Genomic DNA, 262,584 nt, shown 5'->3' on the forward strand with positions numbered 1-262,584 from the left:
GTGAGTCTTGGCCTCCGAATAGTACTTATATTTTTAAAATATTTTACTTGATATTTTTAAAATATATAAACGAGATTGCGAATAAAAAATATTAAAATACTTTCATGAAGAACACGAATCGAATTCCTTGTTAACAATCAAATAATAATTAATGCCTGTTGTCTGGTGGGAAATTATTACGGATAAAAATTGTTTATTTTGGTCATAATAAAATATATATTTCATTTTACATTAAATTTTATTAATACTGAGAGTTAGTAAGTATATTACAAGATTTACAAGTGGAAATATTACGTAGGTAGGTACGTTAGGTATATTGTGGTCTAAATTTGTCATCTTAAATTTTTTTTTATTTAAAATTTTTATTCTGTTATTATAATTTTTACCGGCAGATGGTAGGCTTAATTATATTATATACCTATTATTTGAAACTCTATAATAGAGGCTCTAAGTAATTATTAAACTTTAGAAGTGTCAAAACTAAAGTGCATATTTTTGGTGTTTCTAATCAATGATTCCAAAAACAATTGTAGTTCTCAATTCGTATTCGTTGCGTATTTTTTATCAGTTTACGTTCCTCAACGCTTAACTATTAATAATTATTATTTTATCAAGACTATGTATAGATTTAAGAACCCAAAAATTGGATTTAATAAATTTCACTTATACGCAGTTTCATTTTATTATTAACAGATTTCAATAAAAGGAGGCTCTCAAGTCACCTGGATTTTTTGCTACCACTGAACTTTTTACCTACTAGGGAAACCGATGAATCGTTTAATTTCAAAGCTGGTGACTTTCGGTAGGTCGCATTTAAATTTCATTTAGTTCTATTAGTCTAAGATCCCACCGCAAGATTAGTGTAAAGCTAAGTAGCACTTAAGTATCCTGCGGTGGGATGTAGACACTAGACCATATTTTAGACTTATTTTTTTGGAACAAAGTTCCTTGTCACGCGGAACGCTGGCTAAGGGGGCTAGGCAAGGGCTAGGCGAGCGTCACGAAAAATACTCACAATAGGTGAAAATATATTATAGATAATTGTTGATCTTAATATTAATTGATAATTAATTATTAACTAATAATTTGCAAAATACCGGAATTTGTAGCTAGCCAGTAAACAACAAAACCTTTAATCAATTTTCAAATGAGAAACACGATATCTAATGAACCATCATAATGCGTAGTATGCATTTGATTTGACGTGCTATCACATTTCTGCCACATCACACGGAGCCTCCATACAATTCGGTAACACGATAAGCAAGTTCACTATTGTAAAAACTATTTTACTTAACTATAGCCGTTGGTCAAGAATAGGTAAAAATTAAAACAATGATAATAATGTAATGTTCGTGATTACTGATTACTATATCCTATCCTATCCTACTAATCATCACTACATAGTATAAAACAAAGTCGCTTTCCCTGTCCCTATGTCCCTATTAGGGTTGTTGAGGATTCCTCTTCCGCTTCCTCATAATGCGGAAGTTCCGCAATATTTTGGGTTCCTCTACCGTTACCGCATCCTCAAAAATGAAAATAAAAAAATCCTCTTCCGCTATCGCTTCCTCAAAATTTAGAGGAAATTTATGAGGATGCTGATCCGATCGGGCGGCGAATTTACAAAGCCTATTTAAACTATGTATTTGAGTTACGAGTCGGACTCTACTAACGAACAAGAGTAGAGTCTTACCGCCATATTTATATCTGCGCCTAACACTTATCTCTAAACATAATAATTAATAACAATATAACATTTTCTCTCATACTCAGAAGAAACATATTTTACCAAATAATGTTTGTCAAAAGTCATTTTTAAAAACAAACAAGTGGTTTAAGCTTACATAATAATATCTACCAGTTAGTTTTTTTTTCGAAATCGCCTAATGTCGCTTCTGGCACTGATATAGATAAGGTTTTTTCTGTGGGTTTTTTCGAGTAATATGCATAAACAAAAGCTCATCTGAGTCCGGCTCGTGACTCAAATTATAGTATAGTACTTACAGGCTTTGTAAATTCGCGATCGGGCGAGCTAAACTCCCCTAACCTTAAACATCAATATTTAGAGACAGGAGAATGGCTTTTGTTTTAATTTTTATTTTTAAAAGTTTTTGTTTTTTAATTTTGATTATTCCTCTTCCGCTTCCTCATCCGCATCCTCTTCCTCAAAAAATATCCTCTTCCTCATCCGCATCCTCTAAATTTGTGTGTGAAAATTCCTCTTCCTCCTCCTCTTCCTCATAATCACTTCCTCAACAACCCAAGTCCCTATGTCCCTTTGTACGCTTAGGCGCGGGACATATACAAGCGGCGCGGCGCGCATCGGGCGCGCTGTTGGCGTCCGAAAATGATATTTATATAGAGTGGTTACTTAAATGCATTTTCTTCATGCATAATATAGTAAAATTATGTTTTTTGTGCTAAAAGAGATTAACATTAATTTGAAAGTAACGATTTTGTTTTGATAATTCCTTGTAAGTAAATAGCGAGGATAACCCCACGATTGCAAATATATCTTTGTTGGAAATGTTGGAATTTACTTGGAAAATTTTATACCTAGTACTTTTAAAGTAATTTTAAAGTAGTACTGGTGTAATGATGGAAGAAAAGAAGGTTAAAATAACACAAAATTTATATTGTACTAGCGGTCCGCCCCGGCTTCGCCCGTGGTACATATTTCGCAATAAAAGGTAGCCTATGTTCTTTCTCAGGGTCTAAAGATTATCTGTGCCAAATTTCATCAAAATCGGTCCAGTACCTAGTTTATGCGTGAAAACCATACATACCTACATACATACAAACCTTTCCTCTTTATAATATTAGTATAGATAAAATATGGTTTTCAAACACAGGTTTACATTTAAACCATATAAATCTTATCATTAAAATCTCAGTTCAAAAGTATTTACAGTACTGATCATTCCACAATATTATTACAATTACAAATAAATAAAAAACACAATCAAAATCAGGATTATCTTTATTTCTGACATTGTAAATACATGGGAACTTTCATTATGCTCTTCTTCATTTTCACTTTCCCTACTGCCATCACCTGTGTAAATCATTTCATCGATTAATTCAATTCACCTTTAAAAACAAAACGAAGAAGGGTATGTAATAGCAGCTCTATATAATTCCACACAGAGAGAACACATTTTTGACTGACAGGCTACCGTCTCCTACCACCCGATTTGTTTTTGATTGTGTATGACCGTGAATTGACCTCTATTTGGATGCGATGGGGGAAGCGCGCCTGCGGTACGCCTGCGGTACGCCCGCGGCGCAACCGTGGCGTGCCGCCTCGTCCGCGTCGCCTTTCCAAAATTCTTTCATACAAAATGTATAAGAAGGACGTGGTGCAAAACAGATTCAAGAGGTGCGCTTATGGCACGCCCGCGCCCGCGCCGCTTGTGTTTGACCCGCGCCTTAGGGCCCTGCGCAGACGGCACACTTTTTGTGCGATCGAGTCTGCGGCGCACAAAAAGTCTGCATGGCGCGCAAAAAGTCGGTCGCGGATTTTTCACAGACTCAACGCACACGACGCACATCTTCGATCATTTTGTCGGCAGAGCTGTAGGGACGTAGACGCTATGGAAATCGTGTAAAGTGTGCGCCGTCTGCGTTAGCGCGCGTTGAAGCAAACGTTCAATTCTTTTCACACACTTTTGTGCGGAGCGGCGCGGTGCGGTCTGCCCGAATTACACGGATTTTTTGTGCGGCGGACTTTTTGCGCGTCGTGTGCGTTACTGCATATAATTTCATAGGTTCTATTTTCACAGACTAAAAAGTGCGTCACGGATAGTCTGTCGTCTGCGCAGGGCCTTAATCTTTGAAACTACTCAACGGATTTTGATGCGGTTTTTTTTAATAGATAGAGTGTTTCAAGAGGATGGTTTATATGTATAATAACATCCATTAATTCTCTTATGGATAACCCACAATAACTTTTTTTTGTCATTTACTTTTTACGACAAATAATGGCTAATTTTCGATGCGATTTTAACCAATACAGCATTAATCCTTAACCAATTAAATACCTTCAATACATTGTTCATTTAATATAGATCTATATGGGCCTTTACACCGTATGATTTAAGTGAATATTTTCGAAGATATTACAGATTTAAAAATTGCGGGACGTAGCATTTGCGGCGGTACCGGCCGGCCGCCCGGCTATATATTTTATACCCGTGCGAAGACGGAGCGGGCCGCTATGTTTTTAATTTTTATGTACAACGTTCACAGTTTTCCTGTAGTTTATTTAGTATCAGCATCGCACCCGTGCGAAGCCGGGGCGGGTCGCTAGTATTATTATAAATGCGAAAGTTTGTGAGAATGTGTGTGTGTGCAGTGTGTGTTTGTTACTCCACGCAAATACTACTGAACCGATTACAATGAAATTTAGAACACTTATTAATTATAGAGGGTAACTTGGTTTAACAAATAGGATAGGTTTTATCCCGGAAATCCCAAGGGAGAGCGTAAAGCTAGTTATAACATACCTAAGGCCCTGCGCAGACGACAGACTATCCGTGACGCACTTTTTAGTCTGTGAAAATAGAACCTATGAAATTATATGCAGTAACGCACACGACGCGCAAAAAGTCCGCCGCACAAAAAATCCGTGTAATTCGGGCAGACCGCACCGCGCCGCTCCGCACAAAAGTGTGTGAAAAGAATTGAACGTTTGCTTCAACGCGCGCTAACGCAGACGGCGCACACTTTACACGATTTCCATAGCGTCTACGTCCCTACAGCTCTGCCGACAAAATGATCGAAGATGGGCGTCGTGTGCGTTGAGTCTGTGAAAAATCCGCGACCGACTTTTTGCGCGCCATGCAGACTTTTTGTGCGCCGCAGACTCGATCGCACAAAAAGTGTGCCGTCTGCGCAGGGCCTAATATTTACTTCTAGATATTTATTTTTATACCTAGTATAACATTCGAATGCCATGTAGGTACCTAAATGAGAAATTTTAAAAGAATTCGATCATGGCGGTTACAACCATTGAGTTACTATACTAGGTACGTAGTACATAGTAACTCAATGGTTACAACTTCGATTCGCGAGGCGAATGTCGCGGATTCGAAAACCGACTCGTGATATAATTTTTTTATTCTTTAAAATTTCTCGTAATACATTTCCTTTCTTATAAGTTATGTACTTAGGTAAATAAATAAATAAAATAAATTTAGCTAATGTATAATAAAATGTGGCAATCAGTGAAGATCGGTCCCTCACAAGCTCTTAGACCATATTAGGACAGTTCATGGTGTTTTAAAGTTATAAGAACACTATTACTTGTATACGTAGTATATTATTATTAGTCTGTGCTATTACGAAGTAAAAGAATGATACACTTTATAATATTACTAGCTTTCCGCCTGCGGCTTCGCCCGCGTTTTCAAAAAAAACCCGCATAGTTCCCGTTCCCGTGGGATTTCCGGGATAAAACCTAGCCTATGTCACTCAGATATAATGTAGCTTTCCAACAGTGAAAGAATTTTTCAAATCTGCCAAGTAGTTTCGGAGCCTATTCAATTCATACAAACAAACAAACAAACAAAAAATCAAACCTTTCCTCTTTATAATATTTGTATAGATTATAATAATAAGTATTAGGTATAGGGTATCATCATTTAATAAAATAGTATGAAGTTTCTACATACTTACCGATTTATTCTTGACTTAGATTTCAGGAAATACAATATAATAAGTATCTTCAAAAACTGGAATGAAAATGAAAACTATACAATATGTTCGCGCAGCACTTTTTGAATTGGAAAGAACGTAATTCGTAGTTACTTTTTTCTTCTTGAAAAAAGAAAAAAACTAACTACTTTTTTTTTCTAGTTGTGCCAGTATACATAATTAAAGCATAATTAATTGTCTTTTATTCTTAGCTTTTATTATTAAAAATGACTTTTAAACGGATTTTAAACGTGATTTATTATTTATTCCGTTAACTTTGCGAACAAAATAAATTTGAAAAGCGCGCTCATACAGCTGTTGTAATTAGGAACATTATAATGTTGTCGTATTCAAAAACTGTGAGATCGCTTTGACGATAGATGAATAAAAATTTAAATAAAATAATAAAAAAATTAAGAAATTTAAATCACCGAAGAAATTACGATGGCTATCCTCACCGCGCAATTCAATAATTATTATTTTTAGCTTGTAATGTTCTTTACAGCGGAATATGTGGCGGAATAGGTACATAGTGACATCTTTGGGAGTTTCTCTTGAAACGCAAGCCATTTTGACATATGTCATTAAAATAACATGACATATGACAATTGACAAGATATGCGGAAAATTGAATTGAAAACAGGTGCTAAAAAAGTAGGCAGTAGCGTGGACGTTATAAAGTTATTTTCTATAATGTACTTAATTAGTTTCTAACTTCATATCAAGTAGATTGTTGAATATTGAATAAGCTTAAAGGTGAGACTTATAATGTTTTTATTTGTACTCGCCTATTATTATTCATAATAAAAGTGTCGGTGATTTCCATCTTATTGCTCACCACAGAGCAAGTAATATAATTATACCATAGATTTTTTATTAACTTAATTGAAGTCCTGAGACGCCTCGTGGGGCCATGGGACAAGAGCATGTGACTAATAATTTACATTAAAAAGCTTCCCATTGACCTGTGAAGCTAGTATATTATCTTAAAATTTATTTGGTATATAAGTACCTATTTCTAACTTATAGATGTAATCATTGGTAACAACATAGTTTTAATAATTACTTATAATAAGAGTTACGGAAGTAGTAAGTAGATTATTGATAGTATAAGGTCAATAAAGTCTTTATTATGACATAAGTAAATAGAAGTGTAAGTGTTAGTATTGACACCAACAGGAAGTGTGTCTCAAGTAAAGATCCTAGTTTAAAATACATTAAACACAGTCATGACACATTGCCTAAATGAAGTCTCAATAATAACATAAGGTTAATAATTTTATTTGAAAAACATCACTATCACATGTCTCAAAAAACTATATGCAGCCAATTAATTATAATCTTCTTATATATAAAAATGAATCGCAAAATGTGTTGGTAAGCGCATAACTCGAGAACGGCTGTACCGATTTTGATAATTCTTTTTTTATTATATTCCTTGAAGTATGAGGATGGTTCTTATGTAGAGAAATCGTAAACATGTACCACGCGCGAAGCTGGGGCGGACCGCTAGTTGCAGATAAAATTAACACTTTATAAGTTTTAAATTTAAGTATATACTTATTTTTTATTTTTTAGGGCTTATTTAGACCACTTCTTTCAATATTCATCTAAACATATGCCATTCAATGCTTGCTCTTATAAATTGTCATATTCGAAGAATGTTATACTTACCTAATTTAATTTTGCCAAAAGAGAATGAGACATTTGAAATCCTGCTACTTATACAATTTAGTAGGATTCCTAGAGAGACTCAAACCCTTCTTCCACTTCTAATAGGACAACCGAAAGCCAACTCAATTTCAGCAAAATTGCCGTAATAAATTCATAATCCAAAAACAATTGTTACGAAGATTTTAACAAAATTCAACAAGTAGGGTTGTAGGAAATCCTTTAACATTTTAATCATTTGTTTCTTTTATTAGTTCTTGTTATCATTCACATAAAAACTTACACTATGCCTAATCTATCATATGTTATTTGTATTATTTTTCTCTTAAATATTCTATGTTTCAGTCATCATGCTGCCAATGAAAATGAAAATCGACAAGAAGCTCCTGCCAATTAAAGGCCACTTCTTTTTATATAATGCGGGTGAGTGAAATTATATTATAATGATGATTATTAATCAGGTATTATAGTAGTTAGTATGATTGAAATAAAATAAGGATATATTACAGCTACTCTTTATAAAAAAAATAGGTATTTAAAAAAAAATGCAAGTTGAGTTTAAGAGCTTATTTGTCCATAAAAGGCCAGCTAAGCACCTGCAACACTTCTAGTGTTTCAAGTGTTTATGGGCGGTGGTGACTACTTAACATCAGGTGGCCCCTTTGCTTGCTCTGTCATAAAAAAAGTAAAAAAACTTGAAATTTGTGTATATATTATTATACCTACTCATTTAAAAAAGTTTTTGTTCCAAATAGGTATTGTGTTATGTGCATTTTATTTAACAAGTTCAAATGCATATAAATTAACATCTGAGTTGCTTATTATTTATCTTAGAATATCAATAGGTTTTTATCAGAACTGTATTGCAAGTAACCTTTATCTCAATAATCACTATTCAATGGGTCATGACTTAGAATCTTGCACTGCAATATCACTATAATATAGATATTTCATTGTGTCATAATTAATATATTACTAATTACATACATTGTACCTATTTCGAGTTTACACTAATTTCATAAAAATCTAGTCATGCTATGAACAGAACCTTAAATTTAAGCGTTGAACTTATTACTGCAACCGAAAAATAAGACATAATTTTTTGAATAAAGAAGATATCCATAGTGTTATGTTTGATTGCAACTATTTATATAATAGTGTATGTATTAAAATTCCTTCTTTATTTTAGGCACGGCTCCATTAGTCCCATACTTGTCTACATATGCTCGTCAATTGGGATTTTCATCTGCCACTGTTGGTCTCATTTATACAATACTGCCTATATTTGGTCTTATTGCCAAACCACTTTTTGGTGTTATAGCTGACAGGTAAGTTCATGAAATTTATAACAATTTTAAATATTTATATTTAAATAACAAAATTATTATCTTGTAATATAACTGCAGGTTTTCTATAATAATGCTATTAATTCCCTGTTAAAATTTTGTCTAGTAAGTGACTACATCGTCAAATTAAAAATACTTATGTGAATGTTTACTACTTCTATTGCATAGAGGTAAATATGTGATTCATAATGGGTATATATGATATGGGAAATGGTCATATTATACAGTGACATCTGGTGATATGTGTTTATGATAATTATATTCAATAAAATAGTCAATGTTACTGAGCAAAGTTAATCCAACAACTTCTTTATTGTCAGTATAGAATTCATCAAATATTGTGAAAAACAAGCTGTATGTACCTGAACATAAGGTTTATTTATTCAATTGCAAATATAATATGTCTGTTATCTTATGACATTGGCCCAAATCTTGCTAATTTTAAGTCTGCAGTTGAATGAAAATATTTAATCAGCTGATTTCATCCCAAATTTAATAGTCTGCTCTAACTGCATCCCATAACTGTTTATAATATTTTTGGCAGTCACTTGTATGAGTCAAATTTGTGGTTTAGTTGCTGTGCTATCCGGTTTTGATAATTACTTAATTGCCTTGCGAAAACACCATTACCTAAGTTATTATCTTTATAGGGCGAGATTATGATAAGTTCATTTTATCAGCTATATATTTACGGCTGATGTGATGCGATTGTATTGTTGCTTATTATTACATCTCAAATAATCTTTATTTTTACGACCAATTTACGTAGCGAAATATCCATTGTTTTTTCTATCGTCTATTGTTTTGATTTAAATTAACTAAAGAATAGGTACATAACTGTGATACATACTTTGACTTAAACTGGGTTTTAATTTCAAAAATATATTCTAACAACAAATGGTCAATCTATTTCTTTTCGTAACATTAAATACCTACAATATACGTAATTGATTCTTAGAATACTAAAATAAGAAGTGAATGATCTCCTGTATGAAATCAAGTTTCGCGTTCTAAGAAAAACACGCCCCGCAGAGTCAGACGTTTTGTTTGTTTTTTTTTACAGATTTAAAATACAAAAGCCAATATTTTTATTATTTCAAATAGTGACGTTGATAAGTTTTTCGGCTATATACTTTATACCGGAGAACGCGTCTAAACTAACAGCCGAATTGGATTGTGGAGATGGCGCGACGATGCTTAAAAGTTGTTATAAGACTGCTGAAGAAATTGACAGCTGTAAGATAATATCTTTGGGTAATCAAAATGCTACAGCTGATTGTAGGGTACGTGATATTCTTTTGTTCATGCTGCTTAGTGCCCCACGCTATGCGGTCCCACCTTTGCGCCAACTTTCCTAAAACTCGAAGGCTCGCTTTATGTTATCTGAAATGGTTCAATCCAGTACTTTGTATATAGATATTCTTATTTTAAGTCATATAAAACGATATTCTTACAGATGAACTGTGATATGACGTCACCAAAAATGTGGCAAACTGTATGCGAACATTGGAATATACCGCAGTACTGCTATAGTAACACCGAAAGCATAGAATACATCTCACACATTAGTAATATAACACTAAGAGATAAGTGTGCCTACATCGCATCACACAATGTGACACTTGAAGGTAATTCGACTCTAATTGTTCAGATTCAATGAACTATAGATTCTTAGAAATTGACGCGTCTGCACGTGATGCTGGAAGCAATGATTCTACGTCTTTTCGAAATTGTATTTTCTTTCAAGGTTAAAACGAAATAACATCTTAACTTTAGTTTGATTGCCATTTAATGTCTTCAAATATAAAAAGAGAAATAAAACAAAATTGACCCTTGCATCGCCACGACGCAGACCGTACGGCGAAAGACACAGATTCGAATACCGCCTCTTAAACGATTTTTTTTATTTCAAATGTTTCTACAACACACTGTACTGTACACTACTGTATTGTATTGTACATGTATTGTGAAGCGAAAATCAAGCAGAGCTAAGTTCGTGGCTTACATCTTTATGAAACAATTATTTTATCAAATCCAAATCATAACTTCCTAATGCCATTAGATTTTTAGGCAACCTTTCAATCTAAAATTCCCATTTATACACTAATACTCCAATAAAACTCCCATTCATTACCATTCCAGGATATAATTTTAAGCCAAGTTGTCGCATTGGAAACGGTTTCGTGGACGTCAACGAACCATGCACTTTGAAGTGTACAAATGAACAGCTTTCTGGTATCATTGGACCAAATAAAGCCAATATGACGTGCGTTGATAATACTTTGAACTACCGCTTGTGTGATGGTAATATAAGTACCATAGATAATGTAAAGACAAACCAAATGGATCAATGCAAGGTAATGTATATTCAGTTTTATTTAAACTGGTGATGAATAGCTTCAATGATTTTTTATTCAATAAAAAAATTAAAAATTTGGACAGCTTATCTTTAAACCAAACAGATACGTATTTTCACCCTCGATTTCTCTGGTATCAAGTTTCTTTTCTCGTGAAGCAAAGTGTTCTATATCCTTTCCAAGGTCAAGTTCGAAAATCTATGAGAGATGATATAATTTAATTCTACATTTATGATATTATCATTATCAATATCACTTATAATAATTTTAGGCAACCTGTGAGCTCGATAAGACCCAGCCCTGGAAACTAATGGAGATATGTCTAGGCTGGGGCGCTGACGTCACGAACGCTTGTAAACCCAAGACAAGGGCGGGTGAACATTTACCAGATCATTTGTCCTTTACTGGCGTGGTTCGATTGTCCAAAACTGTCACTGAACATAAGTGTGTGTTCTTGAGAATGGAACATATTGTTATGGATGATGGTTAGTTTCTTGATTGTTGTTAAAACCCAAAGTTATAACGTACTAGCGGTCCGCCCCGGCTTCGCCCGTGGTACATTTTTTCAATAAAAGGTAGCCTATGTACTTTCTCAGGGTCTAAAGATTGTCTGTGACAAATTTCATCAAGATCGGTCCAGTAGTTTATGCGTGAAAACCATACATACATAAATAATTACAAACCTTCCCTCTTTATAATCTTCTTATATATAAAATTCTCCTGTCACAATGTTAGTCTGCATACTCCTCCGAAACGGGTGGACCGATTCTCATGAAATTTTCTGTGCATATCGGGTAAGTCTGAGAATCGGCCAACATCTATTTTTCATTTGTACCACGGGCGAAGCCGGGGCGGACCGCTAGTATTAGTATAGATTTCAATACTTGCAGGTTGATTGTTGAAAGTAGCTTATGTTAGACCATCAGTCTTGAAGTATTTTGATTTGTATTTATTATATAGGTATGGATAGACTGATTTTTAAAAGGTTTGTTTCTTAAGACTGAAGTCTGAATTTAACAACACAACAAACTTGAACACAAATATAGATTAAAGGTTAAAATAGTAGCGGGCATGGACTCATTTAATTCCATTATCGTGGGAATAGATCAGCTTATTAAAATAATGAGGCAAGATTTTATATTGTTTTCTGAAGACTTAATTTTTTGTAATATACTCCCCTTATATTTGATATCTTTTGTATTATCTATATCGCAAATAAAAAAATTACATGTAAAGTTTTGTATCCATAAAAAAACGTGTGTTTTAGGCACTATACATTATCCAGATTGTATATCCAAAGCTCAATATGAAATGGAAGTTAGTCTGTTTCATCCATCGTGCGAGATCAGCTGTAACAATGCACAGGTTAGTATGATTAATAATTATATTTTATTATATAGATTTTTAGGTGTTTTAAGGAACGGTGAGAAATTATAGTCACTTAATTATGTCTTTAATATGTGGACTTATTAATATAATGTCATCTCATACAAGGCAAAACAAAATAAAGATATAGATAAATTGATATTCAACCAAGGGCTGATTTTTCAATCCTTGGTTATAGTAGAGCCATTTTAATAGGCAACATTTGACAGTTCAACAAAATTCAACAATGTAACCTAGTAACGACGACATTGAATAACATGATATTTCGTTTTGTTGGAACTGCACATTTGCTTAACTTTTTTCAAATACGATTACATATTTATAATAATAATGACCGATACAAGTAATTTTAAGATTTCATTTTACTGATAAACCATTCTAAACATAATAAACAATTTCTGAATTAAAGAACTGACGTCGCTACAATTTTGTGTCAATAAACCTTTTTTCTTTTTAAATACCAGAGACGTTACTCTAAAAATCGAAATCTGACATCTAGAATCGAATGCATTGATTACTTCTGAATAAAAATCATCTTATATTAATAAATGTGTTTCAAGTTCGATTGACAAATGTTTCAAGTCAGTATCGATTAATTCACTTTAATCGATGTTTTTAAGCAGGTTACCTCTCTTCAAAGATAAAATTGATAGACGTCAAATGTTGCCTATTAATTTGGCTCAACTATAAAACTTATTCGTCGAATAATGTATAAGTAAAACTACCATTTTAAAAACGTATTCTAATATTGCCCGTATCGGTATTTGACAGTTTACGTGACATTTTTAATATTATCGTGTAATACTTTATTTGACGGATAAGTTTTATCCTAGCATTGAAAAATCGGCCTTAAATAGATATAAAGAGAGATTCCTTACTGTTTTATGGGTATAAGTTTAAATACCTGCTATTACTTTAATATTTGGCAAACAAAATGTTTTCCAAAGAATGTGAAATTAGTGCCATATTATATCCTCAAATGTATTTACAAGCAATGCCTACTAGAAGACCATGAATTCTCATATAAATTTATTTCACAGATAAATGAATTATTACAAGCCGCAAGAGACAGTACCAGTGAGGAAACTAAACAATATACAAAACAATTTTGGCTGTTTTTCATGCTTATGCTTATAAGTTGGGTCGGACAAGCTGTTACCGTTACTTTTGCGGATGCCATCTGTTTTAATTTACTGGGTATGTGCTATATTGTATACATTAAATATACAAATTTATTAATATAATTAATGTTTCCGTTAGATTATTGAAGTAGATTATAATATATTACTTAAGACTTGGTGTGGCAATGCGATTTGTTATGGTAAACACTGCAAACAATGAAATATTATGCCATGTTATTCAATTATTTAATGTTGTTATTATGGCCGTATAAATAGTTTAAATGTGCAAAATGATAAATTTTCGTAACTGGCACGTGTATAATATTCAAAATGCAATGTTTGTGTGCTTTTCAATCCTTCTTTTTACAACAGAGTTACACAAGATAAGGATAGTATGTATTGGAATATAGTTAGTAGTAGCATAAAATAATTTATTGCAGCACCAGATCTTAATTCTATTTTACCTCTAATCTAGCTTACCTTGAATGTACTTAAAAAGTCACACACACTTATATAATAAATTCACGTGGAAAAAGTGTTCTAAAAACTAAATTATTTATTTCAGGTACAAAAGTATCACAGTACGGCAAACAGAGGCTATGGGGTTCGGTCGGATTTGGTCTATTTTCCCTACTAACTGGCAGTCTTATAGACGTGTTGAGTGATGGAGCGTACAAGGATTATACTATAGCGTTCATACTCATGTTTGTGTTCATGTGCGGCAGTATTATTGTCTCGTGGTTTGTTAGGGTAAGTTGTAAGTGTGAAATATAAAAAAAAGTTCAGCATGACTTTGTTTTATACGTGTAGTTCCATCTGTAAAACAATTTCGAGCTGATCCACGTATAATTCTAGAATAGTTGAACGTATTTTATTGAGTTTTTGCTTTATCTGTGGCAACTTAGATTATTATGACTTTTAAAAAATTTGTAAACTTACAAAAATGTGTCTGGTTGAAAGAAGGTGAACAGCCAGTAGTTCGAGTTAGTGCAGTTCCAGGGTAACAAAAGCCATCAAGTAATTATAATACAATTTATTATAACACTAGGTTTCCGCCCGCGGCTTCGCCCGCGCAGTCAAAGAAAAACCCGCATAGTTCCCTTTCCCGTGGGATTTCCGGGATTGCGTCATTTTCCCGGGATAAAAAGTAGCCTATGTCCTTTCTCGGGTATCAAAATATCTCCATACCAAATCTCATGAAAATTGGTTCAGTAGTTTAGGCGTGATTGAGTAACAGACAGACAAACAGAGTTATTTTCGCATTTATAATATGTATTAGTATGGATTTTGAATTACATTACAGGTGGAATCCACAAAATTCTCAGTGAACATCCTTGCAGACGTTGGATCTCTACTACGTTCGTTACACACGTGTGTGTTTATAGCATGGACGATAGGAGTTGGTCTCTGTACGGGGCTTATATGGCAATTTCTCTCGTGGCATATAGAAGATGTAGCGAGGTTATCTTGTGATGGAGCGGACTATATGAAAACGTTGCAAGGCCTTGTGAGCGCTATACAGACGTTCTGTGGTGAAATACCGTTCATGTTTTTGTCTGGTGAGTTTTTTTTTATTGGGTTTATTTTTGTAAGTAATTATTTTTAGCTGTTTTTTGTGAAATATAATGGGTTCTTGTCTCCAACATGCTTATGTTATAAAAATTTATATTATGGCTTCTCGTTACCAACATTGTTGGTTATGTTATAAAAAAATAATAAAATTCTAAGTAACTAATAGTTGAATATTGTGTTGTGCATATAACCTTTCTCTCATAATTTTCTTATTCAAATGTATTAACAGATTATATTATTTATCTTGATAGATTAAACTGCTACCGCAATTTAGTCAGGTTACTCTTAAGTTATAATTAAATAAATGTTTTTACTTACATATATAATAAGCCGCACTCATTATATTATTATTGACGTGACAACGTCTTAAATTAGGTTGCGACTGGGAGTCACTTATGAAAAAGTGTAACGCTCGGTAACGTTACGATGAGTCACCGAACGAGAGAGAGGCCCGCCGAATGCCTTGCGTCTCTCTCCCACTCAACTATGATCGAGAAAAAGACGTTGTCACGTAAAATCTTCGCCCGTAAAACCGACTTTACAGGCAACCATTTTTATTATTTATTTACAGGTTACATACTAAAAAAACTCGGTCACATAAACATGATGACTGTAGTACTATTCGCTTTTGGGGTCCGTTTCATACTATACTCAGTAGTGACTAACGCGTGGTGGATATTACCTATAGAGATGTTACAAGGCATTACATTTGGAATGTTCTACCCAACTATGACGTCATATGCTAATGTAGTGTCTCCACCGGGCACAGAGACAACTGTGCAAGTAAGTATTTATTTATTTATTTATTTTAGTAAGTATGCTGTATAGTTAGATTTTGAGGGATAAATATCAGACATTTTGCTTGAATTTACGGATGGGTGAGATTCAACTGCTCATGCTAATTTTTAGGTTATCTAGCTACATAAAGGGGAGGAGATTTATTTTAAAAAGTATACATTTTAAATTTATAGAACCTTGTTTACGAACAATGTTTACTTAGGTTATGCACGCATAGTAAAATATGACAATGTTTATATAAAAGCGAAAAAACCGTCAAGGGTCAGTTTTTCGGTTACTGAAAGAGTTTATCTTATAATTACAATTTTTGTCGATATATTAAAGTCTAGACTTACAGTTTACCTTACGTGTATGTTTTTTTATGTATAGCTCAATGAGTCAAATCCATATAATAAACACAAAATTCTAGGGTCTTGTAGGTGCAATATTCGAAGGTATCGGCACATCGCTCGGCAGCTTCATCGGCGGTCGTTTATATGAGACTTATGGCGGTTGGAACACGTTCCGTTGGTTCGGTTACGGTGCGTTCGTTGCTTGTGTGGTGCATGCGATCACACAGTACGCGATAAAGGACAAACATAGCCACGTGGAGCTCAATCAAGGTAAAGATGGGGAGAATTAGTTGGGAGGGGAAATAAATGGAGGGGGGGTCGCCACGATTGGTTAATTAAAGTGTATTTGTCAGTATTGTAGTTATGGTAATGTGTAAGGCATCCAGTATGGTAGTAATGAGGGTACACTTGTGTCACATGACGTAATAAATTATGCTCTAATTAATACCGTACGCGTAATTACGCAGTACGCGATCAAAGATAAACATAGCCACGTGGAGCTCAATCAAGGTAAATATGGTGGGGAGAATTAGGTGGGAGGTGTATTCAATAGTAATGGGGGGGGATTAGTTGGGAGAAATGAAATGGGGGGAGGGGGGTCCGCCACGATGGTTTGTAATGTGGGCATTCAGTATTGTAGATGTAAAGGGTACACTTGTGTCACAAATAATAATTAGAGCTAGCGCGCACGAACAACTTTGTCTCCGCAACTATTTTGTCTCTCCCGTCAATTTGTATGGGGAGTTGCGTCGCTACGTGCGCGCACTTTCATACTAGCCCATAGGTGGAGAAACAAAATAGTTGCGGAGACAAAGTTGCTCGTGCGCACTAGCTCTTAGAGTCTAAAAAGGTATTTATATGATACATGTGGACAATAATTAATAGTACAGTTAAGGGAATTGCACTTCAGTCTATTTACATCTAAATCAGTTATTGTATTGTCTAATAAACGACAAGGAACTCTTGTATAGTTTAACCTTATTTAATTCACCTAGCTATGATTTATCCACAAATTTTGCATTTCATCTTCTATGAACTGAGAAAATTGTGCCTTATTACTTAACATTAAATCTTAAATTGTACTTAAGTAACTGCCAATTTAAGTTTACGTTAAAATATATGCAAATACAAACAAATATGCTTCATTATTGATAATATATAATTAGATCAGACATTCCCAGTGACATATTATGTAAAGAATTGTTTTATATTGCTATCGTGGTGGCTTAAATTACTTAACATTCGCATTAAAATGGACTCGAAACTAGATTTAATTGAAGTATTATTGAACTAACAATTTACAAAATATAGTATAAATTGTAAGTGTAGTATTAGCAATTTTACGATATTTTGTCTTAGTACTTATGCAAGACATTTCTTGACAAGAAAAAGGAAAAATAATGACCAACTCACAGCCAGAGACTTAGTTATTAATACAGTGTTGTGAACAATGCATTTATTATTGGTTTCTGTTATTTTATATTGCAGTAACATTATTGTAATGGTTATAAAACTCATGTACTTAAACTAAAGGACACTTTATGTTTGTAAAAAAAGGAATTGCCACACCAAACAAACAATATTTTTTGCTTAAAATAAACATTATGATTTTATGACAAATGAGTTAAAAGTTAGCAGGCCTAATTACATTTGTTTTAAATTTAAGACACAGTAAATGTTATTACCCATTTAAACATAAGTATTTAAACTAAATTTAATTTATGTCTTTTGACTATAAAGTATTATGTTAAACATTGAAATACGTAATGTAACGCACTAACTTTAGCTATGTTTAATTCCATTGATTGAAATTATTTTATTTTAGGTTACTCTGAGTATTATAGTTAATTGTGATATTTTATTTTTCGCATACTGGCTGTGTTTCCACTTTAGTGCGTAGTAATGTACTGAAAATATAATTTTCATTTGTATTTATTCATATTATCTTAATTTAACCTACATATTTATGCATGATTTTTAAAGAAAATGGTCAATTTAAGTAAAAGAAAATTATAATGTTCATTATAATTTTTATCTTTGGGAGATATTTTAATTACTTGTACAAAGATTGTCTGTAAATAGAACCAAAATTTCAAATTTCAAACCAAAATGTCAGTCTAATATAATAATATATAATATGTAACATAGTACTTAAGAACTTGTTAAGAACGAATACAATAATTTGGTATACCTTGGTATACAGGCACATCTAAAAACCCGGTGATTGCTAAAATTTTGTCTTATTTTCTCATGTGTATGTCTTATGTATAATAATAATAAAAACAAATAAATGATTTTATTATTATTATTTATTATTATGTGTAAGAAATCATTTCACATGGTTTACTGTATGTTAAATATGAATAGGCTGGCCTTATTAAGTTTAGTTTGGAGTTAAAATAAGTTGTTGAATGTTTTCATTGTAATATAATATTTGCGAATTTTTGTATACATTATCCACAATTTATAGATATTGAAAAAAGAGACAATGGGTGTAATTCTTATGATAAAAAATTAGCTTCTATATCTATTGTTTAAACAATCTTCATATCTCACATCGATAATACTGAAATGAATGATTTCAGTTGAATTATTGGTGAAACAGATTAATTATATAATATTTATTTGAAAGAGTCATGTTAGTATGGAAAAAGGCCTTGCTGATTCATATTCAAAATATACTTTTCATCACAATTCATTCTATGTTTGTGTCTCATGACGTCTGGTTGGGTTTATGTATTTCACTCAAGTATTCCTGTCATTATGATATATGTTATAATGACAAGATTCGTGAGAAAGGCTTGGAATTTACTTACTTTGCTCATAAAAAGCTGGATACGACCAGTTCTTTGTTTCATGTAACTACCGTAGTATTGTCCCATTCTATAGTGCTGTGTATTTATTTCTAACCTTTCATACATTTTCAGTGTACTTTAACATTTTTTCAGTGACCTGTACACAATTAGTATGCAATTTTATATATTGTGTATCCATTGTAGAATTAGTTAAGAGGCATTGTACGTAATGATTTTATATACCCTATTATTTTGTAATGTGGTGTTTGAGTTCCTTTATATCCAATATTTTGGTAATCATTTTAACTTTGAACCAATGAAATATATATTTTCAATGCAGATTATAGTGTTATTTTTTTTTCATGTTTGCCCTCTATCAATTTATTTCAGCCAGTGTTTTAAACTAATTACTACAAAGCAAGTATATTCCAATCTTTTGGTCAAGTGTTAGTGATTTATGTTTTAATTTAGTTTTAGGAGCTTAATGTTAACGTTACATGCTTTTTTCGTATAGACTAGACACAAGTATTTTGGATTATAAGTTTTTTGTACTTTCATACATATCATAAGAGGTATCTTATAGACTTGTTTTTTCCTGGTTTCATTAGCTATAATTGCTGTACATTGCTTGAATTTGGTTGCATGTGGTTATTGTAGATGTCATGTGTGTATTTATAAGGTAATTTAATAATAAAAAATATTTCAGGTTACACATCGGTGATTCACTATGGGCAGAACAATGATGTTGTCCATATATTAGACGACATGGATGGTGAAAGCTAGTGATATAATATTTAAAATACATACTCAAATAATAATTATGTACTTAGATAGTTGAGGACAATTATTGCTCTTTCTTGCCTTTTTATTTATTTACAATTTATTAAAGTTTTCTATGTAAGTTATAGTTACTACAAATGTAACAGCTGGTGCTCATTTTAGTCATTCAAGAAAATAGTTATATATAAATATAATGTTCCTAGAAATAAGGTACATCTTAACCCAAATCAAGTTACCTAACTACTGAAATAAGGGCATTTAAAGTTTATAAAGTATACCTTATTACTTTTTTACTAAATTAAACTTTTCATATTATCATGGTGCTACTTAAAATTATAGTTCAGAATACAAAGATTGTATAAAATATGGAGGGTGCCCCACTATTGGTATACTAAGCGCGAAGGGACTTGAGCTTAGTATACCAACAGTGGGACAGCCTGTACTTAGTTAAATCAATTGAATTTATTACTTTCTATATTATTAGCTGTAAGTATAATAAAATTTACTCTAGCCGTTATAAAGATAGTAAGTACAAAAATTTGAAGGGTAAAAATAAAAAAAGATACTGAAAATTGCTCAATAATTATATTTAGTTTATGAAATTCAAAATTGAAAATATTTTATTGGCAAAGGTGTTTGATTTTTGGCGGCACAAATAGATATTCTCCTGTTCACTTATTTAAATTATTTATACAATATAATATAAGTACCTAGTTAATGAATTAGTCATAGTTTTCACTACCTAGTTAAAGTGGTAGTTATTACAATTATTGTTCGGGGTATAAAGCAATGTATAACGTGCAAATAATGATAACTTCAGGTTTCATTCTTTGAATAATTTAAAGTATTATATTATATAAAGTGACAATAAATATTATTAATATATTACAATGAAGTTATTATTTACCTACCTTTATCCTTTAATTATTATTTAATAAACAAATTTACTGACATGTAAGTAGTTAATTAGTTATGAGTTTTTTTTTTTATAAATTTGTTGGTTTAAAGCTTGTTTAAAGAGTTAAATCATAACTAATGATAATGTTAAATGATCTATTACAAAGATTTAGATTACAATAATTACAAATGAGATTGTCGGTAACGCTTTTACGTCTAAACCACTGTAGTTACGATATTGATGAAATTTCAAAAATAAATAGTTTTTTGGTAAAACCTACATACTTATATAATTTGAAAGCATTACATATTAACTAACTCAATGTTTGAAAGTTTTTATTTTTTTTTTTAATTAATCTCTTAACTTTGATTTTCATTTTCTTGGGTTCTCCCAAAATACAGGCTTAATTCTATATTATAAGATAATATTACAATACATATAAATTACAGACGTAAACCACTTAAGTTGTCCCTACTCTTAGATCATGAATGATCTAAGTTCCTACCTTTTTTTTTTTAGGTACATACTGATTCGACCGCCTCCTTGGTACAGTGATAACGCGTGAGATAACCGAGGGGACCTGGGTGTAGTGGGTTCAATTCCCGTTGAATAATATAAAATTATGGATTTTTTGCATATTTGATATTAATTGGTTACAGATAAATTTATAATTTCAACGTTACGAACTCTCCATACCTAGCTGAATGTGTTTAACTTAGAGTAAGTATATTATATTAGTTACAATATATTACAGCTGTAGTTTAGATTAGACTCTAAGGTGTTTAACCCTTAAAAAGCCATGGGACTATTATTTCCCACCTCGGCATTGCCCACAAATTAATTATTATTTTTTGTATTTTTAAAGATACGGTAAAATATAATTATGGAACGCACCTTAGGGCGTATTCAGAAAGAAAGCTTGAAACTTATAAGCTGCGCTTATCGGTGCTTATCAGCGCTGGTAACCCGCGCAGGAAAATATATGAACATGCGCCGATAAGCGCTGATCAGCGCGGCGCCGACAAGTTTCAACAAACTTGTCGGCGTTTTTAATTCGTAAAGAAGAACGTGTTATTTATCAAATATTAACAAAATAACGTAACTACGAAAGCTGTTACTTTGGGTTATTTTTTCTCATTCAAAAATGGTGGGAAATTAATACCCTGTAGTGAGTGTAGACGTGCATGAAATCTTCAAGTGGGAATATATTTCTCTTTATCCCATAAGGATACCAAGTAGTTATAAAAAGTAAAAAGATAAGTAAAGTAAAAAGTAATTGAAAAAATTCATACTTATTCAATAAATAATAAATTTAATGATGCATTTTAATTTTTTGTCCCCGTGTTAAAATCGACCAGTAAAGCCGCGGGCTAAAGCTAGACGAGTGGGAGAATATTAATTCTAACATGTATGTTCATGGATATAGGGAAATAATATCCCACCGCCAAAAAAACCTATAAGCTACCGTCATATCCTCCAACATTGCCCGCTTTTCACAGTGTTTTGATCATATACAAGAAAAAACAAAATATGGACAGAATTGATGCTGTTATTTGAGTAGGGAATTGAATTTAGAATGAATAGATATACTTGAAATAATCATATTCTTAATAGTTTCTCTAAAAATAAGGAAGAAAGAGGTGGGCGAAGTAAGGTGGAAAAGTATACAACTTTGCCCACCTTTAATATTTCAACCATTTTAAGACTTACGTAGCTGTTTTTAAGAGACAAAGTACAAGACAAGGCAAAGATGCCGAATCTCTTACAAAAAATGATCCAAAATAAGTAGATCTTCATTAAATTGTATGGGCAAAGTTAGGTGTAATTTTCTCACAATCTTCATACAAAAATCTTTAGGGTTTAGGGTTGTCACAAAAAATCAACTAGGTAAAGGATGAAAAAATTAAGTTTAATAAAATATGTAGGTGGGTAACAAGTAATAGGTAGGTACACATGCAATAATATTGCGTTCGTACTGTTTCTAGGTATATCTTTAAAATGACACTGAAATTATGAATATTTATGTACCTATACGTAACTTCTACTAAACATTTAAAAAGTACCTAGGTAGGCATACATACTCGTACAATCCTACCTAGGTACCTAAAAGAAAAAACATGCTGTGTACTTAATTTATACCTAAAAAAAATTACCTTGCTACCTATTTGAGAAGTCTGTTAAAAATGTGTCAGCCCTAGCACCTCAAAACGATTGGGCAATGTTGGGATAGGTCACACTACGTTTATTAACCTAACATTGCCCAGCGACAAAACTTCTATAATACTACGTATTTTTGCTTGGAAATAACAAATAACCTCCTTTTTTATATTCTAGTTTAATAAATAATAAGATATATCCACGTATTCTAATTGATTCCCAGTGATCAGAGACAAGTTTTTTTAGAAAAATTTGGCACCACCAAAACACCTCCTTCTTTGTCGACATGTAGCAGCAGACTGATTGACGTTATACATGTGCTATCTAATCAGTGTTACGAGAAAAGACTTTAATTTTCTACCACAAAACAAAACAAGTCTTAAATGTCATGCTACTCCACATAAACACTCGGGAAAGTTAAAATTTCTATTTGGGCAAAGATAGGCTGGAAAGGCAATGTTGGAGGATATGACGGTACCCAATATTTTACTTTTTAATACTCAAGTTTTTAATCTCGATATAAGCCCGTACTGATGTATTAAAATAAACTTGTTTGAAGTCATGGCCGATTAAGGGTTAAGAAAAATTTTATGTTATCTGTGATCACATTACAGTTTTATCTGTTAAGTTTTTTTTTTGACAACGATGTACAAGTTTTGTATAATCTGTGGTAATGTGGTAACATCAAAAAGTCAAACTCAAAAGAGAAGTGAAATAGCAGCAAAAAAGGTTGAGTCAATAACATCGTCTTTCATAATACTTCAGAATCTAAATCTAATAGAAATGTCCAATGCGGTGCAAAAGTGATTTTCAATGGCTTGTGATGTCTCATAAGAAACTCTTAACTGAAAAAGTTTCTCTCACTTGTAGCAATAAGATGTAAACGAAACATAAGAAGGTCCACGTCCAGACATGGGTTCCAGAATACGGTAACGAGAAAATATTTTCTAATTGCTTATCTCGTTGAATCATACACTAACTTTCATTTTTGTGATCGATTCGAACGTCATTTTTACCTTGCCAAATCACTTAACCTCATTTTTTTCTTTTGTCTCGACGAACAAGTTGGATTTATTTTTATTTTGCACTACTAATCGTCCGTTCCTACATATGCATGAATTTGCCATCCACAATATTACCGCTTCCTGTGCTGGGATGATTCTATGTATGCAATTTACTCATAAATGTCAATAGGAGATGATTGGGTGTAGTTGAATAGTAATTGATATCTCCCCTCTGTTAGCGCACAACACGAGCGACCGCGCAGTATTTTTATATGTTTATCAACAGTTTGATAAGCATAGGAGTAGGCGTACAATTGAACAGATCACTTTTTACTTTAATTTATAATTTAATAATTGGTCAGTTAGGTAGTGACAATTTGAAGTGTTAAAATGAATGAGTATGAAGTTTTGTGTTGTTATATTTCTATATAATTCTTCATTTTTTTTTATTGAAACACATTTTATTTTATAATAATGCTCAAATGCGTATAAAAACTTAAAGGTCTCCTCACATTTCAGAGACACAGTGCGATACTTATTTGAACTATTCTGTGAAGTCTCGCCTGGAGATCAAACAAAGGAACCTTATATTGTAAAAAAATATCCAGATTCATATAGAAATGAAGAAGAGTTGAAGAATATTCCTAAATTCACATTCCCTTGTCAGTTTGATAAGTAAGTGGTTTAGCTGTTTTAAACTGTTTAATGTGCTTTCCAAAATTCAAAGTATGCATTATACTCTCATGTTCTTTAGATTCTTTCCAATTTTAAGTGTTTAATAATAAAAAGAGAACAATATTACACTTTTAGTGTAAAGCATTAGTTATAATTATTTTAAAACATGGTTTATCTATTTCTAATTGATAACAGGACAACTTATATATAGTCATCCTCTACAACATATTTTGTACATGTTATAATATTTTAAATTATTTATGTGAACAAAATTAATGAAATAATAATTATCTCATTTTTGCAGCACTTATATACAAAAATATTCTTTTGTATTGACATCAGTGGATTCAAAATATACATTTTGCTTTTGTCGATATGATCCAAAGGCGAACACCACATTTCTTATATTATCACATTTACCATGGCATGATATATTTTACAAGTGAGTATAAATTGTTTTATTAACATATAAGTTATAATTATTTGTGTTTGTCGCAATGCAATTGCCGTTACTATTGATTGCTATAAAGCAGTATTTTTTATTTGGTAATTTCCTCTTAGTATAAGATTTACTTAATCCATCAATCCCCGGAATCACAGACACAATAGATAATCTATTGTGTCGCGCCCCGATCGGGGCGCTCGGTGGTCAATGGGTTAATCATTGTCAATTTCTATTATTTACTCCAATGAATATTTGATAGCAAGAATTGACTAGTACATTTAGGAAAATCTTTGTTAAAGGTGGTGATGTTCTCATTGCACATTTTAATTATAATTAAACTTTATGTTTTATACAATAGTAATGGCAGGGTTAAAAATATTAAAATTTGTTTAAAGATTTATACTAGAATTTTACTGTAGAAATTAAATGATCTTTTCACAGAACTTTAGTTGATTAAAAATTTATTTAATGATAATAATAATACTTTGTTTCTGTTATTGTATATGTAATTACATATTTCAGCAATGCATATATACAAACACTCAATCTTACAGTGCCATCATGCAATTTCGGCGAATATTTTTTAATGTTACGCGACGTATATTTACTTTGCACTGCATATGTATGTAATTTCAATCAGGGCTTCATGTCCAACTATGGTTACAATGACAAATGGTTTTTCAGTTTATTAAACTGCATAGCTAACCTAGCGAATAGTCCTGAGAGAGGGGAGCTGATATCGTTTCTAGAAGCATGTAGGATACGGCCACCGATGCCTGGGCATACTCTCAAAGTCACATACAATGCTGGTCATAATGTGTTCTCCTGTCAATGCCCAGATAACAAGCTGCCGAGTATTCCGGAAAATGTAAGTAATCTTGTTGCGTTTTGGAGTGACTTAAATGTAGGTAGGGAGTATTGAGTTAATTTGTGTTATTTAATACAAACTGTGAATGACAAATATTTTTGTGTTAGATCCACCAAAACTTTATCTTCACACTTAAATAAATAAAATTAATTAATTTGTAAATGCTAAGAAAGTACTGTGTTGTGTTGTGTTCCAGTAAAAAAAATAAACTTACTGAAAACTGCCTTGTTCATTTCTACAAAACAAATGCAATAGAAACAAAAGATGTTGTTTTATAAAGTATGAAGGCATGTGAAGTTTTATTGATTCATATAATTTCCAGTACAATCTCACGGAATACTTCAGCGCAATGGATGGTAAATGCATGGTGGGGCTATGGGCTGCACTACTACACGAGCGAAGGATAGCCATAGTCGCGTCCAAACCATCTCGTCTCTCAGCTTGCGTTCAAGCCGCCAATGCAACACTATTCCCGATGTCATGGCAACACATATTCATTCCAATATTACCCAAACACTTGGTCGACTATCTATTAGCACCCATGCCATTTCTTATTGGAGTTCCTGGGAACGTAATGAAGGTAAATTGTTGTTATATAACATGTGATGCAGTAGAGTAATGGATGCTCGAGATAAATCGATTTGTCCTTGTGTGCAGGTGTGTGATTTATTGTGAATTGAGATGCGTTTATTGGTGTTAAATTATTTATACATATAACAGTTTGTAAAGTTGACAGGGATCATATTACTCTTATTTTCCAATTGATTTGTAGGCTCATTGGTGTATCATTGACAATCTAGTGCTGTTCTTTTATATGTTTCAAAATGTCGTGAACTTTATTAAAACTTTAACTTACGTTTGCTTATTTGTGCGTTGCTTGATATTTTTACAAATGTAATTAGTAATTACCATTACTAAAAAAATTTAAGCCTATGTAATATTTTCTTATAGCTTTTCTAATTACTTTCTTTTGTAACAGATGGTGCGAATGTCGGAGCTTGGCGACGTTGTGATTTTAGATGTAGATGCAAATGAATTAAGATCTCCTTTTAATGATTTGGAAAGTCTTCCGCCTGAACTGGTAAGTTGAAAGTAAAACAACTCTCATTATCGTCTCTTTTCATTGGTAAATGGTTTTTAGTAAATAATTGTGTTCAAATAAATTTGTAAACAGTACCAAATTATTCAAACTATGGACTTAAATAATAGTCGTAATGTATGAAATCGGACACTTTTACCAATTTTGATAATTCTTACTTCTTAGACAGATGAGTGAAACATATACCCCAAATCTAGTGTACTACTAAACCAGTTAATTATAGTTTGAAAATAATGTGGTTCGATGAAGTATGACGATGTTCGTCATACTTTTAATATTGGCCCTGAAGTCATTGTTAAAAAAAATGTAGACATGTCTTCTATTGGAATTTTTCCAAAGTATGTGTCACTCGTCTGTATCACGGTTATTATTTTAACAAGGACATTGTCGCATTCCCAGTTCCTATACAGATATTTATTAATAGATATGTATCTACAGGTATACAAACTCACAATGAGTGTGTTTTTTATTTGCAATAGTTTCCGGATAAATTTTTGTTAGGAAATTATAGTTAACATTGAATTATTTCGCGGGGATGATATTGATACAATAAAATATTTATTTAAAATGCATTTGCTAAAATGGTCCATAACTATTACAAAATTATATTTTTTTATTACAATTCCATTCATAAAAATATTTTCAAATTGGAATCTGTTATTATAATCCGTTTCGTGCATACTATGCTTATTTATTATTTGTCTTATTGGGAAAAAACGGATGTTCACAATACAATATGAACGAAATTGTAGTAGTTCGTCAAGAAAAAAAATATCAACATATTTTATATTTCAGGTTGCGAATCTAAGAAAAGCGTTAGGTGATAAACACGTGCTCGGTGATGTGGTGTCGAGGGCGTTCCTAAGAGCTTTAGTTTGTTTGATTGGAGGCTACAGGGATGCTATAAGGTATTGTAACATGCTTTTTTTAACTAGAGAAATAAATAAATATAGGTAATTTTCCTAATATTAAATAATATAAGTAACACAGTATATTTTAAAATTTTAAACACAGTATAATTTTTGTGATTAAACTAAATTAACAACATATTTTTTTTTTATAGAATTGAGCGAGGTGAACGAATAACATTCAATCCAGAGGCGTTCATTAAAACAAGGAAAAACATGCAGCCGTTCCTTAAAAAAATACTCCAATCACAAATATTTCAACAGGTAAATGTTTATTTATACTCTTTAAATGAAATATATACCGAGTCGGAAATAAAAAAAAAAATCACATATTACAATACATTTGTCTGAAGTATATTGTTAATTAAACAAATTTGTAGTACGTCCATTTGTAATAATCTATGGCGCAATCACGTAAACCAATGTTTTTGAAGTGAAACTTCTTTATCGGGGTTGGAAAAAAATGTAGTGTAACTTTTTTCCGTTACGCGCCATCTTGTTTTATCCCTACCACGCGTGATTGACGTGTTTCTGTAAAGTTGCATATAATAGTAAATTATTTTTTGAAAAATAAAGTTATAAAGAAGCTTCACTTCTTACGTGTGTACACTAGTACACGCACACATTTTTTTTCCTTTACTTTAAAGTATATAGTCACGAACTGGCCAAAATCACACTAACATATTTTTTAACACGCAGTCATTTTGGTGTTAAATTATTTTCATTATAATTTTAGTTCATAGACGAGAGGCTGGACCTCTTGAACTCCGGGCGGGGATTCAGTGATGAGTTCGAAGTAGAATGCAACAATTTCGCCGACAAATTAAACACCGGCAGCGGGCAAAGGTTAAAAAAACAATATCGCGATTGGGCCAAAAACGTCAAAAAGGAAGGAGGCGCTTTCTTCAAGACCGTCAAAGATAAAGTATGCTTTTTTTTTCTTTTATGCCTAGTTCTTTTTTTATATTTATTTTATGCCTATAAGCAATAGTGATTATGATAGCTTTATGTGTGTGGGTGCCTTGTATAATGTATATGTAAAGTGATTATCGCTTATGTGTGGGTGCATTTTGTATGTACTGCGATTCTTTCTGTGTTTCGAAATTAGTTTCCGTGTTTTAAAGACTTTTTTTTAGCAAAGTTTGTTTTTTTTTTTATTAAGACGTTTTAATGTCAATTCATGTGTTTGGAAAATATCTGTACATGTAAAACAGAATCCAATATAGCGTGTAATGAGTGTTTCTATCCATCCAGTGATTTATTGCTTATGAATATTCAATTTTTAGTACAAAATTTAATTACTTTGAATATTATATTAAAGTCAATAAGAGCAGGCTGAAGTGTGCAGTAAAATACAGATATGAAAAAATCAATCAATTTCAGATATGCTATATTACAATCTTCGTCTATCTGTCTCGCTTTACACTCATAAACACACAAAAACTGCTACTGCGTGGGTAATGCAATATTCTCAACGAATGATATATTGTTTAATCTTATTATTGAAAAACAAAGACATAAAACATGGTTAAATATTTCATTTTGTTTTTCCCTTACACAATATGAAATATCAGATAAATATTATATTGCTACTCGATATTGGTGTTCTATGCAAATTAAAGTATGCTTAATGGATCTCTATTGCTTGTGTACTTAAAAATCTTTTCGTGATGCTTCGAGGATTTGGTTTAAATTTATATAACAACTTTTATAAAATAATACACCTTTTTCGTACATACTTTATTTAGTACTAAAATATTAAGCAAGGCTTTCATATTCACTCTTACACGACACTACAATAATTGCTTTACCACTTTTTATAAATCGACACGCCTCATTACAATTTCAACCCTAAGTTCTTGCATATAAGGTAGGATATCCACAAGCAATAAATGTTACATGTCGCATGCGTGCTTTAACTACAAGGGACTGTCGTATTGCTTACAAACTGTGAATATTTCCAGGCGAATCCCGCAGTACAATCGGCTGTGAAAACGGTGAGTCAGTCAGTGACTGTCAATGTAAACTGTCTAGTGTTCACGGCTTAGTGGAAAGTACTGTGTATTGTGTATGGTTGATGTCAAAAATATATTATTTATGTCACGGTTTTGGTCATTTATTATGTTATGATATTTATTATTTATGTAAATTGTGATTGAGTGATGTTTTGAGGGAACCAAACTTTGCATTTGTTGTTTTCTTGACTGTGGCTAAACTGTGGCTGTGTCGTTTGAAGTCAAATAAAAAAATTACGGTTAAAGAATGCATTCTACTCTTGATAAAGCTAACAGTAGTAAACGTAGATTATTTGTTGTAGACCGACATCAAATAGAATTGACCATTTACATAAACTTGTATAAAATAAGTTACATATTAAGAATTTGAATCTTTATGTTTTAGGGCCAAGTGAACTGCATCAATAATATAATCAGATTATAGACGCTTTTCATATATAAAAAAAAAACACTAAAGTTTGGTAAACTCAAACCCTCTATGATAAAATAATGCTATTTGATATATTTTTGATTGATTACACATTGTATTATATTTAGATAGTCTATATTATATGTTTATTAGTGTTGTGGGTATATGTAATATTTGTTTATTGTTATTACTTATACGATCTATGTGTGTAATATTTTTGTTATTGTTTTATAGTCTTCATTTGGTGTTATATATTTTATTTAAATATAGCTTCCTTGTACATTTATTTAGCTACAAATATTATTTAGATGGTTTCTATGTTTTAGTTGATTTTCTAACTATGTAGTTAGTTGTTAACGAATAATGTACATTCCACAAAGTAGTGAATAAAAAGCACAGGGTTAAAGTATTTATTGCATGTTTTGCATCCCGTTTGTCACTTGATTGGACAAAATCCTGATTACCCCAATTCTTAAACAATACGTTTATATGGTTTTAAATGGAAAATTGTACACATTGATTGTTAATACAGTAGTTAAGGCACTTCACGTTACGGTATATAGGTAAAGAACCAGAATCAAATTAATATAAGATACTAGCGGTCCGCCCCGGCTTCGCCCGTGATACATATGAAAAATAGATGTTGGCCGATTCTCAGACTTACCCGATATGCACAGAAAATTTCATGAGAATCGGTCCACCCGTTTCGGAGGAGTATGCAGACTAACATTGTGACACGAGAATTTTATGTATAAGATATATTTTTTATAAATTAGTAAAAGTATTTTACAAATTCAACATTTTTATAAGGACATCTTATGTCGCGATTGAACTCTCCTTTCGTGGCGCATTTTTAGAACGTACGCTGTAAAAGTAAATTAATTATCATTACACAAAGGCATATTTCAAGGTATATTTAGTAAAGTTATTGTTTTTTATCAATTTTATATTGCTTTTTGCGTTTTTTAAATAATTATAGCTGTAGCTGCTATTCTATGTAAATATAATAGCAGAATAAATAAATTTCGAATTAGGAATATATTTCGTATCGTTTAAGAATTGGGATGAAAGCACGATATTATCTATAATATTATGTTCGTTTGCTAAAGATATTTTTTATAATAATTTTATTGATTTGAGCAGCTATTCTAGATGACATAATATTCTATTGCAGATGCAATATGGTAAACGTTCAAAATCAATTACACTGAAATTTTACGATACAATTTTAGGAATGGTTATAAATTAAAAAAAAAATACATATGTTTTTAACATGGGTCGGTTTTACCACTTCTGAATATATTGTACTGTTAGCTTGTGTGTGAGTTAAAATGGCACCTAATATAAAAATATGTCTGTAACATGTACTGTCTCTATTAAAGGTTTACAGGAACAATCTATCAAAAACTATAGCGATTTACAAATGATACATTCACATTTTAAATACACAATGGATGTGATATTATATTGTTATAGTATCTTATAAATTTTACTTACACGAAAAATGCTTAGTCAGGGTCAAAACTCAAAATGCTGATTAATTTTAAAAACAATATTTATATATGCAAGAAGCTATCAATATTCTATATCGATTATGTAATAATACATCTGTTCCAAAGGTCCGACAAGGCGGCAAGAATGTGAAATCGGCTGTGAGAGGATTAAAAAATAAAATGCCTAAAACGGGATCTAGACCATCCTCTATAAATACAACAGACGATAGCAGGTATGTATTTATAGCTGTTTTTATATATAGGTATTAAAGTCTTTAAACTGAAACGTAGGAATGTCCAAACCCATATTATACTAGCTTTCCACACGCCGCTTTGCCCGCGTATTCAAAGGAAATTCCCATGGTAATAAGATGTGTCATGGTGGTTATCACCATAAACTCTACAGACAAAAGTCATACTATAAAATCAGCCTGTTGTAACATAAAGGACCGAAGGATAACCGATTTTATATCTTTTGTTCAACTTTTATCTACTAAACTAAAGTATTGATCAATTTGTTTCATATAATATTGACGCAGGCTTTGCGTCCTGTAGGTATAGGTACCAAAATTCCTTGCAATGTTTTGAACTTGTGCCTCCACTCAATGTATTTATTCATCTATTCACTCCTACAATTGCGTGCAGTTTAGTACTTGTATTTTACCTTCACTTTATTTATGTATTTATTCATCTATTCACTCCTTTTGTTGCGTATAACGTTCAAAACTTGCACCTCTACCAGGTGAAAGGTAAGACGTTTGACGAATTTAGACAGGAGCTTATACTCATGAAACTGAATAAATTTTGTTTTACAACTTTGCTGAATTCGTAGAAAAAAATTTGGACTTTGTATGGAAATCGGTCAGCTGATTAGCGAAGTTTCCTTACAAAGTCCAATTTATTTTTACGAATTCAGCAAAGTTGTAGAACAAAAGTTGTTCAGTTTCATGAGTAGAAGCTCCTGTCTAAATTCGTCAAATGTCTTACCTTTCACCCTGTATATACATATCTATTAATTAATTCCTTCATCCAGGTTCTCTTGCGGCTCCGCTACCCCGGTATCCTCCGACTCGGACGCGTCCCCGTGCCGCGAGCCTCCCACCGAGCCGGCCCTCCCGCTAGACTTGCTCACGGAAATGGAGTTCCTCTTCACAAAGAGGAGGGACAGCTTCCCGGGCACCCCCAGAGATACCGCCAGCCTGCCTGATAAAGCCGTGAGTCTGATCGCCTGTTTGGTGTACAGAGTGCGGTGAATTAAGATAGAGTAGAGTAGAGTGAACAGGTACCTTCTAGGGAAGCGCGTTCCATCTTAGACCACATCTCAGCTTAACATCAGGCGAGACTGTGGTCAAGCGCTTCCCTATTACCAATAAAAAAAAGGTATAAGTTGGCAATTACCCCTTGTGGATTTCATTAATACATAGATATACTCCTGCTTCTAGTATTCTTGATTCACCGTCCGACTTGTACACCGTGCAGATTCTGTGATGGGACATTTTAGATTTTTTTTATTATTTCGTAGTGTTTCTAAATGTTTCAATTAATAGTTTAGATGCTCGTTTCATACGCTTTAACTCATAGCTTTTGATACGCAGCCGGTTAGTTCTAGTGTAGAGTTGGACACACTCTGGGTACTGACTATCCTGTACATATACTGTATACAACTCTCTAGGCTCTCTAATTAACATTTCGCACTCAGCACGTGTCAAAAGTTATGACGGATCTTGGATGATATCGATGTGTATTTAGCGCTTTCGACATTCGTCAGTGTATGTGAACGCATTCGTCGGCCGCGTATGCTTTACGTGTACGAGCTTCGCACTGGTCGGTTCGGACCGCGCATGCGCAGGACGGCGCTCGCTCGGGCGCCGCGGCACATTATCGTAACGTTTTTATTTGCAGAAGACCCTGTCACCACAACCCCCACCCCGGTTACTGGCCCGTCCCCACCCCCCCGCCCGCTACCCGATCGTGTCCACGGAGCGGCTAGTCGATATCTCGGACGCGCCCGCGCCCCCGCCCCGCGCTCTGCCCGCGCCCTCTACGCACTTCGTCAGTAACATCACAAAGAACGCGCCCAAAGCGAGCGACTTCCACACGAGCACCATTCGCTTCTCGGAGGGCGGGGACAAAGCGAAATTGAAATTGACGCTGTCGAACCAAAGGCGGCAGGCGAACGCGTGCAACGGCGCGGTGAAGCTGCCGGCCCCCGCGCCCCCCGCCCGCCCCCCGCACAAGCCCCGGACGCAAGAGGTAATTCTGATATGCGCATTTGTTATCCTATCCGTCCTCCTGGTGTACGTCAGAGATGTTGCATATGCACACTGATGCGAGTGGCCGGAACGCACTAACACTAATGTATCTATTTATGCGACTGTTGTTAACGAGTGACCGACATACATGTAACATTGCATCGCTGTCCGTTCATTCCTGGTGAACCCTCCCTTCCCGTACACGCGAGTTGAAACGAAAAACTCGCGTCCCGAGCAATTAGGCAGGGGTTCAGGGAAGGATCTCGTCGCTGCTGACTAATGGTTATATAATTAATATTTATCGAGCCGTTCCATTAACGGAGTGTCGGCGCGGTGTTCTCCCTATAATCGCTTTTTATACCGCTTTTTTGTTTCGCTTATGCATTACGTTATATTAATTGTTATAGGAATGTTGCTCAGTTACGGTGTATACGAAACGTTTTCTCTGTGATCTTATGTGATTTTGTAGAGTATGGATTGGTGAGGTTTGCTCCAAGGAATGACTTTTGAATAGATATATCTTTACACTTTATCCGCATGAGGCATGTCTTAGTTTACACCCTTAGCATCAATAACTTACAACGATACTTAATTTTTTTATGGTCTAATAGTTTAATTTTATTTAGGAAAATTTATATTATAAATACATATTTTAATGGCTATTATTGTGATATATAAAGTGTTACGATTTGCACTTAAAAATATGAAATTTTGAGAGAAACTTTTTATTTGACTGAAAAATTGAATTATGGTCATTGAAAAGACGATTTGTTATGATAAGTTTAAAGTTTCCAATGCATCACATTTAGTGACTTTGTACTTAGTACATAATTTTAATACCTAGTTAGAATTTAATCTAAAAATTGCATTTTTCTTCAATGAGTAATCTTAAATTATTTCTAAAATATCTTGTCATTACAAATGTTAATTATAATTTTATATTCCAATATGTGAACAAATATATTTATTCTTATAATAATATTATTATAGGTATATTAAGAAGAGCTGGAACGTCAACACATTTACACATTGCACATGTTAGGCCGGGAGATACTGACACAAAATTTCGGGTCATTTGTAACAGGATGGCGGTCTAGAGGGGTCTTAGTACGCAATGACAAAAAGAAAAATGATGGTCAGAACGCTGGTACCGGCGGACTAGTCGCGTGGGCGTTAGTCACACTCGTCGGATAAATAGCGAAAGTCCAACGATTTGTAACACAAAAATTTTAGAATTTACCGATAGCCCTTATAAAAGATGTAGGCGGTAGTGTCATGCCATACAGTTACGATGTGACTTACACCTTGGCCACGGACACCGGCGGCGCGACCGACGGCGCGACTGGCGGCGCGGCAATTCGCGCGGCGCGGTAAGCACGCCACGGGCAGTTGCGTTCGCCGCCGCGACCAGTGTAGACGAGGAGACGAGATGGCTTTATCAAAGTTAGCCCGACGTTGTTTGGAGAGTAGCAGCTTTTTTGCTCAAGATTTAATGTTTGGAAGATATAGTGGAGTACACGAATTAAATAGAAATCGTGTTACAGACGGAGAATTCCACCAAAAATATGAAAAATATAGGCATGATGAAAAATTATGTTGCGGGTGGCTAGACTTCCAAATAGCTGGTCTAGCTAGAATTTCTGCAATAAAAGCTTCCGTCTCCATTTTCGCGAAAAAAAAACAAACTATTTTAAATTAAGTTCGCTCCGGGAGTAGTCGCCGCGTCTGCCGCTCAGCTCCGTGGCCTGCGCCGTAATAACTCATACATTTGTTTCGATCGCTAGTCGTGCCGTGCGATTCGCTCGGGGAAATTCGCCGGTCGTCTCGCTGGTCGCCGCTGCGCGTGGCATGCCCAGTACATTTCCATACATTTGATTCATTCGCAAGACGCGCCGCCAGTCGCGCCGCGCGAATTTTCGCTATAGCGAATTGTCCGTGGCCAGCACGTTACAGTCCGCCATACCGACGTGAATGCGTTGATTTAAAAAAAACAATTCAACCATTTGTACCGGGCTCACTTTTGCACAGGTAACCATCGTCGTGCAGCCATTTACTAAAATCGCCATGCCATACTTTTCGGACGATTCCAAATGGTCGACATACCGCGGAAAATCTGCAAATTTTCGAATTTTTTTTTCTCGCCAAACGATTTGTACCACCCTACATTTTTTTTTCAACAACTCCTGAATGATTATAAATAGAAGTGTGATAATGCCATACCTGTGGGAGGTGGCGAATGTGTATAAGATTTTTTTCTTATTGTAAGATTTTATTCGTAGTTTGAACGATTTGTAGCAGTATGGCACTAATTTTTCCCTCTATTAAAAGTATGGCAAATATAATAATGGTCACGTTGCATCATATACTTTCCAAAAATGCCGTACTGGTACAAATCGCCAATTCTTTTCATTTTTTTTTACGTCTTGGCTTAAGTCTTACAATCATCCGCCCCATGTTTGCAATCTGCGATATTTTTTTCTAGGTAGAATTGTATACAAACAAACAGAATATAATGATCCCATACTGTAAAAAATTATTTTACGTATTGTACAGTCGTATTTTTGAAACGTGACGAATAAATTAATTTTCAAGTATGGCAGCACTTTTTCCCCCTACTAGAAGTATGGCAAATATAATAATGGTCACATTTTATCAAATACTCTCCAAAAATCCAAATGCAATACTGGTACAAATTGTTTGGCGAAAAAAAATTTTTATTGCAGATTTTCGGCGGTATGGTGGCCATTTGGAATCGTCCGAAAAGTATGGCATGGTGATTTTCGTAAATGTCTGCACGATGATGATTACCTGTGCAAAAGTTAGCCTGGTACAAATGTTTGAATTGTTTTTTTTTTAATCAACGCATCGCGTCGGTATGGGGGGCTGTAAGTTACACCGGAAAAGTATGGCATGACACTACCGCCTACATCTTTTTTATGGGCTATCGGTGAATTCTAAAATTTTTGTGTTACAAATTGTTTGACTTTCGCTATTTATCCGACGAGTTCGACTAACGCCCACGCGACTAGTCCGCCGGTACCAGCGTTCTGAGTTCTGACCATCATTTTTCTTTTAGTCATTGCGTAATAAGACCTCTGTAGAACCGCCATTCTGTTACAAATGACCCGAAATTTTGTGTCAGTATCTCCCGGCCTATGTATGTGTCATATTTTGCAATTGTTTATAAATACAGGGTGATGTAATTGGTGTAGTACGAATATCTAAAAATCTATGAAGAATTTTGTGATACAGTAAATGGAAGAATTATAGACTATTTTACAGTATTTAATAAAATCATTTAATTTTTTGTTCATTTTCATTAGAAATGTCAATTTTTCTCACCAAGGTGGAAATTTGGATGATAAGGATCTTGTTAGAAAAATATAAATTTTGACTAAAATCGGCATTTTTTTTTTCAAAAATCAAATTACTAATTAATAATCAGAGTTATCACATTATTAAAAAAAATAAGCCAAACTATACACAATTTTTACCTACTTGATGCAATCCTCAAAGATCATGGACATAGTGTATTGCGCCTTCCCCCATACCATCCAGAACTCAACCCAATAGAGTTACTATGGGGCATAATTAAAGGGAAAGTAGCATCACAAAATGTGAACTTTAACTTGAAAACTGTGGAAGAATTATTTAGAAAGGAAGCAAATGCTATTAGTCTGGATATGTTTAGTGACGTTTGGAGAAAGACGCGAGAACATGAGGAAAAATATATTCAATTAGAACCAAAAGTAGATAATAATTACACTGACTCATTTATAATAACATTAAGAAATTCCGACAACGAAACATCGAGTTCTTCGAGCGATGAAAGTTACAGTGAAGTAGAAGATTACGATTATGATTAAATAGATTCTTCTTCTTCTCTATAGATACTGCTTTCTGAATTGGTGGTAATTGTTAAAACTGTTAAACTGTTATGACGATTCAAAAGTGCTTCTAGAAGAAGTCTAATTGTATAAATGTTTGAGTTTGAGTTTAAAACCAATAGTGTGAAAATTATACAATAAACATGTAACACATATTTGTTAGCGCGTATTGGTAGGTATTACGTACTTACTACAAATATAATATTTCTTAGATATCTTTACTCGACCAAAGTCAGGAATTTAATTATTATTTGATAATTGAATGATTATTAATACTTTTATCCAATTGATTATTATTAGAATAAATAATTAACTTCATCAATTGATTTACTTTTAAATTATAATTTTATAGGTAAATTATGAGAGCTTTCATAAGTAATTATATTTGCATATATATATATCTACAACGCACCCATTTTACAATTCAAGTCTAAAATGAAACTAGAGTCGCATTTATTTTTGAACATACTGTAAGTGAAATTGCATAAGTGTGAGTACTGTGAACATGCCAGCTTTCCCTAATTTACCTATACAGTAACGAGAAATATACTTCAAGTATATGCGTTTGAAATAGTCAAAAATATCTTTGCAGTTCAAAAACCTTTTACTGCCAAGTAATTAACGTGTATATTAATGTTATTGCTGAACTGTGATAATGTATATTAATAATTTATCAAACATTTTCAGACTATTAAGTGATTTATCACATTTTATGGAATGAGTGTTTAATTATAATGAATATTGTATCAAACGATTATTATTAATAATCAAATGATTTATTCCAGTGTCTTAAAATCTGCGTCAAAGACACAAATATCCTGTAATACTATATTTAGAAATTTGTTCCTTCTTATATTACCTATGCGAAATATTTATTTTTTGTAAATTATTATTCCTAAAATTTAAAATAATTAAATCTTTAATAACTAGAGCATAATACCTAAATTGATATTATTTAATTTAAAGCCTGTTCGACAGTGCTCATTTATTAAGCATTACAATTATTATGATTATTTTGTTTTTACAATTATTATTTGTTTATTTTTAAAATAAAATTATTTTGTAATCAGTGCAAAATGTTGTTTTATTTCATAGTTTTATTTTGTTGTTGATTTAAGTTAACGGAAAATTTCTAGAGGTTTCCATGGAATGCTTGAGTAATATTATTTATTCTCGTTACTTATATGTAAAGTTTCAAAATTGTTAAAAAGTGAGTTTTTTCATTCATGATTTTTATTCATAGATATTTTTGACTACTTTGAACGCAAGATAGGCACCAATTGTTTTAACTTTTCAGGAGCTATGTAACGTTTATTTGCTATTTTTTTAAGATCACTTCCGTACTTCGTATTAAGAATATAAATTACCTACTATTCTATTTGAAGATAATAAATTCTACTTACGTAAAATTTTGCAATTCAGTTTGTACTATATCATACAATAAAGTATTATATTATTATAATAATAGGTATAGAATGGACGTTCTCTAGAACTTTCGAAATAAAATACGAAACAATTTGGTGTTATCGCGCAGATGTTACATTGTTATTATTATGGGCACTAAACGTAAGAGGTGATGGTGGAAATGCGTCGTTATTCTTCTTGTATCATATTACGAGAAATGTTATGACGGCATCATATCCCTTTAATGTGAACAGAGAATAAGCCTTTTGATTCGCAGTATTAAATCCACGTAGGTAATATTATGTTGAGCGCATGAAAAATGTAATATTTTCGTTTATCATTCATAATTGCCACCATGATTATATTTTGCGATATATTTTTGGTGCAATATGCTTCATTTATCTTTTCATTCAAGTAAATCTAAGTAGGCAAATATAAAAGCAACTTTGAAAGACATTCGTGACAAAATTTTAAGAAGATTGCGAAAAAATTGCACTAAATTACATTTTCGTTGAATACATTGCATGATACAGAAACATTGTAACGTCACTGTCCCAATGAATATAAGGACTTGGAATAGGTTCACTTTTAATTTTCTGTGCTTATACTGAGCACGGTGATGTCTGCATGCACGCACTAAATAACCAAAGGTTTAAGTCTCATTGGTTGGGTGAAGGTTGAATACTGTGACCCTTGTCTAAGATCATATTACATACTTACATGTTCTTTAAATCCTTGGAATAAAGCATGTATAATGTATATATGTGTACGCATTGTGTCTGTAAATACACATGATATGTTAACGTGAATTTCGAATGACTTTCTCTGCTAGATTACGCAACACTGATATGGAAATCAAAACTCAATTAAAACACGTTTTATGTCAAATATCAAATATGCGATATTGACCGGATCATGACCGAAACTATTAAATGTGTTTTTATCTCAGCAAAACAAAAAATAACCATCGTTTTATCATAAAGTTGATGTAATAAAAAGGGTGTTATAAAATTTATTTAATTATTGACGTATTCATCTGGAGATATTTTGTTTACTTGATAACGTAGAGTAGAAATACATTTTTATGTTAAAAATATCTTGGTAAATAGAAGACTGATTGAAACAAAACATTTTGTTGTTAAACATAAGTTATAATACGCGTATATTCTTATTTAAATAGTATAATCTTGAAATACCTATGTTTGATTTTCTGAACATTGTTACCTACGTGGGAAATTCTTGTTGAATAGAAAATATATATTTACTTAAATTTTACTTCTAATGTTAAAGTTTATAGTTACCAATGTACTCTTTTACGTATTCTATATTTTTTAATTGGTCCGAAGCCCTATTCCTAGTAAAGAGTTTGAAATGAAGATAAAGCGTCTTGAATATATATTTATAACCCAAATTTTTAGCATCCACATGCAACTCTGTATTGTGTTTCGCACTGCACAAATTAATAATTATACAATTAAATATTTTTATTAATTATTTTCAGGGTACCGCTATAAATTATATGTTTCGTGTTTGTCTACTCCCTATTCGTGCTTTCGTCAATATAATGCATGAATGATTTTAAATGTACTATTCAGATAAATAATAATAATAACTCGGGTCCACATATACTAAAAGAAGTATATATTATTTATTATTTCCCACTAATTGCTAAGAGAGTAACTCGTATGTAATCTAATTGCAGCAGCTTGCTAAGCTTTAAAATAACGCATGGAAAATCCAATAATACGAATAAAATTAAAATACATATAAAATAATACCTAATTATATTATATTAGCTTTAATAATATTATATTGTCTATTGTTTAACGTCCTATTTTTATAAATTGAAAGAAAAAGAAAAAAAACACTTTAAATTCACATTAAAAATTTAATCTTACACAGTTAGTGGTTTTTAATTACGCAAAAAATTATTCTAGAAGTAAAAACATACAAGATAGAGATAAAATTGAATTGTCAACTCATAGCCGAAACGTCCTATGTGAATGTAGCGCGTTGTGAAATCTCGCAATTGAACGTTTCTTTTTCAGACCCAAGTCAAACCGATTATATGGGAGATACGGAACGGCGAGAGTATATATTTCTAAGACGTCTATACAAATATATTAAAATATTCCAAATTTATTGCACGTTCTCGGTAAGTTATTGTTGCATTAGTATTGTGGGTGTCCGTAGTTTGGCGTTATAGTATAGTGCATGTGAGCGCCTGTTTGCTACAACCTATTCAGTACCTTCGTAAGTCTCCATAGAGTTGGATTTCCAGTCAGTGTTGCGAGTGGGTTGTATGGGTACGCCGGTATACCGCTTTGTGTTAACTCACGTGTTTTTTTCAGTCGTGTGGCTCTGACGTGGATCTCATAAAACTGGACGATTCGCCGACGGGCCTCGAAGATTTCGATCCGCTCAAGTATCGGGATAGAAAAGAGAAAATCGAAAATATCAAATCGTCCACCGATAGTGCGCTTTTGCACGAATACGGTTTAGATTTCAGCCAGTTCGGTTTGTCGAATTTCACGAGTACTTCGAGCGCTGATCAGGAGACGTCGTCCAGTGTGCCCAAAGGGTGGACTACGTTCAACTAATCCTTACGCTTTATGTTATATATAACATACAAATAACGCGCGGGAAAACGTACCTAATAGAATATTCGATCTGTGGTTCGATTGAAATCGAAAGTTTTTTTAAATTGATGTTCTCATTGCTTTTTTGGCTGCGTAATTTTTATTAATATATATCTATAGAAATGGATTTACATATAGAAGTAATGAGATGATAAATAATTATAACTGTATAGATCGAAGGGACGTCGCTTTTGTATTTTAATATATTTATAATTTTAATTATTTATTTAGTTATATTGTACATAATGTTACATATCAACGAGATTTGTAAATTAAATACGTTTATCTTTAATTAATATTACATCTGTATATTGGTAAATGAATTGTATTATACTTTATATAATTTATGTTATTGTGAAGGAAACATTTAAAGACACTCGACATCGAAAGTCACAACAACTTTTATAATAAAACATACATAGTTACCTCACCATCACACTGGATATTTCGAAAATAAACTATCCTCGTATCCTGTTAAGTTCAACAATACATAAACACATGTTATATATTATTATAAGATACCATGAAATTAAACTACGTTATTTACTAATACAAACACATCGAAAAATCATCGTCTTCTATTTTATACCCATTCAAGCTATGGAAACACTCTGAATTTATTACTGCATATACACAATTATTATAAAATACTCTGGATTCATCACATTTCAAACGTATTTCCAAATGAAATTAATGACGGCAAAGTTGATTTTTTTATTTATTTATCTTTTTGAACGCACACGGATTTCTACCGATATTAAAAAGGAATGCAGAAATTTTAAAGTATGAAAGAATATTCGACAAGTTCTGTACGTAGATTGATAAAGCTCTATCCCTCCCTTTTGTTAATTCAAAATACTTGAAAATGAAAAAGAAGGACATTATTTAAAGGATTTTTAAAAGGGTAAAATTCTATCACTTACAATGTCTCTCGTGCCAAATACAAAACGTTTGATAACATCTCTGCCGTTATAGATTTAAGAATTAATGCTCGTATGTTTGATTTTTACGCTTGAATAATAGATTGAAAGCTTGGGATCTTGGGATGGAAGAATACCCCCACGCATCGCGAATATTTTCATAATTGCTGTCTGTTCTTCCGTATTGTTATATTTTGTTGTTATTATTTTTTATTATCTGTTGTATCATCTTATCTCGAATGTAACTGGAGCTATGTTTTGTGCTGAGTTTTAATTTCTATTTGTTACGTTTTTGATATTCAACGTATGTTCTAATCTCTAATCACATTAATATTTAACTTATAAAAATTGATATAAATTGAATTGTTAGAATTTTAATCTAACATGAGATATATAAGATAATATTATTTACACATACATTTTTACGAAGTACCTTAAATTCAACGTAAAACATAGTTCGAACAATGTTTTAAATCGTGATGATTTTAAAATTATTCCATGTAAATTATTGAAGTACAATTAGATGTACGTAAAATAAGGGATTTGTCTATTTAATTTATACTATATGTATGATAATTGAAATGGGTGCGTAGTCATAGCATTAACGATATTTTTAATATAAACCTATGGCCATCCAGGAAATTTTCCCTGAGTTTTATTAAAATTTTTACATAAATCGCACACAATAATATCTACTCTTGACAATAGCTTGGTTAAGTAAACTGTAAAGTTTTGTATGAATATAAACCCCTAAGTAGATACCTAGTTCTACGTAGTTTTGGCACCCATTCCAATTATCTTAAATATAACGATCGCTATTTTTGTAAGGTGCTGTATGAAAATTTTATGATTTGAAATGAACTGATTATTTATTGAATGGACTTATAATGAGATAATATTGTAAAATTATATATGAAGTCGTGAATAAAGGTTGATAATTTACTTTTAGGCTCAAAAATATGTTTTACTCTATTGAATACAGTTTGTGTTTATTTCCCTCATACTACGTTTTCAGTAAGTATAAATTATTTTTTCTGAAGGTTATTGCAAATTATTTGTAGTCAGTTACAACTAAAATAGTAAATTGAGGTATCTAAAGCTTATAATATATTATACTTAGGTATTATTGCTCAGTACATATAGAGTAACTAGATTTCCGCCCGCGGCTTCGCCCGCGTTTTCAAAGGAAAACCCGCATAGTTCCCGTTCCTGTGGGATTTCCGGGATAAAACCTATCCTATGTGTTAATCCAAGTTACCCTCTATATGTGTGCTAAATTTCATTGTAATCGGTTCAGTAGTTTTTACGTGAAAGAGTAACAAACATCCATACAAACTTTCGCATTTATAATATTAGTAGGATAAATAAAACAAAATCTATACTAAAAAAGGTACCTAGTTACGATTAAATTAATTCACAGTTTAAATTAAAATGTGAATTGGTCACAACCGAGGTCTACTAGAGACTAGACTTATTACTAACTATTGGTTCCTCGAGCTTGAAGGTTTATTCTAAAAATGAAATTATAAAGAAAGCAACGACCGCCAATAATATAATAGTCTGTCTTTTATAAGTATCAAATTTTATTGCTATTTACGTAGTGTACCTATAGGTATATTAAGAAGAGCTGGAACGTCAACACATTTACACATTGCACATGTTAGGCCGGGAGATACTGACACAAAATTTCGGGTCATTTGTAACAGGATGGCGGTTTAGAGGGGTCTTAGTACGCAATGACAAAAATAAAAATGATGGTCAGAACGCTGGTACCGGCGGACTAGTCGCGTGGGCGTTAGTCACACTCGTCGGATAAATAGCGAAAGTCCAACGATTTGTAACACAAAAATTTTAGAATTTACCGATAGCCCTTAAAAAAGATGTAGGCGGTAGTGTCATGCCATACAGTTACGATGTGACTTACAGTCCGCCATTTTCTTTTAGTCATTGCGTAATAAGACCTCTGTAGAACCGCCATTCTGTTACAAATGACCCGAAATTTTGTGTCAGTATCTCCCGGCCTATGTATGTGTCATATTTTGCAATTGTTTATAAATACAGGGTGATGTAATTGGTGTAGTACGAATATCTAAAAATCTATGAAGAATTTTGTGATACAGTAAATGGAAGAATTATAGACTATTTTACAGTATTTAATAAAATCATTTAATTTTTTGTTCATTTTCATTAGAAATGTCAATTTTACTCACCAAGGTGGAAATTTGGATGATAAGGATCTTGTTAGAAAAATATAAATTTTGACTAAAATCGGCATTTTTTTTTTTCAAAAATAAAATTACTAATTAATAATCAGAGTTATCACATTATTAAAAAAAAATAAGCCAAACTATACACAATTTTTACCTACTTGATGCAATCCTCAAAGATCATGGACATAGTGTATTGCGCCTTCCACCATACCATCCAGAACTCAACCCAATAGAGTTACTATGGGGCATAATTAAAGGGAAAGTAGCATCACAAAATGTGAACTTTAACTTGAAAACTGTGGAAGAATTATTTAGAAAGGAAGCAAATGCTATTAGTCTGGATATGTTTAGTGACGTTTGGAGAAAGACGCGAGAACATGAGGAAAAATATATTCAATTAGAACCAAAAGTAGATAATTACACTGACTCATTTATAATAACATTAAGAAATTCCGACAACGAAACATCGAGTTCTTCGAGCGATGAAAGTTACAGTGAAGTAGAAGATTACGATTATGATTAAATAGATTCTTCTTCTTCTCTATAGATACTGCTTTCTGAATTGGTGGTAAATGTTAAAACTGTTAGAGCGTATACGCACTATATGCGGGTAGCCGCATTGCGGGTAGCCGTCCGGCTGACCGCAAGCACAATTATGTACGTAATATTCATTTCTATGCGCACTGTGCGGTCTGCGGTAGCCGCATCGCAGTGCGCATACCCGCATAGTGCGTATACGCTCTTAAACTGTTATGACGATTCAAAAGTGCTTCTAGAAGAAGTCTAATTGTATAAATGTTTGAGTTTGAGTTTAAAACCAATAGTGTGAAAATTATACAATAAACATGTAACACATATTTGTTAGCGCGTATTGGTAGGTATTACGTACTTACTACAAATATAATATTTCTTAGATATCTTTACTCGACCAAAGTCAGGAATTTAATTATTATTTGATAATTGAATGATTATTAATACTTTTATCCAATTGATTATTATTAGAATAAATAATTAACTTCATCAATTGATTTACTTTTAAATTATAATTTTACAGGTAAATTATGAGAGCTTTCATAAGTAATTATATTTGCATGTATATATCTACAATGCTCCCATTTTACAATTCAAGTCTAAAATGAAACTAGAGTCGCATTTATTTTTGAACATACTGTAAGTGAAATTGCATAAGTGTGAGTACTGTGAACATGCCAGCTTTCCCTAATTGACCGATACTCATAACCCATATATGTATTTATTATGCGGATTGCCTGAAAATTTACAATTTTTATAAATAGGTAAGTACATACACGATGTGCTAACACATTAGTCGTCGCCAAAATTTTACTTACCAACATTTTGTTCGAATAATAAATCCTTTAATGGATTCATTTGATAACAATATCTGATTATTAAGCTGATAAATATTCTATAGCAGATGGTACAAAGCTTTGATAAAAATACCGATTTTATCACAGCTATGATTAGAGCACGATTATGTATCATATATTACGCATTGTATTTTAGAAGTTTCAATTGTAACCAGGGAGTTTTATCGATGCTTCTAAGTTCTAAGCTAATGTAATAATTTATAAATTTTGTTTGAACGCACTAATCTCAGGAGCTACTGATTCGTTTTGAAAAAGCAGCTGGGTATTCAAGCTGCATTTCCTTACGAGATACGGAAATAAATAGTCCGTAAAAGTAGTTTAATTAATATAAGTAACTTTGTATTAGCTAAAGATTAAACGATTTCAATAGCTCGCCGAAGAAAGCTTGCCATCAACCAAAAGTGTCCAGTAACGCACTCAACTTGAACTAGGTGACCCGATTGTTGTCCAGGCATAGGTAAATGCTCATTGTTGCCTGTTGGCTAATAGTAATACCGAAATTTCGTGGGCTATATTCAATGCTATGCTATATGGTGTCGGTGTGGACTTTTCTACAGCTAGGAGTACCTAATGAATGTAGATGTAGAATAAGTAGAAAGAAGAGCTGACTGGAAAAAGAGTTTAGAACCGAAGAAATCACTGGTTATTTAGTATAATGTTTAATTATTCTAATGTTAGAACAAATCATACATTAATCCTTAACCGTTAATTGATACCGTTGAACCGTGATTTGATACGAACACATCACGAAGCGGTGACCCGCCAATCGCACGAAGAATTACGTGACCATCCTGTGAAAGGCTTCCGGATTAGTTGTACATTTTTAATACAAAACTCGTTACATAGGAATTTACATGTAGGTACGTAGTTTATGGCTTGATTGAAGTTGATTGTGTGTGACAAGTGTGCCTCGCCGATGGCCCGATGCCTTACAGTGTCGATCTGAATTAAAGTGAAAAGCTTGGAATTAATCCGACCTTTCTGATGGCACCCGCGGATGGTTGCATTGTGCTCTGAACGGTGTAATAATGGGTTTAACGAAAATTCAATTTACTGATAGCCAATAAAATGGATTTATAGTGATGTGACGCGTTTTGTTTTATCGGCGCCGTCAGGTGGCAGTAATTGCCTTACCTTTGATGGCTCCGAATTAAGCTGGCTACAGTTTTACTATAATAATATCGTTGCTTACTTTTTTGTTGTTACTGTTAAAGCTTGTCGCGAAAAGGGTAAATTTTATGATAACGCCGGAGAATTTTTAATAATGGACTTTTTAATACATATATTGTAGCGACAAGCGGTGTAAACCCGAATCAAGCCGCCCGCCATTGGAAGCTAGGTCGGAAGGGCTTATTTTTATACTCGGAATACTACATTTCTTACCACTGTAGGTAATAATAAGTTTAAATTAACTTAATTGTCCTACCAATAACTAAATTTTCCTATATACATATTATTTATAGATATACCCTCGTCAAAGGCGATGTCCAGCGCAGGCTAGCTCTAAATTATTGAGTCTTGATCTACAAAGGGAAGACAAATCGACCATGCAATGAGGAAGGTAAATCGAAGAACCTGACCTTGTGTATAAAGTGTAGGTAATGTATTCTGGTATTGACAGTTAATCTAAATGTATGCTGCTAATTGCGACATTAAAACGTGCAGGATTTTGTGTGGTTGTAAGGTGTTGAGAACTCAGTTATTTTTGATAATAATTCTTTGTGGGAATACATTTTTCTGTCTTAGAATTTATAGCCTGATAATGCTAATAATTTTACCTATAGAGGTACAAGGCTATCCTGGGATTATATCACATTTAGAAATAATTTTGGGTATCTTATGAATAGTTATAATAACGAATATTGATTTGTTTATAATGATTACTAAACATGAAATAAATTCTCTTGTGTAACAACTAAGTAGTTAGGTAGCAAGTAATGTATCGGTTAAGTGGGTAGGTACCTCAGTAGTAGGTACAACAGGTAATATAATATCTATTATACTAGTACCTACCTATAACATATTATAAACCTTTTGTTTAGATTCTTGTTCATTAAAAAATAATTCTTATAAAATCTGAACTGAATCCACAAAGATAACATGAGCTTTAGTTAAGAAACATGGATGCTGACCTCTATTTTAAATAGTATTAGGTACATTTTGTTGACCAAAGCCAGTAAAATAAGCCTGTTGCCCTCTGTTACTTAAAGGGTCTTAAGTCTTTTCTCGTATAAGTAAAGATTTGTCGTGCCCGGAGAAAATAACGAGCTAAAGATAGTATATTTTCGAAACCTTTCGTTATAATAGGCCTTTGTAAAGAACAGTTTAAGTGGTATTTTTATTTACTACTCTTTGTAAGATATAGAGCCAATTATACCATTATTCTTTGTCTACGATGATAGATTTTTTTAAAGAATTCTTATACGTCATTAATTACTTTAGATACATAATTACGTAGGTAGGTCGGTAATACTGAAAATTTTAAAACCCATACAGAGCCGGGGCAAGGAGCTAGACGAGTTGTTTTAAAGCTATTTCAACTACTATTCACGCTCCTTTATGTATTCTGCAACTAGTTTTCAGTAGTTTTGGAATTTCATATTGTGCGATAAACATAACTTCATATTCGTGCTGTATCTACATGAGTAACTGAGGTGTAAACTATGAAAGGGTCCAAACGTTATCCAGGTCAATGCGAATGGTCCCAAGCCCAAGGTCTTTTAAATCGATAGGATAAATAACATGGGGGATGTTTATTATTACATATTAATTAGATTTGTTATTGATGGTAGGTTCATATCCACATATTGCAAGGATCTGTTACGTGAAAGATACAAGTATATGTAGGTATAGCAGGTATTTGGTCTTTTGATAAAAAGTAAGGTATATCTACCAACTGAATATAAAAAATATGGGAATGTATTGGATAGATTCTCTCTTACATGTACTTAGGTACCTACATTTTTTTTTATAAGATTAATTCAACGGACGCCTAGACAATTTCAGTTAGGTACTTAAGTCCATGCCATACATCTGGGATCTCTCTTGCCCTTTTTGTTAAAGGCCAAAGGGTCTTACAGAAATAATGGACATAACATTGTCTTCCTCATACCATGATGTCTTATAGCAGTATTTTTTCCAGTGTGGAAGAATGACCGCGCCATACTATACCTATTTAGACAGGTAGGTAGGTATAAGACGTCTCGCGCCATCACTTCCTAACACTGGAAAAAATATTGCCATAAGACATCTTTATCCGAACCATATCTCTGCCCAATTAATCTTCTGTGAATGAAAATCGCTGTTAATTATCCATACTAATATTATAAATGCGAAAGTAAATCTGTCTGTCTGTCTGTTACTCAATCACGCCTTAACTACTGAACCAATTTTCATGAAATTTGGTATAGAGATATTTTGATACCCGAGAAAGGATATAGGCTACTTTTTACCCCGGGAAATAGGATACGGGAACATGAACTACGCGGGTTTTTCTTTGACTGCGCGGGCGAAGCTTCGGGTGGAAAGCTAGTTATTAGATAAAGTCCAATCAATTTCTTAGGTTTAATTAGTTAGGAAGATATCCAGAAATCATTATCTAGGTTTATGGCTCAGGAGCCGTCGATATTTCATTAATGTTAAAAATATTCTATACTAGATGTAAACCTGATATAGATTTATTTGGGAACTTGATCAGTCAGTTCCGCCTATAATAAACATCCCCTAATATCGGCTGGTGTTTGTAAATATCACACACAGCTTTGTGCAAACTGATCCGATCATCAGGATTGGAAATAATTCTAAAAGCTTAATAACTTCAATGTTATCGAAACATACCTGTGACATAGGGTTCAATAAAAAATAAGGGTCTCACTGGGAAAATGTACAGGATCCACATTTTCCATATGTAAATCACCAGAAAACTTCGTCTCAAATCTTTGTAGTTACTGATAATGACAGAAAACTGGATACAACGTTCTAATTTATATCTTCATAAGTAATTTTGAACTACTAGATATTACTTTGTCTTGCAATTAATGGAAGAGTCACTTCATATTAGAAAACACAATATCAGATATTTTTATAATTCACAATGGGACATTCAGGCATTCAACATCGATATTTCACCTGCAACTGTTGCCCCGACCCGGTTTCAACTGAATTATCTAAGTCCAGTGTATGTATTCCACCTAATTAGAACTGGATTGGTTGATGATTGCCTAGTTGTACTAAGGCCTACGGTGGACCCATCACCGGTCCCTAGGTGCGTATGGTCAAGTCACAAACAACAGATTTACCTATATATTCGTTATGCCTATTGCTTTGGAAGTAGTAAAAAAACACTAGGAACTGTTATCACAATTTAATACTCACGTAACTATGGTTATCTATTATTATATTACACTTAAGTACATTAAAAGCTTGGTTTTAATCTAGCTTACTTTATATGAAATGTTAATGTAAATCTTAACTGTTTGTTTACTGTACTTTTTTTAATAATCTAACTTTACATTTTCCATAAAATTACAATACAAACTAAAATATTTCTAAATTTAATTTCAAGCTATTAAAAATTAGGCATTCTACGACCATACAGGCTGTTATATGAATAGGGTACGCTTCGTTTGTCCATCTCCTGATATTTGGCTAACAAAAGGGGCCAACTCTTTTCACTATCTTGTAGATTCGGGTTTGCTTCGATCCTTTGTCGAATTTTAGCAGCCTTTGCGATGACTTCTGCGTTTAACATATTCTCCAAATACCGTAGCTTGTGGGGCAGAACTATTTTGGATACCTGAGGACAAAGTTTCAAGTAAGTAGGAATAATTGAAACAAACATTGAAAACTCTAAAAATTCTTAAAAATATTTTGCAGTCACATACAAAAGCTTAAGTTACGGAAAAAAGCTACCTTACAATACAGTTTTTGATTAAAACATTTTCAATCAACTGAGACATGACACCCTACAGGTAACCTTCATTTACCTATGTAAGTTCTTTTTCGGATGTTTGGAATTCCGGCCGTAGGTAAGTAGGTACCTACCTACTATATGTGGGTTTTTAGGTAAACCACACTGCCACGATGTCTTATGTGTATGTTTAATGCATGCCTATACCTGGTATATCACATAAGCCTGGGGCGTGGAGTGGACTTCGGGGGTGGAGCAAAATCATATTACATGTGGTCACTAGCCACCTACAGACTACCTACGTGTGTGCAGACTAGAGACCCTTAATCGAGTAACTAGGTACTATGCAATATGCCAAGATTTATTTCTTTAAAAATTAAACCTGAAAACTTATTCATAACCTCGTGTATAGTTCATCATATAGCCTATTTAGCTGCAAGCCATAAGTAAAGGTTAAGACTTAATATCCAAGGTAACTACAAAATATAGCGGTTAGTACCTAGGTAGGTACCTATGTACAGGTGCGAGTTAATGCGAAGAAAATCGCAATCTTCACGTAATAATATGTGTGAAGTAAAGTATGAAATATTGTTTCCTGTATCCGTGTTTATCTTTTCAGAGGAATAATGAATCTATTTTTGCGTATGACGTAGAAACATGTGTACAATAATACCCTTTTAAGGATAACTGATATCTCTTGATCGCCAACATTCTGGGAATAACACCTTTCCTGCTTTCGTTCGCAAAGCTTCAATTCTTATAAATAATGGGATAGCAAAACAATGTTCCTATAAGTTATCGTACCGAATAAATATGATGCTTATTTTTCTATTATACGAATCTTAATGCATCTCTGTTTCATGTTTAGATTGATTAAGTTCGATACACATAATTACACAGCGTCATATTTGTTTTTAATTTTTATCTTGCTAACACTGTAACTAATTATTATGTGGCTTGCAACAAAGTAGTTATAATTTTCATTTACATCGACTACAGCAGTCTATGGTTACGTGAGGGCAATGTACTCCCTCTGGAATTAGTATAGGAAATTGCTTTTCCATACCAATATTAAGCTATAATGGGATAATAAATTATAAATAGATGAATATTGTTTTGAAACTTACAATACACTGAATATTATTTAAATAAATACCTAAATGTTTGCAAATGGTCAACATAATTTTCACTGGTAAGTACCTATAAGGCTAAGTAAAACGTTACATTATGTACGTTCGTAAGGTTTCTGATAAATTAATTGGAATATTTTTACAAAAATATATGTTTTAGGTAAGTAAATAATGTGTAAGTACTACCTACTCTCTTAAAACTTTTGCCATTTTTACGAAATCTGTATTAGGTACAGGCCTAGTTAATTACTTATTGATACAAATTTTGTATGAGGCAACTTCCTACTTACAGCTATTAAGTAAATTATCTATTTCAAATTATAAAATTTAATTTCATATATATTCTTATAAATATACGACAAAACCCAACAATGTATCGAGTTTTCTGTTTATCTATACAGTCTATACTAATATTATACAGAGGAAAAGTTTGTATGTATGTAAGTATGTATGTATGTATGGTTTTCACGCATAAACTACTGGACCGATTTTGATGAAATTTGGCACAGATAATCTTTAGACCCTGAGAAAGAACATAGGCTACCTTTTATTGCGAAATATGTACCACGGGTGAAGCCGGGGCGGACCGCTAGTGTAAAATAAAGTAACTTTTAGATCGAATAGAATTTTAAAATTATGATTATTAACCATTTATTAACCCATTATAGGTTACCTAAAAAGTTCCCACTTACCTACATGAGAGTGAGAGTGGCTTTACCTATTATTATTATGGCTTTATATATCATTTTTTATTTATATCTTTTTTGTATCTACTAGCATTTTATGATTTTAGTTACTGAAAATAATACAATGAGTAGATAGGTATGCAAAAAATAAATTATTAATACTTACAATTTATATTTAAGTCACATACTATATGGTCAAATTATGAATGTCATCATTTAATGTAAGTACATATAACTAATAGATTCATTGTATTTTTGTTAGTAAGCGATACCACGAAGTAGCACTACGAATCATTGTTTAGAGACACCTGTATAAATAAAATACGATGCGCTAAATTACTTCGCCTATACATTAAGTATTAACCTGATTAAATAAATTTATACGTAAACGTCTGATAGAATATAACAATTTGCCATGTAACAGCTATTTCATCTAACAGGCGATAACGTCACAAAAGAGAGTCCACGTGTGACCCTTAATGTAGTGTCACATTTGATACGATTCATAGGCTTTTCTAGAGCGCTATTATACCTTAAATTACCTCTATATTGTTAACTTAGTACTTACAATTTCGCTTGCGAGACATAATACAAGAATAGAGAGTGTTATCAGGCGACAGTTCATATTGCTAAAGTGCTCACAAATACAATACAGAATTGGTAAGTGGTGGTTTTGCCGCAATAACTGTTTATCGAACGCTTAACAAAAGCCTTTATTTATCAAACATGGCCTGTGTTTACGAATTAGGAGTTAAACGCATAACAATGTTGCTCGTAAATTGAATTTGTTCAAATTGCATCAGAAATTACTGAATTCTTCGAATTTTCAACGCAATACCTACTTGAAATACGAGTGTACGTACCTACTTCATACCTAGTATGTTCGTTATTTTTTAAAAGCTTTATTTTAAACGAAATTTGACTGAAAATAAAGAACACATTTCGTAGTGAATACACTTTCGTTTAAACGTTAATCTGTAGATATGAATAATTCTCATTAATCATATTATAAGTACTTAGTTAATTAATTTAAATTTTTGATGAAAATTTACTTGTTTTTATTTTTTGTCTTGCGTGCATTCTTTTTTGGTGCATGTGCTTAATATTTTATTTCCAGGACGTGGATATATCTATGTTTTCTTGTAACGCTATTATAATTATTATAAACAAGATGTATGTTAAAAAAATAATGTTTCTTTCGTTCTAATGTGTTTGTGTACCTAAGCTAAGAACAGGCTTATGAAAATGTTGCACATTGAAATAGATCAAGCTGACCTTACAACATTATCTCTGCTATTATAATAAGCATGATGGCAGGGCAGAGATTTCCCAAGATCGATACAACGCGGGCCCGACCTGCCCTGTTAGGGCACGGCTTTGTAGTGTCCCCTTTTTCTTTCCACCTTTGTACGCCTGTCCCCGATTCTAAGCGCTCCGTCGACTAATTCTTTAGCGATTTGACGATGACTTACAGATTTATATTGAGGTTTAAGGTGTGTATGCTCACGTCGCTCAGGTAGGCTTTTAGATATTAATATTGGAAAAGGAAATATGAAGGATTAGTCTGGATTTCAAATTAGATTGACCGATAAGTGGGAATTTATTGTAATTTTTACTATCGGTATTGAGAATGGATGCAGAGCTTTTGTTCTTAAAGTATAGTATAATGGAGAAAAATCTTATTACATAAATGAGTAAATGACACAGCAAACAATTGTACGCCGCTTTATACATACCTAATTATAAAAAGTACCTACTTACCTATGTTTTTTTTTCTTATGCAAAATTTCATTAGTTAATTTCTTCAAAACTCTAATAAAATAATATTACTCTTAGAATACATACAATCCGAATAACAGAAAGGTAATAAAAACATATTCAGAAACATAGAGCTACAATATTGCATTATCCTTGTTACGATCGTATCAAAATAATTGACTTACACCTTTTACACAAAATTACACCTCTGATAATATCATTACTAGGTACCTACTTATTTAGTATTGGATATTGAAAAAAAATGTCAACGACCATTTTTTTCAATATCCAATACTAAATAAGTACCTAGTGTGATTTATATTTTATATCATTTACATATAATATCTACATATTAGTTAATCGTTATTTAATATAACAATTCTATAAATAAGTTAACAGTAGCGGTAACTATTCTTCACATGAAGTTAACTGCATTTCCCAACTGCAGAGGTGTAGCGACTTGTTGATTGCACAAAGCTCTGTGTGGGTGGGTGTGCATCATATACGATTTATATAATTAGTTTAAACGTTTTAATGCATCGTTTCTACTTCAACAAATGATGTAGCTTGATATAAATTATATAGAGCTGTAAGTATAAGAGTTTCATGTAATGTTATCTATTTTTAACTAACTGCGCTTCGCGGTTTTACCCGCGTGGCTCCGCTCCTAGTCTTAGCATACCTAATGCCTATAGCTTTCCTCGATAAATGGGCTATCTAACACGGAAAGAATTTCAAATCGGACCAGTAGTTCCTGAGATTAGCGCGCTGAAACAAACAAACTCTTCAGCTTTATAATATTAGTATAGATTATTTGATCTTAGTATTATCTAATGCAGATTTAGAAGAGTTTTAAGAAGATTCAGTGGTCGATATTATTGAATGGCGAGCGTGTGTTAACCTCAAGACCGTGATGAAGTGTTCCAGTTCTTCTTCTTCTTCTTTTTAGCAAATGGCAACTCCCGATCCCAGTGAGGACGGATTCTGCCAATGTCAAGTTTTGAACGAAGTGTTCCAGTTAGCGTCCGTGAATTGAACCCTCAAGCCTGTGCAGTGTGCTTTACATGTACATAATATAAGTACCTACGTGATACGTTGCAGTAACCACTGTAGCAATGTTCGTTTGATATATACCTAATTCAACCGAACATTTGTAATGATTGATGATTACTAATATTTATATTTTTACATAATAAAAAAAAACACATCGAACCAAGCCTTTATCATACATGCAACCTCAACTTATGTAACCGGAATCTTATAGCTGATATTACCCGATGAAAATAGGTTCCTACAAAAAAACTAGTTCCTAATCCATTAAAAATACCTGAAATCGATTTGAGGCTAACAAAATTCGCGTTCTATTAAAATAATGTTAATAAAGAAGCGATAAAGAAACTCAATTTGTATTGTAGACTAGCTGTGCCCCGCGGTTTTATCATCATTGATCCGCTCCTTAACGTACGGCCTAGGTATAGCATTCCTTGATAAATGGGCTATCTAACACAGAAATAATTTTTCAAATCAGACCCGTAGTTCATGAGATTAGCGCGTTCAAACAAACAAACTCTTCAGCTTTATAATATTAGTAAAGATTCGATAGAGTGTATAAATCCGCTTAACCGATAACTTTAGTTCAGTTACTTTCACTGAATAGTTTCAAGGGCCGACCCGCCAATTAGTTTCTTACGTAAAGCAAACGTTTTGATGTACAATACTTTATAATTTTAATTTCCTTTGATCACTCTTTAGTTCAACATATTAAATATCTAATACTTTGCTTGCATTCGATTACATTATAAATGAAATAGAAACCCTGATTGTTGTTACGTTTTTGCATCTGCAAAAGACTATCTCATTAATCTTTCCCATACTGTTTAATTAAAAAGCTGCCACATTCATCTTTTTAGATTAAAAATAAACTTATACGTAACATCTCACAATCAGTAACTTTTAGGTATCCCGATTAATTTTGCATGCGATAAAAATGTAATTGAAAAATGTACATTCCGTTAATTGCTAAACTCAAAAACAAATGTTAAAAAGAAACAGAAATAAAGAAAAATCTTTAAAAGACGCAACAGATGTAAAAACTACCGGAGTTAATAAATTAAAAAGTAAAATCATGACTTTTCTACTAACGCGAAGCGAGGAAAACTGGAAAAGGCGGAATTTGCTATCTTTCAATTTTATTAAACACGAGTAGTTTTCGAGAATTCATTCCCAATCCCTGAACAAGGTGTAATTTAAAATTAAAATACTTTACTTATAAATATCATGTTTTCAATTCGCTTGCTGCACATTTGTTATTCAAAGAAGAATTTAATATCGCATTGCAAAATAGAAAGTATGTCAATTTTACGAAACATATTCATAAAACGAGAATTTGATATACTTTATTTGATAAACAATTATCAAATAAAGTATAAAATATATTTAAATTTTTATCTATATTAAATGATGGTCAAATATGATTATTTACTGTATTAAGTTATTGCATAGCTTCTATCGCGGGCCTTGAGCGCGGGGACCGAATCCAGAAATTCCGTAACGAAAAAACCTCACGCTCCCCACTCCGACGGGCACGGAGGTGTGGCTTGAAGGAATAGCATGCAATAGCTTTACCGCGGCAGTCCCCGATTGCCACACGTCTTTTTTTTAAAGATTTTTCACTTTGTTTAACAATAAAAAAAATAGGAAGGAGGGTGTTAGGTTAGGTTCTTATGTGCACAGGCTAGGACGTCTAATGTAAAAAAAATATTAGGAGGAATCAAGGACGTTATTCAACATGGAGTCAGGATTAAGACGTAAACAAATGAAAATTATGGCAAAGACGTCACTTCTTGGAATAAGATCTCAAACTTATATGAAGAATTGATAAAAACATATGTTATATACGATGAAGTTCAAACAGGGTCATTCAGTGGCATCGAGATAAAATTAAACTATCATCGCTGTAATCGTAAATGTAATTTTTTAATTGTAATTGCTTTGTAATCTATGTGTAAAGGTTAAACTGATTGACAAAACAATGACTGGCTCTAGACTTTTTTCCTTTGCATTAGAGAGCAAAAATTGCCATTGATAAGAAGCAAAATTTCAGTATTTTCTGTAATGATAGATAATTTATTTTCTCCGTGAAATGGAAATGTAATGAGAAAATATTTCTGTTTTGTGTCGCCTTTAGTTACCTACTAAAGTTCTAGCCTTCTAGGAAACATAAATAAGGTTTGAAGCTTTTAATTTATATGCTGAGTTATTTGATGCCTCACCTTATTTCAAATTAGCTACTAATAGATGAAAATACAATATTTTCAAAGGAAATAGCGGAAAAGGACCATTATGCATTTTGTCTTCAGCTGGTGTTCCTCGCTTCTTTCGTTATTTTTCTTGTGATTTATTTACCTTTCTAATGGATAAAAAAATAATATTAAAACAATGCACTTTGACTTTGTTGAAAAGTTTGAAAGTTAAAAACATAATTAATTGAAATAAAAGAAGCATCCAAATTCCTATATAACAGGAATAACTTCGCGGGTAAAAAAAAAGTAAATAATTAAAAATACATTTTATCGATTATATACACTATTAACACAGATATCCATAAAGGTTTTACACATGTTTACTATCTGGTACCAACGGGTCCACAGAACAGTGTCAATGGGGTCACACCATTTGCGACCTACTTCCAATACATATGAAACACATATATATATTGTATCGCATGTTTTCTTTAATACAATTTTCAACAATTGGTATAAAATTTTAACATTGAATTGTTTAATTTAATGAAATGCTAACTATTTTATATTGTATGTCCCTATTTCTATCAATGAATAGGTACTACTACGCCGCTTTGTAAAATAAACTTATTGCAAGAAAATAATATAACTTCACTGGTAGTGTTTCTTGTAAAGAAACTTGTAATTTTTTATTATATTATGAACTACGACACAATTCCTACAAACAATGCTTATTACTTTTTATACTAAATAAATGAAATAACGCCAAGTAACTAATAATTAAAGATATTTACACAACAGTTATGGCAAAATATCGTTTTGCGTTGAGGCTTTTTTTGTTTGCGTAGGTAATTCAATTTCACTTTAACAGAACTGAAGAAAATCGGTTGAAAAGCAAAAGTAGGTACTGTCAAGGGCATAGGTACTTGTCGGTATAACTATCGTCTGTATATTATGTAGTATAAAAAAGCCTTTGTTCCTACGTAAAGCTCTTTTATAAAATGGTATATTGTATGTAACAAATAGAGAGAATGTTGAATACGTAGAATTATTAAAATTTTTAACAGTGAGGAAATCTAATCATTAAAGGATTTAAAAAATAATAATATTTTTCTCATATAAACGTGTCGTCATTTTAATAATAAATCTAGTAAAGCGTCATGTTTATAGTTACTGTAATAAAATTGTTATCAAAGACATTGCTTTTTTAGTGAACAATATCTAACCTTGATGACACCAATAAAATTATTTAATTTGATTGCTTTGTTTATTTCACTATGGTATTAAATTTACCATAGTTTTCCTCGTGTATATTTTACGTAATTAAGATTTTTTTAAATAAATTATATATTGGAACTTTTTATTTTTATTTTCCGTTTGATTCTAAAGAAAAATCTATCGAATCGATTAAGTACATGTTAAGCAATATAATATGTAGATAATATCGCAGTTCAAATTAGGTCAAAATAGCTCACCTTCGACAAAGAAATTGAACTAAGTAGGTAATTCAACTTACTTTTTAGCTTTATTATTATCATATTTTATGTACCTATTAATAAATACCGATTGAAAACATTGATTAATAAATAATTAGATAGGTACACGTAAAGATAACACTCATAGTCGTGTCACAACTTTCATGTAAAAGTAGTGCAAAAACAAAAAGAACCATAAGATACCCCATGATGTATTACGTCTACATCGATAACATTTTAGCCCTGTAACGTTGACCTCCTGATAATGGTGTGTGGGACACATTTAAGTATTTGCAGGTCGCTGCCGACAATCATTCGCACTTGTCTCCTCAACAATTCAAACCGTCAACATGAGAGAAACTAAAGCAGTGAGTACTATGTTTTTTATGTTTTTTTAGTAGTAGTAGTAGAAAGTATGTAGATTGTTCATTTAATTGTTTGCAAATAACGTTAAATGTCTGTGGCGTACTTGATATGGTTTATGTTTGTTTTCTGTTTGGAAGTTTGTTTTTAAAGTACTTTTGGTGAAAGTTAAACTCAATTTTTATTTATATTTCAAAGTTAGTGTGTTAATTAAAACAAATGTGTACACCGTATGTAACAGACACAAACCATAACAATTATGGCGATTGGAGTTAGCTCTACATTATGCTTAACTTATTACTTAGGTAACTCTCAAAATATTTTAAAATTTCAATTAAGTTTAATAATGTAAAACTGTCAGTTGAACAACTGAGTTTCCATATATAGCCAAAATCATAAATCTAGGTTCGATGCAACTTGACTAAAGTTGGGCCCTACTCCCTAATTAGGTATGCGTTCATAATAAGCCTTGTTTTTAATTGCTGTTCAGTTTGTAATAAACCATATGTGCAACAAATAATATAAAATTATTCACAACTTAATCAAATTTATCCCAAACATTGGCCCGTTAACGACTTACGAAATCTACATATGATTATTGCAAGCCTGTAAAATGATTTTGTTTTTGTAAATGTTTATCTATAAATACTATAAATGTTGTGTTTTGTAGCAATAATCCAATTAATTGCCATTGCCACCGTTATCACTTGTTAATGTTATCGAAGTGTTTACATAATAAATAATTTGTTAAAGACGATGCGCTGTTTCAAATAGGTACCTAGATAACAATAATTTACTCAAATTATTATTTTATTATAAATAAGTTCAGATTTATTAAAAAATCAATAAGTTTTCAAATTGCTCCTTATATTATAAACGGTAACATCAATTTCTTTAGAAAATATTATAAAGAGCGTAGCGGCCTTTCCAGGTAATAGGATTTTCTTAATCATTTCGAAAGATGTTAAGCTCTTCATCCCCTTGCATAAAGCACAATGCAGGCTAACGGATTATTAATAATAAGAATTAGTATCTATAAATAATCGCGTAAGTTTATTACTAATTCTGTTTGTAAATTAATAATACCTATATAATGGAAATGCATCGTTATTAGCGTTGTTAGGCGCTAATGCTTTAAAATTAACCGCGCATAGTGTATAAAAGGGATTTGCTAATGTGATGTATTCATTAGCAGAAAATTACAAAACCATAATGAGATTAAAAATTTAACATGAAAGATGATTAATTTTGTAATTTACAAAAGAAGTGCTTGTACAAAATAAACAGCATTATTTTATCTCTTGCTGCATAAGGCTTTACAGAGTTGAACTATTAGATTGACCTTCAATAAAATTATACCCTGCTAAATGATGAAAGAACATATAGTTTAAAATAACAATGTTATTTCAGGATGCTGTAGCTCAAGATGCACGTATGTCGCTCCTGATTGAGCCAGAAAATGTGAAGACCGACAAGCCAGTGGAGTCCTTCCGCGACTACACGATCGACGACACGGATCCCATTAGACAACGGGTCCGCAGGACGTACTATGCTATGCACACTAACATGACCGTTGATTTTGTTAAGGGTGAGCCTAATTATTATTTTAGTGTTGTCTTTTAAAATATATGTTTGTAATAAGAGTGGTGTAAATATTTTTGCGCTACTTTTTTCGATAGAGCTAAAACATTTAATTATTTAAATCATAAAATATGTGTATTTAAAGTTGCCTTGATTTTTAAACATATAGTTATAAAGAATAAGATATTGATAGTTTTAATAAATAATTCACCACATTAAAAAAGCGTCATCAAATTAAAATAATGTTTGAGAATATATATCATTCTCTTCAATAAAACTACCTACCATTTCATTGCAGCAAAAATGGAGAAATGGTTAAAGTTCAACCACTTCAAAGCCACCATGAAGGAAGCTCTATACCTCATGAACCAGCTGGTGGACGAGTCAGACCCAGACCTGGACCTGCCAAACATCGTCCACGCTTTCCAGACCGCTGAGAGGATCCGGGAGGACCATCCTAACGAGGAGTGGTTCCAGTTTGTTGGACTCATTCATGATGTTGGAAAGGTATGGTGTTAAATGTTTGAGACAAATAGCAATTTACATATGTTTTGATTATTTTACAATAGACAACGGACACTTTAAACAGCTTGGGAAATTGATATAATAACTTTATTATAATTTACAAATGTTTTCACACACGAATAAACATTGTAGGTACAAAAAGTAGTCAATGAAGTGAGTAGGTCTTATGTTCAGCCTGCTCAGTTCCACCAACTTTGTAAGAGTTCATTTGTATATCTTCCTTAAACATAATAGAAAGTTGTATTAGTTACACATTTTTTAACAAGATCGGCAGAACCTTGCAACCAAAGAAAGAAATGTTAAAAAAGATACTAAATACTAAAAGATACTAAAATTAGGAAAAATACTCCGCTAGCGAACCTAGTTTGAGCAGCTTGTTATACTTAACAATTTAGTTACAATCCATGCACGTTATAGTTACAATCCATGCACGTTTTAGTTACAAACACTTAACAAAGCAATGTCACTAGGTGATGGCTCTATACGACGAGCCTCAATGGTGTGTGGTCGGAGAGACCTTCCCGGTCGGCTGCAAGCGCGACAAACACATTGTGTATGGAGATGACAGCTTCAAAGACAATCCTGATACATACAACCCTAAATACAAGTAAGTAATTGACAGGATAACAATGGACTTGTAAGGGACTTGTATAGATCTATATATCAAACATGTGCTTAGTGGTAAAGTATTATGTGGCGGTTCAAAGAAGTAGATATATTATATACTATAGATAATTTATAAAGAACATATAACGCATTAAGAGATACAATTTGATTTGTGTTAGGATGCTAATAAAAGGAACCGATTCCTAAATTTGTTATGATTATAATCTATGTATAGTTTTAAATATAATAATAGTAGTGGTCCACCCCGGCTTCGCCCGTGGTACATATTTCGCAATAAAAGGTAGCCTATGTCCTTTCTCAGGTATCAAAATATCTACATACCAAATTTCATGCAAATTGTTTTAGTAGTTTAGGCGTGATTGAGTAACAGACAGACAGACAGAGTTACTTTCGCATTTATAATATTAGTATGGATGTCTTGTAGTTTCATTTCATTTCATTTCATTTTTCATTTCATTAATAGTAGTATTGATATAGATATTCTATAGGTACTATGTTTTATTACGAGAATGCACGGGTTTCAAATTATATATTCGAGAAATAATTGAATTCGTACATCTCATATTTGTATGAACGCACAAAATAAATGAAATAGTACAAATCATATTTAACAAATTAGCAACGATGGATATTCTATTTATATTTTAATTACGCATGTTCAATACTTTGCGGCATGTTGATAACGACGAAAATTTTGTTTATTTTATCTAATTCAATACTTCTAAAGAATTTGATCGAAATTTTTGTACATAACTTGTCCAATTTCAAGTTGCTTGCTGATAAAAAATATGTAGGTACTTAAGAATATTTTGATAATTATAATTAACTTTCCACTCGTGGCTTCTCTCGCTATATCTGAAACCTAATAAATTATACACTATAACCTTCCTCTTGAATTACTTTATCTGCGCTCCGTGTTGCGTAATTTAAGATTTAAGCATACATAGGGACAGAGAAAGCGACTTTGTTTTATGCTATGTACTGATACACATTATACACATTATGTATACATTATATACTCTCATGAGACTTTTAATACATACTTGTCCAATAACATATTACATACAATACTTCTGAAATTTAAGACACTGTTCCTTAGGGAATTGAAGTTCAATTGTTTCATCCTCTATTTATTAACATTCTATAGAAATTGTATTTCATATTTTATCTAAGCATATTTTGTTTACAGTTCTCTCTACGGAATGTATGAGCCGAAATGTGGTATTGAAAAACTGATGATGTCCTGGGGCCATGATGAATACCTGTACCATGTACTGAAGCATAACAATGCTAAGATTCCCGAAGAAGGTCTAGCTATGATCAGGTGACTATTATTATAAAATACTAGCAAACCGGGCGAACTCCGTTTCGCCACCAGACACCTTTTCTTTGCTATAAACCTCACGGAGCCCGAGACCTTTCCAACGAATGCAAAACCGTGGAAATCGGTTCGTGCGTTCTGGAGTCATAGATAGCGTCAGGAAGGAAAACCCGACTTATTCTTATATAGTAGATTAAATCTTCTATCTACTGAACTATTATGAATATTCATATTAAAAAGTGTTCGAAAATTCACTATGACCAAATAAGTTTTGAGATCTTACCATCAATTTTGTTAATTTAGCTACTCATACTACGTAAACATTAAACACATCTAACGAAAGTATTGTCAATCAAAAATTAATGCGATTGTTATTTTGCACATTAAAATGTAGTAAATAAGAAAATAATAGTAGCATGATAATAAAAAATGTCCCATAATTAAGTTTTTGAATATAATGATGCTAAGAAGCTTAATTGTAATATCATTATTGCCATATTTTGTACTCATTAGACGCTAATAATATAACTTGCTTGATGAAGCATGAATTTACCGCACAAAGTTGCTGCAAAGTTACATAATATTGAGTATTGAGCTTTTTATTCGCTTGATATTATGTTCATGTTTCTATATTTCTTTGAATATTATTAATATCTATATAGCCATTGTATCCGTAGTAAAAATATAGGTAATGTTTTTAACTGTTTACATAAGTTTATGCGTGAAAGCATTGAGTGATGAACATAGATGTTTGCTCTGTGTCTGGGTGTTAATTATCCATATAAGTATTTATTTAAAATTATGTATGTTTGTTTATCAGCCCTCTGGTACCATAACACAAGTCAAATCTTAGTCCTAATCAGATAGTGCCGTATGTGAAAACTGTCCTGAAATATTTATTTATTTACTAGCTTTCCGCCCGCGGCTTCACCCGCGTTTTCAGAGAAAACCCCGCATAGTTCCCTTTCCTGAGGGATTTCCGGGATAAAACCTATTCTATCTCTCAAGTTGGATCGAACTGGTTAAGGAGTCCATTGAGGACAAACATTGTGACACGAGATTTAATATTAAGATTTAATCTTAAAACCCAGCTCTCACTCGTAACTATATCAAATATAAAGCTACTAGATACTTATAATTGATCATTCTACAGATACCACTCCTTCTACCCATGGTACGGTTGCCATGACTACTCGCACTTCATGACGAAAGAGGACGAAAAACTCAAGGAAACTGTTTTAAGACTAACGTAAGTATATATAACATTATGTTTGTTATAAAACTATGCTTCCTCACGATCCGGGTCAGATCCTTAGCAAGTTATACGCCCTTACAGGTGTTGGGTATTAACATAATTATAATGTTCCCACGTAAGGGAGAGGTTTAGTAACCCTCTTTATGTGCCCCGAACGGCCGGTGTATTTTTTTTATATAGAACTAGATATTTTACGTACATTAAATTCTTTTTGTATTTGAATCATATAAAGTCAATCAACACAAAAATTTCCTTAACTAATCTTGCCTTGTGTTACAAAAACAAAAGACGATTGCGACGACGAAGTCCTAGCAGAGCTTCTCCAAACCCAAATAGCAATTACGGTAGAGATATATTTTTAACTATATCCTTTTTTTTTTCAGGAAATACGACTTGTACAGTAAGAGCGCTAAAGTACCCGACATCGATGCTCTTTGGCCCTACTACGAAGGCCTTATCGAGAAGTTCTGCCCCGGCGTCCTTGAATGGTAATCCGATTTCCCGCCCATATGTTATCGAAGTGATAAATTGTTTTATATTATTGTTAAGTTGTGTATAGCATCCTTAAAGGTTATCGTGTAGTTAATGTGGTTATGGTTTAAGTTAAATAAAGCGTCTATTATTATAACTTGTTTCATTTTGTCACTTGATTCATAGTTCCTTTATTTATCAAATAATAACAATGAATTAAGTTCAACTTTTATCAAAAGTAAACTTTTAAATTAGGCATACAAAATGATGTTATAGCTTTTTTAAAGAGTTTATTTTTGTATTGATGTTTTTCCTATAGTAACATAATTATTTAAACAACAAAAAGGATTTATCAATTACATAAATAAATTAAAAGATATTTACATAATCATGTTTAGTCATAATAATACAATATGAACACACATTTTCCAAAATAAAGTAAACTTAATAAATCAGCTCCAAACATTTGTAAGAACTGCAATTTTACTTGACATAAGCGTAATCCAAGCCAGAAGCTTGGCGCAGATGTCGCAAGATATTATCTAATATATTATAATATCTATACTAATATTATAAAGAGGAAAGGTTTGTATGTATGTATGTATGTACCTATGCTTTTCACGCATAAACTACTGGACCGATTTTGATGAAATTTGGCACAGATATTCTTTAGACCCTGAGAAAGAACATAGGCTACCTTTTATTGCGAAGTATGTACCACGGGCGAAGCCGGGGCGGACCGCTAGTTTATAATAAAATAAATAACATTTTAAAAGCTAGAATTTAACAACTTGATGCGCTGGAGATGTGGTGTTGGAGACGGATGTTGAAAATACCGTGGACGTCGTTCCGAACCAACGTCTCGATACTCAAGGAACTTAACATCGAAAATAGGCTTTCGTCGATTGTACAGATGCGAATTTTGAAGTTCTTTGGCCACATCACCAGAAATAAGGATTCCTTGGAGAGACTTGTGGTGCAGGGACAAATTGAAGGCAAAAGATCGCGAGGATCTACACGTTGGACCGACCTTATCGGTAAAACGACCCAGTCCAGCCTTGTATAATGTGCTCGCAATGCTACCGATTGTGAGAAATGGAGACGTATTGTTGGACAGGGAGTGAACAAAGAAGTGACCACATCTAACAAGAATAGAGCACCATCACCATAACCACGACCTCTCTGTCAAGAGTGCACGACTAAGAAGAAGAAGATTTAACAACAAATTCATTCTAAGCTTAGAAAGAATTATACAGTTAAATAAAATATTATAATATAAATGCTATTCGTATATAGTACTATCACATGTTATATTATCAAAATACTTTTAAGAATAAACTATTTTAAACTAACATAAACAACTCTTTAGTTGAAGAATACAAGTAGAAAATCAAATAATAAAAAATAAAATGTAAATGTAAATCAATACAATCAACGTTATTTGTTAATAGTTCTATTATGAAATGAAAACACACCACACATAATAAAACTCAGCATAATATCGAAAGCGTATTATTTGGATATACCTACGATACCTTTTCTGAATATAAATATTGACCGACCGTAAGCCTTTCGGGTGTAAATACGTCACAATCCCCGTTAGAATGACTCACTGTATAACCAATATTGTTACATTGAGCGTATTTTTGCGTAATACGAACCTCCAAAAGGCTAAGGAAGAAAATATAAATCATGATACGAATTATTGCTGTCTATATTTTATATGAGAAATATTTGGGTATATTTTGCAAATCACTTGATAAGCAAGTCTTATTTTACTGACTCATATATCTATATACATATACTGTTATTAGGTATATTAGATCTTTCATCAACTCTTGATAACAAAAGAAAACTTATTATTTTATTGTATGTGTTATTGCAAATTGCTACGTCATCCACATGATATGATTAACGATTATATACCATTTTTTATAACACTTGTTTAAAAAATTGATAAATAATCCGATCATGAGTTTCCTATCTTCTTTGTTCGTCTTAGAAGTAGGTATTGCTTTCTTGATTCAATCTAGACACTAGTCTAGAACTAAAGGCATGTGAATAAACATTTACCTAATCAATAAAGCTAAAAACAAATAACAGTTTTCCATTAAGAAAATATTACACTGCAATTTAGTGTCATCCCTCACATGATCATAACTTTAAGCTTTCAAACGCCAGCAAGGGGGTACAATTCAATTTCAAAGGTATGATTTCCCTCAGGTAGCAACGTGTAAGGTTAAGCAAAATAAATATTTGAAAGTAAATAACGAGCGACTTGAAATTACATTGAATCAATCGTAAAATTTAATTTTATTTAGTGCTTCAATTGTTTACCAAATATTATAGATTAATTTTGTACAAACGTAATATAAAAGTGCTTTCAAATAAAGACTTGTTTGAATGAATAATTAATTTTTACATGCACCACTCTAAATACAAATACAACATAACAAATACAATTAGTACAATCATATAAATGAATCAATTAGAGCAAACGTTATATCTGTACAGACATAACATGCATAGCAACGCTCTTCTATAGAAATTCACCTTAAGATCTTCCTTCGTAATATCTAATTGCATTGAATATCACACATGAGCGAGTGCTACGCGACGCTGATTTCTGCCGTAGGCGAGCGCAACTTACCCGCTACGGAGCGTAGCACAGCTCTGTAGACAAGACAAATCGTAGCGAGAATTACCCAACGACAGCTTGTAGAGCCTTTGATAGTTGCATATTACACTTCAGATACGTCTGCATCTCATATTATAATTTACTGCATTTATTAATGTTCAATAAGAAGACAAAACTAGTTCATCACATTTTATTACTATATTATTTTTATCATAATATTGTTTATTACAGAATTGTTAATCCTACACTTATCCTTAACGACCGGAGGTAGGAATTACAGGTCAGTAGCCATGAAGGTGTTCGAAGCCTACATCTTCCTGTCTCCGACTTGAGTAAGACAAAACATAAGATAATCAATTAGGTACTATAGAATATAATAACAATATGTTTACTCTTTATTCCATAATTCTATGAAACGGTCAGGATAGAAAATCCTACACATTTCCTTTACGCTTTCAGATCAGCCTTGAAGGTGCTGTAAGCCTACATCTTCCTGTCTCTGAACTTGAGATAGAAAAATTCTGAGAAAATATAATTAATTCTTATATAAGAGATGTGTTCTGAAATCAAACAAATTGATTTTATCGTTTATTCATGCAAATAAAAAGATAGTGATATTACAAATCATGACGATATTCTAAAGGTATTTTTTTTCTTTTCTGTTGTTTTTTTATGTATATATACGACTTCTAGACTATTTATAGGTATTAAACATCATCTATGAGTTAATAAATTATAGAGATAGAGCTTAGGCTAACAAATACCATATTAAGAATTACTCGAATACTATCATATAGTAAATATATCAACCACATTAAAAACCTGCAAGTCACGAATTATTCGCATATTAACGATAGCATGCTAGATTAGTGGCAACTGCCGGAACTTTCGCAATTTATTACAGTAAAACCTTCCTTTAGTCGATACCACTGAATTCCACTCAAGCTATCTCATAATCTATGATTGAATCCAATCGCTTAAGCTACATCCCTCGGGTTTTGATCGAAGATAGTTCAGACTTGTAGAACAAGATTTCAAGTACCTACCTTTAATTAAAAACTAAGACATTGAACTATTCATTTTGAAGTTTCAACAATAGTTCTTGTTAGAGCGTAACGGATAGCTAATTTGATTATATTCTGAATTTGTTGTAAACTAACGATGATGTCAACTCTTATTGGAAAACTATTAATAATTCTAGTAATGAAAATGGAGCTTTATTATTTATGTCCATGTTATTTTCATAGCCATGGAATTTTTTGAGGAACATTCAAAAGGAATTCAATTAAAAAAAATCAGGGATATAAATATTTTACATTCGTTTTGATTAAACAAAAAAACGCACAAAATGTATGCAATAAAACTATGCTGCAATTTAGTAATTGTTTTTATAACGTCGTTGCAAAAAAGTAAATAAAATATAAAAAATTGATGAAATCGAGAACAATTGTGTATAAGATAAACACTATCTTTTGAAAATTTGTTATCTATCTCCTAGATGTGCCAAAAATTAAATTAAAATACAAACAAATGTGGCTTAACATTCCTTTGTTATACTATATCATCGCTATATTTACGTATTTCTGTAAACAAAATTACCTATATCGTAAAAGACTTAATATTCTGAAAATGTATTCGATTCTTCACACTACGTATGAAATGCGTTTCGCGTTTTTACTAAACCCATACAAAACAATGTTTATACTTGCAAGGGGAACGCCCTCGCACGCCTCCCGCGTAATAAATACCCCTTGTATAATTAATACCTGAATAACTTATGCCAGAGCTTTCTTAAGGTAAAAGTGAATTTTTTTAAAGCTACATGTTTTGATTATTGTACCCTTTGTTCTATTTTGGATATACGAATGTATATTACTTTCTCTTTGATACTCAAGTCACGTTTTCCTGTGCCATGATAGAAAGAAGTACGATTATTGTATGTTTGTGTATTTATATATAAGTAATATCTATATCTATTGAAACTACGTGAAAAGTAAGTTTATTCAAGAATAATGAGAAAATGGCCAAATTCGGGTTGACAAGCTATTTTTGCATATTGTATGTTTTTTTTTACGTAGCGTAGGACGCCCTGCTACAAGGTGGAGTGACGACATCCGCAGGGTAGCTGGGCAAAACTGGCAACAACGAGCGAATGACCGGGCTCAATGGCGTGCCATGACTGAGGCCTATGTCCAGCAGTGGACAAACATGGGTGACCATAATGATGATGATGATGTTTTTTTATAATAAAATAACATCTCTAGTGTTATTATATTTACTTTCGGAATCTGAAAGCTTCCTTATAAACGAAAATGCTAAACACTTAAATATGAAATAAGTGAAAAGATGTAATAAATAATTCAATTCGAATACCTTTACCTATTATAATACAAAATTGAAGTATACGATTAAATTATTTAATTTTGAACGGCCAACGCAAAATTATGTTAATTTTTAAAGCTTATATTTCGGATGTTACGTGCCTACTGCCTATACAATTCGAGCAGAACCACTTTAGCATACATTATTTTGAATAATTTAATTTACGTTCAATAATAAACTTCGCTTTTGAGGAAGCGTCGGTAATTTGAAAGTTTTGAGCATAAACATAAGAAATGTTTAATTTAGACTGCAGTTATCCCTTTTTACTGTTTCCCTTAACATGCCTGAAAATGTACTTCACATGTGCGATTAATAATTTTAAATTATTAATTTGTATGTAGTAATGCGCTTAAGAAACATGTAAATTTACATTGAATAACAATTAATATTATATATAGCATAGCTATAAAAGAAAATTTACTATGGGTCATAGCGGCCTACTTTGTTAGAGAACATTTTAAATAAAATAAATAAATAAAATAAATTTTTATTTCACCTTTTGGATATACATTATACAATATTGGTTATGAGGCTCTGGCTCTCTTGCTAGGCATAGCCTGTGTTAAGAAAGCCAGTCCCTTCCCTTAATACATTGTGGTCGAGATATTTTAAGATATTGTATTTTTCGTAGCAGCATAATCTCTACAACATTTTTTTGAAGATTCGGTTTTAATAAAAGATATACCTACTGTATAGTTATATACAACATTGTTTTATGATCACTTGTTTAAAATCAATAAGTTCCTTTAATCAGGTGAATGGCTGGTCGAGTCCTATACTTATGATAAAATCCAACAGATAAGCGTAGTTCCATCAATTTAATGTGAAATTACTTTTGTAGTTTCCGATTTGAAATTATAGTTAAAACAAAGGCAAGTCTAGAATTATTTCAGTTATCTTACTTTGGTATATTAACTAGAATACGGTAAATTTAAAATACGCCTATTGTTTTACTTAAAAAAATACCCCGTGGAATTCGATTTGTAATTATAGTTTTGCTTACGTGACAGAACGTAACAAAGGCATTCAAAACTTCATCTATATATTTTATATCATACAGAAAATTATCTATGAAAAATTATATAATTACAACCACTAGGCATAATTATTTTTTACTGAATTTTCTTACAGACCTAACTAGTCAATTATGTCACAATCGGTGTTCTTGTTCAAAATTAACATTTTTATTTAAATTATGAGCACCGTTAAGATCAATCAGCTTGCCAGCTTTGCAAGCGCCTCAGAGTTTAGTTTCAGCTTTAATCAATAGCCGGTTTCAAGGTCGAAATCAATTATAATAATAGATAATAGATAAACGAGCATGCGGGTCATCTGATCAATTTAATTAGATTGGCTTAACTATCTTGATGAGCGCTGTAGGTAACTATAACTAGGAGTTTTAGTGTTTGATTCTAAATAGAGGCGGAAAAAATAGTAAATCATTCTTGAGAAAATGGATTTGGGAAATGGGTAGAAATGCTACGTGAACGTTATTTTTAAAAATCTATTTTTGTTTTATAAATTTGGAAGCATAGACTAAAAGCGGTTTGGTCAATTCATATATATATATTATATATATATAAAATTAAAAACTAAATGACATTTGTTTTTTTTTAATGTATGTAATTTTCGCTTACGTAATAATTAAGTTTATTTATTTGTTTTTAATGAATAACTAAATAATTTATCTGTGTTCTGCTGCAAATTCAAATTGTCAGTATTTAATAGTTTGTGTTAATCGACTGTATATTTAAATTTAAACTCATGCCGGTATAAATAAATGGATTCCCATGAACAAATAACATAATTATTATAAACACATTATCACCCGTTTAATATGTATAAGCATGAACAGTTTTGAAATATAGTTATAATACCTACTCGTTTATTTATAGGTAATAATAAATATTCATGAATCTTAAAATTTTTACTAGTGAAGAAAATTAACTGAATCGTAGAAAGGTGCTCATCACCTAACATCGTAAATCCAAGTAATATAATATAACAACAACGAAAGCTATGAATTCATAACTTTAAGTATTCGCAAGCTGACGTCATAAGTTATAGAGGTGCATGTTAAAGCTATATCATCCTTTAGTCATGGTAGGTATTTCACACATTCTTAGGATTTGTTATAATATCATATTGTGAATTTCTTCAGAATATTTCACTTGGAAAATATGATATAAAAGATGTACGATTTCTAGGTGCATAAAATTCCAACAATTTTTATATCATTCCGTTGAATAAGGATTTCTATTTTAATTTATTTATTAATATTTAATGTATTGAATGATGGTTCGGAAAATAATACTTAGCATGAAGAATAATGCAACGTTCAATTGTAAAACATAAAAGTTTTATAACGAGATACGGGTTGAAATAATTCGTCTCACATCATTATTCATATTCATTATTCCCATGATATTTTAAATATATAATATTAAAACTCCAATGACCTATTATTTAATTAAAAACATTTCGCGGCCTCTGTTCGTAGCACCTGTATATAAATTGCTATGAAACTTCCTAGCCTTATACGAAAACCATTTTCGTATACAATTCCTAGAGTTAGTGGACATTTGTTAGATAGGTACCTAACTATTTTTTTTAATGCATTATGGATGTACTAACAACATATTATTTATTAATGAATTCATCAAATTCGTGTCCAACTAATTTGTAATCAAACTTATCATTTTCCAGTCCCCCGATTTTGAGTTTGAACAAATTCAGAGAGGATAATTTATTCGTGGATTAATTTTCACAAATTCAGCCGCATCTCTGAGGCCTCGTTCCAATTGATCAGTGTGAAGAACATCTGAGTCGTGTATATAAATATATTTTAATGTGTATACAGGCGCGGTTGGGTGAACAGGGGAAGAGGCCACGGGGAGCGCCCTTCTAACAAGGAAAGCTATACATAGTGCTATACGATGTTAACCTTTAAGGAATCCCTTTCACTTTCTCCGCTTTGCCCTACAAGATTGATTCGTTTATATGATGTGGAGATTTATCAAAACGTTAATGTTAATCGGGCGCCTTACTCTGTTAAGATTTACTGAGCACGATATATCTGATTGTATAGAAATGTAGAGATTATAAAATATAGAGAGTTGAATGAAAATAATTAAATGTATTAGCTTTTTTATTATTTATTACAATATAATATTAACTACGTTAATTCTATACCTGGATATAGAGTGGGTTTCGTAGCAGAGGTGTTGGCGGAAACCGCTATAAAACTGCGCACGTCACGCCGCCGTCCGCCACAAGTTGTTCGCTAAGCTAACGAAAAGGGATAAGGCAAAATCAGTCGAGTACGCGCCGTGTGTACATGAGGACGTACCCTACTGCTAACCAATCTACCATTCGATATATTCCGCGTAAACCAACTAACATCATATCATTAAAACATCCAAAGAACTATTTCCATTTTTTCTTTAATCGTGAATATTTTCCACCCCAACAATGAAGTTTTTAGACGATCCAAAAGTTAAACGAAAGTCTTAAAAACAACAGTTTTAACAAAAGGGGATGAAACGTGTAAGCTTGAATCGGTACTACGAGCGGATATCACCCCAGTTCAATTAAAGGTAAGATTGGAATTAGGTAATTCATAAGACTTTTTTTATATTTTGAATGTATACTTTGTTTCTTGGCGAATGTTTAAAGGAAGTGTGAAAAATAGTTGTTAAAATAGAATGTAAACAACCGCGCAGCTGTCCTTAATAGCTTCAGTAAATATATGTTTCTGAAATTAGCTTTAAACAAACTCCGATGCTACCGCGCGCTTCTCGTAAAAGTTGTCTGTAATGAGAAAAACTTGTAATGAGACCACGAAAGAAAAACACATCAAAAAATCATTTTCGTCTAGAGTCACGATTAGGCTGATATTGAATGTTGGCTAAAATAACATGTCATAATGTTTCAACTTTTCAACAAAGTTATTTTTTCTAAGTTTATTCTTTTAGGTCTATTTTTACTGGGTCATGCTAAAGCGAATATTATTTAGTGCTTCTTGCGAATTTCAATCAATGTACTTTCGCTATTAATTCAGGCTAAGTAATTGGAACTTTTAAAAGCATCTTTGTGCTTGATAAAATTGATATCTTGCGGATTTATTATCGAGCACTGATATAATATGTATGCTGAAATTTTCTATATTAATCTAAGTAGTAGACCAGTTACTTTTTTTACAGGGCAAGTTATTTATAAGTAGGTACCTTATATCGTAAACAATGGACTATTGTTAATTATTTAAAATAATAATTTAAAAAATACATTCATGAGTTTTCAATCTATAGTGGTTTAAAGTTAACTCAAAAATGGAGCATTTTCGTAAATTTTCTAAAAAATCTTAGAGAGAGTGTAAGAAATGTTATAGTATGCTATATATTCGTGATCTATTCAATAAGCTCTTTCATTTGATACCCCACACGGCATGTTTTGGAAATTTTTATTTTTTTCTTTGTATGCCATATTTAATTACCGGGGTGGGGGGAGGGGGACCACAAAACTGGTTGGCAACATCTGTTTATAGGATGTCTGGGATCTATACAATATAAAGAGAAGTCGGATTTAGGTCCGCTATTTTTGCAAACGAAACTCCACCTATCTAAGTACCTATAGTCTATATCACCTGAACTGAATTCAATCGGATTGAATTACCAAATGATATTAAAAACTGCTTCATACAGGATTATTGAGAAGAAAAAATACAATATTTAGTTGCGAAGTTTTAAATTTCATAATACATACTTACCTATAAATATATATCTTTTTGCAAAATTATGACTTGAAAAAAAATGGTAACAATTCTAGTAGGTAATATAATTTAGTTTACCGTAAATGACAGACAGTATTGAGGCGAGAAGCTTAATATACTATAGGATAACAATTAAAATATGTAATAATATGCGTTGTAAAAGTTATATTTTAAGTATATAATTCATCACAAAAAGTATTGTGCGAACTCTCATAAACATACCCAAAATATACTATAGCTCTACAGAAGATTTAACTCAAACTGGTTCCATTACATATTGACTAGCTTTTGCCTACAGCTTCGCCCGCATGGTCAAAGAAAATTCCCATGGGAATAAGATTTTTGACGCAGTTTAAGCCTAAATAAATCTCTAGCCTACTAATCTCCAGATACAAGTCAGCAATTTGCAACGTGAAAACAAAATACAAACAGACTATCGTATTTATTATATTAGTAAGGATGAAAAGCTTTCTGTGTAGACTCGGTCAGTAGAGATTGAAACTGCGTCATCCACTTCCTAGAGTGTGATGGTTTGTGATGATTATCCTAGGTGATGTTCGTCTGTGTCTTCCCGTTTGCTCTTTCTGTGAATAATAAGAGAACATATTTAAACAAAATAAAAAAAATAAGTATCAATTCAGTATAATATTTTAGACATCCACAACTATGTATAGCACATCAAAATTCATAAAATAAAAGATATCTGTAACTGGAAGAATTATTGTGGTTCAACTTATTATCTGTTTAAAATAGAAAAATATTACATCGAGATATCAAAAAACGAATATAAATACTTATCTTCTTATACTAAGTTTCCAAAGTTTCAGCCTCACATAAATCATTTAGTAGGCAACTTTTAAATTTGATTGCAAAACGAAACTTTTGGATTCGCTTGCCTTATTTACTGCGTAAACACGTCACTTCAAATGTTTAAACAATATTTATCCTGAAAACGTATTCCACGATACTTAGTTTAATTTTATTGTATGGAAAAGCTAGCTTTTATTTTAACAAAAGGTTCCAATAAAACTTATCGCAACAAGAGAATTATTTGAAATCTCAAATACTCCTAAAAGCACATCCCTGTTCCACTTAAACGTATATAGTCGAGCGTTTTTCTTAGAAATACACTTCAATACACAATACGCTATTTCTATAAACCTCTCGATTATTTATATAATGGCATATATCCTAATAATAGCTTATGCAGCTTATGGCAAAAGTCGTTTCAAGGTTAACGAGGGTTACCATAACGGGGTTCTGAAACTCCATTGAGATTTGCGAGACAAAGACTGCTATTTGGAACGTATTTCAATTACTAACGTCTTCTGGTAGCTTACTGCAATTAAATTGTGATAATTCTTGCGAAGCTAATTTTTTGCGGTTAAAAAAATATGATTGACATGCTTCGGACTATTTTGAAGAGATAGCTGTAGAATACATTTGTAAAAAGTTATGTAATTTAATCGAACTCATTAAGCTTTAAGCTGAGCTTACAGTCTATATCATAGTTTGTATCGAGTTTAGTTTGTCCATTCGTCATAGATAGAGAGATAGAGACAGTAATATTTAGGTATTTTTTTGGTATAAATAAATAAAAGGACATTTAAATGTTTATAAAAACTACAAGGCAACTCTCAGCTGAACAACATAGTCAATTGAATGCGAAACATAGCCTAAACTCGAATAGCTTTTAGTTTTACTAACACGTTTATACAAAAATCGTTATTAGTCTATGTTAGAATACATCACAAAAAAAAATGAACATGACAAAAATTGTGTTAAAACGCTGACTTGTTTCCAACTTTAAGAATAAATAATGAGATACCTTTAATTTTTTTGTTAAGTCAAGATGAATAAACAGATGTTTATAGTTTTATCATTCAGTGTTTTTCAGAAAATTTTTATTTTTTAATGCGCTATTGCGTATAATCCCTTCACAAAGAAACATATTTTCTTATACAGTTACATTTTAAATAAAAAAGAAGCATATGTGCCGAGCATACGTCTCAGAAGTGAAACTTCTTTAGCAAGATTAAAAAATATCAAAATTGTCGCCTTACGCTGCGCTTACTGCATGACGTGACTATATTGCTATGAACCGATTCTCTATGCGCCTAAAAAGTTTCACTTCAAAGAACATTATTCTTATTTACTGATCTACATTATTCGTGTAGTTATTTCAAATGGAGACTTAGAGCTAGCGCGCTAGCTCTTACGTAAACATAATATCGCAAACAAATTCACTTGCTAATCAAATATTTATCTGTTATCATGAATATGTTCTATTTATTCTTCATTAAATAATGGATAGTCCAGTTTGTTTCGGTGACACCTCGGTGACATATACTAAATTGAATAGAATATTGTTTCGTGATGAAAACGATTGGTTATTTACCATCGTAATTGTTCATATGTCGGCGAAAGAATTTATTAACATATTTTATTTATTAAATGGAATACACAATAATATAAATAAATGTATTAATTTTATAAATTAACATCCTTTTACCACGAAAACGGAATCAATTATTTTGTCAAATGAGTTGAAATTAACAATTCATTTGAACCGCTACAAATTTAGTTTATGGAAAACTAGCTTTCCGCCCCCTGCTTCGCCCGCGTTTTCAAAGAAAAACCCGTTCCCGTAGGATTTCCGGGATAAAACCTATCCGATGTAGAGATATTTTGATACCCGAGAAAGGTCTCGGGTATCAAAATATCTCTATACCAAATTTCATGCAAATTGGTTCCGTAGTTAAGGCGTGATTGAGTAACAGACAGACAGACAGAGTTACTTTCGCATTTATAATATTAGTATGGATTCATTCTGTTCACTCAATGGGGTTCGCCTGACACATATTTACCCATTGGCCTTATAGACACATTAAATTTATAAACGCCCTTCTGGTAGTTCTTCTATAGATTGTATTAAATTGTGTGTATTTGTACCTACATCCAACGCAAAAGATTGCTTAGTTTTTTTGAAAAAAAAAAAGCAAGGACCTAGACCTATCTTAATAACTTTATTCAATTCTCAACAGAAGATTATAATATACTAAAACCTTCCTCTTGAATCACTCTATCTATTAAAAAAACTGCGAAAAATCCGTTGCGAAGTTTTAAAGATTTAAGCATACAAAGGGACATAGGGACATAGGGACAGAGAAAGCGACTTTGTACTTTGAATACTATGTAGTGATGAAAGTTAGCATAAGTACAGAGACACGTATACCTCATAAACGAGTTAGAACTTATGATTTATTAGACAAGTTCTAGATAATTTGGTTTCTTCATGTTTCATACGTGTCTATTATATAATAAGTAATACAATAAGACTATGTGTTTAACATTTATGAGAGCCATTTACACCTGAAGGAGCTTAGTCCGAAAAGGTCTACATCTGTATTCAAGGCGCGTTAATTTCAATTGTTTCTGAAACAATTTCAGGACATTCTATTTAAACATGCTCTTTTTAATGCCCCTTTTGTATTTTGAAATATGAAAACCAGAGTTAGGATGTAGATTTTAAGGATTTTTTGTTGAGAAAAAAAGCGTACAGAATAAAATACAGTAAGATTAGGTAAGTAAGCATGATATGTAAACCAATGAAGCTAATTTATGTAATATAAAGATCTAAAAAAATAAAGAGTAAACTTATACTCCCCGAGAACATTCTAAATTTATTTCACGGATCCAAATGTTTTGAACAAGCATGCCTGTGGTCATCCTTTTGGTTACACGAAACTCTTACCTCCTATATTACTTACCATTTATAGAAATGTAAACAGGCTCTTACATACTTACGTCTGAAAGGTGTTGTACAAATAAAACCAGATCATTATTGACATTGCTCAGTTCAAAAAAATATTCCTCCAACGAAATCTTTATTAAATTCCTCGACATCAAAAAGAACAAGTACATAAAACCGAAGCTATATCCTATACTCTCAAGGTTACGACTCCATCGCCCGCAGATACATTTCAATGAATCGAAACCTCGAGGGCAAAACGACCTGTGAACAAGTCATGCAGAGAATTTTATTAACATCCAAGTCTAAGCCCATTTCTCTTACCCACCTGTCCGGTAATCCTTAACCTTAATTTCAGTAAAGGTGAACTACATTCGCGAAGTTCCATACTCCCATGAGTAATGGCATACTTATACTGGCATTATCTAATGTCTTCGTTACAGACCATCATCATCGACGGATCAAACATAAAACCTAAACAGGTCCTACAGGCCGTTAATATTTTCACGGGAGAATTGCGTCTCCATAAAAATAACCCGCGTAACTCAATAATGCCTCACATTACGTCATATTAAGCGCTAATCGCTTCTCAACATGAAATATATCAAAGCACTAACCGTACAAGTAAACTAGAAAGCCAATATATTGAAGTTATTTTCCAATAAACGAAACAAGCGAGTATTTTCATTCCTTTTGAAGATACCGTACTCGTGTGTCAAAGTTGTTGGGAGTTGCACCTGTTGGGTTTTATTCTACTGGTAAAAGTTTCACTGCACCAATAGTTTTATTTTTAACACATAAAAGCATACGCTTTGATTATATACAATATTATAATATATCCGTGAGTACATTTCAGTGGTGAATAGCCATTGAATTTGAAACTTTGTACGTTGATCGATGTAGAAATAATGTGCTTTTCAAACTTGTATATATCAGTTACATGTTTAGATTCATATTGCTGCAACTTTCATCGGACCACTGAAAATCAACGGGGAAATGATAAACTTGCATAAATTTATTTCAACTTTTATCCTAATAATATAGAATTTTTTTTATAAGATAATAGATAATACGGACAACTTAAAATAAACATGTAAATAATTGGAAATATAATATGTATTGCGAATTAAAAGTTTACATAACGGGGATAATAATTTAATTTTCTATACGCCTTCTAGACGAAATAACATATTCATGTCAGCTCTTTGAATAAGGCCTTTCTTAGTATTCGGTAAAGAGTCGATTATAATAAAATAACTTGGATCGCGCTTCTAAAATCCTGAAGAGAGCTTAACAAAATGGAGTAGGTACTGAGCGGGAAAATATTATTGGTATTGAATATTTCAAAATAATTATTGAAGGCTGCCGAATATCTTGCAATGTCTTGAGAATATTCAAATATTTTAAGGAAATGGAAATCTTAATATGCCTACGTCGGTATTTTCGTATTATAGAAGAGTTCTGGCTGAATGATGAATCATACCTATAATTATGATTAAATATCTGATGAACTTACAACATCTGTTCACTTCATTTATAAATTTTAGATTATGTACTTTTTTTCATAGTGGGGATATCTTCAGCTCCCGGGGATGGAGCCGTGGTTATGTCGGATTTCTATCGACTTAAACCCCACTCTGTTCCATCGCGCTGCTTGGGACGGAACTCCGGGAACGGTTACGACTCTACCGCGTGTTCCGTCCAGCAGATGCCCGTTTCCAGGTCCACCACCTTTTGCTTATATGTATAATAAAATGTTGTGTTTTGCGTTTGTGATTGTTATACATATCATTTTATCACCATGTCTACATTATCGTCATAAAACAAAGATTTATAATACCTTCTCATACCTAAAATAATGAAACATGAAAATGATACTCCGTTTTTTTCCCAATGTACTTAAGATACATCCGAAATTTAATCAATAGAATTACAATTGTAATCATTTGAATATTTTATTGAAATTGACGTTGGCGACCACAGATTCGTCCTTCATGTGACCGGGATTTACCATTTTTATGCGAATTGGAAATACTATGTGAGATTTCAATAATGTTGAAAATAAAAGTTCGTTTTTATACAATAGTCATTGTATAAGAATAACCTAGGTTAAAATGTTTAACTTCTCTCTTATTGATCAACTGAGTCATAGTTATTATCAACTGTTTGATAACTGGATTATAATTGCAATTTATCTAAGTTTCTTGAGTTGTTCGAAAGGCCTATATATATGTACTTTATCTTTTTCCGTTCACATTTCCCTTTCCTATTGTGGTGCGTCCAAGAATGTAACTTAGAAACTAGTTGACATTTGTTGCTTCAGAAGTGTCTGCTTGTTAACATCTCTTTGATGTAATAAAGTTTTCGAGTAACTCATTTACTCGTTTCAATGTATAAGCGTTCAATTATGATCTTACTTCGACCGTGTCAGCTTTCCGTCCCGCCGGACTATAGCGTGACAGAAAACTGTTGGCTTATTTTGCATACTCGTGCAGTTCGAATCGGGGGTTGCTTTACGATAATGACCTCTATTGATATAGAAATAAGATTCTGTAATAGAGTAAAATTATTTAAGGATTGACTGATTTTGTGTTAAAATAAAACTTTGTAATCATGTTTAACATTCGGTTACTAGATATAAGTGAGGCATAGAACATGTATGGGCTGTGACGCTCAGGCAACTCGTTAGTAATTTGAGTTTGTGACTAGTTCTTTTTGAGTAGCTCCATGAGCGAAGGGCCTTAGAGATACTCGTATATCAACCCACACCGTTACTCCATTATTAAAATGTAGACCTTTTCGACTCCACATATTTCATGAATTCTTAAGAATTTATAGATTTGGGAAACGCCTTAGCTCTCAGTACTGTAAATTCGGTTCTTCAGTTGACCTTGTGTTCAAAGGTTATTATTTTTGGTGTTTAAATAATACTAGAGGTCCGCCCCGGCTTCGCCCGTGGTACATATTTCGTAATAAAAAGTAGCCTATGTTATGTTATGCCTAGTCCTTTCTCGGGTATCAAAATATCTCCATACCAAATTTCATGCAAATTGGTTCAGTAGTTTAGGCGTGATTGAGTAACAGACAGACAGACGAAGTTACTTTTGCATTTATAATATTAGTATGGATTATATAATTAGCACAAAGGCTAGATTTTACTTTTTTATTGGATTCATTATTTAATTGATTACCTGTGTAATGTGTTCCTGCGCTCCGTTTGTCCCCGGATAATACACACTAATTGCATTCTATGACATTTTGTGTGCAAAATAAGTTTAGTTAAACCATTAAATCCGCATCACTTCTCAAGTACCTACACACAAAAGAGAGATGCCATTATTTCGTCAACAGGATCCGCAACAAAACATCGTCTAGACAATCCCAGTGCCTTACATACCGACTACCGAGACATCTGACATTTCTAAGCTATTTGTACTGAGCACCGACACGCTTCAGAACCTTAAAGCCAAGCAAACTTCAATTATAGACCGTCCTTTCTTTTGTTCTATACTGTTATTATTTTCACGCTCATTGTTTGTAAAAGATATAAGGACATATTGATATTGGAGATAGAAATTAGAATCGATCTGTAAGGCTTCCGATAAAATAGATTATGTCGAATGGACGACTTGAGGTTAGAGGCCAAATGAGAGAATCCAAGAGGCTGCGGTTAGTACTTTGAGCAAAGTTATGTGACGTGAGGTAATAGAATATGAAAGAGAGAATTGTCTTTGTTAACCACATGTGCATTGTTTTATTCTTTTTCTTTTACAATTTAAATTATAAAAAATGTATGTACAAAGAGCTAAAGAATGAAACAAAGAAGCGCTTTTTTAATCACATAATATGAGAAACGGAATATTCTGTAACTGAATTCAACAGATAACATTGCTTTGTGTTATACGCTTTTTATGCAATTATTTTGTAACAGGATTAATAACTGTTGTATATTTGTAAATGTTTCTACGTGGAAAAAATATAAAAAGTACTCGAGACAGATTCACAATACAGCGCTCTAGTATCTATTCGCAACATACTTTGATTGTTCCGCAGAAAATGTTAAGTGGTTGCTTCAATAGAAAGGCTTTATGAATATTATAAGGATTTAAGAATATCTGTCGGTAGTAGATGCAGGTACCTATTAAAAAAAGTATTATTAAGACATTCACTACTTTATATTCCTTATTTTATTACTAATCTAAAATGTATTTTTTCAAGTATCAATAAATCTTGTATGTACTTACAAGCAACGAAAAAAACGACTCGTTGTACACTGAAAAAACTTTTCCAATAATTCACTTAAAGTTTACACTACCAAGATTTATAGAAGCTGCATGCTTCTCTCTGTATTACATAAAATATTCATTTTAAAGAAAGCTCAGCATATACAAAAAATATTTTAATCAGAGAAACGTCAATGTTGCCGTCTGTAAAAATCTTTACAGCTGAATTCTTAATGTATGTAAAAGTACGAAGTTTCGAATATTTTACATAAAATGTTTAAATTCTCTCTTATTCATCAACTGAGTCATAGTTATTACAACTGTTTGACAACTGGATTATAATTGCAATTTATCTAAGTTTCTTGAGTTGTTCGAAAGGCCTATATATGTACTTTATCTTTTTCCGTTCACATTTCCCTTTCCTATTGTGGCGCGTCCAAGAATGTAACTTAGAAACTAGTTGACATTTGTTGCTTCAGAAGTGTCTGCTTGTTAACATCTCTTTGATGTAATAAAGTTTTCGAGTAACTCATTTACTCGTTTCAATGTATAAGCGTTCAATTATGATCTTACTTCGACCGTGTCAGCTTTCCGTCCCGCTGGACTATAGCGTGACAGAAAACTGTTGGCTTATTTTGCATACTCGTGCAGGTCGAATCGGGGGTTGCTTAACGATAATGACCTCTATTAATATAGGTATAAGATTCTGTAATAGAGTAAAATTATTTAAGGATTGACTGATTTTGTGTTAAAATAAAACTTTGTAATCATGTTTAACATTCGGTTACTAGATATAAGTGTTAGAGATACTCGTATATCAACCCACACCGTTACTCCATTATTAAAATGTAGACCTTTTCGACTCCACATATTTCATGACTTCTTAAGAATTTATAGATTTGGGAAACGCCTTAGCTCTCAGTGCTGTAAATTCGGTTCTTCAGTTGACCTTGAGTTCAAAGGTTATTATTTTTGGTGTTTAAATAATACTAGAGGTCCGCCCCGGCTTCGCCCGTGGTACATATTTCGTAATAAAAGGTAGCCTGTGTTATGTTATGCCTAGTCCTTTCTCGGGTATCAAAATATCTCCATACCAAATTTCATGCAAATTGGTTCAGTAGTTTAGGCGTGATTGAGTAACAGACAGACAGACAGAGTTACTTTCGCATTTATAATATTAGTATGGATTATATAATTAGCATAAAGGCTAGATTTTACTTTTTTATTGGTTTCATTATTTAATTGATTACCTGTGTAATGTGTTCCTGCGCTGCGTTTGTCCCCAGATAATACACACTAATCGCATTCTATGACATTTTGTGTGCAAAATAAGTTTAGTTAAACCATTAAATCCGCATCACTTCTCAAGTACACACAAAAGAGAGATGCCATTATTTCGTCAACAGGATCCGCAACAAAACATCGTCTAGACAATCCCAGTGCCTTACATACCGACTACCGAGACATCTGACATTTCTAAGCTATTTGTACTGAGCACCGACACGCTTCAGAACCTTAAAGCCAAGCAAACTTCAATTATAGACCGTCCTTTCTTTTGTTCTATACTGTTATTATTTTCACGCTCATTGTTTGTAAAAGATATAAGGACATATTGATATTGGAGATAGAATCGATCTTTATGGCTTCCGATAAAATAGATTATGTCGAATGGACGACTTGAGGTTAGAGGCCAAATGAGAGAATCCAAGAGGCTGCGGTTAGTACTTTGAGCAAAGTTATGTGACGTGAGGTAATAGAATATGAAAGAGAGAATTGTCTTTGTTAACCACATGTGCATTGTTTTATTCTTTTTCTTTTAGAATTTAAATTATAAAAAATGTATGTACAAAGAGCTAAAGAATGAAACAAAGAGGCGCTTTTTTAATCACATAATATGAGAAACGGAATATTCTGTAACTGAATTCAACAGATAACATTGCTTTGTGTTATACGCTTTTTATGCAATTATTTTATAACAGGATTAATAACTGTTGTATATTTGTAAATGCTTCTACGTGGAAAAAATATAAAAAGTACTCGAGACAGATTCACAATACAGCGCTCTCGTATCTATTCGCAACATACTTTGATTGTTCCGCAGAAAATGTTAAGTGGTTGCTTCAATAGAAAGGCTTTATGAATATAATAAGGATTTAAGAATATCTGTCGGTAGTAGATGCAGGTACCTATTAAAAAAAGTATTATTAAGACACTCACTACTTTATATTCCTTATTTTATTACTAATCTAAAATGTATTAATTCAAGTATCAATAAATCTTGTATGTACAAGCAACGAAAAAAACGACTCGTTGTACACTGAAAAAACTTTTCCAATAATTCACTTAAAGTTTACACTACCAAGATTTATAGAAGCTGCATGCTTCTCTCTGTATTACATAAAATATTCATTTTAAAGAAAGCTCATATACAAAAAATATTTTAATCAGAGAAACGTCAATGTTGCCGTCTGTAAAAATCTCTACAGCTGAATTCTTAATGTATGTAAAAGTAAGTTTCGAATATTTTACATAGAAATGAATAAAATATACAGCTTTATAAGAAAAATCAAGAAACTATATTATAATATAATTTTACATCCATTATTAAATGAAGCCACAGAACATTGAATATGTAAATATTAAACGAATTTGTGCCAAGTCACGCATATAATAAAAACATTTAAGCTCTCTTTGTACTAAAGCGAAATCTAGGTATATATTTTATCTGAATAACCTTTTATCGATAGCAATGATTTTGTGATTAATATAATGTTTTTCACAGTATAATCCAGAACAATAGTACCTGTAATTCATAATAATATAATATCATTGATATAGCAATAGTTGTAGTAGATTAGGTAGGTAGTAGTAAATTATTATAAACTAGCTTCCGCCCACGACTTTGTTCGTGCATCCCCGTTTTTCCCAGTTCCCGCAAGAATTTCGGGAAATCCTTTCTTAGCGGATGCCTACGTCCTAACATCTACCTGCATGCCAAATTTCAGCCCGATACGTCCAGTGGTTTGGCCTGTGCGTTGATAGATCACTATATCAGTCACCTTTGAGTTATATATATATAGATTTTTTTACACCTTGGGTTACATTATTGCATTTTTGGTAAGGATCTCTAATTTTTTTGAAAATGCAATATAGCTTATGTTGCTCAGTGAAGATGCAGCTTCCTAATTAATGGTGAAAGAATTTTTGAAATCGGTCCAGTAGTTTATGCGTGAAAACCATACATAAATACATACATACATACTTACATAATTACAAACTTTTCCTCTTTATAATATTAGTATAGATTACAGATTATGGTTTAAGGTGGTCGATAAGCCTTTATTAAATGAATAAATTATTACAAGGTATTATTACGCGCCCTATTTTTGTCATACAATATATTGACTTCATTGAAAATGTATCTGGCCCAATAACCCTGAACTTCAGCCCGTCCCTATGAATATATTTCACGCGCGGAAATACACTTAATAGGGAAACGGAAATATAGACATTTTGAACACTGCTGCGTTTCCCTCGCTACCCGACCTTCAGGCTTCCTATCAAGACGATATTTTATAATTTCCCACAATTTATTTGACACTAGCTGCGTGCTGATGTTTCACTCACGTGGCGCCGCTCCTGTTGGTCGTAGTCTATAGCCTTCCTCGATAAATCGGATTTAGTTATCTAATTCACTGAAAGAATTTTTCAAATTCGACCAGTAGTTCCTGAGATTAGCGCGTGCAAACAAACAAATAAACTCTTCAGCTTTATAATATTAGTATATATTAACTGTATATTTAGTTTGATGCTAATGGGAACCTTTCTAATTATTATATTATGTTATTAAAAGTTACACCTGACTTTTATTGAAACAATTATTTCTCGTTCAAATTGAGTGTTAGCAATTATTAGTTAAGCGCGTCACACACGGTGAAGATACTATAATATTTTATCTTAAGATACTGTTATATTTTATATTACAGTATCTTAACGCATCCGGTATCAGCGTTCGGACCATCATTTTTCTTATTGTCATTGCGTACTAAGACTCCTGTAGAACCGCCATCCTGTTACAAATGACCCACAAAATTTCGTGTCATTTGTAACAGGATGGCGGTTCTACAGGAGTCTTAGTACGCAATGACAATAAGAAAAATGATGGTCCGAACGCTGATACCGGATGCGTTAAGATACACAGCGTTACAATGCGTTAAGATACACATGTTATATAAAATATAACAGTATCTTAAGATAAAATATTATAGTATCTTCACCGTGTGTGACGCGCTTAAGACATATTACCTAACTTCGAATGATATCGGAATGCGATTGGAGAATGGATGTTTCAGGAACTGGACCTTCTGCTCCCTTATTCGCTGTTTGTTACTCGATAATTTATTAGATATCTAGTATTGAATAACACCTGAGAGGGTATCATTCCCAGTGCAAGGGTTATCCAATGCACTTCAAATTGCATTATATATATATCTACTAGCGGTTCGCCCCGGCTTCGCCCGTGGTACCTACATGTTTACGTTTTTTTTTCATAAAAACTATCCTATCTCTCAAGTTGGATCGAACTGCACATGGTGTGCGAATTTTATTATAATCGGTTAAGTGGTTTAGGAGTCCATTGAGGACAAACATTGTGACACGAGATTTATATTATATATTAAGAAGATAGGTATATCATTAGCTATTATATCTATATACTTGTATTATTATAACGCTCCTGAATAAAGTCATGTTGGAAATACAGATATATACAGGGTGTCCCGCTATTGGTATACTAAGCGCGAAGGAACTTGTAGTTTTGAATACACTGATCACGTAAAAAATACATAAACAACAAAATTACGCTAAAATTTTTTTGATATTTTTTTCCTGAATATCCATGTTTTCTTCTCTAGCTTCGCGCAGCCGTCATATACCGCTTCTCTAATGTGAGCATTTTGTCTATGAAAACATAATCTTAAACGATAGCTCACGTGCTAGTGGCAAAAATGGGCGGGTTGCTTGTTATGGGTGTACACATAGAGTTTTAAGAATTCATCTATTTGAAAAAAAATGCGTCTGGATTTTTTTAAGTATTTTTTACGTACTCAGCGTATGCAAAACTATAACCTCCTTTGAGCTTAGTATACCAACAGCGGGACACCCTGTATATATAAGAAAGATATTATAACTTTTCCAATCATTGCTTCATGTTAAACTAGAAGATATGTGAAAATAGTACCTACTTACTTAATTATGTATTTAGATAATGTTTTAGCCCATTTATACGTAATTTGTAGTTAAAAATTAAATTACGTAGTGAAACCACAGTATTACCATTATGTGAAACTTTCAAAGCTTAATCGGCTATAAGTATGATATGAGGACCGTATTATAATAATTTAGGGACCCGTCCCATTTTGTATGGCCACTTTGTACGTCAACATAATTACTTTATAGTCTCCGTGATCATCAATGTGGCTTTAATATTTACTTATTATAACATTATTGAAATAATAATGAAAATATAAATAGATTGTACTTAGCTAGAGCAATAATAGAACATTTGTAAGCGTATATGTATGGAAGCGTGTAGACTGTAGGTATGTCTTTACCAAACATGATGTAAAAATTATATAAGTTACTGATAATTGTAAAATAATTAAGTAGTTGTTAGGTTTTCTTCAATTAATTCATTTGCCGTGCATCTTTTTAAAACTATTTTTCCGAAGAACTTACCTTTTCACTAAAAGTTAAAATCGAATACAAAAAAAGTAAAGTTAATGACCAAATAAGAAGATAATATCTATCTATGTTTACTGCCTTGTTTAAATCTCATTATTCCAATATTACATTATTTTAACCTCCTATTAATAATAGTCTTTATTTTGGAATTAGTTTTAGATCTTTTTGGAAACCAAATATTGTTTATTCTCCGAGCATACTACAGAAAACTAATTCGTATGTATAACGTCTTTGCAATAATTTTCTGGGAGCATTGAATTTAGTTTTATAAAAAACCGAGCTTGAATCTTGTTTACGTAATTAGTAAATTAAAGGGTTAGTTGCGCGTTTTATTAAAGTTTCTTTACAAAGTTCTTCATCGTGGAGCCGCTTACGCTTAATTTGTTTTATGTAGGTACTATTGAATATATAAATATATTCTTAGGTACTTATATTAATCATACCTTTTTCGATTTAATAATACAGTTACTTTGAAAATTTTAAATGAATATTATTCTTAAAACTATTAAACTCGATGAATAAATCGCTTTAAAAATACATCAGACAAAATCTTTCAGTATAAATTACTTATAAATGGGCCTCGAAGTCTTTTTATATAATAAAGTTTTTACCGCAATCAAAAAGAGAAAATTATTTTTATAAGCAGACATAATGTAAAAAAATATCATTTTCCTAAAATACAATGTAAATGTTAAATATTATAATAAGTTAAATTTTCTTTTAAATCATCAACTGATACAAAGAATAATTATCTATACAAAAAAAAGATAATCAGTCTTACATCGCCAAGTTTATAACAATGTTTTTCAAGAGAGCAATGTAATAAAGAGATGTTTATAATAGAGGAGCAAAGAAAGCGGATAAACTTCAATTAATTGGATGCAGGTTCCCGTGCTAGGTTTATTCAATCGTACTCAACCTATTTCTCACTCCAGTGAATGTGATTTATTCTGACAACTCAAATATCTTTTATTTTTATTTTTCCTGTTTTTATTTTTCTCTTGTAAATAAAAGAGACGTCTCAAACAAGAGACAACAGCTGCTCGAAAAATATAATTTCACTTTAATTATAACAGGAAGAAAATGTTCAAAAATTAACAAGGAAGGATTTCATATCAGATATTTCGAATGACCGCTCATGCGTAATATTATATTTTGTTTTTAATTTAAATCGCTAATAGCATCGGTGTCAAAACACGGGTCATAAATATTATACAATACACGTCGTGAATTTTATGCGTTGTGATTATTTATGTATTAAATTATTTGCAATAGTTATGCAGGTTTTTAAATCGTTTCAAACGCGGCCATATTTTAAAAATAATATTGACTATAAGTACACTGTACAGTTCCAGCACTTCTCGTATTTGATTTATATTGTATTAGTACAGGATAGTTATTACTGCGGTTTTTCAGACTATTAATACTTTACAAATTATAATATATCTACATTATAGAAAAAATACCAATGTTTGTAAAATATAATATTTAAATCATTGTATTACACTTTTAGTTCCGTTCACTCGAAGCTAATGATTCTTGAAAAGAAAACAAATCTTTTGTGTATAATAGCAAAATTGGTGTCAAAAATAAAAATAAAAAAAATATAAATGAGGGTTTTATTGTGTTCATGCCGCAATACTCATCGAAGCGATTTATATCATTTATGTGAAGCAGAACGCGGAAATACGCCCAAAAATACGTTTTGCAGAGAAAATGTAAGCGAAATACACTTTTATATAAATTGCTATTACATTTTATGCTCATATAATATTAATGTTATAATCGTGGATATTATCAAGATGATACTGTAGCGCATTATTTATATTCATCATATAAATTTCAGTTACCTATTTGGATATTAATTTATCGATTTTAAAACTTGTAACTCCTATTTTAAATAATATAAAACAAAGGTCTTTGTATTGTTTTCATGTCAATTTTTATAATATGTCACAGGATAGTTGGGAAGGTAGAGAATAACGTAGGCTTCGTTTTACCGCACTGAAATTACGTGGACTACGCGACCGAAGCTGTGGGCGAAAAGCTAGCTTTTTGATATTGATACAATTCTATATATTTACATAACCTTCAAGTTGAATCGAAGTAGCACATTGTATGAATACAACTGGTTAAAAAGTACCGAGCCTGCTAAACAAATATATTTTACTTTTTATTTATAAAAGATTATTTTAACATGCGTCGTACAAAAAATTGTTTTTAAGATAATATATTAACATTCATCATACAAAAAGTAGACCGTACTGATACATTTTGAATATAAATGAAGGTATTCGTTTTATAGCTTCATGTTAAATACTGTAAAATGTTTTGCGGGCCTTAATTAACTGCCTGTTCGGCGGGGGTCTTAGCATTTTAACATATTAATTATTCACTCTCAAAAGCTAACGTCGGCCTGAATTGTTAGCATCATTGCTACTTTTCACTCGATATTTTACGTTTTCCCTCGCCTGGGAATGGATGGGTTCATAAATAAAAACAGTATCGTTAAATGAAACGTTTAAGGTCATCGTTTTCGAAATTCAATTTTTCCCCCTTAAACAGTTAGCAAAACGATATAAATAACTAAGTATTTTCCAGTGTCGAGTTCTTCAACATTCTGTTATTAGTAAAAATATCATGTGCTGTTTTTAAATGATATGTTTATTTATCGTTGCTTTATCAGCTGCTGATAAAACAACGCTTTCGTATTTTTTAGAAGTTTTAGGAAAACTTAATGAAATGTCCAAGTTCAAAAACTTAGCAACGGAATGAAGTCATCGTAGCCAATAGTAATTCAGTGAACCGCGGTATGAAAATGCAACGAAAAGCGAAAATAAAATGGAATTGCAGATGTACCATATACATTTAATGTATACTAATGAGAAATTTAAACAAATCCCTTATTCCAAACCGAGCGTGTTCTTCGTTAACTTGTATGCAAATTTTAAACGTAGGTACCTAGTTTGAAAGAAACGTGGCATTGTTAAAAATTTCCCTTGTTTTTGTTGTATAGCAACATTTGCCTCATAAATTAGTATGCCCTAAGCCTATCCCTTCTTATAATAGAAGTTTACATGACGTGAATCACTATCATCATCACTACATAGTATAAAACAAAGTCGCTTTCCCTGTCCCTATGTCCCTTTGTACGCTTAAATCTTTGAAAGTACGCAACGGATTTTGATGCGGTTTTTTTTAATAGATAGAGTGATTCAAGAGGAAGGTTTATATGTATAATAACATCCATTAAATAGTGGAGAAATACTGTTATTTTTGAGGTTTCTAATGTGATGTCGTAAAAAATTACATTTTTTCCGCTTACATTGCAAACGCAGGCTGAACCCTACGAGTTTTATCAAAATAATGTACTAAGTATTATGCACATTGAAAAGGTCTACAGAAAAGTCCGCGATGGTATATGTCTATCTCTTATGGATAACCCACAATAACTTTTTTTTGTCATTTAATTTTTACGACAAATAATGGCTAATTTTCGATGCGATTTTAACCAATACAGCATTAATCCTTTACCAATTAAATACCTTGAATACATTGTTCATTTCATATAGATCTATATGGCCCTTTACACCGTATGATTTAAGTGAATATTTTCGAAGATATTACAGATTTAAGACTTGCGGGACGTAGCGTTTGCGGCGGTACAGGCCGTTCGCCCGGCTATCTATTTTATAGCCGTGCGAAGCCGGAGCGGGCCGCTATGTTTTTTATATACAACGTTCACAGTTTTTCTGTAGTGTATTTAGTATCAGCATTGCACTCGTGCGAAGCCGGGGCGGGTCGCTAGTGTTTTTATAAAATTATCTAAAGTGTATCTGTTTAGTTTAAATAATCTTTTGCATTTGCGTGGTTTATTTCTGTTGCGATCTGATCTAGAGCACATTATTTATATTTTATTTGTTTTCATATTTGTATATAGGTACGTTAAGATTATTCCATATGTGCTGACATTATGAATCGTATAATATTTTACCGAATTGACGCTAGGGCTGCGTTTATTCTGAATGAAGTAATGATATTATTTTTTTACAAATCAATGCTGAAACTAAACATTTATGTTATTATATTTTATACTTTGCTTAAAATAAAAAAACAGTGATGCGGATTTTCTGATTTATTAGAAGGAAAAGTGTAATAAGTGGGTATTATTAATAATTATTATTTTCTTACGTACTAAATATTTAGCTATTAAACAAAAAGAGTACATTTAATTGAATAATGTACGCTTACAAAAAATAGCAATAAATTGGACTTCATTTCCAAAGTTAAAAAACTCTTAAGATTTGTGCATATTGTTTTGTACAGTTAAATTATGTTAGATTACAATGGAGTTTCCTCATTCTTTGAATGAAGAATTAACATGTTGATGAATATAAAATTCGAATTCATATTTGACAGCCCTATAAATATTAGCGTCTATTTTTCAATCATACAATACAAGAGCACGCACGTTTTGATCATTAAATATTGCTAGCAAATTGTTTATTTTACTTGGCGCCTGAAAACAAGGCAATGTATCAAAACATACATCTATATTTCATCATTTCAATACTTTTCATATATTACTGTAGCTATAGTTACTCCACACCAAAATTTATGAAGAAAAATTCCTGAACATGAGTTTTTTGAAGTCTAACTAACTTTAGGCGCGTTGAGAGTAAAATTTCAGGGAACGTCATGGAAATACCGTCACGTTATAGAGTTAGGCGATAATTTTGGTATCTTTGCACACATGATTTTTTTTAATAGGTATTTTTTAGATAATATCGTTTGGTTATAGCTTTGCAAAATATTGTATAGATGATGAAAACCAAGTAAAATATCATAAATCTACGATCTAGGTTACTTGTTTCCGTAGCTTGGACTATGTACATGACAGTTTAAAAATAATTAGTAACGAATAAATGGATTTTTTATTTTAGATTTTTTTAGCAGAATTCTGAAATTTTAGCTACAACTCTAGATCTAAGTATAAATAGTTAATACTATCACAGAATAATACCAGCTGGGCTACCATTTTTCTCTGATCATAAAATTCGACAACAGTATTTGTTTTCAAATAGGTATGTAGCTTGTATTTCACACATATTTTATCAAATACATTTACCGATGAAAAATGAAAAATTTTCATTTAAATTTTTTCATGTGAAAACCGATCAGCGGACCGAATGTACACAGAAAAATACTATTTGTGTAAATAAAAAATTGTCAAAGCCGATTCAGGGAAATAACTTCTATAGGTAAACTATATCTTATATATAAAATTCTCGTGTCACAATGTTAGTCTGCATACTCCTCCGAAACGGGTGGACCGATTCTAATGAAATTTTCTGTGCATATCGGGTAAGTCTGAGAATCGGCCAACATCTATTTTTCATATGTACCACGGGCGAAGCCGGGGCGGACCGCTAGTAAACTATATAAACTAGTTGACCCAAATATGGCTCTTCTAAAAAATAGTTTAAGGCCTCTTCTAAGTCCTAACAATTAGACATTTAAAAATGCTTTTCTTGTAGAGCCCTTTCCGAAGAAGCCTCCTATGACACGAAAATTTGAAATATAGATATATAGTCCATTGAATAAAAAGTTCTAGAGTGCGTGAGTTAGTAACGTAAGATGTTTCTTCGGAAACATGTCAAGAGTCCCTATGTAATAAACATACTAAAACCCCGGGCCACTAGGAGGAGCCCCGGAGTGGGGGGAGGGGGGAAATGGGTCCATTTTTTCATTTTTCGCTTAAATCTCAAAAACGGTACATGTTAGAGAAAAACTTTCTAGAAAAAGTTGAAAGGCCATAAAATTATCTACAAGTTGTACCTGAATCATTTTTTCCTATATCCTACCGTTTCTGAGTTATACGCAGTAAAACATGATTTTGGCTCAAACAATTTCCACATCAATCGATCAAAAAATATTTCTTTCTTCCAAAAAACTCAAATGTGCAACTTGTGACCGGTACTGATAGATTGCTCTTAATTAGGTCCATAATTGGTAAAATTAACACATTCCTCCATGGAAGCCTTTAGGAGGAATCGATTGTCAAAATATTATATTATGGTAGTTTGAGTTACTGAACTTGATCTTTTTATTTTTTTCTTCCAAAAAACTCAAAAGTGCAACTTGTGACCGGTACAGATAGATTGCTCATAATTGGTTCTATCATTGATAAAAATACCAGATTCCACCACGGAGGCGTTTACGGGGAATTGAATTTTATTAGGGTAGTTACGATACTTGAACTTTTTATTTTTTTTTCTCCAAAAAAACTCAAAAGTGCAACTTGTGACCGATACTGATATATTGCTCTTAATTAGGTCTATAATTGGTAAAATAAACACATTCCTCCATGGAAGCCTTTAGGAGGAATCGATTGTCAAAATATTATATTAGGGTAGTTTGAGTTACTGAACTTAATCTTTTTATTTTTTTCTTCCAAAAAACTCAAAAGTGCAACTTGTAACCGGTACTGATAAATTGCTCTTAATTAGGTCTATAATTGGTAAAATAAACACATTCCTCCATGGAAGCCTTTAGGAGGAATCGATTGTCAAAATATTATATTAGGGTAGTTTGAGTAACTGAACTTGATCTTTTTATTTTTTTCTTCCAAAAAACTCAAAAGTGCAACTTGTGACCGGTACAGATAGATTGCTCATAATAAGGTCTATCATTGATAAAAATACTAGATTCCACCACGGAGGCGTTTACGGGGAATTGAATTTTATTAGGGTAGATACGATACTTGAACTTTTTATTTTTTTTCTTCCAAAAAAACTCAAAAGTGCAACTTGTGACCGGTACCGATAGATTGCTCATAATTAGGTCTATCATTGGTAAAAAAACCAGATTCCACCATGGAGGCGTTTAGGAGGTATTGAATTTTATTAGGGTAGTTACGATACATGGACTTTTTAACTAACTACCCTAATAAAATTCAATACCTCCTAAACGCCTCCATGGTGGAATCTGTTTTTTTTATCAATGATAGACCTGATTATGAGCAATCTATCTGTACCGGTCACAAGTTGCACTTTTGAGCTTTTTGGAAGAAAAAAAATAAAAAGTTCATGTATCGTAACTACCCTGATAAAATTCAATTCCCCGTAAACGCCTCCGTGGTGGAATCTGGTATTTTTAGCAATGATAGACCCAATTATGAGCAATCTATCTGTACCGGTCACAAGTTGCACTTTTGAGTTTTTTGGAAGAAAAAAATAAAAAGATCAAGTTCAGTAACTCAAACTGCCCTAATATAATATTTTGACAATCGATTTCTCCTAAAGGCTTCCATGGAGGAATGTGTTTATTTTACCAATTATAGACCTAATTAAGAGCAATCTATCAGTACCGGTCACAAGTTGCACATTTGAGTTTTTTGGAAGAAAGAAATATTTTTTGATCGATTGATGTGGAAATTGTTTGAGCCAAAATCATGTTTTACTGCGTATAACTCAGAAACGGTAGGATATAGGAAAAAATGATTCAGGTACAACTTGTAGATAATTTTATGGCCTTTCAACTTTTCCTTGAAAGTTTTTCTCTAACATGTACTGTTTTTGAGATTTAAGCGAAAATTGAAAAAATGGACCCATTTCCCCCCTCCCCCCACTCTGGGGCTCCTCCTAGTGGCCCGGGGTTTTAGTATGTTTATTACCTAGGGACTCTTGACATGTTTCCGAAGAAACATCTTACGTTACTAACTCACGCACTCTAGACCCCCCTTGGAGGGACTCATTCAATGGACTAATATCGATATAAACAGAGACACGAATTTCTCTTATATATTTATATAATATACAATAAAGTACCCATTCCAATAATATTAAAATCGTAGCTACAAACAAAGGTTTATATATGTCCAGAACGGTGACATGTTGACAAGTGAGTCGATCGAGGCTTATTGAACACGACTGAAAGAAAAAGTGTTTTATTTCCCACAACGCTTTCAATGAAGCGAATTTGTGGACCTCCGCATAGAGAGAGTTAAAACGCCCTTTTCGGGCGGCATTCGATTTCCGTTTCATTGTTAAATTAAAACATTCTTGTCCGCTTATATTTAGACCAGTTGATTTTAATTTTATTTTTACACAGTTACGGTATACACTGTTACACAAATAAGGCGTAGCATAAATGCTTATGGAAAGGTTATTTCAACAAACTGTTAATAATGGAACAATTATAGAACCACAACGAAACATACAAACACACACACTTCAAAAATATTAGTTTATATCACGCTACTAAAAATACGTAAGCTCGTATAGAAGGCACAAACATTGTATGTATACACCCGATATAGCTTGCTGTTTAACATTGACCTATTGTTCTCATTGCAATTTTTCACCAATCTCCAAGCCTACCTTTTCCCTATTGTTTGTTCATATTCCGGCATTACGTTACACCGCATACAAAACGAATATACGAAGTTTTTCAGTTGACCTTTAAACATAAAACGAGTATATCCATTCAAGCTATATTAGAATTGTAACAATGTTCAAAACAATTTATAAATGGAGATTTAAATTATTGTAAGCTTAAATGAAAACAACGCCGACAATTTAATGTGATAGGCGAGGATTATCTCTGGAGGGCTTACTGGAGGGTGACATTCGCATTGAAATAATAACAAAAATAAGAGATATTTATTGAAATTGCTTTAGGATCGGCTTAAATTTTATCTTATTTATACTAAAATAACGCTTTTTCACGTTAAACAAACTAGAAAGAATGAAATAAAAGTTGTGACTTTGCAGTGTGAATACTCGTAACTGAATTGTTTAGAACCTCTATAGATTCTTTGACATTAACCACACCAAAGAGAAATAAACTTTAAATGGATTTACCGTATAAAACGGTATAAAATATCAATTTTATTTTATAGCTTCCATATAAAGCTGGCTCGTGTTTGAAGCTCCGTATACATTTATAGTCATAGTCAAAGATTTATAGTAGACTTTAGTTGCTTGCAATACCGCTATGAATATAAAACATAGTCTGTGCAGCAATTATAACTCACTGCGATATTAGATATGTTTGAAATTCCACGTAGAAACTCTGTTTTGACTGAAGCAATACCACTGTTTTCATATAAATTGGTAGGTAGAGGCACAAGCTCTATTTGCATTCGAGCCGCAAGTTTGTATATGGCTTATTAATAAAGTACTATTTAAATAACTGCCATCACATTCAGTGTCGTATAAGTTTAGACAGTCAAGTAAAATATTTTCACAAATAAGTTTAATATTTGGCATATTCTATACATTATCATCAATCACAAAATATCAGAGAATTACATATTCTGTTCCATTGATCAAAAAATAAAAATATCTTATGTGATAAATGAACATATTATATTAAAATCTGAAGAACACTTCAAATACAAAGTTGTGTTATGGTTTATAAAATTGAGCCCTGAGAAACAGCGATGCCATTCATTCACGTTAGCCGGCTTAGTTGTAAATTGTAATAAACAAAATATTTTCAATGAATGTAAAGATTCCATTTATATTCAAAAGACTTACCTTTTTTATCATAAGAAAACATTAAAAGAAAATTATTTGCTTCACGTATTTTGAAGAAATAAAGATTATTCGAGTAGTAAAAAATTTGCTTGCTAATTGCTAGTGAAAGCATTGCTGGTTTCAAAAATAGGGTCCGTTATCATCATCAGCCCATATATGTTCCCACTGCTGGGACAGGGGCCTCCTATGAGGTTGCAGGCCATAATCCACCACGCTGGCCAAGTGCGGGTTGGCGGATGACACATATCGTCGAACTTTTGATTCTTCGACATGTCGGTTTCCTCACGATGTTTTCCTTCACCGTTCGAGCAGTGGTGATGTTACAACATGCGCAGATAAATTGAAAAATCATTTTATTTCCTGCGCGCTCGCCCGGTCTCGAACCCCGGACTTATCGATTCGAAGTCCGAGGTCTCACCACTGAGCCACCACTGCTCTAGGGTCCGTTATGCTGCGCCTTAATTAAACCAGTATACAATGTGCATTCAAAATGAATGTGACTTCTGAAAGCTTATCTGCTTAGGTGATTTATATCAATGCCCTGGCCCTGCCTATATTATAATCTATGATTTGTTCTTAGTTATAAATTAGCTACTTCCTTAAAATTCACAACCTGTAGAGGTATACGTAGGTATATATTTTCTTACTCAAACGACCCTAAAATCAAAATAAAATCCACTATGAATTTAGAATGTAACTTAAAAGAAAAGACGTTTAATTCAAGGCCACGTTGCTCATCAACAACCGATAATTATACAATTAATTACACTTTATTGTACCGTAAAACTGGCGAGCTTCAGCATGAGAAGATATAAAAGAAATTAATTATAAAATTTCCGGAAAAACTGAAAAACACTTTTAATCGATGCAGGATTTTCCGTGTCTTGTCCATCGAATTGGAACCATGAATGGCTTTAGAAATAAATGCGAAAAAAAACTAAAACGTAGCTTTAAGTGACAGGTTGGCGAGAAACCATTTCACTGCGGGCCATTGTTTACATTCTTTTTGTTCCTCTTTATTGAACTTTGAAAATGGAGTCTGTTATGGAATTGAATGATTACTTTGCGTTATTTCATATAGACATCCTACTAATATTATAAATGCGAAAATTTGTGAGGATGTAGGTATGTATGTGTACTTATGTGTAGGCGTGTATGTTTGTTACTCTTTCACGAAAAAACTACTCAACCGATTACAATGAAATTTAGCACACATATAGATATAGGTATATAGGTAACTTGGATTAACACAAAGGTTTTATCCCGGAAATTCCACGGGAACGAGAACTATGCGGGTTTTTCTTTGAAAACGTGGGTGAAGCCGCGGACGAAAGCTAGTTTATTTTATATATACGTTTACGTTAGATACTAGGTTACGAGCTTTAGGAGGTTATTAAACAAAAATAAAATAAGATAAGATACATTTACGTATGACTCGCGAACTCGAAGCACTAATCGGTTCAACACTTTTGTTGAATTTATAAATAATCACTAGGTACATTATAGAAGACACTATAAATAATAATTTAATAACGGTAACAGCAGCAAATAATAAATCATTAAAGATACATATTTATATGGCAGCCACGTAATAGCCTCGCATTAACATAATATGAAAATCACTGTAACGTAGCCGCTTCCAAAATTTGCTTAGTGTGATATAAAGCCGAGAATCCACAAGTTCGCCATTTGGACGTTATTGGGCTAAAGCGACGCGACGTATACACTTGCTCTAGTTTACAATCCAAGTTGAAACTATAATCTGTCACAGAGGGAATTTGGTCACAAACGCTGACAGTGCTAATTGTGCAATCATACTAGTAATAAATAATATTATAATACGCGAATTATCTATAAAATTTCAAGGTCAAGTCATGGTGACCATTTTAGTATCTTTTAATTTTGCCAAAGAAGATTCACTTCTGACACGAGTTCTTTTTATACTCCTTCATGCTAAAAAAACCTGATAGGATCTGTATGAAATTTGATACAAAAATATTTTATGTTTATACAGGGTGGCTCTGAAATACGTTGACAAATTATTTTACGATTTATTTTATTTTTCTTTTACAAAGAATAACGGTGACTACTAAATAATAAAAATACAGTATTATTTTAACGTAAATATCTATTTATTTTCAAAATAACCACCTTTAGCTTTAATACAAAGACTTAAACGTCTTTTGAAGTTTTCGACGATTTGCCGTACCTCCTCTTCAGATATTTTGTCCCACTCACGAGTAAGTGTTGCCTTCAGCGCGTCTACACTTCTGTGTGAAGTTGCACAGGCCCTCGCCTCTAGAATTGACCATACGCTGTAATCCATTGGATTAAGGTCTGGTGAATATGGAGGCCATTCCTTGGAACTTATGAACTCTGGGAAATGGTCCATACACCACTGCTGCACATATTTCTTGATTCATTTTCACACCTTTTTCTACGAAAACGAGAGGAGTTTTGCCTGTTGAGCAAATGCCACCCCAAACCATGACTGAATGCGGTTTTTGGCGATGGGGGATAATTGCTGTGGCTCCAGGGCGACTAGAAGAGTAAATTCTATCGTTTTGGCGGTTATGAGACTGTTCAATCGTAAAAATTTTTTCATCTGTGAAAACAATATTTTTCCACGCTTCACCAGCGGAGCGCGCTTTCAGTAAGCGACATCTTTCAAGGCGTATTTTTTTATCTTTATCATCCAACCGCTGCGCTTTTCGCAGCTTGTATGCTGTTAACTTGAGCTCATTTTTAACAACTCGTTGTAACGTTGAATGACTTACACCTAAATCTCGAGCCATTTTTCTTACCTTGGCTTGTGGATTGCGGGTCAATCTTTGTTTGACGATATGTCGTAGCCTAGGCGTCCTCACAGTTCTTTTTCTGCCTCTTCCCGGACGATCACCAAGATGGCCAAGCTCATCGTAACGTTTAATAGCAGAAGAAACTAACTGCCGACTGATACCGAGAAGTCGCACTATCTCGCACTGCCGCTTACCAGCCTCATATAAGGATATTATTGCACCTCGTTGAGCAGACATAATAATAAATAGCTATTTTTTTATTTATTCTCTTCACAAATAACCTTAAGTTGGCGCCAAAACATGTGAAAATAATAATTAAAAAACAAAAGCAACGCAGCATGTTCCATTTTTGAAATTTATTATTTTTAAATTTGTCAACGTAATTTAGAACCACAGTGTATTATCACATAGGCTATTTTTTTCCTGGGTATCATGTGAGTGATGCCGCCGGTTTCAGATAGTAGTAGGTATAAAATGCAATCGGTAGTGAAGATATACGTTCTCTATTACTGAAACAATTCTTCACGAGCAATGATAGAAACCCGGAAACCGGAACGTGAGACGTAGGATCGACATATTTTCCAACTGTCGAAGGAAGGTTTTATTACCGCCAAAATCCTCGTGAGTCCCTGAGATACGAATGAGGTTTTTATTTGGAGAAAATTATCTCGCAAATGTTACCAATAGAAACTACTTTAAAGTTTTTTTTTTAATGCATATGTGCTATGATGCATATGTGTGTAAGTTATTATTTAAACCCACACCTTACTTTGTAACCTTCTATAAAGAGGCTAATCACTAAAGACTAGAACCTTTTATCATTTGTATAGGCCTGAGGATTAATTAACTCCTCGTGTCACTCATACAAGACAGTAAATAATGCGTGTTTGTTCCAGAGTCATCAAGATGCCGATCATCCAGTCATGCTGCTGCTGGCGCAGTCTTCGCCGCGGGTGTTATGCTTCGGCGATATACACCTTGGTATGTATTATAACTAGATTTAATTATATTCATCATAAGTAATATTATATTATACCAATACATTTTTCATTTCAATACCAATGATATTTTAGTTTAATTTTTATAATTCATTATTCATAAGTTATAATGTATTCCTATACCATTTCTTCATTTCAATATCGCACATATTTATAGTTTTATAGCATTTGAAGAATTTTAAACAATAGAAAGAATTTGATCATAATCAACAAATTTTCAAACACTCCTATTAAAAATTTCCAGAACATTTCCAGGAATGTTTAATAACGGATAACGATATGCACTAGATAACTTCACTAGTATATTCAATATACTTTACTATACTAATATTATAGAGCTGAAGAGTTTGTTTGTTTGTTTGAACGCGCTAATCTCAGAAACTACTGATCTGATTTGAAAAATTATTTCTGTGTTAGATAGCCCATTTAATGAGGAAGGCTAGACTATAATAATATCATTACACTAAGAGCAACAGGAGTGAAACCGCGGGGCGCGGTTAGTTAATCATACACAAGAAAAATACGGGAGATTTGAATTCATAATCTCATGTAATATCGTATCTAGCAGATATATCAGTTCGAATAAAAATAGATATAATTGATATAATCCCAAGTCTTCGCGTATTAGTGGGATTAAATTGAGTGCCTTCTTGGTATGCATATTACCGTTCCATCCCAAGATATCATGAATTTGATTTCCTACAAGATCTCGCTGTAATATCAATAATCCTTAAACCGGTACAATTTCACTATAGATACTGCTTAATCCGATAGTCACTTGTAATGTTTGTGGTTCAATTAGCTCATAATACAAGGATGAAAGCAAGGTATCAAACTCTCAAATCTATCACTCCATCATATTTTAGAGGAAATTGTGCTAAGATGTTAATCTATTTTCAAGATACAAAATTATTAAAATACTGACAATGTGACAAACATGTGTTAGGTGTAAGAATCAGTTTGAAAAAAAACAATAGTACATTTTAAGAATAAAAACAATGAAAGGAAGAAAATAAAACATGCTACTATGCCCAAGTAAAAATCTGAATATTTGCAATTCAACATACTTTCAATCATTTTTCAATTTGTCGTATGGCATATTGCACAATATGAAGAGTTGGTACATATTTATAATATTATATACTATTCATACAGATGAACCGTCTCGTAATATTGCTTTCTAAGAACTCACTACTCAGCTAAACCTACGCCATCTGACATATAGTCCGTATTCATCTTCGAATTCATATCAAAAATTAATATCTAAAATCGATTCAAATTGGATTGAGAGTATTCCAGGAAAATTCAAGAGATTTTATAAAAGATGTTTCATTTTTATATTTTAAAAATAGGTTCACTCGTTTGTTATGACTATGATTGAGAAATCTTATTGTATACCTCATTATTTTCCAAGTATTTGTAAAAGTGCTTATAAAGAAGTAAACATAAATACTATTGTTTCTTCGAGACGTGTAGGTAGCAATATGATTCTGCGGATGCGTTCTAACGAATACCCGCGGCTCCGTCAATACAGCGGCACGGTGGAACACAGTGGAGTTTAGTCGGTAGGTCCCTGCATTCTGCAGGGTGAGTCCGACATAACCCAGGGCCCTTTCCCCGAGCGCTCTGGGTATGCCTAAATGCATTCTCCACTTAAAAAAAAAAAAAAAGGTAGCAATATGATCAGCTTAATATCTACTAATAATCATACTCGAGACTGTAAACATTATCAATAAGAAAACAGTTCTTATAATTAAAATGTATTCAAAACAATAGAGAATGTGCAGACTTGAGTATATCTGCATAAGAGAAGATGCAATGAAAACATTGAAATTCAAGCAACAAGTCTTTAAACATCAAGCGATTCGGCGCGCCGTAAATTCTATTAGAAAGCGTCCCGATGGCTTACCGTTTATGATAGAGTGCCCCTTAAATTTATGGAACGTGGCCGATAAATCAACGAAATTTAAGATCTCTTCGAGTTACAGGGTCCACTGGAACACTGACATTTTTAGATCATTTCATTAAAGCCGAGGACAGAATTATTTACGGCACTTTGATTGAAACGTCTATTTGCTCAACTGTCACGGTTCGGATTAATTATTACTGGATCCCGAGATTATGGTCTGTTGTTCTGTTATTAATTATCTTGTAATACTACAATACCTCTTAACGGTGAGCAATGTTAATAATCGAGCAATACGATGAAGGTGTTTCAATTAATGAATTAACTGGAGCTGTGCATTTGCAAACAATGTTAAAAGTTTGAAGATCACTATAAACGCTTTAAGTATGATTTTAGCCATTTTAGCGTTTTGGGATTCATATTTTCCTCCATTCTATAATCATTATTCGTAATGGAGTTAACAGAAAAAATATGTTCTATAATAAATAAAATAATAATCCTATTTTATACTGCACCAAACACGAAAACCGCACAATGCAAATATAATAAATATAATTAAACCGAAAATGTGTATAATTCATATTACATATCACATTGCTGATTATAAATTGAATCTACCAAAATTATTCAATATTATATTAACAATAATTAGTTTCCATAACACAAAAGTCTCTGAGGGCCTCTGCGTGTTGGACCTATGTCTTCACATATAAGCCTTTTAAAGGACCAAGGGTATTATCCCTCTGGTGATACCCGAGTATTATCAATATAAAGAGAAATTATATAATTATTTAATATAAATATTTATGACGTCATAAATATACAATAATCTTCGATAATAAAATGAAAACGAAACTGGTCGTAGTATTTTGCAATAAAAATTTGAATTAAGGTAAATTAAAGAGGAATAAGCGAATTGTATGTTTCTTATAAAAATCTAAACTGTAAATTGCAGTTCCATAAAGAAGTAACAATACAAAGTATAAATTATAATGAATCAATTGATAGCTTATAGAGAAGTTGATTTAAACTGAGCCTTCAGCTTACGATTAAAAAGAGTTAAAGTGTATTTCCGACTTAAATTGGCAGCCGGGTTATAGGATATGACGAATTAATATCGGTTCCGTTTTTGCCGTTTGGAAAAAATCCTACTAGAAATTGTATGACGCTGTATCGAATCGATGTTATTAAATGATAGTTGCTTCAAGTATTAATTTAGAAAGACTGTTTATTATAATCTATATGTAATTCCATTAAGTGTTTTAGATAAACTTGTGAGCTCTTTAATTTTTTTTAATAAAAAAAAATACTTATACAATTAAAAGTGGAATAAATACCCAAAGGCCTAAATAACCACTGTTCCTTGCGTATTGGAGTTATTAGTAGGTAATAATAATTATTATGTAATGTAAAAACAATGTAAAACTGTGCGTATGTATTTAAAACTTATGAAGGAAGGATGTCGCTACATATAATTTCCGCTTAACAATACAAAAATGAACGTGTTACATTGTAAAATATCGGTACCAAGGTATTTTATATTATTTTTTCTAGGACCATGCACCAGTTTCATAACTTTTAATAAATAATATTTTATTTTATAGGGGTGCTGCAATAGACGGAACCACGTATAATTATAATACCTATAGGAAAAAAATCATTAGGTACTTCTGTTCTCACAGTTTTAAATTACCCACCTACTCCAATATCACATCAACGTTCCCATACAAAAACTTCAATAAAAAAGCCACTGCATAGTCAAATACTAGATATTTTACTGGCAACAAGACAACTAGCAAAATACAGTGGAACATAACAAGCAATTGCCGTGCGTGATATCTGCAAAGTGCGGTCTGTCAAAATGACGATGCAGTACGAATACACGTGGCATTTAGATTTGTTCTTTTTTAAACTTGTTTGTAACACGGGTTTGAATATGTCAAAACGAGTTCTAAAGTTCTAGAAATATAAATACGAAAAAGCTTTGAATGTAAAAAAAAATATAAATCTTTGGTTTTAATTTAATAAATATTTTGGTAAATGATATAATAACAAGATACGCATTTGTAACCATTTCAATATGTATTTGTACTTATTGTTTAATATCCGAAAGACAAACATTTTTTATATAATTGCGTATACATATTAATACATAACGTACGGCTTTGATTCTATTGTCGCAGTTCATTGTGATACTTTTTTGTTGATTAACATTATGACAATATAACTACCAATAGTTAAAAACTTATAAAGAACTAGCAGTCCGCCCCGGCTTCGACCGTGGTACATATTTCGCAATAAAAAGTAGCCTATGTCCTTTCTCGGGTATCAAAATATCTCCATACCAAATTTCATGCAAATTGGTTCAGTAGTTTAGGCGTGATTGAGTAACAGACAGACAGACAGAGTTACTTTCGCATTTATAATATTAGTAAGGATTTGAAAGATGAATACATTAGCACTCTAATACAAAACTATCGCTAGTATCGAGAGAAAGTGTGTAAATAAATAAAGTAAAGGTTGTAAATTGTTTATCAGTAACTAGAAGAGATGAGGGTCGGTTTGGTACCATATCTACTATTTTCTTATTATTGTTAATTCTAAAAAAGGTTGATAGATACCTAAGTGGCATCGAAAAACATTACATATTAAACGATAAACATTCAAATAAGATTGTTTTTATTTTTTTAGCAGTTCTATTAATTATTATCTCTGGCTGGATTTTATATGAGGAAGAATTTTAAGTGTCTACCTATTTAAAAGTTACAAAAACATATTTTTCTATTTTTCTTTCAAATCTCTTACCACGGATACATTCTTAAAGCTTTTGTACATATTTACATACCAAGAATAGTCCGTGACCATTCCGTGACCAATACTAGATTGGTCAGATAGGTACCTACAGAAAAATCTTTTTTTTATAAATAGGATAAAGGTAGGACCACATCGTCTCACACATCCACTCTGTGTAATGAAGAATTCATTTAGCTTTTTCTTTACGAATTCGCATCCAAAACAATTTTACTGGAGCACGAAAATTTGTCGAAGCAAACAATTTCATTACCTACGCTCCATTATTTGAGTACAAATAATTTGCTAATAATTAAAATCGTAACTCGAAATTTCCTTTCATTAGCATCTTATACTTCCATAACTGAATTAGCAATTCTGAATTATCGTTGCAATGATCCGAGGACACATGTGGTTATTAACTTATTAGATAGATTTACTTTGTATCAAGTAAATGGGTAAATATCCAATATCAATACTTTAAAAATGTGTAATTAAATATAGTTGTAATTTTAAAATACATATTATTACTCAGTGCATTTTGAAAAAGTTTTACATACCTCCTAATTCTCATACACTCTTAGTATGGTATTTTCTATAATACCTGCCCGATAAACAGTGCAATATTGAATATTTATAGTATAAATATGAAATACAGTATCAATATACTAGAGTAAAATGCGCTAATGCAATAGTGAAAATTATTTAGCATAGGAATTTTATCTGCCACATTTAGATTCTTTTAAATACCGCGAAACCCGCACGGCGCTATTAACGGCCAAATGTTCATTTAGGGTCAGCGTAGGTTACAACTTACAGTACGTACGTTATTCCCGTAGGTCAAGAGTTCAAGACCAGTAGCGTGCAATTAACTTGGTATTTAAGTACTAATTACATACACATGACCTAAACTGCATTGCCACAAAACTGCATGCCACGGATGTAATCGTAATGCATACTGTATAAGAGCCGTGAGTTACGTTACAGATCTATACTAATATTATAAAGCTGAAGAGTTTGTTTGAACGCCATAATCTCAGGAACTACTATTCCAATTTGAAAAATTATTTTGGTGTTAGAAAGCCCATTTATCAAGGACGGCTGGGCTATATAATATATATTATCATCACTCTAAGACCAACAAGAGCCGTCTCTGAACTAAAGATAGAAAAATTCAATGAAAATATAATTAATCAAATAATAACAGCTATGTTTTTCTGAAAACAAAGAAGAGGATTTTCTTACATTAAATTAGCAAATAAAAATATTGTAAGATTATAAATCTTTCTAGATTATAAGACTTTCCCAAGGTCATATTTTTACTTTTCTGTGAAACATTTCTTTTTGTTTCATCCAGGACTTCTAAATCAGTCTTACAAAATTATTAAACATCATCTACAAGTTAATCCTAATTGATTATTTTATAATAATACAATTTAATATAATTTATTATTATTTATTATTATTATTTAAAATGGTTTCTAGATTATTTTTTCTGGTTATTCCTGGTACTAATAAGCTCTTTGTTACAGATATACTTCGCTGTGACCATTATAACGATGGGTCACTTCATCGACGTTGAGCATCGTTACTTATCTGGCCAGATGACGGAGCCAGAGTCAGAAAGCTTTTTGGAACCAGATAAAATAACTCCTAGTAAGTATACAATATTTGTGTATATATAGAATCTATTAAATAGAGAAGCTCATGACTCCCGCGTAGATATAGTAGTAGGTACCCTGGTAAAAGTCGTATAGGTACGCAAATTAGGACGATTTACGATTTTGTAATTGAATAAATGTGCTAAAATGTTAAGCCGTAAATTGAGCGTAGCGTTTTTTTTTGTAAAAAAAAAAGTTGTTGCACTATCTATATTTGAAAAATGTTTACGGGCTATAAAAAGTCTTGCTTTTGTATAAATAACCATCTTTATAAATATAATCAAAACTCAAAAGTTATGAACCTAATATAGATTTATTGTTGTTATTCCCAAAATAACTCTAACATAGAATTTCCGATAAGGAAGTTATTTTGGAACAAAAGCTCTTTACTCAAAATACTAAAATAAAATTTATATCCAACCAAAATTAATTTCGGAGCCCTCAATGCGTGAGTCCCATTTGCACTTAGCCAGCAAAGTGCTCCTTTATGTCTGACATTAAGATATATTGTGCTGTTATTGTCGTTTTATCCATATTTCTGTAATAAAGACAATAAATTATATATCGTTAACAAGAAACGACGCCTTTATACAATAAAAAACTTTTTTTACAAACTTGTACATAAAACAGTCGATGCTCAGCCTAAGCATAATTTCGTAACAATTCCTAAGTTCTTAATCGAAAGCAAACAATCCTTTCTATATTTTTAAACAAACAACTATTATGCAAACTAATAACTAAAACCGTTTGTATTTTAATATTGGTAAATGCAAAATTATGAGCTACTCGCGGTCTCGAACGCCAATCGATTACCTACACATATTATTTAGGTGGACAGTGTGTATCCAGCGCGTTACCACAATTAAAGATCTAGGAGTTACTTTTACTTCTTGATTTCGTGAATATATGCAATAAGTCTTTAAAAATTCTCGGTTTTATTATTCGAACTGGTAATAATTTTTCTGACATAAAATGTACTATTTCTCTTTACCAGGCATACGTCCGAAGTAGTTTGGAATATAATTGTATTATCTGGGATCCGCATGAAAAAATATATATTGTTATGTAAGAGAAAATTCAAAAAAAGTTCTGTAGGTTTGCATTTAGGCAGATGTATGGATACTATCCATATATTATGTACCCGTCTCTTTATGTATATGGTATGACAGGCTTTTTCAGTCTTGAATCAAGGCGCAAATACATTTTACTAGTACACGTTTATCAGGTGCTAAATGGTGGTATAGATAACCCATTTAGTCTTGAACGAATTTCTTTTAAAATTCCTCCGAAGTTTATTTATAGTGTAGCGGCTCCTTCTGGGTCGAGACTACGTCGGGGTCGTGATTTCCTTGCTGTGCAGCAAGGTGTAAGAACTGTTTCTGGCCGTAACGCCCCCATATAAATCCAATGTTTTTAAATTCTTAAGTCGATAGTTAATAAAACTGTATCCTATTTTTAATATTTTGTGTAAAACTAAACATGTAATGCTTTGGGGTAAAACCTGTCAATTACTTGTTATGAATAAAAAAAAATAAATAAATAAACTAGTCATAACAGATATCACGTTACGTTGTCAAAACTGAGATTGAACCCAACAGTCTTCTGATAAATATCCCTTTGTTCTCTCACTTTCATTAACGATATATTAAAACCGAAATAATCGGCTCAGTCTTTGTTCATATCTGCTATATTAATTGGTCTTAGACGAAACTCGATAACTTTGAACTGCCTCGGAATTTTCAAAACCCGTGGAAACGGCTTCGGAGTAAAATACACCAAACAACTTCTAAATTGGCTTTTAAAATCGAAACGTAAGTGTGGTTTTGCTTTTGGTTCTTCGTAATTATTTATCGACTCGAATTTCGCTTTAAGTTCCAACGAGGAAGCTTTGTTGAAGGAACGTTATCTCGTGTATTGAGATTAGCTGCCGCGACTTGAATAATTTCTTAATTTAAAGGAAACTTAAGTAAAACTAATTTAAACTTTTTAAAACACTTTGCTCACGATTGCATAGATCTTTATCGGTCTCATTTGACATTTCGTTTTAGTTATAAAATTGTATGAATACATACGATTGTTGATCGTCCTGTTACGTAAGGTATACCGGAGATTACAATAATATAATTTCGCATTAATCCACCGTGAATCCACCCATACATTAGATATTGTAGTTACCTACAACACCGTTACCTCGCACTAATCCCCAACTAGGTGGCGATCGAAATCCCTAAAGCGCTACAAATTATCACGCACTCATGCCTTCTATAAGCCACATTATCGGCGTTACAATAATGTACGATCACATTGTACGCTTTATCCAAGCGTTGGAATATTCAACCGCTAGGAAACCGATTTATCTCGTCTAAGACTGAACGAGTTAAAAGTTTTAAGTGAACATCTTTCTTGGTAATCGAAAACCATTTAGATACTATCTGTTACAAGCTCTGAACACAAACGGCTATTACACAAAAATTGTTCTAAGTTCTAATTCTTGGTAACGTGAAGTAGCACGAGCCTGGATTTCAGGGGGTATAAATAAAAATATTGCTACATTAAAATACTTTCGTTTTATGAACTTGCTTAGTACAGGCATTCAAATAGTTAAATAATTATTTACTAACACACTTTTTCATTATTTGATTTGATTATTATTGTCAATAAAGTTGTGTCTGATATAATAATTATATATCATTAAAATTTGCATTGCGTTAGTTTAACTCAATGCTATCACAAAGCGATTAACTCGTTTGTTAAATATAACAAAGCAGTTCATTCCAAAAGCAATTCAGTTTCCAGGAATTCTTGTAACTCCAAAAATCCACAGCAGAAGTTTGAATTAACAAAAAATGGCATGTGAAATTTCGTCGTTACCAGCTAAATTGAATTCGAGCTACATCTTGCTCTTACTGTATATGTTTTGTTTACGCTTTATCCACGCTCCACTGAAACTTTCGGTACAAAAACACTTTTATTAACATACGGGCGAAAAAGAGAATACAAAATACCCATGAGAGTATCCCATTGTTTTGTAACAGTGCGTTTTAAACTTTAGGATATAGAAATAAGAGTATATCTGAGGGCTATAAAAACATACGCTGGTGTTTATATTACACTAACTGTTTCCGGCGGTTTCATCCGCATTGCTCCGCTCCTGTTGGTCTGAGCGTGATGATATAATATAGCCTATAGCCTTCCTCGATAAATGGGCTATCTAACACTGAAATAATTTTTAATGTAATAAGCTACTCTAAATTAACTCGCAGACTATTTAAACAATTAGTTCCCATAGTACGTAAAACCGTCAACCCAAACTAGTATTGATGCATTGATAAACGATTTCAAGTCAGTCTTTCTAATTGGATTAACTACCCGATAACATAGAGTTAACATTTGTACTCTGACTATTCAATAATATAAATAGGTACTTAACAGTCGATTAAAAATAACAATGTCATAATGAGTTGACTTCCACGTGGTGTGACAGATATATCCAACCTTCATCGGGTGTGATGATTGTCAGTGACCTGGAACGGATACTATCCATGGAGAAAATACAAAAATATCATTCTAATTTAGCTGCACAAAGAAAATGTCTTCGATAAACCGCTGAATACAGAATTTTTCTGATGTATTTTTTTTTTTGCAATATCCACTCAATTGTTTCGGTATAACATTTTAGTACATACATAATTTGTAGTAGTATATTTAGCTATAATATGTTTATAGCTGGTATATAAACCAACCAAACAATCATCCAAAGTTGAACATACTATAGATAAATATATTCTAAGTATAATACCTCTTATACGAAGGGTAAATTTCTTCTTCCCTTTTCCACACCTGGGACTCGAATCTTCCCCCTCGTCGTTTTATTTTAAACCCTTATGGCAAAGAGATATTTCAGTCTTATTTGTAATTTAATGTAAATTATGTAAGAGGTTATTTTTATATTTTGTTCCAGTAACTGTGTCGCTGAATATAACCTTACTGGCATGCAGTACTTTGGGCCTACTCTCCTGTATCGTGCTCATGATAGGAGTATATAAGGTTAGTAAATTATTTTATTGTATTAATTAAGAAGATTTACGGATACGTTTATATTACAATGTAAATTATAGAGTAGGTTATCAATTATTACAGAAAAGACTTCACTAAAGCTTAGTTACAGAGATAGAAAAGTTGTTAACTATTTTATTTCTCTTTCACCTATGAAGCTACTAACCTAGTTATTAAGCAAACGTGATTTTTAACAGAAAAAATGTTTATCAATTACCCTATATAGTTAAATCTGTACCACTCAAATTTGATTCAGACGAAGCCATAAAGCCAATAGACAACAAACAATTCTGTTGCGAAGAATAATTCGAAACACAAAATCCGTTCACAATGAATATTTCAAATAAAATTTGTAATAGAGATATTGACGATGAGATTGGGAGCGAAAATTGGGAAGCCTACGTTTTAATTGACGTATAATCTTTCAATCTATGGAACATTTTGTTGTTTTAGGACATCAAGTTCATGCTCCTACCTTGGATATTGTTCATGGCCCTTGAAACACTGGTCGAGCTGATAAATGTCTGTTATCTATTTTACTTGCAAACTGTAAGTATTGAACAAGTAAGTAGACATTATATTTTACTAATATTTTTTGTATGTAGCTGTAAACGTTGTGAAAATTCCATCAAATAATTGAGATATAGCAAGAGTTATTTTTGATGATTATATAAAAATGTTTACACCCATTACTGAGATATTTCTACAGGGATCTTAAAACTTTTTTTTTTATATTTATAAAGCATTTGAATGCTATAAAACTTAAAATCAAATAATATCATATTACCAGAACTTAAATTTATAAATTGAATATTAAATATTGATATTCGATCACTAGTTCTATAAACTTTACTTCTTTCTTTCTTTCTACTTTGCTAAGAACTTTTCACAATAGATAGCAAAGAACTATCTCAACAAAAAAAGACTTTCGAGAAACAGCAAAGCAAAAAACCTGATCTATTCGATTTTTTTCTCCAATTAAAAGTAAATAAAGGCTAAAGAAAAAACCCAATATTGTTCATTGTTTCCTAACTCCTCGTAAATTCTTACAAAATATTAATTAAATTTTATGAACGTAAGAAATATCGATTAGGTGCTTATAATTCACGTTTCCGTTTTCGCATTTTGATACAATAAAGGCTTAACTTTATCGAAAAATTATAGCGATACTCAAATGCCTCACCAAATTAATCCCTTGTTGAAAATATTTTAATTATCAGGATGTAAAATTATCGGATTTATGTTTTAAGTTACGTACTTAATTTGAAAAGCTTTAAGTACCTACTTTAACATTATATTACGCTGTCAAAATTTATTAACTATAATTATATTTCATATTTTACACTATTCGTTTTAGTATAGGTATCTATGACTTATTTTTTTATCGTTGAACACTCACTTGACCATAATATTGTTAGTTAATAACAAGTAATAAAAGTTCACGTTTAATTTTTTTTATAAGAAAAATAAAATAAATATCTTCTACACTAATATTTTAATTTTTAATTTTTTACTAATATTTAACACTAATATTTCCGATTCCTTTTAGCTACTTAACTGAGCAGTCACATCCACATAATATGTAGAAGAGAAAGTTCCACAAACGAATGCACCCATTGTGTATTAATATAAAAAGTCACACGACATTCCAAAGACTCCACGTTTTGTCCCAGAAGTTTTCTTTGAATGTATTGTCGCAATAGATCTCAATTTATTTGTAAGGCTTTAACTTTTAAATAGAAACTGCACGGTAAAAGAAAGCTTTTGCGTTCCCGTTGTTTATTTTACTTTGAAAGACTAGAAAGCGGTATAGTTTACCAGGTTTCAGGAAACGGCTGGTTCATTCTATACCTCCCTTGTAACACAGAATCCATATTAGAGTTGCATATAGTATAGAATTATACCGGTAATTGAAAGAGGCCAATAGCTGTATGAATTTCATTGAACTAAAATGTATTTCTGATTAGTTTGGATATCTATGAATATGCAAGGATTGCAAACGACGAGATACATTTGATTAAAATTATGCGAGTGGACTTCGATGTACATAGAATTGGTTTAATAAGATTTATTCAAAAGCGAATCACGATTTTTCAATTTCAACATCTGAATGTATCATGATTTGTAGTGCAGAATTAATATATGTATAAGAATATTTCGTATCTTTTATAACTTCTTTCTAATTTTATTATATTCTATATTATTACGTTGACAAATATATGTGTATTGCAGTCGTTCTGAAATAAAATATTTTTTATAAGTTAGGTATAGGCTAATAAGCATCTATTTTCAAGAGACTTTTTAACCACTCGTCGACAACAAGTTTGATTTTCTCAATTAGTTACAACCTATCAACTTTGTAAGTTTATAATCACATCTATAAAGTGACTTGATAAAATTTGATGGAATTTTCATAACCATTACATAATATATTAATTCCTTAGTAAATGGAATGCACTTATGAAAAAGCAGTTTATATAGAGAGATATATTATATACAGAGAGACGTATGCGGTTATTGAATTTCATAGTTTATTTTCAATCTTCGATACCAAAATGAAATTACTAGCCGGCGGTCAAGAGGGTTTCATTTGATTGAAGGCTATTCCGGCTTGTTAATCTACCGACATTCTGACGCAAAATGTTTACTAGATATGATAAAAGGTCTAAAGATTTAAAATAAAACATACTAGGCTCGGGTTACGTCCAGATTGATTGGGATAAAGAAACGCCTATTCTCATAGGTAACTCAAACAATACTGAATGGATTTCACGCGTTTTTTGCCTATAATTAATATAGTGTTTTGTATAGCTAGCTTAAAAGAGCAATTATTTTATACCTTTAGTTGACATAAAAGGCTGTAAAGCCGCCGTATTAACTATGGATAATTTATTTACGGTATAACTATAATGATAATGTTTTTTGCAGTTCAACTTCAATCCGATTACGTCATTCCTCTTCACATTGGATTTCTTCATAATTGCTCTAAACGTAAGTACCGATAATATTTTATGTGTTTATATAATCGAGAAATATATCAAATCATAGAGATGTCCTTTTAACTTTGTATGAAAACTACGGGTATCCCTTTCGATTGAAGATCTAGTAAAATGTGAAAGAATGTGGAAAAATAACTCATATTGCATAGAAATAAGGGTTCAATTTAGTATTGTATGTTTTGTCTAACAAAAAGCTCTCTTCTCAACCACGTCGTTAGGAACTTTCAATTTCGAATTTGAATCCGTGATTTTGTTCATAAAACTAACTTTCACTGGCCATTTGCATTTTCGGTCATATTCTTGCAACTTTTTAATAATAAATTCCTGAAACAAAATATCTAAGTACCTACAAGCACAGACTAATAATAATATACTACGTATACAACTACAAGTCTCTATTGTCTCTGATTGCAGTTCCTTCAAATTTAATTAACAGAAAATTAATTTTGAAGTGAAACTTCTTAAGGCGAGTTGTAAGTATTTCAAGCAATACCGTCACGTCATGGACTAAGGCGGCGATTTTGGTATCTTTGAATCTTGCCAAAGAAGTTTCACTTCTGACACATGTGCTCGGCACACACGCTATTTTTTAAGATTACATTCAACACTTTACAATCTTTAATGTTGTTTATAAGCATCACTTTAGAACGTTTCCATGTTAAATCTCTCAACACAATTTTCGTTCAAAACAATTTGTACAAAGCGTACCTAAATAGAAAACACATAAGGAAAAACATTTTCATATTTTCGTTGCGATTCTAAAGCCCAAGCTAAAGCAAATAGCTTTTAAAATTAATTATCTTCATTCTAAGCTGACGTCAATTGTTCTTATTTTTTAATCAAGTCAGGCAAAACACGTTCGTGATAATATTATTGGAAGATAATATTATGTGTTCATAATTTCTCAAATTTCAGACTTTTTGACTTGACTTATGTTCCTGTGTCCCCTAGCTGGGGCATAGGGCATCCACAGTGCTCCGCCAGGCGTTTCTGTCGAAAGCTTCCCTTTTGATTTCGCTCCAGGTTTTCCCGATTTTCGTCTATGACTGTCCGCCGCCAGGTTTGTTTAGGACGACCACGCTTACGCTTTCCTTGGGGGTTCCAGTCTAAGGCTTGCCTTGGTATATGATCAGTTTCCCTTCGGAGCGTGTGGCCAATCCAGTTCCACTTGCGGCGTTTAATTTGCTGGTCAATCGCGATCTCACCACAGCGTACCCAAAGCTGGTCATTGGATATCGTCTCGGGCCAGTAGATACCGAGGATTTGACGAAGGCAGCGGTTTAGGAAAACCTGGATTTGCGAAGAGATGTTCTTTGTCTAATGTCGACTTTTTGACTAATGTCGAAATCCATAACTGAGCCACTCCTGTTCAGAAATACTTATGGCAATAATATATTTGTATCTAATTTACATTCTACAAAGTTTCCTATCCAATTTATATAAATAATAAATAATATTATAGTACCTACCTCATTGTTTAGTCCTACTTGATATCATAATTTTCAGTTAAAACAAAGCCAAGTTACGCAAATACTTATTCCACGAAAGCGTAAATTACATTTTGAATTTAAGCTAATATACAATTAATTACATCTATTTATACTGCTTGTTGGATACAAATGCTTTGCTGTTTGTGGTCTGCAAAATAAATGAATGCAATTAACAACTGTACTAGTCAATTAATAGTGTGGTATTGATTTTTTTAAATTGACTATTCTTCTACCGTTTATATTAAAAAGGAATTAGATTATATAAAGGCTAGCTCATGATTAGTCTAACGATACGAAAATTAGAACTTTTAGAGTAGGTACCTGCCTACCTAATTAAGGTAAGTAGTTCACGTAGATACCATCGGTCTAAATATAGTATCAGTCCTGAGACTCATTGATATACATTATCATAATATAGATACAAAACAATTTTTTATGTAAGAGCAAAGTTGTTGCACACCATATTTATGTTTGTAGAGGCGACTGCCTTAAGAAAATTACAGCTATCAATTTATGCATGGAAATAGGAATGAAATTTCAAACTATGTCCTCGCAATAAGAAAACATTGAACAAAATAAGCCATAAATCTCTCAAATTAAGGGAGAGGAAAGGAATATAAAGCAAAAATTTGTTGCCAACTAATTTCATCCAATTAAAACAGAAATTCAACGGAATTGTAACAGCCATTGAATTGGTTTCAAGATACATAATTACCGCGAATACCAAATACCTTTCTCAAACTCAAGTGCAAAAACCTTTGTCTTTCACTAAACAAATGCTTGGTTTATGTTTTAAGAGCCATTTACATACGATTTCTCGTGAACAATTCAAATAACTTGAAGAAACTTCGCTTAGAACTTGTTTCTAAATATACTTTCGTTGTTTATTCAAGACAAATTAGAATTCTAATGAGACAGTGTATAAGTCATTTATATAGTCTGTGTTGATCAATTACTTCTCTTGAACCTCATCTTGAACCATTGTATATATGTAGTTCCAATGATGAGTCTGAATCATTTTTATTAAGTTAAAACTAATTCTTATATGTGTAATATAAAACTAATTTGTTTAATTTAAGCATCATACGTATGATATATGAATAGCGCCTGAATCATCTGATTATAAACCTCTGGATAATAATGCGTCCAATTTTAAATAAGTTATTGTGGTTAATATTTATTCGACAATTATCTACTAATTAATGCCCATAAATGAATTCACTGGTGGTATAAACCAAGTAGACAATATTCCCGTGGAAGTAGGTTATATCTTACTATTTATTATTTTACAAAATCAATATGCCCTTTTTTGTATCAAACCACGAGTATTCATATGAACTTAGTTATAAACCATCGTATAAAAATATTTTAGGACATTTTCGTGGGTTTATTAGTATTGAATATAATTCAGTTCCATGTGTCATACAGTATTGTATCATAGACAATAAATTATAAGCAAATAGACAGTATTAGGTAATAAATCTTTTATAGGCGGTACGGCCAGTTAACTATAAAGATATTGAGTTATTTGAGTATTAGGGCTACATAATATAACGTGCTGTATAATCCGACTTCACAATGTTATCTACTTATTTAAAAATGTTTTAATGACCCTATGGTACGAGAATGTATGATTTTAAGAGTTAAACAGTAGTTTTACTGACCTGACAAGGCTGAATAAATTCATATTGAAGGAAAATTTTATAAATATTTATATATTTCTTTGTAAAATTTTGCAATTCCACTTGATGTGCCATTGAATAGATTTCCAAATCAATTTAGGCGTGATGCAAAATAATTTTTCGTAGATTGAAATAAATTTAATGTAGCTAGGTATTTTTCTAGTTCATTTAATACTGATTCTGAACGAATACTGAATTCGTTCGTCTGTACATATTTATACATTTCAAGTTTATCTTGTGATTTCTAAAAATAGAATAAGCTATTTTACATTTATGAATTTATGAACATAAACATCGAACAAATCGTTATTATTTCGAAGAAAATTTAATTTTAGCTCAATTTTTATTTCACTCATGAAAACTGAAATGTTAACTAAAATTAAAAGGATGAATATTTATTGGACCGATTTTATGAGTATGAGCACAGATAATAATAATATAATATGTACTATAATAATATAACTATGATATTCGTCAATCTAATATGAATTTATAATATTATTATTACTCGTTAACATATAAGTATGTACATACTTATAAAAAATACCTCTTTATAAAACAAATTATACTTTTAATATAGTATATAAAGATCGTTTAACAATGCAATACAGCTGTAAGAAGATAAAATAATACTTTTTCTTTATTTCGTTTTGGACACGCAATAAATTCTGGTATCTATTGAAGTACTACAAGTTTAAAAAATAGCCCTCTTAGGATTCATTATAGCTTTCTCAACAAGATAGATGGAATGGATAAATGTTAAATAATATATAATATCACGGAGAACTTGTCTCGAATAATATTTAAATTTAACAATAAGTGGGATTATTTTTCCGACCCAAATATCGACCAATAGAATTGCACCATTCGACGTCACGTGGTACAACCTACATGGTATTATACTGATTATTTTTCCGACCCAAATATCGACCAATAGAATTGCACCATTCGACGTCACGTGGTACAACCTACATGGTATTATACTGATTATTTTTCCGACCCAAATATCGACCAATAGAATTGCACCATTCGACGTCACGTGGTACAACCTACATGGTATTATACTGATAATTTTTCGTCTTCAAGTTTTTCAGTCGTCAAGTTTTTCAGGAAAAATCACTCGCGCTTCGCCCTCGTGATTTTTTAACCTTGACTAAAAACTTGACTTATTTTTATATTCTAATTCTAATTTTTATATTATCGGGTATTTTCCGATAGGTTCGTTGCAAACAAATGAAGGAGTCAAGTTTTTAGTCAATGTTAAAAATCACGAGCGCGAAGCGCGAGTGATTTTTCCTGAAAAACTTGACGACTTTATTTGTTTGCAGGGAACCTTGAGGGAAATGCCAGATAATTTTGAAGCTCGTGTGGTATTCGGGGCATTATTTTTCCGACCCAAATATCGACCAATAGAATTGCACCATTCGACGTCACGTGGTACAACCTACATGGTATTATACTGATAATTTTTTGAAAATTTTCTCTGGTCGTTGACGTCAAACTGACAGGTTGAATTCAATTGTGAAATTATTGGCCGACATTTGGGACGGAAAAATAATGCCCCGAATACCACACGAGCTTCAAAATTATCTGGCATTTCCCTCAAGGTTCCCTGCAAACAAATAAAGTCGTCAAGTTTTTCAGGAAAAATCACTCGCGCTTCGCGCTCGTGATTTTTAACATTGACTAAAAACTTGACTCCTTCATTTGTTTGCAACGAACCTATCGGAAAATACCCGATAATTTTGAAGCTCTTGTGGTATAAGTGAACAATCACCAAATACAAAGTTACCTACTATTAATATACATACCTAATATGCAAAAGTTTGTGAAGATGTTTGTTACTCTTTCACGGAAAAACACCTGGACAAATTTTGATAATACTAGGTACTGATGTAGCTCATGCACTAGAATAACACGTGAGTTGTGGAAATGCTTGACTTTTCTCGCAGGTGAAACCGCGCGGCAGAGCTTATTATTTCCTAAATTAAAAGTTAATTAAGAGTAAGTTTGTATGTTCTGTTTCTTAATTATAAGTTGTTACAAAATTGAGCAGTTTTTATAAAGGCTTTTTATTTCATGTTTTACATCTCGTAAACTCTACAAAATGTAAGTATGTATATCAGCCATCAGGGTTAGTCACTCGTCGTCTGCTCGAGCCGTCGCGATCGCTTCAAGCCGTCAACTGCATGGCGAAATTCCACCGTGCCCTCGACGGCTCGCGAGCGGTCGTGAGGCATATACGGACTGCTCGAGCCGTTGACTGCGCTAGAGCCGTCCGTGTACGTCGCTCAGCCGTTAACTGCTCGAGCTGCCCGTGTACGGCCGCCCAGGAGCCAGGTCACTTTGATTTGTAAAATTATAAATGATTTATTTATTTATACTGAGTTGGAATGTGCATCTTCTTTCTGATGTCCAAAAAAAGGTGTTTAATTTTTATGTGACTGAACATGGTTCTTACATAGGTAGTATAACGTAGAAGAAAGTTGTTTTGTTACTTAGATTCCTCTCTTTCCGACTTCTTTAAATAGATTCTATTGTCGCGATAACAAACCTCAAGTATCTATATCGATCGAAGCTCTTAGGTATTCCAGTAATATACTTGTGCGAATAAATTGTGCCTTTTACGGCATTTCATTTAAATAGAAACGCTTTTTATTACGCATCCCTAGTCATAAACATCTCACCGGAGTTCAGAATACCGGCACCCAATTGCAGCGAACACAAATTTTATTAAATTTTAGGCTAAACCTTTTTTCTTTATTAACTTATTAAATAGTAATTGTGTGATTCAGTGAGTTAAGTCTATAGAAATAAATAAAGTTTGATGAGCATGTACCTCTACCTACCGATATTCATTACCCACTAAAATAATAATACTATATAATAAATATCATCAAACACCCAAGATAATATTCTGAAACAATGTTAAATTCGCATAAAATTTCGTATATGGTTGACTGAAATACAGAAAGAAAAAACTTTCAACTTTCCCTTGTCACAAACAAGTCGAAGAAATCTTTTTCCGATATCGCTTTAAGGTAGCTTATCTAGACGTTCATCGCTTCTGTCTAAATGAGTACCTAATTTTCATTTAAAAATTGATTTATAGGGATAGTAAAAAATAAATTGAGTATTTTAATGTACTTACTTTATTTTAAGCACTGTTTTATGCTACACTTTCAGATTAGGTAATTGTTAAGTAGATACCTACTAGTCGTTAATTCTTGCGTATATGGGAAACGATGGAAAAAAATCGTCGAAACCCATTTTTTAACATCCGTATAGGTATTGATATGTTTGTATAGAAATAAATAAACTTTCATATTGAAATATATTTCAATATAACAACTGTTAATCGCGCGAAGCAGTTACCAGCGGTTACTAGCAACATACGTAGATACATTACATTCCCTTTTTTCCGTATACTTGGAATTTTACAAACGTTTCTGAATAAAAGTGGCGTTAATTAAACGACAAAAATTAATATAATTTACCCGCTACACGGGATTAACATTACCTACTGTGTCCGACTTTGGGCTTAAAACGATTATCAAGTTCGTGTAGTAGGTACCCATTGTTTGAAAAATTACGAAATTTTATTGTGGGAAGTCCCAACGGACTCTTTTACAATAAAATTTTAACCCTTCACAATTATTTAAATGCGGATTGCAGAGGGTTGATTCTATATGAAATATTATACATTAAATGTGAACTATTTTATGCTTAATTGGCCTTAAATATTAGATTATTTTTTATAAAGAAAAGCGAACTTTTCATCACTTTATTTGAATATTTTTTTTTGTATTTTGGGTATGTTTTTGTGTTTTTATATTTTGTGGTATTAATTAGGATTTTAGAATATCATAAATAGACTCAGTTTGCTCAAGATCCGTTACCATGCTTGTTATAGCACAAATCTATCAGGCTTAGTATAAGAATAACAAGTCTTATTTTCCATTCGTTAGAAGTGTTTTAATTACGAAATATTGTTTATGCCTTCAAAATATAGATAAACAATTGTTTATTCCCTTAGAATCTAAAATTATCCCTTTTAAATCTAAAATTATTTATTACTAGCTATATAGAGAATCTAATAAAAAGTATATTATACCTACATTTTTGCCACTTAAAATGTGTCCCATATTTGTTTTATAACTTCAAACAAGCTCATTCATGAGCCCTCTAAACTTTAATATGCGCAATTAAAAGTTAAATGTATTTTTCAAAAGGAAGGCTCATGTCAAAAGAATTTGAATCAGCCTAAATTAAAAGGATCAAAAACATTCTGTTCATTTCAAAGAGCTTGTTAGTGGCGTCATGTATAGAAGGTCGAAAGTTGTAGATGTGAAATGTCAGAGCTGTAGCAGTATACCAACAAATTCAGAGAGTTACATGTAATTAATTAGCCATTCAAGAGAAGCAACATCTCATAAATAATTTAAGAGGAACACGGACACGCGTCGGATCGTAACACGATTTATTTCTTCTTAGCTGTTTCACTCGACGACGTCCGTATTGGAGTAAATAAATAACAATTCTCAAGAGCTACGTGTGACTGTGGTACAATCAATTATGTTTATAAAGTATATTGTAATAAAGTAAATGAGTATCATCTAAGAAACTTTTTGTACGGCTTCCAATTATTTTATCAATTTGTTTTGCATATAAGTTGAAATGCGTTTTCATTTATTTTTATCCTTTTTGGGCACAAGAAACCAACAAAATTTAAAAAAAGGCAGATAAGTAGCTCACATCATAATTTCATTCAACAGAGCAACATTCTAACATCCCCATATATCCAAATCTGTTTGGGTAATAAGAAGTAATGGTGGAATGAAGAAACACAAGCTTATTACATTCCTTTTTTGAGAACCTCTGAATACGAATGTATATGTATCAAAGACGTTTTACTGCTAAAATTATGTGTTTCATAGGTATACGGTTTTTGAAGTGAAACTTCTTTATCGGGGGTGGACAAAAATTTTGTGTAACATTTTTGCGTTACGCCGCGCGCGTGACATTTTTGCGTTACGCCGTACTCGTGACATTTTTGCGTTACGCCGTACTCGTGACTATATACATTATACATGTTATATTAAAGTGATCAGCAAAATCAAAGGGTTTGTTTTAATTCTAATTCCAGTGAATTTCTAAAAAAAGTAAATAAGTAATTACATCTATTTTTCTAATACTTAGGTGTAATAATGGTATTTATTTTTCTAAGTTATTTATGATTAACCTCACTTTTTGATTGTATTTTTCAATACACTAACACGTGGGTGGAATTATGGTATCAATTTTTTCTAATACTTGAATGTTGATTGTGGTATTTATTTTTCTAAAATTGTATTTAAAGTTAACCTCAGTTTTTGATTGAATTTTTTAAAACACCAACACGTGGGCGAGATCATGTTATTTATTTTTCAAGTTATTTAAGCTTAACCTCTGTCATAATATGTATATACTATGTGCGTCATTAATTTCTGACTGTTTCGAGATTTCGACATTAGGAATTTATATTTATTACCTCTATTGTTCGAACAAAAATAAGTTACCGCCTTTAAGAACTTGCCGACAATGTAAGTACAGTATTGTTTCTTAGAAAACATTTTAGGAGTATACGATAATAAATCTATGACTCACGTTAACACGTGTTTGCTTGATTGGTGTTCAATTATGATTTTGTGAATTCAATATAATTTATAAGAATAAACCTCAAACTCTTTATGTCCAATCAAAATCCGCCTAAGTCGAAATCCTTTATAAGTTGAAAACTCTATATAACTCGAATTTTTTGGCGTCTCCCTTGGTCTTTTGAACTACCGCACGAGCTGAGCGAGCGAAGCGAGCGAGTCGCGGCAGTGGCCGGCGTAAATATTCAAATAGGTAGCGAGGAGCGAAGCGACGAGCATCTTAGGTTAACTTTTGAACTACCGCACGAGCCGAGCGAGCGAAGCGAGCGAGTTGCAGTAGCGGCCGGTGTAAATATTTAAATAGGTAGCGAGGAGCAAAGCGACGAGCATCTTAGGTTAACTTTTGATTTTTGAACTACCGCACGAGCCGAGCGAGCGAAGCGAGCGAGTTGCAGCAGCGGCTGGTGTAAATATTTAAATAGGTAGCAAGGAGCGAAACGACGAGCGTGTTAGACTAACGTATTTCTGTAATATTGTATACAAGCTGTGCCGCGCGGTTTCACCCGCGTGGCTATGCTCCTGTTGGTCTTAGCGTGATAATATATTATAGCCTATATTACTCGTGGATAATGTAGCTTTCGAATGGTGAAAGAATTTTTAAAATCGGTCCAGTAGTTTATGAGCCTATTCATTACAATCAATCAAACAAACAAACAAACAAAGTTTTCCTCTTTATAATATTACTGTAGATAGTAAATTATTTTTTGAAAAATAAGGTCATAAAGAAGTTTCACTTCTTACGTGTGTACTCTAGTACACGCACACATTTTTTTTAAGAGTAACTAACTAACCCTCTGAGAAAATTGAAGTATCGATCCCAAAAATACAATTTATTATTAATCGGGTAGGTACTCCGTTGTGGAAAAAGGGACTAGGACGGATAAAACTTCACATTCTAACTTAAATAAATATCAGTATTGCTTTATATTGACGGCAGTAATTATAAAATTCGAGGTTCTCACTTTGCCCAAACATGAATAAATAAAAACGTCATTTTGACAGCCCAGCCTTGAATGAAGGCCTTATTACGAAATTTATTTCACGATCGCATATCATATTTTTTTATTTTGCATTACCTATTCGTTAAATGAAAAAAGACACCCTTCTATAGATACTAACGGCCTCCTCGTACCTGTTTATTTTTGTTTATAATCCTTGGCTTATACATTAGAGATTACCATAATTTAAAATGTATGCGACACGTTACAAGTTGCCTTCATTAATCTTTCATTTAAATATTTACAATCCCACCGTAAAATCAAACAAAAAATTGGGTCATGGTATTCTTTACCATAAAAAAAAATAACATTGACAGTAACGTGGCGCGAAATTCAGTTTCCCGCCTTAATTATTGTGATATGGCGCAAGCTATTAAGTGGAGCAATTTGTTAAGCGCTCGGGAAAAGCAGCAAAAATTGCTATTTTTATTTTATATTAATAACCGTGATGAGATAAATCAAGGAGCTGAGACAATCTTTGCCATGTCTCTGGGGCGATATTGTACCCCTATTTTTCTTAATGCATTTCATAATGAAAAATGTTTTGTTATATGAATCGTATTTTTTATGAGGATATACTTTTTAATAAGAATGTTAAATTGGTTTTAGAGACAAGTTTTGGCAGATATACATAAATAAACATTAAACATGTAGTTGGGAAATTAAATTTAAACTTCATGACCATGTGATGTCTAATAATAAACTTTTAAGATTATTTTCAGTATAATATAAATCGTTCGCCCTACCCTCGCAATGCAGTCCAAGGAAGGAAAAGTAACAAATTAACTAAGGCTTTTTGAAGATATCGATTTGGTTACTCCAAATAATTTATAATAGGTTTACATTGACATCGTCATTGCGAATTCCGTGCGCTATCGTGTATCGGTGTATAGGCACGGCAATTACTGGCTACGTTCATCACTTGCCTACGATTTTATCGTTGACTACTAGATTTCCATTAAATACAGACTCCTCGTTTAGGGGACAAAGGCTCATAATTTATGCAGAAATAGAATCTACTAACGAATACCACCGAAATAGTCTCTCGGATTGTAAAACGCTCCGTCATAATTTTTGGACAATTGTTCTATCTTATTTGCAGATGACATTCAGTGTAAAATTGCGACGCAACTGTGCAAATGTTTAAGTATTCTGTCCTTTTTAATGTTTAATGCATTTTAAAAATAGACTGGATTCGCGGACAAAATTGCGTTAGAATTTTTTTGACCCGAGTTCAACAAAAAAATCCTTAAACACCTCGCTTGGAGTTTTCTTAACGAATCTCAGCCTTTTCTAATTTTTTTTCTATCATAAACTTATTACCCATATTTTTTATACTCTTGAAACCATTTTTAATGTTAAGGTACCTAGTTATTTATAAACATACTAAATAGCTGTTTACCTGAATACTGAATGTAACATATTACAGGTGTTGGCGACATCATAAAACGCTAAATGTCTTCAAGGGCTGTAAAAATTTAACAGCTTGCTCAGGATGAGCAATAAACCCGCGAAAACATTCATTAAGAATTATTTATTCGAAGCTCAATGTAAAATGATATTTACAAGTACTTTTGTCGCCTACGATTTTATTCAAGTCGGAGAGTTAGGAAAACTTTTATCTCTTTGAGGTTATATCTAGATACTTGTGATGGACGATCATATATCTTTTAATTTTAATATAATCCTGGTGTGATACACGTGATACCTTTCATCTGAAGGACAGAAATACTATTGTTAGGTAGGTATTGATAGGTACATTACAACCTACGATATACATCGTAGAATATAATTGCTATTCACTTCTGATCGACCTCTAAGAACTTCATAAGAAACAAGAAACTCGACATTCTGTTATTGGCATCGGTTATTGGACGCCCGCGTGAATGGAAATCATAAGGGGCCCTCTATACAGTGGGCAGCGTTGGCCCAACAAATGCTCGTCGACGTTGGCCGCCTTTACGGCGATTATGAATAAACATCTACAATGACGGCCGATCACAGACATTTAGGCCCTCTATACAATTCTGATGGTCTCTACTCGCCCAACACTGCCCATTATGTTTAGGGTCCATAGTGAATGTTCTTCTATATTACACGCTATCGGTAGCTGAATAGACGATATGTAGAAACAATTGAAACGTGAACTGAATTGATTCGGATATTAATGGCTCTTCTTTATTCTTCGTGTGGTAGCTGTTCGGTCTAAACGCTTCGGCGTATTCAATTATTAACCTCGCGATGGTAAAGGTCTTGTATTTTAAGTGTAGGTGCAAAAGATTACGTTGGCTTTTAAAAGTGAAATAATTTAATTTATTTTCTGAAAATTATTCAAAGGGCAACAAAGTAGAGAGGCAGAGGCAAGACCACGTGTTTTCGTGGTTAACATTGACTAATTAAGAAAACTAAAACCGCTGTATTTCTATATGCTTGGCAGAGTAAAGCTAAACATTTTTCTTCATTCCTGAAAAAAAATCTTATTCATGACATACCCAAAGGCATTGAAAGCAAACAATACTCAAAAGCACAAACAACCAATCCACTTACCCTATTGATTTTAACACCATTTGGAACTCGCGGCCAGCCTAAAAACGCAAACTATCAAAACACGTTTAACTTCACAAAGGAAAGGTCGATGTTTGATCGTCACTCGTCTCACGGTTGTGAGTCGCATGTTCCATTATCCATCATCCAAAGGCTAAGTTGGATAACGGAGTGGAAACAAAACAATTAATCCAAATACACATGCTTACGGTTTTGTTTTATTTTGCTTACCATTATATACTGAAATAGCTTTCCGCCCGCGATTTCGCCAGCGTTTTCTAAGAAAAACCCGCCCCTATGTGTTAATCCAAGTATATGTGTGCTTCATTTCAATGTAATCGGTTCAGTAGTATTTGCGTGAAAGAGTAACAAACATACACACCTATTCATACACAATTAACACATACATCCATCCTCACAAACGTTCGCATTTATAATATTAGCAGGATGATGAAAACGCTTAGTGCATTCTCGAGTGAAAACGGAATCTTGCCATTCATAAGAAATGTTTGGTTGTGGAAAACTTATTTTCAGTAAACGAGCGGGAGAAGGTAGTAAAATAAAAATATTTAATTAAATCATCCTTACTCCAAGTTTCGTTGACTTTAGCTTAAGAAAAACATTAAACATAACTAAAGAAATTGTAATTTATTTAGAAAATTCTGCAATATAGCACACGTATTAGAATTTAACAAATCTGTAGGTTTCAAAGGGCTCAGCAAACTATGAAGGCTGAAGAAAAAATTAAGTGGAGTGTCCAACTGTGATTAATAGAACTACTATACGTAAGAGTGAATTGTTTCAGTGGTAATTAATGTTTTGCTTCTATCACAATTCAGCTATTATGTGATGTATCACAACTAATTATTTTAAGCTAAATGCCAATTAAATGTGCAAATGTTTACTTGGATTTATAACGTTGGTTTTATATTGTGACGGAGTTATTTTGTACTGTAAAATAAGTAATGTAACTATTTCAAAAATAATGTTAGAGCATCATTCTGTCCCATATTGCTGATACATTCATTGATGTGTAAAATTTGTCACGAGACAGTGAACTAACATGCAATTGCATAATATAGTATTCTCGCAATTCATGCAACGACACTTTCATAAGAGTGATAAATTTCTAGCAGCATTCAATTCAATTGGCAAGCATCAGCGATTCTGAACATCTATATACAATATATAGCTTGGGTATACATAATTATAAATATCCACATATTTCACACAACGCCATCATAGACCGATTTTACCTGACGTGATTTAGGCGATTACTTGATCGCCTAAATCACGTCAGGTACCTAAAATCATTTTATAAATTTTCTCAAGTATTATAAAACCAATAAAATATTCAACAAATATAACTTAGTTACTCATCGAGATATATGTACTTACTCTTCAAAAGGACAACGATACGGAAGTAGGCAATTCAATACTTGAATTCATTCAGAGAATGTTTATAAATTCATATTATGAACCTTGTATAGCTACCTAAAAACCCCTCCTGTAAGTGGCTTAGTTATGTATAATGTAGGGTTATAGCAAAGACTAAGTATATAGAAAAATCGAACTAAATTAAAATCAAGTATTAGGTACGTTAAAACAAGCTTATATAGTTAGGCAAGATTTAAACACGTAAAGAGTACATATTTCACGTCGGAACACAAAATCTTTGTGACTATTCGTGCTTAAACCAAATGTCATCATAGCTTAGTACGTACGTACATTACGCTATTGTACGTACACAATAGTACTAGTATTTAGGAAACTGACACCATCTGGTGCGAGGTTAGCTACAAAGCCACGTGTTTGTCCGCAAAATATTAAAACTGATCGTTCCGTGCCAAGTGGATAGTATGATAAACACCACTTGGCCAAAACTAACCCTATCGCATATTGAGTGGCTTGCCTGTGACATTAACCCCACTCCTGAGCCCAAACATAATGGTTTATTGAATGATTATAACCTGTAGTGGCTGGTACTTTTGTTAACGAGAACAGTCATATAACTATCGACTCCGCTCCTATTGATCTTCGTGATGATATTATATAGCCTTCCTCGATAAATGGGCTATCTAACATCGAAATAATTTTTGAAAACGGACCAGTAGTTTCCGAGATTAGCGCGTTCAAACAAGCAAACAAATAAACTCTTCAGCTTTATAATATTAGTTTAGCTATCTATAATATCGTTGTCGCTGTCTCTTAGTCCCTATGTCTGCTATGCCACGGATTTTGAAGCGGATTTTTTAAGATAGAGCTATTTAACAGGACGATTTTAGTAGGTACGTACATCATTTGATTACTTTAGATAACGCGTGCGAAGCCGCGATTGGAAAGCTAGTATACGATAATATAATGAAGAAGTAAAGATTTCAGGAAGAACCAGCTTTCTGATTTTTTGATAAAAAATCCTATCCATTTCATAGGTTTCACATCAAAGTGTGACATCTATTGTCTGTAATAAAAACTACGTGTTATCTGTTTTGGCAAGCAAAGTTGAATATCAGAAAAAATGTGTAATTCAGCGATATAATACCTAAGTATGATGCTATATATTTTAGCATACAATTTTGGTAGTTCTTTTTTCGTAAATATTGTTGCACTTGGTATTTGAACTGATTTTCTTCCTAAATTGATTCTAATTTACATTTTCCTGCGATAAAAAAGTCTCGTTTAAATTCAAGCAAAAAATGTAATATTTTGAAACACCACAAAAAATATGTATGCGAGCTAAGTACCCTAAAGTTCGTTTTATATATAAACATTATATCTCCATTACCCTCCAGCTATAAATACGTTTTTTGGCATTTATAAACTTTTCACCAAACTCCTTTCAGCTGAAACGAACTCTGAACCGCTTAAAAATAATTTTAAAATGATTCAAAAGCGCTTGAACAACTTTACTTAAAAATAATTTGGACGGGCAAAAATTGTACTGGCTAATTTCTTTTAAAATTTAAATTAGTTCAAAAGTTCATTATGGAGGGAACATTAAATTTAATATTAGACCTTTATAAACCTTTTTAATATTGCTAAAACACTGCAGCTGATGTTGCGTAAGATATCATCCCAACATAAAAATACCCTTTGGGACTAGCGCGCCACTTTATTTGGACAGACCTCTATAAAAAAACCTTTGCGACGTATATGAACATTGAATCTATTCCTTTAGTCGACTTATTAAAACAGCTCGGCATTTCTGTGTAGGTTTAAGAAAAAAATTATCGAAATTCTTGTAGTACGGTATCTCATCTTGGGTAGGCGTTAATAAATACGCCCATATATTTAATTAATTAGAGTTATTAGATATTAATTAATTAGAGTAAAAACTCTAATAAAAACTCTAATTAATTAATATTAATAAAAACAAATATTATTATCTTTTACATAAAAAAACTGACTATTTATGTAAGATTTATGTAGATTCCCTTTTTTGTCATAACCACAATTCTGATGATTATGACGAGGTATGTCAAAAACAGTCCAGTTATAGTAGTCCGGGATCCATCGCCCATTTTTGCAAGTGATTACTATCAAGAAAATTTTTCGTGAGTAGCTTTATTTTGATGAGATGCCCAATAATTTCATGTACGAAACTCTCGATTATGGTAGCTTACAGAGGTAACAAGCACAAAAATTTTTGATTTGACGGTTCTCAAATATTTATTTTTTTACGCAATTTGTAGGACAATATGTCTGTTGAATTATATAAGTATTAAATAAGTGAAAATAAAAAAATCTGCTGGTTAGTAATCATTTATGATGACCTCGTTATCGATACACATTGGAAAGGGGGACTCTTTGATCAAACCATAGATTTTGTAGGACAAATATTTTTTTTCGAATAATTTAGATAATTATCTTGAGATTGAACAAAAAAAAACATTCAGTTAGTAATTAATATTTGAGAACCATCAAATCAAAATATTTTTTCCTTGTTTCCTCTGTTAGGTATTTGTAATCTCGAAAAACATAACTGACCTTCTATCGTAGTCAGTTTAAAAAGGCGTATAAACGGCCTGTTACGATCTCTACCAGACTACCGGAGATAAAAGATGAATAAAATAAATGAAACGAATCTTACGCAAATACTATGCACTGTGATATAGAGCAGATACACGCGAACAAATTAACCAAGTTTATAACCCTCTAGAGAACTCTTGCCATTTTAAATGATTGATGCTTCTTACACGCTATGAATATTCATTACTGGGCTAATATTTCTTTTTGTTTGCAGATCTACGCGCTAGTCTGTGTGATCTCGCAGTTCCAAGAGTACATTGATGGACGAGGCACCGCTGCGTTTGATTATTCTGATCGGGTAAGTTGATATAACTGGTCAAATTTGTTTCTGTATGATGTTATTTTTGTAGGTAATAGGTTCTTTCATAGGTTACTCCTATTATGATCTAAATAATAAATTTTTACATAATATGACACATAATTTTATGTTCATTTAATTTGAATTATTGTGCGTGGTTATTTGTTTACCTTTACCTACTTCCTACGTTTTACAGGCTCGAACTTTAAGCATTTTCGTGAATAAGATTTTTAAAATTAAATTGTAAATAAATGAAATATTAAATCACGATTTTCCATAGACGAAGGACGTGTAAAAATATAATAGCCTTAAAAGAAGGACAACAATAGATGCGATTTTATTTGTACTATGGTGAAGAATAGATTTGAACAGATTTTAAACAGTTGAGTAAATTAAAACGTCTGACACAATCTTTAAAGGTTGTTGTCTATATTGATAATTGTCACGATTACCTATTGCTTCAAAACGATTTCTTTTCTCCTATCTTTTAATACTGTTCCGATCAAAGTCCACGTCTTAACCCAGTCCATGAATCAAAACATAACAGATAGGCAGCGTAATTTTCGCAATAATCGTGTTAGTATGGATTTACATGTCGAATTACTGGGGTGTATAATCGAGTTATTTACTAACATAAACCATGGCCATAATTCCAATCTGACTGCGTAGGGATTAATCAGTGAGGTCAACGTTAATCGTAGATTCTCAGAGTGGTCCATCAGCAACGGATGCGTATGTTATGGCAAATGAAAATTAATTGCCATTCAGACGACCAAACATAAATTTCTATTCTAACAGAATGGCAAATTAACTGCGTTTTAGGTAAAGGTAAAAATTCTCTGTTATTTAGGGTTTAAAGATGTACAGTAGCACATTAATTATATAGATTTACCCCTTTCTTGTATCAATCTAATTATAGGTATAGTAATTTACTGGTTTGATATTAATTCAGTTAATTGATCAAAACACTAATGAGTATAGAATGTTATATGTTTGTAAATAATTTTATTTATAGAACAAAGAAAATGTAGCTATTTAAAAGCTATTTTTAGTATAATGAATCCGATAAACTTCCTGATAGCGGCGGTCATAACTATAATATTAATTTTAAATGCATCTGTACGGTAGCTTAGAAAATAAAAAGATAGATATATAATATATTGTGTTTAATGTCTTTCTTGATAGGAAGCAATTACCAAACTTATACACTATTAAAAAAATCGATTTTGTACGAGTGTGTATGGCTTTATGTACCATATTATCGTTTATTTGTTTCTTAACACAGTGTACAATAGGCTATTTGTATGTATATTTTATCTACACAACAATTAGGCCTTGAGAAAAGAGCTTATTTGTCTTTAAAAACCTGTAACACAATGTTACAAGTGTTTATAAAGATGATAGTGACCATTTTTTTTGTTGATAGTGACCATTTAACATCAGGTGGCCCACGTTCCCCTTTGCTTGCTCAGACATAAAAAAATGATATAATAAAGCTAATAATTTTTAAATATCACGATTTCAAATAAATATTTACGGTAAAGTTTCCTAGTATTTGAAATATGATAAACCGGATTAGTTTGCATGTTGAAGTAAAAGTTTAATGCAATCCAATATTTAAACCGCAATATCGGAAAAACTGCATTTATTCAATTTCTTGTTGGCAATAACTTAGCGTGGATTGACGATAAAAGTCTTACCAATTGATGCACTTGCCTTGCTTATAAATAAAACGATTTTATGATCGAGAAATAAATAAAATATAAAAGAAAAACATGTTTTTAATACAAGATAAACATTAATTATCTCTGTTGTTATTTGCTAGAATAATATGAAAATAGTCTCAGGTCTTTAATGATGATGGGATAATTCCGTCAGAAATTGTGTTGCTAAAAAACCTTTGTAAAGCCAAGCTACTAGTTATTATTCGCGTGAAATACTGGGAAAGCAGATTTTTAAGAAATGTAATAGCTAATAAAGGCTCCGACGTCTGAAAATTGGGAAGTTAGTAATTAATTTACAACTTTTAATATAATATGATGTCCCTTTACGCTATGGGGCTAGTTTTACATTTACTGAACGACTTATATAAGACCAGCCCCCCCTAGACAAGTGGCTTTCTATTAGCGTAAAGTTCAATAGAATAGATTATGAATGTATGAGATTGACGTAATCAATCGTCGTCGTTATCGTAATCAAACGTCAATCTCATACATTCATAATCTATTCTATTGAACTTTACGCTAATAGAAAGCCACTTGTCTAGGGGGGCTTGTCATAAGTCAAATAATTAATAGTCACTGTGATTTTTTTTGTTTTTTTTACAGGAATCAAACCCATTTCTCTATATTTGTATTAACAAAGACCTTACTTTTTAGTATCTAATGTAAAAATCCACGTTATAAAAGCAAGTGCAAATGATACTCAAATACTTACTTGTATAAATACGTAGTAGGTAGTGATTATATAAAATATATTAAAGATACTTTATTAAAATAATGAAAGCAGATATGATATATTGTATAGCAGATATGAAGTGATATTCTATAAATATCTTTCATATAATTAGTAAATGTTGAGCTCTTAAATAATTAGTGAGGGAAAAAATATAATAACACAGATAAATAATCGTATCATTTTATATACTATTCCTTAAAAATTGTATTACGGATAAGAAAATATGTTTCTATAAATTTAGAAGATATTATTAAAGTAAATAACCTTATTGTTTAACCTTGTGAGAAAATATACTCTAACAAATTAAAGTGAATTACGGAGAAATAATTAATTGTAGCTTTAAGAACCTTAGATCAATCTTCAGTTCTAGGAAATTGTTAAGCCTTCATATAAATATAATAAAACATAATTTATGAAATGGCGTGAAATATAAATGAAATTAAGAAATAAATAAATTATAGTATATATAAAGAAGAACTGTATACAAATTATTAAATCAAATTCTCATAGTTTAAAAGTACTTTCAATTCGGTGTCTTATTTTCAATTATCGCGGAATTTGATCTGCTCCTAATTTGGAATTCAGTTTAAATTTAGTTCCTTTTAACTGATTAATTTTCATTCCAAGATGATATTTTACTCTTCTAAGCAGATGATATTTTACTATTCTTCAAATTAACATAATTTGAAGAAAATTCTAATGGAATTCAGTGTTCCCTCAATTAAGGTTTGATCCTATAATCCATATCATACGAAGAACTGTCTTAATGTTTTATCGAAGTTGCTATAACACCCTCACATAAGCTATCCATATTATAGTCTACAAAGTAAGTAACATTAGGGACATAATAACACAGACAAGAAACCTTTGTAACAAGTGCATGTGGCTAAAATTGTAACGCTATATCACACTACACTTTTACAATTGACTTCCATAACCAACGTTTCCAATAACAACAGAGATTCTCGATTCGTAGCGTACTCTTGTTTGCAATCAGGTCAAACTTACTCGTCCGTTAATCAGGCACAAAATATCTCTAGCGACTTTTCGAAAGGGTAACATATTGGTCGCTTTTATTACGTCGATCGGCGCACGTCAAAAACACATAAAGTTGATTGATTAGCATGTCAGTGGCCATCAAGAGGGCTTAGTGCTAATGGCTTAGCGGCCGAGCCGATTGTATTGTGGCGCAATTTAAGTCTTTGTGTACAGTTTATAGCAGTGACAGGGATTTCGAGGGCTCGTCCGACCTTCATTTTTCGTTACAAATTATTACAATATTGCTGTGTAAACTGTATGGATTTTCTCGTTTATGTTACTTGTACCTACGGTTATTGTACCAAAATAATGCTCTTTGCAATGATTGTGTATTGTATCTTATTATTCGAAAAATCGTTTTGCACCCAATTTTCTTAAAGCAATGTATCGTTTGTTATATATATACTCAACTGAACTAACATAGTCACTCGTAATTTGGTCAATAGCAATAGAGATCAGCCAACAGTTTGCTTTATTATTGGGCACATATTTGTACATAGAATTGCACTTCCTAATGTTTCACTTTCATATCCGATGGGATGGGAGATAGGGCACGAACGAGATAGTGGGCGTACAATCAACAGATATACGTGCTCTACTTTGTTATTAATATATGATTTTCAAGAAGGTCTGTCTAATTCAAAACGCGATTGTGATTCTAGTAAGTATATCATAGAGATAATATTTTGTTATATTAAATATTTGGTACATAAATAGTAAATATGTATTAGTAGCAACTAGCAAGTATGTATTAAGAAATAAAAGATTAGGTACCTACTAACGTGATTTAAAAGCGATTTATTCATTATATTATTATCTGACGTTCCAGTTCAGTCTGCCTGTGCCCAGGCTCGCTGCAGAAAATGTGGTTGAAGAGTCGATAAATACATTGAATAAATCGCGTTTACGATTCCCTAAAAAGGCACTATTAAAAAAGACATTTCTCTTAAACAAATGTTCTTAAATATAATATCTATAATTGCCTTTTCTTACCTAGATGATTTCCCTAACATCGTTGCTACTGATCGATTATTGCAAATGCTTATCTAAATGCGCATTATGTATAATTAGTTCCAATAGGTATCAGATTATTACCGCTTCATTAGGTACGCGTTTGAGATAGTGCTCTCAACTTGTCAAGATCAAGCCAATTTCCCGGCCTTCAATCCCATGTATTATATTAATATTCCACTGACAGGATAATATGAGCACCTGTATCGAGTAACAAGATTCGAAATTATATAATGGATACATACCTACGTAATATTACGTAATAGGTGTAATATTATGACCCGTATAGGTAATGGTTGTATAGGTAGGTACTCTATTACTATAATATAAGTTTTTAATGTAGTACGAACCGATAGTAAGCATGTATAACTATTTATGTAATACTGAAAGGAAAAACTGTTGTAGTTTTTTTATTTTAGACATATTTGCCTATTTGAAACCTCATAAAATATAGTATGATCTAAGTTTTGTTTTTTTTTGCCGTAGACCTATCGTAATCGGTGTCGATACATTGATTATAACAAAACAAAAAGAACATAAACCAAATCCGGTAAACAAATCTATTTTTTATCCATTTTGTAATCTAAGCTCTAGAATATAAATATTAAATAAGCACATCACCATTATTTATCAATACAGATTATTAACCATCGTAGCTGCGGCTGCAGGTACAATACAAACTTACTAGCCGGTTAAACCATTAGCGGATTGCAAACAATAAAAAAGCATAACGCTTATCTCCGTTCCTCATAGAAGGAAATGAAAAGATGTCACTCGAGCGTAAAATTATTTGTTCTGCTTGCGCCATTATCTTCGTGGTGTTATATTATGTATGTCTGTGGAAAACGTCACTTGAATTCATATTTAAGAACACTATATATTTAACTATTTATTAGGTAATCTTCTTAAAATTTAAGAGATTGCATTATAAAAATTGAACAACGTTCTCTGATAAAACTGGCAGTTTTATTTATTAAGAATCCGTTACGAAATAGATTTAAGACACGTTGTCTCGATCTAGTTTAAAAATACGTTACGGTTTTAGAACTTCCCTATAGGTATTTCATATTTGTACCTAAAGCAGGAAAAATAGGCATATGAGATGAACATGAAAAACTACTTATACTTTACCGAGGGCCGATTTCACCGCTTGCTTATAATGTCTCTGAAAGACACTTTGACATAAATATTCATTCAAACCTTATTTTTTTACACTTAACCTGAAGTAAATCAGGAAGCTATGAAATTGGTCCTTAGCTTTTAGTATACCATAGATAGTTATTGAAATTAGTAATGCAAATGATGCGGTTCCCGTAATTCCGTCTGATGATAAAACTTTTTCTATCTCTGTATAAACATCATCATCAGCACGAGTATGGTAACTAACATTTTGACACGATAATCTATATCTATATATATACTAGCGGTCCGCCCCGGCTTCGCCCGTGGTACATATGAAAAATAGATGTTGGCCGATTCTCAGACTTACCCGATATGCACAGAAAATTTCATGAGAATCGGTCCACCCGTTTCGGAGGAGTATGCAGACTAACATTGTGACACGAGAATTTTATATATAAGAAGAAGATACTATTATAAAGCTGAAGAGTTTGTTTGTTTGTTTGAATGCGCTAATCTCAGGAACTACTTTTCCGATTTGAAAAATTCTTTCGGTGTTAGATAGCCCATTTATCGAAGAAGGCTATAAGGCTTTCATCACGCTTAGACCAACAGGAGCGGAGCAATCCGGGTAACCGGAAAACCGCAGAGCACAGCTAGTTTTAAATATAGGTATATATATAAAAATAGGTATATATAAATATTAATAAATCCCCTATGCTTGTAGCAACTGGCAACTGTGCAGTACACAGCTACAGCACCGCAGACCACCACAACCAGCTCGGCTCCGAGCGGCCGCCGTCGTTCCGCTCCCCGCCCGCTGCCAAGCCGCTGTGACCCTGAAGAGTTCTCTGAAGCACCTACTAGGACTATACGTGAGCATCCTAATATTTTTGTACTATTTTTTATGAAAGGCAACTGAGTTGGTGGCCTTCCCTACTGGTAACCGACCATCACCACCCAGGAACATTTTGCGGAGATTGGGCAATTGTAGGGTTTCTGCCAAATGCATTGTCCGTATTTAAAACGGTGAATAATAAGGAAATGATGTCGCTAGGAGTAAAAAGGATTTAATTAAGAAGAGTGAGGAAAATGATATGATAAACTTAAATGTAGAGATTATTTTAGATATTACGTAGTTAACTGAAAAGGAATTTCAAAAGAACGTACGTCGCTTTAAAGGAAATTTTATTTGCGCCATCATTATTAATTGTTTTTCCGTTGCACTTGAAATCTTTGTTTTTGCTGTGATATATAAAATAAATTATAATATATTACTTACTTGTTTGTGTATAATATGTTTAAATCTACTATATAAAAATAAGTCGGGTTTTCCTTCCTGACGCTGTAACTCCAGAATGCACGAACCGATTTCCACGGTTTTGCATTCGTTGGAAAGTTGGAAAGTTGGCTCCGTGAGGTTTATAGCAAAGAAAAGGTGTCTCTGGTGGCAAAACGGAGTTCGCCCGGTTTGCTAGTAAGCTATACAAATCCTATTGTAAGTATTGAAATACCTATTTAAAATCATCTGCATTTTCAAATTAAATTTAAACTTTTTCACAGAGTGAAATGTAAACGGGTAACAGATCACTGGTTATTGGATATATTGAGCGCGTGCATTGTACAATCTAACGCAATAACGTTTTAATTTTCACCCATTTTGTATACAAAAAACGAAAGCGGTGAACTACATAATGCGTAATCTTCAGCACGCTAATTATTTCCAACCTACATTATTAAACAATTCAAAAACCTCTAAACTATACTAGTTGTATAAACTTGAAGCGCATACCTTTGAAATTGGTCGCAAGTTAAATTGACAACTACGGAACCCTACACCAAGTATGGCCACAAACTCTTGGCAACTTGTGAGGATGTATCGACGCTTAGAGTTAAATATAGTTCGAGATTGTTACAGATTAGGGCCATAGTCTTGCAAGCATAGTTATTTAAAGTGGTATATTGCATCAATTAGGTAAGCAGAACTCTACCTGCACCAGTTATATTATAGTATTATTTAAGACATAACACCAAAAATGAGTCTTTCAATTTGAATACAGATCAATACAGGTCAAATAAATCCATTTTCTAATCTATTTCTCAAATAGCTGACATTTTAGAATGCAAATTAATGCATTCTGAAACGTCGTTGTGCACAAAAATAACAGCCATTCGGCTGCAAATACCGAAATATGATAGTCTATCTTCGAGACATAAATCAAACCGCAAAACTTTTCAGTCTCCATTCCATTACATGAACCACTTAAGGTACAAAGGTCACAAAGAGATTCCCCGTTATCATACATCAGCAAAAATAAATGTTATTTCGTGAAGCCTATAAAAGGCATTCTCATCAAAATTTTGACTGTCTAAAAACGTATCACGGTACACAATAGCGTCCGTGATCACATTTACCTGTCGTTTTCAATGATGTTTGCTTTGTATAACGGCCAGTTAACTAATATGCAGCTTCACGTACATTGTTCATGCCTTTACGTTTAGGTATTGTAATCATATTTAACTTTTTATAGCTGTAAATATTATTTTTAAGCTATTGCATAGCTTCTATCGCGAGCCATGAGCACGGGGACCGAATCCAGAAATTCCGTAACGAAAATACCTCACGCTCCACACTCCGACGGACACGGAGGTGTGGCATGAGGGCATGCTATGCTATCGCTTTACCGCGGCAGTCCCCGAGTGCCACACGTCTTTTTTTATTTTTTATAAAATAGTATTTCTAATTATTTTCTCTGATGTTTTTCCATGTAGAAAAGATCAATATATTATGCAGTTTAAATTCTTGCTTTATGTGTAGCTGTAAATGAGTTCTTAGATCTCACTCACCCAAGTAAACTATGTGCGTTGCTTGTATATATCCTGGTATTAGTGTATATCCTATGCGTGGAGGTAAAAACAAAACATTTGTGCTGAAAACCTACGGGCCTTTGTTACATTCTTTAGCGGTAGGCATAATTCCACCGCCAAACAAGTCTAGCTGCATAACTAACATTATTTTTCATAATTTATTGTATTAAAAGATTAAGTTAAAAAAAATGATATTTTCAACAGAAACGATTCCATAGGAATCATCTGAATACGATATTATTAAAGTTGCACAATAATTATTATATAAGTACGAGGCACGTGAAATAAAATTAATTAAGCACCTACTGACAATCGTTGAATATCTGCATGAAATAAAATGAAAAGTAATAAGAACTCTGCAATTACCTACAGACCAATCGTAATCCAAATGAGATTAATAAATCGTTCGCCAAACAATTAAGTAGGTACCTACTTACGATTAATTGCAAGCACACGAGGATGGTAAATATATCGGATAGATTGACACAATGACAATTTGACCGTGTTTGGTCAATGCCCACGTCCATTGCAAACACTTGGCTTGAGATTTATTTAGTTTGGATACTTGGTACGAATCTAAAGGTTCGCAGGGACTATCTCTTAGGCAAAGATGGTTTGAATCAATTGGCAGTAAATGTTATTGAAATTCTGATCCTGACTGATTAGGTACGTAGTTTTAATGGGCTATCTTAATTGGGTTTCAATTATAATTCAGAACAGTTACGTTATTAAATGTGATCAAAGTTTCATCAAAGATGCTTAGTTATTTCTTTAATAACATCCCATTTTTGAATTGTAAAGTTGCACGAGTGGTATCTTCGTAGGTATTATTAGTATTGTTAACATACCTGCCTACTCTTTGTAAAAATTAGTAAGTGTGAAAACAGAAAATACGTTACCATTTAATGTCGTTATTCTTTTAGCATAATTTAAAAAAAATCACCCCATTTTTTTGCAAACTTCAGTAAAACTCCCAAGTTTTAATTTGATAAAATTTTGAGGAAAATGTAAATATTATGTAAATGTTAATACGCTTTCTCGTACGAGGGTTCCCGTTAATTAACTTTTTAATATGAAATCGTTGATATAAAAATTTAAAACTGATAGCAATTTAACCTTGGTTTTAAAATTCATACGAAGTCTTTGGAAAAATAATCAAAGTAATTAAAAAAACACATAAACTCATACATGTAATCTAGTTTGAATGAAGTAACATAGTCAAAGTATTCATTAGAATTAAACCAATAATTACAGGTAGGGAGCGTATTAATAATAAATTTATAACTGAATTAAATGCAGTGTAATTACCACCCTTGTTATTTTAATTGATGCTAGTTAGTGTGTATGTCATATATAAATGCATGCACAATCATAGGTGTGATGTGGTGCGTATAAATGCCTGCAGAGGGTTGAAATCGATAAAGATTACATGCGGTACCTAGGTACCTTTATTGCTATTTGAATGATGTACCTTGATGCGGAATGGTAATTCGTATAAACGAGCCATAGGTGGCACTTTTATACATTTCTAGGGACTCCCATGTGGTCACGGACGAATTCTACATACTCGTGGTCGTGGCTCCCTTTTTTGGTTTTGGTCGGTAGGAATCCGATATAAATCACGGCCTTTTCCCCGGGAGGCCGTTGGTATCTATGAATGAATTTCCCACCGAAAAAAAAGGGACTCCCATGTAAGGAAAGTGGTGTTTTGTTTGTAGAAATTACTTATAGGAAGAAGAAACAACAAAGTGAGTTTTTTAAGGACACGGAACGATATTATTTATTCAAGGCAAGGGATTGTAATTCCTCCCGACGGTCACAAAGGCGGCGATTTAACATTTAACGCCGAAAATAAACATTCACACACGCCGAATAAATTACAAATTTAATTTGGGACAGAATGTAAGTTGTAGGATTGCTTGATTTCGGTAGACTCACGACCCAATTTTGAGGAAGCAACTGCAAAGACCCTACAAATTGGGTGATACGTAGCCCTGTCGGGGTGTTCGTTTATTTCCTTAAATTGACAACCTAATTGGTTTGGGAGGAGTTTTACTTTCGCTTATTTGTACAGCTAATGTTATCTTTGATCTGCCACTTTTGTGTTACAATTGAAATAATTCCGTTTTAAAATCAGGATTATGCGCTTCAAGTATCGTCAACTGATTGATTTAATAATGTTGGAACGTAAGGATTTATACTGATTCAGCCAATAGCACAGTTTATCACGCTTCTTAAGCAATTCTGAACAGAGATATAAAATAGTAAATAATCATAATGTTTATTTTCAAACGAATGAGTGCGTAGTACAATCTACTGTGATTTTAGGCCTAGTCAATTATTTACTCGTTAATGTTATTATTTACGTACAAAATATAGTCTCCAGCAATATTTAATATCTCAACATCCCTCGCTCCTACTTAGTTCTTATTCGGAAGTACTAAAAGTTGTGTTTTCTTCAGCATCCGTACTGTCAAAGCCGAACCGATCCGCTGTAAAGAAACACGTCCAATTTCCTGATGAGCAGAGTTGCATTGAGGAGGCCCCGGAGTCTATGAATGGATCTGAGGAGAAGTCGTGTGAGTATAAACTTGTGTTCAGTTTATTTGTTGCACTGTGTGAAAACTTACAGGGCAATTGTTGTTTTTTTTTTTATCTTAATACACAACATTTATTAAAGGACGACTTACGTTTAAAAATGTTATGGTTAATCACTTCAGAACTAGTGTAACTAGTATAATTCATGGTAGCGGGAGCCAAGATACCTATATTTAAAATTAAAAAAATAATTATAGTATTTTTTTTATTTTTGTATCGTATTACGACTTCAGATCGTTTCAAACTAACATTTTAAATATCCCAAATAAAAATCTAGCCCCATTCTTATTGTTTTATAAACTTCGGTTCTATAAATCTTTATTGTTGGACTGGATTTCAAATAAAACCGAGTATTTTCTTTCTTTGTCATATAACAGTGTAACAGAAATACTCGCTTTTATTGAAAATTGATACAGCAACAATTCTTTTAACTTGACCAAGCTATTTGTTAATTATAACATAATATTATTTGTGTGTTTTTATAAGCCTTTTTGCTTTTTTACTATTACTTTCCATTTGTTGATTGTGGGCCTCTGAAATATGTAAAAAAATAAAAACATAATAAAGCTGTGCTTAAAAATAATTAAAAATGTATTGAGTAATACCTTAAAATCTTAATTGTAGTGACATCATGATTATTTAAGATCATAAAAAAAATTTCGCGGCTTTGTTGAATAACTTCGTACCTAGGTATAGGTTACGAATGATTAGAGTGTTCTCAGTATAATTAAAGAACATAACATAATAATAATTATAATTTACTATTCAATATCGAATCAATTATATTTCAAAATTATAATCGACTTCATTCAAATTTCTCAATTCTAATTTCCTTTAAATAGTAATCTACAAATAGAAATTGCTTATTGCTTTTGTATAATATGTTAAATTTGTAAGTCTTGCTTTTGTATATGTGTGTTTTTGTAATAATATTTTATGACGTATCTCTGTAAATGTGGATTGAAGGAACCCGACCGCAGAACTGTGGTGAACTAGGACGACAAACTACCTCGTACAAGTCTCTACTGCTTTGTTTGTATTCGTTTAAAATATATGCTTGTTTTATTCTCGTGTTTAATGTATTAATTGCTTCAACCGAGAATATTAATAATGTTAAGTAAATTTCAGTTTGATAATTCGCTTTCAAAATGTTAGGAATTTGTGTAGGTGGAGAGATGAGTGTTGCTCTTTCACCCTTAGTAGTACTGAACGTATTTGGATGAGATTCTGTATACTAATATAAATAAATAAATAATATAAATAAATAAATAATTAAATGTATAAAAAGTTCCACATGAGCTTTTTATAGTTTATAAATATACAAAACGTTGAGTATATTGTGTGCTACTTAAAATTGTATACTTCCCTTAAAAGCATTAATTACATTATTGCAATTGAAATAAAATACAATTAAAACAGCGATATGAGCAGTCTAGCATTGTTCTTATCTCTTTAAATAACAATTTTTTATACCAAGGACCATAGCACTTCGAAGATAGTAATATTAATATTATTTACCTAACAAATATGTTAGGTACAAATTCAAATATATTTATTTGAATTTGTTCCCAACATACATAATATTTTATGTTTCAGGATTATGATAATTTATGGCAATTCGGTCGGAATATGTAATTCAATTTGTTTGTTTAGCATTTATCAATAAATACTTGGCGGTGATGTACTTAATTACAAAATGGTATTTAAATGGTATTTTATCATTCAAAACACTTCATCTATGAATTTAGAATGAATGTTAGCAGCCATGAAATATAATTTGTATTCAGTCATAAAACACGTATAATTATATTGTTTTACGATGGGTAATAAAGGTAGAATTTTCATAGCGTTAGTAGTAGCATCATAAACATTTACTACTCTTTTTAAAATATACCATCTAAGTAAATCATTAATAATAAATGTTAGATTTTCTCAGAAAATCGTGTTTTAGTTAAATCCTTATGTAGAAAATTAGAAAACGATGTAAATCTTAATTTTTAAATTGGGCTATAAAGTACCTACTAATCTTAATATATATAATTTATCTCCTGTCACAATGTTTGTCCTCAATGTACTCCTAAACCACTTATCCGATTATAATAAAAACGCGGGCGAAGCCGCGGGCGGAAAGCTAGTTACTCTTAATAGGTAAGTACCTACTGTCACATAAACATCGTGTGGTCACATAACCACAAAATGTCATTTAAAAAATAACTTTAAAACTTTGGTTTTGTTTCATTGGTAACATGAAAGTTATTATAATATTTCAATCACAAAAATGAGAATATATTTGTTATCAACGCTCTACAAACTACATAAAGCTTATTTGCACGGGAATAATATAATGACCTATATACACTCATGAGCTTAAAACTCGTGCGTGACTGTTTTAGTTGCAACTGTGATTTATGAGCATAACATTTTATGTAAAACGTAACAAAAAATGCATCACACATGTAGGGTTACCACACAACCGAGATCGAATTCACAGAGATATGCTGCAATTGACAACCCTGTGGTAATAGATGCCTTGTTGTGGTTATGCGTCGATGTTAGAAACAAATTCTTAGTACTGATTTCAGTTTGCAGTGTAATATCAAAATTGATATGACAACATAATATTATAATTTATAACTAGTCACTTTTTAACTTTGGTATTTATATTTTGATCAAACGAAACGCAATATTTGATCTTTAAAAGTTTACGCGTGGGCCGAATTGACGAGACATTTTTACGTCATTTATTTATTTTGAAAACTAATCTAACTTATGTTATTAATTTCATGGTATGTTTATTTTTCTCACCCTGATAAATATTTTATGTCCGTATTTCATATTTTCTAATTTAGGTAGGTACATCTGAAGGCAATAGGATACAATCTTATTAATTAATTGTAATTAATAATTAATTACTTATTTATTAAAAAGAGACAGCTTAAAATCTTTATAAGAAACGTTTAATAAATTACAAAAGGTTATAGCATGTCTTTCTGAAAAACAGCGTCTACGGTCTACGACACTAAGCCGAAATGTATTAAGCTTTAGAAAATATTGAGTCCAATTTTACTTGGATTTATCTTAGCGGAGGGAAACAATTTTGCTTTAAGTTTTCATCGCTAAACTTTTCGCATTTATTCCGAGAACTCGTAAATAAAATCCAAGTTAATATGTCGATACACTGAGTGTATTTGTGTGGTTTTAACTTTTATATAAGAGAGAAGAGAATAGATGTGTCACCTTGTGGTTAACGAACAGTCATATCGATTAATATAGCATAATGAGTTCCCGATGAGTTCTGTGATCGTTCAATAGAAGATTGTCGTCTTAGTATGTGTATAATATAGGGAAATATACCGTTTATTCTTGATAACTACTGCTGCTGCTGATCGTAAAATAAACGTAATTCAAAACTTTTTCTGACAAGGAGTTACGAATTTTAAAATTAATCAATAAACCTTGGATATTCTACTTTATAAATTGAATGCAGGAAATGGAAAAGTTTCTCCGGTGTGCCATTAATTTTGCAGCGTATCTCGATTACCTTCTTCAGGTGCTATTCATCATAACGTTTGTAACAAAGAATCTCAGTCACCTTTTTCTTGATCCATTATCTTCTTATATATAAAAATGAATCGCAAAATGTGTTGGTAAGCGCATAACTCGAGAACGGCTGAACCGATTTCGATAATTCTTTTTTTATTATATTCCTTGAAGTACGAGGATGGTTTTTATGTAGAGAAAACTTAAATATGTACCACGGGCGAAGCCGGGGCGGACCGCTTGTAGTAAATACATACATAAAATGTCTAAAGTATTAGCACACACTTATTAATGTTATGAGCCCGAAAAAAATATTCAATGGTTTTACTTTTAATGTCTAACTGCAGGGTAAAAGTTATTTTAAATTTAGTTTTAAGTATCAAATTTTATTTTTATACTCTTAGAAAAACACGAATCACGATATCATACAATTTTTCCTATAAGTACCAATTTACAAATAAAGTTTCACATGAATCTATTAAGAAAATATTGAATTCTAATTGGGGAAAAGAGTCATATAATTCAGAACAAATCTTGATTGCTCAAAGGTAAGTTTTCCGGCACAGTATAAAACCTACTGGGATATACTTTTCCTGTACTTTTCTCTTTGACTCGGTAAGTAATGGTCTCATTGTGAATATAATTTGTTCACATATTCCTTTAACAAGCTAAGACAATTTTTAAGGCTTTTTTGGCTAGGGTACTACGAAGATTTGAAACGATCTCTTTAGTGAATCACTTTGTCAATCCGACTACTCTGTAATTTATTGAAAAATACAAAATAAAAGTTATAATATACCTATTATACACTCACTTCTTATCTATTACTTGAAGCATATAAGAAAATCTATTGAAAGCTTTAATATCACTCGATGTATCACGCAATGAAAAAGAAGACATATACCTACCTCATAACGAAAACTTAACAGTTTTCAAAATTAAAAGTAATGTAAGCCATTGAGCATGCACATTTCTGAATGCAATCTGTGTAAAATGCCAAATATCAGTGACTAAAAAAGGTCGATTGAATGAGTAACATCCATCCATCCATCCTAATAAAATTCGATAATTATAAAACTATTGGGATGGTAAAATTTCCTTCATTACAAAAATATTCTTCCTTAATCCTATATCCAATTCGAGGGATATAATGAGGTCATATTATATAAAAATTTCCCAGTATTTGAAATTATGTGCCAATAATAACAATAGACACTCCAGCTATAGCGCTCCAGCGTCTTTCCAAACTATACAAGGCCAGCACGCAACGGTGTGAAACTAATCACGTATAGTTTGGAAATAACTTTTTTACAAAGTTCTTCCAATCTATACAACAGTAGTACGCAAATACTCGCGTATACTTTGTAGTGAAGTAAGTAAGAATAGCGCTCCAAAACATACAGCGCCAGTACGCATGCGGACTAATCGTGTATGTTTCGGAGTAAGCGCGGCGTCTTTCCATTGCTCGTGTTTATATTATTGTATTGCTGTTTTTAAATCTATTATTACGATGCATGTGTATGTAATGTTGCGTATATTTTTTGTATCGATGATGCTTTTGTCTTCGTTCCCGACTATACTGCACGACTTATTATTGACAATAGTGCTAAAATGTAAGAATCTAATAAGTCCAGAAGAAGACGGTTGCGAGGCGACGAAGCCCCGCTTCGCGGGGCTCCTATTTTTGTGTAGTTAAAAAAAACACGAACCTAACCTAACCCATAGGTACCCTTATCTGTTACTTATTTATTTTCCTAAGCTTACCTAATAATATTTTTATTCCATATTTTACTGAATCAATAATAATCAAGAAGAATAAAAGTAGATAGATATATAGTTGAACAAGTCTTTGATTACCTATATATTTATTATTTCGCTCAAGCGTAAGTGGTGTAGTAGGTATATTTAGTTATATTTTGCGTACTGATCGTGTATAGTTTGGAACGGAGAAGCAAGCATCCGCGTTACAAAGTATACACGATCAGTACGCAAAATTCGTGTATATATTGTAATAACAAACTTAAAAACAGCATTACAAAGTATACACGAGCAGTTTCCTATGGTTGCGTTCTGGCTATGTATAGTTTGGAAATACGCAGCGCTCCAAAGAATTATGTTATTCTACGAACCATATACAGGGTTAACTGGACTTAATTTATTGCAAATGACCTCTAGTATAACCCCTTTGAAGGATCACGTCGAATTTCCAATCACCCTGTATTGCAATATGCTGTATTATTATATTATATTATTAATGTCGCGAAAACACCTACATTATTTTTTTTAAAGTATCTCTTGTTCATAATAGCATAAGAATTTGAGAAATTTAAAATTCTAAATAAAATACGTATAAAGAAAGCAATGAAGTGTAATTATTCGCTCTAAAAATTGTTTTAAAGATACCGTTCAAGACGTAGAAAATTAAGTCAAGCATTTCCAATTCCAAGTAGTCGAGAAAACGTGCTTTGAAGCGATTGTAAACTTGAATGGAGTATTTATGTGGGTATCTCAAAGTCGTTGTCACGAAGTTGGTTTTAAAATATTTTCCATTCGTCGCAGTACCTGTGGAATGTCTAGTGCAACTTTTGCGTACACGGTACAAGTTTTAAATGAATAAACGAAGTAAGGTATTCTCATTCAATTTTAGTTTCCCTAGATTTTATTGAAGTCATACTAGAATTTATTAAGAAAGACGCACACTTAATTAAGCCGTTAAAATGATAATGTACATAGGTATAGATAATAATGATAATTATAATTAAAATTAAATAAAAAATAAAAAAATTAAATAAAAATAAAATAGTTCTACGTTTGATGGTGATAAATGTGTGTGTGTTTGTTTCATTGTTTGCTTGTCGTTCTTTCACCTCGGAACGGAGCATTGTTATGGTTTTATCTTCATTCTTGTGTCTTGTTAGGAGGACAATTACTATTATTCCCACGGGAACTTCCTATGTGCAAAAAGAAGCTAAACCATGCAAGCTCTAGTAGTTATATACTAAAGGAAAAGCTATAATTCCCTTTCTCCCACAGCGTCCCGCGTGATCAGCTCGCTCTGGATGGAGCTGGAGACGGAGGTGCCGCCCCCGGAGCGCTGACGGCGCCGCAGCGAGCAGTACTACCGGCCCATCACGCGCGCGCGCAACGAGCGCCGCAAGATGTCCGCCGCCGGGGTACCGCCCGCCGACCAGCCTGACATACAGGACTCGTCTCTCTAAATCTTTCGATGATACTTTGATCACTGACAAACAGGACTCGTCTCTGGTATATGACTCGTCTCTATAAATCGGCTTTGGATACTTTGACGACAGGCAACTTTTCTGGATGTGTAAGACGCGTCTTGATGATGATATCTATCTACTTGTATACTTAAAATTTCTAATATATATAATTTATATTTCTAATATATATATTTATAACTTATCAGCGGTTTATAATTTGTGTAAATAACTAGGTACTTATCTACTTGAAAATTTGTTTTATCTGTACGTGTTTGATCGTAGATTTTCAATTTTCCTGATATGCTTTTATTATGCACTTTGTAATAAACTACCTAAATGAAATCTTATCTTTAACATTACTTGATTAATCAGGAACGACTACTGGTTAGGTATTTCCTTCATATCCAAGACGCGTCTTAGTAAATATAATCTACTATATAGGTACTTGCATATATTTACATGTAGGTAGGTATTCGCAGTTTCTTCTTCACCTATGAATGACTGATTTACAGTTTCTTTTTTAGTACCTACTGAACGGCTCAAGTTATGCCGTTCTCATTTCATTGATAATTTATATGTATGTGTACCTAAAATATGTACCCAGCTTCAATTCACGCAAGTATGCCCACGCTCGTCTAATCTTGTGTCAAATATTTGTATCAAGTATTTATGCGCCCTCTTCACAATGGGCAGAGTTGGCCCAACAAATGATCGTCGATGTTTGCCGCCATTACGGCGATTATGAATAAACATCTACAAGACGGCCTATCATGGACAATTAGGCCCTCTACACAAACTACTTTTGTCACAAATTTAGTGGGGTATACCAATAACCCCAGATTTGTAACAAATATTTTGAATTTAAGATTGTAGCCTTTGTTGTATCAATTCTAATATGAATTAACGAAGTGGGCAACGCTTTTATGTGTGTACCTATTAGGCGTCATAAAACTTCAATTATATTTAAGATTAGTTGTAATCGGATATCCTGGTTTCTATTGCGTTCATATTTTCCGATATAAAGCTTCATGAGTTTCTCTAAACCTATAGGTAGTTTTTATAAACTGATTTATATTATGATTTACATTTACATTTTGAGGAAACCAGGTATCCACAGACTTCTTTGTAAATATGTCAATTTATGTAAATCCTTAGAAATCTCTTGTAAATATTGTAATCTGTAATTCTCTAAGAAATAATCTCTTTCTTACTTTCAAAAACACGATTCACGCATACAGAAATGAAAAACTAGGTTGGTACCCAGGTACCTATTTAAAGTTTCTTATTAAATTTAGAATCAATAACATTAGTTTTCAAAAAGTTTTTAGTATTTTGTTATTTGTCGACTATTTTTTTCGTGTCAAGAGCCCATAATATGAGTTTAAGTTAGTTGTAACGTTGGAAATGTACATTATTTTATCACTACCACACTTAATCGTTAGTTAATTTGAAATTGCTAATGCAATTTCACCTAGGTACCAATAATTGTGTAAGCCAGTATACCAAAACTCTTTTAGTCTTGTGTCAAACATATATTTTGATCGGTAGGTTTTACAAATTTTAAGTATCTAGGTAAGTAGGTACTTCCTTATTTGTAGAACAATATACTTAAGCTATTATAAGATGTTTAAAGTCTGATTGTGGAATATTTCTAAATTATTTATGTTTTTGTTTTAAACAATATAACTATGTAAATGTACACACATGTTTCTTTGTGTACATAATGTACTTGTATAGGTATGTCACGTTATTTAAATTTAGTTTCAAATAGAAGTAAAATATAATTTGCAAACGACAACTTCCTTATTTTGTAGAAGGAGTTGTTTAGTCGATATCGAATTAGTTACTGCGCTACAGTTGCACTTGGCTCAAGTTTTTAAAATAATTTAATTTTTGTTAATCTCAATCAACACCTCCATCAAAAAACATCAACTGAGTCACAAAGCGATGATTAAATTAAATATTTAATTAATAATAACAAAATTTTAAAATCTTTATTTTGCCAAAACATTAATTAATGTTCTAAAGCTAGCCATATCTCCACATCACTACATAGTGTTTGTAGGAAATTGCTATAAATACAAATATAATGAATCAAATAGAAGAACTGCAAAGTTTCTTTTGATATGAATACAATCTCACAATAATAGCTGAATCTTTCATTTGCTACATGAAAGATTCCGGTCACATACAGCACAGTTGACTCAAGTAAATTATCCAAAATCCAAATCCGAAAAGACTTCCAAATAAATATCCCAGTTATTTGAAATCTCTTTTTGAAGTAAGTGTGATATTTATATGAAATAGCTTCTAGAGAACTCATGTTGGAAAATGCAGTAACGGTAATTTATTTCAAGCTTAAACCAGTCTATAATTAGCACATAATAGGTACACTGAAGATGAACTACAAGTACAAAGGCTACAAAGTGTTGTTCGATATTGCGAAGTCTTGAAACAGGAAATTAGCAAACTGTAGCTGAAACTAATCACGCATAAATAAAAGCTCGGAAGACGACAACACCGTCTATCTTTAACGCACAGTTGAGACGAGCAATTTATCTCAAAAGTTATAATGGGACAGCATTAACGTCAATAGCACAACGGATGGAATAGTATCTATTATCTCCATAATTTTCCTGTGGGAAACAACTTCCCGCGTACATAAGTGTAAGGCAGTTATAACTTTTGCTTTTGTGTTTCTATCTTTTGTTACTTTTGCATTTAATGTGATTCTATTACAACTTTATCCTATTAACACATTTAGCTTAAAATGTGAATGATAAAGCCTACAGCAAGTTGATGTGATAAACATAGAAATTATTTTCAAATGTATTAGCTGCCGTTTATATCTTAACTACTTGGCGGGTTGTCTAACATTCTACTTAACATCATTGTATAAGCAGTTAATTTATTATAAATAGGTTGGAAAATATTGCACCTGTGAAATAATTATACAAAGAGTCCTTCTAACCTTGACTGAAAATAATAATTTTAGCGATGTCCATCGGCTATACTTATAATCACTCTTATAAAATATGAAACCATCTTTGTTAGCTTAATTGAATTTCTGCATTAACTTATAACCTCTTCTACGTTCTTTTCATTAAAAATTTTAAAGATAAAATGCCCGTTTCTTCGTAAAACACGAAGTAATTAAAATTGTTTTATAAATTTACTCTGTTAGATTGTTATGTTTTCAGGAAGGATACAAAACTATTTCCTATTGCAATAGTTGTGATCATTAAAATAGTTTCAGACGAAGTTCAATATTCGGCCACATTTGTACGTCGAACTGTCCAATATCTTTATGTTGACCGTTCACGACCGATTCCATATTTATTGATTGTCAGGCTGAAAACGTAATATATCAGTAGATATTATAGTCGATGAAACATTAATTTCAAATGTACAGAAAAGATAATCGTGTCGATGGGGATTATCCCATCTGTCTTATTATTGTCATATTGTATTAGCAGAAACTCGAGAAAGCTCTTGGTATTGTTCTTATAACATATAATATGTTATATCTTCTACCAATATAAAGAATCTACGGTAAGGTGCGGTACACCGACCCATCGAGTTTCGCGAAATCAAATGTCAGTTTGCTTCCCTTTGACATATTATACGACATGACTCGAATCCCTTCTTAATATTAGGGTTACATTTTTTATATATTAAACACGAGCTCTGGCCATTGGAAATCACATTACCTTAAAGACACTGGACCATTCTTATAGATTTTGTGTCAAAAATGTATTTCATAATGTATGTATTTAAAAATGTAGGCAAAATACTAGGGGGAAGTGCAGTTGATAAGAAAGTTTGAGTAAAGGGAAATCACGTAAAGAAACCGTTTAACATTGTAGTTTTCTAAGTTTCCAAGTTATGCACTACTTTGTATGCGTTAGCTTCAAGGTTAGGCTCAAGTTACTAGCTCAATGTGGGTATTATTGGAAACATGATAGCTTTTGTCAATGTCAACTTTTGCTGAACTTTCGAGTACCTAAGCTTATATGAGTAAGTTTTGTGTTCATGTTCAAATTGATACTTTTAAATATTTTTTTTTATTTTTATCCTTTATTATATGACTATTCTATTTCTTATGTAATTATAATAATTCCTCTATTATTCTAGGTATAATCTATTAATTTATTCAACATTGAAAATGAAAGACATGTGAAAATATCAAACGTACCCACTACCCACTATAACGCGACTACAGCGAGAGCATTAGCCTGTACTCTCTATAAAAACTAATATTTTGTTGATAAGATTGTTAAGAGTTTGGCAAGGTAAGGTAAATGTAAACAGTTGGGTTAATGTTTTATATTTGAGGAGAACAGGGTAAGTGAGATGTGTAAGGGGTGTATAAATAAATTGGAAGACTTGTATAAATTCAAATCCGGATTTAGATCCATTTATAACTTAACTAATGATAACCATTCAAGATATATAATATGTTGTAGTGTTGCCTGACTAAAAGCCGTGTATCCAATCAGTCACAATTTTCCGCTCCAACACGATTTGATTACGAATTGCAAGCGATGGATATGCGTACAATAACTTTACAGCATTATGTACGTGTGCTTTGTTCTGAATCGTAGATTTCTATACAACGTTATTGCAATGTAAGGCAGTGAGTGGAAACCTTATTTGTAATCCTCGTGAATGCACGGCTTTAATTCAATTACTACCAGCATTTCGGTTACTCTTTGTGCGTTGATTAATGTTCATAAATGAGTGTAGCTCATAGTGATACTGTATTATTATTTCAATATATTATGTCCTAATATCTTAAAAAGGTATCTCAATTACCACCGCTACAAGCGGATTCTAGTCAATGTAAACAATTTGTTTAATATTAATATTATATTGTAGACAATGTTTAACATAATAATCGTAGGAATACTAGAAATAAGTGTTGTACTTAATATTATTGTCTTACGTAGCCGTTCCTATTACCTACCTATTTATTGTGAACCACTCAACATAACCATTTCATAGAAAACTAATTATTTTAATGTGATGTTTGTAGTGAATTAAACTTTACTAACATGTTATACGATATAAAATCGACAATTAATGTTTAGTATAGATACAAAATTATTTTCATTCTTCAGTTAGGTAGGAACTACGTAAGTTTTTAATTAGTTATGTAGGTAGTTTATTCAATGTCTCAATAATTTATAATACCTAAATTAAATTGTTTTCTTATATAGGTAGATACTTATTTATTACAAAGTGTTATGTATTATGTAACTATATTTTAACTTTAATGTAATACCTATTCAGTATTTCATATCAAAACAGTAGGAAATAATGTAATTAAACGATATAATAAATGTTAGTTGGATATGCACACACTGAGTGATTTGTTAAAAGAAATTCGCGACCATATATAAATTTTAATGATTTACAGTATCTTTTATAACGGTTATTTATTTTTTGCAATAAAACATTTTCACCACTATAAAAAAACAATATGCCTTATTTCATATCAAAGATGTTTGTTAATTTACAAAACCTAAAGCATGTTCTTGTTCTGATTCAATATTTCAAATAATTTGAAAGCACTGACCGATAGTTGATTGTTTCACAAAGCCTTTCCAATATGTTACTGTTACCAGAGATTTGCCCATAGTTCTGTCACATGAGGTTCTGTATAACATTTAATCTCCAGACCGAATGCAGAGGGTAAATCTTCAAATCAAACAGTGTGCGCATTTCCAATACGCTTAGGTACATGGTCTATTGCTTACAATATCTATGCGAATATTTCCTGTGTATTCATTATAATACGAGATTTTAACCTTAATGTACCCAATGTTGTTTCATTTCTAATCACGAATTGATGTCTATTTTATTGCTAAACCGTCGGAATAAACATAATTTGTGTTTCAATATTGTTTTATTATTTTCCGATATAAATTTTATAGCCAATTATATTTTATATCGGAAAATCGAAACGCCCACAACACTATCGCAATAATAATTTATTCATCATATTATTTCTTATTATTGTTAGATATCTCACCAAAAAATTATTTAAAGAAAATTTATTCAATTATCAACTAACACCTACACCTAGGTTTAAATGAGATGTTTTTTGACTTATTATTACATAATTTGTAGTTTATTATTTTACATTTATGAATTATCTTCAACCTTTACCAATTAATTATCTCTTATAATTATCTTCCCCTCATAAGTCATTAAGGACTAAGGACTAAGTATGTATCTAGTACAAGTAGACAAGATTTTTAAAATAACTGCAATAATCACTTCAAAAAAATGCACTACCTGGTCCTTAACATCACTCTTTCTGAATAATGAATTAAACAATAGTATGATCATACAACTGACGACTTTAAAATTAATGTTCATCTATAGTTCTTACTGACTTTGTGAAAAGTAGTCCATTTGAAGCGATCCTAATGAAAAACTGCGTACCGTCATAAATCCTGAACAGGTATTATGTATAAAAGTGAATGGCTTTCAAGCTAAAAGCCTGGGAGTGCCTTCAATCGCAATAAAGACCTGGACATTTAATTAGACTATTTAATTAAAACGTCTCTCTTTATCGCAAATAGAAACTTATATTTTAAACTTATATAGACACAATATACCTATATATACCTAAAATATGCAAATGAAACAATTTTAGTAATAGTTATGAATTGCCGAAATTCAAAAATCAATAATATACCAACTGAACGTGTTTTTGCATTTTAAATCAGACGTAAGTAGGTATTCAAATTATAAAATCAAACACAAAATTTGTGCGTTTTATATATCCACTAGCTGCAGCTGCGCTCCGCGGTTTCACCCGCGGGGCTCCGCTCCTGTTGGTCTTAGCGTGATTATAATATAGTAATATAGCCTATAGCCTCCCTCGAGTAATGGGCTATCCAACACCGAAACAATTTTTCAAATCGGACCAGTACCTAGTTCCTGAGATTAGCGCGTTCAAATAAACAAAGAAAGAAACAAACTCTGCAGCTTTATAATATTAGTATGGATAGGTAGTAGATATAGGCCAATAATATAACCAATAATATAGGTTAGGTTCTTAATGATCAGTACTATAATATACATCATAATATAACTAATTTAATACACAATGGTATGCAGATGCTTCTTAATAAATATGTATAAACAGTTGATCGAAGTTATCTGGAACCTAGTTCCTAAGTTCATCAATGTAGTTAGGTATAATAATTTAAATTTTATTATCTTATTCCAAAAAGTACCACAGAATTATCGGGCACTAACATTATTGATGAAATGGATATCTAGGATGAATATCTATTATACATATGCATAGGTAAGTACAATATTTAATTCAAATATCTTAACGTGAAATATAGATATTAATACAAGGTAAGTAGTGTACATATTATATCTACCGTCTGCATATTAATTGATCAATATCAATTTTTTTGTATAGATCAATATCTATACAAACTTTTATGTCAAAGGACACAAAAGCTTTAACATATTTCGATTTTTGTTCAATCACGTAGGTACTATATATATCTGCCTAATAACCCGATTCGATGCTAACCTATTGTTTCATTCTAAAAGGCTCAAACAAAGTTCACCTAACAAAGCATGATAAATAATTATCATAAGTTATTAAAATTAATTCATTATTGTACACAAAAAACTATGTTATAGGATCATTATAGGTATTTATACAACTTATAATACGCCGCCCACAGACCGCCTCGTAGGTTCGATCGAAAAGCGCCTATAACACCTAAATCTGAGTTACAATACTGTGTAATTCTGTTATACCCACCTCCATATGAAACTCCATAACGGCAGGCCGACGTGTTGAATTGGTCGGATTACGTGAACGCAGGCGATATTTGCTGGTCAGCACAAAACCCGAGAATGTTTCGTCCCACATTCATTTTATTTTTACTTTGTGGTATAGTTTTTCAAATATAGGTATATTCATGACGAATACATCGTTATAGCATTAATGAGTGTAATTTGTGTAAATATAATTGTGGAAAATTTAGTTGCTTTGTAGGCCTGCTTTGTTGCCTATTTAAAAAGCTCTGCAACTACATATCCGGCTTATAAATTAGTTTGGCAATATCTAATAGACCTCTCGAGAGGAAACCAATAGGCGACTCGAGCAGCTAATATTATAATCTACACTAATATTATAAAGAGGAAAACTTTGTTTGTTTGATTGTAATGAATAGGCTCATAAACTGGACCTGTACCGGATTTGGACTGGACCGATTTTAAAAATTCTTTCACCATCCGAAAGCTACATTATCCACGAGTAATATAGGATAGGTTTTATTCCGGAAATTCCACGGGAACGGGTACTATGCGAATTTTTCTTTGAATCCGCGGGCGGAGCCGCCGGCGGAAAGCTAGTAATTAATAACTAACTACATAATATACCTACTGAATAAAAAATCGAACTGAAAACTTCATGTGACTGTATTATCGCATAAACGATCGCTGGTTACAAAATAAATAAACCATTGTTTGACGACATAAGTAATTGTTTTCACCAATTCCACGCCCTAGCTTCCCAATTAGCCAAATTATTGAATTACCTATAGCTAGGTTATTTCCCGCGACGGCATCTCGCTACAGCTTATCCCATACCCTTTATTAAATAGCCTATTTCCCTTTCCGGGTCACTCCCTTCTATGTTTTGATTGACGTTTGATAATTGTTTATGCAGCCAACAAAGTGCAAAGTATATGGTTACGATGTTACGTGATCAGTAAAAACTAAGGTAAACAAACAAATTCTATATTTTTTAATCACAAATCTAAAAGTCATGTAGGCATGGTAAGTTAATAAAATAATACTCAGTATGAGATATATCAGTTTTAAACAAATCATTCATCCATACAAAGAAACGAAATACTAAAGAATCCAGGCCAAATGCGTGTACATCTTATATATAAAATTCTCGTGTCACAATGTTAGTCTGCATACTCCTCCGAAACGGGTGGACCGATTCTCATGAAATTTTCTGTGCATATCGGGTAAGTCTGAGAATCGGCCAAGATCTATTTTTCATATGTACCACGGGCGAAGCCGGGGCGGACCGCTAGTAACTATATAAGGCGCAATGGAAATAGATACCTATTTATAGATACATTCAATATCTGGTAAGAATGAACTTTCAACCATTCAAAACGAACTTGGCCAATTATAATCTTCTATATATAAAAATGAATCGCAAAATGTGTTGGTAAGCGCATAACTCGAGAACGGCTGAACCGATTTCGATAATTCTTTTTTTATTATATTCCTTGAAGTACAAGGATGGTTTTTACTTTTTATGTAGAGAAAACGTAAATATGTACCACGGGCGAAGCCGGGGCGGACCGCTAGTCTTATATATAAAAATGAATCGCAAAATGTGTTGGTAAGCGCATAACTCGAGAACGGCTGAACCGATTTCGATAATTCTTTTTTTATTATATTCCTGGAAGTACGAGGATGGTTTTTATGTAGAGAAAACGTAAACATGTACCACGGGCGAAGCCGGGGCGGACCGCTAGTATCATAATAAATACGTATAAACTATAAAACATCATATACGTAACATTGTCATAGGAATATTATCGAAATGCATCTTAGTATATCATAGTACTAGCTTTCCGCCCGCGGCTTCGTCCGCTTTGTCTAAAACACAATAAATTATATACTTAAACCTTCCTCTTGAATCACTCTTTTTATTAAAAAAAAATTATTCGTTGTTTAGTTTTAAAGATTTAATCATACATAGGAACATAGGCACAGAAAAAGCGACTTTGTTTTATAGGTACTATGTAGTGAAGCTACACCACGTAAATCAATTTAAAATATTATAATAGGTGTTTAAGATATTTCTTGATCAATGCAATAAAACAATAATATTTCAAATGATAAAATTGACTAACTTTAAATGATCGCAGATAAAACTTTAAAAACTTTGAAAAATTCACAATTACGATCAAAATTTTTCAAATTTCGAAACATGACATTATTTACATATAAAAAAAAATAAAAAGATGTTATGGTCGAACCCCTGGAGGGACTCGAACCCTCAATCCCCGGCTTAGGAGGCCGATGCCTTATCCATTAGGCCACAGGGGCTTGTACTTGTAGACATGAAACAGAACTTCAGTTTACAGGATAATAACTTTATAAATAAGTTTTAACGTGAAATTATAAGAGAAAAATGGAATTTGCAGTGTGCATCATTTTAAGGACTGTCTTATCTACGTAGTTACGTATTTATCAAAAAAAATGAAATGAACGAATGAACGATAAGTACCTCCAAAATTCTGATATATTTGGATATCCACACCAATACCAAATTTTTTCTTATAAACATTTATATTTTGCAACAACAATATTATAGCGGAACAAAGAATATATATCTTCAATTTATTTATTATTAATATTAATATAAAATATAGTAAATCCTTTAAAACTCAGTAACAATGTACGTTGCGATAAAAGGAAGCTTAGTTTCTAGCTTTATTCAGAACATACATCATTATAACGGTACAAAAGAGGTAATCTTTTGCATTTATTTATAATATTTTATATTATAATATACTACTTAATACCATAAACGCAAACGTATGTAAGAATGTACAGATAATGGGTGTATAGATGTATTCACTCTTCACCTGAAAACCAATGAACCGATTTTGATGATACTTGTCAGTGATGTAACATTTACTGGTCAATTTTATATGAACTATGAATTTATGAGCTTTTCAAGATCACATTAAGCATGTAAAAATTTACTCTGCTAATTCAAAGTTCAACATACCTACAACGTCTGTGGTTTATTTCGAACGCTTGTAAATAAATTTTTTTATGATCGTTTCAGAAATGCACCGACCGACCGATTGTTTTAAAATATTCCTATTTATACATTAAACAATAGTAGTATACCTAGTTTAAAATGAATCTGCACACACATAATGACTGAAAATATTAAATATTATAATTTAAGTTTATAATACAATGCATGTTATTAGGGTAACTTTCTTTATTTTTTTTATACAGTGTGTCCGGACATGACATACCGATATTTGAAGGGGCTATTCTCCAGGTATTTTTATCCACACTTCAACCCCTCTACAGTCCCCTACCTCACCCCCCTCAAAATGGTTTTCGAATTTTTTAAAGTATGTTTCATCACTCTTATCAATTAAATTTGTTTAGTGGTCCCTAGAATAACTTGTTATTGTTCAAATAAAACCAAATTTAGTATTTTGTGACACTCACTTTCGAAGTTATTACAATTTTCATAAATTCACTATCCAAATTGATAGGTTTGCCATTTTGAGGGGGGTGAGGTAGGGGACTGTAGAGGGGTTGAATTGTCGATAAAAATACCTGGAGAATAGCCCCTTCAAATATCGGTATGTCATGTCCGGACACACTGTATACATTACGATTTATCGACACATGATAGTAGGTAAATTAATATTAAAAAATCCACCTATTACATCAAAAGAACAATCTTGTATGCTACACAACAATGTCTGACATGAAGACACTACCCATAGTTGTACTCATACTAGCGTTAGCTACTATTTAGTATTCTGTGCGCTTATATTACTACGAAATAAGAAGACACACCTGCCCTAGGTATACAACGATTCAATATAGTTTAAAATTCGCATACATTTCTAGAATAACATTATCAGTTAATTAGTTGTTAGTAACTAAAAGAACACTGTTATCTTATTGAACATGTGTACGACGTATTTTCTTAGGAGAAAAATCAGTGATAATATTATGGAATGCACCTATGACCCCACCCCACAAGAGGGTTATAAAAAAGTACATAATTAAAAGATTATAATTACTTGATAATTAAAAAAAAGCACACAATAAAAACACATACTTTTAGAAGCACAAAATATAGCTATAAGCAATGCATAGAAAAAAAATCGCAACTATACAAAAATTAAAAAAAAAAACAATAAATCACGCCACCTGGAGGGACTCGAACCCTCTCCCCCGAGCCCCAACAATCGCTCGGTGCCCTATCCCTTAGACCACAGGTAACTGTACTTGCCCTCTCGAAATTTTGGACCACTTTCGAATTTTCGATGTCGAATTTTCGCGTTTTCTAAACTGCAATAAATCAAGCTAAAAAAGGACGTTACGAAAATGTAGTTATGGGAATTAAATAAGAATATTTTGTTTATATATCCTTTGTAATTACTAAGTAAGGGGTTTTATAGATCAGCGCCATCTCTGCGTTTATACCCCATTTGAAATACAAGGGTGAGTTGGGGGCGCTTCAAACGAAATGTACTCTTCAGGCTGTATCGACAAGCTTGTTTCAATGCTAATTACCTACATTTCACTCATATATATTGAAATAAAATTTATTGTACTTTCTTGCTTTATCTGTATAAGAATAATAGAAAATAATGAGAAAGAATATACATTTCCTGAAACTCATAAATAAACAGCAATGCAATAAATTTTTAAACCTAAATGTTATGATTAAACAAAAAGTTCTATGTACAATATAGTACATGTTATTTCAGATAGTTATGTACTAAAGACATAGTTACAAATTATTGTACAAATAAAAAACAAAAATAAAATAGATATCTACCCCTGGAGGGACTCGAACCCTCAATCCCCGGCTTAGGAGGCCGATGCCTTATCCATTAGGCCACAAGGGCGTTGAGAAAGGGTATAAAATTATCCTATACATATTTATTAAGAAGGTTTAAACGGTCAAAATAAATATGTATTATAAAACACATTTTGAAATGCCATCGCAAAGCTTTTATAAATTCGCAAAGACAAATATACAAATTAAAAATCACATAAAATAGATGTTAAAAACTATAAGTTTCGCATTTGCAACTTGTTACCTTAATTCCTGCACTGCCTTAATCTAGATAAGTAGGTTATAAAAATACTTTTAAACCTTTAATACTTAAGGATCAAAGTATTAGTGATTAAAAGCGGTTTCCCGTACGAACAATGATTAGGTGGTAGGTAATATAGAATATATTATTTAATGAGGGTATTTGTAGAAATTATTATCGTTTACCAATTGTACTTTTATTTCTCGTATTCCGTCCTCTCGTATACTTCCTTGTTCTTGCATTACATTCTTAAATTGTAAAGGGCTTGAAATAAAACAAGTATTTGTAAATAAGTATGTATTCTTACACCAAAATGGATACATTGTTAACGAAATTCGGTTTAACAAATATGTTTTATCAGCGTACGACACTATGTTAATCGTTACAATAAACTTCGCACACAATCAAACTATACATAGAATATATATCATTATATAATGTTTTATGTGCATTGAAGACCTAGCACAAACATAGATCGATCAATTCTTTTGTAAGTACATCAATAGATTATTTTTCCAATTATAATAATACTTTGTGCAAAGCCTTTCACAATTTAATTGCGTTACATGTCACTAACATACATAATCTTTAAGATTATCAAATAATTCATACTTTTGCTATGTTAAGCGCATACATCAAAGCTTTATTCGATTTTATTTCAATACTCGGACTTATAAGTAGCAGCTGATGTATATGAACTAGTATATTATTCAAAGTCACCTTCTATATAAATACTGAATACGGATAAAATTACAGAGATTTCGAACTCAAGCACTGAAAATATTTATTTCAAATGATCACCTAGAAAGTGATTATTTTAAAATTAAGAAGCCAGGGCATCACTACACGAAGACACATTATTGAACTCAAACCTGCATACTGTTTTTATTATTTCCATGCGTTATCTTACTTCCAAAAATACCTAAAAGCTAAATTGAAACTAATTGAATAATATTTACGCTGCGCTGAACTTCAAAAATGTTCACAGTAAACTAAAAAATTCGCGGCATTTTTGGGTAGTGTTTACTCAATATTCCTGTTCGAATTTGTACAACTATTTTCATTTTATCAGAGTTATTTGTTGAATTCGGAGAACACTGATACACAACGAGCGAAGTCAATTTCATTTTTCAATACGACCAATCACGTATATTTCTGTACATACCCCTCTTAGGAGCAACTCGAAAATATTGCTAGTTTCGACTCAACAGTATGACAAGTTACTTGATTTATTGCCTTTTGATAGAGAGCGAATTTACTTGTTGGCTACACAGACGTGGTTGGAAATTTAGGTTAATTTCTATTTCGTTGCAAATATTTAAACATTGAATTTATATTTTTGGTTTTATGGCATTCAAATGCTTTATAAATATAAATTTATAAAGAATAGAAAAAAATCGATCACGAGGCGGGACTTGAACCCGCAAATGAGTTGGTAAGGCATCCGCCCCGGAATGGCGCGAAGGATGCGGGTTCGAGTCCCGCCTCGTGATCGAATTTTTTCTATTCTTTATAAATTTATAATATTTAAACATGTTTAAGACATAATAATTAGTGTCAACTTTAAAAGATGTTTAGAGCGAGCGCGCACGAGCAACTTTGTCTCCGCAACTATTTTGTCTCTCCCATCAATTGTATGGGGAGTTGCGTCGCTACGTGCGCGCACTTTCATTTTAGCCCATGGGTGGAGAGACAAAATAGTTGCGGAGACAAAGTTGCTCGTGCGCGCTAGCTCTTAAGTGCATCGAAATAATAATAATTAAATTCCGACATTTCAACCAATAAGAATAGGATCGCAGCACAATAAATAGTACGCACTACGCAGCTATTGGTCATTATAAGAACACGAATATAAGGTCTGATATTTGATTGGCTTGTTTTATGCAAATGTGTGATGCCCGGGTTCTTTTGTATTGTATTCGAACGAGTATTATATTGATAGAAATTTAGTAAAAATCAATAACCTTTTGAATCTATCAGGAACAGGAATTACGTGGTTGCCCTGTAAATGGGTATACTAATAAATATTTCCCTCTAAATGCTCTAACGGCTATGCTTATAAAATCTAATATAAGTCACAGTGTTGCAACCTTTCCTATGTAATTTGCACATACACCTACCTACACAGCGATACAATGAAACATATAATTTACAAGTTATTGTTCTGTATTCCTATTCATATACGAATAAATAGTAAGAATTAAAAAAATCACTGGTTCTTGAGATACAGGTATTTTGTGACAAATTTAGCATACAAATTTTATCTTAAAATAGGTTCGCGAAATATTTATAGAAAACAATTAATAATAGAAAATTAATTAAAGCTTAATTACATCAATTCAAGAGTACAGCTAGAATATAACTTAATCCGTTTATTTTAAAAAATCAGCAATAATAATGTTTTAAAAATTTAGCGATAAAGAACTGTACTTTCAGACTTCTCATTAATTTACCAAGAAATGTCTTGCAAGTTTTAAATGTGACTTTAAATTCTGTTTGTTTTTATTTTATATTTCAAATTCACAAATGTGAACGATACATGTAAAAGCCTCAAAATTTGTGAATAAAGGCGTCTATAACTATTACATATTACAAAATTGTGACGAACATCACAAACTTGCGTTATTAGTAACATTACAGTACTCTTAAAGCTCATTCTTAAATCGTAAACAAAATAAACATCGCATTCATAAAAAACTAAGTGCTAGCGAACATGCGAATATGAGATTAGTAAATAATACATACAGTGAGTACTAAGTATAGTGTAAATCATTTTAACTTTCCATAGACATTAATAATAATTAATCGTTGAGAAAATTATCTATCTACTAGCAATATCAAGACAATACACGTATACGAGATGAAAACGCTTACAAAGGGAAGAAATAATTCACCCCAAATATATCGTGTAAGCAATTTGTTCTCTTGCCTAAGAGGAAAAAGTCCTTAACAACATAACGTCAGCGAAGGAATGATTCTAACTATTCGGATACAGTGTACTATTTGGTAATATTACGCCAATAACATATCAAAACTATACGTGAAAATATCCTAAGTTTCCTTGGTTTTAACGCACCGTTGGACAAAAATAAGTTAATTTTACAATAAAACATAGCATCACAACTCATTCCGTTCAGATGAAACACACCTATGAGTTTTCAAAGTGACGATGTGTGTGTGCGTGTATAATAATGCGTGTACGTGCACGCACACATTGCCATGCGATCTTAGACTTACTCAATTGTATACATAGCACAGTACTTAATTAGTTTTAATTACAGAGTATTTGTGCACATCAAGTATCATTATGTAAGCATCGATTAAACTATCGCGACATGAATTCGCAACGCACAAGCCATTATATTAAAGCATCGTTAAATAAACTTAAAACTAAACTATTGCAGTAATTTATAGAAAGATCTATTACGTATGATGTGAAGAAAATCCGTTCTATTTCAATGTAAGATTTATGATTAATCGAAACTCCATTATTATTAAAAATAGTTCAATCAAATTCTACGATGAATTGATAAAAAAAATTAAAAATATCAATCTGAGTGTCGTTAACTGTATTTACAAATACTAAAGTCTATCGAATAAAGTGGAGAAAAAATAATTAATAGTATTTTAAAGATAATAATAATAAATTCCTGGTAGTTATACAAATCTTTTAAAATCAGTAAATTAGATGAAAACATTTATTAGTACAAACATCGACTTGCGACAAAAAGCTATTCCACTAGAAGACAATTGATTCGCTACTGAAGCTATGGTATACGTAGTTAAATTATACAATCTAATCTAATTTTTATATAGGTAATTCTATAAATCATAACTAACAAATACTATAAAGCCAGTGCAACTGATTCTAAGTTCTAAAACATTCTATATCAACCAGAGTGCTGTGACGACGAAGCATAGTTAAGTAAAAATTAAGATTCATACATTTTATAGCAATGTTTATATTTTGCCATGGAAACCACATCGCAGAACTGTAAGTACGTTAAGAAATATATATAAGAGATTTAATGGCTGAATGTTCACTCGGCTCATACTCATAGCAAGTAATAAAATAGTATCTCCGTAAACTGTCCGTAAAAAGGATATTTCGAGTAGATTGAATACTGAGTCGTTTGTTCTTAATGCTGCATTTCTAACATAGACCAAGAAACGGCATTTAGCGTTACACCCATGTATTTGATAGACCATTGATTCGCCCATACTATGTACCAACCGATCGTGGTACCGAGTGCGCAACACTTAAAAGGAATTCTCTTGACACACATATTCACATCAAACACCAATATAACATTTATCTAAACATTTATTTATCTAAGTATAATGTTCGCAAATAGGGACTTCGTTGCCATTGGTCGTTAATTTAGCGCCATATTCGGGAACGAATTACAATAATTTCCCTTACATTTTTCCAATTATAATTTATAATAATGTAAATTTTAAGTATCTGCAACATTTGCAAGCCACTTAGACAAATTGTGCGTACGGTAATTACTTCTAAACTCATTAATGACCAACATTGAGGCAAACAGTCAAAACTTTCCTACATGTCAATTTGGGTGTCCAAAACAGTTGAAACTGGGAAAAAAATCACAAAAAATGCTATCAAATGAAATGAGAGATGTCACCAGAATCCAAGAACAAATCATACGTAACTCATAGTTTAACTTGGTCCAGGTTAAACTGGCGGTATGGTCCACAGTACTGCGGTCTTGTCTGCTGACGTCGAGAGGAAGGAAAAGTCGTCGGGATGCCATCTTGCTGATATCACTTTGTCGGGATGCCTCGCGACTGGCACGCTTGGGAGCGCGCATGTTAGATCACCTGAAAAACGATCTGGTTATAATAGTTGGTAATAGAACTGATCAATATGGATAGTTGAGTCCTAAATCGCCGGTACAGCCTGAAAATCAGCGCTGCTTTTGTGCAGCATTTTGCTGAGGCTGTATCCGTTTGCCTAATTGTAAGATAAATTGTATAACGTGTTTGGCTGTTTTTTTTTTTTGCAATAAATTTCTTTTCTTTCTTTCTTTCTTTTTCTTTCTAAAGTTCTATGTGCTGGTTAGTAGGACAGTGTTTATGCATTTACAATTGGATGGTTTAAATTACAGATCATGATGAAACTTTTGATCTTTACGAGAATATCTTTTACAATAGATAGCATTAAGGTTTGGAAAAATCCAAGATTATAGTTAACAATGACAATAAAAATTTAGTTAATAAAATAAATGAAAAATAATTCTGTATTGTACAAAAAAGTTATAGTGTCCCATTAGGGACCTTTTGTAATTTAGACCCCATCAAAATTTCCTCTAACGCTGTAGCTCGGACAGCATCAGCATCTTTAAAAATTATTGTTTAAATTATATTTGTTTCTACAATTTTTTTGCCGAATTTCATTAAATACGGATCAAGGCAACTTTCAATCTTATTTACCATACATATGACTACTCCATTAGCAAAAAAGAAATAATAGTAATATGAGGCTACCGTTTGAAGTCAATTCAATGACGCAGCTGGAATGAAGCCATAAGGGCTTTACTCTAATATGTATGACAAAGAAACAATAAGATTAAATTTGTGAATATATGAAAAACTTTTATCTTCTTTCTTTATATATAAAGATATATTCGATTCATTTTTATCTTCTTCTTATATATAAAAATGAATCGCAAAATGTGTTGGTAAGCGCATAACTCGAGAACGGCTGAACCGATTTCGATAATTCTTTTTTTATTATATTCCTTGAAGTACGAGGATGGTTTTTACGTAGAGAAAACGTAAATATGTACCACGGGCGAAGCCGGGGCGGACTGCTAGTCTTATATATAAAAATGAATCGCAAAATGTGTTGGTAAGCGCATAACTCGAGAACGGCTGAACCGATTTTGATAATTCTTTTTTTATTATATTCCTTGAAGTACGAGGATGGTTCTTATGTAGAGAAAACGTAAACATGTACCACGGGCGAAGCCGGGGCGGACCGCTAGTTTGTTATAAATATGAATTTATATGACGCAATATCTCTAAACGTTTTATCCACATATATCCAAAAGATAACAAGCACTATAATCGACTACAACGCGAAAGTTACCTCTTTGTAAATGTTTATTAATCGTGCGCCAAAAGCTCATTGACCGTAAAATATTCAAAAACTACAAATCATTATAGCGGCTTTACTATTCCGACCTAAATTGGACTGGTTCAGTAATTGTGTACACTCACAAAAAATATTGTCGCGCATAATATGCATCGCTTGTGACACCACGAAATTGTCACAATCTCATTCCGTTAATGCTAACACTGATATAATAAACGCTATAACACCAATGATATTATATATAGAAACAAGAGGTAGATACGTCATCAACGCACTAAAACTGATTCCGTGAATTGGTCCTATTTGGGACCAATGCAATCAGTCAGATTGTCACCGGTCCCAGTGAGCGTATATGCCGATAGGTACATTAAAGTTGTCGAAAATGCCTTCCTGTGTGTTTAGAAAGTGCACGTATTCGTGCAAAAAAATAAAAGATAAAGGAATATCATATTATCACAGCAAAATATATAAAATTATTACAGTTTAAGAGTAAAAATAACAATTTACAATTCTTTATGAATGACACTTGCTTGACACGTGTATTGAAATAATGAAAGGGATAAAACATTGCTTCAATCACTAGTGTGACAAAGCTAGCGTACACTGTGTTCAAAGATTATCATGTAGATACGATTATTGAAAATAGAACGGTTATTTTATTAATTTCGATTTTGGTAAATACTTGATTATTTTTATATTTAAATCCACAGTTTACATCCAGTGCATATAATTAACAAATATAGCTATTTATTATATACAATGAAATCGTGATGGCAAAAATGTTTGTATGCAATAATAAAATGATTAAATATAAAAATAAAATGATGTTGAATATACGTAAACATTAAAGAAAAGATTATCGCTACTGACGAAAAATGCTATTTGCTTTTCTGTAAATAGCTATTGAACATAAATTTTATTTGTGTTTTAGATAAAAAAGGCTTATTACTTCATCCTTTCTTTTATTTCATCCTTTTTTTCATCTAGGCACCACCATTATTATAATTATCCTAGAAGTTGGAGTGATGACCTTGTACGGGTTTCGGGAACTGCCTTGAAACGAATAGCGTAAGATCGGTCCTTATGGAGTTCTATAAGGAGGATTATGCAGTATGCTCAGCAGTGGGTGTTTATCGGGTCAAATGATGATGACCGAAAACGAACACCACAGCTAGTAATAAATACTTAATACAATTATATCTCCAAAAAAAATTTTTTTTTTTTCATTGTAATACGACATCATAATAATCATAAAATAGTAAATGAAATTGTCACATTTATTTACTTGTGCAGGAAACCTAACATCTATATTCTATAACATTGAACCTTCTGTGTCGTTAGTCTATGCCAATTACCATGGCAACTATTTGTTTATTTATATTTAATTGGCGAATTCTTATGACTTTTGCTTACACCTGCGCGGAAGTGACAAACTATCTTTGTCTTTTTTATTTATATCATTTTATTAGAGCCATCTCTCTTATACAGTCTGTCAATGTAATAAATTAAGTAAAATGAAAATTGTATTTGTGTGTGCCTGACACTGCATATGAAGCATTTTTTTTTATATATTGTGAGTATATAACGTATCTATACATAAAATATCATTGTATAACACTGTTTTTTCTTTTGTTTGTAGACATTTCACAACCACTTTCAAACGAGACAAAAACCGACTTTACGTTAATATACAAAATCGATACAAAGAAAATACAGGCAATTAGATTGGAAAATGAATATTGAAATTATTCAAATGTCTCTCAATAGACGAACATGTTATACACGTATATCTGGTTCACCGTTGAGTTACATTCATAAAGCGAAATATAAGAAACGTAGCATTTAAATACGAATTCTGGGCAAAACTACGGTTAGCGGCAACGTTCCCTTCGTGCCCGATAACAACAGTATACGGGATAATAGACCTTTATTCGACCAATCCTCTTATCTCCGTAATCCAGCTACCGAGTTTGATTTCTCTCCGTTTGACATGCCATAAATTACAACAGCGATACGACCAAGTCCATTATTACTCTGTATTTACTAGTACTTCCACTTGTACCAATAACGTCACGTCACAATAGATAGACAGTGTTATTAGTATGAAGCGATTTCTCGTATCCTCTAGCGGGCATGAAATGACAATCTTCTATCTTTATATCTTTTTTATAGACCAGTAGATAGAAGCATCCCATATTTTTTCCACACACGTTTATTTGTGAGATCGATGTGTGCTCAGTTCACTCTCTATATCTTCGTAAACACTTCGGGATTGAAATAAAGTGATCCGTGAAATCTATCGAAGACACATAAGACTTGATAGGTTCAAGTCATAGAGAGGATTCCAGTTGAAAGGGAAATTTTCCTTCAGCAAAATTCACTGAGAGATATTTATGGCGCGGAATATCCATACTGTTTTATATTATTTTCAGCAAAGATTGGTCTCAATGTCAGATCTTATTTTCATTTGAGTTGTAAATCAATAATTGGTATCCTGAACCAATAAACGTCTTTGACACTGTGCTCCATTTGGGTCAGTGTAATAACGCTCACAATATCAACACAATCTACGTATAACTCGACCACAACGAGTGAGATTTAACGGCTTAACTATGTCGAATAGTTTAACCAAAATAGTACGAAACTTTGATCCCTGGCGGACTATTTGGTTAACCTTTAACTTTGTACCAATTATGGAACAAACCAGTTCTTAAGAATATGGAATAATAGTGAATTCTTATTTTATATGAAAACTGTTGACGCCGTAACTTTTAAGTGTTCTATTTCAAATAAAATAATAAAAAGTGTGGGTATGATTTGACAATTCGTTTATGGCAGTTCTGATTTTTTTATCAACATGTACATGATTAGTGTTTCTAATAAAAATTGAGACACACATTCGTAACACAGTAAATACAATTTAAAAGCGCCACGGGAATAAAATATGGAGTACATTTAATTGCACTGGCGCTTAAGCGTCAGAATATTCGCGACATCACTCAACGAATCTAAATCTCAAAGAGCCATATCGCTGTGCTTTCTCAATCCAATTTACGAGAGCGTCTAAGTAAAGTGAGTACGTTAACCGCGCTAAAAGTATACCAGCTGGAGCTGAATGCAAACAATTTATAAGTTGAATGAGTTCCAAAGCGCAGTCAGAATATCCAATGACTGGCCGGTTGGCTTGGTTGGTAGTGGCCCTGCCTTCCAAGCCAGAGGTTGTGGGTTCGATCCCCACCCGGGGCAAATATTGGTGTGATGAACAGAGATGTTTGCTCTGTGTCTGGGAGTTAATTATCTTTATTAGTATTTATTTTAAGATTATATATATGTATGCTTTAAAGTATTTATTTAAAATTATATATATGTATATTTATCAGCCATCTGGTTTCCATAACACAAGCGAAAGCTTAGCATGGGATCAGATCGTGCCGTGTGTGAAAATTGTCCCGAAATATTTATTTATTTTTATTTATAATGAGATATGCGACCGGTACAAAGCGAACATAGCGTGTCGTAGAACATATTCTGAAGTGAGGAACACGCACAGATGTCCGACCCGAACGAAACCAAAGCCATACATTAATTACGTGTCATCGTACAAGAAACAACTTCCATGTGATTTTCCAAGGGTTTTCCAAAACTATCTCTTGTGTGAGTGAAGACGTTTTGTAGTCACTTACCATGACAATAATACACTGTTAGTGAGTTTGACTATGACAAACTTATTTTTGTCTTTTCCATACTGTACGCATGTATAAATATGTATTATTATTTATTTTTTATTTAGCTCGCGGCACACGCACCATTTTCCCTGTATTACACCATGGATTTATAAAGGTGTAAAGATTTTCTTAGAATGGTGCAAATGAGAAGGATATCTTTGTTTATTAAGGAATATTTTCCGAGAAAATTCTTAAATGTAATGCTATTCTTTTTCTCACATTATCGTCACCTTCGCATAGTTTGATAAGAGAATAGCACTAGTACGGGTCCAAGAGATAAATCGATGGAGTTAAATGTGATCTTCAAGTTTGTTTCCTGTCATCTACTTCGTGGCGAGTTTAGCTCACTTGATACCATAGATGTAAATGATCTGGTTTTATTTAACTCAAGGTTTACGTTATATGGTATAATTTAAATAAAAGTAAGCACAGATCTTCTATAAATTCCAGTCAATTTAAATGAGCTGTTAGTACTTACGTAATTTCATTATTAATGTTAAAAATTCAACTCCTATTAAATAAAACAAATTCCAAGATCCGTTCATATTCAATATACAAATTATACAAAAAGCCACAGGGAAAACTTTCGGCCCTGAAAATATCATAAGTATTTGGTTCTTTGAATTCAAAGGATTCAAGAAACCAGACCTAATGTTATAATATGTTGCCCTACCTATACAAGAACGGCCAGTGCCGGTGTAAGGGCCACTGACACCCCGGGCGAAAATATAGTGGTGCCCACTTGAGGTGTTATGAAGGTTTGCACCAGGAGAGGCAAGAGACTCCAACTTCAGACCTTGGCGCCTCCCAGAATTTGTCGCCCTGGGCCATCGCCCCCTCTCGCCCCGCCCTAACTCCGGCACTGCAAGAACCACTTGATGCACTCTGCAAGGTGAGTGAGAAGCGCACGCTGCGCACGTCGCTCGACCCTACAACACACTCCCCACAGCTACACATGAACCTCACCTTGCAGGTCAGTCAGCACCACGCGCCCATCGTACCCCGCGGTGAGCAGATAGTACGCGCCGGGCGAGAAGCGCACGCTGCGCACGTCGCTCGAGTGCGGCGCGAACCGCTGCAGCGCGCGCGACCCGCGCACGTCGTGCAGCGCGCACGAGCCGTCGTCGTGCCCGCAGACGAGCAGCCGCCCGCTCGGGTCCACCGCTAGGGACGCTACCGCTGAGCCCTGCGTAAATACGTAACATTTCAATACGATTTACAATAGGATAAAAGAGGGATGCTACCGCGGAGCCCTGTGTAGAAATGTTACATTTCAATAGGATTCATCGTCACTATCAATAAAGCATCGCCTCCTTAGTGTAGTGGTTGACGCGTGAGCGTAGCACCGAGGGATCCTGGGTTCCATTTCCGGTGGAGACGAAGAAAAAAAAAGACGGGTTGCACTCCGGGAGTGCCGGCAGAAGTGAAAACTTGATTATTAACGTTGAGCATGTTTGATATCCATCCGTCTTACGCTTTTTCGATCACGTGTTCATGTCGAACACGTGTTCACAGAAGGTGATCAACCTTCTGTGTCTTCTGTGCCTTCTGTATCTACTTGTCCCTAAAGAAAATTGATCAGTGAAACAGGTGTATAATGCATTTGCCCCTTACCCCACTAGGGGACATGGGACTTCACTTATAAGCAAAGCATAGTCATAGTATAAGGACACTGCACTGGCCGGCAGGATTTAAGAGGGTTTAGGCTATAATCAAGTACGCTAGCTAACTGCGTGCGGATACACACTTTGCCTGCGTACTGAACGTTCAACTTTTCAATTTTTGAGCTTATAAGATAACTATAAAAGTATTATTGTCAATCTACCGAGCTACTACTCTCCTACCTAAATAGAAAATATTCTGATATAGGTCATCATTAACACTGGAATAATAATATTGTACTACTGTGCTGGAATTACGTACAAATAATTATAAAATTTCCCGACAAAGAGCGTTCAATGACAAAATATACCAAAACCGCTTGATACATCCGTATTTGATTTGATAAATATAAATTGTTTTCCGAGAGACAAAACATAGCATCAGGGTTCAATTATTTCAAATCGAATAGGAGACGCCCCCTTCCAGCGAACTGGTGAAAATTGGCTTCATGTTATTACTTCGACATCCGGAATTATAATTTGCTTATTTCCTTTCGGGTAGACCCCTTCTCATATGAACGACAAACGAATATAAACATAAGTGAGGGCAAATCACATTCTGTCGCTCTAGAATTTGTAAAATAACTATGCCCACATAGTTAAACAAATAAACAATCTTAGTTTTATTTTAATACACTTAGATTAGAATATAAAATATTCTGCTTAAATTGTTATTTTTAAAGAATTGAATATGTTAAAAAAATCAGGTATTTTTAAATAATTTTTCTCTATACCTCTCACACGAATTCCTTCTCCTATACGAATTCATTTTAGGATACAAAAAATTCACGAAAACAATTTTCACAAATGGGCTTACCGAATTCCATCCTAAGACAATCTAAGTATCCAGTACCTATTCTATTTATCCCTTTTTATGTCTTTATAAAATTTTGTACATTTTGCCAAGCAACCTATCATTGATTGCTCATGCTCAATTCAACACATCATCGTACATCCCATTAAATTTTTCGCCCCGATAAAGCTAACAATTTCTACATCCTAAAAGAGCAAATGATATCATATTTAACATTTTTTTCGTACATTCCCATAAATTATTCGTTATTTTAAGAGTAAAAATACAATATATTTAAAGCTACACTACAACTATCTCTTCTCCAACTTCTTTACAAAACTTCCAACTCTTCCAGTCTCATTTTTTTTCTAAACCATTTTTCATTTTAATTAACAGGACCAAACAAAACATATCCAAAAGCCTCGAAAACCGGCCATATACAATCAAAAAACTCACCTTTCCAGGAAGTCCAGCTGGCGGCGAGATCACATTCACACAGCCGCCGGTACGCAAGTCCCAAAAGCGGACCGTCTTATCCTGACTGCCCGATACGAACATCGCACCACCCCAGTTGTATAGCGATAGCACGTGGCCAGAGTGTCCACTGAGTGCCTGGACAAACGAATATAGGTCTTAAAACAACGGTACACGGCTTAAATTCAGTTGCAACAAGTTTGCCCCATAGCAAGATTAATAATAGTATATCTTTCATGGGAGTTGTAGATAAATACTTTAGGAGAGTCGGTCCATCTTATTCTGACTACTCGATACGATGATGACTTGTCTGATGGTAAAGGACCACCACCGTTCATTGCCATTTGCAGAAGTAGTAAGGCTTTCTAATGATGTAAGATTGATTGGAGTCTGATAAAGGCGGAATAATTTAGAATTCAAATGAAAATCGTTACAGAAACAGCTCAACGTTATGAATAAAATTTTACAGGATGCATGGTAACGAATTAAGTGCAAAATTGAGTATACAATTTTCCAGTAAACAACAAGAGAATAAGCGACTCCATGCCCTGAATAAACAATAAACAACCCTGAATAATCGTAGAATTGTCCTATATAAATTTTCCAATAAAGACTTGTGCTTTCAGGTACCGCATAAGCGCATTAACAAAATTCTTACGGCATGATAAATTCTGCACTCAAGCGACCTGGGAATTTTGTGCAACATGTAGCTTAAAAGCGTTGAAATGGCTTGCAGTATAGTATACTATAGTGACTATAGTATATGTACCTGAAATGTTTTTCCTGTAGCGCAGTCGGTTACGTATATTTTGCAATCGCCCGCACCGCCGCTCACCAGGAGGCTGGTCTTGTTCGAGGTGTCCTCTATGAAACATACGTCTCGTACTGTGCCGTCGTGCATTGTAAGCTCAACCTAGGAATAATTAATTATAAGTTGGCGTGGTAGTGATCAAATATTGTGTAAACTTTCGATGTTATATCTTGAAGAATATAGTTTCTTTGAATTCTTGAATTCAGTTTTGGGTAGGTAATCAGAGTGGATTAGGAAAACAATAAAAACAGAGACTTCACTAAACATGGTAAAAACTACAAAAACGTTAAACATTACGGCGTATCCTAGCCCGCCAGTTAATAGGAATCGAGGGAAAAGTCTTTCTTTCTTTAGAAGAATAGACATTGAGTTTTATTAGGACGATAAAAGGACAAGAAAGTGAAAATATACTTTTACGTCTGCAATAAAATATTATTTAAATCAAAAATTTTCAGACAAAATGTATTATACGAACAGTAAAGTCAAATATTCAAAGCTTATGAAACTCATCAAAAACCGTTTTAATAAAGTTCGCTTGCGACAGAAAATAAACTCTAATGTTTAATACCGTCAGTCAAGTTAGGCATGAAATAACAGACTACGCTTAGTGCTCATGACATGATATTACCAAAGTTGGTTATTACTTCGTTTTAAATGTACAGAAAAGAGACGCAACAGCTCGAATGTTATACGAAATGCTTATTAAAATGTTAATAATAAGTCAAATAGCTGCCATGCTTCATCGACACATACGTATGCATGACTTTAATATAATATACAATAGAACATAAATAATAAGATAAATTGAAACGGTGTCTATGTGTGAAGCAAACATTGCTAAGACATTACCGTCAGGAACAATGAATGCTGTATTAACTTCAACAATAGTTTAAGTACCAAAAATAAAATAGAATACCAATCAATCAAATAGCAATTTCTTACTTAACAATCACTTCAAAACTATAAAACACCATTCTACATACTGAAAATGAATTCTATATCAAAGACAATAAGTTCGTAATTTGGGAAGCGCTTGCAAAGTCACATTGACACTACTTTCAATATTAAATTTTTTTTGCAATAAAATAACCGTAAAGATTACAACTTAATAGATACTAGCTTTAACACAGAACTTCGCTCGAATAGAAATCAGGTCGCACGCAAAAGACGCGCTCGAGACTTGTCTCTACGCATGTGTAGTAAATACAACATCCGTAACTAAAGTATAATGTAGAAATAAAATAGACACATACATCAATGTAAGAATATAATTACATTAAAAAGTTATTTATTTAAACAAGTGTTATTGGTATTAAGTATAAGAATAAAACCAAGACATTGGTTTTCCATGTTTATTTCTGTCGATGGAATGAATAAAATAAAATTTGTAGTATATGTTAGGCATGTAAATTTTAAAGAAGGTTGTCACGTTAAAATATTTTTTGTCTCTTCAATATTAATATCATGTAACGGTAGATAATATATATCAATAAATCAAAAAAAATCTAGACTACTATTATAGGTACAAAAATATACTTTAATCTATATACCTTGATTTCTAACGCAGGATTAGTAAAAACCAGACAATAAACCGTTGTAATACGTCAAATGGAAGGAATTCTTCGAAATTAATTAATGAAAATAGACGAGACATATAGTAAGAAAAAAGTACATTACATTGAAGAGTCCTATCGCATCTAGTATTTGGGTTACTCCAATTACATAAATTGGTCTATAATAAAATTACACTAGAGTGAAGTGAATTGCGCGGAATGTTCGAGGCTTGTGTTGAAATGTTGAACGCGAATAATTTCAATGCTACATTTCTGCAATACATAAATAATAATTGCGTTAAATATTCTATATCATATAGGACATGCAATTAATTTAATAATGCTTTAATTATTGTAACGACTATTCTGTCTAATATGCGAAGTTAAAAAAAGTTTCTGGTTATCGTCTAAGTTGCATACCGACATTTGAGATATTAAAAGAACAACAGCTAATATTGTTATATTTTATTTACTGTACAAAACTCTATACCTAAAGACTTAATCTAAATCAAAAATTGAAAGATCTTCTTAATATACATATATTTTTATCTCATGTACTAATACTGCATCAATTAATAAATAAAAAAAATAACGAACGTACATTTAGAATGAACCATACGTAGCTCTACTAAAACCGGAACACCTTCGAGTGTTTATTATCTAAATAATTCACAAGTATTTATAATGTATCGATAAACGTTAAGATAAAAGGGGTTATCTGGGTGAGAATATGATTAATAACATTACTGACATACATAGATAGTGTTTAATTAATTTAAAGTATTATATCATTGAGCTGATAAATAAATAATATTCTAGTAATTGCTTAAGGATGTATGAATATGCGACGAATAATAGGTTAATTGACGTAATATTGTTGAACAATGTGCGAGCTTTTTCTAGAACATTATTTTGACTAATAGCAAAATATACGTAATAATATTTCATACTAATACGTGACCTAACAATACGTGATTCATATCATAGTGATTAACTGCCAAATAACGTTACTTTTACAAGATAGTCTTATTGTGTGTTTTTGATTTATAGAGATATTATTATATGCGATATACCTATTTAAAAGTATTAAAACTTAATTCCTAGTTTTATTTTTCAAATGCTTCACAAATTCACAATTCACGACGTATTTAATTAACAAATATTTAAGAATAAAGATCGAATACACAATGATGTAAATTCTATACTTAGAATAAGTAAAACTGAATAAGTTTTGTATTGATAGTATACATAAAAAATACGGTTTTAAACGATGAAAAATATGAAACACAGTTTCACACTATCAACATTGCTACTTATCAACCTTTCAACCGGCTAAGCAATAAAGACTTTCCAAAGCAAATTAGCGGATTTAATAACGTCAACATAATAGTAATATAATGTCAATAATAAACTTAGCAATCAATGTGCCGCATAAAACGTAACTCGAGAGATTAGATTTTAATAAGCCAACGTTATTACTCATAATAAATTACATGACAAGTGAAAGTACACATAATTTGCTTCGACGTCGATCAAAGGGGCAGAGTAGCTTCCGAGAAGAATTCACTCGTACGTCTTTAGAGATCAATCGAAAAAATTGGCTAAAGACATCATTAATAGAATGTATTTAGCAATGGAATAAAGTATATGAGTCGCGGAATGAATAAGGGTAGCTTATGCTTCAATAAATGCGGTCCTTCCTCTTTATTTTGATACATTTATTGTGAATAGATTTTATCTGTCGCAAGCAGATTATTATTCTTTATTATGTGAATCATATGTCGTATTAGACTTTCCACATTCCAAGCTATAAATTCATCGAATAGGTTTATTTAAAAATGGTAAAAAAAATAATTATAAAATGTATAGAAAAAGTGCTAATCTCTTCCGTTCCTTTCCTCTTCTCTTCTGTACATTTCTCGAACTTGAACAAATGCACTTGAGAAGTATCTGAGATACATTTAACATCTGGTTTTAATGATCGATTAGTTTTATCACAAACGCACTAACCACTCCATTACAGAAACGCTCAAGATCGAATTAGTTAGTTTATAACTTTCTTTATCTTTTATGTGTATTTTATAATATGTGACAGACATAATAAAAAAGTCGGTAATGGGCGAGTCGCACTCTCGACATCAAGGGTTCAGTACAATTAATAGGCTAAAGAGCAATTGCAAAAAAAGAACATCCATCCAATTTATGACCACGGGAGTCCCGTTTTTACCCATTGGGTACGGAACCCTAAAACAAAGTTAAAGTACTATAGTATTTAAATTCTCTTACCTCTTGCCCTTCCAAGTTGCATGTATTACTGTTGAACCTCATCAGTTTGACAGTTTTATCATTTGATCCAGTGGCCAAGAGATCGCCCGCGGGACTCCAGGATAGGCAGTAGATGCTGCCCTTGTGGTGTTTCGTCCTTTTGAGGAGCACTGTAGGCGCGGTTGGTGCACTGTTGTCCCTAGGAAGAAGATTTATTTATTTATTAATACTTTATTGCTCTGAACAAATTACAGATTGAGAGTTTAATCTAGGATACATTGTAACAAACGACGGTCTTATCGCTAAATAGCGATTTCTTCCAGAAGATAATTTTTGTTAGAAAAATGTGAAGCCCAAGTTAGTTACTACATGTATACAATTAACTAGTAGGTACTATCAAACATTTTTGCCAACTTTAGTAATGTAAGATTAACTTTTTACACTTGTATGTGAATATGTTTATGGATAGACTGTAAAGAGATACTTCGTAGTTCCTAACCAGACTATATCATTACTGATGAAGTTTTGAAACAATGCCTAAATATTCTGAAAATAATCATTCGCCATAACTTATAAGTTATAACTGAAAGGTACATAAAAGTAACAAATTCAAGTGAATTCAAAAGTGCACTGATATCCATATCCCTATAGTAAAATACGAAATTTCTCATATAATACGAAATATGCTTCCATCGGCGACGCTGGGTCAAATCATCCATTACTCTGCCATCCGATCTTACGTAAACAGCTCTCTTTGTTGAAGACAGTACGAGCACTTAGCGCAACGTACATCGTCAATGGAAAACGTATATCGCCTTTTGTACTAATTTATAGTCCGAGTATCATTTACTTTTAATATAAATTAATAATAAGATTATTGGCTATGGTCAGGTAATATACATTACCCGTTTAATGAGATCGATATATTCATCCAAACCTTATTGTATAGAGTAGTAATTGAATACTTACGTAAATATTATAATATTTATCAAATAACGATTTTTTTATTAACGTGACAGAATGTCATGAAGATCTAAAATATGATATCGAATACATGATGTTTCTCACACGTACTATTATGTAATCATACAAGAGAAATGGGTATTAACGTATTTACATAAATATTTTCGATATTAGAAAACGACGACAATTAACATCATCATCAATAATAATTTATAGAAAAACTTATGCAACGATATGACGAAGATACAGTAGGAAATAGACATATGTTTAAAATGAGTTATGTGAGCTAAAAATATGTGACGATAAATCGAAAACGGTCAACTATGAGCGAAGCTGAATACTAAATCATCAAATGGATATAATATTCTATCTTCAGACCTTCTATTTTTAACATAAACTAGCTTAGACTATAAATAGTCAGCAGAATTATTTATAGTGAAAATGCATTACGAGTTAACTTTCACACTCATGTATGCCGAAATTAATACCATGACCGTAGTAGATACCAAGCCGAGTAGATTTTCACTAGAGCTAAACTTGATAACGAACATATTTATATTTTTTAATTTTGTTTTGTTTGGACATGAAAAAAGAATTTCATTCTTATCCAATTGTTTGATTTTCTAGTTTTGAGACAACGGGATATAATTGTGTTGTACCTAGTGTGCTTTTGTTTTTGTCTGTGGTCCACAGTCTTTCGGTACAAAGAATTAGAAATTGATACAGTTTAATAATACACATCTTCTTCTTATATATAAAAATGAATCGCAAAATGTGTTGGTAAGCGCATAACTCGAGAACGGCTGAACCGATTTCGATAATTCTTTTTTTATTATATTCCTTGAAGTGCGAGGATGGTTCTTATGTAGAGAAAACGTAAACATGTACCACGGGCGAAGCCGGGGCGGACCGCTAGTACCTAATACAAACATCACATTACTTAAAAATTCAACTACCATGTTAACACGATTAAAACTTAAAAACAATCATTTAATTTATAATGTTTTTATATTACAGTTTACAATCTAGTAGTGAAGTTATTCCCATATGTTAACAATACGTATTAATTCCATATTACAAATCCATAGTAATTATTATTACTATTTGCATTTTAAACAAAGAATTGTATGTAAAAATTATAGGCAATTATATGAGATCCAGAATAATTAAAATGCATCGTTCGTTATTATTACCTATGAGCCGTTATTTCTGTTACAATTCCGCGATTATTTTTGCATTGAATATGGTAGAGAAGCCTTATAAATAAAGCGATAATAACAAATGCATTACAATGTTTTATGGTAATTCCTTACATAGATAGGTATGACTAACTAACTGTGAATATAAGTTTTTTTAATGAATGCAAATAGAACTTATATCAAGTAAAACCGAAGATTATATTTCACTAACTATATATCTGTTGATGCCCTAATTTTCGTCTTAACTCACAAAGTTGAAATTTATTCGAATTTCACATTTTCCTGATAAAAAGTGTAAATTTTTCAGATTGATGATTTTAAAACTGATCCTAAACTGCCCTTATTCTATTAAAATCTATTATATTGTGACATTTCCCCGAAAACAAAAGCTCTTACAAGCCCTCCATGTAGGTACACCATAACGATAAAAACCTACATTCAAGCGAGAAATATTATTGAAATATAACCAATGGGGTATATTTCAGTAATAATTTTGTAGATGTTTCATAATACATCATATTTGCATAAATATCACAGCCGGCATCCGCTTTCTATTCAAACACACTCACCAAACTGCGAGCTTGCTTAAGTATTGTCAATATTTAATGAGCCCTCTTTAGAATGGGCAGCGTTGGCCCAACAAGTGACCGTCGATGTTTGCCACCATTACTGCTATTATGAATAAACACGTACAATGAAGGCCGATCACAGACATTTAGGCCCTCGACGATCGTGATTGCCTCTACTCGCCCAACCCTGCCCTTTGTGAAGAGGGCCCAATAAATATATTTTACAATACTTATATGCCATATATCTCCTAATCTTTACTGTATTTAGGAAATGATAGATAGATTATCGAGTGTTTAATGTAATGGGATTCAACCGAAATATATAAAAATCTGGAGAATTTTCTGTATTTGAGTTAAAGCTTTTCATGGTCCATTAATTATTTTTAGCTGTAAATTAAATTATGCTTAAATTGAACCGCATATTAATTTAAATACAGGGAAAATCTGCCATAAATATATTAATTATAAAATTGTCTATTATGTAATTGGTATACATAACTGAGTCTCAATTCTTTTCTGCAAGTGAACATACAAACAGCGTTCAAATTTATTATAATTGTTAATTTTACTTCGCTTTATTCGACTATTTCATTGTTCATAAGACAAACACTACTCTTTATGACGAATTGAAAACAATAAACGATCACAATAAAGTAATGTAACATTCCGTTATTGCACTTATTGCGAGACGAAGAAATAAATCAAGTGTAACAATGAAGAATAAACACTGAATAATAAATGGACGTTAACAAAATATAATATATCATCGTGGATAAGTACAAATATCGCCGTACAATAATTATTCATCTGCTAGTAAGCGAAGCGATGATAAAACATAAAAATGCAAACTACGAGTAATATTTAGCGAAAATCCTCATTGTATTTCAATAAAATTTATACGCTCGTGTCGACGTACAAACGAATACTGAATAACAAACGCTTCATACATAAACAAATTGGTGAGGGGGGTCAATGACTGCTCATAAGACTGTATCGTAATCGATTCACAATTAATAATGTGCAAGTCGGAGCTAAATATATTGCATGTGTGTGGGCAGAGCTTTTATAGCGCCATAAGATGTGTTTTACTTAATTCGTCTTCAGGAGAAGCAAGTACAGAGCGGACACGTACCTAACACGTGTTTATTTTATGTACATAATGATAAATACATAAAACTGTATCAATTACTTCGATTGTTTGTTATGTTACTTATGTTATGAACACGAGATCTCGTGATATTGTCACCCAATCATGCAAAACGTAGGTATACATCCATACTTATGACCATTTAATACGTATGAGTATATGATTGTAGGAAAATTATAAGAATGAATTTTATTAGGATAAATTCGAGTAAAATAATAGAAAAAAAAGTGAATTTCCGTGTCCTCTAGTGGGGTGAGGGGAAGATGCATTATGCATACATTTGTTTCACTGATCGATTTTTCTTTAGGGACAAGAAAGTGATCAGCCTTCTGTGTCCTGCCAGACCGAGACATATTTTTCTTCGTCTCCACCGGTAATCGAACCCAGGACCCCTCGGTTCTACGCTCACGCGTCAACCACTGTACCAAGGAGGCAGTCGAAAATAATAGGACCCGTATCATAAAGATGAGAAAGATCTCAAACACGTACTTTACTAGTACCGGACACACTACAGTAAAAAAAGTCAAAACAAAAACCGCTCCAAATATTGACAAGTAAACAGTACTGGTTACGTAACTCTGCTCTCTTTCCATCACAGACACGAGTTTAACGAGGCTTTTATAACAGAACCTAGTCATTTACACGTACCCGTCAGTCACTGCAGTATACCGCACTGTTAATATCTACTTACTTGTACTACAAACACACTTTTATTTTTAAACAACGTCACTAATGCATATGCATGTCTTTAACGTAAACTTAACAAGATTGTGACTTGTAAAACGTAAATGTAACAGCGTGGTCATGTTTGCAATGTGCGTGATAACTTGTTGTATTTCGTCCATGAAATCGGTATAAATTGTTTGTCGGAAGAAGCAGATCTCATTAAAAATAATATAGTTTTTAGGGTTCCGTAGCCAAAATGGCAAAAACGGAACCCTTATAGTTTCGTCATGTCCGTCTGTCCGTCTGTCCGTCTGTCCGTCTGTCACAGCCGATTTACTCGGAAACTATAAGTACTACAGTGATGAAATTTGATGGGAATATGTGTTGTATGAACCGCTACAAAAATATGACACTAAATAGTAAAAAAAAGAATTGGGGGTGGGGCCCCCCATACATGTAACTGAGGGATGAAATTTTTTTTTTCGATGTACATACCCGTGTGGGGTATCAATGGAAAGGTCTTTTAAAATGATATAAAGTTTTCTAAAAAACATTTTTCTTAAAGTGAACGGTTTTTGAGATATCAGCTCTCAAAGTCGTAAAAAGTATGTCCCCCCCCCTCTATTTTTATAACTACGGGGTATAAAATTCTAAAAAAAATAGAGGTGATGCATGCTAATTAACTCTTTCAACGATTTTTGGTTTGATCAAAGTATCTCTTATAGTTTTTGAGATAGGTTGATTTAACTGTAATTTATTATATTTGCTGCTACGGAACCCTTTGTGCGCGAGCCCGACTCGCACTTGGCCGGTTTTATTTTATATATTATATAAACATAATGTAATCTTCTTTCATGTGCAAAAGAAACGTAATGTTAATATACTTCCAATTTCAGATAATGCTGCGTTTGTATAAACTAGCTTATTGAATAAGCATAGATTTAAACCAAGTACTGAAGCTATAGTCAATCAAACCTACTTATTTCTCCCTTTGCATTCTGACATAAAGATTTTAAACGCAATCATATTACATCCGTTTAATGTTCTCTCATAATAAGAAATTAGTAGGTACTGCGATTTTTGTAAGGTGAACAACAGAGCGAAACCAGGGCCGTCACGTCTCATGAGGTCACATGTAACTTGACACCGCACCAATGTTATTCAGTTACATATAACATATTACCAACGATTTATTCCCCTTGTCAATTACAATGACTACAATAGTTGCTAACAACATCAAAACTCATCTAAATCTAACACAAATTAATCCATACACCGTTAACTATGAGACATTATAAACCGCGTCATCTCATGCTAAATTATGCAAAACATTTACGCAAGAAACCGACATACTTGAATACGTTCATTAAAGCATTGAAACCTAGACACTGCAGAGATTATAAAATCCTTGTAGACGAACCCTCAACAAAACAGTAACGTAAGCAAACAACGAGCATTCATCGTTCGTAGACGCAAAATAATTTGGAAAATCCAAAAGTGCACGCCTCATAATTTTTTTTAAATAAATATTTATTAATTATTTTTGTTTATTTAATAACAATTAAACCACATCGAATCAGACCCTGAAAAATGAAAGGGCATACTCAAGCGTAAGAGAAAAAAAAAGACTCGATTAGTAAAGTATTTCGGTCGCTATCGTGTTAACAAGAAAAAGGATCCGCACATACAGACACACGGACGTCCAAGACAGAACTTTTTTAAACTGTTTTTTAACTAGTTTAAATAACAAAAATGACATCAAAAATATCATGAACGTTAAAAATAGTGTTTTTTCTTAATATGTGTATGTATTATCTTACAAGTGCAATGTATGATACATAAAGACATTTTAAGTTTGAAAAATCAGATGTTTTGCGCGAAGTGACAGTAGTACCCACCTCAACGCTTCGCTTATGAGGCGTGCAAAAATGTATTAAGGCTAAACTAATTAAACAGTATTAAAATCTGTTCCTCCCATAAACGGGTGCCAGACTAATTCATATTAGTTAGTGACAATCACCGGTGATGGCTTTCGTTGCCAAATCACGATAGCTCTGAGGTACATATACTTAATTCAGTTAGCTCAACTAGCTGTTGATTTAATGAATTACCCAACTTGCGCCGAGTTGGAAGAAGCGTGCAAACACTCTCGAATTTCACTTTGCATGGCGAGTTTTCAAGTTATTCTAGGTATCACATCGGGATAATTTAAATCCTAATACGGACTAATATTGAAGGTGAGTAATGTGATTTTCTTCTTGTTTGTTATATCATTGAGCGATAGGGTATCTGATTTTTGTGTTATTATAAAAACGTATTTTTCAAATTTAAAGTCATTATATCTTGACAAAGCTAAAACTATTATATCCTTTCAGCTATAAACTTTATATAAACACAGCCTGCAACTTTTCTACACAATTTCGCAATGATCAGTCTAAAATAGTATGCACATGACAAAAATACGTGGCAACATTGTAAAATATAATTACTTAATGCACTACCATGACCCCATAATTCTAAAGTTTATTGCGCCTTTCGAGACACACCTCTCAAGATCGCACTATACGACCAATCCATAAAGAAAAAAATATACTAATCCCCTAATGTACTGCCAAATATATACCACATATAAAAAGAGAACTACATAGCACGCAATAAATCTAAAGAGTAGATACAATTGCGTTCGCTAAGAAAAAGAAATGGCTTTTCATCTACCTTGCACGTCGAGATGCGTGTTTGTAATTTGTAGCCATTGTAATAGAGTACAGTGTAAATGTACACGTAATTGTGTTTATATTTAGCTTCATTGAAATCTGATTGCTTTGTTTGATATTCCTGTCTAGTATATTTAATATTTGCATAAGCAAGTTTTTGCTCGTCACTTAATTAAAACTGTACATTGAAATCTTTCTCTTGCAATCACGTTTATCAATGTTTAATTTTTTGTGTGCTACAACTACAAGCCTTACAAGTATGAGGTTCTGTTATACGAATGAAATACAAAATGATTGATACATTAATAAAGGATATTAAAGTAACTGAGCTATAGTTGTATTAAAGAAGTAAGAAATAATTAATAATACATTCAGAAAAAATATTTCTCTATTTCAAATTATGATTTCATAGAAAATGTAGGTATATTGTCAATTGACACATAGGCTGCACCCAGCGGCACTACAGGTTTAAACTAACAAAACCAAATTATATACGTTCATACATTATGCATGAATCATAATTTCAGCTGCACCTAATATACCGTAAGAACATGGCCTATTAGGCGCAGAACAACAAACAAGTGTATGATTGTATTGGAAAATTATGCAAATATTTACAATGGGAGGAATTATAATGCGAATTAAATTTCATATCCTAGAGCAGAGTACGTATAACAGTTATTGTACACTCTATTGGAAAACGAACCTAGCATTTCTTAACATTGATTCTCAACAAATCGCGAAGCAGGCTCATTGAAACACTTGTTATATTATTTTTGCAACACTACTTTTGGAAGTACAGATGTACAAACATTTTCGGTCTTACTCCAAAACAAGACAAACCTCTATCGAACACGTCATGTCTCAAAAAGGATAATTACAAAATCATGTTCAAGTCGTCTTCAAACGCCAAATGAAGCGATATGATTGGTTCTTCACAAACACATCCCTCGCTACGCATCTTGGCACATCTGTGGTGGTAAAGCACCCTAACACTACTCGACTCTAGAGATTAGATAGAGTATTAAATCAAGTTCTGTAGTACGACCAAACTTTTCCCCTTTTTTTTGTAAGTGGGAAAATCTTGCATAGATACCTACGGGTTCCGGGGAAGAGCCCGTGGGTTATGTCGGATTTCTACCGACCAAAACCCCACTGTGTTGCGTCAACCCGCATCAACGACAGGGCCACGGGTATACGTAGAATTCGTCCGTGAACCCATATCTATACTAAACTTACTTGACATCATCAATCTTGGGGTACGTGCATATCCTGAGCGTCTTCGTGTTCGAGCCGACTGCGTACAGCTTGCCGTTCGGATGAAACTCCGCACAGCGGACCGCCTGCAGGTCTTCTAGTACTGTCACCGGTTTGAAGGTCGGCCTGGAGCCGTTGATCTCCGCCACTGCTGCGCTTGGTGTGGACATCGGTATCGATTGATGACTGCCATTCCGGTTTTGCGCCTGAACAATACATAATAATTGTAAAAAGGAACTGAATAAAGTTATGAGGATAATAAAGAGATGAATCTATTCATTATTGTAGAGCTAATTTAATTACACCTCCAATCTATTGGATAAGCCCGCCCGCTGCAAATTCAATAGTCAGAAAGAGCGTGTAACGTCGAAGACAAAGAATCGATATTTTTCAAAAATCAAATATTCTGTTTGGATCTGTAAACCTGAGAAAAATGCTTATACATGTCTTACGAAAAAAGTCTGATTACCTACATAAGTTAATTTATATATGATTTTGAAAACGTCTATTTCATTAATTATTTGGAGTGAAAGTGTGAAAAACATCATCAGTCTATTCATACTTCTGAAGTTCAACAGCCTTTGTACCATGAGAAATATCTGATAAGGACTTCTGTCAATTGTTAGTACATACACAGTATGTATTCTTAGCACGTACAAATATATGTTCCTTCCGGTAACCTTTAGAGAATAAAAACCGTTACAACATCAGTAGTGATATTTTTAGTATCAGCTCGTAAAGAGAATATGAAATATGGTTCACAGTAAAAAAATATTGTCTATGTGTAAATATAGTCTTAAATTTGATCTACCTCTTGTTATATAACTTGTTAACAACGCAAAAGTATTTATTAAAATAAAACAAACAAAACAGTTTTACACACAGAACAGTAAAGTAGATAGAAGTGTGATGTGGGCGTGGCCCACGTGTCACTTGTAAGGTAAGATCACCTAACTTGCTCTCAGTTGTGCGCAGAAAAATATTCGAGTCGGTTGTCAGCTGTCAAACCTTTTTTCCATATTTATTCATTAATTAGGACGTGTTGTTCGGTATTAGAGTGCAAAAATGATACCAGACGAAATAATGTCAGCAATGGAGGCATTTCATACCATCGGTAAGTCTTATTTTTATTTATTTTAATTATATTTTATGTTATAACTTCGCTTGTCGTAATTTGTCAAAATTGTATACAAATATCTAGTCAAAATGAACCTTAATCCGTAAGAAATTAGTACCATTATAGATTGAACAGCAAACAAGACTTTCTGGAATATTATTGCAATAAACAAACGAATGTCGCTTTAGTGATGCTTGTGGCGCATATCGACAGTATCGATACTTTAGAAAAGACAAACATTATAAATATTAAATTTTATTTTATTTTTCCTTAGCTTTCATTTGTCCAATTTATTTATAGATTTCCGAAAGAGGCTAATTTAAAAGAGAAATGGATAAATGCAACGTGACGAGTTAACTGGATGCCGAACAGCACTAAGCAGTCTAACAAAGGCCACTGATACAGCAAACCTACGGCAGTTCCAAGATTTGAAATAATGCATATTTTCTGTTTGTATTTTGTAAATATAGATTAATACTATTCTATTCCGTTTTTTATTTAATAATAATAATATAAAAAGACGTACTTAGTAGTAATAAACATACTCCAAAATGTGACACATTATACTATACTCGTATAAAATAAATAAAAAAAAATTACACAAAAAATATTTATTTGTGAATTATCGATAACAAGGCTGACATCCCTCAGGGCATAGCATCAGATAAATATCAAGTTAATGTCATTAATGTTGAGTGACACAAATTTCAACCTTATCTCTATGTGTTGCGTTTCAAATTTATATCTATCGAAAACTAACGCCCTCTATTGTGGAGTAGCTGAATGTTTTCGAATTTGGAATTTCTGTGCAGTGAGAAACAAAACAGCTAATATACCTAGGGATGTTATACTAAAATAAACCGTAACATGGTGCGTTAGGGTACATACTGAAATGCTGAATTTATAACCTAAGTCAGTTTTTACTCAAATTAAGCTGTCCAATCAAAGGCATAGTTTACTTGTAGTGTACTGTATAACTATCGGTTTAAATGTGTGGGTTTGGCGACACTGGTTTTCATACTAATTATGACATTATAGCACTTCTATATGTTTTTACTGTTCTGTGGTTTTACAATACAGTAAGTAATTTATTACTTGAATAGTAAGTCTAGCAAACCTAATTATTATTTATAATGTTCAGAATTCCATCTATATCAACAAAACCTCAAACGATTTATTCGCGAGTCAAACAAATTCCTTTACTTTTAGCCAACTCATACCATTCCGAATTCCGATGAGAAAACACAAACTAGGGTTTTGCTTAAACTGTATACAATAGCGCTAACGAGTTTGTAAAACCAACAACACGATAGCTGATTTTAATCCACAATATCTGTGGATCAACCCAACCATCCATACAACTTGTTTATTCTGTGCTATCGAACAATTTGTTTTTGTCAAAACATGCCTTACTAATATGCTATACCTACTCATATTAAAAGCGTGCTATATTCTATAATAATATTGTTAAGAGGATAAGTTTGTGAATTGGTGAGTTTATGACGTTGTAGCGGTAATAGACCGGGAGATACTGACACAAAATTTCGAGTCATTTGTAACAGGATGGCGGTTCTACAGGGTTCTTAGTACGCAATGACAAAAAGAAAAATGATGGTGTGAACGCTGGTACCGGCGGCTTAGTCGCGTGGGCGTTAGTCGAACTCGTCGGAAAATAGCGAAAGTCAAACGATTTGTAACAGTATGGCACTTATTTTTCCTGTAAGTTTGAGGATCAACGAATATAAATACAAAATTTCAAAGATCTAGGTGTTGGAAATCTTCACTTATATAAATTAATAATAAATTTATTTTTCAAGTATGACAGCACTTTTTCCCCCTACTAGAAGTATGGCAAATATAATAATGGTCACATTTTATCAAATACTCTCCAAAAAGCCAAATGCAATACTGGTACAAAAAGATAGGCGAAATAAAAAAATTTTGCAGATTTTCGGCGGTATGGCGACCATTTAGAATCGTCCGAAAATTATGGCATGGCGATTTTCGTAAATGGCTGCACGGCGATGGTTACCTGTGCAAAAGTTAGCTTGGTACAAATGGTTGAATAATTGTTTTTTTTAAATCAACACATTCGCGTCGGTATGGCGGGCTGTAAGTCATACCGGAAAAGTATGGCATGACACTACCGCCTACTTCTTTTTTATGGGCTATCGGTAAATTCTAAAATTTTTGTGTTACAAATCGTTTGACTTTCGCTATTTTTCCGACGAGTTCGACTAACGCCCACGCGACTAACCCACCGGTACCAGCGTTCACACCATCATTTTTCTTTTTGTCATTGCGTACTAAGACCCCTGTAGAACCGCCATCCTGTTACAAATGACTCGAAATTTTGTGTCAGTATCTCCCGGTCTATAATATCTGAATCTACTAAACCTATTTAAATAATAGTTACCAATAGAATGCGACGTTATTTTTGAGTGACATAAGCATTTGTTTATACTGGAAAACGAACGGCTAGTACCTATCTCATAAAAAAATAAAAATTTCCAACAATTAAGTCGTCACGACATAAACACTAAACAGTGTCGCTAAACTATAAGCGAGTAAACTAAGAAAATGTAAACAGCCTAGACAAATCCTTTGACAAAGCCCTACACCCCTTTTATAATGATGTTATGTAGCGGCATGGTTTGATTAAGCTTAGTACGCTTTTCGAGAAATCGCATTGTAATGACAGCAAAGTGCTGACCCAGATGTGATGGAGATTGAGAGCTCACACAAATACGTCTAAAGCAACTCATTACATGTATACGCTATGTTCCGAACTAAGTTGCATAACTCAATTGTCCAACAATGCAAGAATAAACAATATACACACTTCAGCTAATGTAATAGAATATAACAGTCGAATACGGGCTAATGCATATAAAATATAACGATGTATTATTGTATTAGAAATGATTATTTTTAAAACATTTATTATGTTGTGTGTGAGTAAGTTTACATAATATTATTATGTCTATTATATTTATAAAATATAAACATAGTTTCAACTTTCTTAAATTGTTTAATTTTATAGATACAAAAAGGCATTGGAATAGGATAAATGTTCGTTACCTACATTTCAATATATAGTATCAAATTATAACATCATACTAATATCAACAATTTCTCGACTACCTATAGATCTATATTTTAACAAGATTTTAACAAAAAAGTTCAATTAGATCACCCGCTAAGAGCGTCATGTCGAAATAAATTCAACAGTAGAAATAGAAATAACTTTATTGACACAAATAAATAGGTACAGCTTATATATGAATCCATAGGCTCCTGAATTAGTTAAATACTGTGTCTCAGGAGCCAGTGGCTTCTCCCATTAAATTGTTAACAGTATACCTACGTTATACAAAAGAAAATTTTAAAAATTACAAGTAAAGGTGGAAAGCGCTTTAATGTTTGTGTGTGTATGTGTATGTGTGTGTCAGTGTGAGTGTGAGTATGTGTGTGTGTGTGAGTGTTTGTGTGTGTGTGTGTGTTTGCGTGTAAGATGTGCTTTTATGTGTGAAGTATATCAATATAATAATTATTTATTATTTTATTTCCTTTCTTTAAGCACGCTTAAATTATAGATCCTAGCAAGGTTTCAATTTCGTCGTAGTCAAACTTCTCTAGCCACGTAAGTATACATTTTTTTATTTTATGATTATTTAATTTTTTAATTTTAATTTCCTTGTTAATTTTATTGTATAGTCGAGGTGCAACTACTTTGTAGTGTTTCTGTGCGAATTTTGATTTTGTTATAGGAAACGGACACCGATCGACACGTTTGTTACTTTCCGGTAAGTGTGGAACATCATTTTTATGGTAGCGACGTAAGATTTCAAAAATGAACAGCTTTCTTATACTAAGTACATTGGCTTTTTTATATACATCGGTTGTTGGGTGACTACGTGGAAGTTTTAGACAAACTTTGAGTAATGCTCTCTGAGCACGCTCTACTAATATAAGGAGGGATTTGGATGCATTACCCCAAGCACATATACAATATCTTATAATACATTCGCACAAAGCTTTATAAGTAGATATCACTAGATTTTGTTCTGCCACAGATTTTAAATTATTAAAGATATAAATTAGCTGACGTATTCTTGAAGTAAGTTTTGAAATATGTGAAGTCCAATTCAATTTATCATCAATCTCAACACCTAGGTATTTAATTGAATTAACCCGCGAGAGTGTGGAACAATTGCAGGGGGCCACATAATTACTACGGTTACATGGAAAGGTATGTATTTTAATAATCATGTCTTGACTTGCGGCACCTTTAGATGTCATACTGTAGCACATGTATTTAGTTTTACTAGTATTTATTGACAGCAGACTATTTTCGAGCCAACAGGTCACTACAGAAAGACATTTTTCAGCAAGCTCTGCCACAGTTCTCCAAGACTTTTCATGAACTAGTAAAACAGTGTCATCAGCAAACATAAGAAGATCCAGTCCAGGTAAGGTGATATCACATAGTTCGTTGATATAAACAAGAAAAAGGATAGGTCCCAAAGTACTACCTTGCGGGACGCCATATGTGCATTCTAGACAGTCACTTTCATGGCCCTCTACCTTTACAGACTGCCTTCTACCCAATAAGTAGTCAGAGAACCAATCAAGCGTGATTCCCCTTATGCCTACATTCTCCAGCTTTTTCAGAAGGATGGGAATGGATACTGTGTCGAATGCCTTTTGCAGATCGAGAAAAACTCCTAAACACTTGTACCCATTGTCTAGGTAGTGAACAATTTTTGAACTCAGTGACAGGACTGCATCTTCAGTTGAAGTTCGTTCTCTAAAGCCAAACTGGTTGACGCTGAGAATATTTTTGCTCTCCAGAAACCTCATTAATCTTTTTTTCACAAGTTTCTCTAGGACTTTAGATAGTGTTGAAATTAAAGAAATGGGTCTATAATTTGTTGGATTGGTTTTATCTCCACTTTTATAAATTGGGCTAACAATGGCTCTTTTAAAGGCTGATGGAAACACTCCAGTTTCCAGACTTAAATTGCACAAAAAACAAAAGGGTTCGGCTAGAAAATTTACAAATTTTATAAGTATATTAGCGGGAATATTATCCCAGCCAGGAGCGCTATGGGGTTTTAGGCTGAGAATAACATTTCTCACTTCAACTGGGTCAGTGGGGAGAAGCGACATGGAATTGAGTGGTGAATTTGATTTTTTACAGTGGGCAGAGAGTTCATATTGTGTCGTGTTTAATTTTTGCAGAGTAAGATTTGCCAGCGAGCTACCAACGGAGGTAAAATATGCGTTAACATTGTTCAATGACCCGATCGGGTTGTTATCTGTTCGTAGAAGTTCTCTAGAAGGATCTTTTCGTTTTGACAAATTGCAGACATCTTTAATTATTTGCCATGTTTTTTTAATATTTCCTTTACTTATGAGAAGTTGATCCTTATAATATTCCCTTTTAAGTGATTTTATGATACTATTGCAGACATTTCTATATTTAATATACCTATCTCTAAGATTTATATTATCTGGTGCCTTTTTAACCTTCATGTGTAATTTGTTTCTCTTCCTTATCGACCTAACTACGCCTACAGTAATCCAAGGTTTCAAAGGTTTTAGCTTCCTGTTTACTATTTTTGTTTGGGTATGTTGAATTATAAAGGACGAGAGTTTTTGTATCATCAAATCAGCAGCAACATTTGCATCACTAATTTCATATAACTCCTGCCATGTTTCCTTCGATAATGATTTTTCCATACCAATAAAATCCATTGTTGTTTTATGGTACGTTTTGTTTTCTGCAAAGCATCTTTTAATATTTACTCCAGAAATACATAGCAGAATAGGTGAATGGTCTGTCAATATTTGTTCAAAGACAAGTGTTTTCCAGACATTTTGGCATTTAATCATGAAGTGATCGAGACATGATGTCAATCTTGTTGGTACATTAATTCCTTGAATTAGGCCATGCATGGCTAACAGATTCAGATACGTTTGAGTTGCTGTAGCCAAAGTACTAGACAATGTATCAATATTAATATCGCCTGTAAATATAATATTTTTAGAAGTGATAGTTTTTAAAGTAGTATCAAGAGATTCCAGAAATTTTGATGTATTTCTAAATGACGGAGGTCGATATGTACATATTATAGTATAGTCGGGCACAATATTAACAACTAAACAGTTTCCCTCCGAAAATATGGGTTCGTAAGCCGACGCCTTGATTCCTTGACGGACGTATACAACCACCCCGTCATTTTGATTTAAACTATTTTTCGTCCAAAAAACTTGATAATTATCCAAATTAGGAGGTGGATTTACAATACTAGTCCAACATTCAGTTAAAACAAAAATGTCTATAGTTAGTTCTAGGGTAGAAATAAATGCCAGAAATAAGTCAAAATTACAATTAATGCTTCTGATGTTAACAGTTAAAACATAAAAAGAAGCTTTATCGCTGTTATCAGATTTCAGAAGAGATTGACAGTCATTTGTATCGCTAACCAAAAAACACTCTATTTTATTTGAATTATCTACTTCTGTTGTGATATAGTCATTATCCATTATTTAGGTGTATATTAATATAGTGCAAGATTTTTATTATAATGTATAAAAACAAAAGGAATATTATTAATCGTCGTAAGCGTAAGCAGTTTTTGTAACCCGACAAATATAACATGATCGGACAGGTGGTATAACAAATATTATTATTAATAAATATTAATATCTGAATTTTTTTATTTCGTCGCAAAGGAACTATCATCGTGTGTGTGTTGTGTGTAAATGTAATGTAATGATAGGTAATGTTTAAATATTTAATGCGCTTTCTGATTACAAATTTAAATTTAAATAAAGGTTTAACGTTTTGATAATTAAATAACATGCAACAACATCTAAAAATATAAGAAAAACTTAAAACTAGTCACTTAGACTTAAGGTTCTCTATATCATCCTCATTATTAATCTTTATGAGAGGTGTACCTTCAGCTCTCCTTAAGTAAATCTTTCCTCGAGACGTCCAACAGTATCTATATCCATAATTTTTTGCATATTCTCTAGCCATGTAAAATACTTTCTTAGTTTTAAAAGTCAAACTTTCCGACACAAAAATAGGCTTAACGGGTCCTTCCATTTTTAAATTCGAAGTACTGTATTTACTTGCTGCATATTTCTTGTTGTATGTTTTGACAGAACTTATTATCCTATCCCTGAGTGGAACGCTCGAGAACTCTGCAACAATAGGTTGGTTAACATCCTTTTTATTATTTGTATTTATGCGATATATATCACGAATATCAGTCTCTTGTACGGGCACATTCAGTGAACTGCCCATTTTATATATAATGCCAATCAGATCTGCTTTCGATTCTACGGCTTTTTTGGGCACGTTACGTATTTCGATACTTGAACTACGGATATGACGTTCCAGTTGTTCCAGACGACCTTCCAAAGCCTGTATATATTTTCGATCTGAGGCTTTCTCCTGTTCTAGAACTCCAATTTTAGAAATCAGCTCATCATACTTTACCGATAGAAATTCAATTGAAGCGGATATTTCTTTATTTTGCTCCGTATGGCTGTTGATTCCAGATTTAATTTCTTTCATGAGAGCCGTAAATTTTTGCTCCTGCTCGTTTTTTAGAATAGAAAACATTTCAATTATTTCTGACCGAGAGATCTCATCCTCCGTATCTCTTTTGCGTTTTCGCATAGTAATATTTGGATCACTGGCCGTCTGATCTCTTGATATCATTGGTGCCGACAGCTTACAAGTAGTCGTACTTAAATTGGAGTCAGACTTACAGTGTGTGAGAGTCTGCGCAGAAAGAGAAATTGTCGAAGTTTTTGGAGGGCTATGTCTCAAAGGCATCCTTTGCTTTTTATGTGCTTTTTAAATATCCAACAGTCAGTCAGTCACACGGAGTGAAATTTTATCATAAAAAAAAAAATTAAAACGGAAACAAATAATTCAATCCGTAGTATCCAGCAAGTAGAATTGTATAGGAGTTCGTTCACTAATCAACCTGAACGTATGACGTCTTTTTTGCGTTGGTATGCGTTATATATAACTAGTCGTCAACGGCCACTGAGTACCAGGCGAGCATAAATCACAAGCGATGTATCTTGCGTCTTGTTTAAATGTGTGCGTACTCACCCATACCACACAGCCGTGTTCGAATGATTCAACTTTACAATGCACTCTTCACTATTTATGCGATCCTAATATTTAACTTTTATTAAAAATAATTTATATTTAAAATACTGCTTAACAAACAAATGCGGTTCAAACTTAATACGTCTGCTTAGTGCAGCGGTCTACGTCACGAAACTATTCGATACAATTTTAAGTACGACCTAACATAATACTGTGAACTAGAAGATATTATATGTGTTAATTAACTAAAATCATTACTATTTCATACAAATAGACAAGTAGCATAAAGTGATTCATTACTATTCAGAACATTATATCTCTATGCTTTATAACATAAACGTAACACAGTGATTACCTATTAATTATATAATTTGATTGAATGGGCTTTGATTAACAGTGATAATAAATTAACTAAGCTCAGACCTTGAGCTAGATTTCCATAAATTAGAGCGATATCAGAATATAAGTAGATATTATTCCTATAAGTAAATAGATTTTATATCTGTCTGTAACTTTATGAATGATTGATTTCACCCTATATTACGATTAAGTCGTATTTCTACATTATTTTATTTAAGTTTCTTAAGTCAGAATGATTTCTACATGATTAAAATGTTTATTTGTGTTTCTAAAGCCGGGTATCCACTTAGGTTCGCCGTGGTTTGCGAACGCGCCCGCTCCGCAAACCAAACATAATGGATACGTCGTGATCGCGGAGCGCGACTGGAGCACGATCGGAGCACGGCGGAGCGCTCCGGAAGCGGTTTTTTGCGCGAACTCAAAGGGGAGCGCAGTTTGTTCGTGGACGCGAGCGTGTGTTTGTTAAGTTCGCGAACATGGAGTGGTCCGATGAAATGATGAATATATGCATTATTTCATTATTTCTTCTTCCCTTATTCATATTACCTTGCCAAAATTGAAGAGGTTGTTTGTATTCGATCACAATATAATGTATCAAAATATAAGCTGCACTTCCTACTAATTCTGGAGGCGGCATGTTTGCACCGACCGTCTGTCGTGTGTCTACTGGAGACCGGAGCGCGGAATTTAGCGCTCCGACAGGAGCACTAATGTTGCAGCCTAAGTGTGTACACTGTACACGTTCACGTTCGCGGAGCACACATTGTTCGCGATCCACGGCGAACCTAAGTGGATACCCGGCTTAAAATCAACGGTACGTGCGCTTACAACATAATTCATGCAAAGGATTTTGTGCAAATACGTAAATAGTAGTTTATATAATTTGTTTACAAAATACAATCATTGCATAGCGAATATTAAACAATTCAAATCCCTTCCGCGGGATACTGGTCATGTGCAAGAGCTTAAACAACACTCGGATAAATAGGCACTGAACCGTTGTTTATACTGTAGAAAAAGACGCTCTGAAGTACGACAAAGAAGATTAAAAATAAGTACTAATAATTGTTTTTCAATCTGGGTTTTTAAACGTAGGAATATTTTGATACGATATTTTTAGAATATTTTATCGTAACTTCCTCCGCAAATGTTTATATGAGTATTCTTCAAAAGAAGGCTCTTATAATTTTTTGGACCTTGCCAACACAATCCGACAATGATCTGTGATCCCTATGAAAAAACGTCAGAAGGGAATTTAACTAACTAACACGCTACACATTGTCCTATATTCTTGGTATGTCATAACTTGCTTTTGTTTATGGCATTGAAGTTTTTCTTTTACATCAACTATTGTTCAATCATTCGCACACTTTCTTCGGTCTATCACTGGTTTAAAATAACTCAGTTACAATCTATGCAGAAAAGTTTAAGCGTCGATTAGCAATTTAAATGGAGATGTTGTTTGCATTATCTGTGAAAGGCTGACGCAGTAAAACCTAGATAAATGAAAGCAAAATTATATCGTTTTAAACCAAGCACGAGTACCCACTGCCATCGCTTACCGCTCTCTCTAAGCCCACGGAGCATGAACTTGAATACATAATTTGACGTATCACGCTTTTTGTTATAGTGCACGGACCGAGTCGATCAACTATAGCAGTTAAAAGTCTGATGACTTATCATAGCATGAAAACCAACGTTAATGCTATTGTTCATAAAATACGCAAGACAAGATAATATTTTACAAAATAAAATAATGTGTACAAATATTTGAATTAGATAAGAGCTCCCCAATTATAGCGAAAAGATAACAAGGTAAATAGTAAATAATTATGTATTATGTTTGCGAAAAAATCAGTCGACTCTGAAGTTATACTCATATTCCACTTTGGTCGCAATTGCGATGTAAACATGTTTTATAAACACACTATATGCATTTGGCCTAAATTATCGCTGTCATAAGGTTTATTAATATGCGGTTTCTGACCGATAACAGCAGTGTTTTGGTTATTTACACAGAATTAATGTAACACGATATCGCGTTAATAATTTTGAGGTAAAAGAAATCGCATTCCTTTTTCTTTGTGGTGGTCGACATTTGACTCTATAATATTCCCTTAAATACGATGTTAGAAAAATTGTATAAAATAATATCCTTTATATCTAACGACACTTGAAATATACAAAGAATATTCATAAAATCATATCGTACGTTATTTATATTCACGTAAGGGACTTTAATTTGTTTCAGCAAGCTAACCCTTTGATCTTAGCTCTGCTTTTACTTGCTCTTCAAACAGAATTTTTAATTTTGTTCTATGCGAGTCGTTTGCATTAGAAGCACAGTAAATAAAAGTCGACATTAGCAAACAAGATGAATTGATTTTCTTTACATTTCGTCTAAATACGTTGCGGTATATGAGCACCCAGTTTAGTTAACGAAATGAGTTTTTGTTTCAGCAGTAAAACAAATTTGAGTGGATATTTAGTATTTATACACAATATGTTAAGTGAAAGCGAATGAGCTCGAGAGATAACACAAACCGATATTAGTTATTTCCCTTTTATTAAAATATACTAGCGTGCCACTTCCTTTTGTTTGAATAAAAGATGTATATTATTTTATATATTTAGTTAGAAAACATGTCCGCCAAGTGATTTAAATGTGTAAAGCTAAAACAAATTTTCACCAAAAACCGGTTCTACTCCCAGCTGCATTAATGTGCTACTCGTTTCCAAATACCTTTACAGTTTACGGCAATCTTTATATATCTGTGACTAACTAATATCAGCGATGCAATAAAAGTTCGACGCTTTGATTTTGGAAGCCATCGACTTGTGGCACAAACGCCTTTTTTGATAAGTGACTAATCCACGTGGGCGGGGTCTCTGTCACCCTTTGATCGGATACAGTTATTCGCTCTTTAAGGATTCGTAAACATGGGCTTTTCTTTTATCTTTATTTTGAATACATTTTCCTTTTTAATATCTTCTCGCGTACGACATTTGCCCTTTGAATTTAAATATTTTACAATATCAGTCTAATTTCAGATACACGGAGAAAACGTTAGAAAAATTATCAATCGAAGACCTTGTAGCCTGCGATTATAACATTTAAAGCGGAAAACTCATTAACAGTAACACCATTTAGAAATCTTTAAGAGGAAGGCACGTTTTTGATACAATGCATACGCGATTAATTATCTTTGTATATATGTTTTAAAATGTACGAAATAAAACTTGTGTTTCTTTTGAGGTAAAATCCCTAATCCATACGCTGCAAGTTGAAAGCCGAAAGTTTGAAAGATGCAACACTTATAATACTAAGAATGACATTATATAAATTAATTGACAGTGAAAAAGAGCTTGATAACATTTTATTGAATGAGATTGGCAATACAAAAGTATAACATCATCTCTTATAGCCAAGCTTCTGTCGTTATTTTATTCATTTTCATTTTCCCCAAAACCTTATTAAGTGCACCTTGATCGTCGTATATGGAATCAAGATGTTCACAACCATAAAGGGATACTTCAGCTCGTAAGACCTACATTGGTATGTTAAAATATGGAAAATATTACAAGGGCAAGCAGCGTGTTAAACAGTTCAACCCTGCAATCTTTTTTCTCAAACATGATGCTATCCAGCTGGCGAAGCAAAAACGCAATGAAGCGCATCATGTTATACACGCCACGAATAGATAAGCATAGGTATTATTGCCATAATCTGAATAAAACAATGATTTATTCGAATCCGTATTTTCGTACTTCTAACCATCACACTAAAGTACTAAAACAAATTTACTAGACTATATTTATCGCAAACATTTCCAAATGATACGTCGAAGTAGGGGCTTACAAAAAGACCACTTAATAAGTATTGACGATGACGTGATTACGCAAATACATGCTATAAAATTGGAATTATATGGCCAGATTATACTTATTATCACAAAAAACTCCGTTGGTCGCATAAAAATGTCGAGTCACGGCACATTCAACGATGAGGTAAGATTAGATTTTGCATAGAAAGCCGAAATTATGACAGCGATTTCGAACGTTATGCAAAAGCACTTTCATTTCGACCGATGTCCAATAGAAAACATAATTTCGATAACACATTATCCGTTTAAGTATTACGTAATACGATTTCGTACGTTTACGAAAAAATTGGTATGTCGGTGTCTTTTTCGTGTAGACGAGAAAACAAAATAACAGTTTTTACACGCTTTATAGTGCTATTACATCATGTTACAACATTAACCCAAAACTTAATCTATGAAACAATATAGAAAGTACAATAGAATTCACATTCGCATTGCAAAAATGAGGTAATACAAAAGGTCAAAACATGTATTACCAAAAACCTCCACATGAAATGGATATGACACGCGGTACAACAATGTGTATTGCGTACTTTGTTATTTATTAAATGTAAAATAAAGCGTATATCGAACATCCGTTACAATGCGCGCACAGGATGGTGTTGCAGTTCACCGGAGCTGAACGGGTCTTAACAGCTCCATCACTTCCTACCCATACCCATAGCGGCACTGTAACTTCACAAGTAAATCACCATCACCATTAAAAAGTTAATATTTATGCCATAGCTGCGCAGTTATTAAGAACATCTTCACTTCGCTCAGCGCTAATAAGATAACCATATAAACGTAGGATCTTAGAAAGTGCGCGTAAATACATTCACAAGTAGCACACATTCGTATTATGGTCACATTAAAGATAAACTAGTACCTTGTATGTATACAGAAAGAAATGAAATTGTTTAAATAAGTCATCTCACAATGATTCCGTTGTCTCGGTAGAAAGTCGTGCAATTACCTGAAAGCCAGAGATGCGTTTGGGTGGCAGCACTTGTGGAGACTTTTCCGAGAGGTTTTCCATAGAGTGACGAGTCAGAAAACTTTGCTTCTGAAAGGTTGCATTCGCCTTGTATGCGCTTCGACTGAATTTCGTCGCTGGGGCAACGATGCGATTGCCATTTTCGTCGTCATCTTCCCACTCTGTGACAACATCGGTCCGAACGTCTTCTAAAGAGCGGGAGCGACTGCACGGGCAAGCCGGAGACGTAGCCTTGGGATTGCGTAGCTGACGGGATCTCTCCCTGTTGAGGTACAAATCCGCAGAGTTTGGGGTCGGCGCACCTGCCGATCGGTAGCTGGGCGATAAGAAATAATAATCACGCGATTTATTACTGTACGCACTCATGGCGGAAAAGTCTGAGTATGTGGAGCCCTTCGACGAGGAGGTTTTAAAATTGCGCGCCTCCATCGGATCCGGCGGGCGAAAATAAAAATTTGGTTGCACTTGTCGCGTTAGCGGCCAGGGCCTGAACGGCGGCGCGTCCATATATTGTGGCGGTTTTGACTTCATTTCGATCGCGATAGAGCATCCGAGCGCGCTAATAGCGGTTCCGTGCGGATGTTGCTGTGGAAACTACGCTACTGTTGTTGTGGCTGCGAGCGGAGCACGCCGAGCCCACTACTAGCGTTGCAGTTTGTGTGCCGCGGGTTCGACAGAGACAGGGATAGAGAAAGGCGCATTAGTGTTCCGCTCAATCCGTAGAATGCGAATACAAGTGAAAGGGGTGGTCAACTTGAGCGTATGGCTCTTAGGCTGCGCATGCGCATACTATTCGTTTATTAGTTATTCCTACAGAAATCAATCTAAAAATTACGTTAGCTTTTAAGTTAATGACGAAAAAACAAAGGATAAGCGGTTTATCGACTGGTTTCCATAAAAGATATAGAAATTACCAAGCAGACATAAAATATTTTAATAATGGAAAAAAAAAACTTCCAGTTAAAATAACCGAAATGCTTTTAATTGAATTATCTTAGATACATAAGTACAATCCCACCACTATCATATTTACGTAACAAACATTTAAAACGCAAATTAGTTGCGTGCACGCAGTTAATTTGTACGGATCAATTCAAATCAAATCACAGTTTTTCGAAACAACGTTTGATTCGTCCGTCGTCACGCTCACGTACAACTTTCGCTTCTTTCTTACGCCAGATCGCTTTGAACCCGTCAACTGACACTATTTTGTTATTATTTATGTAATGAGAAGATGAACGAATCCCCCTAATTAGCGATAGCGCAAATGGAAAAAGTTATTTCTTGAATTAGAACATTGCTCATTCAAAGGTAGTTACAAGTTAGGAGGAGGTTAAGGCGCAGATTCCTCTCACTCCAATCAAATACAATATACGTATATGTTTATTCAAATATCACTCAAAAACTAATCTCACTTGCAGGTTCAGTGACTTTTAAATCGTTTAGTCGTAGGTACTAGCATATCAATTCGCCTGCCACATTATTATACCGGATAATCAACTTTATGCAGAAAAAATGTGATAAATCACGAAATATTGGGTCACCCACGCACGTCTTGAAATAATGCTGGAAAATATATAATTAGTCTCCTTATACGTAACGGAGGAACCCAAGGTTCCACCATATATAGTTCCCATAATAAACAAGTTTATGTCAGATGAAACTCATCATAAACAAAGGCAGCCTACGCGGGAAAAATGAATCAATAATTACTTCAACTAGTACATACGTAATGACAAGGACGAACGAAGGATAATTATTGAAGAAGCAGTTTCCAGAATAAAACCGCCATTCATTTGTTATTATTAGTGAATGACTTCAAGATATCATTTCAAGTGAATAATGAATGCATTAAGTATGTTACGTATCGTATTGCACTAAGGTGTGGACATCTCATAATATTATTTAAATTTTTATACAGTATTATGACAAGATATTTTTTATTTGTCTCATGTCTCGCCGTACTATTACGCAAAGCCTACATATATAGCGTATTAGAATAAATTCACTTAAAGGTCTGAAAGTATCATGCGTTTCCTTGTTTCGTTTAATTTACGACATTTGTTTGCGTAATCAAGCTAAAAAGAAACAATACACATTTATCCTTCTCGTGGTTATACAAGGAAATGGTTTACCATCGTTTTGATTAATTGTTCGTGTTTACAAATCTTTATATTATGGGAAAAAACTTTTGCTTCAATAAAATTAATATACTTAAATTAATTAAATGCAATAAGCGTTTGTTTGTAATAAATTATGAAACAAAAGGTAAGCCAGGCATTGCTAACAAAATTATACAATTTATTATAAACTCGTTATACCTACCTACAGCTATGCTAAAATTTTTAGAATTCAATAGATTACAGTTGCACAATAAACCACATAACTGTATTATTGAAAATCTGCATTCTACTGTTTATGTAACATGAAAATATGTTGGTATATAAATATTTATTACTTCAAATTATCATTAAATGAATTTTAATCTGTAATAGGAATTTTATTACACAAGTCATATGTTATACTTAAATGGAATTCGAGGAAGTTTCTACAATTATTAGGCTATAAAATTAATTTTGAACGTTTAATATATAGAACACTAATGGGTTTTGTATAAATATTAAAATTAAAACGGGTTTAGAGGTGTCGCGTTAAATGCGTATAGAGTGACACAAGCGACATAATACTATACATCATTATCCATACTAATATTATAAATGCGAAAGTAACTCTGTCTGTCTGTCTGTTACTCAATCACGCCTAAACTACTGACCCAATTTGCATGAAATTTGGTATGGAGATATTTCGATACCCGAGAAAGGACCTTTAATGCGAAATTTATTTATATAATTTTTTTTTTAATAAAATTAGGGCTACCTTTTAATGCGAAATAATATGTACCACGGGCGAAGCCGGTGTGGACCTCTAGTTTGATATAAAACCATATCAAATTTGAATACTTACATCACTCCATAACAATAGTGAGTCACGAGTAAAAAAAAAACTCCATGTAACGTACCTCGAGATCAAACATTGACGCATCGGTAAGGAATTATTTTTGACACAGTTTATCTATGGCCTATTCATTATTGTTATCGCGTTTTAATCAATCAGCTGTGTCGTAACACTATGTTTCGAAACTAATTTCCGTCCATTAATTAAACAAAAATCGAGTTGAAATCCGGATCATTGAGTATTAAGTGCACTAAAACGCGACTTTTATAAAATTACTAGCAAACCGGGCGAACTCCGTTTCGCCACCAGAGACACCTTTTCTTTGCTATAAACCTCACGGAACCCGAGACCTTTCCAACGAATGCAAAACCGTGGAAATCGGTTCGTGCATTCTGTAGTTATAGCGTCAGGAAGGAAAACCCGACTTATTTTTATATATAAAACAAAGTAGTAGATGAAAAAGGAAATTATAAGGATTTTTTTTTTAATAAAACGTGTCCATATTACACAATACACTTACTAAAGTTGTTTGTCGAAAATGCAGAAGTATGAGCAATCAGCAAACGTTATCCCCCAGTAAAATCATAAAAATTCATAGAAAGATTTATTTTCAAAATATCAAACATAAACAAAGTAATAAAATAAATTTTAAAAACAAGATTATCACACTCTATGAAGAAATTTTCTTCCGATGCTCATTTCCGACTATTTCAATCATTTAGTTCATGATAGTACCTAGGTATGTAGGTACTAAAATCAAAGAGACCAACAATACAAAAAACATTCAATCTTTATTACTTTCCTGTGTCCCACGATGTAGAATCGCAATACAATAATTACAAACTCAATAATTAAAGGCACTAAAACCAATTCCCGATCAATTTACTCAACAACTTGAGTCAACTAGAAGACACGGGTTAAACAGTAAATTTATAGCCGCATAGAGGACAAAATATTTTATCATCTCCAACCCAATATTACATGACATATAATGTTTATAAAATATATTACTCGAATTTCATCGTAACAATATAATTACGCATGTATTTATAAACGTTTTTCTTTCGACATACGGTTGATATCCAAAAAGTATAAACCCAAAGTTTGGTCACCGATTTATTAGATGTATCAAAACAGATACATCTAAAAAACAAGCGATAAATAATAGCCCACGTCCCCATACGTTTTAAATTATACATTTCTAGTATTCGTTTGTCTGTGATTATGTCCTCAAAATGCCCATGACCTTGCCACTACGACCAAAACAACTGCGTTTCCATCGAGCGTTATATTAATTGTATCATTTATCAGTGTAATATAATATAATGTTCTCGGGATATCATACGGGGGTATGTAATGTGTTCGTAATAAATGTCATTAATTAACAACTAGACTGTGACAGAATGCTCTAGTATAGGTAACACGATACATCGTATGAAGGATGGTAACTTATTAACTGCGTGTAATAACGATTAGATTGAAACTAATTGTAACTTTGCATAAATCATTCAAACAAACAGTTAATTAGATATCCACATCTTGATAAAGATTTCTAACAGTTTGACAAATTCTTAGTTTAACATATTGGCTAGATGCAAAACCAAACAGAATTTAGCTACTGATATGTAGGTTCGTTGTGTGTGGTAGAAAGCAAATCTATTGCCATAATAGAGAGACGACGACAAACACGCATCTAATATTGACTTTATCATACTTTTTTATTCAAAACTTGATCCCCAATTTGAATCTGTATTAATAATATAGTATAGTACTGGTATTTAAATTTTTAATAGGTACATATTTATGAGATTTAATTTCAATTATACCTACATGATATATTCTAAATGTTACATTCCCGAACATGCATTTATTATTCTATATGAAACATACCTAAAATCTGTAAATATTATTTGACCCCACTAAAAGTATGATAGCATTGAGGTATATTTAGAATTTTACGTCAACTTTGTAATACAAAAATAATGTATTCAATGAAAATTATGAAATCATCGATACAATAAAGATAAAAGACGTATTTTTAATAGAAGCCGATAACTTTGTAATTGGAATTCTGCATCGTACGATACGCATTTTGGTTTGATTTAAATGTAAAATGTAATAATCACATTTTGGCTATTTTTGTAGACAAAAACTATATAGTAAACGTAACTTAATTTATCATCATTTCAACATTTATAATACTAGTTATTTCTCAATTTCCGATGTCAATAGAATCAAAACATACGACTCCGTTTAATTCAAAATCCATTTGGTATCTTGAAATCAAAGTTAGATACACTTTGACATTTACCGAACCCTTTTAAAAGCATAATAACATTACCATTCACCCGAAGCTTCGCCGCCAATTTCGAAAGGTTCGATAGTTAGCTACCTAATTAAAATCTATTCATATCAATTTGAATTATGTTTTCTAATTGCTTCTTCATTACCCGTTCGTATATGTAAATTGATTATCCCCGGCGGGGATTCCGGTGCGAACGTCAACCAGTAAACACCTGTCATTGTTGCTCTTAATTTAAAAATAAAACTCACGATCATTTCCACCTAAATCGGTCTAAAAGTTATCTCAAGATTGATATCATCGATCAGCGAGCGGAAAGTGATTAAATGTGGACTTGTGAATTGAATAATAATAAAATATTTCGCCAACTTCATCAACAACAAAGGTTAGAAATTCTGTCAAGTATCATATGTCAAATCAAATTGCGAACATAGACAATCAGAGTCATCATTGCCATCTCCAAACCAGTGTTGCAAACCCTAAACCAGTGTTGCCAACCTCAAATTAGTGTTGCCAACTTCAAATTAGTGTTGCCAACCCAAATAAAAGTCTAATATTATGGAAAACATGGAGATATTCTTTGAACGTATGAAGATAGAAATGACTAAACAGACTGAAGACATAATTTCGAGAATGGATGAAAAGCTGGGCCCACTATCACGTGAAGTCGAAGATTTAAAGTTAGAAAACCAAGAACTGAAGAAAAAAATTACAATTTTAGAAAAAAATCGAAGATATAACAATTTAATTTTATATGGGTTAGAAGAATCTGAAGAATCTACCATGGAACTCTTGCAAGCGACAACAAAAACAATTAGCACTGATTTAAAGATTTCTTTGGATATTAAAGACATCAATGAAATACGTCGAATTGGTAAAAAATTAAACAGCAACGATAAGGCCAGACCAGTTCTTATATCATTTGTTAATAGTTGGAAAAAAGGAGAAATATTAAAAAATAAGAAGAAATTTAGAAACGTCTATATCTCTGAAGACTATCCCAAGGAAGTACAAATTAAAAGAAAAGAATTAAGAGAGAAAATGCTAGAAGAAAGAAAGAAGGGGAATTTCGCGGTGCTAGATTACGACAAATTAGTTATAAAAGAAAAACCATTAAACAACGAGAAGCGAAAACGAGACTTATCAATAACACCTGAAACCTCGCAGCAACCACGGAAACAACATGCACCATCTAAAACTTGCAGAGCAAATGCGTTTGATTTAATGAGAGGTAGAAGCAGCTCTCTCTCCTCCATACACAAACCCAGCGATCAGAGACAATGACATACATACATCAGCCACCGGAAAGAGACAACTACAAAAACTAAACGCAATAATACAAACAAAGAACCATTCCCCAAGCCGACTGGTCATCGAGGGGAATTAGACCACTACCCTCCAACAAACAATTCTATTACAAAGCACAAATATTGGAATACATATACAAAGATGGACAATAAAAACGCCATAAAAATTGGAACATTTAATGTGAGATCCCTTTCATCCACCGAGAGATATATTCAACTAACATACGCACTTGAAAACATAAAATTTGACATATTAGGACTGTCTGAAGTGAGAAGGCTCGGTTGTAATATAGAAGAGTATGATGATTACATTTTATGTTACATTGGTGAAACGAAAGGCCTTCATGGTGTTGGATTTCTGCTAAATAAAAAATTTAAAGAAAATATACACGATTTCACTGGAATCTCTGAAAGGGTAGCTTTGCTACAGCTAAAGCTAGAACAGGTCACCATCTCTATAATCCAGGCATATGCTCCTACGGAGACGTCCCAAGAGGAAGAAGTCCAAACATTCTACAACGACATGGAGAAAGCACATCTTCTGGCTGGTAAGAATCTCATAGTAATGGGAGACTTCAATGCAAAAATCGGCCATCCTAAGTCAGAAGAAAGTTTGTGCATGGGAAGGTATGGTTATGGGCAACGCAACCAAAGGGGACAACAATTAATAGATTATGCCATTGAACATCAACTATGTATCATGAACACATTTTTCAAGAAAAAACAAAATAGAAAATGGACATGGATGTCACCTAATCAAAAAGTTAAAAACGAGATCGATTTTATTATGACCAACCAACCGCATATGATCAGCAACATCGAAATTCTTAACCAAATCAGCTTTGCTTCTGACCATAGGTTATTAAGAGCAACACTCACCATGTATCCTAGAACGAAAAGTAGGAGAAACTTCAAAAACTCTATAACAAACCTAAAAACCGAAAATGAAATTAAAATATACACCAACAACCTGAAAGACAATTTAAAAGACACAAACTTAACCAAAAACGTTCAAATATATTACAATTCATTGGAAAAACACATAAAAGATAGCCTACAAAGTGACCCTAACATTGAAAAGAAAAAGAATAGAATACTAAGTGACCATACCATAAATCTAATTAAAAAACGCTCGGAATTGATACTTTCTAAAAATAAAACCAAACAACAGAAAAAAGAACTTACCCAACTATTTAAAACCACGAATAAATCAATCAAACTTGACTACAATAAACATAGAGAAGAAATAATAACAAGGAATCTAAATACGAATAGAAGCGCTAAAAGAGCTTATAAAGAATTGACCCTTCAAAAGAAATGGATACAAAAACTAAAATACAAAACAAATGAAACCAAGACAAGAAAAGACGTGATAGACCATGCGACAGAATTTTACAGAGAATTATACAGCAAAAAAGGGAAGGAGATACAATACTATGGACACAATAGCGAAGACAAATATTCAATTGAACCAATAAGAGAAGGAGAAGTATACTCACAAATAAAAAAACTTAAAAACGAGAAGAGCCCTGGACCTGATGGATTGACGAATGAATCTCTTAAATTAGGAGCTCCTTTCTTACTGAAACACCTAACAAAACTATTTAATATGATACTAGATACGGAAACAATACCGAAACAATGGTGCTCATCTGACATAGTTTTGATATATAAAAAGGGGAATCCGCTAGAATTGAGTAACTACAGACCCATCAGCCTTCTACCTAGTGCATACAAGCTCTTCTCTTCTATTATATTAAATCGAATTGCTAATAAAATTAACCTCAAGCAACCAGTGGAACAGGCGGGTTTCTGTTCAGGTTTTAGTACAATCGACCATATTCATACAGTGGAACAACTAATCCAAAAATACGAAGAATATAATATGCCTCTTTATATAGCCTGCATCGATTATAGTAAAGCCTTCGACAGCATTAGCCACAATTCAATATGGAACGCACTAAGGACATCAAACGTGGAAGACAAATACATTAACATTATAAAATGCATCTACTCCAACAGTACCAGTAAGGTAAAACTAGAAAGAAGAGGTGATCCTATTAGAATAGAAAGGGGAGTTAGACAAGGCGATCCTTTGTCGCCTAAACTTTTCATAGCTGTGCTGGAAAGTATATTTTCTAACTTACAGTGGGCAAAATATGGTATTAATATTGATGGACGACGCTTGACGCATCTCAGGTTTGCAGACGACATCATATTATTCTCTGAAACAGCCAAACAATTACAAGAAATGCTCCGGGAGCTTGATAAAGAAAGTGGCAAAGTAGGCTTACAGTTGAATAGAAGTAAGACAAAAATCATTACCAATAGCATTAAAATACCTATCAACATAAATGGAGGCACAATAGAATACGTCAATAATTACATATATTTAGGAAAACAAATATCATTCAATAGAAACAATAACGAAGAAGAGGTAGAAAGAAGAATAAATATTGCATGGAAAAAGTTTTGGTCACATAAAGAAATACTAAAAGGAAACTACAGTATGAAGATGAAGAGAACGGTAATGGATACATGTATCTTGCCTAGTCTACTGTATGGTTGTCAAACATGGACCTACACCAATAAAGTTAAGCAAAGAATAAATACAACACAAAGGGCAATGGAGAGAAGTATCTTAAATATAAACATTAGGAACAAAATAAGTAACACAACAATACGCCAAAAAACAAAAATTTTAGATGCACTTACCCACGCCTTGAAGTTTAAGTGGCAATGGGCAGGTCACATTTCGCGCTACACTGACAAAAGGTGGACACTGCTTACTACCAGATGGAAGGGACCAGTATGGGGCAAAAGGAATGTTGGACGTCCATTCAAAAGGTGGTCTGATGATTTTATAGGGGTCGCGGGGAAAAATTGGATTTATAAGGGAAAAGACAGAAATCTTTGGAAGAAAATGGAGGAGGCCTTTACTCAAACGAGATCCATACCTCAACTAAATATACAATAAAACTAACACTTACTAACTAGCATAATAATAAATACTTACTAATAATACTAACACCATTTGAAATGTAAAAATTTGAGTTATGGAATAAAGAAGGCTTTATTATTATTATTATTTATATGTAAATTGTATTCAAATTGGGATTTCCAATGATTGATTGTTTGAAATGCAATTAACCACCGCCATTCTTCAAGGACTGTACTTTTGATTAGAGCATTTCGAATGTAGACGGTAACAGTTCGCGAGACATTGTGTAAATATTGAATATTGACGTTATTTAGTCGTGACGATGGCCAGTCGTCAGTTACGTGTCCATTTAAGGCTGTGTAGGTCGCGACAGACCAAGTCGCGCGGCCCGCCAACCACCGCTCCATGTAAAGAGACCAGGCTGACAACTTCGATGTTATCGGAATTCCATTAGCATTACAATATTTCCCTTCCAATAGCTATGTCAAAATAAAAACATTTACTATTATGACATAATTGCATTGATGAAATAAACTGTGCGAAAATTAATCTACGAGTAACTAGAAATGTGTTACCTATGTCTCATATTACATCTAATTTCTAAAATATGTATATCGAATCGCGTGATATTATTAGATAAACGGTTACTTGTGCAACATTCGAAATTCATACCAGCAAGATCTTATAGTAAATGATTTTCACGCTCGTCGAAAAAATAACGGAGCTCTACAAAAAATACTGCAAATGCACTAATCATGCTTATGGATAGTTCACGTAATCCAATTAAACAAGAATAAGTACATGAAAGTCGTACGTGTTACTTTTTTTTAACTCAATTTCCAACATGAAAGGACAAACAACGGTATATTAGATATTCCTGGTATCATTTTAAAATTTAGATTATGTTGAAACCTCATTTTAGCGACTAGCTCTGAGCTAAGCGGGTCGAGCTGCATTATTTATAATATGTATATCAATTTAAACAGAAAGGATATTTGTGTGAAATAACGGATGCGGGTATAATGTTTTGCTGTATAAGACAATTACCTTATTATGCCCATATGAGAGTCTGTCGTCGTGTAGCAACGGAGATGCTGAACGATACCGATCGGCGTCCCAGCTTATGTGCCAATTGTCTAATGAATCTGTAGACGACTTTTTCGTATCGATCGAACTCTTTCTTGATAACGAACTGGTGGAACTTACGTAGTCCCGTTTCATGTCTCTGATATTATTACTCGTGATAGAGTCTCGTCTGTTGTAATTTACAACATTACATCGAGAGAGATTCGGAAATGAGCCCATGGAATGTCTCTTTGAGTTATATTTTTGTGTCGGACTTGGCGTGTCCCTTCTGGGAGGGGTCTGAGAGGGGCTGTGCCGATCGCGCCTGAGTATGCTGGGGAACGTCGAAGGATGTTCGAGCTCCCTCGCTGGCGATGGTGTCAGTCCGATTGAACCCCTTCGCCTGTCACCATATAGCAGCATTAAAAACAATCTAATATAAACATATTCATTTTCACTGATAAAAAAAATAAATACAGACCTTATTATCAGACCATTTGTAGGTGATATACAATCCCGATGTAAGCCGGGTGTGGATTCCCTACTGTGAAGGTAAAGGGATGACCTATAAGGAGTGCTGCACCGGCCGTGCACATCACAATGAGGGTCGTGCTCTTTGGTGGAGCTAACCAACGGAGAGTGGCGTCCCTCACCCTCAAGAGTCATGGTCCCGAACATCGAGTCCAGCTGCCGCATCGCCAAAGCTTTTTTCACTGCCGTCATGTTCACTGTATTTATCAATCCTCGCGATAATTTTCTTTTCATTCACGTTTCAATAAATACGATTATCACAATTTTTCGTAATCGATCTCGTAAACGCATAAGCGAAAATTAAGAAATATGTATGTCCTCTAAGTTTGCCGCGACGCGACTGGACTGTGCGGACGGCATTGTGCGCAGAACGCTTGCCGATGACTCACAGCGGCATGCGCGCGCGCAATGAGACCACGATTATCAAAGTGTCCTACAATTATACCGTAGATGTATGCAAATATAGGTGACAAGGAGGTAAATAATAGCTAAACAGTACATATTCATAATAACACGTTGCGTGTGGGCGCTTTTTCAAGTTCAGCCGAAGGTCACATCCACGGCTTCATAGAAAAACGAACGATGTTGCTGTTGTTGACAACATGCTATTTGTCATTAAAGCAGTGGCGGCCATAAAATTATACGACACTAATTAACAAAACAATCCTACGCTCAATGATATATATTCAAACAAAGGTATATCGCGCGGCGGAAACTTGTAGAACTAACTAGTTTATCCGTTCTGATTAAAGTAACAACGTGAAGGTGGTATTAGGTATAGCACAAACTTATATATAGGTGTTTTTATTACTTTGCCTACTAAAGAAATTTTAACGTAGAGCTACTTGTTATTCCAATTATGAAAAATATGCCTAAAGCTAGCTAATATCTCAAGTTAGCTTTATTTTTCACATTTTTTTTATGAGCTTCCACAGATATAACCAGTAAGTAAGTTAAACATAAATAACAGTTAACACACCAAAATTTATGAAGAGCTCCAAAACTACATTTAAATTACCATCAACGACCTAACTAAATACATAACTAAATATTAGTGGCATTCTGTTTACAATCGACAATAATAATATTTCGTCGTCAACAAACTTTCTAACCTTAAGATGACAAGAAAAGAAACTCAAAACAACAATACGTTTAAAATCAATTTATTTGGATTATCAACAGTTACGGGACGAAACGTCGGATGACTGTGTACTTCGGTATTCAGGCCTTTTTCGTTTTTTCGTAAGAAACCATAATATAGTGATTCATACACCATACATTGTCAAGCACGGTTTTGTAAACACATGTGACATTGATCCCTTGTTTATACATTTAGTCGACATGAGAAACATAATACATACTCTTTGCTCGGAAAAGGGACCAAATGTTTAGCATTCCTTGTCATCATTTATGAAACAGATTTTAAACAATAACTTGCATATACCTACTATATATACTAATGATTTAAAACTGAACTTATAAAATCATTGTATCTTCAATTTCCATTTAAAATTTTTATTTATTCCAAACGAATACTATTTGTAAAGACATCCTTAAGGCGCGGGTCAAACACAAACGGCGCGGGCGCGGGCGTGCCATAAGCGCACCTCTAGAATCTGTTTTGCACCACGTCCTTCTTATACATTTTGTATGAAAGAATTTTGGACAGGCGTCGAGACGGCACGCCACGGTTGTGCCACGGTTGCGCCGCCTTTCCAAAATTATTTCATACGAAATGCCAATAGCGCACCCGATGCACGCCGGCAGCGCGCCGCACCGCTTGTATATGTCCCGCGCCTAATGTAGAAATTTTATCCTAATCGCACGGAATTGTGTAAAAAATAAGCTTATTACTTTATTTACTTTTAGTACAATTCTATAGTCTTACGTTAGCTTTTACCAAAAACAGAATCTAGATAATGCGTACATGATATTGAATTTATTTATACCTTGTTACGTGTTCACTGGTCGGTCTACCTACTCAAAATATCTAATTAAAAACTCTGAAAGCAAAGCAATCTCAGAGAGTATTTACAGTTCGGAAAAAATATAAAACACCTCAAATGATAATTAGAAAGCGAATAGAATTAATGACTCAAAAGAAATTCACGCTGCTTATTACGATGGCTCAGTGCATTGACCATAGATAGCTCTTAGTAGAAAATTGCTATAATAATTTCTACGTGCAATAATTCAAGCATAATCCTAAGCAAAAACATAAAGGAGCTAATTCAACATATACATTTATATATAATTATGTTCTACAATCTAAACTATAGAAACTTAAAATAAATACTAAAATAAGTACTAGTCTCAAACTAATCTGAACTTAGTAGGTATGTAAGCTAAGCAAGTGATAAATAAAGATGAACATATTTTTTAAACTATAACTTGGCAATGGCCCAATCGTCTTGCCCTTAATTAATAACACGGTGAAGATAACAGATAAATTTTCCAATTCTGTTTACAAACATAATTTAGATACGACAAACACTATGAGATATTAATCTTATCAACACTTGAACCCCCTTGTTTCTTTAATTAAAGTTTGCAACAAATGCCGTTAAAATTAACAAGATAATCATATAACGTATATGTAACGTATATGATTATTATTGTTATATGAGCATGTATTGAGCATGCAATAAGACGGGCGGATAATATAATTCAACAGACTGTGAAATTTTCACCTTCAGACTTATAAACTTATGAAATAAGAGTTCACTCAGCTCTTGTATCCGCAATACGTAAGATTTCCGACTTAAGGGCTTGGTCTAGTAGTGCAAACAAATGCATCCTGTCATCCTATATGTAAATAATACAAATGTACTAAGGGAAAGTTGCTCCACTTAATTTTTAAAAATTAAATCATTCGTATAATTTAATATTCGTAAAGTACCAAAAATGACAATTTGAAACAATTTTCGTGAAAATTACACCGGGTGATTTTTTTTTATCAGTACACAAAATTTGCGAATACTTTCTATTGATATCTTCAACTTCATGTTTATATAACTGATCAACTTTTACAAAGAAATTTGGACGAAATATAAAAAAAAATAAGCTTTCCATACAAAATGCATAACTCTATACATTTTTTTCGACCTAAGTTTCTTAGTGAAAGTTGTTCAGTTTAACTAATAAAACGGATAAACAAATTTTGTATTTAATAAAAAAAAATGTAATGTTTGTGTTAAAAAATTATAAAATAGAAAAATACGCAAATGAAAACAAAAGATATTTATTTCTGACTTCCGCCCGCGACTCCGTCCGCGCGGATGTCAGTCTTCGCGTCTTCTACAGATTTATTATATTATGTATAATATATAGATTTATATTGATAAACCTAATAAATCTTTTGCTAGCATTCTGATGCTTTATCGGTTGCACTGGATTTATCTCTTTTTTTTCAATCGCTTGAATCGAATACTGAAGTCTCGAATCAATCAATTCTGACAGTAGGCAATTTATGTAAAATCCAATAATGGTCCATCATTTTATTTTGCCTAAACGTTACATACTTTTTTATATATTCTATTTTTAACGAATGATTCACTCCAGTCCAAACAGCAAATAAGCAGACTTCTGCTTCTGCAACGTTTAGTTGTCCCTGAATTTGGAAAAAATAGTCATGATTCTTATCTATGACAAAAGTGTTATTTTTTGCATTGTATTTCAAATATTAAATTTTTTTTAACCGCATCTTCCGCATTCATGTCTTTTGCCGGAATTAGACATTTAACTTCTACTAGTCCCATTTTCCCTTTTTGATATGGGAGTGTATAAAGTAAATTTTTTAGATATTTCTCGTTATACTTTTAAAAAGTTATTATTGTCATTTTGCTCATTAGGTAAAGTAATTTCGATATCAGTTTTAAGTTTTTTGATACCTGCAATAATAACGTCATAATCGCCTGCACATACTTATCGATTACACCCTGTATACAATCCACCATCCACATTCATAATGTTTTCCTGTCCTCCTCTCCTTTACGCTGTTCACCGATACATTTTAAATGAGTAAATCTGCTACCACTGAAGGATGTTTCATTGTGATCAGCAAATTTTCACCACTGTTGTCGATTATTTGTTTTTCATTTTTAATCAGCAATTGGGAATCATCAGTTTTGTTTTTTGCAGATTGGTGATGTACCCTAACAATACGTCGAAAAGGGAAAGCATCAACGAATTATCGTTTTCGTCTTCTTTTTTTATTCTTCGCGTCTCTGTTACTTCTGTTTGTTTAGTTCTCAACCCCACTGAATTTTGATGATGTGATGATAATCCATTCGTTTTAATATTGGTACTTAGAGTTTTTTGGTAGTTTTGTAGTTAGACTAAACTAGAAATGGTGGACTAAATTTGTCAGCGCGTCTGTAAGATCAGAATATAAAACCAACATCCTGTATTTAAGTTACAAAATTAATAATCAAACAACATGCCGCTACGTTGAAAATGACTAGAAGAAAAAATTAAAACACCTCGGATCAATTTTGGAGTAAACAAATCATTTTCCCCGTATGGGGATTTCCCCGGATGAACTTGGGAAGTTCAAGTTCTCAATACAAGTTTATATTATATTTCGTATTTCTCAAACGAAAAATAAACATTTTTGGAACTTCAAAAAAATTATATTATAAGAAAATTTATGAGCTTACTTTAGTTTTAAAGAAATATACATCCCTTTACTGACACCCCGTAAAATAAAGAAATTGTTGCCAATCACCTTTGCAATCTATTTGGTTTCATTAACTTTATGTTCGAAGAAATTTTTTTTTCTAGTAGTTACACGCGTATTTTTTTCGTTTATTTTCCATATCGAAATCAAATGTTTAAAAATACGAATATTTGCACAAAACTAAGATAAAAATAATCAATTAACAAAAATATTAAATTTAATGAAGTAGAGCAACTTTCACTTCGGTATGAAGGAAAATCGAGCGTAGAGCACACGTCAGAACGCTCCGGCCCAAGGAGCGCGACTAAAGAAATTCGCTAGGATTTTTCCTTATTATTTTAAATATTGTTTTAATATTTAAAGAATTATCAAAATTCAAAAAAAATTTTTTTTAAAGGATTAATACACATTGATCTTCAACCAACTCGAATAAATTAACGGAAAAAATAACTTTTAGCAGTATTTATCAATCGATTTTGTAAGGCAAAAAATGGGAAATTTAATGAATTTATAACGCTCTAATTAAGAAAATCATAAGTTTTTTGGCAATTGTATTCAGCAGTTTTTAATAACGACTATATAAGGATAATAATGCGCTGGTCAGATTATGTAAATTGTAATCGGTTGCAACGTAGTGAGTGCACAAACTTAGCTCGAAATGATTTTGGGGGAAAGAGACTTATCTTGAAGGCCTGATTAAGGTAACATAAAGTAACTTTATAAATGTGAAAAAATTCACGCGCATTGCGTATATAACACTAATTGATAAACAAGAAAAAAAAAATCAGTTTATCATTTCATTAGCCGGGAAAAAATTGTCAAATAACTTGTTGAAAACGCAATTTTGCTAGACTGCAGCCTTAATAGTTATTTTATTAATGCCATAAAACGATGATACAAGCCTGATGTCACTTCAGATTTGTTGGTGGAATATTACAGTCAGTCTATTTCTCCTAGAGTTGACCTAAATATAGCGACCTCTCGAGTAAATAATGACCATATGTAGGTAAATAAAAATAAATACATTCAAGTATTTTGAGGTTGTTAACAGTACATTCTAGAAACACGGATACCATTTTAGATTGAACAACACTGTAATGATGTTAATGATTATGCAAATACATGACATAGAGCGTAGTTAGATGTCTATTTGCTGATGACAATATTTATGTGCGGTATTAAATACGCTAATATTATTTAATCTTGTAGATCACGATGCTTGTAGAATATTTTAAACAATAAAAAGATTTAAATTAATATTCTACATCTTTTAAACGCGTATTTTAGAAGAATTTGCGGATGCATATATAAATATTGATTACTTTCTTTAAGTTAAAATTAATAAGTAAGGGATTTAGAAAAAATTTCTTCGACATTATCAGCCCATATTTGCAATGCAGGGATACAAGCTTCCTACGAGGCTTCAGGCCCTAATCCACCATGAGGGCCGAATACGTGTTGAAATATGTCAAGTCGTCTATCTTTGGATTCTTAATTTGGTTCCGTTGATTTAAAATAAGTCGTAGAGGCGCACGGTTAAAACAGGGGTCTTCAAAGGAATATTGAACAGGTTCCTTCTTCTACATTTTAGCTTACAAGCAGGCCATATCGTGGTAGTAAAAACTCTTTTAATTACTGGATAGATTGGATTCCTCACGAATTTTTCCTTCTTCATTGAGTAGTAGTAGAGTAGTGGATATGGATAATGTGCAGATAAATCTTAAAATCAATTAAGTTTTTCCCACTTGCCTGATCACGATCTCTCGACTTTTCGAAGTCCAAAATCCCCTCGCCACTGATCCACCACCGCTCTCTCAATTACTATATCAATTACTTAGTACTGATTATTTCAGATTTAAAAGTCTAGGAACGTTTACAAAATTATTTAGGATATGTTAAAATTATGAAACTAAAATATCATTATCTCTTTCAGTTCAAGTTTAAAAACTTTTTTCAAAATGTTTAAATCGATAATGCCGATGTAAACAGCCTGTAGGTGTAGATGTTTAATGGTATTGACGTCTCATATGCTTAGTATGCTAATGGTATTTTGGCTTATTATATACATATTTTATTTTATAATGCCAGTTAAGGTTATAAAACAAAAACATTCTTCAACTATTCAATATTCGATACATACAATGTACATTACGTAATATTTTAAGTAACACGTCGATAAAAAATCGTTTACCGTCGCGTCTTCAATATGTCATAATAATGTATTCATAAAAGTCGTGGGCGAAAGTCAAGCGTTTTGAAGGTCATTGCTGCAATAAAAATCTGATTATAATCATTTCAAGTGAAGTCATGTCTGACCAATTGTTGCCTTAACTTGATTTTGAAATTAATTAACTTTTGCAAAGGTTTGATCCCATATACGACCAAAAAATCGGAAGACCTTTTAAAGGCGAAAAAATATGTAGTCCGCTAATGACGTCATTTTAAAATGTTGGTGCAAAAAATGCAATTTTTTTTTATATGTTACTATACAAGTTCACAAGAGGACTTGAAAATCCTAGAAGATTGAAAATATACAGAAAATTTAGGGTCAAGGAAGTAGTCTATCTAGCTTTGGCTTTCATAAGCTGATAAAAAAATATCAGTCACACCGCTCTTTAGCCAGAGGAGACATGTTTATATTATTTGTCACACACTAAAGCACTATGATACGAACTATAAGAGAAATGTTCTTTATTTTCAAAATAAATTCAAATACTCTTAAAAAAATACAGAATATAAGTGTTAGATACGATACACATAGAATGTATGCAATGTCCCCTGTAGAGATTCAGTTCCATCAAAGTTCACAATCCTGATAAAATTATTTTAATTATAAAAATTAAAAATTGTAATAACCTACTAAAATATTAAAAATTCGTTGTTGCATGATAAACAAACTAAAACAAACTTGTTATATCCAACCAAGACAGATAAATGACATTAGCGACCGCAAAGTCGCTCTATAAAATACAGAAATTAACATATGTAATATCAACACCGCTTTGCTCAAAGTAAAAATGCCAAAGAATTAACGAAGCACTTTCTAGCTGTAAATCAGTTTAATCGCTTTGCATTCGTTTTGCATAACAAGTGCAAACATTTAATCTAAATTAAATTAACATTACGCGGCAGTTCCTGTAATAAGTATTGATTTAATTAGCTTTCTAAAAAAACTATCATACATGATAGATTTGTCATTTGATAATTCAAAACACATTCAATAGCTTAAACATTATATAATAATTATGATAATAAGAAACATTTTAGCTTTTAAATAATTTATGGAGATGAATGTCAATGTTTCTCTTTTTTTTTCCCATCAAAATATTCTAGTTTGACTCTTGATTTATTTTTATTTTTAATAAGCGCCTTATTTACAATAAACATGGTTGTATAATAAATACTAGTTTTATTTTATTGTGTGCAGTTTTAATTGGAATGTAATTTTAATATTAATTAATTTAGTAACTTGATGTAAATGTTTTTGGATTATATCCTGTAACTGTGCCTTATATAAATAAATATTATACCTATGCTGTTTAGCATTTGTTGTCCAAGGTGCATACTTTTCAAATAAACAAGTGATTAATATTAGAAAATATTGTAAGAATGTTAAAAAGATCCTGGATAAAAATAAATGTGATAATAATATAGGTAAACTATCCACATTACGAATTTTGCAGTGTAGTTCAGGTATCAGAGTTTCAGCCAATTAATTTTAAATATATTCATTTACATACTTTTCTTCCTAAACTCTTAACCAAGGAAAGCTATAGCGTACCCAACCCAAGAACAAATTGTTACTATACAGTAATGGGGCATTCGTCATTACATTAGTATTATTTAAATATGTATATGCTTTTATAATAATTATTTATTAACAAATATGATACGTAATACAAATTGTAAAACAAAGCAAAGCAAGTAAGTAAACAGTTATTGTTACCATTAAAGTAAAAGGCGTTAAGAATTAATTTCAATATATCGAAACCTGAGACAGGTTACTTTAAAATCTGCATAAATATTTGTTTATGCTATCCTAAATTTACAAAGCTATCGATACCTATTGTGCCGATAAGCCTAATAATGACATACCTATATATTCTAAATTTTTAATAAAAAAATGGATAAATTAAAATTTATTAACTCTTTGTTTCTATCGCTATCTGATAGAGAAGACGTATTTTTGTATGTTTGGACGGATAAGCTTAAAAAATTCTGAACCTATTTAGAAATTTGTTCATTACCCTAGTCCACATTTGTGTTGACTAAAAATCTCCTATCCTTATAGGAGATTTTTATATATTTTGTCTAGATATATTATCTCCTATAAGGGTCTACCTAGGCCAAAATCCACAATGCTGACTGCGGGCTGGAAATCCCATATCATCGATTAAAACAAAACGTAGGACATTTGTCGTCAAACTTGTTGATTCTTGGACATAGCGGGTCTATAAGATGATAAGATTTTTTCCTTCACTGTTAGGATCAGTGGTGATGTGGGTTATGTGAAAATAAATACAAACATCAATGTAATTACTGAACATTTGTCGTGATCATCGACTTTTTGATGAAACCAGAATCAACTACTGCTCTATTGAAAATTCGTATACCTACCAGTTCAATGTCACTTTATTAATTTTGGTTTTATGGTATTTTTTAAATTCCGCCTACGGACGAACCAAATACATATTTTTCTTAGATTAAGCAAAATTTTATGATTTATAATATGTTAAATATATCTAAATGCCTCATTAGAATAAAATAGAATGCCTATTTTTGACCAACAAGCTGGTCGCGTGCGGGTTTTTGTTTTTATTTAATTTTAATTTATACACACTAACTGTCCTGTAACGGTAACAACGAAAATATCTTGTCCAAAAATACATGAAGCAAATTAGAATAGAAAGCGGTGGATGTTTCTTACACATATAGATAAAATTGTTCAAATTTCATTTTTGGAATATTGATCGTTTATTCGGTTGTTTTGTTTTTATGTATATGATAAAAATAGTGCATACCCATTTTTGCCCTCAAGATATTTTGTAAAAATGGTTAAGGTTATTGTATATAACTATATACTATATTGTCTAGTATATTCTTTTAAATGGAAATCAAAGTTCATTGAAATCAGTTTTTATTAATATAAAAACAGAGAAAAACCAATTTATTACATACTAAAACGAATAGGGAATTAAGTTTCCATACAGGCAAGACAAGATGTATTTGGTTTTTGGGTCGTAAACTATAATAATACATATTTTATTAATAAATAATTATAAGGATTAAAGTATCATGTAAAATGGCTTAACATATTAATTATTTTCAATCTTGTTAACCCACTATGAAACGACGTCACAAGCTATTTAATGATAATTATATCACATTATAACTTAAAAATAACTCCAGTGGGAGTGATTAATATTTTGTATGTAACATGTAGTTCCGTAAACGTTTAACTATGATCTCACCGATGTTTAAATAATGAGCAACGTATAAGATACAAATTAAGAATAATAAAGATCGAAATGAAGATTCCGTACTATTTTTAATTTTCACGTAATTACATATATATGTAAATATACTTCTACTACTTCTATACAAAAGGTAATAAGGCGAAAAATAGATACGGTAACTTAATGTGTTCATTAACAATACGTTCATCAACAATTTAACACGGCCATATAATTTAGTCGTACCTTTTTGTACATTGTCAAAACGATTATTATCAGTGTTAAACCTAACAAAGCCACACACAAAAAGGATATGCCTATAATAAAATAAACCGGCAAGTGAACCGAAAGAACGACATGTAGTTAAGAGTTAAGACAGTTTAGAATTTCATCGCGCGTGCATTGAGTGGAAAATGCATTCGAAAAACCGTGCTCAGCCGACCGAGTCGCAACGATGCTGAGATGAAACAATATCACATTAACTGCTTTATCCCAAACATTTTATACGTTTAACCAGATGCTAGGGAAAACGTTGTTCTGCCCTATTGCCCGTTTTTTGGTCCATAAGAACCTTTCTTGTGCGTATAAAATAATGCCCAATTGGTCGAACCGTTCTCGAGTTTTACGCATAATTTATCAGCAGATACATTTAACGATTCGTTATTAAAATGTAGATTAATCCTCCAGAATAAACCACAAGAAGTAGAAAAAAATTGCGAGGACATAATTTCATCCCCCATTTTAAACGTTTAGAGGTTGATTCTTGGAAAAATGTAGCCTAGCCGTTTCTTTTCAAATATTTTTATTTAAAATTTGGTTCAAATTAAAGTCGTGAAAGCTTTATAGAAAAGGCATTATTTTGAGATTATAATGAATACCATTTTTTCAAAATTTAATAAAGCGCTTCTTACCGTTTTGCGTTATCTGATTTATTTTATCATTAAGCAATAATAGCTGTATATAAAGAACAAACACATTTTAGTCCAAAAACGGTTGTTTAAAATTCATCATTAATTATTTCAAATATTATGCAAATTGCCCCCATCTACCTACTTATCCATACTGTTGACGCCATAAACCACAAGAACCTCTTATGCATCGTTGATAGATTCATTTCACTTTTCAATTCGGAAGTCCAAACCAGTTTGCTAATTAAAATGCGAGCAATGTACCGCTCCTTATATTAATATTCTAAATAAATAATGTATGAGCATTTTTTCAGATATTAAAAGCAATTTGTTTTCCATTCTGAAGATTAAGTGGGACAAATATATTAAGTAGATATGTAAGAATTAAAATATTATAAAAAAAGGCTCACGTTTATAGCTTCTTGCACCTCTATCGTGTCCGTCATTTCGTTTTCTCTGAAATATAAAGAAAGGTAATTAATATTTCGTATAATTCAGAGCTCAATCATGCACTATATTATTTATATTAAGACCAGAATATACAAAAATATTAGTACAATACCTACAATTTATCTAGACCTATGGTGCACAGGTTGTAAACATTGCAAGCGCAATATCTTACAACGTTCAACCCACATTTCCTGGCGCACTCAAAGCATTATAATTTATTACACTTCGTTACTCCTAACAGGTACGGGAGCGCGTCCCTTGTCGAACTATAAAAACTGCACACTGCAACTCGCTGCTTTTGTAAAACTACAATTCAATTATCGGGTGAATATAATTTGAGTTGAACTCGGTAATTTATCGGCTCGTTACACTCTCAACGTGCCCAGGGCGAAGGAACAGAACAAATTGCGTGTGCGCCGTACCGTGCCGAATACACCGTAATAGAATTATAGAGCACTCATCGTCCATCGAATACCATATTGCACATTTCAACGTCTTCGCAAAATAATACATTTATGTCATTACTTCCCGGACGCTTTGAATCAACAACATGGGCATTAATTTAAAATGACAATTTTATAACACGTTCAAAGAGTTATACATATATTGAAAAACATTTATATATACAATAATGTTCGATTGCGAAATGTATTTACCTCATGATTATTTGGTCGTTCATCTTGTGATTGAGTTCTGGCGTCGGCTTTTGATTATACTTGACAACCGTAGGAAGAGCTGATGCAGCATCGTTCATTTGCTCCACCCTGAAAGAAATAAGTTACACCGTTAGAATAATAAGTAGATTTTGCAGAAATATTCTAACATTTACTATTTTGTTCATATACATACTATAACTCGCACGTCACTTGAAAAAGTTAAAAGCCCAGTAATAAATTAACATTGGCAACATATAGTATGTTTATGCACTAACCCCTGTTAATAATACTTACGGTTTCTGCGGTCTCAAGTCCGACGAACACAGATTGCGCAGGTAATCGTCGCATTCCCGTTGCTTCTGAATCTGGTATTCCTTCATCAAGTCGCGTCTGAAGTCTCCGTCCGCGCCCGGCAGAGCGACTTGCGCGGGCAGCGGTCTCTCGGCCAGCACTGTGCGCTCCGTCACAGGCGCAGTCGTCGAAATCGACGTCGACACAGAATAATCCTGCCCTCTGTGCTCAGGCGTAGTAGCAGTGGACGCCCCGATACTGCTCTCGTTCGTTTTCGACTCGCCAATCGGCTTCAATGCTTCATCGATCGGTTTCAGAGATTCATTCAGACCGTTGTAAATACTCTCGCTATTTTTGTTGTCGAACAGTCTATCCACAGACGTGTTCATTAATTTGCTTCCCTTTATACCCGTTAAATGAAATCCGGCAAAATATGACGATGTGGGACCATAATCGATAGCAGACAGAGCCATGAGCGCTGGATGTCGTGGCGCTCCATCGGGCAGCGGTCGTAAGGATCGTGTCATGGCATCTGCAGCCGATCGAGGTCTCCTGAATGGCATAGCCAAGTGTGGGAATGTACGAGGTTTTATTGGAGTCACGAGCATGTGTTCAGTCCATGATGTGTGCAAAGATGGACGCTCTAATTTCTCCACATCCACGTCTAACATTCTTTGCTCGAAAGGAACACTAAACGTTTCAGCCGGTATGGATTGTAACCAAGAAAGCAAGCTCAGGTCCGATTCGTCAAAACCGGACCCGTCCAGTAAACGAGAAAATTGTACTTCATTAGACTGTGCCTCCTTTGACCCCGTCGCTTTAGCTTGGCAATAGTTCACGCAAGATTCATACAGAATGCCTTTTATTAGTAATTGCATTAATCTATCATTTTTTGCACATTTTGGCACGGTGCCACTGGACTTTTTATCGCACGGTAAAAACTGTTCCACAAGTGGATACACTTCGCGGAAACATTGCACACGAGCGTTACTCGGATTCCATTTCTTAAATTGTGCATGATCAGTGATACTCGGTAGCGTTAGCAATAGACACAAGTTTGAGTATTCTTCCTTGGAGGGCGCAACTTTTTCTAATTCGCTTAAAACTTTGACAACTTCGTCTACAATATTTTCCACATTATTGTAGGCTTTTATTTCAGATCGTATGCATAAAAGTTCAATATATTTATGTCGCAATATAGAGTAATTAAATTTGTCTGCTTCAAATGCTTTGAGTGTGCTTAGCGGTTGAATAAACTCAAGCACATCATCCCACTGACCATCTAAGATGAGTTGTCTTAAAAACAGGACATCATCTGCGAAGTTACCGTTAATGACACCGGTCTCTCTTTCTAGTGATAGCTGAGTAATGTGGAGGTCTCGGTTGTGAAGAAACTCCAAAGCCAAGCGCACCACATCATCCTCCCGAAGGTTGAGATGTGTTGACGGCATGTTGATCCACCTGTTCCACGAGGAGCCTTAAAAAAATAAATATTGTATTATTTTTTATTGTACATAATAATTATAGTTACAGTATACACTATAAACATGTTTTAATAGATCATCAATTTGTAAGTGCTAAATTTGTTCCAATATAATTCAGATTAGATTCACATATTTTTATTTATAAATATTGATATGACAAGGATAAAACAAAACAAGTCTGTGGCTAAATACCAGAGCAAAGAAACTTCTTCATAAAAATTATATTTTATAATGAACTGATTGAATTATTTCTTATTTAATATAAGTAACATTGTAATGGGAGCATAAATGCTTTGGAAATTGATGACTATACCATTTAAACTAACGCTTTCTGTATAAGCTATTTACTCACTTATTACAAAAGACAATTTAAACCCTTACTCAACAATCAACATGTTTACTACAAATAAGTTTAAACTTCTAAAACATCAACAACTTCTAACCAAATTAAAAAATAAGTGCAAAAATTAAAATGCAACAAGTGAATATCCACATAGATGACAATTTTTATTTGTTTTTTTTTATTTTTTGTCACTACATTATACACATCATTTACACAGAGATAATCCTATTAAGTACCTTGTACACTTTAACACCTCAAGCATTTTAAGACCATAGAAAATACAATATATTTAGGTAAGTCATTAACAATACTCCCAACTCAAACCTGTGTTTAACTTTATGATATATACTTTTGATGTGTCTGCTTTGTAATACAAAATAATTATCTACAACTCGCAATATATCTATACTAATATTATAAAGCTGAAGAATTTGTTTGTTTGTTTGAACGCGCTAATTTTGGGAACTACTGGTCCGATTTGAAAAATTCTTTCGGTGTTAGATAGCCCATTTATCGAGGAAGGCTATAATATATCATTATGCTACGACCAACATAAGTGAAGCCACGGGGGTGAAACCGCGCGGAGCAGCTAGTAGGAAATACACTTGTTACAGGAAATAACACACAGTGATAATATGCATGCAGGTTACAAATCTTGAGACTTCTATGATTCATTCTTTATACAAAATTACTAAATTGTGTATGATAAGTTGATGAAATTATTTTCATCTGAATTTACTTCATAGCCTACTTTTATGTTGGCTATGGGTAAAGAAAGTATTCTTAAAGAATTTTTAACTACAAGAATACTAAGATTAAAATAGTGTTTTTATCAATTAGAAGTAAATCTTTGAAAATTAAAGGTAGGTATAATGAGAAAATTTAAGTCCATTTCAAAGGAAAAATGAAATGGTATAATAAATATGCTTTTAGAAACATGTAATTAAATATTAATATGCAAAATTAACAAATGAGTGATTTCTATTTCCATGGTGTTTATTGTTTTATCTCTAAGATGAGATATCTCTTCTTTGCATTAAGAAGTAGTATACCAAATAAATAGAAGATATAGGTAGGTACCTATCTATACGTATAGAAAATACTAAAATTTACCAGTAACATGTACATATTTTATAGCAATTTTTTCCAAGCATCTTTAGAGGGAACTCTAAACAAGAATAAGATCTCGTTACCATTATTTTACGTTTAATGTACGGAACAATTTATTAGCAATGCAGATGATGAGATAAAATAGCCGCAGTGCTCATTACGACTTTCGCTGCGATCTTTCGAGTATAACTTACGTCCCTGGCGAAAGCCATCATGTTGCATACATAGCGAAATCATTGGTGCATCTCTGACACATCATACTTACATACCAACTGGAGAAATTTGATTACTATAAAATATTCACCATGCGCACATAACTAGTGTAATCACGTACAAATATTCAAAGTCGATACTGCCATTTCATTATTCCTTATAAGTATCACTACACCTACACGAACGACATTCCCTAAACGAGACATTCGGACAATTCGCGGCATTTAACAGAGTATTTAAACAATAATTCGTCCATTGTATTACACTTGAAATAAAAACAATATCAGATGCTATATGATACAAACATTCTATTTAGAAAACAGAAAGCAAAGGATAATTGAATTTCTCTGATAATTTTATTACCTTAAAAAATCGTTCTTATATTATTCCACCACTTGGATATTGAAATATATTAATCAACATTTACAACAAAAAATTTAACGGGACATTTGAAAAGAAATATTCAATTTTTTCCACATTATAACGTCGGTCACTCGAGTCGTTTATGATCACAGATAACTAGAAATCTATGAGATAATTCGCTTTGCTTTTGATTGACACTGACAACTTGACAAGTGTCAGGTAAAACAAACCATAGTGTAGAACACGACAAGAGAATAGGAAAATTATATAACGATTTAATACTTAATAAATAGAACTTCGTACCAATTGAATCCCCGTGTTGAATTCTGTATGATTCTGTACGTCTGTACGTGTAGGTATTCATGCAATATTTGTGCAGTGAATGTTTATTTAAATAAAAATCATTGAATAGAAAACATCGATTATGTAAAACGGGTTTCATTCATATTATATTATACAACTAGCTGTTCCCCGCGGTTGCACCCGCACTGCTCTGCCCCTGTTGGTCTTAGCGTGATGATAATTAATATATAATAATATAGCCTTTAGCCTTCCTCGATAAATGAGCTATCTAACACCGAAATAATTTTTCAAATCGGACCAGTAGTTCCCGAACAAATAAACTCTTCAGCTTTATAATATTAGTATAGATATGATATACATTATACAATATTAAGATTTATCTGTTTTAATGCAGATATGGAGTTAAACTTTTTCTCTGTGGTTCATCAGTAGTCTATGGCCAATGTCTAATTGTCTATGAATTTCAATTCAATTCAGGTGTCAGTGCGGCGGCTCGGAAATTTATCAGTTATTTATTTTTTAGATGTTTTAAGATATTTTAAAAGATGGAAGAAGACGGGGACAGCCTTTTAATTGAAGATAATTATTACCAGTTGTTGAATGTCTCTAAAACAGTAAGTATTATATGGTATTGATATTATTATCAAAGTTTTTGTGAAATGTTGCAACATTATTATATAACTTCAAAATGTAGATTATCTTACAGAAAAAAATTAAAATATTATAATTGCTATGATTCGTATACTATGTAGGCCCTTTTTATAATCAAGAAACAGAAATGATTCTTATTTGATTTTATTTTTTAGGTTATAAAAATACGCATAAATATCATTATCATTCAGATTTTATTGTATAAAAAATTAAAATTTTGATTTACTAAAACATACATCCTATGTTATCTAGATATAGTAGCTTAACCACCTGTAAAACTGGATTCAAAGCCCTTGCTTACAATTTTATTGAAAATAATATCTTATCTGTAAAATATAAAGCATATCAAAGAATAATGTGCATATATTTGTTTCTCATTAATATTTGATCTGATTCTATAACACCAAAAAGAATGATCTTAGTGAACATAATAATAATGGTTACAGTTTATTATAACACCATTAATTAGAAATTTAAATTTCTTCACATCTTCAAACTCAAATATTTTTTACTCCAAAATTGTCCAATAGAAATGTAAAGTCTTACATTTCATATTAAATTCAATTACAATTGTTGAGCAGGGGTCGCCCCAAGTATGTCCTCTTCAGTCCTTGTTCCTCACCCATTCGTTCTACATGATCAATGGAGCATAAAAACGGTTCTTACATATAAATAATAATAAAAAAATTTACTTCACACATCAATATCTACTTTTCAAAAACTGGTTGTGAAGTTTGCTATTACCCATTTTTTTAATGCAAATCCTGAATATAAATTTTTCCTTGTTACGTCTAACTATACTTCAAAGTATTTATATATACAGGGTGTCACACTATTGGTATACTAAGCGCGAAGGGACTTATAGGTTTGCATACACTGATCATGAAAAAAATACTTAAACAACAAAATTACGTCAAAAATTTTTTGCTAAATTTTTCCTGAAAATCCATGTTTTCTTCTCTGGCTTCGCGCAGCCGGCATATAACGCTTCTCTAATGTGAGCATTTTGTCTATGAAAACATAATCTTAAACGATAGCCCACGTGCTGGTGGCAAAGCTGGGAGGGTTGCTTGTTAGGGGTGTACACATAGAGTTTTAAGATTTCATCTATTTGAAAAAAAAATGCGCCTGGAATTTTTTAAGTATTTTTTATGTACTCAGCGTATGCAAAACTATAACCTCCTTTGAGCTTAGTATACCAACAGTGGGACACCCTGTATATTAATGCATAATATAATTAATTCATATTGGTTGTTTTTTGTATACACACATATTGTCAATTGGTATAACTTCTTCTACAGGCAACTCCAGAGGAAATACATAGTGCATACAGAAGATGTTCGCGCATGTTCCATCCCGACAAACACAACACAGATCCAAATAAACAGAAATGGGCTGAACAAATATTCAATAAAGTGAAGGAGGCATATGAAATTCTTTCTGACTCTCACAAGAGAGCCATATATGATACTTTAGGTGAGTTGCATTGTAACTTAAATCACTAATGTTGTTCAATGATAGGTGTAAATTACTACAAAATTTCTGGCTGGTCAGGATATTGTTAATTTAAAATAATGTAGTCAATTTCAAATCTGATTTGCTTTCAACATGTTATAACTTCTTGTATTTCTTCATGTATTTGTTGGGATTTCTCTAATTTTTTTGGGTTTAATAGCTGGCTGGCTCATGAACGGCTGTATATACAGAGACCAAATGTATTTTATGTTATAAGAAGGTACAAACATATAATTTACGTTTCTAAGTGCATTCTGTGTTAGCTTATATGAGCTAGGTACCAAAAAGTAATTGACATAGCAACAATCTTTTTAAATTATCTACCAATTGATTTTGATCAAGCTAAATAAAAATTTATATTAAAAGTAGATAGAAGTTTCTATTTGGATATTCATTGCAATAACTAAAATCGATTGACGTAATTGCCATGGCGATACATTCTATATTACATTTATTTGTATATTTTACAATGCTCTTTTTTTGTTTTTTTTTTAAACTTCCCATAGTTTACAAGAATGGGACTACTACCATTATCTTGAGTCAATCTCTGAATAAAATATCCAATGCCATTTAAAGCATAACATTCTGTAACTAATATATGACTGTTGTTTGTCGTATTTTTATTCTAGGTAAGAGAGGTTTGGAAGTAGATGGGTGGGAAGTCATATTCCGCACAAGAACTCCTAGGGAAATTAGGGAAGAATATGAAAGGTAAGTAATAAATAATACCATACCATATAATATCAGCACTAAAAAATGACCTCAATATTTATGGGTTTATTTTTATTAATAGGCTTAAACGTGAAAGAGAAGAAAGGAGACTACAGCAAAGTGCAAATCCTAGAGGCACAATAACATTGTCCATAAATGCAACGGACATGTTCACAAAATATTACGATGAGTATGAAATTTTGTAAGTTTTTTTTTATTTTATTTTCCTGCTGTGCTTTTTATTGTTTGTTTTTTATTATCTTGTAGTAAAATGGCTTTTATGAATCTGTTTGCTTTTTATCACATCTTATTTGAATGGACATTTCAGATATATTTTATTTATGTTTTGTAATTTTTAGGGAAGAACCTTCCATCATACCAAGTATTGAAGTGTCAGGGATGACAATCCAACAATCTATAGATGCACCAGTGACTCTTAGAAATACTTGTACCTTATCAGGGAATATATCTACACAAAATGGTATAGGTATGTATAATATTAATTTTTGTACATGTTGATTATGCCTGCTTTGAAGAGATCAAGAAATGATTAACATTGGGGATAAGGGAATGGACTGGAAAGGGTGCAGAGAAGTATAACATGGGCATGCTACTTTTAACGACGACATGCTCGGCTCCTTCGTAAAAGGCTCTATGCTAGGCCAAGACCCTAGATATTGACGACTTTTAAAATTTTAACAATACATAAGTCACTGTTCAGCCACTCGTGACCCGCCAGAGCAATCGAATTTATTCTATTCTTTCAGTTTTATGTGTCAAAGGAATGGCGCGAAAGGATGCGGGTTCGAGTCCCGCCTCGTGATCGAATTTTTTCTTTTCTTTATAAATTTATATTTATAAAGCATTTGAATGCCTTAACCAAAAATATCGATTTCAATACATAAGTCACTGTTTCTTACAGGAACTGGTTCTGTGAATGTCTCGAACCGCCACTTAAGCTCTGAGAGAGGATGGACTGAATTTGAGTGTGGTATCGGCAACGGGCCGGTGTTAGGGTTTAAGATATTCCGCACTATATCCAGGCTTATGTTTGTGAACTGCGGAACAGGGTTGCAGTTCACGCCCCGTGGAATTGTACCTAGTCTTGTGTCAAGTAAGTAGAAGATAACTTTTGTTTTATAGAAAATAGTCAGGATATCTACTTTCTTATACATATTAGAAAAAAATGTATTAGTCCTTTTATTTTATTTTTTTTTCTAATTGGTTTACTTTTATAAACTTTCATATTTTATGATCTTTTAAAGAACGCTTTCTGAAATAAATTTCCTTGTAAAATATTAGGTATTTATTTAAAATTACATAGCTACTGTTTCTGTACTACTTTAAAAGTACATATAATAACATTGTTATATATGTTTTGTGCCTACAAAAATGAATGTGACACTTCGATACAAAAAAAAAGACGGGTTGCACTCCGGGAGTGCCGACAGAAGTGAAAACTTGATTATTAACGTTGAGCATGTTTGATATTTTGGAATGGTATCCGTCTTACGCTTTTTCGATCAGGTCACGTGTCCTGACGCGAGTTTAAGATTGTATACCCATTACAGAAAAAGTGCTCAACGCCGCTAAAGAAGTTTTCACTTCAATAATTTTCCTTACAATTTCAGCAATGGCCTTACAACTAGACGCGCATTCAGTGGGCTACCTCACGTATAGAACGGGCGGGCAAGGCGGGTCCTCAATGACGTCCACATATGTACGGGACTCTGAAAAATATCACTTAAATACAGCTGTACAAATTGGCAATCCACACTCGTTCATATCTCTGAATATTATGCGGAAACTACCTCAACATGACATGAAGTTGAGGCTCGCTTTTAAGTGAGTAATTTATTGCATGTATATTATTAAATTGCGAAGTACTGTTGTTTAATGTACATGCAATGCAAATTTTAAACTGCTCTATAACGTTATCGTTAATGCAAAATTTTTATGAGATTTGATATTAAAGAACAATTGTTTGGTAATTAATTGGTGTGAAACCCGATATATATGTGTGTGTAATAAAACTTAAATAGCAAAGTGCGAATATAATTAGTAAATATAAAACAAAAAATTGCAAACTGTACTAATTCATCGTCGTTACTATCGGAAGGTTTTTAAAGATTTTAGGCCACAATATAATGTCATTTAACTATTGATTCTTAGACATGTTTCCTTACAAAATTTGTCTTTGGGTTCAGTGGCGATTTTCATAAAAAAATCGTCGTCTAGTTCTGAACCAGCTTGCTTCTGAAGTATAATCACGGAGCCATTGCGAAATGAATTAAACGTTTTAAAAACTATACTCTATACTCCGACCTGGTTGATTGTAAGCATTGATGCGAAAGATGTATTTATCATTTTTATTGAAAAAAAGTGTTTTCTGATAAACAAAGAACAAAAATGAAAATAATTAATCCTTATATACAATTTGTATATTGGAGTCTACATTTCTGATTCATGGTTCTATGAAATATTACTGAAACGATTTTTCGTAAAAAGAAAATTGATCAGTGAAACAGATGGCTTTTGCACCTGCCCTATACCCCACAATGACACATGCGAATTCATTTTAAATAGAAACTATAATATTAAACACTTATATACTTACCTATACTGCTTCTAAATGCGACTGTTTTTGAAGTGAAACTTCTTTATCGGGGTTGGAAAAAAATTTAGTGTAACTTTTTTTTCGTTACGCGTGACATTTTTCCGTTGCGCGCCATCTTTTTCTTATCCCTACCACGCGTGATTCGACGTATTTCTGTAAAGTTGCATATAGTAAATTATTTTATGAAAAATAAGGTCACAAAGAAGTTTCACTTCTTACGTGTGTACACTAGTACACGTACCCATTTTTTTTTTGTTGATATCCGTTTTTTCATTGCTGGTGCCAAACTAAATTTAAGTTTAGTTTAGTTCTGATAATTTAGTTGTTGGTTAAGAAGAATTATTTTATTGGCGCCTTCCTCGAAAATAATAAAACAACATTTACAGATTCGGCACTTTCGGTGCGATAGCAGAATACGGGGCGGAAAAGAAAGTGTCGCAGAATAGCAGCGTCTCAGCTGCTGTGATGCTTGGGGTCCCTAGTGGAGTTATGCTCAAACTTAAGTATGTGTTTCTGTATGGTATTGAAGTATCTAATATATGTTTTTTTTTGGTTTTATGGCATTCAAATGCTTTATAAATAAATTTTATAAAAAATAGAAAAAAATCGATCACGAGGCGGGACTCGGTGTGTCCCTTCAGACACATAAAACTGAAATAATAGAATAAATTCGATTGCTCTGGCGGGTCACGAGTGGCTGAGTTGGTCAGGCATCCGCCCCGGAATGGCGCGAAAGGATGCGGGTTCGAGTGATCGAATTTTTTCTATTCTTTATAAAATTTGTATCTAATAATTATAGTTGTTAGTGTTGTAAAAGTAATTCAAAAGACACAGTTTTTTGTGTAATATTTGAAGAGTATCCTTAATAATTATTATTTAACATTGTTGTAGAGCTATTTTATGTTATGATTTTTGTGTCTATGCTATGATATGCGCCACTTTTACCGTGGTCAAACATTTTATTCCCGTGGGAATTTTCATTGAATATACGGGCGAAGCTGCGGTGGAAAGCTAAAAACAATAAGTGTTCATAAATTACTACATGTTTGAGCGTTACTTTGTCTCTTTAATATAGCACAAGACATCCATACTTAATATTATATTAAATGCGAAAGTAACTCTGTCTGTCTGTCTGTTACTCAATCACGCCTAAACTACTGAACCAATTTTCATGAAATTTGGTATGGAGATATTTTGATACCCGAGAAAGGACATAGGCTACTTTTTATCCCGGGAAAATGACGTAATCCCGGAAATCCCACGGGAACGGGAACTATGCGGGTTTTTCTTTGACTGCGCGGGCGAAGCCGCGGGGGAAACCTAGTTGTACAATAAAAGCTAAAATCTCATCTCGACACAGGCCTCCTATGAGGGTACAGGCCATAATCCACCACACTGGCCAAGTGCGGGTAGACGGATGACACATGTCGATTCGTTTGATTCTTCGACATGCCGGTTTCCTCACGATGTTTTCCTTCACCGTTAGATGAAAGTAACTACGATGATGATGAAATAAAAAGACGTGTGGCATTAAAGCTATTGCATGCCACATGCCGACGGGCACGGAGGTGTGGCCTTCAAGCCACACCTCCGTGTCGGAGTGGGGAGCGTGAGGTTTTTTTCGTTACGGAATTTCTGGATTCGGTCCCCGCGCTCAAGACCCGCGATAGAAGCTATGCAGCTTAAAAGCTATGCAATAACTTAATAAAAAAAAGACGGGTTGCACTCCGGGAGTGCCGGCAGAAGTGAAAACTTGATTATTAACGTTCAGCATGTTTGATATTTTGGAATTGTATCCGTCTTACGCATGGAATATAAGAGCTAAAAAAAAAAACATCCGTCTTACGCTTTTTCGATCAGGCCACGTGTCCTGACGCGAGTTTAAGATTTTATACCCAACGCCGCTAAAGAAGTTTTCACTTCAAAAAAAATTGGTTGTCTGTAAAGTCGGTTTACTGACGATAGTTTAACGTGACAACGTCTGATTGTGCTTCTTTGTCGCTCGTTCCGCGCTCTCGCTTGCACTTCAAGCCTTACATGGAACGCCTCAGATGAGTCAGAGCGAGGTAACGCCGCATGAGTCATGTTTTTTCGTGCGTGCAGCCGGTGCTATCGAATTATAAGACGTTGTCACGTCAAAATAATTTCCAGATGGTCGTGCGCGTCCCAAACGATAGTGGTGCCGATACACCTCTGCGAGGAGGTGATACCGGCGCCGGTGTTCTACGCGACCGTGGTGCCGGTGCTCTCGTGGCTGGTACTGAAGAAGCTGCTCCTGGACCCCATCGCGAGGGAGAAACAGGAAAGGGACAGGCAACGGTCCATGGAGGCCAACTTTGAACGGTGAGTTGGGGGAAATCGCTTGGAGAGTCGTAAAAAGACGACTAGAGAGATAAAAAGACGGGTTGCACTACGGGAGTGCCGGCAGAAGTGAAAACTTGATTATTAACGTTGAGCATGTTTGATGTTTTGGAATGGTATCCGTCTTACGCTTTTTCGATCAGGTCACGTGTCCTGACGCGAGTTTAAGATTTTATACCCATTAGAGAAAAAGTGCTCAACGCCGATAAAGAAGTTTTAACTTCAAAAATCTCATGTGTGTTTTTGAAACACTTCAAAATTCACTTCACTCTTTGTGTAATGCAGTATTTTTCATCACTAGTGCATAAATTTGCGGAGGAATCGACTGTGAAATAATTGGCATATATCACAATCAAGTAGTTTGTAATATGTAATTTTTGCTTAAAACAAAGACAGTTTCCCGGCATGACTATTCAGTCAGTGGTTTCATTAAAAATTCCAATAGAATCAATAAACATTGAACATTTGACCAGTTACTATAATAAATCAAAACGAATAAATTTTTATATTTATATATAAAAATATACGAGCAAATAAATATATTTGAATTTGAATTTATTGTTTAAGATTACAAGAGATGCAAAGACAAGCCAGAGCAACAATAGAACTAATGAGAGAGACGTATTCGAGAAATCGAGGCGATGAAGAAAAGAAGAAGGGTCTTGTTATTATCAAAGCTTTGTATGGAAAAATGCCCTCAGGTAATTATTAAATATATTTCTTGAAGAATATAGTTGTGAATGTAAATAAATATATTGATGACTACTTCATCTTTTTACGTATTTCTAATTAAACGTCCACCACTGTATGTATAAAATATAAATGAATCTACATCAATTCGTGAATGAATTTGAATATTTTTTTAAGTCACGCGCGCCTCCGCTTTTATACTAAAAAATTAATAAACAGCTACTGAAGCCATTCCGTTAGCTTAAATTGTATGTTTAAAATTATAAAAAACGATATAAAAATCAAGATATAATTCCCAGGTGCATCAAACCACGAGACAGGGGAAGAAATGGGTGACGGAGCACCCGAGTCCCCGGGCGCTTACAGCGAAGTGATAGACGTCACTATACCGCTGCAGTGCTTGGTGAGAGACTCCAGGCTCGAACTGCTGGAGGCTAGCAAGGTATACTAATATTATACGTACTTTATATTATAAACTAGCTGCTCCGCGCGGTTTCACCCCCGTGGCTCCACTCCTGTTGGTCGTAGCGGGATGATATATAGCCTATTACCTTCCTCGATAAATGAGCTATCTAACACCGAAAGAATTTTTCAAATCGGACCAGTAGTTCCCGAGATTAGCGCGTTCAAACAAACAAACAAACTCTTCAGCTTTATAATATAATATTATAAATGTGTATATTATAATTGTTTTAAATCAAAAAAAGTAAGAAAAAAAAATATTTCGAGGAGAACATTATAAATAAAAGCGAATGTGAATGCAAATAAATTTTACTCTGAAAAAAAGAATAAAAAATCTGATTAAAAACTCAGCTGTAGTAGAGAGACTAGCTACCAGCTAGATTTCCGCCCGCGGCTTCGCCTGCGTTGACTTAAACTAAACAAATTATGTACCTTTCTGTTGAATCTCTCTATCTATTAAAACCTCATCAAAATATGTTCCGTAATTTTAAAGATTGAAGCATGGATACACGCGAAAAGTGATTTTTTTTTTGTATTATGTAGTAATAAAAAATGTTCTATTGCAGTCTGAACTGGCGGGTTTCTACGACCCGTGCGTGGGTGAGGACAAACACCTAACAGTACGGTACATGTTCCACAACAATTTGCACCTGTGCACCGTCACGGATACACAAGCGCTCATTCTGCCCAGGAATTGTGAGTATTTTATAATAATACACCTTATACAGGGTGTCCCAAGCAGAGGCGGCTCGCCCTAAGGAGCGCTGGTGCAGTGAACTCCCATAAATAATTATAATAAAATCATACTCCTTAATTTCATTATTAATATTAATTACTAGCGGTCCGCCCCGGCTTCGCCCGTGGTACATAATATTTACGTTTTCTCTACATAAGAACCATCCTCGTACTTTAAGGAATATAATAAAAAAAGAATTATCGAAATCGGTTCAGCCGTTCTCGAGTTATGCGCTTACCAACACATTTTGCGATTCATTTTTATATATAAGATTACTATTTAAAATCAATCGTAATCGTAAAAATAAAAATGTGGTATAAGTAAAATACAATGCATGCATTTTCTTTCTATTTTATTAAGCATATTATTTAAATTTCTTCGTATTATGATCATAATTTTATTTCAGCGCATCGAATAAAAAATAGATCCTGATTGTACCGGCGCGCCCCCAACAGCTCTCGCAAGCTGTCAGCGGCGCATCAGAGCAATGGCTCTCAATAAATCAATTAAAGTACCTAAGTTACGATCAATTTGCGCAAAATAATAACAGCCAATAGCCACTCGAGTAAATGACGCTAAAAACAATTGGCCAATCGCTAAGCGCGGTTTTCATGCGTCGTTCTGATTGGCTAGAATAGTGCAATGTCGTAACTCATACTGGGACTGATATCGTGACGGATTTGTATGACGTTGTTGAATGTATTTAAATTGAAAAGCTAATGAATTATTCAGATCTTAGATTGTTCTTAATTTAATTTCAAGTGATATTATATTTAACAATGTTAAATCTACGTTTTACATGCTGGACATAAATATAACTGCTTTCAGCCCTTTTATTAATTTGATAATCATAACTAATAATCATCAATATTACTATTTTAAATATTGATTGTAAATAAATATATATAGATTTGATAAATTATTGTGTTTGGATCACCGCCAAACGCTATATCTTTTGATAAAATATATTACAGAATGTCAATTAACACCATGACCAGAGTACAATTGAAATCAAAATTTGTAAATGTTTTAAAGACTATCTGACTTTTCTACTCTCTGACCAGTCACTTAATCATTTAGAAATTATTAAAAAACTAAATAAACTTGCATGCTTTACAATTAAATTAATTTATTGGAAGGAAACATTTATTTTACATTTTATGGTTCCGTCCCATAGATCATATTCAGTAACATACTTCTGATACCAATGATGTATGCATACTTCAAATGTTTTAATAAATGTCTAGTCTCAAAACCAACTCCTGAACGGCATTTTGGTTGTAAATTATCCTTATCTATGTTCAAGAATAATTCCCATATTATTTCTTAAACTCGAATATTTTCTTGAGTGAGTTTTTTACAACTTCACAATAATTCAGTCAATTGAAATTACATTTAAATAAGATAAATCATTAATTTCCTGAAAATTAATAACTGAATAATTTAATATTTATGTGTCCCTATACTATATCGTCATATATTCAATCCATCATGATAACGGTTTTCAGTTCAATTTCGTAAACACGACCCATTCTTACGCCAAAGGACAAAAATTATTGGGTCGATAAGATATTATGTTGAAAGAATCCAGAGATTTATTCTATAATTCCCTTTGTCCAGACATTCCATTCCATCTAAAAATGAGAAGTTATCGATAAAAATATACTAATCTTCATAAAACTTTTATAATATGTTATGGACGAAATTTTTGTAGTGTAATATTAATTAATTTTTCTCTATATGACATACCTAAGTGTGAATTGATTGTATTTAATTATAATTATAACAATTATGTGTGTCAATGAAATGTATTGTGTGTCGTATTATTAGTTGGTGTAATAAAGATGTTAATCTAAATGAAAGCTTATTAAAATTAATTCATTTTGATTGGAATTTTTACTTCTAAATAATTTATTTTTATACACGCACGTCGCACACTTAATATCTGAAAATGAATTTAAACAGTGAAGTAATGGTGACTTTTTAAATTTTAAACATGTAATCCTTTATCTAATGTTTCTGACTTAGAATTGTTTCTATATTATGCGAACTACTTAACTATAAATTGTAGGTATTACCTATGTGTATTAATTATTATCAATCAATACAATGTCTTAATGTTTGTGTCACAAAGGTCCTAGTTGCTTAACATTATATATTATGTATCTCTGTGTGACTTTATTCAATAAGTGTGACATTATATCTTGTATAAAGCATGGCAGTTGTAAACCATAATTTATTTGTTAGTTTTAGAATCGTGCATTTAAATAAATCTTTTACTAATAATATGCTATGTATAATGTATGTCTGTTTGCCCTTTCATTCATTTAGCTCAAGTCGGAGAATGGTTGCGATGACGCTTACTTTTTAAATAATTTAACCCTAATTAAAAGCAAATCGTGTAGAAACGCTATAAATGTGTAAACTTAACTATAGACTATCTAATTTGCTATCTGGGCACTTTTTTAACAATGTATATGTCGTGGTCATATCGTAGATTTGATCATTTCATGATATGAGTGGCCATTTCACGAAATGGTCGCATTTCATGAAATGGCCAACATGGTTTGATCAGATCGTTAAATCGTCAACGTTTCACGATATGGTCATCCACATTTGGCCAGATCGTATAAAATATATAAAGTCCATAAAACATTAAAAAATTCTGAATATTTTTAGAACTTGTTTATTGTCATATAAGTTAGTGCCACGGCAGTGGCCGGCGACTGCCAGAAGCGAATGGTTTTTGCAATAGAAAACATTTAGGTTAGGTTAGGTTAGACTTTAATAAAGAACGCACGAGCCGAGCGAGCAAAGCGAGCGTGCCGCGGCAGCGGCCGGCGAGTGCCAGAAGCGGATCGCTTTTTAAAAAACAAACAATTATAATACTTTAGTAAAAATGCGTCTTAAATTATTTTATTTAAGACGCATTTTTTCTTCAATACATATAAGATATCCACATTTTCCATAGTACTCGAACCGTCGTAAATTCTTTGCTATGACTTTCTTCATATTGTTATTAAACGAATTATGAAGTTTTTAACTGCGAATAATTAAATTTTCGCCAGCGGCCGCCATCTTATCACATAAACACAGAGCTTGCAGCGCCTCTACCAATGATTAATGTAACTATTTTACGATATGATCAAATAATTTTGATCATTTCATGAAAAAACCGCGCGTTTAGTTGGCCATATCGTGAAACGATTTCTTATCATTGATCTGCTCAAGCCACATCATGATGTGGCCAAACTAAATTGGCCATTTCACGAAATGCGACCATTTCGTGAAATGGCCAATCATATCATGAAATGACCAAATTTACGATATGGCCACGACATATATAACTAGTTTTAAATTGTATGTCATTGGTCGAATCACAAATGTCCATCAATATTGAAATATGTTAATGTTAAAGGAATAACTTTCTGGATTCTTCGATGATCAATGTACTCTCCATATGTGTAAAGGCAGAGGTGTAGTTTTAGAAAAGTATATTTTTCATCGTGGGTGTACTTGCGCTGTAATATAAACCGTTTCTTTTGAGTTGAAGAGCATGTTGTTTAAACGTAAATGTTATATTCTATTACTGTTAGAATTGCATTAAATAGTTATTTTATAATCGTTTTTTCTTTTATAAATAAAACAATACCTTTATTTTATTTTAATTGCCTCTTTTTATTGCTTTTCTAATATGTATATGACTTTTTATTTATATCTTATGCTAGCTGCTACAATATGCTTTATATTGTAAGTATATTTTTATTTTATGTTTTAATTCTATTTTATTTATATAAGTAACACTATTTATGAAGCCAATACTAGGAGAACCCTTTCCTGAACCTTCTCGAATATAACATCCCTATAGCAAAGCTTAACTTAGCGTTAAATTATAGATATCTGCCCCCCTAGTCAAGTGGCTTTCTGTTAGCGTGGCGTTCAATAGAATAGACTACGAAAGTATGAGATTGACGTAAGCTGTAGATAACGTATCTATAGAATAGACTACGAATGTATGAGATTGACGTAAGCTGTAGATAACGTATCTACAGCTTACGTCAATCTCATACATTCGTAGTCTATTCTATTGAACGCCACGCTAACAGAAAGCCACTTGACTAGGGGGGCTGGATTGGCAAACGTTGATCAGCCAGTAGCTACTCATCTCATCATTTAAGTGGTGTTATAGCGTAAATCTAAATAATAAATCCCATAACTAATATATCATAAAAAAATCGGTCGACCCGTTTTCATGGAGGTACCAAGGTAGGTGAATTCAAGCGAAGAGTGAACCGTTACCTACTAGGGAAGCGCGTACCATCTTAGACCGCATCTTAGCTTTCCATCAGGCGAGATTGTGGTCAAGCGCTTCCCTATCTAGAGTAAAAAAAAAAGGTTTCAAGGAGTAGATATTGTCTAATCTAAAAATGAACGCCCCTCCACTGTGTTTACGCTCACATTCAAAGTACGTGTATAGACGCAATACACAGAAATTGGTCTGCCTCATTGGTCGTTCAGTCCTCCAGTCCCGTCCATGCCCGAACGACAGGACCAGTTGGCCAACTAGTGCTTAAATGATGCGATGCACGACAGAACGGACGTGTCATTCCGTACATAGCGCGCTCTCCCCGCCATACAATGCTAGGCACCTGAACTGATCGCCCGATTAGTTGACAAATCAGTGCGCGAGTGTCAAAGTTTGCAGTAGAATCGACGCGCGCACACATATAAAGTGGTTCAATAATTATTTGTCCTCACACATTGAAACAATTAAGTTTAGTGGAGGGGCGTTCATTTTTAGATTAGACAATCTCTACCTAGCTATGGTATCTATTTTTGTAAGAGATATTACTTTTGTAATGGATTTCAGGCCATAATGTGAAAGCGAAACCGATGCCGGAAATCTAGTTATATATTCTGCAACCTCGCAGATTGTGAGCAGCAATGCATGGATTGTGAGCATTGAGATAAATTATTTTTTGATGCTAAATAAAAATTATTGCATAGAATAAAAATAACTTCGTCACCCGTGATAGTGGTAACGACGAATGAAAATAAAATCATACAAGTAGAAATAGAATACTTACTACTCATGGAAATTAACCATGCGATTGCATTGGGCTGAAAATAATATTGTTAGACGTAACTTTTGATTTAATATTTTTGTGGATGAATAGTTGTCAATATAGCTGTCACTGTCACCTGTCAGAACATGCTTAGCTGTCGCACACTATAAATTGCCGCTTTCCTTTGACTCGGCGCGCAATCGTACGGATCGTGCCTAGGGGCTCGGACGTTGTTTATACGACGTTCGACCCAACTACCTTCACTTTGCTAATAGTCGTTGACTAGCTGCGATTTGTTAATCAATTAGGTAGCTGTGTAGAATCGCAGTACATTCTTATTGCATTCAAACTAATATTTAAACCGGCCTCCCTTGTTATTTCTTACATCAGAAGTGGGATAGAATTCAAGCCTACACTTGTTGTTTTGAGTTTTGTAACGGCATACTGGCGTTTGTGTTTTTTCGTGCGTTGTGTGAAGTAAAAGTTTGTTACGTGGATTATTGTAACGGGAATGTAGTTCATCGAAGGAATTGTGTGTAGTGATCCAAATCGCTAGTTGAACTCTGGCGTTGAGGTATTATCTAGTCGCTGGCGTATCGTAGTGATGTATTTCACTAGTCGAACGAGCGTAGATATACCAAGATACGCGAACGGAGTGGCTATGTCATGTGGACGTGGTTATTGTTCTGTCAGGTCAGTGTGGCCGAGGCAGGATGGTTGTATAATTCCGAGATGAACTACTGTAGTGTTGTTAATACGAGAAAAGGCGTACGAGGACGTACGTTTGTCAGTATGGCCGTGTTAGACGTAACTTTTGATTTAATATTTTTGTGGATGAATAGTTGTCAATATAGCTGTCACTGTCACCTGTCAGAACATGCTTAGCTGTCGCACACTATAAATTGCCGCTTTCCTTTGACTCGGCGCGCAATCGTACGGATCGTGCCTAGGGGCTCGGACGTTGTTTATACGACGTTCGACCCAACTACCTTCACTTTGCTAATAGTCGTTGACTAGCTGCGATTTGTTAATCAATTAGGTAGCTGTGTAGAATCGCAGTACATTCTTATTGCATTCAAACTAATATTTAAACCGGCCTCCCTTGTTATTTCTTACAATATAATATATTTTTTTTTTTTTTTTTTTTTGTTCTTCATCATCGCAATCTATCAATTTTCAGATATTCAGCGATTTTTTAAGAATTTTAAGGTTGTTTCGTACGGAAGTCGTCCAGTGACTACTCCGTTTATTGGTGATTATATCTTGTTTAATTTATTGACTTTTTTTTTTTTTTTTTTTATATCAAATCCTGAGGTATCCTTCTTTTGAGTCTCCTGGTGGTTGTGTGGGCGTTCATAAGGTTTACAGCCAGCTGGTTTGGGTGGTGTTTAATACGCTCTTTATATGATTTAGTTCTCTCAACTATTTCTTCCTTAACCGTGTTTATGCAGAGGTCGTGGTGCAATCTATCGTTGGACACATACCAAGGTGCACCTGTTACTAATCTTAGCATTTTTGACTGAAATCTTTGAACTATATCCACATTAGACTTTGCTGCTGATCCCCATAGCTGCAGGCCATATGTCCATATAGGCTTTATAATACATTTGTATAGTAACAGTTTATTATCTAAGGAAAGGGACGATTTTCTGTTTAGGAGCCAGAACAATGTGCGTAGTTTTTGACTCATTGCCAGTCGTTTTGTGAAGATGTGCTTCTTCCACGTTAGACGTCTGTCCAGATATATTCCAAGATACCTTACGTGGTCGTGTTGTGGAAGTTCTCTGCCGTTAAGAGTGACAGGTGGGCACGTCTCTTTTTTATAGGTGAAAGTTACCTGAACGGATTTACTCTCATTTGCTCTAATACGCCAGTCTTTGAGCCATTGAGATATTTGGTCGAGGCTGGATTGGAGCTTGTGTGAAGCAACAGCTGGTGAGTTATCTGATACTAAGATTGCTGTATCGTCTGCAAATGTTCCAGTGATTACTCCATCGATCGAAGGGAGGTCCGCAGTAAATAGTAGGTAAAGAGTAGGACCCATAACACTACCTTGTGGAACTCCGGCTTGGATGCTTTTTAGTTCCGTTGTTTCTTCCGCCTGTTTTACAAAAAAGTATCTATCACTCAAGTATGACTTTATGAGGCTGTAGAAGTTAGAAGAAAGATTTTTTTTTACTTTAAATAGTAATCCATCATGCCACACGCGGTCAAAGGCTTGGGATATGTCTAGGAAGGCAGCAGTACAGTACTTTTTTTTTTCGTAGGTTTCGTTTATATGTTCCACTAATCGGTGTACTTGTTCTATAGTCCCATGTCTTTGGCGAAATCCGAACTGATGATCAGGTAGAAGTTTCTTCTCAAGAATTTCCAATATCTTGGATGGTATAGGAAGTAGGCTTATAGGTCTGTATGATTGGGCCTCAACCGGATTTTTCCCTGGTTTGGCAATCATGATAACCTGGGCTACTTTCCACTGAGGTGGAAACGCACTACTTTGTATGATAGCATTGTACAGGAATGTTAGAAATTTGATGCCTTCCTTTGGAAGTTCCTTAAGGATTTTTCCTGTTATTAGATCGTATCCTGGGGCTTTATTAGAATCTAGGTTTTTTATGACTGTTCTTACTTCATTTATAGTGACCTTTTTCATGGGAGGACTAGAAACTTTGATACTTTGATTTAATAATAGGGCGACTTCTTGGGTTTTTAAAGAGCCCATATCTGGATTGGGTGTGAAGACTTGCTCAAGATGTTCAGCAAATGTATCCGCTTTTTGTGCGTCACTAGAAGCCCATTCAGTGTTACCTTTTCGTATCGGGGGATTGCTTGAAACAGGTTGTTTAAGTTTCTTTGAGGCTTTCCATAGAGAAAAGTTTGTTTCTGCTGTAGCGTCCATTCTTTCTAGCGATGTCTGTATGTTTTGGTTATCTATATTATGAAGAAGTGTTTTGAGTTTCATTTGTAGGTAATTCAAGTGCTTTTTATCCACAGGGAAACCCGTACTTTGCCATCGTTTCCGGGCTTTACGTTTTTCTGCCAATAACTCTCGAACAGATTTAGGGCAAGTCTCTTTACGAAGAGATTCTCCGACAGATGGAGTAGCGTACCAAGCAGACTGTTGGATACAGTTATTGAAGTGTTCAACAGCTTCTACTATGTCAGGGTTAGATTTTAATTGAATATTTAATTCCAGCTTTTCTGCTACGAGCTGCCTAAATAGTTCCCAATTAGTTCTATTTGAGTGTAATCTGCATGGCTTCGGTGTTTCTGCTATTGACCTTCTTAGTGTTATTTCCACAGGAGAGTGATCAGAGGATAAATCTGTGCTTGTTTTACAGGTAATAAACTTAGGTGATAACCCTCTTATTACATAAAAGTCTAGCAGATCTGGTATTTTACTACTATCCGTAGGCCAGTAGGTTGGCTTACCAGCTGAAACAACGCCGAGTTTTAATTTATCTATAGCCATTAATAGTTGCCTGCCTTTAGTTGTTATTGTACGCGAACCCCAATATTGATGCTTGGCATTATAATCGCCACCAGCGATAAATCTGGTATCAAAAGAGGAGAAGAACTTTTCGTAGTCTTCACATTTTAATTGATGTTTAGGTGGACTATAAACTGCAGATATTGTGAATGGTCCAACCCAATCTTCAATAACGACATTAGTTGCTTGAATTTGTTCAGTGCAGTAATGAATTATTTCATGGTGTTTAATATTCTGTCTTATGAGCACCGCACTTCCTCCATGTGCGGTACCGTCAGGGTGCATTGTATGGTATATTTTGTAATTTGGGATGCTGAAATGACTTTTCTTCGTAAAGTGTGTTTCTGTGATCAATAATATGTCTATCTTTTGTGTCTCGAGATATGCCTTAACCTCAAGGGTATGTTGTGACAGCCCATTGGCATTCCATAGGGCGATTTTCAAGCAGTCGAAGGTGACAGCTTGGTTGTTAGGGCTATTATAAGGTTTGTCAGTGTAGTAAGTTGTTGCATCATTTGTTTCATCAGACTCATTATTTCATGAATATCGTTTTGATTACTGAGTGTTGTAGCTTCTGTTGTTGAGTTCGCCGATTGCGGTTTATTGGTTACAGCATCTTTGTATGAATATGGGTGATTTAGCTTTTCTTTATTTAAAGAGTTGTGACTTTCTCTATTAGCATTCGAATCTTTGGTAGATAAGTAGGTTTTCCTGCGTTCTGCGGTCTTAGGAAAGTTGAGGTTTTGGAGTTCACGATAAATTTTACAGCCTTTGTAATTTGCTGGATGGTTACCATCACAAAGGACACATTTGACACTGTCTGATCTGGTTTTCCTTAAACAATCGCTGGAGAGGTGATCACCAGCGCATTTAATACATTTAGGGCTACGGCGACAGTAGATTTTGGTGTGTCCGTATTGTTGGCATTTTGCGCATTGTGGAAGCTCGCGTTTCGGCCGGGGAGGTTCAAAAGATACGATACAGTTCATTAGGGTTTTTACTTCATAAATGTGCTTGTTGTTGGGTTTAGTTTTTAGTTCAATTATGAACAGTGGTAATGGTTTCTTTGTCACTTTTTGCTTGATATTCCATATGTTTGTGCTGGTGTGCCCTATGTCTTCCAGAGCCTCTTTAATATCCTCTGGGTCTGCTGAAGGATGCATCTTCTTAAGTACCACTTTAAAACCCCGTTCGTTCTTAGGTTTGTATGTAAAAAACTCTGTATTTCTAAGTTCTAATTGGTGAACAATAGTTCTATAAGTCTCAGAGTCTTTAGGTTGTATTTTAACTTGATTGTTAGTGAGAACTTTTAGGGTGAACATATCGTGCACATGTTCATTAAGAGTCTTTAAAAGGGGTTGAATATTTTCAACTTTGTCAACAAATATTGGTGGTGGTTTATTGGTCTTATTAGAAGGAGTATTATTATTTTCTGCCTGCTCGTTATCAACTTCTAAGCTGGAGAATCTGTTTGTTGTAGGTGTTTGATGGCTATGAGATAGCCAATATGAGTCTAATTTGGTTTGCTTTTGGGCTCCATTGTTTTCAGGACTTGAGTTTGGCCTCTTTTTTCTTGTAACTTCTTTCCAGTTGTCATGTTCACTTCCATCACTTGGTTCAGTAAGTATGATTTGCGAACTTTGATTAGGATCCGCGTTTGGATAGTCTCCAAGAGATAATGTTCTGGATCTAGTTTCAAACATACCTTTGTGGAATATTTGTTGTGTTAGGGTCCTATTGTTAGTATCGTTCATCATATCTCTTTGGTTTGTAACTATGCATGGTCTCTGAATAAAGAGGCTCGGATGGAAAGCCTGCTGCACGAGTTTCTTGTTACCAGTAGCATTTGCTGTCGCAGGAACCTGGTGACCCGTTCCTGTGCAGTTTTCAGTCAAAGGTGCTGGCAAAATGTTGCCCCCCCCAGAATACGAGGGGCTGCCCGAGGGTTGCTCGGGGAGGGATTCTCCGGAAATACCGGTACCCTCCTGGGGTAGTTTGTTTTTTAATTTTGCCTCCATCCTTCTTCTCTCCTCTCCACTAAGTTTGCAGAATGCCTGCCGGTTAATCCCGCCAACCACTATCTTGTACTGGGCCCTTTTGGCGCACGTCGTCCTCATCGTCCCCAGCCAAGTACTGAGAGCACTGCTCACATACCACTCCCAGGAGTATTGATTTCGGCTCTCCAACCTAGGTTTTATAACGGAGTTTACCTTCTCCGGCCTTGTGGTCCGCGGAGGATTCACCTCTACCCTATGGATGAACACAGGGCGTTCCCCTATCCGCCACCTGGGGACGCGGCCTCTAGGGAATTAGGCTACCCCGAGGCTAATATAATATATGAAACATAATATGTTTCATATATTATATTATGTTTCTACAAAAGTGTATACATATTATGTTTCTACAAAAGTGTAGGACAAAATCTACATTATTAATTACTAGGTTTCCGCCCGCGGCTTCGCCCGCGCAGTCAAAGAAAAACCCGCATAGTTCCCGTTCCCGTGGGATTTCCGGGATTGCGTCATTTTCCCGGGATAAAAAGTAGCCTATGTCCTTTCTCGGGTATCAAAATATTTCCATACCAAATTTCATGAAAATTGGTTCAGTAGTTTGGGCGTGATTGAGTAACATACATACAGACAGAGTTACTTTCGCATTTATAATATTAGCACAGATATTAGTGATATTAGTATGGATTACCATTATAGTCTATCAAATTCAGTAGACATGATCTTGTACAACGCCATCTATTCGTCATAAAGTACCCGAGTAGAGGTTAATTCTTCGTTGAACCAAAAGATGTCGCCACACACCTCAAAGCAGCAGGTTTCGAAATAGCCATAATAATATTATTATCTAGTACATTTTTGTATTAATTATCGGTGATATTACTCTGCTATGATAAAAATGTATAGCCAAGCCAAAAATTCGAAAACTTTATTCGAATAGCTTATTACTTGATATAGGTATATTATCGAATATCTTATGAAGATTTTTCAGGAGAGCTAAACTTGTATACGTAGTAGGTATATTATTATTTATTAGTCTGTGGCTAAACATTATACCTACCCATTTATCGGAACCCAAACTTTGACAAGATTAATAATTATATCATGCATACCTACTCGGGTCGGATTTATAGAAGTGTAACAATCTAGTGCAAATTGCAATACCCCTTTGGAAGAGTACTCCTTCTTCACCAAGAAAAACTAGTCAAAGGCGTTGAAAGATATATTTCATTTTAGCTACATAGCAGTAGATACTAGATAAAAGGTATTATTTAAGTACTTACCTATAGTATATTAAAAAAATTAGGAAGTTTTAATTAGTTAACTAACTAACTACTTATAATAAAAAAGAGCTTTGCATGTTACTTATTTAATAATTATTTTGTTAATTGTTAATTAAAAAAAACTACTCTTAATATAGTTATTCATCTTCTTCTATCTGGGTAAGTTTCAAATTATATCATCAAGTTATTACGTAGGTACCTCAAAAAAATTCAAAGACTGATTGCTGGGCGAGGAGCTTTTCGAAGTATTTTCCGCGCAAGGCTGCACGCTCTATGTAGACTCGCCTTTCTTGACAGTGGTTTTCCTAATTTAATACATAATAGGTTCTTGTTGTAAGTATCTTATACGTACTTACATCACGTCACATTTTCATGCAAGGAATTTACTTCAGAAGAACCATGATTACGATTTTATAAGATTCGAAACCTATTTAGACTCGTACTTATGTAGTTACATTCTAGCAGAGCTTTCTGATCGCAACGCAAGGCCTAAGTAGAGCATTTTCCACGTACTAACTATTCGAAAATTCCTCCAAATTTATAAGATTAAAATTAAATCAAAATAAAATGCGAAAGTAACCCTGTCTGTCTGTCTGTTACTCAATCACGCCCAAACTACTGAACCAATTTCATGAAAAATGGTATGGATATATTTTGATACCCGAGAATCACGCAATCGCGGAAATCGCACGGGAACGGGAACTATGCGGGTTTTTTTTGACTGCGCGGGCGAAGTCGCGGGCGGAAACCTAGTAGATAATATTATAACAAAAATATTAGCAGTCATCTTATATCTTGTACAGTCATCTTATATCTTGTACAAATAAAACACAGCAAACAATTTCACCGACTACATAATACAATATACTGTACAAGTTGCTTTGGTCAAAACGCGCAAAACGTAAAACAAAACTCGCATGCGATTCGATTATTTATCTCAATACGTACTTAAGGCGTGGCACTAAGCATTTATTCAAGCATTAAGTCCAAGATAGCAAGTATGCGGAAACAGAACGGGTCGTAGGCACGAGAATTAAAACCAGCAGATAGTACCAACATAATAATTTAAACTGAATGAGTGCGTTATAGTAATCCATTCAATAGCTAGTTCAATATTTCTTACCTACATATTATAACAAACCTCTTGTGGTTTTCTGTAGACTGTAGAGATAAATCAATGCTCAAGTGTTCTTTCATTTAAATAACAGCTAAGTATGTAAATGCTATACAAGACCCTATAAACCAATGAATATTGAATAGCCTTAAAACTTTAGACGTAGATCAGACACACATATCTATCTGTAAGGAATAAGAATCCGCAGCATGTTGCCGCAAATACTTCCGCACCTGTTAAGGTCTCGATCTACTAAGAAGTTGAAGGAGACCAAAAAAGTATCATGGAATGGTATTGTTTGAAACACAAGAATGAACAAGGCGGTCGAAACAAAGATAGTGTCTGTGGTGTCAGTAATGCTAGTTCACTGTTCAGTGTTCATACATGTATAATTTGTAGTACCTAAGTGGTTTCACCGCAATTATAATATTGCTATGCATACCAACTTGCCTGTCCAGAAACAACAACCGGGGAAACAAATTTACAACATAAGTATATAACATGTTACCTTGTACAAAGAACTTCACTTCTCCAATATTCTTTTTAAATAAATAAAAGTATTTTTTTCCGTAATGAATAAAACATATTATAGTTAATTCGTATCAATGATGTGTAGGGAATAAAACAAAAACATATCTTCAATGACAATTATTACGAGGAAAATTAGTTGCTTCGGAAAAATAATAAATAATTAATTGATATGAAGGAAATGGCCTAAATATTTTCTTAACAAATCACAATTGTTGGGAACTTAGATCATTAAGTAATGTATCGAATCAATATCGTATTCAAACAGGTATTTTAATATTATCCTTATTTTAATAACTCAGGCCCCGGAACCACAGACACAATAGAAAATCTATTGTGTCGTGGACCGATCGGGCCGTTCGGGGCTCAATTGGTAGATAAGGTTATAAGTTCTTAATTTTTCTAATAATATAATTTCCTAATCTCACCGGTTAAAAATTTAACAAAAAAAAATCAATAAAATCCGTACAGGAAGGAGTGTTTAATATTATGTTGTGTAACGTCATGTGTATAACCTACACAACTTTCTTTTTAATAAAAATATATTTTTGAGTAAGTCAAGGGCTAAGGTCAAGGGTAAAATTAATAACAAAATTGATTACAACTGAATAAATATGTTCACAAAAATTTGCTATCATATTATGTAAAAAAATATTATAATATGAACTATTAGGTATATTTAAACAAGATATCGTTGAACATACAAGAGGTTTTCGGCCGTTCCTCTTAACTTTTTTAGGTTTTGTGAATATATATTTGTTTTACAATAAACTATGAGATGTATATAAATAGTGCTTACCTTTCCATAACTGACGCAAATACTTGAAAAAATTCTTAAATGTAAAACGGTACCTACAATATCTTACATGACTTGTTTATGAGCCAAAGGAAAACTGATAAAACAAGTGAATAAAAACAGTATAAATTATTCTGTTAGTAAAAAGTAAAAAAAAAAATCGCTATGAATTTAAATTTATGTCGTTTTTGGGAATTTAATTTAAAAAAGAATAGGTAATGTATCGATTAAAAAAATGTACATACAAATACCCTAAAGATACATAGTTATTGTAATTAAAATTACTGTGTAGTAGGTGCGTATAAAAATATACACTGTACATAACTACAATTGTGAAAAATTCTGTAAATTAATAGCCCTTAGAGTCATAGGGAACTATAGGAACGTAGGAATACTAAATTATCTTCAACTAGCTTACCGCCCGCGGCTTCGCCCGCTTTGTCTAAAACCTAATAAATTATATACTAAAACCTTCCTCTTGAATCACTCTATCTATTCAAAAAAACCGCATCAAAATCCGTTGCGTAGTTTTAAAGATTTAAGGATTCATAGGGACAAAGGGAAAGCGACTTTGTTTTATATATGGTTTTATACTATGTAGTGATATTAGATATCGAGTGGAAATGTCTTTAAGAAAGAAAAGTTACACGTAAGTAATTTTGAAACGTGTCAATGTTATTTCTTTCATATTTCTGGTAGACTGGGTACCTACAGATGTGCCAATTTTCCACTGCCATGCCACAAGCATGTTTTTAAAAGAAAATTATACATTTTTTTTGTACAACTACGTTGTTATAGTGGTTTACTAATGGGTGCCTATTAAAAAAATGTCAATCACAATGGACACCACCATAAAGGCCAAGTGCAAGTGCAAGCGAGTTCATGGGTTCAGTAGGGGAAGTTTAAATGCACCTTAATCTTAAACCACCCTTTAGTGTAAATTTAACAAAGTTTTAACAAACTTTTTTTACACGCATCAAATTATAAACAGTCTATGATATACGTATTATATTCATCCCAGTTGTATCAAATTCGAGGGCGGGGACCTGGTGATCTGTGATACCGGTTATAACCCATTTCAGAGACCAGCTCCTCCAACTCCAGCTTAGTGTTTGATAATTTTGTATGCATGTTGATTAATTTATGTGATTGGGAATTGTGAGGAGAAATAAATAAATGATTTGATTTGATTAGAAATATTAATGGCGGCTACCACAGGGGCACTCTTATAGTGGTATATTCACATCTTCATGTAATAAATAATAACGCCACAACTCTGCTATGAGCATGTATATATATGTCTTGGCATCTCAAAGCAAAAAAAGAAATACATATTTTAATTGTTACAGTCGTACTCAGAAAATATATGGCACAATCGTACCAACGCAAGAAGCATTGTTCTGCACATAGATTATTATAGATATGTAACTATGCAGAACCATAGAAAAGTTCAGTTAAGTGGTATAATAATTTAATTAACTCCAACAACTTCCGGTAGGCCTTGACCAAACCCTCTATTATCACAACATGAAAATATGTTTACACGAGTCGCTTTGAAAGGAAAAAAATTCACGCTTATTCGTAAACATGCATCAGTTTCGGGACATTGACCATGCCCTGGGAACGAACCTCGTTACAGAAGTCTATAATATTTCACAGCGGAAGCGACATGATTATTGTAAATTAAAAGGACGTTAGTGTAATCGTATCATCTGTAAAACTCATTATGACTAGCGGACGTGTAGCCTTGCAATTCATAATGATTTCATTCAGCAATGCACTTTACTCTGAAACCTTACTAATCTTCCGCAAACACTGGGAACCTTTAAATTCAGTCACGTACTTCTATCCCAACAAAATCTTTAATCTTAATGCGTTTCGTGAAGGTTTTCCAGATTCATCTAAGGGCACTTCTTGAAAATAAGTCTATATCTTTGACACTGACCTTATACTTGAGTTTGCAAATCTGTAGGATTCATTTTTGTCACGATCGAATTAAACGCAACCCTGAAAATCGGTTATGGTTTTTGGAAGACTTATCAGTTATCTTGACTCTTCATTTAATTTATATTAATTTAAGTTGAAAAAAAATAAGAGCTTTTTATATCCAACATAAACTGCTCTGCCCTACTCCTATCCTTTAGTAATTTCTCTCTGTACAACCGGTTTTCTGGAAGAAATCGCTATTTAGCGATAAGGCCTCCGTTTGTTACAATGTATTCTAGATTAAGTCTCAATATGTAATTTTTTTCAGAGCAATCCGTACTAATATTATAAATGCGAAAGTAACTCTGTGTCTGTCTGTTACTCAATCACGCCTTAACTACTAAACCAATTTGCATGAAATTTGGTATAGAGATATTTTGATACCCGAGAAATAGGATAGGTTTTATCCCGGAAATCCCACGGGAACGGGAACTATGCGGGTTTTTCTTTGACTGCGCGGGCGAAGCTGCAGGTGGAAAGCTAGTAAAGTATATAAATAAATAAACGAAAAATTATAAAAATATATTTTTTCCTAAGATAACTTTTATTTGATTTGTTAACCCTTAAATAATATAAAGACTGAAAATTAACATGGACAATGGAAATTCAAAAAGCACGAATTAGAGCTTAAATATTATGTAGATGACGTTATTAGCTAACTTTAAAAGCTCCAAAACACCGATAGATAACTAGAAATGATTTGCAACACACATAGATATATTAAATTAAGCATTGTCATTCACTGATATCATGATATCATTCGTGTATAAATGGATAGATTTTTATGCGGCCGTTTATCAAGAGAATCGTAAGGTTAATCCGACACAGCTTCGGTTTTTATTGGTGTTAATTAAAAATTAATTAACGTGCGAACCGAAATGATCCCGTACCAGCTGCAAATTGCAATTGCAATGATCTGAACAATTATTTCACATATTTATATGACATATCTATTGATATAGGAAGAAATTTAACTGTTTGATAGATAATTATTGTTATTCAATGCCGTTAATTTAATTATTTGTTATAATATGTTGTTAAGTATACAAACATCTCCTAAATATGTAACATATTGTGTATCTTATAACTTATTGTTTATCTATTAAAAATAAATTTGAAATGTTTAAATTGTAATTTAATTGTAAGTACTCGGGGAAGAGTTTATAAATCCTATTACCTATAAGATAAAAACAAAGTCAAGATGTTTGTGGAATTATTAAAAAAACAAATCTATTGTGTTGTACCTACCTTCTCATTACAGTTCTCCTTCTGCTTTAGTTATTATGTTTCTCATTTTTGGTTCGTAAATCGTAATCAAATTGAATATTGCGTCATTAAGAAAATCTCTTTAAATAAAGAATCATTAAAAACTTCTATGACAAATACAGTTATTAGGAAAAACTTACGTGACATCTATTTTGCTATTCAGATAAATAATATAAATTCCCAAACAAATCTTATTTTGAAGTTTTTAACGTCTTTGTATTTTATGAATTGCTTGCAGTTTTTCCAAGTATCTTTATCTAAAGTATGTACTACCAAGTTCAGTGGCTATTAACATTGTTTCTCAAACCCATTTCGTAGATAACAGATTTAACCGTATTGCGTTTGAAATAATTCTTAGTTTTTTTGCCAAATCTAGACTTGTATAATAGACAAAATTTAGCAATGCAGGTGTCACTAGTTTAGTCTATATAAGGCAACGGTAGCATAATAAGTTTTAAGTGAGCCAAGGTCATTCGTCTACATATTTTATTTATTGGAAAATAATTATAATTGATTGCGTTAGGTATTCTAGCTAACTGAGACTTAGAGTTTTAATTGAATAACTGTTCATTTTCATAGTGTAGAATTTAATTTGCATGTTCATATCATAACTTAATTAATATTCTAAATTCCGAATTATATTTCTATGTCAAAATTTTAACGAACATTAGTTTACTATATTATAATTTATTATGCTTACCTGTTTGCAAATTAGTAACTTATGGCATGCTTATATTTCCGGGTTTGGCTTGAAATAATATGTATATTGTATACTAAATGATATTATATCCGAAATAATATTGTGCCATTAGTACAATAAATACTAGACAATAAGAACTGACCGGACCGTATTATTGATTGTCTAACACGAACTCGTAAGAATTAGTTTCACAGCTGTGCAATATCTATAACAATTCGTATTGAGACTCATTGTTACTAAAGTTTTATAATATTTATTATTTATACATTTCTGGCATTGAGGTCTTCAACAGGAGTATGTTGTAATGATGTGTGATATTCTTGAAATAATTCATGCACCATTTTAGTGTGGTCAATATTTCTCAACGGATTAGACCATATAAACAATTAATTAATGAGTACGAAATACGAATACAGCTTATATAATTAATAATTAAAGGAAAATATATTATTATATAAGGTACTTGGATGATTTAATTTAATTAACATTTGATTAGATTTGAATTTATATCGAATATAATAAACACAGGGCTGATCCTTTAGAGTTTAGATTGTAAACCAATAACAAATATTTACACTAATAGATATAAACAACAAATATTAAGCTGTATCATATTATATCATATAGTCGAATATATCTCCTAATCTACACTTGATTTAGAAAAAATAAGAATCTGGAAAGTTCTCGAATACACACCACGATAAAGACGATCATAAAGAACAAACAACTTGATGAAGGCAGACCGTTAATCGGTTGTTTTAGAAATATCTTCAGACGGCTTTTATCTGTTGTGAACTTGTAGCTGAATGAATTGATGAGTAAGTTATGTTATTGAAAATAATATAAAACATGGGACGGCTCATCTCGCATCCGTGATTGATCGATTATCATAACGCGCATGATAGTGATTAACTTTCTGTACATTACCAGATTCTCATCCTTGACTATGAATAGGCACTCCAATTCTCCCAAGCAATACGCACATGACAAATGAAAAATACCTAAAAGAAAATATAGTGCGGTTAAAAATATTTGGCATATCTACCTGAAAAACTTAAGATTTAACAATACTTTTATCTTTTTCCCGTCATTTCGTTCTTCTATTCCAAAGCACTTGGGTGATTATAATTATTGATTATATTAATTAACCACTATGCCGAAAAAAAGAAAGAAAGAAAAAATAAACTTTTCTTTCTTTCTTTCAAAAGTATGTACCTAAGTAATAGTTACATATTTTTCAAGTAAAGAAAAATCTTTATGTACGTTGTATTCCTCGTGTTTAGGCTAAGAACTATATCCTTACAAGGGATCTTTTTATCGACTATACAAATCTATGCAAATATATTCAGCAATTCAGAGGCATAAACATAACAAAACGTTCAGACTGATTTTAAACCATGTTCCATTGTGAAAAATATTATTATTAGAATCAGCTTAAAGTTGAAAAATAATGAATGACTTCATTCACTTCCAAGTCTAAATGATAATTAGTTTGAACTACATAGAATAATCTATTTTTAGGCTCAAGTTAAATACTAGCGAACATGACGGCCGCAAATCGCATCGCTTTGATAAAATGAATTTTCTTGCTTCTTGCATTCGCTGTATTTGAAACTATAAAGATGACTAATATGTTTGTTGTGTTCGTTTCAGTATTACTCATGATTAAGAAATTAATTGTATTTTTCCAGTGAGCCGCTTACAAGATAAGCGGTCCCTCTGAAGGAATATTGAGAGGAATTATTTATAGTTACACGTTTTGAATTATTTGGCACTTTATTAGTATTTTGTAGAGGGATAAAAACTAGTCCATTCCTATACTACCTACATATTTTAATGCTTGCTGTATACGTGCATATTCTGTCCATGCTATTATTTCAGCCAATAGATTCAGTAGGTAGTTTACTAATATAAAAGTAAATCTAAATTTACACAAATTCCGGATTTATAAAATCTATAGATAGATATATAAAAAAATGAAACCCGTTTTCCTTGGTCATGGCATCACGCTTGAACGGGTGGACCGATTTCGATAATTCTTTTTTTATTCTATTCCTTGAAGTACGAGGATGGTCTTATGGAAAGAAATCATAAACATGTACCACGGGCGAAGCCGGGGCGGACCGCTAGTTAATAATAAATTAATGAATGGCGATATATTTGTCAGTTCAACAGGAAAATGTTATAAAAAATAGCAGTTTCAAGCAAAACGGATATCAGTTTTGATAAAATCTAGTTTAACATAATATGTAAATTGCAGCTTTAAAGTCCTAACCTCGTCAATGAATATAATATTGGTATTAATTAAATTTTGTGAGAAAATGTTATTTAGTGAATTGTAGGCATATTTTTGGTTATTTGTGCATTTATGTTTAGTTTAAATGTTTTCCAATATCTACATATGAGAATATATTTTTATGATATGATAATTACTTAGGTACTGCTTGTTCGGAAAATGTTTTGAGTGAAGTTTATGATCATCCTATTCTTAAAAAATAATTTTAATGAAAAGCTTGATTAGAGATAAGGAAAATGTTAAACTAATTGAAACATATTACACGCAAATGTTAATCCCTTCCTCTTTAAATTTATGTTTGCGTACGTCGTACACACTTAATTATTGTGTATAATATACTCGTATATATTATTATATTATGTGAACCTAAGAATATTTATCACAGATGCAAATTTATATTTTCACATCAATTATTATTGACTTTTATCATAATCATGGATTTGAAAAGGTAGTTATGATTGTTAAAAAGATGCCTTCTTGTAAAAAGTTTCCGATATTTACTTCGATAAGAAATCATATCATGTATACAGGGTGTCCCACTATTGGTATACTAAGCGCGAAGGGCCTTGTAGTTTTGCATACACTGATCACGTAAAAAATACTGAAACAACAAAATTACGTCAAAAATTTTTTGCTAAATTTTTCCTGAAAATCCATGTTTTCTTCTCTAGCTTCATGCAGCCGGTATATACCGCTTCTCTAATGTGAGCATTTTGTCTATGAAAACATAATCTTAAACGATAGCTCACGTGCTGGTGGCAAAGTTGGGCGGGTTGCTTGTTATGGGTGTACACATAGAGTTTTAAGAATTCATCTATTTGAAAAAAAAATGCGTCTGGAATTTTATACGTAAGTATTTTTTACGTACTCAGCGTATGCAAAACTATAACCTCCATTGAGCTTAGTCTACCAACAGGGTGTCCCACCTGTATATATGGTAACATTAGGTTTATAGGGATAGGT

At 32.8% G+C, this 262,584-nt stretch overlaps 6 protein-coding genes and 2 non-coding genes across 12 annotated transcripts; 5 read left to right on the forward strand and 3 right to left on the reverse strand.

Moving 5' to 3' along the window:
- The first annotated feature begins 6,324 nt into the window (after positions 1-6,324).
- On the forward strand, positions 6,325-20,715 carry Sugb (Sugar baby transporter). Its single transcript, XM_090101703.1, has 14 exons — positions 6,325-6,453; positions 7,714-7,791; positions 8,558-8,696; positions 9,778-9,997; positions 10,171-10,342; positions 10,857-11,071; positions 11,343-11,556; positions 12,339-12,436; positions 13,498-13,654; positions 14,144-14,328; positions 14,882-15,137; positions 15,722-15,933; positions 16,358-16,550; positions 19,782-20,715. Exons 2-14 carry the CDS (start codon positions 7,719-7,721, stop codon positions 19,856-19,858), a joined length of 2,211 nt encoding a protein of 736 aa, XP_089957829.1. The 5' UTR covers positions 6,325-6,453; positions 7,714-7,718; the 3' UTR covers positions 19,859-20,715.
- Positions 20,716-23,593: 2,878 nt separating this feature from the next.
- On the forward strand, positions 23,594-43,880 carry LOC149910994 (DENN domain-containing protein 1A). 5 transcript variants are annotated; one of them, XR_016456716.1, is made up of 15 exons: positions 23,594-23,839; positions 24,434-24,589; positions 24,894-25,031; positions 25,719-25,902; positions 26,225-26,482; positions 26,882-26,983; positions 27,797-27,909; positions 28,065-28,173; positions 28,646-28,834; positions 29,874-29,906; positions 31,953-32,059; positions 32,860-33,040; positions 33,729-34,079; positions 41,418-41,524; positions 41,721-41,837. XR_016456716.1 is itself a non-coding variant. In XM_090101713.1 (14 exons), exons 1-14 carry the CDS (start codon positions 23,823-23,825, stop codon positions 41,967-41,969), a joined length of 2,187 nt encoding a protein of 728 aa, XP_089957839.1. In that variant the 5' UTR covers positions 23,594-23,822; the 3' UTR covers positions 41,970-43,880. The 5 variants fall into 5 exon arrangements, 3 of the variants coding, with proteins under 3 accessions (XP_089957839.1, XP_089957862.1, XP_089957847.1); XR_016456715.1 differs by lacking the exons at positions 41,418-41,524; positions 41,721-41,837 and adding an exon at positions 38,501-39,004 and having other exon boundaries at positions 33,729-35,068; XM_090101713.1 differs by lacking the exon at positions 41,418-41,524 and having other exon boundaries at positions 41,721-43,880.
- Positions 43,881-59,991: 16,111 nt separating this feature from the next.
- On the forward strand, positions 59,992-66,026 carry LOC149910995 (inositol oxygenase-like). The gene is made up of 7 exons (XM_090106453.1): positions 59,992-60,094; positions 61,500-61,677; positions 61,969-62,177; positions 62,666-62,802; positions 64,012-64,146; positions 65,297-65,392; positions 65,782-66,026. The coding sequence occupies exons 1-7, from the start codon at positions 60,077-60,079 to the stop codon at positions 65,888-65,890; spliced, it is 882 nt and encodes a 293-aa protein (XP_089962579.1). The 5' UTR covers positions 59,992-60,076; the 3' UTR covers positions 65,891-66,026.
- A 36,593-nt stretch (positions 66,027-102,619) lies between these two features.
- LOC149910996 (uncharacterized) lies at positions 102,620-150,589 on the forward strand. The gene is made up of 9 exons (XM_090119087.1): positions 102,620-102,694; positions 108,940-109,063; positions 113,030-113,115; positions 113,578-113,688; positions 116,053-116,115; positions 132,777-132,860; positions 139,213-139,360; positions 143,816-143,932; positions 150,525-150,589. The coding sequence occupies exons 1-9, from the start codon at positions 102,620-102,622 to the stop codon at positions 150,587-150,589; spliced, it is 873 nt and encodes a 290-aa protein (XP_089975213.1).
- A 10,172-nt stretch (positions 150,590-160,761) lies between these two features.
- On the reverse strand, positions 160,762-160,834 carry TRNAR-CCU (transfer RNA arginine (anticodon CCU)). The gene has a single exon. It is a non-coding gene; the product is annotated as a tRNA-Arg (tRNA).
- Positions 160,835-163,331: 2,497 nt separating this feature from the next.
- Positions 163,332-163,404, reverse strand: TRNAR-CCU (transfer RNA arginine (anticodon CCU)). Its single transcript has one exon. It is a non-coding gene; the product is annotated as a tRNA-Arg (tRNA).
- A 3,385-nt stretch (positions 163,405-166,789) lies between these two features.
- LOC149910999 (WD repeat-containing protein 47) lies at positions 166,790-231,187 on the reverse strand. The gene is made up of 10 exons (XM_090101750.1): positions 231,042-231,187; positions 227,532-229,005; positions 227,238-227,345; positions 226,542-226,587; positions 189,494-189,717; positions 181,018-181,195; positions 177,137-177,280; positions 176,350-176,505; positions 174,406-174,625; positions 166,790-168,438 (listed from the first exon to the last, which is right to left on the reverse strand). Exons 2-10 carry the CDS (start codon positions 228,977-228,979, stop codon positions 168,293-168,295), a joined length of 2,670 nt encoding a protein of 889 aa, XP_089957876.1. The 5' UTR covers positions 228,980-229,005; positions 231,042-231,187; the 3' UTR covers positions 166,790-168,292.
- A 629-nt stretch (positions 231,188-231,816) lies between these two features.
- LOC149911000 (dnaJ homolog subfamily C member 11) lies at positions 231,817-243,560 on the forward strand. The gene is made up of 13 exons (XM_090101766.1): positions 231,817-231,958; positions 233,297-233,471; positions 234,140-234,221; positions 234,304-234,423; positions 234,581-234,708; positions 235,144-235,335; positions 235,853-236,066; positions 237,225-237,341; positions 238,990-239,181; positions 239,767-239,900; positions 240,189-240,331; positions 240,918-241,047; positions 241,494-243,560. The coding sequence occupies exons 1-13, from the start codon at positions 231,890-231,892 to the stop codon at positions 241,517-241,519; spliced, it is 1,722 nt and encodes a 573-aa protein (XP_089957892.1). The 5' UTR covers positions 231,817-231,889; the 3' UTR covers positions 241,520-243,560.
- Positions 243,561-262,584: the final 19,024 nt, after the last annotated feature.

This window comes from Colias eurytheme, chromosome 1 (genome assembly GCF_061535395.1).
Source record: "Colias eurytheme isolate Ceu_HAF_F1 chromosome 1, ilColEury1 Martin Lab GWU primary, whole genome shotgun sequence".
Lineage (NCBI taxonomy): Eukaryota > Metazoa > Arthropoda > Insecta > Lepidoptera > Pieridae > Colias > Colias eurytheme.

Excerpts from the sequence above, each read along its gene's own strand:
- Sugb (XM_090101703.1), top strand. The coding sequence starts at position 7,719 with ATGCTGCCAATGAAAATGAAAATCGACAAGAAGCTCCTGCCAATTAAA. Across the intron at positions 11,072-11,342 it reads ACCAAATGGATCAATGCAAG|GCAACCTGTGAGCTCGATAA; the intron begins GTAATGTATATT and ends TAATAATTTTAG. Across the intron at positions 15,138-15,721 it reads ACCGTTCATGTTTTTGTCTG|GTTACATACTAAAAAAACTC; the intron begins GTGAGTTTTTTT and ends ATTTATTTACAG.
- LOC149910994 (XM_090101713.1), top strand. Across the intron at positions 26,984-27,796 it reads AAAGTCTTCCGCCTGAACTG|GTTGCGAATCTAAGAAAAGC; the intron begins GTAAGTTGAAAG and ends TTTATATTTCAG. Across the intron at positions 27,910-28,064 it reads GGCTACAGGGATGCTATAAG|AATTGAGCGAGGTGAACGAA; the intron begins GTATTGTAACAT and ends TTTTTTTTATAG.
- LOC149910995 (XM_090106453.1), top strand. Across the intron at positions 61,678-61,968 it reads GACCGTTGATTTTGTTAAGG|CAAAAATGGAGAAATGGTTA; the intron begins GTGAGCCTAATT and ends ATTTCATTGCAG. Across the intron at positions 62,803-64,011 it reads ACATACAACCCTAAATACAA|TTCTCTCTACGGAATGTATG; the intron begins GTAAGTAATTGA and ends TTTTGTTTACAG.
- LOC149910996 (XM_090119087.1), top strand. The coding sequence starts at position 102,620 with ATGCCGATCATCCAGTCATGCTGCTGCTGGCGCAGTCTTCGCCGCGGG. Across the intron at positions 113,689-116,052 it reads AAACTGTAAGTATTGAACAA|TTCAACTTCAATCCGATTAC; the intron begins GTAAGTAGACAT and ends TGTTTTTTGCAG. Across the intron at positions 116,116-132,776 it reads TCTTCATAATTGCTCTAAAC|ATCTACGCGCTAGTCTGTGT; the intron begins GTAAGTACCGAT and ends TTTTGTTTGCAG.
- LOC149910999 (XM_090101750.1), bottom strand. The coding sequence starts at position 228,979 with ATGCCGTCAACACATCTCAACCTTCGGGAGGATGATGTGGTGCGCTTG. Across the intron at positions 189,718-226,541 it reads AGGTGCAAGAAGCTATAAAC|GCGCAAAACCGGAATGGCAG; the intron begins GTGAGCCTTTTT and ends TGTATTGTTCAG. Across the intron at positions 174,626-176,349 it reads CAGCTGGACTTCCTGGAAAG|GGCTCAGCGGTAGCGTCCCT; the intron begins GTGAGTTTTTTG and ends GTATTTACGCAG.
- LOC149911000 (XM_090101766.1), top strand. The coding sequence starts at position 231,890 with ATGGAAGAAGACGGGGACAGCCTTTTAATTGAAGATAATTATTACCAG. Across the intron at positions 235,336-235,852 it reads TGTACCTAGTCTTGTGTCAA|CAATGGCCTTACAACTAGAC; the intron begins GTAAGTAGAAGA and ends TTACAATTTCAG. Across the intron at positions 240,332-240,917 it reads AACTGCTGGAGGCTAGCAAG|TCTGAACTGGCGGGTTTCTA; the intron begins GTATACTAATAT and ends GTTCTATTGCAG.